Source organism: Gavia stellata, chromosome Z (assembly GCF_030936135.1).
Source record: "Gavia stellata isolate bGavSte3 chromosome Z, bGavSte3.hap2, whole genome shotgun sequence".
Taxonomy (NCBI): Eukaryota; Metazoa; Chordata; class Aves; order Gaviiformes; family Gaviidae; genus Gavia; species Gavia stellata.
The window spans coordinates 75,301,019-75,589,376 of record NC_082637.1 but is presented as its reverse complement, the minus strand read 5'-3'; the positions used below and the strand labels follow the sequence as shown (position 1 = coordinate 75,589,376).

General features: G+C 39.9%; 6 protein-coding genes and 1 pseudogene across 8 annotated transcripts; 2 read left to right on the top strand and 5 right to left on the bottom strand.

Moving 5' to 3' along the window:
- Window positions 1-23,798: 23,798 nt before the first annotated feature.
- CAAP1 (caspase activity and apoptosis inhibitor 1) lies at window positions 23,799-42,797 on the bottom strand. The gene is made up of 6 exons (XM_059833944.1): window positions 42,666-42,797; window positions 41,341-41,541; window positions 39,720-39,804; window positions 38,665-38,740; window positions 30,944-31,017; window positions 23,799-24,904 (listed from the first exon to the last, which is right to left on the bottom strand). The coding sequence occupies exons 1-6, from the start codon at window positions 42,795-42,797 to the stop codon at window positions 24,561-24,563; spliced, it is 912 nt and encodes a 303-aa protein (XP_059689927.1). The 3' UTR covers window positions 23,799-24,560.
- A 7,220-nt stretch (window positions 42,798-50,017) lies between these two features.
- On the bottom strand, window positions 50,018-69,690 carry PLAA (phospholipase A2 activating protein). 2 transcript variants are annotated; one of them, XM_059833336.1, is made up of 14 exons: window positions 69,542-69,690; window positions 66,813-67,006; window positions 64,933-65,033; window positions 64,730-64,850; window positions 64,229-64,396; window positions 63,039-63,174; window positions 62,387-62,556; window positions 60,286-60,443; window positions 59,120-59,339; window positions 57,957-58,025; window positions 56,291-56,362; window positions 55,337-55,438; window positions 52,281-52,445; window positions 50,018-50,739 (listed from the first exon to the last, which is right to left on the bottom strand). In XM_059833336.1, exons 1-14 carry the CDS (start codon window positions 69,688-69,690, stop codon window positions 50,174-50,176), a joined length of 2,391 nt encoding a protein of 796 aa, XP_059689319.1. In that variant the 3' UTR covers window positions 50,018-50,173. The 2 variants fall into 2 exon arrangements, with proteins under 2 accessions (XP_059689319.1, XP_059689320.1); XM_059833337.1 differs by lacking the exons at window positions 57,957-58,025; window positions 69,542-69,690 and having other exon boundaries at window positions 66,813-67,000.
- Window positions 69,691-70,819: 1,129 nt separating this feature from the next.
- IFT74 (intraflagellar transport 74) lies at window positions 70,820-113,222 on the top strand. Of its 2 annotated transcripts, XM_059833650.1 has the most exons (20): window positions 70,820-70,953; window positions 71,409-71,544; window positions 72,053-72,101; window positions 76,370-76,468; window positions 76,629-76,689; window positions 77,160-77,219; window positions 78,278-78,339; window positions 89,913-90,051; window positions 91,076-91,138; window positions 92,077-92,220; window positions 92,875-92,915; window positions 94,105-94,184; window positions 95,317-95,319; window positions 97,350-97,403; window positions 102,065-102,162; window positions 103,142-103,268; window positions 107,112-107,275; window positions 107,949-108,074; window positions 110,501-110,561; window positions 112,337-113,222. In XM_059833650.1, the coding sequence occupies exons 1-20, from the start codon at window positions 70,837-70,839 to the stop codon at window positions 112,450-112,452; spliced, it is 1,800 nt and encodes a 599-aa protein (XP_059689633.1). In that variant the 5' UTR covers window positions 70,820-70,836; the 3' UTR covers window positions 112,453-113,222. The 2 variants fall into 2 exon arrangements, with proteins under 2 accessions (XP_059689633.1, XP_059689632.1); XM_059833649.1 differs by lacking the exon at window positions 95,317-95,319.
- LRRC19 (leucine rich repeat containing 19) lies at window positions 79,684-86,399 on the bottom strand. The gene is made up of 5 exons (XM_009811868.2): window positions 86,323-86,399; window positions 83,677-83,769; window positions 81,680-82,190; window positions 81,272-81,481; window positions 79,684-80,009 (listed from the first exon to the last, which is right to left on the bottom strand). The coding sequence occupies exons 1-5, from the start codon at window positions 86,347-86,349 to the stop codon at window positions 79,684-79,686; spliced, it is 1,167 nt and encodes a 388-aa protein (XP_009810170.2). The 5' UTR covers window positions 86,350-86,399.
- Window positions 113,223-123,210: 9,988 nt separating the features above from the next.
- TEK (TEK receptor tyrosine kinase) lies at window positions 123,211-162,501 on the top strand. Its single transcript, XM_059834442.1, has 23 exons — window positions 123,211-123,238; window positions 134,603-134,914; window positions 140,031-140,141; window positions 143,787-143,939; window positions 146,065-146,196; window positions 147,379-147,519; window positions 148,235-148,363; window positions 149,409-149,563; window positions 149,842-149,983; window positions 150,365-150,526; window positions 151,362-151,496; window positions 152,262-152,555; window positions 153,875-154,174; window positions 154,646-154,797; window positions 156,035-156,245; window positions 157,206-157,316; window positions 157,670-157,860; window positions 158,238-158,351; window positions 159,210-159,280; window positions 159,885-159,925; window positions 160,851-160,947; window positions 161,435-161,534; window positions 161,646-162,501. The coding sequence occupies exons 1-23, from the start codon at window positions 123,229-123,231 to the stop codon at window positions 161,718-161,720; spliced, it is 3,339 nt and encodes a 1,112-aa protein (XP_059690425.1). The 5' UTR covers window positions 123,211-123,228; the 3' UTR covers window positions 161,721-162,501.
- Window positions 162,502-167,250: 4,749 nt separating this feature from the next.
- LOC132320739 (RNA exonuclease 1 homolog) lies at window positions 167,251-187,021 on the bottom strand (annotated as a pseudogene).
- A 5,490-nt stretch (window positions 187,022-192,511) lies between these two features.
- Window positions 192,512-265,345, bottom strand: MOB3B (MOB kinase activator 3B). The gene is made up of 6 exons (XM_059834042.1): window positions 264,928-265,345; window positions 234,183-234,385; window positions 198,093-198,149; window positions 195,063-195,183; window positions 193,035-193,094; window positions 192,512-192,609 (listed from the first exon to the last, which is right to left on the bottom strand). The coding sequence occupies exons 1-6, from the start codon at window positions 265,343-265,345 to the stop codon at window positions 192,512-192,514; spliced, it is 957 nt and encodes a 318-aa protein (XP_059690025.1).
- Between the last annotated feature and the right edge of the window lie 23,013 nt (window positions 265,346-288,358).

Here is a 288,358-nt window from a genome sequence, read left to right as displayed (position 1 = left end):
TCGCTCACTGTCCCCTGCCCCAGTGGGATGGGGAGAGAGAATAGGAAAAGTAAAAGTGAGAAAGCTCGTGGGTTGAGATAAAAACAGCTTAATAAGTGAAATGAAATAAAATAAAATAATAATAATAATGATCATAAAAATTGTAATTAAAAGGAAAATAACAACAACAACAAACAAGAAAGGCAAGTGATGCAAATGAAAACAACTGCTCACCAACCTCCAACCTATGCCCAGCCCAAGCAGCGGTCCCCCAGCCAGCTTTCCCCCCAGTTTATATACTGAGCATGACATCATATGGTCTGGAATATTCCTTTGGTCAGTTGTGGTCAGCTGTCCCGGCTGTGTCCCCTCCCAACTCCTTGTGCACCCCCAGCCCACTCACTGGTGGGGTGGTGTGAGGAGCACAAAAGGCCTTGACTCTGTGCAAGCCCTGCTCAGCAGTAACTAAAACATCCCTGGGTATCAACACTGTGTTCAGCACAAATCCAAAACATGGCCTCATACTAGCTACTATGAAGAAAATTAGCTCTATCCCAGCCAAAACCAGCACATTATGCCTTAGCTTGAGGAAGAAAATATGTTAGAGGTTCTTACAAAACTGATCTGAAATTGAGTTTAAATATCTTGTTGGCTCCTGCTGAGAAAGGCTGAACCATTCATACTGTGTGGACGTCAAAGAGGATTTCTGCCTGACTCTGTAGTGACAGCGAGCATCCAAAACTGCGTGAAGGATAAGGCTTGTATCAGATGCTGCAAGAAGGTCTCTCATGTCCCATGCCTTTGGAAAGCCTATGCCCAGATTCCTGCCCCACTGGGGGACTTCCCTTCATGACTGGTCCTGCTGGACCTCTGAATCAACCCTAACTCAAGACCTAAAGCTAGCCCTGAGCTGTGTGTAAAAGTAAACACATACTTCATTTTCTCAACCTATACAGGGGAGGCAAAAGAGGAACTCTTGTGAAAGGGGATAAATTCCCCATGTATGCCCTACAAATAGAAAAAATATTGCTGGAGCTTGACTGAGCTTGACACCCCTTCCAAATTTAGACAAAAAAATAGAGTGAAAATCAGAACTTCTCACTTGTTAGAAATCAAAATTTTTCTCTCCTCATCCCCCCAGTGCAGGCATGAAATAACACTAAAAGCAAGATTCCTGGCGTACTCATTGGACCACCTTTCTAAAGCCACATTACACTGACAGACACACATTTTGCATAAAGTCTTATCTCCAGTGAAAAAGTGAAAGATTTACCTCTTTTTTCACTGCAGCCAGGGCTTCACATTCTTAGTTTCGGTAGCTCCTGGCAAGCACATTAAGTGTTCTGCTTGGTATGTGCTTTAGTCAATTTTTAAGTGGCAATAACATATACTTGTGCCAAAGAACACACTGTGGCCAATAACAGCAGTGACTTTATATTGGGTCCCCCAAAACTGATTCAGCTGCTTCCAGGCCAGCTGTAAGGCTGTCAACAGCACTGACCTGTGAAAGACAAAGTCATTATAACAGAAAACTGGAAACCAAAGGAGCCTAATAAAGATGTGAGCACAATGAAATGGAAAGCAGAAGCATTAAGGGATGGAAGACAAAAGAAAACACAGATCATATCTCATCTCTGTGCCACACATTAATACAAAGAAAGAACTCATGACAAATCATCCCTCATTTATTTTTCTTGTACACAATGGATTCCTAATATATTTGGTGACTGATCCCCTGCAGTAATGAAGCAGTACAAGAATATACACTCCTAAGAGTGAATATAATAGCAGGAACACTGAGTCTCCTTCTCCAAATTGAAGAAATCTGTGTTATTTGCAAAAGAAAGAAAAGAAGTCTGTATTTGTGTTTCATAAAGTTTAAATATATGACAGGAAGCAACTCTTACATTTTAACATATTTTCCTTGCTCTGCTCCTGATTTGCTGTGACATTTTGATCATGCTTTCCATGCATTTTTTTACCTATAGATGAAGTGAATTTGCATAAGATACATCAGGCTTTGTGAGCACCAGTTTCTTGAACTGTCTGGATCATGTGTTTAGCCCTGTTACGCCTTCCTCTCTAGCTGATAGTATACGAGTACACCAGCAGTCAAAGGAGAGGGTACAGCCTCATCCCCACTCATCGTTGGTTCATTCTCCAGGAGACAGAGCAAAGAAGTGAAGGAACCATGGGGCAGGATTTTACAGGAAGAGCTATGTTGGGTCTAAGTTGTATGTGCCATTCTAAAATCTGCTTTTTCCACCTATAACACCCAGAAAGCAGGAGAGGAAACAAAAGCAGGAAAGCACCATTTTCTAGTTCCACAGTTACTGATGAGGATCATGTGTTCTTATTTTACATGATCCAGTTTGTGGGAGCCAAAATGATGCCAAGACAGTTCCTCATAAAAAGAAGGCTCTATGTAATAGTAACACTTATTATTTATTCAGAACTGGTGAGTTAAAATGAGCACTTAACCTGTGCTGATCTTAAAAGTGCCTTGTCTTTACTAAGGTAATATCTTCCATAGGTCCCTCTCCAAGGTGCACACCTTGGAGTCTTTGGAAAAGGTTTCTTCCAGGGCTGATGTAGCTTAATATTAGCCATGTATGTGGGGCCCAATGGCACCATTTAGCTTTCAGATTTTACATTTATAAAGCATGCTTATATCCTCTGACCGTAGAATCTCACTCATAAGTACATGCAGCATATCAGAGACGTTATTTAATCTCAGGTGCCATCAAATGGGGAAAAAAAATGGCTGTAGGATGTTCCCTTTCTTCCTTAGATGCTCTATTGTTGTGTGTTTCTAGCTATATTAAAAAGTTTTCTGGTACTACAGTAAGCACAGAGTCCTGTGATGTAAAAGAAAAAAAAAAGAAAAACTACTTGCATAACATTTAGTTCAAGTGCGCGCACATGGCTCCCAATATACTCTGGAGATGCAGCGTTTCAATTTGCAGCATGCAAAGTCCAATCACAAGCTCAGTAATCAGGAGCAAATGAACTCCCCATACCCAAGATGTGAGGCAAGGGATATGCTTTCCGGGAGTACCATCACCTGGGACACCAAATCAGAAAGAAGAAATTAGAGCAGCTCCTCACCACCAATGCTTGCATTAAACCAAGCTGTACAAGAGAGAGCTTGCAGCTGTATTTTATTGCAAGGAATCAGCAGTCCTGACAAAACCAGAAGTGTTTCTCCAAATGAGAGGAGAATATACCATAAGAAGGTCAGGGACGAGGCAAGGGAGAGGGGAGGAGAGAGGAACACACTCCTAACATCATTTTTGGGTGCTATTCCAGTACCTGCATTAGCCACTGAGACTTGCTATTGACAGAGACATAGAAATAACTAGAGGATGGCGATGTCCCAGCTCCACAGACCACCACCTCTAGTGTGATGTTGCTTGACTCATATTGTTTGTATGACAGTAACTGGAGGATGCCCCAAAGGTGACCGGGGTCCCACTGAGTGCAGTAGCATGCACAAATAAAGTCTTTCATAGGCCACTTATTCAGGAGTTGTCAGATACAAAAAAAGCCCTTCAGTTTTCACTAGTTCTCCAGTAGCCAGAACAAATGCCAAAGCCCTGGCAGCAGCTACAGAGACAGGACGCAGATTGATGTGCAACTGTTTGCACACTGCAGAAGGGCTGCTTGGCTCAGTTTACTGCAACTGTTGAAGGGAGCTGGGCTCCATCCTCCACGGCATAATTTGTTGTTGCTTTCTCACCCTGGGAGAAAAAGGTAAAAAGCTACTGTTTTTCCACTTAAAAAGACAGCACAGGAAGAGTTAAAATAAGAAAGCCTGAATGTTTAATCTGCCAGAAACATATGAGAAGAGCAATCAAATCTGGGATAAGTAGCTCCGAATGAGGTATGCCTGATTGCTTTAGGCCATGCTGTTTGTCAGTCTTTTAAAATTCAAGTCATTACCAGATGCTGATCTGCTATAATATTGTGATATTTTATCTGATTACACTTATCTGATTGTGCCATATCTGCTATTTGCCTTCCCATTTTTCCATGTATATTAAATGCAGGTGGTTTTATTATTCAGAGAGCTAGAAAATGTTGACTGCTCTGAATATAAATGGGGATATTATATCATTACTTTGGTCTGAAAGCAGAGCCATTCAGTGTGTAAATCATATGCAAGGTACCTAGTGGAGACACAATAAACCATAATGTCTTGAGAGAGAAAGCAATGAGGAAGGGATAAGGAGATAAAAATTTAAGGCATTGTTAAAGAAGGATAATCTTCATAATCCTATTTAGTTCTTTCAAACCACCGTTTGTTGATAATATAACCTTTACATTGAAAACTTTTTTTGAGTTCATTAAGTATCTCTTGGTGAAGCTATTGCCACATGGAACATTATCAATAATGGGACTGAATAAAAACCAAGATCACCAGCCACCAAGAATTTTAGCTGCTCTCAAAAGGACACAGAAGGTACGCACACATTTCTGCAAAAGCTCTGTGGACCCTACCTCTCCTCACCACAATGCTTACTGTGGGTACAGGGCTTCAGGATTCCCTGGAGAAAAGTGCAGGAATCACTTACCGCATATCCAAACAGCAGATCAGAGTAGCAGGGCAAAGGTACTTCATCTGAGATCAATATGCAGATATAATAAAGTTAATCTGGGAAATTCCTTGGTGATTGCACTGTGATAAATTGAGACCATGATAAATCCCACTGTGAGGATGCTTAGAAATGTTACTAAATCACAGAGAGGCTGAGACTGGAGGCATGTCTGGAGATCACTCCCAACTCCCTTGGTGAGCTAGAGCAACTTGCTCAGGACATTGTGCAGCTGGGTTTTGGGTACGTCCAGACATGGAGACTCCACAGCCTCTCTGGGAAACCTGTTCCTGTGCTCAAAATCTCACACAGTAAAAAAGTGTTTTCTTATGTTTAAATGGACTTTCCTGTCTTTCCGTTTGTGCTCATTGCCTCTTGTCCTGTCTCTGGGCACCTCTGAGGACAGCCTGGCTCCATCTTCTTTACTTCCTCCATGACGTATTTATACACATTGATAAGGTCACCCCCGAGCCTTCTCTTCTCCAGGCTGAACCGTCCCAGCTCCCTCAGCCTGCCCTCATAGGAGAGGTGTTCCAGTCCTTTCATCATCTTTGTGGCTCTGCTCTGTATGTCCATGCCTCTCTTTTACTAGGGAGCCCAGGACTGGTCACAGCACTTCAGATGTAGTCATCTATAGATGTTTTTCTTCTCCTTTGGCTGTTTTAGTGTAACGTCTTGTGATCCTGCTGAACCTCCAACAGCCCTGACTTGACAGATCGAGGTAAACACTCAACAGACAAGCAAAAGCATAGAATCGGTAATGCCTCCCCATCCCTGCCCCCATCAGTTCTGCTTGCAACAGTCAGAAGGACACCAGGGATCACAGAATCACAGAATGAGACGGGTTGGAAGGAACCTCTGGGGATTATCTATGATGTCAAGTCCCCCAAACAGAGCACAGCACAAAGCAACCCTGCCACACCTCTGTTTACAGTAATGATTTCAGACAGCATGCCTAGGAGTCCAGAGGGAGGTGGTGTTGGTGAAGTGGACAATAACTCTAAGTAAAGCAAGATAACCTTATGTAGACACTGGTAGGAGGTGGAGGGGAGCAGGGTGTGCAGAAGTCAGCTGGGGGAAACCGCTATAATTAAAACACAGCAGACACCAACTTATCTGAAAAAGAAGAATGCAAAGGGAAGAGAAAAAAAAGGAGGATAAGGGGCAGTCAACACAAGACCAACAGGTGAACTGCTCAGAGATCCAGAAATTCAAGAAGAAAAACAAGCAAATAAAAAAAGACGAACATGGGAGAAAGAGCCACAACTATTGGAGGTTAGTTTAAGCTTGCAGGGGAAAGCGTAAAGGCAACAAAACAAAAGCAAGAATTAGTGTAAGGTGACAGAATTAAAAGTAAAGGTGGCTTGAAATCTGAACTGAGGAAAGGGTACATTATTGTCCTGGGACCACAATGTACAGTGTCAAGCTCTTAAGTGTGTCTTTCCTACAAGTGCACAGGCAGTCCAACTAATCTGGAGGTAAAAGTAGCAGAAATGCTCTCCTCTCTGTAAAATGCACCTTCAGCAAACAGAAACAAAGAAAACTGTGAGAAGGAAAAAAAAAAAGGTAGACATAGCCCTCAAAGTAGTGGTAAGAGCCAGATGGACAAACCACTGCCTTAAATGCCTCTCTCCTGAACCTTCATTGATTTTACTTGCCCAGATGATTTTCAGCACAGGGTAACAGCCTAATGGTATTGATATGCAAGTCTGGGCACTAAGGGAATTAACTGCCAAGCTTGCTGGAATATGTGTGATTTTATCATGAATATCACAAAATACGTTGTTCATAAAACTCTGCTCCCGGATCTGTGTGACACAGGGAAATTCTTGTTTTGTGTTTGTATTTCAAAAGTAAGCTTTTTTCCTTCCCATCTGTGGAGAAAAGATTGAAGACATCAGCCCAAGGTTAAAAGAGCTGAAAGCAAATGAACTTAATGTTTAAAAAACACATTTTTAAACATTTTAAAGAATGTTACTTTCAAGATTCCCAAAATATTGGTTTGTCATGCTTGAGCTCAGTTTCACTCATTTTTCACATCTCCTGGACAGAAAAGCTAACAAATGCCATACTGCTTTCCCAGGATAAAAAGCTGTCTTGCCAGTCACCATCTCATACATCTAAATTTGATCAATGGGCAAAAATGGAGAAAGAAAATTATGCAGAAAGTTCCAAAACTTCAAGACTGATGGTTGAAAAAACAAGGTCTTGGTTCACAGGATAGAGGTCTCTGTGTGCAAAACACTTGTTAGTAGTGCTGAACTAGGGGATTTCCAGAACTTTTTATTTCCTTCTGTTAGCAGTTCTTCAGAGAAGGCAGACTGGTTTTGCTCTGCTTTCAGAAACCAACTGGTTGCACTAGCACAGATGTTCATATCCATGTCTCCTTGGTTCTAGCACCAGACAGAGGATTTAAAGATCAAATACGATCTTTAACTGAACTGTTTTTTCCTGTTATTTGACTTCTAAGATTAGGGGATAAAGGGAACATGGGAGTATTTGAACTGTATTTAGGTGCCAGTACAGCTTTCAGCATTTTAATGACAACTTATCTTAAAACTCAGTCAGATTTGTTTGTATGAAAGGTAAACTTTTACAGAGACTGAATGGCAGAGTCAAAAGTGAAAGATAGTGGTGTAAATTTTCAAAGGCACACAGATATTCAGGGAAAAGGAATTGTGTCAGGCTTGGTTTTATTTAAAGTCTCCCTTGTATAGTTTTTTAGAGGGAATAAATACTACATTTTTGAAAGCTGCAAATTATGCTAAATGTAGAGGAGCTGCAAACACCAGCAGAAAAAAGTCAAGTCTCTTCAAGAGATTAGAAGAATGGATTGATAAAAATAACAGAATGCAGCCATTTTCCCAAGAGACCCTTTTGGTACAAAGCTCCTTTTACGCCCTATTTCTGCAGGGCAGCGCACCCAGGGTCACAGGCTTTCCTGGGCTGCAAATGTGACACCACAAAGACCTGAGAAGCCACCTCAGTTAGTGCAGTCATGGGCGGCGTGATATCAGACTTATCGGTGTGAAGGAGGCATTTGACTTCTGTGGGTTTCAGATCCTGCTCTCAACAATTATTTCTCTTGGTGTATAAGGAGATGGGAGGAGGAAGCTGGACATTTCTCAAATGACAGGCACAGAACAGTTTGTTGTTTCTTATTCGTGTTAATACGTGATTGTTTGCTTTCCCCTGGAGCCAATGTGCTGCTTAGGTGTGGGTATGAATAAATGCCACATGATCATACTGTCCAGCCAGAAGTCACTGAAGAAGGAAAATAAAGCAAAAGGAAAATAAAGCAAAAGGAAAATAAATCAGAAGTAAAAATATCGTCTCTGCCAGGGTGCTGTGAGGGCCAAGGGCTGCTGGGGACAAGAGCATTGGGGTCTCCCCTGGGGGTGGCAGGGCAGGACCTGGCAGCCAGGACCATGTCACCACCCCACCCGGGAGCAGAGCAGCTGGGGGGCAGCCCCAGCCCCAGTCATCAGGCACATCCCTGTGGACAGTGACGGGAAGGGCTGGGCCAGGACATCGGCCTGTGGGTAGCAGTCAGGATCAGGGCTGGTGAGGGGACTCAGCATCAGACACAGCCCCAGGGTTGGAGTTTGAAGGCAATTAATTTGAGAAAATTATATCAGAGGCAAAACAGCTTGCACGGTTTTTGTTTTGCATGTGTTTATATGCTAATTCCTGTAATACTTCTGCTAAAAATACAACTTTGTTTTGATTGTTAATGCTTAAGGAGCATCACTACAAATAGAGCCTGCAAAGTCGTTCAGTGCATCCTGCAACATACAATAAAGACCCTCAGGCATTGTGTTGCAAAGCCAGGACAGGCTCCCAGCCACTTCCAGTGTGTACGTGTGTCCTGTACACACAGGTTTTCCAGCTACACACTGTGAATTGCTTAAATGCTGTGTTCCACTGCCCTCGCCAGGAGTGACTCAGAGCTGCCTAAGGCACAGCCTGCACTCGCAGCAGGCTTGGGCCATCCGGCCGCTGCTGCCAGGGAGGAAAGCTCCCCATCCCTGCAGCAGGGCTGGCCAGCGTGGTTATGACACCCCTGTATGCAGTTCAACATCTGTGGGTCCCAGCCACCTGCCTGCTCTTCTCCACATTTTTCTCTTCCTGTTGTTACTTCCATTTCCACTGCTGATATTTTTTGCGTAATGAGAAAGCTCAGTCAGTTCCTTCAAGAGACATCTTCAGAGTGCTCTGCAAATTTTACCAAGACTTGACCTGGTTCATGCCTGGCCAGGAGTATCATTCTCCAAAGACCTCAATGACCTCAGAGTTTTCACGAAAGTGACTTTGTGGCTTTTATCACTCAGGTTACCTACCCTAGCAAGGAATTACTTCAGGAACTTTACCCATCATTTAGCAACTTGATATGTTACAGAAATTATACGTGCAAGAAATGGACTAACAATTCCTACCTTAAAAGCTGTCATTGGGTAAGACAGATGCATGTACATGTTCCATGAAGTACACGTGGATTAACAGAACTTTGCAGATGTTAGAACACAGTGTCATGGGCTTCTGTCCCAGAGGAAATGTCAGTTTAAGGAGTTCCTGCCCCAGATGTTGGGTCTTGGCCCTGTGCTGCCCCTCAGTTACACTGACACAACTGTTCAGTAAGGCTGAAGAGTGAGCAGCGCCTGGGTCAAAAGCAACCTTATCAAAAGGGAAAACCTTGTGTACCTCTAAACCCCCTTAGCTCACTGACCAGTTTAAGATGCCTGCTGTAATGTGCCGAGCCTTGCTTGGGGGAATGCTTCAGAGCAGCAGAAGGGCCTCAGACACCACAGTGCCCAGGGAGAGGCTGCCTGGATCTCTGCTGCAGGATTATGCTAACCTAGGTCTCTACTCCAGTGGAGAAATTCGTCTTCTCAGAAGGGCTTCCACACTGTTTGAATTTTTCATTAGCTCTTAAAAAGTAGGCATGAATTTGTGTGGCATAAAAGTACTTTATTACTAAAGAAATAGATCGTGCTTTCCCCATGCCCTCCCATCAAAAATGCATAAGCAAACTTCATTCCTGCCCTTGATTAAAATTTTTCCACATACAAATGGAGAAAGAGTTGTGGTCAGTGACTCGATATCCAAGTGGAGACCAGTGATGAGTGGCATTCCTCAGGGGTCGGTATTGGGACAAGCGCTGTTTAACAACTTTGTTAGTGACATGGACAGTGGGATTGAATGCACCCTCAGCAAGTTTGCAGACAACACCAAGCTGTGTAGTGCAGTCAACATGCTGGAGGGAAGGGATGCCATCCAGAGGGACAGGCTTAAGAGTTGGGCCCGTGCAAACCTCATGAAGTTCAACAAGGCCAAGTGCAAGGTCCTGCACATGGGTTGGGGCAATCTCAAGCACAAATACAGGCTGAGCGGAGAATGGATTGAGAGCAGCCCTGAGGAGAATGACTTGGGGTTGTTGGTTGATGAGAATCTCAACATGAGCTGGTAGTGCACACTTGCAGCCCAGAAAGCCAACCGTATCCTGGGCTGCATCAAAAGAAGCATGGCGAGCAGGTCAAGGGAGGTGATTCTCCCTCTCCACTCTTCTCTCGCGAGACACCACCTGGAGTACCGCATTCAGCTCTGAGGGCCCCAACATAAGAAAAACATGGACTTGTTGGAGCGAGTCTGGAGGAGGGCCACGAAGATGATCAGAGGGCTCGAGCACTTCTCTTGTGAAGACAGGCTGAGAGAGTTGGGGTTGCTCAGCCTGGAGAAGCGAAGATGCCAGGGAGACCTTATAGCAGCCTTCCAGTACCTGAAGGGAGCCTACAAGAAAGCTGGAGAGGGACTTTTTACAAGGGCATGTAGTGATAGGACAAGGGGTTATGGCTTTAAACTGAAAGAGGGCAGATTTAGATTAGATATAAGGAAGAAATTCTTCATCATGAGGGTGGCAGGGCAGTGGAAGAGGTTGCCCAGAGAAGTTGTGGATGCCCCAACCCTGGAATTGTTCAAGACCAGGTTGGACGGGGCTCTGAGCAACCTGGTCTAATGGAAGGTGTCCCTGGCCGTGGCAGGGGGGTTGAAACTAGGTGATCTTTAAGGTCCCTTCCAACCCAAACCATTCTATGATTCTATGATTCTATGAAATTAAAATGTCCACCAAGTCCCTTGTAATGCCTTGACTATTCTTCCCTCTCACCCCACTACTACAGCTATAGAGAGACTCATATTAAGCCGCTAGGAAAAACCAGAATTTGGCATGGAATCTACAATGCCCACCGGCTCCCTGACCAAAAGGCAGAGATTCAGAAGAGAACCCTATTTCCTAAAAAGCCTTTAGTTCTGGCACTCTCGCTGAATGAGTCCATTCAGCCTTCATGTACAGTCAGTGTTTTTTGATGGAATGAAAACATTTAGTTGAGGAAAACGTTGACAGCCACTGATTTCATCAATACTTGCCATGATTTATCTCCGATTTTTCTTTGAAGAATTTCTGTGAAGAGACTTCATCCATCCAGCCTCCCATATTGTTTTCCAGCTATTCCTTTCCCAAGGATGGCCTTTGTTTCCTCCATCTGCTGGTAAAAAAAAGAAAGCGAGGCTTCTTATTTATGAACTTATATACATACATGCTGTGCATATATGCACACACAGGAAATAGTAGCAGGGTGCTTTTACTCCTATTTATTCACATGGAAACAGCCTATTATACATGGTAAAACCTTGACAAGCCAACAGTTTTGCTGCATTTCTGAGTCAGAAAAGCTTGCAGCCCTGCAATAACAGTAGGCGTAAAACTTGATAAAATAAATCACCCCTCAATTAAATTTTGCAGTATGAGTAGCATACAAATTTAGGCAGCCTAATAAACTAGAGAGCTGTTCCTCATTTTTTGCAGATGGCCCCTACAAATTGTATCCAGATATGACAACAGTGCATTCATTAGCAGTGTTAGCAAAATAAACATTTTCAATAACAGAAGTATATCAAATTAAAAGGAAATACTGAGTCAGAGCATCGTACAGTATAAATAGGCACAACACTGTTCAGGCAATTATTTTATTTTTATTTAATAATCTATAAATGCATGTTATACTTCCAGGATGGAGAATGACAGGCTAGTCACTTGGAAATATTTGGCCTCATGTGGAATAAGAGGACATGCTACAGTGGGGTGACATAATACAAAGACTCTAATATGGAGAGTACAGTTCTTCAAAAAGAAGGGTGCCAAGCTGCTGTAAACACTCTCCCTCACTTATCCATTCTCTACTAGTAGTAATGTAGACCCTTCAGTAATTAAGAGATTTTTAATGTTATTCATTACTTATGCACTTCATGATCAGCTTTTCTCTTAGCTTGGAACTTTGCACCATCTGGGTCCTGAAACATGTTTTGAACACTGTCAAGTCAGGTATCTACTGCAGAAAAACTTCCAGTACTTGATTTTGAGAAAAGCTCTATTGCCCTAAGAACTAATGAAAGTATATTTTTCCAAAGGTAAATGCATATTGGATTTTGTCAGTTTTGTTTTAAGGACAACTTTATATTGAAACACCAAGAAATTGGATTACCAACTTAATTGGATTTAATAACCTAGGTCACAAAACCAACCAATTCTCTGTAGAAAATAATATATGCTCCCTCTTTCTTTTTGTATTATATATAAAGCACCTGTTGAATACTTTTTTCCCCACAGACCAAGAAGTGTGTTAACAACCTCTAGTTGCTGCCAATAAAACACTCGTTCACTGTGAACAACACAAATCGTTTCTGTTCTCATTAACTGAGGGAAAGACTGGGCTCATTAAAACTAGGCTGTGCTTCACAAGCAGAGAAGGAAGAGAGAGAGGATATGAAAGAGACAGGGTCAGGAAAAGTGTCTGGCAGGTAAGGATGCTATTTGTAGTTGTTTTCCTCCATATAAGCCTCAGGAGTACCCCAAGAACTGACTGTACTTTTAAAGACAAAAGAGAAATTTCTAGTTGTCTGGGACGGCATATAAGGCAGTCCAAGAGAACAAAACACTGCTAGCAGAAGCCTTCACAGGGAGACTGAGCCACAACCTAAAAACAGAGAGACAGAAGCAAGGAGGCATGATAAACAGGTACAGGAAAAGTAAAAAAAGAAAGACTAATTTGAACATGACTGCAGAGACAACTGCCCTGTGACAGTGCACGAGTTCTGTCTTTATGAAAACCTCATTAGTATTTACTGTAACTGCACAACAGCTCTAGCCTTGGAGGTAAGTCTGCAGAACCAAAATTAATGTGCTGAACCAAGAAGTTTTATAGATTACCAGAGTCTGCTGATAAGAGAGTGTCAGTTTTGTCCCACAGATATGAAAGAGGTGCTCGTACCACTACCAAACACTAGACTGAGAGCAGAGCAAGAGATCACACAGGGAACAGTGAAGAGGATGCCTGATGCCCATTTTGTTGGGAAAATAAAGAGTAAGATGGGAACCTTAAGCCTAACTCAGAGCAGCAGCTAAAAAAGGTAGTCACTCTAATAGTCAGCATGACAATGCCCGAGTAGCTTTGTGGACTGAACTTCAAATCTCTACGCCTCAGTTGCCCACTTCAGCAAAGGAGATCATAGGATTGCCCTGCTCCACAGGGCAGTTCATTAAGATCCTCATTCATTCTAAATGAAGAGGCTGAAATTAGGTAGAGTGCGTTTTTTCACAATGGGCACCCAAAAGTAAGATCAAAGACCTGATAAAAAATGCTGGGGATCCCACATCCAGGCCAGCTGTAATTCAGAATGTGGGACACTGCTGCAGGAGGAGGTGCCTGAGTAGTAAAAACAAGAAATTATCAAGGAGTGGAGAAAGGAGATATGCTCTCTAGTTGGCATGAGTGCTAATGATAATAAAATAATCTTTCTATTCCTGATGTCCCTCCCAGAAGGACCTGGATTGGCGGGAGGAAGGGGCCGACAGGACCCCCATGCATTTGTGGCAGGATCACTGTGCGGCCATGTCCCAGGCAGGCAAAGCCCTGGCAGCGATGCTGGTGGGGGCAGGGGCAGCTCTGGGGAGAAGGTCCTGGGTCCTGGTGGGCAGCGAGCTGAGCAGGGCCAGAGAGGCTGAAGATAAGGGAAAGATTTTCCCCATGAGGACAGCTGAGCAGTGAGGCTTGGCCCAGGGAGGTGTTGCCGTCTCCCTCCTTGGAGGGTTTCCAGCCCCCACAGGATAAATCCCTGAGCAACCTGGTCTGACCCCACGGCTGAGCCTGCTCTGGGCAAGGGATTGGACTGGAGATCTCCTGAGGTCCCTGTCAGGCTGAAGTATCTTATGATGATCCAATGTTCTCAGTTCAAGGAGGACATCAGAATGCTGGAGAAGATTCCTGGAAGACCTAATTAAGAATTAATTAAGTAACTGGAAAAGGTGCAACGCAGAGGAAGATTTTAAGGATCTCAATCTGTTTACCTCATTAGAAGCAGGTTAGTGGATGCATTGATCACTGTCCTTAAGAACCACTTAGGAAGCACAAACCTGATAACAGAGGGCTCTTCAGTCTGCCAGGAGAACGTATAAACAGGATCCAGTGACCAAGACAAAGAAAGTCGCAGAAAGAAAAAACATGGACATTTTTTAAAATGAACATAATTAAGTATTTAATTTGTGGAAATCCTCTAGTCTCAACAGAAAGTAAGTAGGCTCAATTAGAGCTAGCATTTGGGCTTTTTTTTCTGGGAACCTTGAGCACTGAATAACATTTCTTCTTCAAAAAGGATCAACACAGCACAGAGTTTTTTCTGACCAAAAAAATCAAAGGTGCATATCAGACATTAACTGAGAAGATGCAAAAATAAAGTGTACGAAGAGAGCCTACGGAGGGCAAGAAACCCAAGTCCAAAGGAAACAAAAGTATGGAGTTGCACAGGTGACAACTAAGTTGGCATTGTGTGGAAGACTGAAAAAAGACAGACTTGCACTAATTCAATTCATTCTGGCTTTCTTGTGATAGCTCTGCAGGGTTAACAAAAACACAGATCATCAGCAAATCAGGCCTTAGGTCTGTAACTTTGCAGTGCCTAACAAGAAGGAAATTTATGTGGGGCAGGAACCATCTTTCTGTGTTGAGAAGGTCTTACGCCACTTATACTGCCGCTGACCAGTACCATTAGAGGAGTACAGTTTACAGTTGTTGTCAAGGCATAACAGCAGCATACCCGACTCTGGATGCACATGCAGAGCAGCCCTTTATTGTGTCCTGGGCTTAAACCAATGCTGTGCAGGGCAGAACTGCACTTTACAGTTCCATGACAACTAGATGGAAAGGTGAACCACAAGGTTAGATAAATGACAGAGACAGGTAACAGCCTGTACATGATTAATATTTATTTCTAAGTAGCACAAACAAAACAGCAGAGAGCAATAATTTGCTGAAAATGCACTAGCAATACTTGTAGGCATAAAGCACAGGCATTTGGGAGAAATGGCATAATTAATGAGGAATTTCAATACTGCATGCGGGTCTGGTGCTGAGCTAGCAGCAGAAGCTACCTTCGTCACCTGTCCTAATACCATAGTGGCATTAAGAATGTATTAAAAACAGTGAGGTTTGGTGTGATCAGGAGTGTACTTCCTGACCAAATCAGATTCACTCTTTTAAAAGATATAGAAAACAACTAGCAAACATTTCTCTTTGTATTATAGCCTATGTTGGACGTTGCTTTAGTTACATTAGGGGGTGTTAGTGTGTTAAGTGAGTGGAGAAAAGAGCTCTGGCAAGGGAAACTCTAGAGCCGATCCAAAATAATTAATTCCTAGTAGGCATGCTTTCTGGTGTGAAAAAGTTCGAGGGTGCCTTCAGGGCATTGAAAATGCCTTTCACAACACTTAAGCAGCCAAATGGCAAGATTCATTATCTCTAAAAAGCCTAGTACATTTTAATTCCCTCCTTTTCATTAACGTTCCCTGTTTCCTAAGTGCTGCAGGAATACCTAGTGGGCCAGACGCTGAGCTGTTGTGGACACCATGCAGTACCACGTCAGTCAGTACACGTCAGTCATGCTGTGCAGATGGTCAGGGTAAGGTTCCTAACAAAGAGTCATGCAACAAGGAGCCTGCTGTATGACCAACTCTTGAACTGCCACCATCTCCTCTATAAGCATATTCTCCCAGCTGCCCCAATTATCTTCAATGGAAAATGCTCTTTTGACCAGCTAGACTCTTTAGACACAAAATCCTAAAAGGAATCCAGTTAAAGAAATGAGCAGAGCATCAGTACAACAAATGCAGTGGCTGCTTCAGTCTGAATTATATATGCAAGTTACAGTAGCCCTATAAATTTCACTCTGGCAGTATCCCTCAAAGTCTACTCTATCATACTGCTGTTGGACTATGTGGTGGGAAGGTCAGAAAAGCTGATTTTTAGTTTTTCTGTTTAGTTTCTTGTTTTCTGGTCTCTGTAGCAATGACCCCATGTAAGGTTAGTAAAACCACACGATACATTATGCTACTAGAAAATATTCCAAATGGTGCACACTTAAAGAACTGACCCGTCTGTTTCGTAAGTGGCTATAGGTCTGCCAGCATAGAATTTTTGCAAGAACATGGTCTGTATTTAACCTACTCTTGAATGATGAGTGCTTAGCAGAAGCATACTAAGATCAGGGACTTTATCTGTGATTGAATACCAACAATACTTTTTCTGCAAAAGTACAAGAACCTTGCCTATCAGCAGCAGTTTCCTTCCTGCAAAGTGCACTGGATCACTGCAGGATGCTTTCTTGATAACTGATTCTGCAGGGATTTTTTTTGTAAGTCAATGAGCAACCCAAGTTTTGTTTAATTGCTGCATTTTTATTTATATTAATTCAATGCATTTAAAAGGCTGCTGTTGCTGGAACGGAAAGGAGGTTGTTACACTATCAAATATTTCTCCTGTAGGCTGACAAAAAGAAGCTGTCTCTTAACCTGATGGCAATGAAAGACTGCGAATGAATCATTGATTGAGGAAACCAATTTATTCAGTCACTCTGTGTCGCTGTTATTTATTACTTATCAGCACATGCTGTTAGTTCAATTAAATATAAAAACCCGAAGTTCTCTTCCAGCGCCTCCCCCACCCCAATTTTTAAAAACACACAACAAACAAGAAAAATGACAGGAATCTGCAGTGCCAAAGCAGAACCCTTTGGCTTTATTGTGCTTCTCTTGTTTTAATTAAGCTTTGTTTATTAAACTTCTGCAGCTAAGGTATGGGGATTATTAATCTTCTTCAGTAGCTAAAGATAAAAGTTAGCAGAGAGAGAGAGGACATTATAAAAGTATGCTTTAGAGTTCCCCCCTGAGATACACATAAAAAAAAGACATGAAGTAGTGAGACAAAATGTTGATTATAACATTTTATCAATAAAAATACAGGGAGCTGTAAAGAGCAAACATTTTCTCCTTTTTGCATGCAAAGGAATAAGGAATGAAACCCCCTGATTTTTATATATGGGCATGTATGTAATTTATAACATTAGTAGTAAATGTATATGCTGTCTCACAATATAATCACAGATGTACAAAAAATCCTCACATACATTTCTGTACTGCCTTTCCTCCTGCATCCATGTCCTTTGTTTCAGATGTGACGAGGGTAGATGACAGATTTTTTGTTCCTCATGAGAGGATTCACTGTTCTTCGCTTAATGGTACAATTAACATGGAAATCCTTCCTTATAAAAATAAATAGAAAACAGAAAATAAAATAAATAAAAAATCTACAGGTCCATAGAAAATTTGGCATTTGGAGATTTGTTTAATACAGATTGGAGATTTGTTTAATGCCTGCAGAGCATCATTATTCTTGCTACAGGACCAAGATTTACCGACTGGAGATTTAGTAAAACCATGATCTACCAATTCCTGTATCAGTTTATTTCACCAAATGAGTAATTTGCTGATGATAAACATCATCATGCCAAGACATGTATAGAGGCATACTCTTAAAACAATGAAAGCACAGGAATTGTTGCAATGGGCTCTCCTGCAAAGCACATATGACTATTGTACTTTTGAAAAGAATATGTAGATTAGTTAGTGAAACAACTGATGAAGCTCTAGTATTATGTGATGTGACACCAATATTTGGCAAGAAGAGACATATTTGAATGGCCTAAATTCTACCTAAATCCTGATACCTAACTCTTTATTAGTGGGTTCTAGCTCTTCAGAAGTCCCCACGCAATATGAAGGAACAGGCTCAGGAATTTAAAGGGAACTTAGATTGTCTAAACAGGGCCCCACTATGGTAGATGCTATGTATTTTAACTTCCTGGGAACAGTATTAATAGTCCTACGGCTTTTTAGTACAAAGATAAATTCCAGAAGAAGCCTATTTCTTTAAAATGCCTTTTTTTTTTTTTTTCCCCACAGTTAAACAGGAAGGCAATCCATTCATAGAGTTGCTTAGATCCACTGAGTATTTAAAAGGGTTAGTAGAAATTAGACAGAAAGGCAGAAAAGACATTACCTGCCTTTACAATGGCAGGAGGTCCCTTCAGTTAATTTTCCAATACTGCATCCACTCGAGTTTCAGTATACCTCTACATCAATGTCCGGATGAGGCCTGGAAGCCAGTTGGAGAAGGCATCAAACAATTAAATTCAATTTTGCTTGGGATATAGAGCAGACGGCTTCCTAAAAAGATAGTTTAAGGAGCACCTGTATTTGTAACAAAGCAATTCTACAACTTGTAGTGATACAGGGACTGGTGCAGCCAAAGAAATAAGACACTAAAGCAGAAGCACTGGGATACGCAGTGTATAGAAATTCCCGTTTATGGAGGAGAAAATGCTCCAGTTGCTAAATCTTGATGGAGAGCAATTACCTGTCCCCAATTCCAGTAAACTGGATTATGCATCATTAGGACTGAAGTAACTCGAGTGCTGGGCTCAGCCTGTCCACTCATCTCAAGACAATGAGAGCATCACTTCATCCTTCAACTTCAACATTTCATCTAAGTATACATATAACAAAATTTCCTTGCTCCTACCTTGTATTTGTCTAAATTGCAAGTCATTCCCCTTTACTATTCAGCTGCCATCCCCTTTTTTACATAGGGAAAAGCAGTGCTTACAACTTGTTTATACAGTTTGGGTTCTGCTTTTAGTATATAGCTCTTTGAAACAGACATCATTAAAGCAACACAGCCCCCTAGTGTGGATGCAATTCAGAAGTTTAATTTCCATACAATTATGAGACACTAATTTTAACCTGACTGCACATGGTAACAATTACAGTGACTTTGCTTAAAAAAACATACCAATAATCAGAAGTATGTAGATTGGCAAATTTAATAGCTGAAATAGTTTACATTTGGAGCAGTTCAGCTACCATTTTTGAGTGAAGATCTGCATCACTTCAACAAGACTGAATTAAACCATGGAACTTAATTCTGATGCCTCGTATCTCAAGAACTGGAAGAGCCTGGGGTATCACTTGTGTAAGATAATCTAGCACCATTTTCAGCAGTTAGATTTTTCCCTACTCAGTCTGTTGTGCCAACATAGCAAATTCAATCAGAATGTTGATCCGGGTTGGAAGGAGCAAATGGACAGGATTCCCTGCTCCAATGAGCTTCCTGGTGTGGTTCTCTACATACCCATGTAAACACTAGCTGCACAACAGCAGTACGGGAGGGACGAGACAAGAAGGCAGCCTGGGAAAAAGTAACAAACAAAATATATTCGTAGTTCCTCACCAGTATTCATATTAAGCTTAAATGTCTTTCCCAGTACTCCATTTCTGCCTGTCTTTACAGGCAAGTTTCAACATGTTTAGACTAAATAAAGCTTTTCTAGTCATGTCTCATGTCCTCTGTTCCTCTGGTGACCTTAGAAGTCTTTGCCTGCATTTGTTCCACTCCCAATAGATTATGTCTTCAATACAGACATGTAGAACTGCACACAGCATTCCAGGGAAGTAAAGCTGAGACTTTTTAAGTAAAGTAAGATTGGCTGGAGTCTGAAAATGGAACATGGGATGCAAGATCATAGATTTGACAATTCACCGTGTAAGATATTCATCTAGATCAACTTTGCAGAACTATTTGATACAAAAGATGAAAATTCAATTTTGAGTCTGACAATCACAACAGATCCCATGGAAAAAAGATGACATATTCCCATGTGCTTAAGAAAACAATGATGCACTGAGTTAACATATTTTGTTTCTTTTTTAACAGATATTACTTGTGCTCTACAATTTAATAACCATGCAATAGTTACATTTATGCTTTTGGGGTCTCTCCCTGTCTGCCTACAGAGTCAGTTTAATTAACTGGTATGTGGCTAAACCTTTTTACAAGCTTCAGATTTTTCTTCACCTTTTATGTATTCTGTTTACATATTTTAATATTAATGCTAAGAAAGGACCATGGAACATGAGACTTGAAAAAAATTACCCAGTATTTTAACATTTAAATTTGGCCATAAATGATGTGAATAAACATTTTTTTCTCTCCATGTATCGCAGATTGACTTAGCAATAAACATGAAATATAAAATATTACTGGGACTAAATTACAGAACTTCAAAATCAGTTTTTAATTTGGTGTCTATGCTCCTAAAGTTATGCTGTTGTTCCTTATGGTTTTTGCACTAACCACCTCATCTCCCTTCCTGACTAAAGGGCCTATTTCACAATTAATCTTGCATTATCTTCTATGAAAAGGGAACGTTTACCAGCAGTGATCTCATAAAGCTAAATCAGTGCCTATAATTTTAAGATGGGCATGTAAGATGCCATATAACAACTTACTACACATTCATGTGCACAAAACCTTTTTTCAGTTGCTGTTTTTTAGAAAACCCTTGACAACCTTTATCCGCAGATGAAAACAAAGTAACTTAAGGCAAGCACTTTTGTAGACTAATATTTAAAAAATAATGATAATAACCAAGCAACCATTTACAATCTTTATAGCTCTGACCATTTAAGGAATCAGACAGTGAAGAGACGTTTTGTCCCGTTACAGGGTTCCCCCACAGTGGCTGCTCTTTGCGAAACCGTGCTGCCCCAAATACAGACAACACTGCAGGAGAGTGCTATCCAGCTGCCTCGCGTGGCAAGGTTCACAATGCAGTGCCATGCTGCTCATGTTTAATGTGGCATTTGAACTCTCTTCGGTTAGAAAAGCAGCATCTTAAATCACCCACACAGATGATTTGATTCCCTACGTGCCACCTTTATATCTATCTAGAAGCAACCTGAAGTCAGTGATCAAAATTTTCAGTCACTGCAATTAATAACTACAATAATTTTAAACAGCAAAGAACATATTTTATAAAATAGCTTAAAAAAAAAAAAGTTGTGCAAGGCACTGAGTCTCTTAGGCAAAATATTTTTGAGAGCAAATACCGTAATGAAAAGAGTGTTACTAACAGAACCAATTCTTTTCTAAGGAAATGCCTGCGATTTCTCTCTCAAAAGTGACATCTTGAAGTCTAATTATTATTCTCTATGAAATCACCATAAAAATAACATCAAAGCCTCTAAACAGAAATAAGATACTTTTGGCTCTCTCGGGATTCACACCTTTTTATTTACCTAATACAAACACAATCAACCCTCCTCCTCAAAAAAGCAGTGCTTCATCTGTAAGGACAGCCAAAATCCATTAGAAAATACTCCTGTTGCAGTCCAGAATGTAATCAAGATCTTTTCCCTCATGCTGACCACCACCGAGTGTATAATATTTTTTCCCAACAAAGTGGTTGATCAAAAACCAGTAAAATTATTTTAAGTTTTCATAAATAATTCATGACTGCATTTTACATACAAATTGCCTGTTCCTCCAAGTGAAATATTACATTTATTTTTCAAGGCAAAAAAATCAAAGATATCTTTAAAAGTGAACAACAAAACAGTTGTTTAATAAATATTTTAAATACATGGATTTTTTTAACTATTCAGAGATATGAATCAATGCAGGAACCCACATAATTTAGCTGATCCATTTTTAACCTGAGCAGCAATAGTACAATACCCTAAAAATTAATTAGCACTTATGTAATCAATCACATGAAGTCTCTCTTGTAATGTATGTATTTTTTTTATTTTTGTAAACAGATTAAATTAATTTTCTTGGAATCCTTCTCCTCCTTTAATTTCAAATTTAATTAGGCTTTTATTACAAATCTTCTCTGTCATACACATAGTAAACCTGTTTCATCTTTGTCACACTACATATTAAAGTTAGCATATGCAACTTCTTGATACAGACCTTGAAATAACCTTTGACAGTTCAACACACTACAAAATGAACTTTTAAAGGTGACCTAGAAAAATAGGAAAATGAAGCTCAGTTCAGCTATGAATGCCATATACCTCCAGCAAGTAAGCAGCAGAAGAGAACTATGTTATAGTTTATCACTTTCAGCAGTATTTCCTTGCTGACGAACAACTGCAAATGTATCATTCTGCGACATCTCTGAATGGACTTCGTACACCTGCCTGTATCAGTTCTTCTGGTGGTGTAGAAAACATATTTTAATTAAACCTGATTTACATTCAGCTTTCCTAAGACACCCTTACCAACGCATGGCTTCTACATGAAGTAACCTGTGGTTACAACCAGCGATTGCCATAAATACATGGGAGCCACACAGGAGTATGCTGTCAGTTAGGAATTACCTCTGCGGGTGATAAAACCACAGGTGTTGGGAGCACCAGTAAAAAAGGAAAGATGCAGGTCTAGAAACATTTGTCCTACCAATCAACTATTACTGTATTGTAGGTTTTTCTTCAACATTAAGGACTGATTTTTGTTTATTCATATTGCTTGGGATTTTGCAAGCCTCACAATGCTATGGCAGATTGTAGAACTGGCAAATGAACCTTAACATGAAAGAAGAGAGGCAAACATCAAGGAAGTTTTCCTGTTGGTCCAGATACACAGAGTTGCACAGCAGGACTAGGAAGCAAATGTCCTTGCAGGTGAGCTTTTTCATTTCCACGAGAAAGTGAAGTATTCAGTGCCTTAAGGATCTTAGTATAGCAGCAGTAAAACTTGTTTTTACAGTCAAACACAGGTCCATTAGCCTATGACTTTACAAAGAAGATGACAGCACATCTAGGTTTTGCCAACTGTCTTTCTCTCATTACCTGCTTTTGTTCCTCCGCACTCAAATAGATCACAAGTTCACCAAACAGCCAAATGAAATTAACTGAAGACAACACATGCACACTCTGAGACAGTTAAGTTACCTCTTGAATTGGATATATATAGTCTAACTTACATCCTCCATTTGCTAAAAAATAATAGAAAAATGTTGTTGCCAGGATAACTGATTACAGACAGGTGAAATTTACTCAGGTCACTGCCATCATCTAGTGAACACACACTGTAATTTTCTCAACTGTACTTAATGAAGGTTTTAGTTTATAATCAAATTTACACTGCACTTTTGCTACCATTTTACTCACAATACTGTTGATTCTAGAGGAAATCAATCATGCTTTAAGAAATATATAAGAAGCTTGCTACTAAAGACAATGCACTTGACTACCAACAAAGAAAGGGAAAAGAGTAGAAAAGGGTGAAAAAAAAGTGAAAAAAGAGAGGGAAAAAGAGAATAAAGGAAAAAAGGGAAGGAAAAAAGGAAGGAGAAAAAGAAAATTCTAAACCTTGCAACAGAATTCAAGACATAATATTTGAATAGAACAAGGTCTACAGTGGTATTACAAAATAGCACGTGGAAATTATCCATGCTACTGTTGCAAAGTATCTAATTTGGTTTCTAACTAACAACCAAGGGAAAATCAGGAGTAACAAATATAATACATCATTTTACTTAACAAGGACCACATTCATAAACTTCATACCTAAAAAAAATCAATTTGTGTGTGTATCTGTGTGTATATAAAACACACAGAAAAATATTTTAATGTGCATTTGATTGGCAGCCAAGTATAAAACCAGCACTAACTCTAAACAAAATCAGAATTATTTTAATTGTTGTAAGAAATCATAGCAGGAAAATTAATTTTATAATACAATTTACTTACAAAGAAATAGCCTTGAAAACTACAAAAGTAGATTTATGATTTTAAAACCTTATACAATAGACATAAATAAATAAAACAACTTTCCTAAAAAACATTTATACTGAAATTAAGTAGATTTTCCTGTTTACAGAAGACATGAAATGACAAGGTCAGTTAAATGTTAAAAAGGCAAGATCTTCTAAATAGTCTGATTTGCTGCATTGCCCTAAATATTATGCCAAATATTCAACAAAAAAGCTCCATAGTCAAGAAAAAACTCCATTTTCTTTATTTCAGTTATGACACAGAAGATAAACAGCAGAGGAGAGTGACAAAATTAAATGACCGACAGTATAAAAACCTCTGGTATTTGTCACTTTCAGGCACTTTCATAACTCTGAAAAAAACATGGTTCAACTGTTTATTTGAAAGGAAAAAATCCCTCCCTTCAGGACTTCAACTTGCTAAAAATTAAGTATGCTTTTAAGTGAATCATCGTTCATTTTAACTAGAATAGCTACATTATGATGGGCCCCAAGGAGAAATAAGCAATCTCAAATCCCATCACAGAATGCTGAAGGCAGTCACACGACAAAAGACCTCTACAAAATGGTATTTTTAATGAAGTACATATAAATCAAGTTTCTCAAGTAGTTTAACAAGTTGCTAATAAATAAAATAGCTGGTAATTTCTAACCATGGGGCTATAAAGAACTTGATTCTCCTAACCTTTCTGGAAGGCACCAGCTTCCTGGCATAGCTCTATACACTGTGTGACTCCTCAAGGAGATAACCCAGCACAAGGAGACCTGATCTCAGCGAAGCATCAAACCACTCTGTTTGTGCATGTCATGGAAGCAGCACACTAAAGGCAAGGAAACCAACTATCAATGGCTTAAGCCACAGGTCAGGATACACAATAGGGTTTGAATGAGGAATGTCATACCCAACAGAAAAACGCTTTAGTGCTGAAGAGAACAGACATCACATCCTTCAAAACAAATACTGAAAAATAAATCTAAACAATCTCAGGGCTGTTTTTTTACATCACCAGCTTTCATCAGAGCCTTAATAGCTCTGGCCCTCATCTCGAGCTCCAGAAGCTCCAGCTGCTGTGCTGATGGCTGAACATCTTCTGATGGAGGAACAGCTAAGGTTGCTGCTTTGGGGTCCGCTGGGCTCGACTCTGCCAAGCCCAATATCTCATTCACGCTTTTCTCAATGTCCTTCTGAAGGTCATCTATCTGGCCGGCTCCACTTCTGACAGTGTTTTCTTGCACATCTGGGCCATCTTCTTCATTGCATGGGCCTTCTATGTCACTATCATACGCATCTGCATTTATGCTGAGGACATCACTGTCTTCTCCCTTGCCTGTAACACAAATGTAACAATCATACAGTCGCCGAACAGAAGCATTTTTCTTTCAACTTACAAGATCGCTTCAGCTTAAAGTGTTTCTCTGCAGATTAAGAGAGTGGCAAAAAGATCTATGAATTTAAGACAACTAATTCCTCTTTTTCTCCCCCAACTTTTAAGGCTGATCTAATTTAGACAAGTGTTAATGCATTTTTATGCCAATTTAGAAGAACATGCAGTATAGCAAAGCAGCAGTACCAGGAAAATTTATTCCATCCTACGGAGCTACATGACCTATTTCCCTAATTAAAATGTCATAAGGTTTTACATCACAAGGAAGCCTCTGCAATGCAAAATTGATTATTGTTTATTATCTTTAAAGTAAACTTAGTTTTCAAAATGCAATTTTAAAAATGACACTTTAAAACTATTTTATGTATTTTAAAAAGGAATGGGACACTGTAGTCAGGCACAGTACTAAAAATTAATAGAAACTCCACTTATAGTGCAACTATTCATAATCTATCATAAGTATTTCAGTTGTATTTAATTCAGTGAAACGTGGGGAAAGTTATGGCATTGGCTTTTAATGCTGGCTAAAAGTTGGAGCTCATTTAAAAAAAATAATTAGAAGAGGCAGTGCAATAAAATAAAAGCAAAACTCTAACAGAACCTGAGTAACTGTTCTCACAATTTGCCTACAGAAAGACTCTTGCTTTTGACACACTGGCCTCAGAAATTACTAGTCTTTCACCAACCTTTTTATCTGTGGAAACTTACAGTAGGATTGGTTCCTGCTTAAAATTAACAATTTATAGTCAGATGATGGTGAAGTTACTGATTCTAAAGGCTTTATAATTGCATTTGGTAGTACCACTATCCAAAGGTATGGCTGTGTTCCCTGTTAATTAATAATGAGGGTTTAGAGCTAAAGATCTGTGGTTTTGCAATACATGTAATTTCTTGCCATGAAGATTCAAAGAAAGTTAACATTCATATGTAAGCTGCTTTAGTCTATAATGACTCTATATATATATAAAAAAATATAATTTTTTTAATATCTATATTTTTTAGTATCTATTCAGACAGTATTGCAAACCTGGGGTTTTTTAAATTTTCTTTAGTTCTCCGTTAAAAATATGGCAGAGCATGAAGACAAGGGAGCCAAACTCTTCTCAGTACTCCACACTGACAGGACTAAGGGCAATGGGCAAAAAACTAACACACATGAAGTTCCATCTGAACACATAAAAACTGTGACAGTGGTCAAACTCTGGAGCAGGTTCCCCAGGGAGGTTGTGGAGTCTCCATCCTGGCACATATTCAAAACTTGACAGCATGTGGTCATGAGCAACCTGCTCCAGCTGACCTGCTTGAGCAGGGTTATTGGGTTCGATGATCTCAAAACAGCCCTTCTAACCTAAAGAATTCTGTGAGTCTCTGATTTTTAAAATTAGAATGTTGACATCTGTCTTTAAAAGGTTCTGTTTCACTGAACTGGGTTGGTTTTTTTTTTTTTAATTGCTAGTTTCATCCATCCATACCTTTGGTTCCTGAGCCTCAAATCTGAAGGGCTACAAGTACTGATTTGCAAGGATTGCTCATCAGCAACAAAACAACCACTATATTGAAAACCCAAGCAAGTACTTCCTCTGTAAATTGCTCTTTTTTTAGTATCAGGCAATCAGAATATTACTGACATTCAAACTACATAAAAAAACATTGATAATGCAGTTTAAAACAGCAGGGACCTATGGTTTTAATACCGTTAACTAAATATCTTCCTATCATCACTGGCTTCTTTGCTCAAGATGCTCCCGTTTAATGTTTTATTGCTGGAAAACTTCTGGATTTTTTTTTTTATTAATTATTCTCAATAAGAATGTTCCTTTGACATGGGTCTCAGATCCAATATAAACAATTCTCTGCCATTTCAAAAAAGAGTAAAGCATCTTTCAAACAATATTTTTAGAAGTCTTTGTTTTATGTATTAATGTTTCAGTGTCTTTTATTATAAAGAAAATATTTAAAAGTGCAACAAAAAGAATGTGAGACTTTTCTTAAAAACAGAAGCGTGAAGTGTAAAAAACTCCCCATCCACATAGTGATTCGTATTTTCTTCTTGAGTTTTTGTGCAAACCCCTTACACTAGGTGGAAGTTCTGTACAAAGATTAGCAGTAGGGTATGGATTAGAAAAATTAAATTGTTCCTTGTTAAAAATCAGTTTAATCAATCAACCTTAAAAGAGAGCACATTTACTTTTGAAGGAAAAACAAATAAGGCTTTAGAAAAACATTATTGTTTTTTAAAACATTTTAAAATGCCTTTTGGTATCTGCATGCACTTGGTTTTAATTCATGAGCAGTGCAGAAAAACCATAGGAAAGAGCTATTTTTCTTGGGTTTTATGACATCCCTGCTATCCTGAGGGTGTGGGGGAAAAAAAAAATCAATACTGACTACTATGAAAGCTATAAATGCACTTTCTCTGCTTAAAAACAAAAAACAAACAAAGAAGAAAGAAAGAGAATAAATTTTTTCCTGGTCAAAAAAATCTCAAATTGGTTTTACAAACAACAGTAACATTTTAAAACATAACTCCAAGGGTTTTACTGATTTAGGATTAAAGACTTTTTTACCATATACACTTAAAAAAATATATTCAGATATTCAGTCCTGATCACAGGCTATGATTTGTCACAGCATTTAAGTCCCGATTTAGGCATACTGCATGTTACCCTGACTGAGAATGCACTTCTGATTTAGGAACGTACATGGTTATCAACCCAGTACATCGTAACACTGGTTTACTGGATTGTAAAAACTGGTCATCATAGTGGTAAACACATGTCCTGGTTTTGGCTGGTGTAGAGTTAATTTTCTCCATAGCAGCTAGTATGGGGCTGTGTTTTGGATCTGTGCTGAGAACAGTGTTGATAAAGCAGGGATGTTTTAGTTACTGCTGTTCATTGTTACTGCAATGAATTCCTTGTTCTGCTTTTCTTGCATGTGCAGCTTTTGCTTTCCCTATTAAACTGTCTGTATCTCAACCCACGAGTTTTCTCACTTTTACCGTTTGGATTCTCTCCCCCATCCCACCGGGGAGTGAGCGAGCGGCTGCGTGGGGCTTAGTTGCTGGCTGGGGTTAAAACACAACAATATAGCGTATATGGGAACATATACAGCTAAATGTATGTGGCACCTCCAACACTCTAATCAAAGCTGACAAGAAAGGAAATTCAACTCTAGAAAATGTACAATAAGCCATATAGGTGAAGTTTACAAATAACTTTTGGTCTTTGTTTTTTGTAAGATAAATCACAATTTTCAAGCAATAAAAACTGAAAGCCTAAACCATAAATGATTCTTCTGTCTTGCTGCGTGGCATCAGTCAGTATTTACCTAACATGCTGCTCAACCAAGCAGCATTCCCATGGATCAAAAAAATACGTGCACCAATGGATCGTAGTGCAAAGCCTGACAGTTAACTTCCGATCATACTCATCCTAATTCACTGCCAAAGAGGAAGTGACTTGGTCCTGGCTCTGGCTGGGATGGTAATAATTTTCTTCACAGCAGCCTGCATGGTGCTGTGTTTTGGATTTGTTTCTGAAACAGTGTTGATAACACACCAGTGTTTCAGCTAGGGCTGAACAATGCTTGCACAGCCTCAGGGCTCTCTCCGTTTCTCACTCTGACCCAACAGCAAGAGCAAGTAGGCTGGGGGTGGGCAAGAGCTTGGGAAGGATATACAGCCAGGACAGCTGAGCCCAACTGACCAAAGGGATATTCTCTACCATACGACATTGTGCTCAGCAATAAAAGCACAAGAAAAGAAGGAGGAAAGAGGATGTTCACAGCTATGGCATTTGTCTTCCCAAGTTAACTGTTATGCATGCTGAGGCTCTGCTTTCCAGGAATTGGCTAAAAATCTGGCCACCAATGGGAAGTAGTGAATAAACCCCTTATTTTGCTTTGTTTCAGTGCACAGCTTTTGCTTCACTTATTAAACTATCTTTATCTTGACGCCTAAGTTTTTCTCGCTTTTGCCCCACCCCACTGGGGGAGAAGTAAGTGAGCAGCTGGTGGGTGCCTACCACTGGCTGGGGTTAATCCACCACAGGATTCCTTTTGGTATTGGTTACATATTAAGCAGAAACAAAGTATTAACAGTCATTCATGTGTGTCTCAGACTCGGTATAGACCAGGAAGCTTGGCAAAGCTGCCTTGGGTTCCATTCAGAATTTGGAGCCTCCAAAACTGTGTAACACAGTGTTCATACAAGCTCACTGGCCTACAGATGTTTAGCTGATGGGCTTTATTTCCCTCTTTTGCAGTCGTAATTTTTCCCAGTAATAAAGATCATTGGTTGGCATTTCCCATTATCTTTTTCATTGTGATAACTTTTACTTTTCCCTTCAGCTACAGTTGTGAAATTCATTTTAGCACACTTAATTTCATTTTTTTAATTTATTTTATCCACTTTTGCTTACCCTCTCATTCTCTCTTTTTTTCCCATAGCATCACAGGCAGCAGCTCAACAGAATGATTAGAGTTATGTTTTAAAATTTATACTGATATTCTCAAAAGCTCTTTAAAGCTAACGTCTTCAGTGGAGCCACTGTTATAGCCCAAAGCCATCATGATACTCTGGTTGATTAAGTCGTAAAAACAACAATGAAGCAATCACCTGCAACAGTCATCAATTCCCTTTGATAATATAAAAATGGAAGAGATCTGCAGGAAATCTGTCAGTTCTAAGGTCACTCCATATAGTACAACAAGTAACATTTAAAGCATTCCTCGCAAAGCCATAGCAACCTGCTTCTAAAAGTTTTGAAGCTTTTATTGTGACTCTCTCCTTCTCCATTTAATTCCCCTCACAAATTACTTCAGAAAAAAACATGTTTCACAAAGTTATTCCAAGAGACATCTCTTAGACAACATTCTGAATTGTGAAATAGGAGCTGCAGGAAGCAAATAATGTTAGGTCGTCATAGAAAAAAACATATAGCTTGTAAGAATTTGCAACATTCTTTGATTGGAAAAGCTACTTCTGATGTTACTGCATACAGCTAGTCTAAATGAAAATAAATAGACTGACTGAGACAGAAACACCTACAATTCAAGTGCTTCATGTACAAAATAATACTGGCAGTTGTTATATGGTGCTCATTTAATGACTGGAATAAAACAAATACTGCTGCAGGTTAAAAAAACTCTTTCCTTAGGCAGCAGGTACTCAAATGTGTACCACTAACTTACCTGCTTTTGCATTTTCTATTGTGCCAGTCACTGTACCTGAATGTCTTACCCACTACATTTTTGCATTTAAAAAGAGGAAATATACAAGACAAAACATTGATCCTCAGAAATTCAAGGATTTGAGTGTGTACTTCCACTGGGACTGACTTCAAGTAAAAAATGCCAGTTACCAGGAGTGGTGGGTGTTAAGCACCATTCTGTTGGACCTCAGCTCTGCACAATCAAAGCAACCAAGGTATCATACATCAGGATTGAATGAAATTATTAAATTACAAGCAGTCCTTTGGCAAGCAATTATTATAATGGATTTCTATTAATGTCAAAACAGAGTACTGTAGACTTTTATGATCATCTCAACAGAAAGCAAAACTAATTCTTGAAGAATTCAGCAAATGATAATAGCAGTATTAGCAAACACATATATACCAAGAAATTGAAATAACCAAGTTCCTCTTCAGCTGAAAAACTAGGTATGAAGAGCCAAATGAGCCTTGCAAGTGCTTCAGTCATGTTCTGGAAGCTAAACTAGCAAACTTTGAAGACCTGCAATTCACTTCTAGCCACAAAAAACTCTCCAATCTCACAGATTTAAGAAGCCAAAGTTTCTACAACATTCCCCTCTCCTTTTCTAGAATTGGGCCCAAGGGAGAGGTTGTAATGCTATACCATCTGATTTCTAAGAGGATGATTCTCTGTGATTGCAGCTACTGTTCAAAAGACAGCTGTTAACTGGAATTAGTCACTGCCCAACATCAAGAAAACACAATTTCAGCTTTTGCCACTACATACCTTGTTTTGATTCCTGACCTTCCAGTTTGTTGTCTTCTCTCAGAGAAGAAGTAGAGTCTATACTGTTGTCCTGTCTGGAAACAAGTAAGATGGCATTTTAATCTATGTCTTTTACAATTTAAGAAAACTTTTCTAAGAAACATTTACTTTTCTAAGAAACATTTACTTTAACTAAAGAAATTATGCGGTGGTAGGCTAATAGGCCAACTACAGTAGGAATAAAGGCAAAAGGAACACACAGAGTGCTAATCTAAGCACTTGAGAATACGCTCTTTTTTGCTTTGCCTAGCAATACACAAAGATAAAGCAAATATTTCCCCTACACCAGAGCCTTTCAGAATAACAATCCTCAGCAGTAGCCTCTCCCTAATATTAGGAGCTTTTCTCTAAAACTCAGAATAAACTGACACACAGTTAAATGATTTGAAAAAACTATAATTTCAGTTGCATTCATTTACTGTTCACTGTTTTCTTTTCAAATTAAGAAGCTATTTTCATGAAGTTACCATCACCCCACCACCAGCCACCTCTCCTACATCACAATCTCGTAGTTTCACAAAGGACCACTTTTTAAAATGAAATGCGACTCAACTGTTAAATTGTATTCAGTATCTGCATTTCTCTCTTTCTTCTATTTCAAGATTTCTAGCCTTGACCTGTAAGGTTTCAACTGCTTTATACAAGGCATAAGGAAAAGATACTTTTGTGAAACGTTCATGTCCTTCAGACATTTCGCACATACTAGTTATACAAACTGAAAATACAGTGAAATATACAGGAAGAAGGAAGGCAGAAGGACCCAGAATAACAGGAAGAGTTCAGTTGCCATGTTTACTGCGCATTTTGACAGAATTGCCAATTTCCAACCCGGAATGTCGGTGTGACATTGGTTTCATGCATATTAATATGGAATCAATGCAACTATCCTGCCTGTAGGAGCTAAACAGCACTACAAAAAGGGTACCAGTATTCTGGTATCACAAATGTAAATATAATGACTTTAACAACTTGTTCTTCAGAAATGGCCTGAAGGCTCTTCCTAAACCTGAATACAGATCTATTTTCCCCATGGTCTCAAAGACTTTCATTTTTCGGGTGTCCTATGGCTATGTCAGGTGGGAGAACACCATAGTACTTGTACCCATCCTGGTCTAAGAGACCAGGAGTTATTTTGATTGCTATTTCCTTTTCTGTAGTAGCAAAGGTTACTCTTCTGCTTCTCCCTCTTTTTGTACCCATTGCAACATAAATGTGTATGGTAGCATGCAGCAATTGATCAAGGAGAACGTGTAGCTGTTTTCATATGCACACAGCACCTAAAAAAACATTTTTAAATATTCTGCACCTTAAGTAAGGAACCCCCAGGAGAAATGTACTGTCCAATGCCATTATAATAAACTAGGGGTAGACTATTTACTGTGATGCATTTTTCTCAGAACTCAGTGGTATGTATCCTTTCAGCTTGCTTTCATACTTGGTCAACTCAAGAAGCATTCTCTCAAACTTTTAGTTTCTGTTGGACTTTCCATTCCCAGACAGGGCTGAAAGAGAAGGAATGGATACAAACTAGATGTTCACATAGCTATGCTGAGCAGGAAGTTCTGTATACAGGGCTAACCCCTTCAGAAAATTATTTAAACTTTACCTCTTCACAAACAAAGAGAGTTTGCTCATTTATTTTCTACTCCAGTTATCAGTCTTGTAATACAAAAGGCCAGCGGTGTTGCAAGACAGATTACAGCCCTCAGCTGTTAGATGCAAAATAAGCCCAGGAATTCAACAAATAAAATCAGGTCTGCTGCATGTGATGTTTTAGACATGTTAACCAGAGTCTCAATCTTCCTGCTCTCATGGGGGAAAAGGAACACTGCACAACATGACATTACCACGTTCAATTTAAGTGGCTCGAGAAAAGGATAGGCTGTGAACAAAGTTTTGCACTCAAACACACACCCATAAGGTCAGAGTTAACCGAGACCCACCCCAATTACTTCAGTGAGCCTGCACAACCTAGTCCAGGGGAAACACCCTCTCAGGACTCCCCGTGCCAAGCTCCAGGCCACAGCTTAGGACCAAAGCCTAATTGGTCCTCTGCTTTGAGACACTGCCAGACTCCCGGGGTAGCAATATTTACCCACCCACCTCCATTACTGGGTGGGGTTAGGCCAGATGCCAGCACAGACCACCAGTTGTCCACGATGTTGTCACAGCACACCTTCCCAGAAATTTCAGGTTTTGCTCTCCTGTCACTTGCCAAGGCTTATCACACTCAGTTCTTAGGCTGCCCCTACCCTATCCTCCCTCACACACACGCTTCATCATTTTGAACTGAGTAGTCACCTCTGCACTGGACAGCTATATGTCACTTGGGAAAGTCTGATCTTGCACAAATAGTATCCAGACAAGAAACTTCACAACCCTGGTATCACCCTGAACTCCGACGCCAGATTTCACTGAGGAATTATAATCACCCCTTTGACAGAAAACTCAGAGTGACTTCTACAGTTCAAACACTGGCTGTGAAATTACCTACACCCATTTTAACAGCTACATAAAAAGAAATTATTAACTGAAAAAAAAAAAAAATCACACATCAAAACTTGTTGTAAAGTTTCCTCCTGTTGCCTTGACACTATCACTGATTACAGCAAAACCATGTTCCTTTAAAGGCTACCTACTGCCAGCAAAAGAATTTTTAGAACCCAAACATACTTTTAGAGCACATTTTGTTCTTTCAGAATTGATTGGATTGCACTGTATTGCTGGTGAACCTGCACTACTTCATTTAATAGGCAGGCATTTTGCACCATCTTGTGGCCAAGCAGAAGCATTTCAGTTCACCATTCAGTTTTGCTCTCAACTTTTCAACCTTGTTTAATTTGTTTATTAGTAAGAAATATTTTTTCCTGATGATAGAATATATATTTTTTTTCCTAATGATATATATATACACACTGCGGTACAGATTTAAGAAAGGGTAGCACAACATCATGTCTCCAAACAATGTGAGCAGAAGATAGGCTAATCTAAAATAAAGGCACAGTATACAAATCTAATACCCTCTTCTTTCATGCCATGCTAGTAAGTAACTACAGTAATTTGGAGCTCCCTCTTTTTATCAGTTTTTAAAGCTACTTCTTCCTGAGGATGACAGTTAAGTTCAAATTCACTCTTCCAAGAGATAAACTTGGCATTTTTTTTTTTTAAATAGAACAACATTTGCACAGCATGTTCTTTTCAGGAGAAAGAAGCTAACTATTACAGTTTGCTGGTGACAAACACTAAATTTAAATTTGCCCTATGCTAGCTTTTCATGTTGGCATGCTCCAGCTACTGCACTGCTTACCTGGGCTTACGCATGTGGATTCTGTACAGAACCTACTACTTTCAGGAATCTGCATAGCTATCAAAGAAACCTGGGTTTGAGGATGATTGGGTACCACAACTCAAACAGATTAAGCAGAGTGAGGTAAGACAGCAGCACAGGTTAGGAAAAGGGGTACCAGTCAGAGGAGTGGACAGCTAAGGACTAAGACAATAGCACTGCAATACTGGTGGCTGCGATTCCAAGCATCAGCAATAACTGGGGTTGGAGACCAGCAGGAAAAGTTTTGTGACAGAAAAAAAATCTTAATGTGCTGGACAAGATGACAGTCTGACAACAAGAGATAGAGTCACGTTGATTATTGCCTTACAATGCTTTTAATGGTCATTAAGAAGCATTCACCTAAATCTCTGGAGCGAGGCTTGAGATCAGTACCTCTGCTACTCTGACATAAAGATTATGTACCTTCCTAAATTAAAATTTGCCTTTGCAGTTCCAAACCTAAAAAATATTGCTAGAAGTCCCAAGCCCTGTAAGCTTCCTGCAAATTTTTGTTCCAAGGGTAGTTTTCCATGACAAATGAGAACTAAAATAATTAACAGCAAGCAATTGAAAAAAAAAAAAAAAGGAAAAAATCCTTATGAATTAGTGCTCCTCAGGAAAGATATCCCAAATGACAGATGCTAATTGAGTAGTTTAATGCACTATGAAATGTCCATCAGTCCGATTACAGGTGAAGTTTGAGGACACCATGAGAACAGAAGACAGTGAACAGATGCTGAGTGCTAATGTATCTGTTCAGGGACTCACGTAGCCTATTCTTTCAGTGATTCCAAATTGTCCTAGAGGGGTAAATATCAGAATGCAATTGCATGCTTGTGAACAGCCTAGTACCCAGGAGCAAAACACATTAAAACAAGGCAAGCCTCTAAACTGCTAACCTTTCTAAAACAAAACAAGCGAAAACTGCACTCATGACTGCAAAGCCTATAAATTCTTGAAAGAGTGAATATTAAACTGCAAATTTTCACACAGTGAAAAAAAAAAGCACATTTCCAAAGCAAAAGATCATTTACTTACATTATACACATGAACATATGATGACTATAATGATATTAGCATGCTTGTTCTTTTAATACATGTTTTATTACTACAGCAAATAATTTACTTTCAGTCCTTCTGTTGCAGGGTATTTAAATAACCAATTCAGGGAACAGGAAAGGAACAGCTCAAGAACATACTAATACCTTTTGAATGAGATGGGAAGAATGCCTGCTTGGTGTTGCAGGACATTAATTGGCTAACTCTTTTCAATTAAATATCTGTCATTTAGTTGGATGCCTGGTATACAGCTATTCTCTTGGTTTAACAGTATTCCATTGCAGAGAGTAACACAGAAACAGTAACAAAAATCTGAGAACTGCATAGTTAAAAATGTACACAGAGCTCACAAGTAATGAAACGCATCTATTGTAACTGCAATTTCCAGTGATTGGCAAACATAGGCCCTGCTTCTTCAGTTCTTCTGTATGCTTATTCCAGGATTTCTAGTGTTTAACTCGGAAGAAGCTGGTGACAAAATAACAGAGCAAGCGTTTTACATGCTAATGGAAGCACCTGAAGCTTTCACACAGCTTAAATTTAGGAAAAGCCTTGGGACTTCCAGTTCTGGTGACAAAATGAGGATATATGCAACAGAAAAAGGAAGGTTCAATTTACAATTACAGATGCGATACTATCCAAAAGCTTCAGGTAATGATCTGAGTTTTGCAATCTTCCCTCTACCTGGAGAAACGTCTCTAAATCCCTACTACTTTTAGAAGGTACATACAGGAAACAAATCTTTAGAGACAGGTAAGCATCTGCATATTTGGTGAAAAAAAAAGACACAGTACAAACTATAGCTTCCTAAGAAAGCCTGTATATTTTGATACGCTTTTCTTCAGATATATTGATTTAAGCTTTCTAGATTTCTATTGATATATGCTTACTACTGATAGTATAAGTTTGTCGGATTTTTTTTTTTTAAAGAACGAGGATGAAAGAAACAAACTGATGTTTCCAATCAGTTAACCAATTTTTGGCTAGAGTAAGATTTGCTATTCACATTTTCCCTTCCCACATTTACATGTCCATGAAAACAACTAAGACAGGTCGGACTTAAAACAAAAAAAACTTTAAAGTTGCATCGTTAATAGAATGCAGAAAAAAGGAGCCATTTACAAGAAAACCAGATGTAATGAAGACAAACTATGAAGAACCAACTATGAGGGCAAATAAATTCACCTATTTAAACTCAGATGATAAATAAAAACTTATTAATGATTACAAACAACCAAAGTTTAGCTCAGCAATGCAGTTTTCCCTATTTCTTCACCGTTGCATCTTTAGCCTCCCTGCCTACTGACTGACTTGTTGCTGTTCTGGCTGAAACAGCTTTCTGAAGTTTTGCAAACTTGCATTTATATTTATTTACACACAGATTGCAAAAAAGTTAACCTAAATGCCCAAAGATTATACCTATTTAGTAAAAAGGGCTTGTGACATTTTACAGCTGTAAAAGCATAATATTGTTCTACTTACTGAGCACTGGGCTTAATGATTAGAATAAAACCTTAATTTTCCTCATTTCACCCATTTCTTCCTATTCCTTTATTTCTTTATCATCCAAACAGCTTTCGCTTTTTGTTTTTTGTTAAATGCTAGCACACAGCTGAACCTATGAGCCCAGGTTCTGAAACAGCACCCTTGTGTGTAACATACCATTTTTTAACCCAGTGCATTGAAAGGAGAAGAAAAGCCACAATTCCTACACAAATGTATCTTGCCTAGCCAGTTTGGAGCTGTCTGAAATACCAATCTATCAGGATGGAGACAGAGATACAAAAACCAGGGGCACCTCAACGATTCTGTTCATCAAAGGAAGCCATCTGCTCTATAACTTTGATCAACATCTCTTAGTTTCTTTTACTTCTTTTTAAACACAATTTCTTCTTGATTTTGCTGTCAGTAACTGCTCACATCTTTCATCAGCAATGTAAAGTGACCTAGCTTTGCCAGTTTTTGGTAACTGCAGCAATGGTTAAAGAGCTTGGTCAGTTTTAATTCTGCTGTACTTCAACACAGCTATGAGAAAAGGCAGACAACACCAACTCACTTTGGTTTACTCACTGCTTATGCCTGGAATATTATCTGTACAGTGTAAAAACAGTAGACGTCCAAACTGCAATTTAGATACTAGAGACATTATTTTCCTGAAACTTTCCTACTTGCTATGGGCAAATGGGTTGTTAAGCGTCTTCAGATACGCGCTAGTTAAAACATGGTAAATCCTGCTTGCTTGCCTTATTTTGTTGTTTTATTCATTAATCGACAAGAACAATTTCCCCTTTTTAGGTTTTTACCAGCTCAAATCAGTACTTTATTTGCAGATAAGCAAGACTTTACTCAATCTACTATAGCTGAGGGTCATAAATACATGTCTCAACAGTAGCTTTGAAACACCTTGCAGCCATGGTACTACCTTCCTGAAACCTAGCAGCACTAATCCTCCCATACCTCTTTAAGATGAAGAACATTTCATGTATTTTGCAACAGTAAAGAGCTTGTGAATTAGGCCTTAAAAAAAATTACATAATTTCTCCAGACATCAAAATCCTGGGGTATTTTTCACGGTTTCCTTAGCCAACAAGTTCATCTTACCCTTTTAGAAGTTCACTGGCAAAACATCAATCACTTAACAGAGACTCCTTTATGTAAAGAGACCCGATATTTAGTGTATTTTGTAGGTTTTGAATTTTTAGTTTGCCTTTTTAAATACCCAGAAGAGGGCAATGTCCAAAATAAGAAAATTAGTCCACATAAATGGGTGTACCCACACCATTCACAGATCATATAGGCAACAAATAGCAAAGCAGGGGATACAGTCACAAATCAGCTCCAAATGGAACCCTAGAAGAAAGTGTCACAGGGTATTAAAACTGTATCACATGAGAAAAACTGAAACATCACTTAACTTAGTATCACTCCATTTTCTAGTATATTTGTATGATGTATGATGAGATGAGATCAAAGAAAATTACTTCATTCAATAACTTCGTAAGTTGTTCCGAATCAAAGACAGGATCAGAAACCAGGTCTCTATTAAATCAAAAATACTGACCAGAATATGAAATTCTGATTACTATCACTACCTTTCCCATCCATTTGTTCCTATTTAGAAAGTCTAGATGAACTAACCAAACCAGCAACTAAGAGGTACTTCAGTCTGCACAACACTGGTGTATTGTCTTGTATTGTCTCAGAGGTTTATTAAATTTGATAATTTCTCAAGAAAAATCCCTGTATTGTTCAGTATTCTTAAATCAAGTTTTTAAGCGTTTTGTCTTTTACTCACTGACTGACTGATTCACCTCCAGTCTTGTCTCCTCCATCTGCCTCCTCGTCAGTATCAGAATCAGCTCCAATCTTGCCTAGATATACACAGTTTCAAACATGAAAATTTAGGCAGGTAATATAATTAATATTATATATTTAGGCTTACTCTTAATGATTAACTTTACTGCAATAATCAGCAGAAAAGGGTTTTTTCCCAGTTAAAGCAGATGTTCTAAAATTAGACTTACTCAAAACTAAAAACCTTGTTTCAGTTACACGGTAGTACCAAAAAAACCAGAATAGCTATTGCTAGTACAATACTACAGGCACTAAAAATACAGAACAGGAGACAGAATTAATAGAAAGCACTCCACAACATTCAAGATTCAAAGAGTTCCACTTAATTGAGAAAACAGCAATATGTTTACAAGTAAATTCTACAGCCCTTAAATATCAAATGGTAGTTCAATAAGATGCTGAAAAGCTGGAATGTCATATCCTCAATCACAGTACGTGAACGATGTGTCTCAGCAGAGCAGAAGGATCTACGAACAATCCTTTAACTATACTGAATACTCTAGTGCAATGGCTAATACAATTGAACTGCTATCGCAGTATGTCAGAATTCCCCTGCAGAGAACCAAGAAGCAACTTATAGCCAGTTTACCTAAAATAATGGATTTCAAACAATACTTCTACATTCCTAGCTTTGTTTTTTCCACGAAAAAGCTGAAAAGCTTTTCCTTAGTACCCAGACTAAGAACAAAGAAACTTATACTACTGTTTTCTGAATGTGTCCCTAACAGCTTCTAAATCAATGGATGATTTCATCCAAGCTTAAAAGATCAAAACCATATAATATACATATACACACACACTATGTATACACACACACACTACTAGCATGTGTATCTATGTAATGCTAATATATATATACACACCCCCCAACGTATACTACTTGTGTGTGTGTATATATATTTACACACACACTAGTAGCTAGAAACGGAGTGAAAACCCGGTTTAGAGGCAGACTATTCTCTGGTGTACAGTGGTGCCTAAAAGTTTCATTCATACCTTCAAGTATCTTCAACAGTTTTTTTTCAGATAACAGCTCCAACTGCTCCAAGCAAAGCCTTTTGATTTCGTCCATGGAACAGTTCTAAGAAGACAGATAAGACAGACCACGAGCTACTAAAAATTTCTGAGGACAGAGTAATTATGAACGTTAAGTAGTACTCCAACTGTACTGAATGAAGAGGTAACTCAGATTGCAAGTCCCTTCCCTACTCTGGCCTGCATTGATGCAACTATTGAAGAACACCAGGTAGGTATTTCAGTTCTGACAACCACCAGAAATAGCGTGTGTGGTTTTTTTCTGAAAAATTAAGCAATACACACTATCAGTTACTTGACCTATGGCTTGGAGTTTTCACTGCAGCTGCAACACTGAGCAGTAGAAATACTGGGCCGTATGTGTGAAGCATGGAACAGCAAACAACTGTAGCCCTAATTACTCTCAATTCTCCATCACTTCGGAGCAAGTGGATTACATAATTAAGCCTGCAAAGACCAGAGCCAACTGTTGAATCCAAGTTCACAAACTGAAGCAAACACTGGTACTGACAACATATTAACAATTTTATATCATAATAAAGAAAACATAAGAAACATGTAAATGGTGATCCATTTCTCATGCTTGATACTACCACACACAGATTTTATGGGTATTGCAGTTACCTTCACATCTTTCATACTATTCGGTGTCCTCTTGGTGAAATAAAGCGGTAATTTTACACTTTCAAATGAATTACGATACCACATACAAGTACCAAAATTAGAAAGTGCTGAGCATGTTGTAACATTCACAGCCCTGCTGTAGGTTTGGGTCTACACCACCAGGCAACTTTCTTTCAAACTCAGTAACGCGTTTGCCTCCAGCTGCACCAGACCTCTTCTCCCAGAGAATAGAAATGGATGAGACTGCACGCAATTCACTCCGTGCTTAAAATGAAGAGGTTCTGCCTCACTTTATTAGTAATATGACTCATAAAGATAAAAATTAAAGACAAAAATTTTGAAACTATTAACAATCATCACACAAACGGCATTTCACCTGTAGTCTCTACTTCTGTACAGGCTGCTAGCCTAATTTATTATTACCAAGTCCTGCAGTTCACAAGACTCAAAAAGCGTATGTTCTAAGCCAGTAAAAGTCTACTGATACTACCACTAAAGCCCACAGAAGTTACAGCTTCAGAAGCTGTTTATCAAGAAGGGGTTTTACTGCCTTATCTCAGACATTAATTCAATGCCATACAAAGAAATTCAGCTGACACAAACAGAAATCAAATTTTTATTAACAAATTAGCATATTTGTTAGGGAACAACACTACTGAATTTACTCCATGCAATTATGAAACTCCTTTTGCATTTAACTAAACGGTACAGACAGACAGTATAAAAATAAGCAGCCTACAGTTCAGCAATGGCTAAGCAGTGGAAAAAGGAGTAAACTGGAATATCTATATCAAATCTTGAGAAAGTCTCACTTTCAGAGACTTCATATAATCTTTATTTAAGAAATATACAGGCAGCTTTTAAGCTGTAAGTTCACTAGACTTGAGAGATAGATGTGCTTTGTTACACAAGCATTCAAGCTTGTAAAAAGTATATAAGCGTAAGTGTATTTCAGTACCTTTAAAATGTCAGGCAGCATCTTCTGTAGTTTTTTCTCCCCTATAACACAGAAACACTGTTGAAGCATTTCTTTTTTGTCCGCAATGTAGAAACTGACTGGTTTGAGTGACACACTGAGATCTAATCCTCCTTCTTCGATATCACTGGGTTGTTCAGCTTCTTCCACTTTTTCTCCAGATGGTAGATTGCACTTTTCTTCCTAAAATCAAAGAAAGCAAGTACAATTTTCACATTTTCTAGTGAACTAGAGAAGAAAACTTACAGTTTCATTTGTGCTTGCAACAGCCTTCCCTCCGTAATTGCAAGGTACATCTTAAGGTGGACATCTGAGCTTCCAAATAGTGTTTTCGTTTGCAAGGCAAGTGCATTAGAGAAGCTATGTTTTTTGGTTACTGAAACCATTCTTTTGCTAGGGGAAACTTTAAAAGCTTCAAGAGGCAAAAAGTACTTTTAAATATTAACTAGAAAATACTATCTGCAAATACCTAGCTGCTGCTTAAACATGAAAGCATGCTTTAAGGCAGAAGAAATCCGTCTCTCTGATTTGCTGTGCAATTAAATCACTCATAATGTACAGCTACCCTGCTAAGACAGAAATTGGCATACAATTCCTTGCGTTGCACAGTCTTCTGAGAATAAAAGTGGGCTTCGTATCAGAAAATATATCTTCCCTACATCAGTGGAGGACCACTACAGTTAAAAAAAACCAGCTAGAGATACATTTTGACTGCCCCACGACTCACTCCGGAGCGCGTGTCACAGGAATTTTTGTACTCGCGCACCAACACCTCCTAGAACAGACTCACAAGGCCGCAAGCACGAGCACCGCGACTGGGGTCAGCTCTGCGCTTGTGCCCCACACCTCTTACACCTGGGAAAAGACAGACGGGTCTCCCGGGGACGTGCAGGGAGAGCACCACGGCACGGCCCGACCTCGCCGCCGGTGCCTTTGCTGCACACCTCTCCACGTCCTCCGCCCGAGTTTCCTCCTCGGCGCAGCTGCACGCTGCCAGGTTCTGACTGGAGGTCCCCGGCCCCGCGCCTGTGCCACCGGCCCGGGCAGGAGCCAGCCGCAACCGGCCGGCCGAGAGGACGGCACCACCGCCTGCCCCTCCACCGCTCCCGCGGCCAGCTTAGGGCAGTGACATGGGCCAGGCCTCGCCCGCCGGGGCGCCACGGAAGGCGGTCGCGGCGGTGGCGGGGAGGGGCGGGTCGCGCCCCGGAAGGCACGGGCGGGCCCGGGCCCCGTCGCTCCGAGGCGGAGCGGGGAAAAGCAGCGGCCGGAGCCGCGAGGCGGCCGCCCGCCCCTCCTTCCCGCGCTACCTCCAGGGCCCCGTGGCTGGACTCGGTGCTCCGTCGCTTCCTCTCGCTGCTGCCCGGCCCCGCGGCTCCCTCCGGGCAGCAGGAACGCGAGCGGCGCCGCTTCTTCTCCTTGGAAGACTTCCTGCCCGGCATCGCCCCGCCGGGGCCCGCCGCGCTCACATCCGCGCGGCCAGCGGACCGCCCCCGCGCCGGGCAGGCCCGCGCCCAGGGCGAGGCGTGCTTCCGGCTCAGCCCCGATAGGCCGCCCCGCAGCACGCCGGCGCGCTTTCCGGCGGGGCGCCGTCGACGCCGTCCCTGGGCGGTGTGGCGGGCGGGCCTGGCCCCGCCGAGCGCCCGCCGTCGGGTGGCCTGCGGCCGCTGGGTTCCGCCCCCGGGAGCTTTGCCCGGCGCCCCCGCGGGCGGCTCTCTGCCGAGCCGCCACACGGCCCGCGCTCCGGCTGGGGCCGCTGCGTCGCGCCGGTGCCGCGCCGCGGGTGCTGCTGTCGGCGGCAGCGGCGCGCACCTCGGCTGTCCGCCTGCCGGGGTGCGGAACGGTCTTGGGACGCCTTTTTAATTTTGTTGCGAAGTTTTGTTCCGGTAGCGAGGTGGGAATACAGCTGTGTCCAACCGTAGGCAAGCCGCCATTTATACCAATGCCTTTGATCCTCCGTAGTTACTGTTTAATCCTGACTGCTTTTCCCTGGCTTTCAGCCCGTTTCAACAACGCGAGGACTTTAGATCTCTTCCCATGGCAGCTCTTTGGAACCAAAGATCCTGTCTGAAGCCTTTTGGAAACCCAACTAGATATCATCAAATCTAAGCAAACTGCATTACTCAGCTAGCACACTGTCTTTGTGCTCAGCTGCACCTGAAAAACATCTGGGTAGATTTGTAAGATGTTCTGCCTATGGAAAAAACCAAATCTTCAATGCTCATTTGTCTAGTCTGGTTCTAGTCCGTATAGTCTGCCCAGCAGAGAGACATGGGACTTAATACTCTCTTGTTCCAGAGAGCCACCTCCCAGATTGGCTTAAAAATTACTAGAGCCACTGTTCTGAGCCGCTGGTATGAATCTTCAAGCGACAGGTTGCATACACATCACAGAAAACACTTTAACTTAGTTCTCATGTAACCTTTTGTCCTCAGAAATGCGTTCTTAATGATTTGGTTGATACATTGCCAACGTCTACTCAGACATGCTCCATTAAAAATGGTTCAAGCATGGAAATACCCATAATAATAAATCACATATCCATATCGCAGTGAATGCTAATGTCAAGAATAAATTTAGTTTTTCTGTGATATTTTGTGAGTATTGCAGAAGTCTGACACAAACTATTTGTCATGGGATGCAAAAAAGTAGGAATCACAGCAGAAAAGCCTGTTAAAGGCAGATGACCACTCTCTGCAATTCTGTGAGACACAGCCAGCCTTCAGCCACCAATGCCAAGATTAGCTATAGAGGGAAATGCCAATTAAAGAGGGTAGTTAGCCAACAGTAAAGACCAGGGTAGACGAATGTCCATCATTATACAGAAAGAATTTGTATTAACCTCCTTTTCTGTGCAAAGACATGCAACAATTTTCTTCATTATTTAATGCACCAAAGTGTCCATTCATCTTTCTTCTGGGTCTGTTTTTTTCCCAGATTCAAACACATTGCGTTCCATTTTGGTGTATTTCACATTGTGTTGGATCTTCAAACAGCATTGGTGGTACTGCCCCATTTAGTTAGAGGTCCACCGAACGCAAGACGTGCAAAGCTAGCGCTGATCAAAAGCATTGTGGCCAGATGATAAAAAGTAATAAACCAATACAGGTAACGCAGTGGTTGACATTGTGTTTTGTATTGGGTTTGCATGGCAAGGTTTAGGTAGCGGGGGGGCTACAGGGGTGGCTTCTGTGAGAAGCTGCTAGAAACTTCCCCTATGTCCGATAGAGCCAATGCCAGCCAGCTCCAAGGCGGACCTGCCGCTGGCTAAGGCCGAGCTAATCAGCAACAGTGGTAGCGCCTCTGTGATAACATATTTAAGAAAGGGGAAAAACAACTGCACAACAGCAGCTGGACAAGAGAGAAGTGAGAACATGTGAGAGAAACAACTCTGCAGACCCCAAGGTCGGTGATGAAGGAGGGGGAGGAGGTGCTCCAGGCGCCGGAGCAGATATTCCCCTGCAGCCCCTGGTGAAGACCACGGTGAGACAGGCTGTGCCCTGCAGCCCAGGGAGGTTCATGGTGGAGCAGATATCCACCTGCAGCCCGTGGAGGAGCAGGTGGATGCCCCAAGGAGGCTGTGACCCCATGGGAAGCCTGTGTTAGAGCAGGCTCCTGGCAGGACCTATGGACCCGTGGAGAGAGGACCCCACGCTGGACAGGTTTGCTGGCAGGACTTGTGACCCCGTGAGGGACCCACGGTGGAGCAGTCTGTTCCTGAAGGACTGTACCCTGTGGAAAGGACAGATGCTGGAGCAGTTTGTGAAGAACTGCAGCCCGTGGGAAGAACCCACGTTGGAGAAGTTCGTGGAGAACTGCCTCCCACGGGAGGGACACCACATTGGAGCAGGGGAAGAGTGTGAGGAGTCCTCCCCCTGAGGAGGATTGAGCAGCAAAGACAATGTGTGATGAAGTGACTGTGACCCCCATTCCCCGTCCCCCTGCATCACATGGGAGGAAGAGGTAGAGAAAATCGTGAGTGAAATTGAGCCTGGGAAGAAGGGAGGAGTGGGGGGGAGGTGTTTTTAAGATTTGGTTTTATTTTTCATTATCCTACTCTGATTTGATTGGTAATAAATTTAACTACTTTCCCCAAGTCGAGACTGTTTTGCTTGTGACTGTAATGGTGAGGGATCTCCCTGTCCTTATCTCGACCCACGAGCCTTTTGTTATATTTTCTCTCCCCCATCCAGCTGAAGAAGGGGAGTGATAAAGCGGCTTTGGTGGGCACCTGGCATTTAGCCAGGGTCAACCCACCCGTATTTTCAAAAGGATTAGAAGAATTTATTGAGTATCACGTGTTCTTTTTTCAGTAAGGATTGAGTCCCTGCGGAGCGGATAATGTGCAGTCACAGGGTCAGAGTTGATCCTGATTAGTCTGTGTTGTTAGATTACCTGTATGGGTGGGAACAGATCTTCATATTTGTCATCACAGAATGATAGCCTTAGTGTACTCTGAAGATGGCAGAGGTAATGTAATTAGGAAATGTTGATGAGGGGTGTACAAGTTTGACATGAAAATGAGATCCCTTGAGCAACTATATGGAAAATAAAAGGTTAAGCAGTGTATGTGCAGGCATGGAAACAGGACAAGTGTTAAAGATGAATCAGGAACAATCAAATAGCTAGTAACTGCCTGAGCTGCTATTTTTATACAAATCCTGGACCTTTATTTGTGTGGACTATGTTTTCAATGAATGCAGCATCTATTCACTACAGAAGCTAACTGGGTGTGTTGATAAAACAATTTCTAACAATACTGGCATTTGTGTGGTCACAGGCTTCAAAATTTACTGTCAAAAAGGGGTAGTTCATACTTCACGCTTCTTTTTTCCATGTGTTTGATACATATCAACAGTGACTTGGTCCACGTTTGCAAATTAATCTTTGCAATTGGAAAGTCTAGGAAAAAAATTTCCCACCAAAATGGAAAGCTCAATCTCTATGGTGAATAAACATCAAAAATCCATTGGAAGAATAGGAAATCTGAAAATGCCCAGATATTCCTTTAGGCTTTCAACAGTCGCCTATGGCATCTTGTTGCTGAACGTTTAATTTCAGTCTATTCAGTACACATTTTGAAAAGGTGGGAAGCGGCTACTGTTCCTAGACTTTGGATTTGTTGATAGTTTAAAGAGGGAGGAAAAAAAAAGGAAAGTGATCACAGTATGTAGTAATGGAACAAATTCAGCTAAGACAGTTTAACTAAATATTTTTAAACAAAAAACTTCACGCAGTTGGAACCAGCAGGTTATAACATTTCCTAAAGCATTTACAGTTACCTCATTAGCACTGATCTATGGTACTACTCCTCTATAGTAGATTACTTTAGCATATTACATTATAGAGAAGTGACTGCATCCAACGATTCATGAACGTTTAGTTCAATGTACAGTGCTTTTAATGAAGTAGGTTTGCAGACTGAAGTTAGTCTATTTCTGTCTGCAACCTGAACGTGACTGAGTTTTAAAAGTCTGCTTAAGATGAGGCCCTGATGAGAGCAAGGTGCATCGTAATAACAATCATTACAGGAATCTTTTGAGTCATGTATCCCAGGTTATGTGACTATAGTCCCCATTTGTCTTGGCAAGTACAGCAGTTGGTGCTGACCTAAGACAGTTTTGACTCCTCATTCAGTCCATAGTAAGGCATTGTATATTGTATGCTGAGTTCTGGTCTAAGTAGATCCCAAGAAGTTTATCCACTTCATAAAACCCAAGGCAGGCCTAACAGCAAAGGTTTACTGTGAAGTGCTACTACATGCTGTTTGCTGTTCTTTCTACGAGCTTCCTTTCTAGCTTAGAAAAAGATGCCAAAAGAATTATATTATTACTGAGAAGCTTTAAATTCTTAGCAGAAGACACAATTTCTCTTCAAGGGGCTCTTGAAATCTTTCAAGCATTCTTTTACTATTCCCCTGATTAATCAAATTGGGAGCACTTAGCATGCAGATCAACGTTTTTGAGGTTTATTGCTGTAGATAGCATGCCAGCTCTGAGTTCTGTGCTAGACACATACTTGCTTTCAATGTCCTCTGGTCTCAAAAGATTGTACACCATGGACCTCCTGCCTGGCATGTTTCCAAGGCATAGATTTAACATCCTTTCACTGAAACAGAAACTTCATCCTGGTGACATCCTTAAGGTTTTCTAGTTGACGGTGATCTCAGCAGCAGATTTTGTAGTCCGCTTACATGTATTTGTGTATTTATGTACATGCATGCTTACGTGTACCACAAGGGAGTTCTAGAACCGTATCATTTAAAACAAGAGCAATAGCAATTAATCATTTTCAGGATAATACTGACAAAAAGAGGATACTTAGTTGTCATACGTCAGAAGACAGAAAAAAATGTCCACTGCTTTCTAAAAGATGAGTTTCTCCCCTTTTTGCACTCAACCTATGTTAGCATGTACCCAGTTTTGCTAGCTTGGGAAAATCCTCACTGAAAGCTAGTGCGCAAATGCATGAAGGCATAAGAACGCCAACATGCTTGTGTGTCAGTTAGCCCCCTCGCCTTGTTCCAAGGTCTTACAACATACTGTGAGATCTTGCTGTGTGTTTTAACGTTTTTTTTCCATTAACTCCTTTACACTTTACCTCCATTGCCTATGCTGCCACTGCATGTCTCTGTGGGGACAGACCCTCCAAGGACAATTCCTGTGGGGATGGAATCCAGTGTCCCCCACTCCCTCTGTAGCCTCAGACAATGCTCAATCATGGAATGGTCAGGTATCACAGTACCTTGTAGCAGCAGCTGTCCTTCTATCCAAATACTCCTGGTCTGCTTTATGTATCTTCTCTAACATGTAGTGCTGCAGTCCCCAGATGAAGGATTTTTTTCTGTGCCCCATCATTTCCTTGCAAATTTAACTGAATTTTGTAGTATCTCTTAATATACCATTTCTTGGAGTTGCCAAAGTATGTTTATTAATATAAACATTAATTTTTGGTCTGGGAAATTCATGACAATTTTCACGTAAAGAGGTAATCTGTAACAGAACAATCCCACAATTACAAAACCAAAATATTAGATGAGTATAGATTTCTTAAATTAGCACATGTACAAACACAGTTAAAGAGCACAACATTAAAAAGCTAAAGCTTCAAGAACAATTGTATAGTAGGCAACCAAAATTCAACAAACAGGCACATTATTTCACAGACATGTTTCCTAAAGGCAGCCTCTTAGATGTTCTCCCAGGAAGGGGTTGATCTACTGTTAAGCACTGTAAATCCTGAATAATCTGTTGGACTGCTTTATACGTGAGCCTGCAATGGATCAGATGAGAAAACCTGTGACTAAGGCCATGATTGAAGATTGTTTGCAAGGATATGTATCTGGAAATTCACCAGAAGTGTAACAGTACACAAGCGTGCAACTTAGGATCTGAGAAACAAGGCTTGCTGGAAGTAATGTAGTAATTCAGACAGTTCAGTTAGAGCAAAAAAAGTTAAGAGCTCTTGGTCACAAAATCCTTCACATCTGGCACAGATGAGGCAGACAGGTATCATGGTGACAAAGAGCTCATGTGCCAGAAAAGCTTGCCCATTTTTCTCATGTTTTCCATTCTATTAGTCTAATGAAACATGTAACTTGAACATTGACCATCCTGACTTCATCTTAAACAAAAGTGTAACATTTGCAGTTGTAGGAAATAACATTCCCCTTTTGAGCTGAACATCTTGGGTCTGCTGGAATAGGTGTAAAATATTGTTTTCCCTTTTCACAGTAACCACAGTTATTACGTTAAAGCTACTTTATAAAACTTGACTTTACATTTGTATAGTTCACAATAGAATATTTCAGCTGTAAGGGACCTACAATGTTCATTTAGTCAACTGCCTGACCACTTCAGGGCTGACCAAAAGTTAAAGCAAATTATTAAAGGCATTGTTCAAATACCTCTTAAACACTGACAGGCATGGGCATCAACCACCTCTGTAGGAAGCCTCTTCCAGTTTCTGCTGCTCGATCTGTTCTCTGCACCTAAGTTTTTCTCCTGCTCTTCAAGATGACTTTTTTTTTTTTAAAATCATCTAGTATTTTACAACATACTTTAGAGTGAGACACTTGCTATCAACTGGTGGAACATTCCTGTCATTAAAAGTCATGTAAAAGCTTTTCTAGAAGTTCAAGCCATTTTACAAGCTACAAGGTATTCAGTTATGAGTGAAGCATGACATCTATATGGCAGTTAAAGATTCTACCTCTCAAAGAGTTACCTAGTTCTAGGTTAAAAACAGTAAGGGCCATAAAACAGCTGGATTTCAAAAAGAAAGTGGAAAAGAGCTGATGAAAAATTAGCCAAATGCCGCTTCCTTACCAGGATATTTGATAAGGGTTAGTATTAACAAATGTTAACTAATAAGCTTCTGAAAAGCACCACTGAACTTAACAGTTCTCAGGGCCCCTTCTCTGCTAACAAAAAGCACGGTCAAGAAACAGACTCATTGTGCTGAAACGTAGAAATGTGGTTGGGGTGGGTGTCGTAGTTGCCAGTCACTGAATCACAGCCATTTGCTACATTTCCATCTAGATGACCTTGAAGTACTGTGACAGTTTGACTTCTTGGTGATCTATTTTGATTTGAGCTACATCACAAGGACTTCTTGCAAAGATCCTGTGCACTACAGACTTCAGAAAAGCAGTCAAATGACAAACAGTGTAAAAAGTTTTATTTGCTCTGTACCTTGCAACAAATCAAGTTCAATTCATCCCCAGTATTTTCTCAATTATAGTCTGTCACAAAACATGAACAAAAGCATTTTTTTTCTGCATACACTGTGTCTCCCATGTGCTAAGAAAAACAAACAATTACAGCAGATTAAGAACAAACCTACAGCATTCCTTTACTTTAGCCGGTTCTGATACAGAGGCATACTTTTTTATCTGAGAGTCAACTCCAAGAGACTTAGCTAATTGCACAGCATTTGTATCATCACTTATTAGCGTTCCAAGAGCCACAAGCAATCTAAAAATGGCTTCGAGATCTTGAACAACTTCCATAACTGTGCTGATTACTGATAAACATTGAGCTTTACCCTCAATGTTGTTGACTTTACGTAAACATACAGCATAGTTCAATGTCAGCGTGGCAAGCGCAATGTGGATGTTCTTATTATTGCCTGATTTCGTTTCTATTGCTTGTGTCATTATTTCATCCCTCTGTTCCATCATAAGCTTCTGTCCTGCCTGGCTGACAAAACAATTGCAAAGAGCTCTAAGTGCCAACAGCTGGTTTGCTTGCTTTCCTTCAGGGTTCAGAAATTTAAGGAGAAGGATGATAAATTGTACATGATCCTTTTCACTGCAGAAGTTCTCATTCACAGTGGGATGCCTGACAGACAATCTAAGAATGTCTAGCGCTGGAAAGACAATATCTAAGAAACAAAACAAAAAATATTTTAGTATTAATATTGCACTATGTGCAAATGTGCTCATGAGGTTCTTTCAGACACAGACATTCTTAAACCCGTAACTCAGAAATGGACAGTAACAGTTTCATGCCGAAAGAGATTCAGGTAAACCACAAGTTGTTTGAAATTCATAAAGACAAGTATTGACAAACCCGTTCTAGTAATAGTTCAATTAATCACAAAAAACATGCTCCTTAATTTAGGATAAACACAGTGCTTTGCAAAAAAATCTTAAAATCTTTCCTAAGAGCTCTAATTGATAACACTGAAGGCAAGCACAAAATAATGTTAACTAATCCAAAAAGGTCTCTGAAAGCTTCTCAGTGATTGAACACCCCTGCACAGGCAGCATCTCCCTTTGTCCTCATTCCGTATCTTACAGTTTACCATAGCTACAAAACTGCTTACAGAAAGAGAAATGAATAAAAAAAAAAATGTTTAGACTACCTTTAACTCTCAGACATAATTTGCAAAGAAAAATAAAAAATGTCCTCAACTGATCAGCTGGAAATCATTGTAAGGAAAATGAAGTCAGAGTTTGTTTGGTAGCTCCCCCCCACCTTCCCAAGTTTCAAATATGTCTGACTCCTTGGGTCTACCTTCAGTATCCCATGCTTACAACCAAATCAAAGCTGAACCTGCTTAGCTACTTATTGAGCAGCTTTTCCTGCCGATACGCAGAATTTTGAGAACTAACACTTTGTACAATACGAAGAGTTTGAAAGGTACGAAGACACTGGCGACCACCAGCTCCCCGCTGTGCAAAACAGTTTGATTAAGTGATGTTGTGTAATGAACATGAGTTTTTAATACCAAAGTATTCTTCCTGTTAATAAATCTTTAACTGCAATTTCAAGAAAGCAGTTTATTTTAACTGTATATTTAGATATTTGTATATGCAATGTATCCCATTTTTCGCAGAAGGTGAAGTAACAACCAAACCAGCCTTTTCAATCCGTAAGTGCTGACAACGATACATTATCAAATGAAATTACATCACCTCCACTTGCATTCATTCAGAGTATCATTTCACTAATGCACTTCTGACCACGTAACCTGGCTTCAGTAACTGCTTTTCTACCATATTAAACAGGAGCTACTTTTGAAATTTTTTAAATTATTTATCTCCATAATTTCATGTCTCATTTGATAACAGCTTAGGACTCCAACCTCACACTGCTTTGCTCTATTTCCAAACAAGCCTCAGACCCCTTTCTTGAGAATGCTCCTGCTAATGAAATAACCATGACTGATGTTTATATCAGGTTTCTCCTTCATTTTTACTCCTGTGCCAACAACCAATGCTGACAACCAATTACCAATTTTGCAATTCATGCCACTGCCCCTGCTACTGATCAGTGCTATTAGCATCTGTTTATCATCTTCTGGTTTCTACTTGGGTTATAAACTCTTTGGGACAGACTGCGTAACAGCCAGCATAACAAGGCTTCTGGTTCATGGTGAAGTATTGATGAGATGATGGTACAAAAAATAGTTGTGTCTACCTTCTGGCCAGTTAACTGCTCTCCATAAAGTCTGAAGTTGCTGTGCTGTAGGTATTTCTGCAGAGGTGTTGCATGTTGCAGACAATAACTTTTCTAGGATTATCAAGTCATCTTCTGTAAGCTTATGTTCTTCACTTGCACTGCCATTAAGTTCCTTTAATTTGCCTGTAAGACCAACAGAAGAAGCATGGCTTTCTCACATTAGAACTTCACAAATCCAGATCTTGAATTAAATACTACAAAACCACTTTACAAACAAGTTACAACTACTGTAATTGTTTTGGGGGGTTTTAGAATTTTAAACATTACTTTTCGCAGTTTCATCATCTTTCTAATGGTAAGGTTTTAATCATCGCAGTAATTGCTACTACAAAGCCCCCTCTAGTACTGCAACACAAAGATTCAGAATTCACATCGTAGCCTACACGCAGGCAAAACCACAGAAAAGAATCACAAGACCATTAGTTTTCATAACTGAAATATTATTTCTTTTTTGCTCTTTTCTATTATTAGGTAGTAGAAACAATAAAGAAACTATGTTATTAGTGTGATCACTGTTTTTGTATTTTTACTTATTTAAGTGCCATAAGCAAAATGTGATTGCATGATGTCCTATATTCAAATTTCAATGTCATTTAAAAATCGAAGTATTGGAAAAATTAGTTTTAATATACAGCATTTTGCTTAAAATGGATCTAGCATTAAGCACCTGCCAATCATGGTTCTTCCGGAATTGATGAGGGCTATGTCAATAAACACACAAGCAGGTAGCATTACATTAGTACACCCTGATGAGTTTTATAGTATGCACAAAAATCAACTGTTGACCTCTTACAGAAAAAAAAACTATACAGCTATTAAATCTATCCCAGTCCAGCCATAATATTTACAAGTGTATTTAACCATGCACTGTTACAAAGCTGCAGGAAACGCAGTAAACGTAGTTTTCAGATTCTAAGCTTCAAAAACCAAACAACCCACTAAGCCTGTGGCTATTATGGTTATTCTTCAATAATACTGGACAAAAATAAACTGATGCAGTGTGTTTTTAAGACTAAGTAAAAGTCTCTGATTTGCTGTAACACAGGAGAATGAAAGTCAGCCAGTCTTGCCATTCTCCCTCTTAGTAAGTTCCGGACAAAATTTTACTGTAAAATCTGTGCAAAACTAAAAGGAGGCTAGATCTATTTACTACTGACAACCTCCAGAAAAAAAAATAAATTCTCGTTTGTGAATCCCTTACCTTCTCCCTGAACAAACAAATACCAGAGCACAAGAAAATTCAGGGTAACGTGATGAGACTGACTGAAGATTTTGACTGGTATTTTTAAAGAGAAAGTGAAACATGAACAATACATAGAAGAGCAATACTGCAGACAGAAGGTCCAGAGAGACCTTAACAGTCTTGAGAAGTGGACCCATGCAAACCCCGTGAAGTTCAACAAGGCCAAGTGCAGGGGTCCTGCACCTGGGTTGGGGCAATCCCCAGTATCGGTACAGACTGGGCTATGAATGGATTGGGAGCAGCCCTGAAGAGGAGGACTTGGGTATACTGGTGGAATAAAAATTGGATGTGAACTGGCAATGTGTACTTACAGTCCAGAAAGCCAAACACGTCCTGGACTGCATAAAAAGAAGTGTAGCCAGCAGGTCGAGGGAGGTTATTCTCCACTCTTGTGAGACGCCACCTGGAGTATTGTGTCCAGCTCTGGGGTCCCCAGTACAAGAAAGACAGGGACCTGTTGGAGCAGGTCCAGAGGAGGGCCACAAAGATGATCAGAGGGATGGAACACCTCTCCTGTGAAGAAAGGCTGGGAGAGTTGGGGTTGTTCAGCCTGGAGAACAGAAGGCTTCGGGGAGACCTTATTGTGGCCTTTTTATATATAAAGATGGCTTATAAGAAAGACAGAGGGAGACTTTTTACCAGGGCCTGTAGCAATAGGACAAAGGGCAATGGTTTAAAACAAAACAGACACCGGAACAGGTTGCCCAGGGAAGCTGTGAATGCCACATCATTGGAAGGGTTTGAGGTCAGGTTGGACAGGGCTTTCAGCAAGCTGACCCAGTGAAAGATGTCCCTGCCCATGGCAGGGGGGTTAGACTAGATGATCCTTAAAGGTCCCTTCAACCTAAACCGTTCTACGATTCTATGACTATAAGGCCAGGAGCTTACCCTCTTCAAGAAGTTGGATGAAGGTAAAGGTATACTTTTCCTAAAAAGCAGAATCTCATTTTAAGTTTCCTCATCAGACTGTCTAGACAACTACAACATTTTCAAGCTCTGTATATAAGGGGGAGGGAAGGAAGCAAGAGAATTTTAATTTGGAGATCTTCAAGGCAGGTACATTGTGAATACAAACTAGTTTTACAAACCCCCTAAATGTACTAAAGCACTGTACAGAAACATACTGAAATAAACAGGTGACAAATAGGGCAGAGATTCTGTGGAACACTCATAGAAAATACCGAAGACATAGTAGAATAGGAATGAATCATGGGAAGAGAGAGGTAAAAACAAGCCAGTAATAACATTTATCAAAAATGTGTATAATTACTAAATATTATACACTGTTTTCTTTTTCTGTTACACAGAGTGTTCTGCTTAAATATAGAAGTGACCATTGCAACCTGTGAAATTGCAGAATGCCTGACTTTAAAACTTCATAGATCACACTGTACAGCTCTCTGGTGAACTAAAAAATTTTCATGAGCAAAATCAGAAAGGGATTGCGCATGACCTGCATACACAGCAGCTAAGCAAAAAAAAAGGGTACAGTATTCAAATGTACCAGCTCAATAAAAGACATTGAACAACAACGGACATAAGCTGAGGGGAAAAAAATTGGATATCCTGTATTAGAGTTCTTGTAAAATTTACTAACACTCCTAAGCCTTCAAATACATGCACCATTAAAGTGATGAATGCAATTTTAACAGGTCGAAACCAAGAAACAGTAGGAAAGCCATAGGAAATCATTAGCTTTTTGAAAAGATCAAAAGTGAAGTTACATCAAACCGGTGAAAAATAAAACCATCCTTGAAATTAAAACACTGACCCAGTATCTGCGTAGGATTGGCCTGGTCAAAGGTGACAGCATCCTTCTTTGGAAAATAAATATTTTCAACTTTTGCAGCAGCTGATTGGTAGGCGCCCATTCCTACATAAAGGAAGCAGGAAAAGTTCAACAGCGTACCACAGTGTCTGACATAGAACAGTATCCTACCAGTAAGTCTCTGCTGGACATTAGTCAGAAAAATACCTTTTAAGAAAATTTAATACTTACGCAAATAGCTGTCATTCCTTACATTAATTTTATAGTCAAGGTTTAAAGCTTAAAGCAATACCTTCACAAACTGTTCTCCCCCAATGTAAAAATCTACTATACAAGTGTAAATTATTAACAGTGATTTCGGAATTACATGAACTAAATACACAGTCATTCATAGGAATGGGTACTGCAGTTAAGACACGAAAATGGCAAGGGTCATTTTAGAACAAAGATCCCTGCTGCCCCTGAAATCTTATCTTTTGATTATTTTCCTAATGAATAGACAAAGTTTCTATATATTGGAAGATTTGCAGATATGACCAAGTTATGTCACATGCAATAGTAGCCTCAAATCTCCTTAGAAAAAGAGTAATAAAAAGCTTTAATCTATGACCTATAATGATTTCCTAGAATTACAGGTGAATTAGTGGCTGATACTGTGTAATTTCCATTAAATACATATATCAATTTCTTTGATCAACAACATAAATAGTAGGAAACCAAAAATCCTCTCAAAACCAGATTGCTATCATGTATTTTAAAGCTTCTGTGCATGATTCTTGCATGTAAGGGAAGGCTCTGTTATCCCTGTTTTCTCAGTAATTTCCAGAGTATAACCAGCTTCAATCAGCTTATTATTTTTAATTAAGTATAAATTTGCATCAATATAAAATCCATGTCAAAGGAAAAAACGAAGCAAAAGATCAGGGATGCTTTTCATTGGCAGGCATCATCTCTTACCTGTAAATGGATCAACCCCACCCACTGGAGCTACTGCATTTGATGCTGAACCAGGAACATAGCGACCAGCACCTGAACAGACACATTAGGTTTTTTAAACACCACCACTGGTAAAAGGTAATGTATACCTGTATTTAGTTACTAGTTTTCAAACATTACTATTAAAGGCGTTATTTTGCACTAAAGGAATTAAAAAGAAGTCTTTAACACTTCCTGAAATTTAAGGATTAAATCTATGCCTATGCATGAGAGTGGTGCTGGTGGTGATGATGGCATTCGCAAGGTAAGCAACCCACAGCTAGGAGACATTCCGGCACGGTTTCTGGCACCCACTGGTGCAAAGGCCCTCAGCACAGCAGACACCTTATCCATGACAAGCTCCCCGGGGAGGGCACTGCTGCCCAGGCCTGGCCTCTCTCCGTGCCTGGGGGCAGCAGTGGCCCCTCCTGTGGGAGGTGGACTCTGTTCGTGGCACTGAGGCCTCGGGTGAAGGAACTGCATCTGCAGAGACCACAACCTGAGCCACATAAAGCAAGGGAGGAGGCACAGCTGGAGACCACAGTAGAATAGGAATGGAAAAAGACTGTCAAGATGGGGAAGGCTGAAGGCTGCGGCTTTTGGCAACAGCACAGAGGCTGCTGCTCCACCTGTAGATCTGCAACTGCAGAACAGGCACAGTGCCCTGGCCCTCGTGAGGGCAAACACCCAACAGGGATGCATCAAAGCCAGCTGAGACTGCACCTCACATCTGCAAAAAAGGGAAAGGCAAGCAGTAGTGGTGGGAGGCTTCCTTCTGCAGGGTATGGAGGCACCCATCTACTGACGTGACCCGTTATCTTGTGAGGTTTGTGTCTGCTGGGGGCCAGGCTCCAGGATGCTACTGAGAGGCTGCCAAGGCTTGCCTGGCCTTCAGACTGTTACCCTGCTGCTCTTCCACATGGATATCAATGATACTGCCAAGGAAGTCCTGCAGAGTTTCTAGAGTGATTAGAGAGCTCTGGGGGCAAGGGTGAAGGGCACAGGTGGTTTTTCTTTGATGCTGCCAGCAAAGCAAAAACACCTGAGTAGAAACAGACTCATCAAGTGCGTTGGCAACTCGCTGCATGGCTGGTTTTGCAGGCAGGACTTTGGCATCAATGAGTACAGGACCCACTTTGAGGAGCAAGACTTAGTAATCAGGGATAGGGTAAGTCTGACAAAGCAGGGCTAGAATGTCCTTGCAAACAGGCTTGCTAAACTAGTGAGAAGGACTTTAGCTACGGGAGGGTTAGAATCTAAAATTTAGGGTGGAAGGTACCAATAAAGGTGGTGTAATAAGAAAAAAAGGCATAATAAGGAAAAAAAGAAAACTACTTCTATGAAGATATCCATTCCTGTGTTGGCCATGCATACGAGAGTTTGACAAAACATAAGTTTTAAGACCTTCTCCTCTGCTGTAAAGGACAGAGTGACATGAGGCAGACCAGACAGTAGAGGGCTCTCTTCTACGAAACAGATCTGGACATGTTTGACAGCGGCAGAGTGCACCTTAGCAGTCTGTCCCACACCACTGCCCCAACAGAGAACTGCAAGAAGCAGTGGTCTGGAGCCAAACACTGAGTGCAACTGAACACAATAAAATATGCACCTTAAATGCTAGCAAGACAGATTATTAATTTTACATCACCTGTAAATGGATCTGCTGCAGGTATTGTACTTGATCCAGATGAAGAACCTGGAACATAACGTCCAGCACCTAGTGAAACAGTAAGAAAAGCAATGACTGCTATACACAGCTTAATGTTATTAAAACATCAGTACTTTTCAGACAGAAGCAGCTCAAAAATAAAGCCAAACATCAAATACGTCTTACTGTTTATTGTGGCATTAGAAGAAATCTGATTCTATCCACGCAAAAGTCCCCTGATGCTGAACAAATTCTTCCTAATTGAGGGTCAGAAATCTGTTTTCTGGGGCATATGCTTTGCACATTTGGACACAGCCAAATCAAGAGTATGTGCATAAGTTCAGATGACTGCAGCTCCATGAGTTACATCTGAACCTGATTAGCCTGTATTCTCATTTCTAGTTCATTGCAAGAAAGATTTATCTCAATTATTTTAATGACATTTTACTCCTAACTTCATCTTTGTGAAACTAGTTGAAATGAGACTGATTTATTTTGTAGATGTGATAAGCAGGATGTAATTGATTAACACAGTTCAGCTTATGAGTAATTAATTTGTTCTAGTTCCACTTCCTGCCTGAAAAAGGGTCATTTATATATTTCACTCAATTTCAGTTCATTCTCTAGCTAAATTTTTGTATTTTATTAATTGCCTTAACAGCACCTGGCCAACTCTTAAAGTAATATGAAAAGTGGGAGTTTTCTTCCACTGGAAAAAAAAAAAAAAGACTAGACTGAAAAATATAACTGGCTTGATTAAAATTTTGTTGAAGATTTGTTCTGACAAACACTTTGGAAGGTTGTCAAGTTTTTATATTTTTCTTGTCAGATCTATCTGTGCCTTGCCTTCAATCATTTGAGGGCATGAAAGTCCTGTACAGGAAGCGCAGGAGCTATGACACTGAAGTCTGCCTGAGCAGACAGTGAGGTGGATTGAAAACTGCCTGAACAGCCAGGCCCAGGGAGTGATGATCAGTGGCACAACTTCTAGTTGGAGGCCAGTCACTGGTGGTGTACCCCAGGGGTCATTACTGTGTCCAGTCCTGTTCAACATCTTCATTAATGATCTGGAAGATGGGTCAGAGTGCACCCTTAGTGAGTTTGCTGATGACGCAAAACTGGGAGGAGTGACTGATGTCATCATTTAAGTTTAAAATTTTTACCTGTAAATGGATCTGAAAATTGAGCACTTGTACTCAACAGTGTTTGCCCCTTAGTGTTGTCCATAATAAACTTGGCCACCTGATCCAGAAACATAGGATTTAGATCATTCCTTTGCAGGAAGTTGTATGCAGTCAGCCAAGGATCATCAGTGATGTTATACGGCAGTTTGTAGGAAGGCCCACTTTCATTTACATCAATAGTGAAAACATAGTCATACTCCTATAAGCAGAATAAAAATAAAAACAAATTAGAAGTTTGTCAGCACTTTCTACATACAGATGTATCAAATGCAGACTAATAATGGCCAAGGGCTAAGCCTAAAACCTTTAATACTGCTACTTGCAGATTGTATCAATAGTACTCTCCTACACAGGCTGCAAGAAAAAACACTTAAACCATACCGTGTGTTTTCCAGAATTCTCTGTCTCAAGAAGAGCAGGCTAGAACAACATGTCATGTAATATATCTGCACACACATTAACAAAATAACAGATGCATCAGGTAACTCTCACAGACAGCTCTGGCTGCCTGCAAAGCTATACAGCAGTCGAATGCCTCAAAAAACTTCAGTCTTAAAAGCATACTTCTAATACTAGAAAACAACAAATTCCTAAGGTTTCTTTAAACCACGTGAGAGGTAAAATTAGTATCTCAAAGGCATTCCTTCTGCAGTGGCGCTAGAGATAGACTTTTCTGTGTATATTTCAGTAAAGGAAACATTTTTCAGCTTATCTGTCTTTAGGCTCAAAAGCTACTACAGAAAAAGGATACAGAAAGCCCGGTACCTAATATTTTGGATAAGCCTCGCATTATGAATTGGATAGTTCGCTTCCTTTGGAAAGGAAGTTAAAACGAACTTTTCAAGGTATTAGCAATAAATACTAGAGAACTTGATAATTTCTCTACTAATAGTTTACCTTTCTCCAAAATAATTTTTGCCCTTGGCTTGCTTGTTTTACAAAATGTTTCGAAAGTAATAAAGCAAGTAGTACTTACCTCTACTTCTACTTCTGAGTTTTAATAGATCAAAGAAGACAAAAAAGTAGCAAGAAATACCTATTTCCTAAATTATATTTTATCTAAGCAAAGACTGGAATAAACTTTTATTGGGAAATTAAGCATTTTACTAGGGAAGGAAAAAGAAACAATTAAAGTTTGCATATACCTTTCCTTCAAACAAAACCTTTCCAGATGTTTGTTGTGTGGCTCCAGAAGAACCAACAACATCGCCAATCTTTATCCATCTTCCTTCACTAACACTCCACTGATATGCTTCTACTTTCCCATTATCTTTAATAAGCCGTGTCTGTCCATCTCTTGTCCCTGTAGACAAGAGTGTTTGAGAGTTTGAACAAATTCAAGAATACTATTTATTTTAGGAGAGAAAAAAAGTCTTAAAATAGTGCTCACATTTAAAGATCAAAAGATAGTTCACCAACATTTAAAGTCACAGCACAGGAAGTAACTAGCTACTACATGTCGCAACAAGAATAGCAGAAATCTTGACAACAGCGTTTTAAAATTATGGTAATGCTATCTGCCACCAGAGTAAGTTGCAAAAGCAATCCTTCAGTCAGGTATTTCAAAAGTTCACCATCTTCCCAGGGAGATGACAATGATGAAAGGTGATATTCTCCCATGGTCTAACAAGACGGGAAGCTTCATACAATTTTAAGATTTATGCCACTTGCTGATCAGAGCCAAGGGCTGAGGTCACTGGTTATTTCAACTTGGGAAAAAGTATTTGTCTAAGAGTAGTCTTAACTACCACTACTTCCACTGTATTTTCAGGTACTCAGGAGATTACTGAGAAGTGTAAACTGAGTCAATGAAGACAAACTATTTTTCAAGCCAAAAGCTAAAGCAGAAAGTTTGCATCTACTTTTCTTTTAGGGAAAAAAATATAAAATCTACCTTCACAGAATCACAGGATCATTAAGGTTGGAAAAGACCTGTAAGATCAAGTCCAACCATCAATCCAACACCACCACGTCCACTAAACCATGTCCCACAGTGCCACGTCCACAGGTTCCTTGAACGCCTCCAGTAATGGCGACTCCACCACCTCCCTGGGCAGCCTGTTCCAGTGTTTCATCACTCTCTCAGTAAAGAAACTTTTCCTAATATCCAGCGTGAACCTCCCCTGGCGCAACTTGAGGCCATTTCCTCTTGTCCTGTCACTAGTCACTTGGGAGAAGAGACCAGCACCCACCTCTCTGCAACCCTCTTTCAGGTAGTTGTAGAGAGTGATAAGGTCTCCCCTCAGCCTCCTCTTCCCCAGACTGAACAACCCCAGTTCCCTCAGCCGCTGCTCATCAGACTTGTGCTCCAGACCCCTCACCAGCTTCGTCGCCCTTCTCTGGACACGCTCCAGTACCTCCATGTCCTTCTTGTAGTAAGGGGCCCAAAACTGAACACAGTATTTGAGGTGTGGCCTCACCAGCGCGGAGTATAGAGGCACAATCACTTCCCTACTCCTACTCTGCAGAGCCTTCCTACCCTCAAACAGATCAACACTCCCACCCAACTTGGTGTCATCTGCAAACTTGCTGATGGAGCACTCCATCCCCTCATCCAGATCATCGATACAGATATTAAACAAGACCGGCCCCAAAACTGAGCCCTGGGGGACTCCGCTTGTGACCGGCCGCCAGCTGGATTTCACCCCATTCACCACAACTCTCTGGGCTCAGCCGTCCAGTTTTTTACCCAGCGAAGAGTGCACATGTCTAAGCCACAAGATGCCAGTTTCTCCAGGAGAATACTGTGAGAGATAGTGTCAAAGGCTTTACTAAAGTCCAGGTAGACAACATCCACAGCCTTTCCCTCACCCACTAGGCAGGTCACCTGGTCACAGAAGGAGATCAGGTTGGTCACGCAGGACCTGCCCTTCATGAACCCGTACTGGCTGGGCCTGCCAGTAGTCCTTCTGCAAATTACATAACTGTCTCATATACTATTGCCAGAGCTGGCATAACAGATCCAAAAGATCTTGAACATGCTGCAGCATCCTGAATTCCACCTTCTTCTAAATTATAAGAGAAATATTTTTTACCATCTTAGTCTACAAAAAAAATAGATATATTCATACTACAGCCTTGCCTCCAACAGCATCAATGAAAGCATAGTAGAGCAAAATGAAGCTGTTTTCTTCAGCAACTCTACTGAAAGTGATCAACGCCTTAATTTGGGAAACTGGAAATTTTCAATACCTCAGAACCAAGATTTGGAGGCATCTCTAACATGACAAAAGTACAATAACTTACCAGGATCCTTAAGATGTTCTCTTCCAGGAAGGTCATCAGCATTAATATCGCCTAAATCACCAGTTTTAGGGTCAATCGATGCTTGGGAAAGCTCATTTTCAAAAGCTTGAATCTCCTCAGCACTTGCTGTACGTTCCAAAGACTCTGTAAACACTCTTATAATTCCATCACTGAATAGAGAGAAAACATTCAAACAGAAATACTATTTTAAATGTCAGAATTATTATATACATTCTAATGGTGACTTCTAGGTCATGAGAAACTATCATTATTTCTAACAACCCCTCCGAATTATTTTTATGAAAGGAATTCATTCTCATGCTAAGAACACCCAGAGAAGGACTTAAGCAGGTAAACCTATCTGTAGTAAAATTTTAAAATCAAGGTAGGATATGCCTATTAAAAGGGTTCTTTATAGGGTACTCATAGATCCATTCTCAGTCTATTCATGGTTTACCACATTCCCAAAGAACTCACTCTACCTCTGCAATTCACATAACAAAAGAACGACTTTTTGGATGAAGTATAGCACATGTTTAAATTTAATTCCCCCACACACTTTGATGGCTGTAATTTTAGGTATCAGTTTCATCTATATTTAAAGTGATGCAGATTTAGATCTAAAAATACACTGAGACTAAAACCTGGATACCTTGCACCAACTACGATGTCACCATTGTCTAACACACAGCAGCACCATACAGACTGAGCTGGGAGTCTGATTGTTTGAGCACATTCCCCTTGTTTCCAGATTCTAAGGGATCTATCCTCTCCAGTAGTTACAAAACCTGAAAAGAAAAATATATAAAAACTTTTAAAGTATATTTTTAGTGTACTGTGATACTAGATGCCACTCTGCAACTGGGTATCTAAAAAGTAGCACAATAAAAGAAACTTTCTACAATTTAATACTTCTCTCAATTGCAAGAAGAAAGCTAAAAGAAAGCCACTGCGTAGTTGTCTTCTGGAAAAAAAAAGTGCATAAATTTCAGGCTAAGCAGACAGACAGGGAATGAAATTATGCTCAAGACAAACAAAAGATTCCTTCCTCCTTTCAAGAGTTTAAACAAAGAACTTCAAACAATTTTGTAACCATCACTGTTTTATCTTACACTATACTTGCATAGTTTCACACTTGTTTTAAATTCAGATTTTTTGCAAAGTAGGCCTGCTTTTTCAGGAAACATGCATAAAGCACTCTCAAACATCTATAAACTCCTCAATGAGGAATTTTAAGGCATAAGAGATTTATGACGTACACATCCACCTAGTACACATGCACTTTACCTCTCGAACAAATGCGCAAGTGTCCCATACACCACACAAAGGACACTGACTTGGAATTTCTTCTGCAACTGTCTGCAACAGTTAGTTCTGAACCTCTAGCTTTGAAAACAAATGCAATTAAGCCCCACACATAAAATTCTTAACCTAAACTATTTATAATGTACTTTGAAAACTTTCTGAGGAAGTATCTAACTTCACATTATCTCAAACTGATAAGCCACACATTACCATTTTAGTACTCTGCAATACTGCTGAAATACAGATGGCAACCTAGATGATAGTTTTGCCTGTTGCTTTGCCAAAGTTTCACTAAAGCCTTACAATTAGGCCTAACTCAGGACCTTTCATCTCACCTACTGCCACAGCAATTCTGCCAGAGATGTGGTTTGGAGTCAATCACAGTATTTTTTTTTTAATTATTTATGCTAAAGGAAAGAAGTAAATTAAATGCTACCTGAGTTCCGTAGTTGTGGCAGTCCAACAGAACTATAGAATGCTTACCATGTCATTTCATTTTGGAAGAATGTTGGGTAATAGTCACAAAAATAGTCTTACCTTTACATTGAGGGAAGACAGAGATACTGTATATATAATTTGTATGTCCATAATACACCTGCAGACACTCGCCAGAGATGTGCCATTTTCGAACACTAGCATCATTAGCACAGGAAAGGAATTCCATTTCACTGAGAATAGCTAAACCTCTCACACAATCTTCATGTCCTTTATAAAAGAAAGGAGAACTTTTAATGCAGTTTTTCTTTCCATTAGCAGCAGTATACCATTTCTATTTAGCTCACATCTAAATCCTGGCAACCAACCTTCATTATGGGAGCAGTTTAAAAAAAATAGGGGCAATTCATTGCTTATTATTCTTTGAAGAAAACTCTAATTCTTTTAAAAGTGATGTGATATCTGTGCATACAACTTGAGTGACTTTAGAAATCCTGCCTAAAAATTTTTTAATTTATCTACGGTTTTGTGGGATTTTAATTTTTTTCTATTTTTAAAAAAGCACATGACCCTGATGAAATTACCAACTGCAGCAACATTTACCAGTGAATGTTCTTTCACATCTGCCTGCCTTCCACAGTTTAATAGTTTTGTCAGCTGAACCAGTCAACATTAATCCCTGTTCAGGCAGTATTTTCACTGCCCATATTGCAGCTGTGTGACCCTGCAAGAAAAGCAACATTGTTAGACTTACCAGAATCAAATTCAGAGTACCTTTTTTATATTCATGTAGAGGAACTCCATACCTGTAATGTCATCATACATCTGTCATTCAACCAGACCTTGGCTGTTGTGTCCCATGATCCACTTAATAATGTACCGAATTTCCCAGATGAAAGGCTGCAAACTGGAATGAACGTTCAAATCAGCACTGACAGGTTTCCTGCATTGCCACCAATCTTATGCCAGCAATTTAAAGAGATTTATTTAAGGAGATTTACTCGGTAGTAGTAGCATATTTAGTGTTGAGGAGTTTGAGAAGAATTAAGTGGAACTGTAGTTGCACTGCAACCTAGAAAGGAGCTTATTAAAAATCTCTTCACTTTAGATTACAAAATTTCACAGCTCTTTGCCATTCATATTTTTAAATTCCAATTAGTACCAGATCTCTTCTCCTCAGACTACAATATGTTGACAAGCAGGTTAAATAACTAGTCAAGACACAGAATTAACACACAGGGTTTAGTTTTAAGATTACAGAGAAAGCCAAGATTTCATCAACATTTATTAATTTATGTCCTCAAGAAGCAAGATTTTGTACAAAAATATACTTAGCTCATCTTCTTGGAAGGCAAAATACTACTACCAAGAAACTGTGATGACATTCAAAGATTTAGCAAAAAGATAATCTGCAAATGCTCCAGTAATACACAGGTATAAAACTGAAGACACACAGTGCTAATGAGGTTTACTAGTAAGTTTACAAGACCTATGTCATAAACAGAGAGTACCCTGTCTATCTAATCATTCATAAAAGGAAAGCATGGCCTTATGTTTCTTGCTTCTGTGACTCCAGAGTGAGAATTGAATAGTACTATACCCCTGTCACTTGTCATGTCCTACTTTTTCTCCACTTTAAAACAGATTTTACAATTAATGTGATTTTACATTTTTTAATGTTTTACATTACTGTAAAAATTGCTGCATATACTTTTTTGTAGGGGCATCTATAACTTCTCTAGAACATCTCACCCCTTTTTACACCTCTGGAGGGAGCATGTCACATGTTATTTTAACTACTCATCCATCTCAGGTTTTTGATAAAGTACCTAAGCTATTCCATGCCTCCTTACACAGTGACATTATTTTTTTTCTTTCTCAGAGAAAGCCAAGAGGTTTATAATATAAAAAATAAATTTTAGGTGCTGTTTAGCAGTCCAGGGTATTTCCAAACTGGTCTCGAAAACCATCCTTTAACACAGTTTTAAATAAAGCCCCAAAACCTCCAAGACTTAAGTGTTTATTTTTGACACCTGTAATGACATGATTATACTGTTCAAAGGTCCATTAAGTATTAGATCAGCTCACGAAAAAGAAAACTTAATATGCTAATATGAAAATTGCTCTATCTTTTACTATATAGCTCAAGAAAAAGTATAGAAAGTTGGTTTAATATGTCACATGTTGCACTGACCTGACCAAAGAGAGATGAAATTTCTGCAGTGAGCTTTTAGTCTTTACTATGTATTTAAAGCACCAATTAATAATAGATCCCCATCTAGGGAACAAAATGGGCAGTGAAAGTTTGTTTATTTAGGAAGCTGATGTTTTCTACTTCTATCAACTTTGACATAAATATTTAGCTTAATACATGGAGAACTAAGTTAACTGCTTCTTAAAAATGCAACTCTTGGCAAAAGGGTAATCATTCTGTAAATTGCCATGTGTTCATATATACAGTAAAAGCTGAAGCATTCATCAGTGTAAACTTGGAAGTCCTTGCAATGAACTGCCACTGCGTGAATTGAGATTACAAAATCCTACTTGCAGAGGCCATAATTAAATAGTTTTCTATGTTAAATACCAAAGAAATCAAACCTGAGTTTTATAACTTCAATTTAATTTCCTCTCTAACAAATCACATTAACTTCTATGCAACAAACTCCAAAATAAAATTACTACATACCTGTGTTCTTATGACCCTTAAGGATGTAAAGAGGAGCTGGGTTGTCAACTGTGAAAATGCAAATATTATGATCATTGCCACCAGTTGCAATCAGCCCACGAGGATAGAGGTCACTTGGAGGTATGATGCACACACAAGATACAAAATTTGAGTGGCCAGTCATACAGTGCATTTCAGTAAAACCCCTGTTAAGACTAAACATATATCATAATCAGTTCAGAGTCATGACAGAAACTACTTATTTGAGGCACTGAATTACAATGTGTGTTTTATACTCCAACTGTTGAATTAATAACTATGCTTGCATTGTGTTGAATAAAAACTATGGATGACCTAGAAAGAATGAAAACCTTAAGAGAAAAATTATACCCCAGAATTCCAACCCAGTAAGCAATACTTAAAGCTTTCCACTTATTTTTCAGTAATGGTAGGCCTGGAAGGACTTAGTTTTGTTTTTCCCTGCTCATTGGCAAACACTGTGCCCAGTTTGATCAGAAGTAGTTGCAGTCTGTGTTCATGAAATCTTTTGCTGTCTGGAGACTCAATTATGTACCCCAATACAACCTAAAATAACACAGCACGTAGATGAAGAAAGTTTACTGCCTGCCAAGTCTATTCACCAGCTCTTAATTAAAAGCACTATAGAGGTTTAATAGTTAAATAGATTATAACTGATTCAAGCAGCACCCTTACTTCTTCACCATGATCCAGCCTCAATTGTTAGAGCACTAACTGGAAAAAGCTACTTGTCCCCGCACAATAAACGTGTGGGTTGTGGTGGCATTTGTTTGGTTTGGGATTTTTTTCTTTTTTGTGTTTGTTGCTCCTGCGTACCACACACCCCCCGCCCCAACATATCATATCACACTGTCATCCTTCACACTTTAATGCTTGGAAAGCTTCAAATATGTAGGGAAATAATGATACTCTTCAGAATTCTAAAATATCTTCTCTGCTGAAGGTACAGAGAATAAATGAAGGTAACATACCTTCCTGTAAAGTTTAAATAACAAAAATAACACACAGCAGTTCGCTTACACACTGAACCCTGCCTACTGTAATCCCAGAGTCTTCAAAGCAGAGAGAGAGAATTGTTACCAATACTATAACTCTGCATAAGTTACCCATGTCTTCCTGACACAGCCCTCAAAAATTATGGGTTAGAATTAGACTTCCTTTCCTGCAATAAATTTCTATGCAATTTAACAAGTTCCTCCCCTTGTGATGAGACATTTAACAAGACACAAGATTAGTCTTCCTTGCCCTCAACTGCAGAGCTACAGAGATCATCTTAAACACATTGTTACAGGACATCTTGAAAAACAAGGGTTAAAAGTAAGTAAGAAGAATGTAAAGAAGATACTTCATAACAACTGCACCTGGCAGTTAGACATATTAGAGATAAAGGCTGTCTCCACTGACTCTCTGCTGACTAGCAATAACGATTAGCACAAGGACAAATAGTGGAAAAATAGAATACACTGCCAAAATAATGCCCTAGTGTTAACATGTCTCATTCTAATCTCATTATAATGCTAAGGAACACACCTCCTAGCTAGAGAAGCCCCAACCCAATTAAGCCCCCTACTTTCTGAGCATGAGTGGTGAATAAAAAGAGAACTGTAACTTTAAGATGAAGTGAGAAAAGTATTAACCAATAGTTAATTAAGGGGTAGAACCAGTAGGCATAACTAACTTTGTTAACTGTTTTAAAAACCTGTCATGATTTTAACCCTGTGTGCAAGCTTTGAGGAGAAATCCCCTTGCACCCGGCGCTGCAATAAACACGCCTGCTTTATAACTCTTTGTGAGTTGTGAAATTCGTTTCCGCGCGTCAACATGTGTGAGCATTCAGGCAAATTTGTCAGTTTTCTCCATTTCACTGGAAGGCAGTGGAAAGAATATCCATGCCTAGCAACTTCAGAATGCCATCCACAATTTGAAACTATGGACAGGTGCAGAGATACGTCCTGTGGCTTCCTGCAATACCCTACATCTCCACCATCTCCTATTCACATTACTTAGCAGTATCTCTTCCGGTCATAATGATATGCTGAAAAATTCACTGAGTGAATTCAACAAGAAAAATCCAGTAGGAGACAACCCTGTACAACATGAATATCAGAGAAAATAACGTTGGGTTTTTTTTCCTTTTCCAATATCTTTGTATATTTTAGTTTTCTGTGTAGTTTTTGGATCATATTCCATTTTATGTTCAAATCTGCTCAGCAAAAGCAAGAAAAGAGTTTTTTAAAAAATATTCAAAGCATACCGCCTTACTGTCAAAAAATGTGGCACTGTCACTTCACAGGATTACTTTGGTACTGAATACCAAGCGGTGGAAACAACACTAATACCACCTGGAAAAAAGCCGCCTAGTTTTACAGACATTATTAGCGTCTGCAAAGCACGCTAAAATACCGACACAGAGTTAACTGAGCAAATACAACCCTCCCCAAAAGCAGCCGCTCAAGAGGTAATGCCTTAGCCCTTCGCAAACTCACCAGCACGCCTCCAGCGAACAGACTCCCACCGCCACGCACGAGCCCGCCACCTCCCCGGGCCGCCGCGATTCAGCCGGGAGTCCTAGGACAGGACACGGCCGCGGGCCCCAACCCCAGCGGCTGCACCTCCGCGGCCTTCCTCCCGCAGAGCGCCACCCGGAGCTCCCGCCCAGGCCCGCGCGGCGCCGACGGCTCTGCCGACGAGGGCCGCGGCCCGGCACTCACCCGTCAGGAGCCCAAAGCCGCGCAGTGCGGTCCCGGGAAACGGACACGAAACCGCCCTGAGGGAAGAGGCCGCGCGTCAGGCCCCGCACGTCCTGCCCGTGCCCCAGCAGGGAGCAGCGAAGCCGGTACACGCCGCCCTCGCCCGCCATAGCGGGAGGCCACCACGGTGTCCTGACACAGCAACTCTCCCCGCCACTGCGGCCGCCGCCGCCGCTACCGGAAACCGCCACGCGCCGCGCCGGAAGAGGTGTCACTGGGCACGCCGGCGGGGGGCGGCGAGACTCCATGTCCCGGCAGGCACCTCGCCTCAGAGCGGGGGAAAGCTGTGGCCCTTCTGTCGCCAGGCACTCTGGGAGTTGTAGTCTCCGCGGGCCACAGCAGTCTGCCGTCCCGCGGCGGCCGGAAGGAGATCTCTGAATCTCGCGATAGCCGGGCGCTGCGCTCCTTGGCTGGGTGGTTGCTGCGATACCGTCTCCGTTGTCTGCGGAGGCTTAATGGCTGCTTGGGAGTCTGGTGAGGGGAAGGGGCTGCTGCCGCCCGGGAGGTGGGGTCCGCGCCCGCCCGTGACTCCGCGGGCTTCCCGGTTCCGTAGCAGGGGCTGTTGGCGCTGCCACCTCGGCGCTTCCCCGGTTCCAGACGCCCTCTGCTTCTCTGGGAGCGGGTTTTTATCGCCCCGGGGGAACAGGGGTCTTTCCTGCCTCTTTGGGTCCTGGACTACAGTGCCGCCATCTCACAGGCCTCGCCGAGCAACTGGCAGCTTCAGCGATCGAAAAGCTGTCTGTATGCTACGGCTGGGGAGGGGCTCCTCAAGGGGCTGGTGAAAGCTACCGGGGTTTGTCGGGGTAGTGCGGTCTGGGTTGGCGGTGGCGGCCGGTGATGCCTGAAGCACTGTCTTCAGATAACCCAAACGGCTATTTACAACAACTGTTCACTGCCGGTTTGTTTCATGAGAGACTTGAATTCTGTGGGCAGATGCTGAAACAATCAATGCCAAAATAATCAGCAGGCGTTATCTGTTTTACAATATAAACTGAGGACTGGCTGAGCACTGAGTAGGGATTGCTGTCTCACCTTACTGATGGACCTTCTGTGCTCCTTTCCGAGCACTGGGTCTGTCTTATACCATGCTTTTCCAGTAAGGAGGTGCTTTGCAGATTCACAAAGAAAACTAAACTCCTTTTAATAGGGTGAAGAATTAAGCTTTAAAGAGTTGGTCTCTGATAGTTTTAAAGAACTTGTGCAAATTAAAGGACTATTTCTATCCTTTCTAGGGAGAAGTTCAAAAGGGAGCAACTATGGCCAGCAGTCACAGACCTCCGATAGCTCGTCCTTCTTCAAGAGCAGGAATAGGGCTGACCACAAGGCCTACCTCTTCATCAAGGACTCCATCAACAACCAGAATAGGAACAGGGGTATGTTAAAGTATTTGAACATTAACTTCGATATATTTAGATTTTTATCCTTTTTTTTTTTGTAATTTTTTTCGTAACATGACTGGAGTGATAGTTTCTCAGGAAAAATTTTAAGATTCTAATTTTGTAGAGAGTTTTATTTTCTAATTTTGACTGTAAGGGGTCAAGGAGGTCTTGTATCAAGGGTTCACCTGGGACGCCTTAATAGCATTAAAGTTGCAGATAGAGGGAACAATGAACTACTGCTCAAAGGTAATCTCTTACCCTTCTGCAGCGGAAGAGATGTAAATGCTCAAAGATTTTTATAGGAACAGTATAGAAACTAGTAGGAACAGTATAGAGACTAGCTTAAGTTTTTAATTGCTTTGGCAATTGCATAAGGGTAATAAATTAATGAGTCAGAGTTGGGAGGTTTTTTCATTTGTTTTTTTGTTTGTTTGTTTGTTTTTTAATAGATGCCTCCTAGTACATCAAGACCTGGTTCTCGTGGTGGTTCTTCGACTACTGGAGGGGTCTTATCATCTCAGATTAAAGTTGCAGACCGTCCAGTGACTCAACAGGGATTAAGTGGGATGAAAACTGCAATGAAAGGTATTTTTTTACTGAAAATAGCTATCAAGGTATCTGCAAACATTTTTTAAATGGTTTTAAAGGAAAACTTTTCATTGCTGTATAAATTGCAGACTGAATAGCTATGATTAATAGGAGTAGGAGAAAGGAAAGGAAGATTAAAGCATCCTCCTCTTGTTTTCTTTGCTCTTGTCAGTCAGAGAAGACAAAGGCTTTTCTGTGCCTGAGTTGTATTTAAAAATAATTTGAAAGAATAGAACAGGATAAATTGTGTCGTCTTTCATCACTGCAGAATTATTAAAATACGTTGTTATATAGTAATTATTCATATAGCTGAAAACGTAATGTTTCTTTTCAGAACAGTCTAAAATGAATTTCTGCCTTCATTTCTTTTAATGAGTTAAAATCTATTTAAGAACACTGAGAAGATGGCAGTTCTCTGCCTGCAAATTCGGCAGATTGTTTTCATAATTTACAGTTCATCAAAATTAGTTGTTTTCTAACAAAATATCATCTTCTCCTTTGGCAGGTCCTCAGAGACAGATAATGGATAAAACATACTACCTTGGACTACTGAGGTACGTCTTAATAACATATTCAAACTGCAAAAGGTTTAATGCTCTGTTCCGTTTCTGACATGAAGCTTGTTGCGCTTAAAAATAGCGTGGGATAAGTGGTGTTTACTTATAATGAAATCTGTCCTGTTATAAGTGTTAAGGTCATTTTGCATATAGTTTGTAGGAGGAAAGGAATTTTATGCTTATATCCAAGTACAAGTAGATTTCTTTGATGTTTTGTTATTAGGCTTGTGTCGTGGTTTAGTCCCAGACAGCAACTAAGCACCACACAGCTGCTCGCTCACTCCCCCCAGGTGGGATAGGGGGAGAGAATCGGAAGAGTAGAGGTGAGAAAACTCATGGGTTCACATAAAGACAGTTTAATAGGTAGAGCAAAAGCTGTGCAAGGAAGCAAAGCACGGAATTCATTCACTACTTCCCATAGGCAGGCAGGTGTTCAGCCATCTCCAGGAAAGCAGGGCTCCACCATGTATAACAGTTACTTGGGAAGACAATCGCCATCACTCCAAATGTCCCCCCTTCCTTCTTCCACCCCCAGCTTTATATGCTGAGCATGACGTCATATAGTTTGGAATATCCCTTTGGTCAGTTGGGGTCAGCTGTCCCAACAGTGTCCCCTCCCAACTTCTTGTGCACCCCCAGTCTACTCGCTGGTGGGGTGGTGTGAGGAGCAGAAAAGGCCTTGACTCTGTGCAAGCCCTGCTCAGCAGTAACTAAAACATCCCTGCTTTATCAGCCTTGTTTCCAGCAAAATCCAAAACACAGCTCCATACTAGCTGCTATGAAGAAAGTTAACTCTATCCCAGCCAAAACCAGCACATTCTCCAGCCCTTATTCCATACCATTTACGTTGTACTCAGGTCTCACACTATCCAAAAGGTTCTCATTTCCTACCATCACCCTTCCCGTCCTTTGATATAGTACACAGATATCATTCCCTTAGTCTATGGACCACCCCTGTGAAATGTCTGTAAAATGTCCACAATGTCCATTGAGTTAATTTAGTCCATGACTTTGGGCTCCATCTGTTATGGTGGTCACTCAGGACAGGAGAGATGTTATATTGCATGGAGTTATTAGGCACCACAGCCAGCTCAGGTCAGGTCACTGCTGCGCTTGCACTGCTTCTTGTAAGGCTTGTCCTTCATTGGTTCAGGTGGTTCCTGCTATAGTAATTCCTGTAACATAGAACTCAAATCATGGATTAGTTTCACCCAGAGTTAAATCACCTTGAGGTATGCACTGGACTCCCCCATCCTTCTGCATTACCCACCAAGTGCACCCAGGTCCTTGTGCAAAAACAACCCCGTGAATAGGTTTACCTTTTCCTGAGGAAGGAATAACCCAGACTGTTTTTCCCAGCAAGTCCCCTATATCTACTACGGGGATCTTGTCTCCTTCCACAGTGCGCAGGGGTTTGGATTGGGCAGGGCCAGGTCGACTGGCAGAGCCTTTAGTGTTAACTAGCCAAGTGGCCTCTGCTAAATGTGTATGCCAATGCTTAAATGTCCCACCACCCATTGCTTTCAGTGTCGTTTTTAACAGTGCGTTGTATTGTTCAATTTTTCCGGAGGCTGGTGCATGGTAGGGGATGTGATACACCCAGTCAATGCCATGCTCCTTGGCCCAGGTGTTAATGAGATTGTTTCGGAAATGAGTCCCGTTGTCTGACTCAATTCTTTCAGGGGTGCCGTGTCGCCATAAAACTTGCTTTTCAAGGCCCAAGATAGTGTTCTGGGCAGTGGCATGGGTCACGGGGTATGTTTCCAACCATCCAGTAGTTGCTTCCACCATTGTAAGCACATGCTGCTTCCCGTGCTGGGTTCGTGGTAGTGTGATATAATCAACCTGCCAGGCTTCCCCGTATTGATATTTCAGCCATCGTCCTCTATACCAAAAAGGCTTTAGCTGCTTAGCTCCTTTGATTACGGCACATATTTGACATTCATGGATAACCTGTGCAATGGCATCAATAGTCAAGTCCACCCCTCGATCACGAGCCCATTTGTAGATGGCACCCCTTCCTAAATGTCCTGATGTGTCATGGGCCCATCGAGCTATAAATAGCTCACCCTTATGTTCCCAATCCAGATCCACCTGAGCCACTTCAATTCTAGCAGCCTGGTTCACCTGCTCATTGTTTTGATGTTCTTCAGTGGCACAACTCTTGGGTATGTGAGCATCTACATGACGTACTTTTACAACCAGGTTCTCTACACGAGCAGCAATATCTTGCCATAATTCAGCAGCCCAGACGGGCTTACCTCTGCGCTGCCAGTTGCTCTGCTTCCATTGCTGTAGCCACCCCCACAGGGCATTTGCCACCATCCATGAGTCAGTGTAGAGATAAAGTACTGGCCATTTCCCTCGTTCAGCAATATCTAAAGCAGCTGAAAGGCTTTCACCTCTGCAAACTGACTCGATTCACCTTGTCCTTCAGCAGTTTCTGCAACTTGTTGCGCAGGACTCCACACAGCAGCTGCCTACCTTCGATGTTTTCCCACAATACGACAGGATCCATCTGTAAACAGGGCATATTGCTTCTCAGTCTCTGATCATTTATTATACAGAGGGGCCTCTTCAGCACGAGTCACCTCCTCTGGCGACACTCCGAAGTTTTGGCCCTCTGGCCAGTCCATGATCACTTCCAGGATTCTGGGGTGGTCAGGGTTTCCCATGCGAGCCCGTTGCATTATCAGTGCGATCCACTTCCTCCATGTAGCATCAGTTGCGTGATGCATAGAGGGGGTCTTCCCTTTGAACATCCAGCCCAGCACAGGCGATCGAGGGGCCAAAAAGAGCCATGCTTCAGTACCAACTACTTCCGAAGCAGCTCAAATTCCTTCATATGCTGCTAATATTTCTTCTTCAGTTGGAGTGTAGCGGGCTTCAGATCCCCTATAATCCCGGCTCCAAAACCCCAGAGGTCGACCTTGAGTCTCTCCAGGTGCTTTCTGCCAGAGGCTCCAGGTGGGTCCGTTATCCCCAGCTGAGGTGTAAAGCACGTTTTTCACATCTTGTCCTGTCTGGACTGGCCCAAGCGCTACTGCATGAACCATCTCCTGTTTAATTTGTTCAAAGGCTTGCTGCTGTTCAGGGCCCCATTCAAAGTCATTCTTCTTCTGGGTCACTCGATAGAGAGGGCTTACAGTCAGCCTATAACCTGGAATATGCATCCTCCAGAAACCCACGACACCTAAGAAAGCTTGTGTTTCCTTTTTGTTAGTTGGTGGAGACACAGCTGTTATTTTGTTGATCATATCCATCGGGATATGACGATGCCCATCTTGCCATTTTATTCCTGAAAACTGAATTTCCTGTGCAGGCCCTTTGACCTTACTTTGTTTTATAGCAAAGCCAGCTTTCAGGCGAATCCGAATTATTCTTCTCCCCTTCTCAAACACTTCCTCCGCTGTGTTGCCCCACACAATGATGTCCTCAGTATACTGCAGGTGTTCGGGAGCTTCACCCTGTTCCAGTGCAGTCTGGATCAGTCCGTGGGAAGTGGTAGGACTATGTTTCCACCCCTGAGGCAGTCGATTCCAGGTGTACTGGATACTCCTCCATGTGAAAGCAAACTGTGGCCTGCAATTTGCTGCCAGAGGGATCGAGAAAAATGCATTGGCAATATCTATTGTTGCATACCATGCTTGCTAAGTTAAATGCACTCCCACAGCATTAGTAAAAGGAGGATCAGTGATTTTGAGCCTCGACCTGTAACGCTTGATAGGTCTGATAGCTCCATTTGTAAGAAGTAGCATCACAGACTAAGCACTTTTTAGTGTACATTTCAGGTGGTTTACTTGGATTATACATTGATGTAATACTGACAAAGGCAAGGCCTTGCTGAAACTGTATTGCATATGCTACTTTGTCGGTTGATCATATTGCAATATTGAATAATCAGCCCTAAAAGATGTCATTTTAAATATGGATGATATCCACATTCTGTGAAATGAAACTATGATTTTTTTTTTCCTGCCCAATTATTCACATCTGTTTCACCAGCAGGGACAAAAAGCTAATTAAAACATTTTATTTCATATCCAGGTTTTCTAACAACTACTTATGATTTTATGTGATAGAACCACTCTGCTTTTTTCCTCACTTATCCAGCTCTTCTTTGAAATACTGATTTAAAACATGGTGCAGTGTGAGAAAGAGAAACTGATTGCACATCTATTGTAGTAAAATATAATTTCTGTTCTATCTGTGTTTTAGCTGTACATTCAAATGTTAATGATTCTTTTTTGTTTATTTTTTTGCAGAAGCAAAACAAATGAACTCACAACAGAAATTAACAAGCTGCAGGAAGAAGTAGAAATGTACAAGCAAGAGAAGTCTGTCTATTTGTCGTATGAAAAAAGGTGAGGTGTTTTGCAGCTAATGCAGTACTAATGTTCTCAATCACAAAACTATTCTGAGGTATTGTGCAGGCTTCAAGGAACCATTAAATTATTCTTTTTTTCATTATTTTACATATATGAGTCTTCCCATATTAAGTCTGGCTTTTTGTTTTGTATTTAGGGCAGAGGCTTTAGCTGGTGAAATCAAAGAATTTCAAGGTCAGCTAGCAGACTACAATATGGTATGCTGCTGTCAGCTTTTGCTACTGAATGCTCTCCCTTTTCTCATCTACTTTGTACTGCTTTTGCTTTACTTCAGCATCATTTTTGTTGACATTTCTCTGTAAAAATGTACTGGTTAATACTGTCTTTTATTCAGTTACTGGAAAGGAAAAAGGTGGAAACTAAGGAAAACATAAAAGAAAAAAAAAGTACTATACATTTGGAGAAGCGGTTGCATATGGATTTAAGAAATTACTGCTGCGTAATATTTGTGGGTTTTGTACAGCTACATGTAATGACGATTTCTTCTGAAAAATGCATGTAGTCTATTAAGATCCCCAAATCATGTTTTTTCCATTTGCAATAATAGAAAATTGCTGTGCTTTCATGAGCGCTTTGTGAGTGCTTTGCTACCTATTTTCCTGATTTTTTTGTGTGTAATTAAAAAAACAGGAGAGCAATAACAGGTTGGAATTCTGTCTCATTTCAGGTTGTGGATATACTTAATACCAATACAGATATAGCAGAAGTGATTCGAGATTACAATATGGTAAGAATTAGGATATTTGTTATGTTTGACCAGTGAAATGGTGTGTGTTACATTCTTGGTGCTTCAAACACATGACATATATAAAAAAGCATAGCACTAATTTAAAACTTACCCATTTTTTCCAGTTAAATTAACCATAATGTTGGCAACGTGTTTGTAGTGAGACAGTCGTCTGAAGTGTTGCATTAACAGCCCCATGATAGTTTTCTGTGGTTTAGATTTTAAAAGGCTGTCATCCCAACCCAAATTATGAGTGTTAAAATATATTCTTTTTTGACTTGGAAGCACAGAACACTAGTCTTACAAAAGGCAAATTCACTAGGCTGCACTGCCTTGTAAAGCTGCCTGGTCTTCTGGAAATTTAGTTCTCTTGTCTTCTGCCTTTTAAATGACTCTAGTGTAATAAATATTAAATAGGTCTCTGACATGGCCAACCACAAAATCAATGAGCTTTGTTCTTCCTCTACTTACTTTATTTTCTAACACAGTTAGAGTGTTCCTCTAAGTATTAAGGTGTGAGTGGCATTAAACATGTTCTGTTTCTTATAATCACTTTGTCCATAAGCAAAAGAAACTAGTTTTAGAAAAGGTTATTTTGTTAGCTTGAAAAAACACCTGAGTATTTGTCAAAACAAATTTTTTTCCCCTGCATCTGATTGAAAAATAAAGTCACAATGTCTGTGTCATAAAGAGAACTATTCTTTGCAAGTGTTACATTTTTGTTTTGTTTGTAAGCTTAAACCATATTTTTTTAAGTGTTCCAGGAATAGATCCCACAGTAAGTGAATTGATTTGTTACAAACTTGATTTTATTTCTTTTTCAAACATAGAGATGCCTTCTTACTTCCTTTGGTTTCCAGTGGAGGACTGCAATTTCAGAAGGTCTTTCTTCAGTATCAACTGTGAAGAACCTCAGGAGCAGATGGCCTCTGCTGCTCCTTCCTCTACTGCATTCTGAGCAGCTTCTTGCTCATTTAAAGGAAACTTTGAATTTGTGTATAAAATCTGTATCTTTACTATTATATATTATATCAAAATATCTTTTTTTTTTTTTTAAGTTAAAGGTTCAGAATGACCGAGACGCTCAGAGTGTGGATAAAATTTTCACAGAAAGACAAGCGTGAGTACATGAAGTGTATGCTTATCCAAAGCTGTTAAAATCATAACTGAACTTGGCAAAATTGAGGTGTTATCTAGTTCAGAAGTTCCTTAACAGTGGGATGCATGCCACAAGTGATACCTGAGCAATTTCAAGATGATACATCAGTGCCAGGCTGCAGCTGGAGTTCCCAGCTTTAAACTCCTCTGAGTAACTGCTGTGGAGATACTACGTCATCCAGGAGGAGTTAGGTGGTAGAGGAGACACCTGTCTTTTGGCAACCCGCTGTCAAATTCCTGAGTTTTGGAGGTTGTGTTGTGGAGTAGCAGAGTGGGGAAAACAAGCAGAAGTGGGAACTAGAGCTGAGATTCCTGCCTGGTAAGGTAAGGGTGTGTGGAGGGGAAGATGAGGACAGTGAGATGCTTGCAGTAAGAGTTTGTAAGCCATGAGAATGACTTGTGTAGTGATAGGCTGAGAGGGTGAGTTTCTGAGATGTTTCATTTAGCGACAGGAGATGTGCAGGAGAAAGAGATATGATCCTGCTTGTTGCCAGTAAGAGCAATCTCAACAATGAGATTTTATGTATAAATAAGCACTCTTAAAAAACGATTTACCATTTAATGATAAGTCACTTTTCAATAATACTGTGGTTTTCAACAGCTCGCAAATGTGTCTATTCTACCCCTGAATGCATTTTTAAGTGTTAAGAAAACATGAAGAGAAAAAACTTGGTTCAGTAGCAAATTAAGACATAAAGGCATCATATATGCGGTAATGATAATTTATTGTTGTACTGTATGTAGACACATTTAAGGGAATGAAGCAGTTGGTCTTTCTTGCTCTGCTAATTCACGTAAAAAAAACCAAAACCAAATGCTGTGTTCTCTGTGTTAGTTTTGCCTAATAGGCTACTGAGCTCTGACACCATTGATTTGGATTCAGTCCCCAGTCTGGCTGTGGTTTGCTTCAGCATTTCAGAGAAATTATTTTTCGTCTCTGGACTTCTTCACGTATAAAGCATTAGTGATTATGCCAGCTTGAGAAGCTACTTTGTAAAGACTTGTTCATGTTAAGCCATATACAGTAATCTCTCCCCCCCTGCCATAAATAACCAAATAGGTTTTTATGAAAGATGGATTGAGTATGTTCTGCATGTTTTGAAATATTTGTTGTGACACTAATGCATGCACATCACCACATTTTTTAGCTTCATGAGTCATGCAGCCATACCTTGTTATGGGTTTAACAAGATGAAAGGAGATGGACTGCTTAGCTTCATTTTGTATTGTACATAAGTAGCGTAATATGGAAGTACAAGTGTACTACAGTTTTGAAAAGTCGGTTCATCATCCATTGTTTAAGACATTAACTCTCCTCAGTTACATAAGTATCTATGTATTTATCCTCAATAAATCCATCTTCCCCAGGCTCAAATGTATGAATTTTCTCAAATATTACTATGGGATCTTCATTGTTAGTACCCGATACTGCAGGAGAAGAACTCATGTCAGCTGAGAACTCCTGTTCAAACATCTCTGAGTCATTTTCTTCCAGACGACGGTGACTGTAGCTGATCAAATAGCGATACCATGTCGGGCATTTTACAGCAGTAAAGATCAGGAGTGTAGTGCTTAGGACAAACCCTAGGACACCCGCTAGGAAGGTCCAACTTTTGCCAAGAAGTGGTAACTCTTTAAAACAGACAGGAAAAAAAGAAGAGTCATCTTCATGAGGAATACCAGCAAGAACTCTAGCATGAATTTTTTCGTAGTTGGATTGAGAACACACAAAATCAACAACGATAGGAGAATTACTGAGTGTCTCCAAAGCTTTAGTAGAATGTTATTGCTATGTTATTAGGGAGTCACTAACATCACTCAGACCAAAAATGCATGTACATCTCTTGTTTCCTAGCAATATAAATCCACCATGCGTATTTATTAAAATTAAATAATAGTTTCAAAGTCAGATAAAGTTCTGGGGACATACAAAAATAATCATTTTTTCAAAATTTAGATTTCAAGATTGGGCTTTGGGGGAAAAAAAATCAGTAATTGACTTCAAATTCTGTTTCCTAGGCTTAAATTTCTGTATGGTGATGATGTCTGCACCCTAACATATTATATCTTTTGTTTGGCATATCCTTTCAGTTGTATTTCTTTTATTTTAAAAAATTTCAGTAGACTGTAGTTGCCAGTAGTCTTTATTTAGAAGCTGTTATTTTGTGTGCTGGCCACTGTCCTAAAATAGATTATACCTGCTAAAGCAGAAGTCGTCTGTGGCAGTGGTGGCTTACAATTTGTGTATGTATCTGGAGGTTGATATTTTTTCTGCTTTAGCCAGAAGCAGAAAGTAAAGCATTTCGGTATGGAAAAGTGAACATTAATTTGCACGTAAAGAAAAAACAAAAGTTACTTTACCAAAAAAAAAAGCTAGAGTATTACAGAGTGATGATGGAATTAACATCAAAAGGTGAAGAAAAGTAAGGAGACTACCACTGAAATTTTCAAAGTATATGGGATGGGCACAGTCCTTAACACTGAACACAGTCAAGGGCTGGAGTAAAATTAATAGGCTCACTCTTTTCACATTTTAAGAAGACAGCTACATCTAGAAAGCAGTTAGTTTGGATGAAGTAATTGAATTTTTTTAAAGATGCTTCCCTAGTTCTGTTAGGCAGATATCTGAATTTCAAGCCTTTGAAATTTCATCATCAGTTTGTAGTATCATTTGAGAATTCAGGTGTGGTTTATCTGTTTTGAACACTTACTCAGTAGAGCTTAACATTTACTGAAACGTGTGTATGGTCTACCAAAACCTGGAAATACACTTTTTCTGTAGCCCTGGCTTTTATGGAAGAATTACAGTGTGCTAGGAATACAAAACAATATGAAATCATGGAACAGAAAATCAAACAGCATGTAAGCAGTAAAGCAAAACATCAGTATATTACCTGCATGTGTTCCATTGTTTCCAGTGATGTTGTTTGGAGTCAGAGCTGTTAGTAAGGCACTAGTTTTAGGGTTAATGGCAGAAGTAGAAGTTACAGTGTTTTCAAAAGAAGCTTTTTCAGTTTTGCAGCCAGCTGGTTGGATAGCTGCTGTCTTGATGGAGGATTTTTCCTTGGTGTTTGGGAATGTACATGTAGTGCTGTTTTCATTTTCTGTGAATGTGAGCAGTGGAAAGGCTATGAGATATTGCTAATTAATTGGCACTCTAATCTAAAAAAATTTCATGGATAACTAATGTATTACTGCAAAATACAGATAAGTTGATGGTGGATATTATCCAGATCAGGAAAAAACAAGGTAAGGCTGCTTGATGTAAACAAGTATGAAATGCTGCTCTTACCGAAACTTACCCATTGTCACATTGGAGGCAGTTAGCCACATCTGTAAATCAAGAAGGTCACAGGAACAGGTCCATGGGTTTCCAGCTAAAATGATTTTAATCAATTTGAAAGATGATTTTATATTAAAAGATTTCAGAAAGTTATACTGTAGATTTAAAACTGTCAGACTTTTTAGAGAAGTAAATACACCTGAATCTAATTGAGTAATTGTGTTATAGGATAGATTCAACACTGACAGTTGATTTAATCCTGCAAATGCTGCTTTATGAACTGTGTTAATACTATTGTTACTGATATCCAGAACTACAAGTTTTTTCAGATTGCAGAAGCTGTTATTATACAGTACAGTAATCATGTTTTCATTCAGGTAAAGTTCAATGAGGTTAATAAAACTTCGAAGAATCTGTTTGTCACTATCCTTTAAAGTGATGTTATTATTTTTGAGGCTTAATTTAGTAACGTTTTGGAAAACATTAGTGGGGATATTAGAGAGGTTCTTTCCAGACTCCTCACAAGTGACCTGTTGAAAAAAAGAGAATGGCAACAATTAAATACTGTAGGGAAGTCCAGTGATGAAGGTGTCTCAGTGATGAATATTCAGGGCATGAAAAATCTTTCTTGTATTTTTTAAAACCAGCACTTTAAAAGAAAAGTTCTACTGCTCTTCATGCAATTTTGTTTACGTTTTTTCTTAATATACATGTGGTCTGGTGGTACAGGGGAATGAATCCTCCTAGTGTATAGAGACCTGAAGTTGCAGATCACTTAGTGCTTAAACTCTGTTTGAGATGCAGGGCTCTTTATCTGATGATCATCCAAAATATAACCAGTTTGGCATGCTATTTTGGAATTAGTAGGGCTGTCTGTTTTAGAATTCTGTATGAAGGTTGGCTGGGTAGAAAAAGGATTCTTTTCCCACATAGTCTGGAAAGAAGGTGTCATAGAGAAATTGGATTCAAAGCTGAAAATTAATTCAAATATGTTTTTTCAAATATATTGTTTTGTTTTAGAAACAGCTATGTTTACTCTGTAAAACATCTTTGGAGCAGACCTTCAACAAAACATTTGGTATATATTTTATTAGAAGTGCAGCACTTAAGTTCATTTTGGTTTTTTGGGTTGAAGTTTAGCACAGCTGCAGTCTTTTCAGGTTTGAGAGTGTTTACTCCCAATACCTTGAAACATTTTTATTTTATGAAAAGAGTAGATTGCTTTGTATGTATATGTATGCATCACTGCAGAGTACAGTTTAGTGTCAAGATACTTGAACTGGCTTTAAAGGAGATTCTAAGTACTGGAAACAGATTGGTTGTATTAATCCCTCTTCCTAAATAAGTAGCCTATGTTCAGCTTGTGACCAGATTGAGTCTAGATAGCTTACTTAAAAACAAATGTTGGTGGAGTGCCTTTTCTACACTGTATACACCCATTGTGTGTTTTTTTGTTCTTCATGTTTGTCCCAAAGATGAACAAGCAGTAGATACAGTACTGGACCTGTAGGCAGTGAGTCAGAGCAAATAGTGCAATACCAGTTTTATCACTTGGCTATTAAGCAAGAGTTCTTCCTTCCTTTCCATTCCCCAATAAATACAAAATCCATTAAATTAATCTCTGAAAAAACCCTTTAAAATTTCTTATATACATTTGGACCTGCCTTGGGCAAGTGCTAACTCAGTAAATCTCTCTAACTGGAGCAGTAGCTGGCCTTGTCCCAATAACTGTTGCTTTTTAGGTCTATTCCAAAAAGATAAAGGAGACAATCCTGTTGTCTGCAGAGAGATTTGACTAAGATATAAAACCATCTCAAGTATGTTTCAGTGTTATTCACCCACTTACAATGACCTCCAGCAGCTAGTTCTCCATTTTGCAGAAAACCACGTCATCTTATTTGTCTCTATGTGCTCTTTCTTCAGGAATTTTATGTTTACAAGGTAGTTTTTAAAATGTCTTTAGCTTCTAGTGTATCTTTCAAAAATAAGGGTAATTTACATACATATAGAACTTACAGTTTGAGAAGTAATGTTGCAGTCAGCAGTGACTAGATTCAAAAACAGTGTTCCAGTCCAGATCACAAGCCAAGAGAGTTTCATGTTTAGAGCCTAGCAAAAAACCAACACTTTTGTATACCAAGACCAGAATACCAGTGTCTTCTGTAGTGGTAGTTTAACAAATTAATAGATATAATTATTTCAATGATAATTTAATTTTTGTTCTACATAGATACTACAAAGTGTAAAATTAAGAGGAAAACCACAGGTTATCAGAGTTAATGCATTCAGCTTTTACTTCATTGTCCCAAACCTAAAATCCAGTGAGCAGACTGTATCAGCAAGTAGAAAAGGGATTGGTTAGACAAGTTAATAGACAACAGTTTCATAAGTGGATAAAATGAATAGGCAGGGATATACTTATTAATATTCCTGTTAAAGCAATTATGGGTACTGGAAGACTATGATAGGAGTAAACTGTAGAAAGTATTCAGCCTTGTGTGCCCTCCCTAAATTTATCTTGTTGCCACTGACAGAAGCAGAATACTGTACTACATGGATTATTGGTTTATCCAGTCAGATTTCTCTTACGTAAGTTATTAAACAGTTTTTGTGAATTTTTAATTAGTAGATTGATCTTCTACTCTCTTTATTATCCATAATATAGCATATATCTTATGACATTAACATGGACCTCTATGATGAAGGTGTAGTTGTTCTGATCTTTGGAACTAAGTAAACATGCTTCAATCTGTTGTGCTGGAGTTCTTTTACAGATTTTAATCTTATTTTCTGAGAGTGAGGAAGGCTTTTCTGACAAATGGTATTCACTGTGACATTAACTTCTCTCAGAGAAAGTGTCTCTTATCCATCTCCTTTGAATCAGGCATCATTTGCAAGATCTGCTAATTTTGAACAGGAATGTTAAACCATCTCTGTCAGATGTTAAATCAGTCCCTGTTTATGCTACACTTGAATTAAAATATTATGTAAAAGGTAGATTATCCCTTCATTTTTACACTTTTTCTTAAACATCTGAAGTGAAAAGATAGTGGGCTAAGTGAACCTCAATATCTCCTCTCAGATTTCTGTCTTCCAGATCAAAAAAGACCCAAAAGATAAGGTGTAAGATGCTCATTTAAAGTGCCTGTTGTATCTTGAGCTGTAGAGAGTATTCACTGAATTTAACAGAGAAGAGTGGGGAAAATTACATAAGGAAGCTTAATTGCACAAACAATGCTAAATATAGGCAGACCATCAGATTTAGAAAAACTCCACCAATCCTTAAAAAGACTGACAGGAGGCCTTTGCTGATCAGTATGGAGTAGATGAGGTCACAGAACAGATTGGTGAACTCTCATTGATTGCTTCTGTACATTTTTGTGTCTGAGGACTAACCTCATTCACCTGACTGAATTAGCCTGGAAACTTACTAACTTCTTAGAAAGAAGGTGGTAAATGCCACTTATACTGCTCTGGTCCATTGTGCATGTCTACTGCTGTTGGAAATTTACATTAAATGCAAAAAGAGTTCATAAACCTTTTTGTTAGACATTATCAGTGGCAGGGACAAGGAGTAGTAGCAGCAGCCGCCACTGTGGTATTATGTTCTGTATTAGGTATTGTTCTTGTCAATGATGGTACTTGTGGCCTGCATACTTTTTGGAGCCAGTTTGAATATTGCTAGTGGAAAACATGATGCAGTTTGAGAACTCCCCATATAGACTATGTTAACAGTTGGATCTCATTAAATTCTTGGACCTTAAAGATACTGCTTCCAAGATGTTCAGAAACAGAGAGGACCTTAACCAGGCAATCTAGAAACATAGATTAATAGTAGTATTTGCAGATTTCAAGAAAAATACTATCTTTGATAGAGTGGGAAAAATATATTAAAATACTATTTTAAAAGAGTCTGTAGGTTAATCAAAAACAGTCAAGTTGAAAATGAAAGTTAATTTAAAAGTTTTTCAAAACTTCAAGCAAAAAGTTAATATGTCTGAATGAAGGGAATGCCATTAACTTGAAAAATCTTTTTACTGTCTGAAAGTTCACCTCTGTATGTTTAGGTCAAAAACATAGTTCCTATTTTTCACTTTAGTTTCTACTGAAAAGTTATGGGGTTTCTTACAAATTTGTGATTTCCTGCATTGTGTGTATAGGAACATATTGTAGTAGAAGAACATATTGTAGTAGAAAAACAGGAAAGCATCTGTAACTTTAATTGCAGTTTAGCTTTTTACTAGAACTAGACTTTAAGAATTGCTGTTTAAAGTAATTGCTTTGGAAAGAAACTGAGCCTGGCAATACATTGGTAATACCTTGATGTTTCCTTGTGATTAGAAGCGTTCTCTTAAAAAGTTTTCCTTGGAGAAAATTCCTATTGTTTTTCTCGCATTTGCAAAGAATTTGTAAAGAAAAAAGGCAAATTTGGGGAGGTAATGGAGTTTATATAATCAGGTAGTCTGCTTTTCAGAGAAGAAATGGACTGTTCTCTGGCTTTCTACTGAAGTACAATTTACTTAACAACTTGGCATGTCCAAGGTTCGTAGTAATTCCTGAACTTTCAATGTATCTCAAGAGGTGTTTGTTTCCGGTCTAGCAACAAAGTTATACTAATAAATCTTTGCCTACATTTTGAAAAATATGTGCCGAGTGTCTTACCTTTTTGTTGCTTCTTAAAGGCAGCATATGTACATATGTGTAGATTTTTCAGTGCACTGACAAGAAATAATATGGTGCAACAGCACTTTGTTTTTGTTCAACCTTTGTACCTGATGAATAAGCAGGCAGTACAAAAAAAATAATAAACCTAGAAAATCTTTAGCAAACGATTGACTAGGTTGAGCAACTTCTTATAATCATCTTGGATTTAATTGGATCTGCAGCCAATAGGGAAGTCTAATAGTAGTATGCTCAAGTGTCAAGTTCCAGATCACATAGGAAGCACTGAGTTAAAATGCCACTGGGAATTTACAAGCAAGTTGGGTTATAATCAATTAAAGAAATGCTAGAGACAGAAAAAGACTTGCATTTTTTATGTGATCAGTCATCAAATGAAGAAAATTTCAAGATACTTGCACACTGAAGTAAAGATCTCTAGTCATTAGTTAAATCTGTGTTAAATTCTTGTGTTGTGGAAACATCAGCATCAGATGAGTTGCAGGGTGTGATATATAAAGCTTATTATTTACAAAGAATTACAAACACTTAAAGACATCTGTGTTATGGGCTATATTTCAGGAAGAAATTCCAGAAACAAATTATACTTGCTCTGATTTGAGAGCATGTCTATATGCAGTTTGAAAAAGGGATTGTATTGATACAAAAAACACTAAGTTCAATAAATTTTTTCTTGCACTGGTGCTCGTTCTCTAAGCCTCATGCTGTCCAATGCACAGCATCAAACTACCAAACGGTTCAGTCTCCTCTCATTCTCTATTCTTGTCAAATATGTGGCTGTAGAAACCATTTTACTTCACTATCCCTCTTTGATGTTATTGCCACTTTGATTTTTTTGCTTAGTATCTCAGAACATTCTGCAACTTTTCCAAGCCTTGTCCCTGACTCAGCTTCATCAGTGGTCTTCAAATTACTTGTGGTAATGAATTGTCTTCCTGTGACAGCCATTGCTGATATTTTTATTGCCTCTTAGAAAATCACTGAGTTTTAACCTTCCGTTAAGAGGTTTCTACCAGAGAAGATGCATCACAGCTAAGTCAGACATTTCTAGTCTCAAGGACATACTGGATCACCTTGAAGTATTTAGCTAGGAGTCCATATCACATGAGAAAAAGAGACTTGCCTCAGGTAAAGAGGCTGCTCTGTAATGTGTCCACACATACACTTTACATCAGTGGGGCTGGAAAAGTAGGCTTTCTTTCCTTACTCTGCCATGCACACTTGCAGTCTCAGGCATAGGTGAGAAAAATCCAGTAGAGCTGGAGACACTGCTGCCCTCAACAGTGGCAGCTGCTTCCACATGGTGTTTTGGAACACAGGAGAAATGTAAAAAGTGGTGTTCTTCTCTGCCTCCCTAAATGCCCCAGTGATCTCCAGGAAAAGGCACCCTGTTTGTACTTAAAGACAAGCTCCCTATGACCAGTACTGGCAGTCTCTCCAGGTGAATTATGTCTAGTGTGGAGATTAATTCTGGAAATTGGCATTCTTGACATTTTCTTGAATTCTTCATTGCAGGTTCTTTGTTTTCATTCTGGCATGTCTTCAGTTGGGCTTGATTTGAAAGAAACTGTCACTGCTGAGACCTTGCAACAGCTTTCATAGGCCCAGATTGAGGGATGAGGAGGCTCCAGCAAAGAAGTAACATGAAAGCTCCCTGCCAGCTCCCAGTTCCATGCCTTCCAGAGGGTCTTGAATCAAGCTACTCTCATAGCTTAAGAACATACTTCACTTAAAAAATTACTCCTTTCCACTACCAAGCATAATGTAATTATCCATTCATAAACAGGTATACTTATGGTGAGAGCCTCATTCTTTAGACTGGGTCTGAACAAACCATTTTTACTCTCAAGAGAGTGTTCCATTTAATGTTATGTTACAACCATTCAGTATTTCTTGGGCAGTCCCATTGCACTCCAAATTTGCCACAGAAAGTGGGAGATCATTACTTCGATTTGTTTCTTTATCAGGCTCCAAAGCATCTTTGCAGCAAAGGTTGCTAACCTGACAGAATTTCTACTTAACATCCTCAGATTCCCGGACATTATAGATCTTTCCTGAAGCTAGTTAGAAGACGGGTTACACTTTTGAATCTCTTTTGAGAATTCCTCAGAAGTGGTGAAAACTATGAGGAAAGGCTGGGGGAGCTGTAAATACCTGATGGGTAGAAGTAAAGAAAATGGAGCTGGTCTCTTCTCAGTGATGCCCAAGGGCAGGACAAGAGACAGTGGCCACAAATTGGAGAACAGCATATTCTATTTAAATGTAAGAACAAACTCTTTTTACTGTAAGAGTGGCCAAACATCAAAACATTGCCCAGACAGTTTGTGGGATCTCCATCCTTCAAGATACTCAAAACCTGCCTGAACAAGACACTGACAACCTGGTCTAAGTGACTGTGCTTTGAGTAGTGGGTCTAAACTAGATGACCTTCAGAAGTCCACACCAACATTAAATCTACTCTGCTTCTATGAAATTTTCATTATTCCCCTACCCTGAGATGATCCTTGTGCAATTCTGCTATTTTGCATCATCTTTTAAGCCTGAGAGCATTCTTGGCTGCAGCCATTGATCTGATAGCGTCAGTTACACAATTTAAAATTGTTGGCATCTTGCAACTCAGGAAGTTAATGAAAAATAGAAGAAAAATAATCCTGAAGGAAGGTATCCAGCTGATTTTGTCATTCTTAATAGCAGATGTCACTCTGGAAACAAGCAAACAGTTTAAACAGTCTTTCATGAACTGTGAAGGGAAGGAAGGTATACTTTTTAGGGTCTCAGGGGTTTTTGTTAATTTCCTTTAGCAATGTCCTCAGATTGACTCTCTAGCTTTCAGGATTTTCATAGAAATTACTAGACGTTACATGAGACAGTGAGAACAAGTCTTTATGCCTTCCTTGAATCTGCTAATATATTTGTTTGTAGCTCACTATAGCCGCAGTGGTAGAGAAGTTTTTGTGGTTGCAGCCCATTGATTTCCTAACGAGATTAAAGTCATGAATCAAGAATGTCAGGAATGGCTGATTTCTTAGTCTTTGCATTGTTACAAAGCTCCACACTGCCTAAGACTCTGAACCCACTCTCCATTCTTAAGGAATCCAGCAATTCATTGCTGAAAGAAAGTCGTCTTATCATCTCCAGCACCATCAAGTCCTGGTATCTATGTTCTGTGTTTTCTTTATGTGCATTCACAAATCACTACCAGCTTCTTTATTTCAGACTGACTGTTCTTATTCCAGGAATTCACTGACTGAGAGCAACGGAGAGGGAGTAGTACACTTTTGCCAGTGTTGAGGACTATGCAGGTAGACAGGGTGGGAGTGTTGGAAAGTACTATGTGAGTGCTCTAAGAGCAAAGAATTCTTCATCTTCTGCATTCCATGGTGTGAATGTTTATATAGCTAATCCAATTCCGAGAAGATTAAATACAAATAGGTAACAACTTCTTTTGGAGTCTGTGGAGTTCTTGTGTTAAAGGATCATTTCAGTGAGGCTGAAGGAATACCAGAGTTTGAAGTGGATGCTTAAGATAAACATCAACTAGTAAAAGTTACAAAAATGTTCTATTTTTACAGCACAGAAAAGTTAATTCAAGGTGTAGAAGAAGATATCGAACGCGAAAAGGTTGTAGCAGATGACATAATAAAAGACATGTCGCAGGAAAATCAAGCTAAATATATGGAGATGAAGGCTACAAATGAAAAGCTTTCCCAGGTTGGTTTGTTTCATTGTACTTACCTAAAATGTTTCTCAGTCTGGCATCATTGGTTCCAGATATAATTTAAATATTAAAGAGCTTGAGAACAGACTAATACAATCAAAAAGTTTGCTGGTATCTTAATCAATTGTAGAAGTGCCTGAAAAATAAATAGAGCAATTGACTAAAACCAAATACTTTCATCTTTTTGTATTTCTTATTTTAAGAACAAATGGTGTTCATAATTTTCCTTTTAAATTTGGGCATTGACATGCAGATTTTGAAAGCCACTCTAGTGCTCAGATGTTTCATCATGTGTAAAAAGCAAACAAAAGGGAAAAACAACCCCAGCATTTTTTTTAGTTCACCTGAGTAGAAAGTTTTCTTCCTGTGTACAAAAGTGAATCTGGGTTTTTTTTGCTGTTCTTTTTGTACGTCTGAATGTATCAGAAAAATGAACTGGGCTTTGTAAAATTTTGGTGACTTCACTAAGCCTAATATTAATAAAACCAATAAGATTTCTAGGTTCTCTGGAATCATCTAGCTTCAGGCTTACAGTCTTAGAAAGTTTCTCTGTATGGTCTGTACAAAGAGACAGGCATCTTTTGAGGCCAGTCCTTCCTAGCTGTCTTAGGCTGAGCTGTATCACTAGTCAGGGCCTACCTGTCTCTTTCTGGACTATGAAGAAACTGTGGTGGCTAGTTCAGATTTTAAAATCTGACTTTAAACTTCTGAGGTAGAAATGATAAATTCCACCCTCAGTACTGATTTTAAGAAAAATAGTGGGAAAAGGGCAAACAATTTTTTGGTTATAGCCCAACTGCAAATAACAATGATCAAAATTTATTGGAAAAGCTGGATGCTGAAAGTAAGTGGATATTATCTCTGAATTATTTGGAGAAGGTGGACACAGTCTTGTCTTTTAAATTTCTAAGCAGGAATGACATGTTTTACAGCATTTTATAAGTACTAAGTTGCAGAACAAAAAAGTCTCATCAAGTAGTAATTTTTATCTGAATTTTGCATTTTTTTCCTCTTTAGGAGTTGGTTATTCAACAGCAGGAATTGGACGCACTAAATGTAAAGGAGGAGGCTCTAAGAGCTGTATGTATGATAACAAATGGTCTTGGTATCAATCTTCACTGAACTCTACTGTAAAAAAAAAAAACTATAATCTTAAATTTTCAGATACTGTAGGATCATGCCTTAGAATGGGAAGGCAAAGCTGCCTCTCTGTTTTCCACCGATAATTTCTAATCACTAGTGGGTAAAAATTGTTTTTGCTAGATGCCGAGTACAAAATTTTGATAGCAACAGTGAGGTTTCCTAGCTTTAGTTACTGATGTGGTTTCAAATGTTTTGTGTGACATTTGATTGATTTGGAATTACTCTGAAGATAAACATGAAATTATCATTCACATCCTTCTTAAGGATTTGTGAAACCTAATTTTTCAATATGTTTTCAACTCTCAGGATGTGAGAGAATGATCTTCTTGTCCCACATTCCATTTCAAAAGCAACTGGCATTTGAAGCACAAAATGGTACCTGCTAATGTATTTTTTATCCCACATACATACATAAACACACACTTCTAATACACTGTCATATGGCTAGAATGAGGACAATTTTCTCATATTGGGTCTTTCATGGATAAAAGGATCTGTGAGCTGAAACATTGAGTCATGTATATATTCAGAAAGAATAATTTTCAAATACTACTAGATATTTTTTCCAGTCCTTTTGAATACCGTATATGGTTTCTGATCCCCTAGAAATGGTGAAGTAGTAAATCTAGTCAGAAAATTGGCCTGAGGATGAACTCATAAAGCAAGAAGTAGCTGGCTGGGATATTCCATTCCAGAAAATGCAATATTAAGAATATGGATTATAAAGTTTTTTGTTTATACTGTCTCCATACTGTTCATAACAAATAAGCTTCACTTTTAATGTATAGGTTAAGTGTTGCTTAACTGAAGCATAATTTCTGCAACACTTTCTTGCCATCTGAAAATAGCTAATAGGTGTTTGCTTTTCCTAACAGGAAATAGCACACTCCCAGGTGAAACAGGAGGCTGTGCAACTGTATGAAAAGCTCCATGAGCTCGAGGAACGTCGAGATCAAATGATTGCTGAGGATAAGAACATGGAATCTCCACAGGAGGAAAGAGAGAGATTACTAAAGCAGGCAAGAACATAAAATGTTACTATGTAAAAGACTCTCTGAGTCATTATTTTAAGGGATGATAATCTTTGAAAATAGTTGGGTTTGAATCTTGCCTTTATTTGCTCTTTAAGCAGCATAAATCATCTGGAATTAAGAGCAGTTAATGAATTGGCTGGATGGGATGTTTCAGGTTCAGCCAAAACAAAATTGGCACAGTCAGCTTTTCAGCTGGTTGACTTGTTCCAATTCATCAGTCATGTTGGTATGGGAAAACTGATGCTATCGAACAATTTTATAACATAAATCCAGACAGTATCCTTTTGGGTTACTAAGCAGATGTAGTAATCTGGGAACAATTTAGTTCATTTACAAGGATCTATGCTGTGGTATGTAGCTATCCATATATACTATATGGATTATTGGACTGAATGACGCTGATAAGTGCGTCTGATTTTTAAATGTGTATTGAGAAAGCAGGAGAACATTTGGAAGATGTAACTCTTATATCACTTCTCTTCAATGAAGAGCTGTTGTTAGACAATGTGACAGCAAGTTTGTGATTTCATGTGCTGAGTTTCTATTCCCTTTATACTGAGTTAAGAAGTCTTTCCTGATTTTCCTTTTTTCATTTGTAGATTTTATTTCATATGTTAAAGTTGTTGTGCCTTTTCATAGGTTAAGGACGATAGTCAAGAAATAGCAAGCATGGAAAGACAGTGAGTAATCCCATAATACTGTTGCTACAAATTACATTTAGACCCTAAAGACAGATAATTGAATTCCGTCACAGATTTCTTTGGACCTTTAGAACATCACCACATTTTCGAGCCTGTGCTAGCGTTAACCTTCCACAGAGAACAGAATGTATCCTTTTGTTTCAGCTAAACAACTTTATTTATAGTGATAGGACATTTAGATCTGCATAATAAGGTACTTCCTATCCTTATGAACATGCCTTGAGAATATAAATTGGTAATAGCACTGGCGTAAACTTGAAGAAGGCATTCATCTGCAAGAGCTACTCATGTGGCACATCTATGAAGTTGAGCCTATGTTACACTGCAGTCACATTTTGAAGAGTTTGTTATATGTTCTTAAAACCTAAGAGTTACAAAGTTGCTTACAGAACCTTCAGTTCTGAAGAGTAACAAGGCATTGCTTCTTGATTCTTGGGTACTGGATCTTTTTGAAGATTTGCCAGAAACTCTGGTAAATGTTATAATAAATAGTAATGTATTGAGGGGGGGAGTTAAAACAGTACAATATTTTCGGGATTTTGAGCCTTTTGATTTTACTCTCTTTACAGAAAAATTAAGATAATTCCTGAAATCTCCTAGAAACAATTTTAAATTCTTTTAAGCAGTACTCCCAACTGTAATCGTTGGTTAATTTTTAATGCATTGACACTTTTGACTGGATAATAAGTTGCTTAACAGATTTTTTTGAAAGAAACAATAGCAGAGAACCATATTTGAGAATTTACATAGAAATGTTTTTAAGCGATTGGTTATGTAATACAGTGTTTTTCTTAATGGATTTTAGTGAACACGCAGGTAATTTTTAAGGAATACAGTTCCTTGTAGTTTACCAGTTATGTTGTACCTCTGCAAAGCTGTGTAGCAACCAGCAGAGGGGCCAGTTGAGTAACTTAAGAACTACTGATGACTCAACAAAAAAATGTTTTTACTAAAAAAGAGCAGCAGTACTTATATTTAATACATATAGGGACTAAAGTGACAGGTGCTTTTACATATAGCTGTTCAGCAATCCCCCTGATATGCTTTTGTTTTCAATAAACTTAGGTTTGCTATTTTTATTCTCGATTTTTCTCTCCTTTTTTGTCTGAAAAAAATTAAGTATTTTACAACACATTTTTAACCTTGGATTTCATTATGTATTTGTCAGGCTGTCAGAAGTAAAAGAGAAAACAAACCATTTTAAAAAGGTCATTCAACGAATTGATATGGATCTGGAGAATCATCAAGGTAATATGACTAAAGTTGTAGAAGACTATGCAGAGCTGCATCTGTTCGTATTAAACCACATGGACATTAGTTGCTTGAAACTTTTAGGCTTATGCAAATGTCCATTATTCACCATCAGAAGAAGAATTTGTGTCTAGGGGTGCAGACTTCTCTTTTCAGATGTAAGAAATCAGGATTACCCACCTTAGTGGCACGTTCATCAAGTTCATATTGAGTACTAAAACTACTATATAAAATAATAGTACAGCTGTCTGGTTCTCCATCCCAATTTTATTTTTAGGACTACTTGAGGAATAGACGTTTCTGTTATTAGAGAAGTTTCTCTTATTAGAACCAGCTCAGCTTTAGAAAAGCTTTTATTTATTTTACCTTTTACGTGATCTGATACACTGTCAATGAATGTGGAATTGAGAATGTTTAATAATAATGTGTAAAGCAGACAGAATTCAGTACTATTTTTTTCTGTCTTTGAAACTTCTTTGGTTAATCTTTGCAAGAAGAGTTTGGGAGCTGCTTAGAAATGGCATTAGCTTAGAAACTTACCTCTAACAAACACTTGCTGTAGTACATTAGGCGAGGTTAGGTTGGAATTTCTCCTAGCACTGGAAGTTATGGTTCTGGAGGAAGTAGCTTAGTTTGAGCGTAGGCCCTCAACAGCTGTGGAAGATTCTCCTTAAAATGGCATTTCATCCCGTGGAAAAAATTCTTCTAATTATAAGGAATCTTGTTTAGATAGGAGTTACATAAATATGTACATACATTCTGGAAAACTTTGTAACAAGTTATTTGAGTTCTGTAGGACTGATTAAATAATGTGTTTGTGTCCTTTTTACTTTATATCTTTTCTCGGGTGATCAGTGTAAACTTTAGCTCTAAATTTCTTCAAGGTGAACAAATATTTCTGAAATTGACCCTAAACAAATGTTTGATACATCTGTTTCTCATCTTTTGCATTACAAAATCTTTCACATTTCTCCAGCTATTTCATTATTTTTGTGCAAATAATTTATTAAGACTGTTTTATTAGCGTTCTTGTTTCCTGATAATATCATTGCCAACTTTACTATTCTGCTTTAATTTTTCCTTTTTGTTTCGCTTGCTACTCTTTTTTTGTATCTTTGGAGAAATGCAGAAGGTAAGAAGTGAGTTGCTTTTCACATTTTATAGTTAGGTTTACACACACAATCATTCATTGCTGCACTGTATGTCTCTCACTGTTTTAGAAGACCTCTGTTGAAGAAGAGAGTTTAAAGCATATGTAGCAGAAAGCACATGCTCTCTGTCAACATATCAGGAATGGTCAGGATATTCAGAATAAAGTTACCTTGTAGTATAATATAGAGGCAATTATACCTTTTGGTATAACATGGGGAGAATAAAGAAGATATTCATACGGAGAAGCATTAAGACACAGAATTTTAATCTCCCAGTGCCGCCTTCTGTAGCGAATGGAGAGAGAATCGCAGGGGGCCATTCATACTTCTGCTTTAAATCAGCATCTTGGTGTGTCCTTGAGATTCCTGTCCTCCCTCGCTTACCAGTCAGCTTACTTCTGGCTCAGTATTTTAACTGTTTATTACAAACCATTCACGAAACTTCAGCTCCTAAAAATGTTTAGTTAAATTTAAAGTAAAATACCCAATTAAAAAAAAAAATTACAACTAAGGAGTTTTTGAATGTTTCAAGATAAATATTTCAGTGTTAGGAACATTTTTGAGTGGGAAAAGCAAAATGAACAGACCATAACTAGAAATAACTATTTTTAGTTTTCGCTTAAGAGTATCTAAATACGTAAAAAACCTCACCCACTTATTGTATGATCTATATATTAGCAGTTACCTTTAACTGATTAGTCAAAATCAACATTAACTCACAATGGAATAGACAACACTTCATAAATTGCGTGAGAGGCTAAGATATTGGTGTAATAATAACATATTTTGAAGAAAAAGTCTCTGTAAAGACAACTTCTCTGTAAAGACATTTTAAAGGTTGTGGGTTTTATTTCAAGTATTTTTTTTTCTTTAAACACTTGGCAGATCGTGTAGCTCTCTGTTTCATGGCTCACTCTAACTAGACTTTTTAAGAGTAGAACAGACTGAATAATTAAGTACTGGAGACTTACTTTGCAGAAAGAGAGAGTCCAGCAAGGAACAAAGCCACAGCTGCAAGGAAGCTGAAGCAGAATCACAGTCCCTTAGGGGCCCACGGGTGTTCTTATTGTTTGTATATACTAGATAAAAAGGAAAGCATGGGGGTGTACAAGCAAAAAGACCTGGAGAAATTTGCTTGCTCAGTTATATCTGTACCTACTTCATTCTTTTTCTTTGTATTCTTTAAAGTTGCAAGATTATGCTGAAAATTAATCAATGACCAAGACTCAAACAATTAAAAATTTAGATGTTTGAAACTTAAAATTATTCTTAGGAGCTGAATTGTCTCATCTTCTTGAAACTTGTGACAAATATATGGGGTCTCCCACTTTACTAGTACATTTTAATTAAGAGCTATTTATAGTCAGTAGTTGGATTTAAAGATGGAATGAATTATGTATTGTGTGTTATTCATTATTCCTAATATCACTATAAAGAATGTGTATGGAAATTTTATTTTAAACTTAATTGTAGAAAGCTTTCTGTGCATTTTATTTCCCTATACCATTGCTTGTACAGTTTTCCTCTTTATTTCCCTGAGATTGTCACACTGTCACTTACAAGCTGCGTATCCTTATGAAAGTCTATTCTAATACATGAAGGTGCCATTGAAGTGGCCCATATGTTAAACAGAGCTGTAGAAAGTTTTAACTAACCGTGGTGCCCAAATACACAAAAGCATTTGTTCTTTATTATTGAAATTCACCTGAATTCAGAAAATTCCTATGAACTTCCTTTGTATTTATCCCACTATTATTTATAAAAAATTCTAACATCTAAAACGTTCTAAAAAATTGCATTGAGGCTGATTTATTAAGCTAATTATCTTCTTTTTTAAATATAAAAGTGTGTATGACATAGTCAGTTGAAGTGACTAAATTAAATGACATGGGATGAGTCTTGTAGTTTCTAGGCATGTAGAATTTTTATTTTTAAAACTGACATTTTGCCTACCTAAAGGAATCTAGGACTGTAACAATATAAAGTTAAATCAGTGTTACATCTCTTGCAGGAGAGGAGAATTGGAAATACAAGGAGCTGAAGAAGAGGGAAGAAAGCATGGACAGTAAGTTGTCTAACATACTTCAATCAGGCCTAATTCCTCTCAAATACAGCTGTACTGTTAACACTCAGTTAATTTAGAGCTGAAAAGAAGAGATGGCCTGATCATGGCATAAAGTTTCTGTGATCTACCTCAGGACAAGATATTTGATATCTTAGGACTTACAGGACAGTCACAAATATTTGGAGCATTTTTCAAGGCTTTTCATCAAACATTAAAGGTCTTAGGAACACAGCTTTATTTTATGAAAGCAAGGCTGACATTAATTTTAACACTAACTTAAATAAAAGATATATAAAACCAGTGGTTCAGGTCTGATTAAAAGCAGAACTTCAAAATGGACAAGTGCGGACGTCATGTAAAATTAAGGCTTCTCATATCTGTTTATTCAAGATGAACGCTACTAAAACTTTCTTCCGTATTAAAAGGTTCTAATGTCGTCGAGACCTCAGCAGCAACTAACAGAGGGTGAAAACAACTGTTTTTAAAATATACCTTATTGCTAGTATACTGTAGCGGGCAGCTTACAAAAAAAGTTGGTCTGTTATTCAGCGAAAGGGGAAAATGATCAATAAATATGCCATGAAGGCCAGAGTATGTAATACCTTTTTGTAACAGTGTTCTCTAAAAATGTTCAATATAACTTATGGCTAGCATGATACTGAAAGAAAGGTCTCAGCTGCCAATAAGGAAAGATGTGTAAGAGCGTACTTAGAGAGTTTCTGCATTTTCAAATTACTTGATTTCCTGAGAAGCAGAAGGACAAAAGCTTGCTTGATCTTGATTTTCAGTACAAATACAGACTGTGAAAGCAGGGCCTCATGATCTTGCTGACTTTTTGGGTTTTGGTTCTGCTTCTGCCCTCCATCAGAGAATACTGATGCAGTTCCAGAGTATAGACCAGTCAGCTCGGTATCAGTTTCCAGAAAGATTGTGGAAAAAATAAGCAAGCAAACAATTTGTAAATGTTACAGAAACAGGAATATGAATAACACTACTATTGATTTGTCAAGAACAAACAAATAATTTCCTTCTGTGACAGAAAAATATTGCAGAATAAGAGAGGATCAGCCTATATCGTGTACTTTGACTTCAGTACATCTTCTACTGCTGTGTCGTGGTGTTCTTAGAAGCAAGCTAGGGAAATAATGTCAATTATTAACCTATACTGTGCATTTGATTAAAAAATTACTAATTATGAGGATTCACTTCCAAGATGGAAGAATGTATTGAGTAGAGTTTTGCAGTGTGTTGGATGTTCAGGTTAGTCAATATTTTTATTAATCAGTTAGATGACAGGAGAGAGAGTAAATACACAGTTTCACAGAAAATGTTACATCAGAAAAGCTGAAATCATGTTGGAGGACAGAGTTAGAATTTAAAATACTTATGTCAGATTACAAATGAAGTACAAAAAGTTCAAAAAGGATTAAGTGTAAGTTTATACACTTGGGCAGAGTAATCAACAGCAAAAATACAAAATAGAGAGCAGTTCGTTAGGCACAGCTCTGTGGTATGGTTCAAAGTTACAGTGATAGACAGGGAACATGGCTCAGCAGTACCACACTAACATGGAAGAGAAAATACCACAGCAGTAGGTATACATAGGAGTGTAATTTGTCAGTCACATGAAGTAATCTTGTTCTCTGTGCATTGAGGAAGGCTTCAGTTGGAGTATTGTCTCTAGTTTTGCACATAAAGAAAGACGATGGCAGTCCTGAAGAGAAACTGATAAGGGATGCGGAAAGCATGACCTGCAAGGAAATATTACAGAACAAGTCTTTTATTTTAGAGAATTTATGACAGTCATCAAATGTGTAAAAAGGCTGTTTCAGATAATAAGTGAATAATCTATCTGGGCATATGCATGGAGAATATAAAAGGAGTAATACACAAATAGTTGCAGAAATATTTCGGGTTGAATATTAGAAAAAACTTTCTAGCATTAAAACTCACCAAGCATTGGACTAGATTGTTCAGGAGGATTGTGGAGTATCTATCATGAGCTGCCTGTAAGAAGAGTATAGACAAACATCTGAATTACTGACATGCAGTTGTTTTTGTCCTGGAGCAAGTAAATTAATTAGATGACCTCTTGCAGTCTCTTCCATTCAATTTTTTATGAGTCTGTGAAACACATAGCACTCAAATGGAACAAGGTCAGTCAGACAGGCATGATGAAAAGGAGAGTTGCCTGCAGAAAGACAGTGAGATGAGATGTAAATATGGACCCTATTTAATGTTTCTAAATAAATTCAAAGAAGGTTTGAAAAAAAACACCTAAAAAGGTCCAGAATGCCAAAGGACAAAAACAGTAGTCAAATCATATAGGTACAATTCTTAGGTCCTAATTCCACTGTTTCAGGCTCAGTTTTATAAAATCATATATTTATGGATGTAAAGTGCTTTAGTTTTTTTCTCATTTCATATTTTTGAATGTGTAAGACTGCTTTTCTTTCATGAAGGTGCTTTTGTTTCACTCCTCTGCCTTCCCTACGTATATGCTTTGGAAGATTCAATATCCTCATTGCCTACAGCTTCCTTGGAAGCAAATAAATAGGTTTATCAAGATACTGCAATCAACTTATTTAAGACCTCTTGCTAAGATGCAGCAAAGGCCATGGCATCATCTGTTATGTTGAAAAGAAATGGCTCAGACCCCCACAAGAGACAGATGTTAATGAAGCCTTTGCTCACTACGAGAGCACTAAACAGTTAAATGTGGTTGAAAGTTTTGTGTGTGTTAGGTTATCTGAGTGTTTCTCTTTGTAAAAATTACCCACTTAATTTTTTAAACAAAAAAGGGAAGAACAGCTCAAATGTTTTAAACAGAATTTCAATACTATTACTTTCCTTACTGCCTTTCCCTTACTTCTGTTGTGCTCAGATATTTTCTTAGCGTAGAAAATTCCTGTCTGTATTTCACAAGAACAGATGGTATGAAATATCCAGTAAGTGCCTTTTGAGGAAGGACCTCTTTTTGGAGCTGTCGTTGTTGCTTCTCTTATTAAAGTATAGTTGTGCTATCTTTAAGATAAAACAAGACAAGTTCATTCTGAAGAAAAAGAACATCACCAAGAGAAAGTAAAACTTCCCTTTCTAAGGGTAGCTTCATTTGCAGCCTGGGTACTGGAGAAAAACAGACCTGGCGATGGCCTTATCCAGCACCTGGGACTTGACTAGCTTTTTTCAATTGCAGGCTGTTTCAGCTTTGGCTTTAACTATGTTTCTGGTTACTGTTTCACAGCAGTGTTGGCAAAATGTAGAGCTTCTTACCTCTTGCCAAGTACTGTTCTCTACAGTTACCAGTCAGTGTCAGGTGGATGGAAACTTTATTTCAACTTTTTGAGCCAACTGAAGTTTTATCGGAACTAGTCATTATTTATAGCGATCAGCTGTGCACATTATAAATGTGTTGTCTAATGCCATTCGTTGATCTCTAAGAATTCCAGGTGTCTTTCATTCTGAAATCTGTGCCTCAGAGATAGTCTTTGTGGTATCTTAGTATTGTCCCCTGGCTGCTATAATGCACAAAACTCTAAAAGTTTTAGAAGCTGCAGTCTGTGAAGCTTCTCTGTTAACTCTTTCATGGACAGCATTGCAGATGATGTCAGGTATTACAATAGTTTTCTTATCCATAAATGTTTTATTAGTAAAGAATTTAAAAATTAGGTATTTTTTAAAAATCCTGGATGTTCTGGGATCCACAATTCTCTAGTCAGTCCTCATCCCTTCAGGATTTGTTGGTATTTCCATTAAGTAGTTCCTTTTGTCTTCTTTCTCTCTTCCTAAATAATCCATCTTGAATTTACTATTATCTAATCCTTCTTGCTCAAACAAGCACTTCTCCCCGTTTTCATCCAGCTAGGAAGTTTGCAAACTCTTATGTTTGCTGAGTGCTCCTGTGTATATAAACAATGTTTCAGGAGGAGACCCAGCAGAAGAGGGATGATAGTAACTTACAGCCCTGGATGGCATCTTGATGGACCTCTGACTTCCATGTGATGTCTCCAGCACATTTTTTTCAGTATGTCTGTCACCAGGAATACAATGTAGTATGCCTAGGGCACAAATACAGCGCGCATACCATCATAACAACTGTCTTGTCAGATTCAGTTGGATACTTACTAGAATGAACATACATTAAAGATGTAGCAAAGAGACATCATATAAAATGAAAGAGGTGATACCAGGTGAATATTGGTCCTTAGCAGTGTTTGGCATTTAATCCAGGTCATTAGAGACAGTAAGGTCACCTGTTTCCTTTATTTAGTAGCTCATTTTGATAGCTTTCAGAAAAATTAAGACCAACAGCTGCTGGAACAAGCATTCAGAAAGGCGTCAGAAATCATAATGATGAAAATCCTTTCCCGTTGGGTGGCAAGCCTCACCTAAACAGTGTCCAAGAAGGTGGTGACCTCATGTCATTAATCAGTCAAATATGCGTCTCTGGAAAAATCGTCCTCTTTTTCATTCCAATCCAGAAGTTGACAAGTTTCAATGACTCTACCACCTGCCTCTTAAATAAACTATTTATCTTAAAGTAACCTGTCTGAAGTTGTACAGCTTGTCAATGTAATACAAAGTTTTGACTGGAAATGACAAAGGCTTGTGCAGTACCCATGCAAATAGCAGCCTTCTTTATCATGTTTGTTGATCTGTAGATTTTCTTGAGACTTTTGAAGAGGTGAAGAATCAGGAATTGGAACGAAAGGCCCAAATAGAAGCCAACATCGTTGCACTCCTGGAGCACTCAAGCAGGGTAAGTGGATTTCCCTCCTCCTGTGGCAAGCCAGAACTTTAGAAGCACAGAGCAGGAGAATACATGGATAAAGAAGGATGGTGGGTCTTATACATTACGCAGTCAGTATCTGCATAATAATCACTTAAGAGGATTAAACATTAAACCATGTACAGCAGTAGTTTAAAAAAAAAAAAAAGAAATATTTATTTAATTTCTCTACATTTCTGTGGAAGTAGTTTTGAATATTAGATAATACTTGTGACCAGAATAAAAGAAATGTTTGCATAATTGCTATAACTCATCATCATTGCTGTAAGGAACATTATTCCATTCATGATAAACATATCAGAATACTGCAAATAAAACTACTGCAATATTTTTTTTACCTAAAATCTGCAAATCTCAGTTCATGGGTATTCTGTCACTACTGTTAAGTAACTGACAATATTCCAATCGTCTCTCTGATCTACTAAAATTATGTCTGGAATATCCTGCTGTGTAGTATTTAATGTAAACACTTTAGAAATTGTTCCCATTTGCAGTCTGCCAGTTTTTTTACTTTCAAAACATTTTTTCTTTTAATATTTTTGGTTCCCATGGATTTTTTTATCTTACAGAAATCTTTCGGCTGAGTAATACTTTGATTATATCATCACTTTAGTTGTCTTCTAACTCTTTCAGTGTGGTATACCATAAGGTATATTTTAGGCAATGACACTTACTTTAGGAGAGCTTGATATGGCAACACGGTTTATACTTGCTGCATTTTTGTTTCATCTTCCTGGGCCTGTCAGTATGTCTTTTACCAAAAGTTGGTAGAATGAAAATTGTTCACATTTATATCAATTCAGATTATTTCCAGTATTTTCAGTCTTTGTAGTAGAAAAGCCAAATAATAGACAATGTGCTAGGACAGGAGAGTTTTTTACTTGTCCAGTTACCATTTACTGTTTCAAAGATACAGCATGTTCTCATTATTGTTATTGGTAACACACAGAACGTGAATCGTATGAAACAAATTTCATCTGTTACTAATCAAGAGCTGAAGATTATGCAGGAAGACCTCACTTTCAAATCAAATGAAATGCAGAAGTCACAGAGCACTGCTAAGAATCTGATTACAGGTGAGATCAGCAATCAATTTTCAAATTCATTCCTTAAAAAAATTAAAATTACCTGAGTTGTTACACTAATAACAAGTACAAGATCAGCGATCTCCAAATATTAAAATATAGTGGCAAGTTGACAAATTGAAACTCTTGTGGGTAACAAGTTATTTACATTTCTCAGGAGTATCACTTACTATTAGCAGTAAATGATCAGCTTACTTGCACAGATATATGTTAAACAGATGTATTTTAATACAGGGGTAGAAAGTTCTTTGAGCTAGAAGTTTGACTTTACTAATATACACCTCTAAGTAAATGTTTTTCCACAATCTTAAAATAGTGTTTAATAAATTGAAGTAGAGACTTCCACAGTTATATAACCATGTATTATTTGTAAATGTAGTTCTTAGTATCACTTGTTTGTGGTTCTCTAAAGGGCTATGTACCATGGGACAATAACTGGCAACAACAGAGGATAGCTCTCAAATTCTCAGGCTTTGATTCTGCTAAGTGAATATTCATTTTGATTTCATTTTGGTAATACTCAAATACTTAAGTGTAAGAATATGCAGTATCTTGCCTGTAATTTCAAAAAGCAGACAGTATTTTTCTTTTATTTCTGTAACAAGTATCTATTTAGTTCTTTATTTGCACTGTTTATAGTGGAATTGTTCTCGTAATTCCAAGCCTTTGCCAATATCATTATTGGTTCAGCAAGTCTTTCCTTGTTTGTTTGGCTGAAAGGAAGGGGCAGGAATTAAAAACTATAAATCATTTTGTTAGAAGGCTATTACGTGCTGTGCTTGGTGGTAATTTTCAAAATAGGAGCCTGTGTTGTAACTTCAAAGCAGTTACGTGCAAATAAGAAGTTGTTATGCACAAAATGTTACAGAAATTGATTGTTCTGTTATGCATTTTAACATTTAGTGTTCACTTGTCTGCAAATACTGATTCTGCAGTTCTAGCGTAGTTTAAAAAGCTGGGCCATACACTACAAGTTCAAATATGACTTTTTTGTTCTTTCGTGTAAGCATCAATTCTTATGACTTTATAATATAAGGATGTTCCAGAAGCACATAGCACTATAGAGACATTATTGAAAGACATATTTCTTTCTTTGCAAAGGAAGAGAAGGAAATTACAGTACGTAATTTTCAGCAGATCATTTAAATGATTCATAAGTAAACTTCTGAAAGCAAGGAGTTACAGATACTGTAATAAACAACTTAAAAGTCTTTCAAAAATACGGTGAATGTTCAGTTTGCACAGTTAAAGTTCTTCCTAATGCTTGAATTAAGCACAGTCTTCTTCAGGATTCTTTTGTTGTGATTAAAATCTGGATTTCCATATTTTCTTGCCGTAACAAAGATATAAAAAGTCCAGCAGCAGAACCCTTAAAAAAAAAAAAAAAAAGGGAACTATGAAGAGTAAACAAAAGTGCTGATTGCATAGTTTCTCAAAAACATTTCCCTGGGTCACTGTAGTTCGGTCTGAGAGTTTGCTACTGTGTACACACTGCCTGTTAGATGCTGCAACCTCATGGCGTATCAGAAGGAACTGGGCTGCATCCTCTTCCTGTCTCTTCCCCTAAAGAAGTTTTGAGGTTTTTTAGTTTTGAGTTTTTTTCATTGAGGCTGTTGCTGGATAAGGGTAAAATTCACCCCTTCCAGTTTCTTCCCTTTTCTCCAGAAAGTGTGAATGGATAGGAATAGCCTATTGATGTCTCACCATAGTTTGTATCGGTATATAGATAGAAGAGTCTAAGAATCCTTTCCGACTTTTTAGCATTTATGTTGTTATTATTCTTTACATGTTGTGCTGGTTTTGGCTGGGATGGGGTTAACTTTCTTCATAGCAGCCACGCAAACCCAATACACATGTAAAATAAATCCCAATTAGTCAACTATGTATTATTTTAAAATAAAAAAAAATAAATATTAGAATGATATAAAAATTGAAAATGCTGCGATTAGGCCTATATAAATCCTTAAGAAAATCTAAAGTTGTTTTCTGCTATTTCTCTCCAATTTGAATTATTTTTATTTTATAATTCTATTTTTTAGTGGGTTTAATGTGAAAGCCCTGATTTATTGAGGTCCTTAAGTATTTGTCTGTCTTTAAACCACAGTGCCATAGAAGCAAGAGAAGTAGAGCTGTGGTCTGTTCAGTTGTGTTTTAGGATCTGACATTGACCAATACCAGGAACTTCAAAGTGAAACTATGGGCAGTTATGAAATATTCTAGACACAGGGAAAGTGTTTTTGTAAGCACTTTAGGGTGGAAGGCAGCATAAACATTGAATCACAGACAAGCAATGCAGTTCCAAACCTTTTATTTTTAAACCCTTCTTTTTACCGGTATGGAAATTTTTCATATTTGTTTATATAATAAATACACACACAGGACCCTTTCAATCTTACCTTATGGAATTGTGTTCCTCAGGATAATTACATATTGTACACAAAAATCTTGGCTTGTCTTTTTTTTATTTTGAGGTTCCTAAAGAAATTGCCAAAGCACTATGTAATAAGCCAGAAATGTTGACCAAAGTCAGTATTTCACACTGAAAAAATGAGTATATGGCATAAATACACAAGAGGAGAGATGAATACCAAAATCTTGCTATGACAGGGTTTTGATCAGGTGCGATTTTTCCAAATAATTCCACCGAGGAAACAATACCCACAGTTTTTGGAAAGATGAACTCTCCCTCTTTCACATATGCACATCCACTCCCTTCTGCCATAAAGACCTCTACTGCCTTGGTTAAGTTGGGGGGGGAAATTTCCTACCCTTTTTCCAGGTGATCGGCACAAATCTGAGTGTGTGAGCAAAATATACAGTCTATGCTGAGAGAAGTTTCTTTGTGCTGTCTCATCCCTCCTAATAGCCCACTTTTCCTGATATTTCAGAATGTAGAAAAAAGCCCTGCATTATCTGTATCACTCTTCTGAGTTCGACACAGCTCTGAAACATAAGATTATGTAGCCATGTGCTTAAAGGTTCAGGAACATGAAGAAAATACAATGACAAGGCTGCAGGTCAGAAAACCATTCGAAAGAAGTCTAGCCATATTTAGTCCTACCGCACTCAGGGTGGATAACTTAACCCCCAAACTGGATCAAAGTGTGTTTTTTGTGTGTCTTTATTGTGTCCTCCCTTAAGCATCTCATGTCTGAACAGTTTCAGTCTTTACATCTCTCTTCATATAAGGGTCCATCCATACTTCTAACTCCTTTAATTACCTGTATCTTTGTTGTTTCTTTTTAATGGATTGTCAGAAGTAAATTCTGTATGTTGTAGTACATGCTCATTTTGTAAGGTACGACAGTTCTTATTTTCAGGAGACATGGAAGTGTTTTCCTGTACAGAGTGAATGTTTAAAGCAAATTTGGCTATTTACTCTCATAAAACTAAGTCTTATCATATACAAGCAACATAAATAAAACCAACATGATGGTAAAAAACAAAAAAAAATTTTTTTTTTAATTGTCTGCATTATTGCAGTCAGGTTTTTGTAAGGTATCAACACTACTTTAAGACTTGAAATTGGCTGATGGTATATATAACTTTAACAATAGAAATACCACACTGTGATATAGAAAATCACCATGTTTTCATTACTCTTCACTTATGGAGTATAATACAGTAATTGTAATTTAAGACTCTGACTTATGGGATGACTGTGAAGATCAAATTTTTTTTCTTTCATTCACATTAACTTTCCCATGAATATCAAAATCAGATATGCAGGAGCTGTTTGTATTGCTTACATATAACATAAACCTTTATATACTGGGCAATGTATTTTGAAATAAAAAGTACTGTTAATTAGGCGTTGTGTATCTGGTGATCTAGAGAGTCAAAAACTGCAGATGGACCTACAGAAGATGGAGCTTTTGGAGGGCAAGATGGTTGATGAACTGGCTTCTCTTAAAGACAAAATTGAACAAACAAAAATGGAGTTGGAGGTCTATAATAATTTGCCAGCTCTGAAAGCATCAGGAGAAGACAAGAAAAAGGTAATGAAGGAACGAAACCTTGGATTATACAGAATTTGTGTGGTTTTGAGCACCTAGTGGAAGGGAATCCAGGTCTATGCCTGGGAATCCTCACTGATAGCTGTAAACTGGGCTCACACACCTGTGCAAATGAATCCAAATGCTTCTCTGCTTATATATGTGACTTTTTAACCAGGTACATGTAGCAGACTATGAGCTGGATATCTTTTGATAACTTCCTTCCACAAAATTTCCCGTGTATTTTAGTGATTCATCTGAACTTTTCTGCTGTAACTGATGACTACCCTGAAGTTTGAATTTAGCAATCTAACCACAGAGCCCAAACAAAAAAGAAAAATTTATCCTGCATGTGTTTGTTCTAAGACAAACGCCATCTAGAGCACTTCCCATTTCACATGTGATAAATTCCCTACAAATTCTTAACATCAACGTTCCCATTTGTGCTGATAACAATATAGTCTAAGTCTACAAATTGGTCATAACCGTTGAATGTTATCTTTAGGATAGAGCATGCATTGGTAGAGAAAAGCCTTATGAGTTCTTTATGCATATGATCTTGTTCTGAGAGGAAGAAAAGGTATCATCTTGAAAGCTGAATTAAAATAATTTGTCTGTAGTCCACAGCAAAGGAACTCATCCATTAATCAGTATGCGTTGGTTTTTTTCCAACTAGAGACTCCAGGATGACAAGGAAAAATTAACAAAACGTAGCCATGCTTTCAAGAAAATAATGGAACACTTGAATACAGAGTATGAGACACTAAAGAGAGAGCTGCAGGAGAATGAGACACATTCTCAGGTATAGTTCAAGCCACATATTATTACCTCTTCAGTTGTTTCTATCGCAGTTCCGGTTTTCTCATACACGTGAAGCATTGTATGGATGGAATCAGTTTATTCCTTCTCAGGGAGTTTTTAAAATTATGCATTGTAAATGCATAGCCATATTTTCAGTTTTCAAACAAAAGTTAATATTGTGCCAATAAATGTCTTGTAAGCTTTAGATTTCAAAGTTAGTAGGCAGAGGTCTTTCTGAGCTTAAAAATTGTGTGAATCCTTTGTTTAAGTGTTTGTATTAATCTTGATCAGAAGTCTCCCCCTTTTGCATTCCTTTGCTTGAGGAGTTTGAAGACCAGCTTAGAAACTGCAGGGAAAAAAAGTCACTACTAATTAGATAAGATCCCTTTTGTTTTTAAAGTTTTTTCTTTACTATTAATTCTATTCATTCCATTTGCCTTTTTCCAATCCTTCTGCTCCTTGCAGACCACTGAAGTTTTAGGGTTTGTTCAGACTTCTTTAAACCCGAGGAACTTTGGTATATATGAATATATTTACATTTACATTTACATTTCAAAAGTGAATCAGGAAAGATGATTATAAACTCTTGAGCAGCTTTGATTCTTCCTTTATAAACACCCACAAATTGCTATCATTTTGGCAGCAGAACTTTACTGGCCCATAGGTTTGAATGCACAGAAGGAAAATGGATAACCTCAAAATAAGCTGAAAAATGGAAATTGATTATTTTCTCTGCATTTCACTGATTTTTATTGTTTCAGGTTGTTGAGGTCTTTGTCCTTTAGAACTGTTAGTTTTTTCTAATTCAGTTAAAAGCTGAATGTGATATTTGTACATGTTTAAGTTAACTTTCTTCTGGAGTGAACTTCCTGGAGCGGATGAGAGGGCATAGCTCTAAGGAGACACACCTATACACTCGCAGCATATCATCCTTGTGGGCTAACTCTAGGGTGATGATATAAATCCCCAAAGCTGCATGCCAAAGTCTGCAAGACTTCAGATATTGTATATTTTTTATGCCAAGATCAGATTCTTATTCCTAGAGATTATGTAAATCAGAAATGGATACCCAGCCAGTGTTAAGATACTTGCATAATGATGCTAAAAAGTTTATATAAAATAGTAGTTGTACAGCATTTCTTCAGTTCATTAAGCTGTGGCAGGTCTATTTCAATGTGTGCAAAAGGATTTGTTTCTTTGCTTTTTATGTCATTAGTGTAAATGTCATGAGGGTGAATAAAGGTTTGTCTTAAAAAAGCTGATTAGTTGACATGCATCAAGCATTCTGAAGTACAAATAGTGTTTACCTATCATGAGGGTTTGGGCAATTTTGCAAGCAGTTGACTGTATTGAGTTAGGGCATTCAAGGAGTTACTATAAAAATGCACTGAGTATTTCCTTTGGTATATATCAGACAGTATTTTAAACATAGGCTCCTTTACCAGCTGTGTTGCATGTAGCAACATCTACAAAGGGAGCAATAAAGATTATAATTTGTCAGAAATTTCGTATCTTGGAAATAAATGACTGCCATCTTTGCTGTGAATCAGTACTCTAGATAACTGATTCTTGACTGTAAGATTTATTTTGAGTAATATAGCTACTATTTTCATATCTTCTGGCATAAGAATAAGCTTTTAAGTGAAGTGTTGCAATATTTTCCTAATTTATTACCTTAGTTTCCATTGAAAGTTTAGTCTCAGAATGATTTCCAGTTCTTGCATTTAAAAATAACATCTGCATATCTTGAAATGCTGAACCTTGAACAGTAGCATCAGAAAAACAAATATTATAAAAATGTATTGTAAGGAAGCAGCCATCGATATAATGTCCACATTAGTTTCCTGTTGATGCTGAAAGTATTGAAGAAGTGCCAGCACTTAACCCACACTCCTACAATCTTCTCGCTGCAGCTCTGTTCTTATCACAGCTTCTGGCATCAGACAGGAAACTTAACTATGGAAGTAAGGAAGTTTCTTCTGTGTAGCTCAAAGTCCGAGACAGTGTCAGGAAATATTGTATCTTTGGTGATTTTAGATCTTACTGATTTTAAGAAGAGATCATTTAAATGATATGAAGTATAATGAGAATTAGTATCCCCCTGCAGTGTTCACCTTTTTACTTCTGACTTGCTTACACATTTCCTTATATGACAAGTCTTGAATTCTCATCTGATTTTTTCCATCTACCACTGCAGTTGCATGTAATGCTTTTATATAAATAGATGTATGAAGTGCTAAATTATATACAGGTAAATAATTGGTAGCTTTAAAAATCATTGTGCCATTGTTTCTCATTTCTGTGGGCTTTTTGTGAAATAGCTTTGATCTTATCAGGTGATAAGAGTACAAGGTATTGATACAATGGTTTTGGGTGATACTGTGTAATAACTATCATTTTTATTTTGGGCTCTTTTTGTGTTTTCAGCTTACAAATTTGGAGAGGAAGTGGCAGCACCATGAGCAAAATAACTTTATGATGAAGGAATGTATCCTTTTCTTTAAGAAATACAGTAAAATTCACTCACTGTATTAATTGAGGAAGAAGTCTGTTTCCTCCAGCAGAGTAAGACAGGACGGAATGGGGAGCAGGAGACAGGGGAGGAGGGGAAAGGTGATGCTTTGCAAATGTCTGGTTAGCTGATAGATACTGTATATAGCAAAACTTGCATGTGTTGTCTAAAACAGTTTTATGGGGTCTTAAAGCATAAGATTTGTCCTGCAGTCTGGGGTTTTTCCTATTGGGTCAGTTTTGCCATTAGGTTTCATATGAAGATCATCTTCACATCACTCCAGTCTTATCTGAAATTATCCAGCAAGCGTAGCATTGTTTGAAAATCTGTATAGCATAGTGAATTTGCATGAGATTTTGCAGTTCTAAAACACCATAAATATCAAAGATGAGAAAGTAAACAACAAATTGTACACGTTTAATGTATTTCTTATCGAATAAAGGAGGAATTGCATATTAGAGGGATAAAATGAGATAAATTTGGTAAGGTATGACAAGGAGATGCTTTAACTGCAAAATGGGCTGGGATGGGGGAACTGTACTGTAGCTGTCTCATTATGTGATGCTAATTAAAGAGTTACATTCCACTAATCATATAAGACCTTCCAAAACATCAGCAAAATCTTATTTGCCACAGGTGACTTTCATAAGGTAGGTTTTGAAATTAGCAAAAGCACTGAAGTTTTTTTAATTAGAATTGATGGTTCTTGTACTATTCTCCATAGTTATTGTAGAGATCTGAGTAGGGCATAGTTGCACTTTTATTTTATATTCTAGGGACTTTGAATTCACCACAATAAATTCACTTCTTTAAAACTATTTAGGAAACAAAAAATCTGAAATCTCAAAGATGCATAGAATCAGTGTTACATGATTATAGTACAAATGTAATTGGTAAAAATAACAGCAAAACTGGACCATATCATCCAGTATTGTATGTTTGACAATGGGCATTGCTACGTGTCTCAGAAAATGGCACAAGAATATGTTTCAGGCAATTCTGTAATAGCCTGGCCATCAGGGAAGAAAAAAATAGTATAGGATCCGCATACAGCATTATCTTTTTCATATATCAAATATCCCATTCCTCGTATCTGATAAGTGCTCTAATTCTTAGAAAAAATCTGAAAAAAGCCTTGGACAACGTAATGTAATTGGAGCCACCTCCTCTATCAAGAAGGCTCTACAGCACTATTTTATTAGGTAAGAATCTTAGATCCTATTTTTTCTAACAGAAAGAACTCTAAACCAAACCAAGATAAAAAGTTGATCAGGATGTTAAAAGTCGCCTCCTAACTTTCTACAATGTATTACCTATCCAAGTGCAGACGCTTATACACAGTTTTATGTCTGCTTGGGCTAGTGGAAAGAAAGGTCCTGCTTGCTTGGACTGGGATTTTTGAAGCCGGCATTCTAAAGTGCCTAACTGTGTGGCTGTAAATAGCTGAGTGCCTTGAAATGGTTTTGTTTGCAATGTAACAATGGGCAGAGTCTTCCACAAGGGACCTATTGTCTATATATATGAAAACAAAACTGACTCGGGAATGTAATCTCTTTTTTCTGCCACACTTGGCATGAGATGGCAGCTAGTAAATTGGTGTAAATCTTTTAGACCCAATTTCAGTTTTTTCCATTATTTGCAACCCTTGACAGTTTTCACAGAAGGAAACTTACTGTATTGTGGTTCCCCTATGATCTCTAATTATGCTAATATTTATACTAGCAGTTTGTTTCCTTAATTCTTTTAATCAGTCATAGCGACAAAAAGTCAGGAGAGTGACTACCAGCCAATAATGAAGAACGTGAGAAAGCTGGTCACAGAATACAACAAAGCTCTCATAGAAGTTTTACAGAACACCAAGAACTGAACCCAGGCACTTCCTTCCTGCCCCAATAGACCAACAATGAGAGATGTGCACCGGCAGCATGGAAAGCTGGACTCCTGAGCTCATTCGCTCACCACTACGGCAACAGATATTCTTAAAAGTATTTTTCCAGGTTTTTAGAAGTCATGGGTTTTAATAGTATCCCTCCTTTTGCAACATTTAAAAATTCTAGAAATAAACTTCTGAATTTTAAAAACTTGTAGAAATAAAAAGGAAATACTCACAAAGAGTGTAAAATCATCAGAACATTTTACTGAGGCCCATTGCTGGATTGTATCTCAATTGTGAAACTTCAGTCTGCTTTACACAGTGAATCTCTAATTGTCTTGTAGTCCTATCCCTGCCAATCAGAATAGGAGTTTTCCCTCAAGAAGGACTGCCTGACAGGCGCTCATACACATTACCTTAAATGAAGTGTATAATAAGATAAATGGTCATATCAGCATACCATCCCTATTTAAATAGCAGTTTATAACAAGTAAGGAAAACATCTAAGGATGACAAGCATCCTTTTAAGTCAGAATTGCTGCATAGTGTAAAGTCTTATAATAAAAGCAAATGTACTTTGGATCTCTCAGCAAATTTTCATGTCCCAATTGAGAACTGATTAACTTCCTTATTTTACATTTTTTTAATGTAATTATAAGGAGAGAACTGTGATAGTAAGTAGTGAAACATAGCTAATACCGACCTTGTGCAGAGCATTTCACTTTTGTAGTATTTACCAATAAAGGAAATAACAGGAAAAGTTATTTGTATTTTCTGCAATTTTTTTTTCCTCAAGTTTCAAGCTGCAGTGTCATATGCAACCTCTACTTTAACAAAAATACACGGAAAGATATTCAATATAGAACAAAACCAGGACTGATAACAGTGTGCTTTATGATACAAAAATTTCAGAAAACGTTTACATAAAACAAAATGTCCATGTATATGTTTTCCTCACATTCTACATGTAATTATAAACTACCTATTGGTAATTTCCTCCACCTGGTATGTTGTAAGCTAGTCCTGATCAAAGAGAAAAAAGCACAGTTGACTATAGATTGCAGTCTTAGGCAGACAATAATGTAGTATTTTACAAAAAATAATAAAAAACAGTGGGGTCTGGATTTATAGTTGTTCTGTTCTCTTTCTGAAAAAGAAGTAGACTATATGCTTCACTTTATAGAAGTGGAGTAGACAAAGAATTAGAAAATGCTCTGAGTCTGTTAAAGTAGAAGTTCTGTATTTTTGTCACTAAATTTCTCCAAAGCTATGATTGTCATTTTGAGGATAAAGAGATATGTAAAACAAAAATATTGAAGATTCTTGCAGAGAGCACTGTGTTTCCAAATTCAGCACAGTAAATGCTGTTGCTCTGTGTATTTATGTCTGTATAATATTTAGAGATAATGGAACAGGATTTCTATAAACCAAGGGCTGTTATCTAGGGGAAATTCCCACTAATGTCTCTTCCTTCCTGTCAAAGTTTCAGCTATTCCAGAGAGAGCCCATTATTTGCTGAGATAAAGTTGAAGTCTAATATTCTCACCAATCAAACCATCAGGTGGAGGGATCGCCTCCTGAATTCCACTTGTGCTACAATAACATATTTTAATGAACAACGGAAAAAAGCTGCAGACTGAATAAACAGGCTGTTTTAAATTCGCTTTCACTCAGAGCAGGGGATGGTTTTATTCCTTGGTAGTGATTCTGTAAGACAGCATGGTAAGGTTTATAGGTTTTTGTTGTATTCCCCAGGAGACGCCTGGCATAAAAGCCCTCTCTCCAGCATGCTGTTCTTTTCCTTGTTCTATTGACGGATCTCCAGATTATCTGTTTCTGTCTGAGAATCTCGTCAGTCGTTCCTTCTTTTAACAGTTCATCCTTATGGTCCTGGATCACAGTCATAGTACCCGTGGCTGAAAAGAACTGTATGGATTCTAAATGGTGAGCTATGCAGCAGGCATGTAAACTCCCTCTAGCAGATTAATAACTCGTTCCCAGTAGTGAGCTGAGTAAATGGTATCCATATCTAGCTCCTAAAGTCTCAGTGAAAATAACATTTTCTTTAACTCTTTTTATCTTTTTTTAAATACAAGTTTAAGTACCAGACACATGGCATTTTTCACCAAAGCTCCTGTGTGTATATCAAGACACTAATTCAGTAATACAAGTGTCTCTACCCAGGCAATCTTTTATGTATTTTATGCTATGACTTCAAACTGAGAGAACATTAATTAAGTGGCAGCATCTATGGGGTGGAGAAATTTAAAACTTTTTCTGCTCACCTGTCTCACCAGGGCTGAATAGAGGTAAGGATCACCTCCCTCAGCTTGCTGGCAATGCTCTTCCTAACACACCCCAGCATATTGTTGGCCTTCTTTGCTGTGCATTGTTGGCTCATGGTCAGCTTGGTGTCCACCAGGAAGAACCCCAAGGTCCTTGGCAAAGCTGCTTTCCAGCCACTCGGCCCCCAGTGTGTATGCCTGAGTTTTTCCTCCCCAGGAGAATGACTGTGCATTTACCTTTTTGGAACTTCATGAGATTCCTGTCTGCCCATTTCTTCAGCCAGCTGAGGTCCCTCTGAGCAGCGGCACACCCATCTGGTGCACCAGCCACTCCTCCCAGCTTTGTATCATCCCCAAATTTCTTGAGGGTGCTCTCTGATCCATCATCCAGGTCATTAGTGAAAAGGTTAAACAGTGTTGGCACGAGCATCCACCCCTGGGGTACACCACTACTGACTGGCCTCCAGCTGGACTTTGGGCCACTGATCACACAGTGAGCCCCAAGCCAATTTTCAGTCCACCTCAGTGTCTGCTTACCTAACCTGTACTTTGCCAGCTTATCCATGAGGATTTTATGGGAAACGGTGTCAAACGCCTTGCTAATGTTGAAGCAAACAACATCCACACTTCTCTCCTTGCTCACTGGGTTAGTTACCTCATTGTGGAAGGCTATCAGGTTGGTTAAGCATAATTTCCCCTTCATAAATCCATGGTGTCTACTCACTATCACCTTCCCATCCTTCATGTGTCTGGAAATGGTTTCCAGCGTAAGTTGCTCCACCACTTTCTCAGGGATTGAGGTAAGGCTGACTGGCCTGTAGTTCCCTGGCTTGCTCTTCTTGCTATTCCTGACGACAGGAGTGACATTTGCTTTCTTTCAGTCTTCAGAAGCCTCTCCCTATCAACATGAAAAAAGATAATCAAGAATGGCCTCACAGTGCCATCAGCCAGCTCCCTCTGCACGTGTGGGTGCATCCCAACAAGCCTCATGGACTTGGGTATGTCCAGTTCGTTTAAAAGTTCCCTAACCTGGCCCTCCTCCAGGAAGATGCCATTGAGCCATTAGGATACCAGGTTTAACAGTGTCTGTCACTCCAAATCCCACCTCACTGGCACACTGCATAGAAATAAGCATTGACTGAATGACTGTCATTATTCCCAGCTCATGACGGGATGACACTACACCAACCTTGTTCCTGTAGTCAGGGATATCGTCATATCAAACAACACAGGCAAACTGTATTTTTGCTGCAGGGAAGAGTTAATCCTCTTGTTGGTCTTCCTGCTTCATCTGACCTTCACTGCTTTTCATTGTGATCAAAAAACCTTATTTTTCTTTCAAAAAGAGTTGATTTTTTTCCTTGCTTTAGTTGAGCAGAGAAGACAACATGCATTCCTGTGAGCAATTCCAGACAGGCAGAACACTGAGATTCTTTTTTTAGTTCTTTCTGCCTGATGACATTAGTTAATGTTAATGCTTCTTAGTGCTGGTATGTGCTGTTTCACCATCGGAGGGATATGTTTCCAAAGTGAAGTGGTTGTAAAGTCTTTCAGTACACTACTGTTTTTCTCCTGCAAGTGTGAAACAAAAACACAAGGCATAAGGCAGACCTTATGATAAGACACTAGCTGTGAGAATGTCTTAGTTTGAGGAGAAAGACATTTAAAATGCTTACTTTATAACTATTCTGCAAAGTATCTGTTTTGAGTGAACTCCTTGGAAACATGTCTCATAGTGATAAGGCATCTGGGTGGGGAGGACGTGGCAATTGTCCGGAGCGGAAAAAAAACCCTCAGATTCTGAAAGAGATCGTAAAATTGGAGTTCACTTGAACACATGCACAATGGTGAATACTAGCTGAACGTTGAACACATATATATTGTAGGTGACAACTCCAGCCAGAGCACTGCTGCAAAATGCAGGTTAATCACTGGGAAGGGGACCTGAATTACTCCCAAACAAAACAGTTGTCGTCTTTTTCTTCTTCAGTAAAGAGGCGGGAAGCCTTTAAGCATTTCATAACTGCAGAGATTATCTGAATTCAAATCGCAGCTTTGAGCAATCATTTGTTGGGAATGGCAGAAGTTTGGAGCAGAGGAAGAAATGTTCCTTGCCCTGACTTGCTGTCTACACTTGCAGGTTCTCCTTCCAGGAAGGAGGACTAATGGGAAAATATGCCAAATGTGTGAAATGGAGGAAGCCTCCCACATTTAAAAAAAAAAAAAAAAAGCCAGAAATGTAAAATGATCCACTCTTGTTTCCTCTTGTAAAGCTAATTCCTTGAAAGCTACATTAATTTAAAGTAACTGAGCTTGATTCACTGAGCACTGGTATCTTTGGATCAGGCCCAAGATTTCTGCCGTGCAGCAAACGGTGAGTAAGATGCAAGACCTCTGTCTCCAACATACAACATGAATTTGCCCACAAATACTATTTCAAGTGGGGTGAGGGGGACTCAACACCTCTGAAAATTAGAAAGAAAAAGAAAATGATTGCAGCAGAAATTATCAATAGTACCAGTCACCCCAACAGTTATACATGAGAGATAAAATTCCAACTAAAGCCTTCAGGTTTTCAGTATCCTTCCTGTTCCTTCTTTTTCTTCCAAATTAAATGAAGAGAGGGTGTTTAATAGCTTGGACTTGTGTTCAAGATTGCTGTATTCAATAGTTTTTTAGGATTATTGAGCTGAAAGTTACTGAAGTTCTTCACCTACATGCAAATCTAGATTTTAACTTCTTACCTTAAGATGAGATGTGCATGTCTTTCACACTTCCATATTCCAAGGATTGCTAAAATTATATTATTAAAACTCACAAAAAAAATTGCTATTTAGAAATCTTTCTCTCACGCAGAGGGAAGACTGAATTTAAAGCTGGAGTATTCAAGAGAAGGAACTGTTACACTGCAGCTCACCAACAGTGCGTGTGTGGCTCTCCTATACCAGTACAACATTTTAGCCACTTCCAGCGTGACATAAATTTGGAAGCAGAGCCAGGTAGATAGCAAATTTATCACTAAGATGCACTTGTTGAATGCTGGTTAAAGTTAAATAAAGTTAAATTATGAAGTCACCAAATAAAAAATGCCAGTGGAATCACATTACCAGTGTGAGATTAATTCAGTGGAAGATAGTGGGTCCTGCAAACAGGATTTTAAGAATGAATTTTTGTAACCTTAATGGGTGAAAACACTAACCCTGAGATCTAATTAGCATGACCCGCTTCTTGGTCCTCAGAAGCAATAGTTAGATCTGCAAACTTCACGTGCATTAAGTGGCTTACACAATTAGTCATTATGTCTCCAAATTGCACAGATATGAAATTTACCTCGTCAATGCCTGGCTATTTTAGGCAGTCATATTTTATTGCTATGCATCATTTGGGGTGATTCGATGTTAATATCTTAAAGACATTTGGATATACAGTTGTTACCATTAAACATAAATACACAGACTCATTCGTCCTTCAGAATGGATTGTAGGAAAATCAAGTAGAAAAGCAGTAACAGAACAGAGGATGAAAGTTGTGAAGTCTGTAGCTTCTGCATGAGCTCTGCTTACCTCCCATTGGATGACGCCTCTTTCAGGCTTCTCATTCATCTCCAGACTTCTTTCAACTTTAGGGCAGCAGGATTATTAACATCACTTACATTTGTGCTCCCAGAATCTGATCCAATCTTGGCAGAGAAACAAAAGCTTGATTTGGGGTTAATTTAGCACATGTTCAGAATCACCTGTTTTAGCAGATTTTTTAAAAAACAGAGCAGACATGCTCTAAAGTAGGAAAACAACGGGCTCAAAAAGCAATGACAACAAGGATGCAGTTTTGTCCTGTTCATACAAACTAAGTGGGCTATAACTAACTTGCTTACTTCTCACTCATGTGACTTCATGTACATGTTTGACATCATCAGTGACCATCAATCACCATTGCTGGCTCTTAACTTCACTTCTCACACTTTCTTTCTCCAAGCATTTTTTAAAATAGTCTCAGTCCCTTTTGTCAGCAAAGAATTGGGAAACAAAAATTATTTTTTTGTCCTTCTGCTGACAACAGGCCATTCTAAAATCTACGTAAAGCCTATTTCAGCAAAATACAGAAGTGACTCACAACGTAAAAGTTTCCAGAGTATAGACCTTAGTCAAACAGCCTGATGTCCTTCACAGTGACTTTACTGATATAGAGGACCTAAAGTACTCCTGTGTTGTTTCATCAGCTGAACTTTCCCCTTGAAAGAAACCTGAGTTTCCCATGAGATCCTGTGTTTAATTCCATTGTAGTAAATTCCCTTTCATTTCACTAGCAAGGAAGACAGGAAAGCAACAGCTCCCTTTGGCTGAGGCTGTCCTGTAGACTGCTCAATGCTCAGCCATTTTCCCGACTATGGTCTCCTGAAAATCCAAGAGAAGCTCTTTTTTGAGAAGAAAACAAAACCACTGAACAAAAAAACTGATCACAGCTGTGTTTGCAATCCTGTGTTACCTTCTGGGTATGCAAATGCAGGAGAGGCAGTAGAAAAAGCGAGAAGTAACTGCACCTCCTCAGCACAGGCTGCCAAGTCAAGAGAGTGAGCAACAAAAAACAGACTCTCCTACCTTTTCTACCCCACCTTAAAGTTTCTCACAACCACCTATTACAATATCACCACTCCTCCACATTGTCCCTTCCACGTTAGTGTGACTTGTCTTCAACTATGTATCGCAGAAACATCTATCACCTTCCAGTTTCTGCGCTGCCACTGCATTACGTAGGGAGAGTCCTCATCCTGACTGCTTAGACCAGCAACAGCACCCGTCCTCTGCCTGGCTGCCTGGCTGCTACCTCTCACTTCCAGGTGATCCAAAATAGACAGCTTAGGGGCTGTGGTTGGTCTCTGTGGCATAGGCTGTTCTCTAGGGGATAACAGGATCTGTTTAAGAAAAGAAGTTTGGACTCCATCATTTACAAGCCTCTGCTTCACATTAGCTGACTGCAGTGAGTAATAACTCCTGAAGTTCCTTTACTGCCTCCTGCTAACACATATTAACATCACGTCAAGGCCAAAACAATGGCTTGTTTCCAAAAAGCATGGTACAGCCAGACACTGCAAAAGGATATGTGCTTTCTGCTAACACATCTACCTGATTAAAGAAGTGGAGAGTGGCATTGTTTCTTTTTCCTCCTCACATATTTCCATGTGTTGGATGGATGTATGCATGCATGTATGAATGGATTGTCCTTGAGACAAGCGTGCTGCTTATCTAAAGAGGAAAGCCTGGTGTCAGGAGTTCAGTCCACTTGACATATCACAAAATTAGCCTTCAGCAAACAGTTATGAAAAGCCATGTTTAATGCTAGGGCTATATTTACATGTTGAAAGACAATTTGTTTCCCTGCTGTAACTAATTTAAAAACTCATGCATGCCATTGTGATGGGTGTTAAGTTAGATGTGGATGCTGATATGTATTTATCAGCAGTTAACCACCAACAAAACCGATGTTCCTGAGGGGAAAACTTTAGAAATGACATGGGGTTGGACAGCCTTTCCGAGTCTTTCCAAGTACCTTTAGAAAAGGCAAAGGGTGTAGTCTACAGGGCCCAAATACAGCTACACACTCACCTGAGGATATGCCATGGGCATGCTCATTGGCCAGCCCAGTAGTCAACAGTGTCTATTAGTCCTACATGCAACAACAGCTAGAGTAACTCGGTATCATATTTTACTCTTCCTTCCAACCTCTCTTTTAGCCCAGGTTCTTTTACTGGTAATCTGGTTTTGCCAGAAGGCCATTTCCAATTCCTCTGCTCTGTAATAGTGAACGCAAGCTGAGATTTAGGATTCTCTTGTTTGTAGATCAGTCAACATAAGCTGAGGACTGAATAGCAAGAGATGGGCTCGTGTGTGGGATCCTCCTGTGATGCCATTGCTGCTTGGTGGAGTGGACAGAGAATTCCACTGCACTTCTGTGTTGTTCAGTAATCAGAGGGATGATCAGATCATACAGTTTTTAGTTCACAGGACTGAAAATTGATATGACCTACTTTGAGGAAGACTCATATTCTAATAACATGAAATACAAGGATCAAAATACAGAAGGTGGGGCTGGCAGACACTTAAATATGAGTAAGAATAAGCCAGAATAGTGAAATCCTTTCAATTCCACAGTCTAGCAAAAGCTTATCAGTCAGAGCAATAATCACACTGTGGCACTTAAATGCCTTCCAAAAAGAAACAGATCTAAGCTTAAACACCTATTAGACATGAACAAGTACTTAAATGTTTGCTGAATTATAGATGCTATTTCTTCAAAAATGAAATTATATCATGAAACACAAAAGAAATACATGAGCCTGCTGAGGCTGGTATCCCAACCAAACTCTGACTTGGGTAGTAATCACATACTTTCTCTTTTCTGGCTTCAGCAAATCTTTACAACCTTCATGTATTTGTGGAGTATGGCATATTTAGGCTTTCTGTTCTCATCCTGGAGATAGCTACCTTGTCATGGCAGATGAAATGACCATTAGACACCAGTTGATTCTTCAAAAAATAGTGGATAGCTGACCTGGCCAATTATGCATACTGCAAAATCAGTATCAGCAGTAGTCTATATGCATTGCTTTGCATTTAGGTGCATTAAAAATGGAGACATGATGCATTTTTCCTCAGTGACCTGTTATGCCCTGGTGAGTGAGATTTAAGTGAAAAGTTTAAAACCCCCTCTAAGCTCACAATAACAGTCTGGAGAACCACAGTCTTGACTGAAATTGTTTAAACCCCACCCCTCAGCAAATCAAAAGACACTGAAAAAGAATTAAGGACAGGCCATGTTAGAAGTAGGTTAAATGAACAACAGAACAGAGTTATCCACTAGATGATAGGAATTATGATAATACTTAATATCTGGTACTACACTAAGTATTCTGATATTGGAGGGGCCTATACCAGCAGGTTTACAAAGGCTATTGTGCAATTGGAGTGTGGATGATCACTGCCTCTTCACGTCTAAAAGTAGAAGAAAATGTTCTCAAAAATCAAAGATGGACAAAATACATATGTTTATTTTTGTCTGGAACTAGACCAGGTAAATATCTTATATTCTGCCTCCTTTAAGCCTCAAAATGGAATTTTAGTAGTGTTTGGACCTCACACTGTGTTTTTGCACTCAGAGGGTATTTTCAGTTTAAGTTCCTACTTGGTTTGGCTTTCAGTTGTATTTTGGGGGGTGGGGGTGGTGGGCAGCATGTAAGGAGCAGTTCAGGGTTAATGCCTTGAAATCTGCTGTAGGTGACACCCTTCTGTCCACATGGCAATAGATCTTGGGTGTAAAGGACTTCCTCTGTGAAATCTACGCCAGTTGAAGGTAAAAGGTCTTCCTAAGGAAATTAAAACAAAGTAGGATCAACCCGTGCCCCATTTCCAAAATGATACTGAACATTCAATTTTCTGTAATTCTGTGAAAGTCATTCTGGGTGTTAGCATCTTGGCAGAACTACAGAACTTTCAAATGCCACATTGTCATGGGTTATATTTAGTCAAGCAGTAAATAAGATTGCCCTTTATTTGCAATTCTGTTTATATATCTGAGTGCTGCTTTTCCATTTAGTCCAATTTTTTTTTTTTTTTTGGTGGGTTTCTTTGTATGTTTTCTCATGTTTCATTTTAGCTTCTGAGTTTTGACACCCCCCTGAGTGATGTGGCATTTTGATCCCACTGAAGTCATAATAAGTCTGGGTGCGATTTATTATTGCAACAGTTTTCAGTCTGTTTCCAATTGTCAAACATAGAGAAAAATTGTTTCCAGTAAAGCACACGAACTAATGGAGCAGAATGCTGGATTGTGGCTGGCTTTGGTCTATACTGGATTCAGCTGGTTGGTTTGTTACTGTTGACTTCATATTTTTATTACTGTGTGCTGAGATGTGTTGCAGCCAGCAGCTTACACGTGGGTTAAATAAATAAGGGAAAAGATGATAGCATCCTGAGAAATCAGCAGACCTGCACTTTGAGAAGGGGATGACACTTTCCACCTACCGTACCTAGGTGGAGGACTCTCTGCTCGCACCCTCCCGCCTGCTGGAGGATGCCACCATTGTTCCTATTTTGCTGACTGTGACCAACAGCAGTCCCCTGCTTCTCCAGCAGCTCCAGATAACTGTTTTGATGTATTGCTGGATGGACGGGATTTGCACTGCCCTGCAGTCCCGCTGATACAAAAATGCCTTTAAGATCCTGCCTTTCCCATCCTAATCTACAAAGGAAACAGGAAAAAGGAACTTAAACTCCCTGTATTCAGACAGCAATGAGACTGTTCCAGTCTGCTCCAGTGTTGCAGTTTCTTGCCTGTGACTTGTAAACAGCGTACCATGCAGGAGAAGAGTAACTGGTAAACGTCTACGCCCAAGAAAAGGATACTCCATGAGCAACTGTAAGAACTGGATGGATATATTCTGGAAAGCATGGACCCTTTAGCACATCTAGTTCTCTATGGATTCAGCCTGATGATTTCTGGTAAGCCTCTGCTTTCATATCTGTAGTCGACCTGTCATGCCTTTCTTGTTTCTCACGCGATGTGCAGCCAAAACACATGACTCCCTACTCCTTGCTCCAGCACTTATCTTTATCGATTTAAGTACTTGTGTTTGTTTCAGTGAGACCGCTTACCTCTGTGCAGCACGCTCACGGCGAGTGAGGGCAAGACTGTGCCCAAGATATTGGGGAGGATTTAGCTACATGTAGAATCCACCACTACCTCCTTTTAACTGTTGAAGTCATTTGTTGACACATATGCATATTGCAGCAGGGTTTTTCTTCTGCCTAATGGTATTAACTTTTTCATAAAGCTCATTACTTTGAAACCATCAATGTCTTTCCCCAAGAATATCTGCTCTAAATACAGATTAAACGTTGACTTTTTCTGTGACTGACTTTATGAACTGGCTGTGTGGTAGGAAATGCTGACATTTCTAGGTATTCCAGTATCCGATTTTAGACAAGTTTGTAGACAAGATTCCACAACTGGAATCTGGATGAAAGTCAGTGGACAAAAAAGGCAGAAAAATGCACATTATATAAGATCAATTAAAAACACTTCAAATACAGGTAAAGGATGATTCAGTATTATCAGCAAATAACATTAGTTCAGCAAATCAGAAGTTAGTCATAAGACCCATCTGCAGAAAGGTATACAGTAAGATTATACTAATACAAATATAGTTTATAGTATTTGGAGCATTAATGCTGGAGGGGTTTTGCTGAAGCTATCACAAGCAGAGCCCTGAGGAAGCCTGCACTCTTCCCATTGGATTCGTAGTCACTTCAGCATTTGAGTATTGCATTCACTATCTGTATTTTGATTTTGTAGACAGTTTCTTCTGGGTAACAATCTGTAAAAGAGATATACAACTCACACAGTAGCCTTAGACTCTTAAGTCAGTTCTAACCATTTCATTGAGATAGGCATATGTAGTTCCAGTCCATCTCACAGTAAAAAGGTAGTGTGCTGTAAAACTGCTGATTGTGCTGCAATGAAAAGCAGAAAGTATCAAGAAAAGGCAGAAGCCCTCATTGATGTGTAACTTGCTTTACAATTTCCAGAACTTCTTGATTAGCAGCATGATAACAGCTAAGTGAAATTATGAAGAAATGAGTTTAAGAGGTTGCTTTTGGCATCTATAAAAGGCTAGAGATTAAGACAGGCAAAAAAAAAGTGTTTAAAATCTGTTGAATGCATGTTTGGAAGTATTCTTATCTAGCCATTGCTGTAATAGGCTGCATATTGTTTACCAATTCCTCTTTTGGGGCTTAAGTTTCTTGATTGTTTAGCTGCACATTGATTCAACCTATTTAGTCCTCAGATCACTTCCAGCTTTTCACTTTACGGAGATATCTGGTGCTGTAAGCACTATGGATGGAGAAGAAAAGAAAGTCCAGTCACCCCAACGCTTTTTCCTTGTCTCTCCTGTTTCTCTATGTGGTAACATATACCTAATTGACACAGAAAGCAAGCAATATTCATTAAGTCACAAGTACGGGAGAAAAAAAAGTCAGCTGTGGAGATTAGCTATAAACACGGACAGTGCAGACAGCTCAGTAGTGAAGAGCTGCCAGTCACTGCCTTTTCCACAGGGGCGAGATGTCTGCTGTAGTCACACCCATCTCAATAGATCTGTCAGCTTTCCCGCTTTTGTTTGAGAATGATATCATGTTTCCTGGGGCGAGCAGTGGAAGACAATGCGAGCCCGCTTTCCTCTAGATACTGCAGGCGGAGTTCAGGAAAGCAGGACTGACATTCTGCGAGCAGGGGAGGCTTTACACTCAGCCCAGAGCGTGAACTGGCTTAACCTTGTCCCCAGTGATCGTGGGCTACTCTGGGTGTGTTGCTGGGTAGGCACAAAACCCACTCCACCCTTTTCCAAGGTGAAGACCGTTGGGAAACAACCTTTGATTTAATTTCTTTTTTTTTTTTTTTTTAATAACAGTAGTCCATTTGCAGCTAGAGGTAAAGATCTGAACTGGAAGGTAATATTCAAAATATACACAAATGCTCACATTTGCACTGTATATACAGTTTCTTCTTGCCATAGCAAATGGTCAATTAAACTGACAAGGGGTTGAATTTAATCCTGTTGGGATTCTTGAAACTAGGCTGAGCATCACCATGTGTTTTTCTTTTGGTTGACTCTACTCCAGTCAACATTTTGTAGAATCAAAATGAACCTCGCATCCACCCTGAAGTATGGATTCAAAGCCCAAGGTTGTGGCTAGCTATGGTCTGTTAAGTCCCGATCAAAGAAGAGCCGCAGACTCACTTAATCCCTCGGAAGGCTAAGGACAAAGTAAGGAATGAGTGTCAGAACTTGCCTTTTGCCTCTTAACAACATCCTCAGATGGTCTGGAAATTTGCTTGCAGCTTCTCACAGTGGGTAACTCTCAGAAGTGTTCATGTGTGGGCCCTACTTTAGCAAGATGGCCACTGTCAGTAAGAGATTTGTTGAAACCGGCGGCAATTAAAATCAGTTTCAAGCACATTTCTTTGACTGTTTCTGGCAGGACACAGATACCTTGTCAAATGTCTCCATTCTCCAAGACAGACAGAATCTTCTGTGCTATAGCTTTGCTCTACAAATGATCTTAGATCCAGTGGGTTTCTAAAAATACTTGATTTTTTTTTTTTTGTGTGTGTGTGATTTAGCTGTTGGACCCATATATGGTAAAAGACTCAAAAGGTTATATTAGCCTTTTAAGAAAGGGTAACAGTAGAGATAACAGTGCAGTGGCATTCAGTGGTAGCTCTTTATCACCTCTGATGACGGCTGTGTTTTCTTTGGGATCAGTAGGTGTTATGAAAAAAAACATAAATCATATATATAATCATTATTATGTGACTCATTTACATATTTAGAAAGTTAAGCAGCTTTTAACAAACATTACCAGACACACAAGCACCATTACAATGCTGTAGGCTCTTCAAAATTACTAGAAATCATAATTTTTGGTTAGACTGGAAAGTTGTAATAATTCTGTTTCAAGGCTTGCTTTTCCCTTGTGAAGCTTAACTTAACCTAAAGGAAACCTGTATTAAGCTCTGGTTAATACATGCCCGTGACAGTGAACATGAATGTCATTCTTCCCATAATTAAAGGCACTAGGCCTCTATGAGTATCTTCAAATATGCTGTTGTCAGACCAAAATGTCACCTGAATTTCAAACAGTCTGTCCTACGGCTGCAGTGCTGGAGTTTTGAGCCTCCCACAGCCAAAGCAGTGGACACAAACCACGTTTGAGCTTTAATCTCAGGTATTTCAAAACTATGCTGACTAGACATTAGGCTGACACACGACCTTTCGGACGCCTAAATCATCAAACTACTAATGTGAATTGCAAGAGACATTTAAAAAGGGATTTCATTCCTCGCTCCTGAAGTGCATTTGATTTGTGAGACCTACCAATTGCATCCGCCTGCCACACTGAGGTTATTTACCCAGAGGGAACAGTATCCTTGGTGCCTTTTTCATGAGTCTGAAATTTACATGGAATTTAGACTCTTCTTGAGATGTAGCCTTCATGTAATCCAGAAATTATGGGCCTGCCACAGGAGTCACTGGCGGAATCCCTGACCTGCTCAATGTTGGTATTTCTGCACAGTTCTGTTAGGACGATCATGTTGTAACATTTTGCAGAGATGGTCTGATACCCACAAGAATTTCATCTGGAAAGCTTTAGGTGGACAAGAGGGAGCACAGAAGTCAGAGAGACTGACTGCAGCTGAGCAGCTGGCTTTAGAGCAGGGACATGTGGAGCTGGTGCTTCACGTGCCCACAATGAGAATTACCTGGGTTGGAAACCTGCTCTGTATTGGTCACGTAGACTTGAGCCTGCTTGGCCCAGACCTGTCTTTTAAACACACAAAAACCCTGTTCAGCTTTCCGTGGAAGACCAAGAAGTCATTGTGCTGCGGGGGGTGTTGGGTAGGCACAGAAGAAATGAACCAAAAATGGATGCATTTACCGCTTGTGTGAGATAGATGTATAGTTAGTTTCATGGTCGGCTCCCACTGTGATGCAAGATCTGTCTGGGACTGGAGAGATGAAAATCTTAGAGAAATTGCAATTAGGAACTGTCCTCCAAAGATGGTATCCACCCTGTGATAGTGGCAAGGTCACACTTAGGATGCTGTTCCACTGCAGTGGAGACATATAGCAAAGAACCAGCCCGGGTCTGAACTGGAGACTACCGTGTAAGGAGTTTAAAATGCTGATTGTTTTTTAGGGTACAGATTTGATAACTGTCCTCCAACTAACACCCAAACTAAGAACGTGCACTAATAATGTTAAGGGTCATATCGCAAAGAAGTAAAAAAGCCCCATCAAAATTCATTTTCTAATTCACTACTAGTAAATGTGAGCACTTTTAGGGTATGAAGACATTAGGCATTTACTAAGTTCTGAAAGGATTTTTGAAAGACAGGTTCACAAATGACATTTCTATGTTCAAGGGTAGTATACGTAAACTTTTTGCTTCAAGGTCAGTGTTTTGCTTGCCTGGTATTTGTTTACTTTTTACATTGTGTCAGCCTGTCTAATGAAGCGGCTTGGTTAATTTCCCCTTCGGAGTGCAACAAGTCTCTCTTGACAATACAGTTCCGTCTGCACTTCTGATTGTGCTGATGATTTTCTCTTGTGTTATTTTCTGGCTGTTCATCCCAGACTTGCCACTGCTCAGGGACCTCAGCCTTGTTAGTCACAAACTGTGCTTAGCACCAGAAACGTCTCCACTACTCTACTGAGAAAAATCAGTAAGTGGCAAAGTGAGGGTAGACTACTGTACAGGCAAGAACGTATTAGAGTATGTCTGTCCGGCAGCCAACGCTCATGGACACTTCCAGACAGTTAACCTTATGCATGTTGTATGCACTGATATATCCTATGGAGACTAATTGATTACCTATGTTATTTTGCATACTTCAGCTTGGCACATATGCACAAACAACATACAGTATGCATATGCAGTATACATAGTATGCATAGTAGTTTCATAATGCAACTTACAAGGACCACCCTTGTTATGGACATATTTGTTCTTGCTTGCAAGCACTTTCTTGATGGTAGTACCCATATTTGTCTAGCTGCAAATCCAGCCAGACGTAGCTGAACTACAAGCCTGCTCTACTCTAGCTTTCCCACATTCCTCATCCTTTTTCAGCATTACCTAGCACATTGTCATCTGGTTGTTCAACAAGTAATTTCTGCTAATATGTTGTTTTCAGCTTTACTTGCTTATGGTCAACCAGGCCTAAGGGGAAGTCATGAGAAAGTGTCTTTCTACATTTTGGTTACTTGCACACACACATTTAGGCACCCTCATTGGGAAACCCCCAACCAAGCCGCACCAGTATTTCTTTTCTCGCTTTTTCATCTTAAAAGATTGCTTTGATGGGTTGTGAAACAACTGAAATGTAGAGCAAACAATTTCATTCTATTTTAGAAGGGGGCAGTTGCATTACCTTCAACTGTTCCAGATGTACCCAAGGGCCCATAAAAAACCATTATCCCTGACAACTTTGACAGACTATTTTGTTTTACACGCTTGTGCTCTGGTCTTCCCATTATTACTACGTAGCAAAGTGACGTTCTGTCACTAATTTTTTGTCTCTTACTAGTTTCATAATACCTTTCCCCCAAAATAATGCCCTATTTCTAAAGGCAAGAGGTCTCGGTATTCTTTGAGCTGTGAGCCATCCCGCAGCTGCCCAGTAGCATCACATAAGATACAAGCAGTAAGATTCTGTCCATGGAGAACAAGAAATGTTTTATTGGAAAACCTGACTTTTTGCTCATTTATGAGCTGTTTTTCAGCAGCATTTCTGTCTCTCTTTTCGCTCTGCTGCTGCTGCTGTGTGGCAGATAATCTTAATCTGTTTGGGTAATAATAACTTCACCTTTGTTTTCCTGCGGAGGACTGAGCTGTCAGAGCTGTCAGAGGAGAACTTGACTCACAGGCTGAAATTACCTGAGCTGCTGCTATCTTTGCATCCCAGATGAAGTTTCCAGGACACTAAGAGACTACTGAGCCCCCCCAAATTATTTACTTTTTTAGAGAATGAACAAAAAATAACCAAGATTGATAAGAGAAATGTTGAGTGCACAGAAGAAGAGGAAATAAAGATTGCCAAATTCTGGTGCAGTATATGTTCCACTCTCCATATGAAAAATATCCCCAAACAGCTAATGTTTTGGGTTAGTTTCTGACTAGCTTTAATATTAAGTAAGGAGTACTCTATCTTCTTCTTTTTTTTTTTTTAAAGGAAGAAGAAACATGGGGATAGGGTCTCTATTTTGTTAACTTCTTCATATTTCACCTGCATTATTTCCATCCTGATTATCTTCCAAATTGGCTAATTAGGTAATTAAAAAAAAAATTCAGTGTAATTTATTCAGTACTTCGCTAAGAATTAATCAAATGCTATAGTTTTTCAGCCAAATTGTTTACATGATTGCCTTTTGTATTCCTGAATAGATTAGGTAAATTCTTTTAATCTATCTATCATCTGGTGTGTGATTTCATACAGAAAAATACAATCGAGGAGGGTCCAGCTGAACTTGCAACTACAAAACAAGACACAATGAGAAGTACTGAGGTGCAGGCTATTTAGTAAGCTAGGTTTGTTCTAAATCACAGCCTTATTCTTTCAAGCAGAGGGAGTGCTTTGTGTTGTTTTTTAAGAGACTTAAAGGAGGAGGGTTTGATGACTTGACACTCTGGGACATACGTTTCCATCAGTCTCAAAATGATTTTTAAATCCTACAGTGTCATAATGCAACTGACTGTTTTACTTTCAGCATAACACCAAACCTAAACTAAGCACAGATTCTATTTTTTCCCTGCTGGTATAGTATCTATATGTTCTACTTTCATATTCCCAAATAGTTAATAGCAGAAATAATTCATGTTCCAAGCAATAACAGTAAAAAAAAATAAGAACTGCCCAAGCATTTCAAATTACATCACCTTTTATTCCCCTTGCTTCACCTGATGGAAAAAAGGGTGGAGTTTACTGGAATTTTCTGCCCTCCCCTCTTCTTTTAGATAATTAGTACTTTAAAAGTATTAATCTTCCCACTTACCTCTTACCACAGCTCTTCTTTTTCCTCTGTTATGCTCCAAATGCCAAGGGAAGGAGTTCCAGCTTATAGTCCCTTCAAGCAATTAATAATAAAGCTCTACAACCATAAGGAAAATAAAGACATCATTAGATTTGTAATGTCTAAACAATTTCTTTCCTTCCACTACTAGTCAGTATTAATTAATAGCTAAAAGATTTACTCAGGACTTTGCATTCTCAATACACCTTGCACATATGGACTAGTGATTAATTATGCGTTTGGGGGGCAGTGGGGTATGGTTACCTACTACCTTGATGGACCTGACCACTCTGGCTGCTTGCTATGGTACAGGAGTGTTAACCACTCCACGGTATTGAAAACTTTCCTAATTAACAGGCAACTTTGCAAAGGCCTCACATTAGACAGATAGAAATTGTCTTGATTATCTCCATGTTTTCCTGGGGCCCAGCAAGGGTTAAGAGAGTAAATCTGGAAGTATTTGGCCAGGGACTTTCTGAGACTAAAGGACAAATCGTAACACTTATCTATTCTTGTAAGACTTTCTGTGTGTACTCATCTATGGCATTAAACTATCTCGGCTCCAGATTGCTGCATTGTTCTATTCCCGAACTAGTGTCTAGCACGAATTCCGATCTAGGGAAGTGATGTTTTAAACTTGATCAGAGACTTTCTTGCTCTTTGAGCAGACCTGTGTCTGGGGTGTGTTCCAGGGAATTTCTGAGAGCTATTTCTTCCAGCTTGTCCTGGCTAAGTTTTGCTGATGCAACACAGCACAGAAAACATGATGACTCTGTGCCTGTATGAATGGCAATTTGGTAGGGAATAAGAACACACAGGGGCTGCAGAGACAGCGTGATACTCTCTGTTCAGCACAATTTCCCCAGGTCAATATGTACTAGAGAAGCTGTGAAAGACACAGCCAGGTATCACCTAGCAAGAGAGAGCACAATCCTGTAGTTAAGAGTGGGCCAAGAGGAACTGCGAAGGTCTCACTGTGTTCATTTTGCCGTCTGGATTATAGTGGGTTTGCTATTATTTAAATTTACTGCTTTAGTGGATGCCATTTGCTCTGTGCTGGAAGGGCTCAAAGCACTGCACCACAATGAGTGTGCGTCATAAATACCGGGCAATTAATCCTCTCTGCATGGTATCTCCCATTTCCAGCACTAGCCTTCTGCAAGTGCTCTCGCTTCTCAAAATCCATTTGCACACACAGCAAATTGCCTTCCTGATAAGGTCAGTTCTTCAAGGACCAGGGCAGGAGTCAAAGGACTTTTTCAAGGAAGCACAGAGGATTGTCACTGATACAGAGACAGGCTGTTTCCTGTCTGAATTTGTTGTGCTTTTCTCAGAGAGCTAAATCCTGTTGTCCTTATTTGGTCCTTATATACTCAAAGTCTTCATTAATGTCAAGGGTAGGATTTGCCAAAGTTTTGCCAGACTAGGTAAATTCCTCTTTAGCAAAGACAGTTGGGTTAGTTTAAGTTGCATTACCAGAAAGAGATGCTGGTAGGAATCCCTAAGCATAAAGTGTTTGCGCGTTTTACACTTTAAGGTTTTGGGGGTTTTTTTCCACAATCTGAGGGCAGCAACTCCCAGTGGAGGCAAACAAAGCCTTCCTATCACCTCAGAGGCCGTAGGCTGACTTTAAAATGCCAGTCCTGCTAGATTCTGAGTTGAATGAGTGAGTCGCCTTCAAGTCAATATGCTGTTAAGTTGCTTTTTTTTTCAAAATGCACCTAAAGCGTAGCTTCTCTTAGTGCAAAACTTTCACTGGGATATATTTTAATTTCTGCTTGCAATATATTCCATCTGTGAAACTTGGCGTATGATTCCACACTTATGCATAGATATTGCTCCCTTTTAGGCACAGAAAGGCCTTCTAGTGTTTCTCTAGGAAGACATGAAACTCCATCTGTGCTCTGTCTGCTTCATGCAGGTGTCTGGGTTACTCTGCACTGTCTAATATGTCAAAAAAACACCTATATTTAGACAATAAATCAGAATACTATCCATCCATCAGTGGCTAGATTTTGATTCATTTGGAATAATCGCAACTGTAAATAAGCAATACACCTGAGCTATGGTTGTTCTATACCTTGATTACATGGTTTGTGCTACTACAATGAAACAGAAGAGTATGCAGCAAATGTCCTGAATCTGATACATGTTACTTTGCTATGTCTTGCATAGGGATCAAAGGCGACGTGAAAGCTAGTCCTCAAAACTCGGACTTCTCCTACTACTTTTTCTCAGCGTATTAAAAGGTTGGGATGCAGGGCAGGGAAAGAGGTGTTATTTTCACCTTTCAATCTGTGTTGGAAGTGAGAGGAATGCATTAATGCCAAAGAAATGGAACTGGAGCCCTGGATGAGCAGACATCCTCTGAAGGACCCCAGCAACTTGGGCCCATACCTCTTTATTGGAAAGAGAGTTGCAGATTTGTGCCCTGTGGATGCTAGGCAGAAACATCAAAATATTTCAGTTCTGATCTGCATCACCCTGCCTGACCTCAACACAGATAATCACATCAAGTTATGGAGTTTGGATCCAGATTTAGTTCTGAGTTTCACAAAAGTTTGCAGAAATCAGGATCTTGCAATTTATGATTGTAAGAATATCTCTATCTGGCATGTGATCCTTTCTGATATAAACTGAAGCCCTCTGCTTTCAATGTTGGTGACTGTTGAATTACATCTGCCTTCAGCTGATGCATCAGACCCACAGTAAGAGCACAAATGTTCCTCATCTAAAAGTAAAAATGCTGAGCTAAATACCCTATAAAATGAATGCACAAGTCTGGCCTCATTTCTATCACATGCTTCTTTAACCTTGTTGAAAGGATTTATTTTTGTAACGTGCAGCAGGATGAATTGACTTCTCTGACCCGCACCTTTCTGCGCTACCTACTTTAACGGCCATTGCATCCTTTCCAGAAGGTTTCATTTCTACATTCTGTAACTGCAAGTTATCTGGGCTGGCACAGTAAAGGGTGGTAACGGTGGCAGACTGGCTGGGTGTGGTGAGTGTCAGTCTGCTGTCAAGATACTTCGGTCCCCAGAGTGGTTGCTGGCACTGAAAGCAGAGGAGGACCTCCTCCCTTGGCCCCGAGCGCTACAGAGACGCACGCAAAGACTGCAGTCAGCACTAAGACCTTTTGACCTCCCTTATCTAAGACTATACCCCTTCCTTCCAATCAGAGAAACATTTGGAAGCAGAGTGGCACTAAATATTGGGTCTCTCTGTGTAAATACAAAATATACTTGTATCCAAAGCAGGAAAATAGATGTGATGAATAAAAGAAATCAATTATTCTTCCTGTTTCAGCTGGAAAAAATGTTACTGTTTCCCTTCTCCTTACCCTGAATTTCAAAAGTAAAAGGAAACGCCTGTTATTTGCAAATTGTTGATTATAGGATAGCTGTATTTCACTCCTGCTATGCATGTTTGAACAACTAAATCTGTAGCACTCTGCCAGAGACTGTTTTAATTAGGCTTCAATCTATCATTTTCAACGAACTTCCATCTCCATGTATTTCTGGCAGTTCTAGTGATCAAAGGGAGCCATTTCAATTGATTTAACCCTAACCTCATAAAAAATGGCTTTACTAGTGCTGCTGACTTGCTCTTTGCTTTTGAGAAAGCTTCTTTGTGCCATGGTTCTTGCGGCTGTCTGTTAGGGCTTCGAATGGTTAGCATGTGAATGATTATGAAATCATTAACCCAAATTCATAAAACAGCTGAAAAAAAATACTCCAAGTTTTCAAAGTATTACTATTTCCTGTAACTGAAAGACATACCCACTTTACATCAATTCGTACATGTTAAATCCGTGTGAAGGACATAAAAGAAACACCTTATAATCTGCTGACCTTGTAATCAGCAAAGCACCATACTTGAGACATTTATACACATGTCGAACTATCCAAGGACCTATCTGCTTCTGCAACCCATGGTTTTCCCTGGGCTTCTGCAACAGCTCTTAAAAGAAATTCCACAAGTTTGCGACAGTTATTTCCTCTTCCGAGAAGAGCAAATTCCATCTGGTTGTGACATAAATGACATGAAAAGTAAATCCTAAAGTCAGTGTAGCAGTTAATCTACAGTCTTCCTATTTTGCACAAAGGCTGTGCAAGACACCAGCCAGAGAAACCATGAGTACTGGGTGCAACAGCTTATCTGGTGATTAGATTGGCCACATACTCAAACTCTGCAGTAAAATTTTTTTACTTGCTGTTTTTTATCTCAGGTAAAGTGGAAGCAGCACTGGACCTCATACTGATCAATTCTTTCCCTCTGGTGGGCAACTCCGAGACATCACTTATCTGTATCACTTCCAAATGGCGTTCCCGTGAGTCTATCACAATAGACCGAGACCAGGAGGATGTGACAAACCAGCACCGGGAACCACTGGAAGTTAACGAAGATTCAAAGAGAGCAACAGCCAAAACAGTGGTGTGGAAGAGGGAACAGGCCAGTGAAACTATTGGAGCATATTACTGTGAAGGGAAACTCAAGGATGAGGTGACAAGGATACATACCATGAAGATGCCGCTGGGAGGTACTGTATGGTGGTCAGATCTGAATTTTGCATGCCACTGCTTGCAGACTGGCAGTTATCCCTGGTTGGTACAAGTGGGCACAAACGTGGCTTCAGAGCAGGCGAGGCAGTCTGGAGTCAACAAAAACAGACTTGGCTCAAGCCCACGGTTTTTTTTCTAAAGTGCAGAGACAACTGGCCGATACTAGCTCTTAGTCGTTTCCTCGTGGAAGTTAGTCAAACATCTGTAGGTATTCTGCCTGTATCTGGCTACTGCCAGGAACACAAAGTCAGGCGGCAAATAAGGTAAGTACTGGCCTCACTGACCCCATGAAATAACAGATATGGTAACTCCTGCACTGGGTCTTTCTCATCCCAGACCCTTGATTTCTAAACAAGCTTCCATTTTAAAGTTCTGACAGGTCTGAGATGTAGGTAGCTAAACACCGCTATCCTTCTCTGTTAATAAATGGGCAATGATCTAACTGGTCAAGCTGATCCTAGAAAATAAATGCCTTGCCTAAGGTTCAGTAAAACTACAGATCAGCAACATTGCATCTGCAGTCTGTGACAGTATGAAAAAAAACAGTCCAGCTCAACACTGGAAAGAAACTCCAGAGAAGTTTCCCAAAATCTAAGAAGGTTATTCACAAAAATCCACTATGGATTTCACTATTGACTTGGTTTTGATTTTAAGTCTATGCACACTAGAAAAAGCAAACATGGCAGAGAGATGGTGGGATGAGAAGGTAGGATTTCCAAGGCCCAGCACTCTGGCCATTAAACCGCATTTTCTTATCTGCAAAATTTCACTTGTCTCTGGACCTGATTAGACTTCTGGGACAAGATCCAAAGCAAAGAGATCACCATGAACTACAGAAAAGTGTAAGAAATTTTGCCTAATTTTCTGCAGCAAACCAAATTTTGAAAATTTCAGCCAATTTTTAGTAGACTTCGCTGTATTGCTAATGTTTTGGGCTATGGCAGCTGGTCTGTGAGGACACTTGACACTTTAAATCTTTCTTTATAAGATTTTAGTAAAAGGAATTATCATTGTTGGTATCTGCTGAAATTATAGAACAAATTTAGAAAAAGAGGTTTTTCATTTGTCTGAACTACAGCTAGTGTCCATTTATTTCTTTTAGTATGGGAACAGTAGAAGGAAGGTGGGCAGGACAAGTGCGTTTTTCTTTGGCTTATGTCTTCTCTGACCAAATGTGGTCTTTGATTGGACTGATCACCAAGAAAGCTCTGCAGATGCAGGCTGACAACTCCATTGTTTCAAAGGAGGCTGCAATGAAGAGGAGGAGGAGATAAGGTAACAGTCCATGGAAAGTCAATGTGACCCTGGCTGTACCAGAATGCCAGTGAGCTGAGCGCATCTCTGGCTGTTGTGTAGAACAACCTCCATGGGTGGAAGAGTGTCTTCTGAATCAATCAGGTTTTTGCACTTGGTATTTGTGCTCTAGGAGCAGAGAATTTAAAGTAATCAAACTTTGAGCGCTTCCTATGTGACGGAAGTTGTTCTAACCAGAAATAGCACAACATTCATGCCAGTGGTAGGTAGATTTCTTTGAATAATTTCTGTGTTTGAATCCATTTCTCAGATTTTCTCTGCAAAAGCTTTCACTGACAAAATTTGAGCTAGCAAGTCGTTGGTGAATGTGTACAATCTAATCAGGCTAGATGGGTGAGAAAGAGGCGCCACAGAAATTCTCAAAGCTATTAAAGTGCACAGAAAGAGGAAAATCCAGCCACTGTTTTGCAGCCTCAGGGCAAGAAGCTGCTGAAATACTCTCTAAGCATTAATCATTTGGGTAGCCCCACTGACTTTAGTGGGAGCTGCCATCTGCCTGATTATGTACCTATTATCAGATATGCAGACACAGTGAAGATTTTTGCTGTATAATACAGAAAGATAGCAGGTTCATTGCCCTGTTTTACTCTACACATGTGCCTTTCTGAAAGTAATGAGTCTGTTCTCCTGAATTCTTTATATTTTAGCATTATGGTTACACATGTAATATTCATACATGCAATGAGAGGGAACAGATTATGCTTTTTATACATATATATATATACACACAGCACGCATTTCTAAAATAGAACTCTATATAGCCTGTTCTGCATTTAGTAAAATATAATTTATGCAATTTCTCTACACAATAAATGTGTATTTTCAAATATATGATTGAGTTTCCCCCACAGAAACTCTCTGGAACAGGCAAAGGGACAATAATGGAAATTGTAGCAACAGAGCTTTATGGCACTTGCCCTGCAACTCAGTTCATTATGTCTCTATATGGAATTGGCACACTTGAGATGTGAAATCATGAAATACAAGTCACAATCTAAAAATACGTTGGAACTGAGCCCACCAGGGAGTGTGGGTTCCTTTCCATTGCAACAATACTCTGAAGAAAAAGTCTTGTGGTTAAGCTAAACAACACACAAAGAAAAGAAAATGGGAATACAAAAGTTTACTATCTTGTTAAGACAATTAGTAATGCCTCACTAAATTTGGTCCAAAAACCACTGCAGCTAAAGCACTTAGTACCGTTTGTAATTAACAATTCTTTTTTGGGAAAGCTATTGAATTTTCTTTTCCTAAATAGATCATGATTTTCACCATGCATTTGTTATTCATAAATAACTTCTAACTCGGGAGCTGACAGTAAGTTGGGACTGCTTTCAGTTTTTGTTTGCCTGTTTCTAACAAGATCTTATTTCATTATTCTGTATTAGAATTCTCTGCTTCTCTAAGATGTAAGTTCAGATACCAGTGCCTAGGTAATATGGCAAATGCTGAATATATTCCCATGCGTACGCTTAGTATCATGCAGGAAGAGTCCTGCTGAAATCAATTGGATAGCACTTACAAAGGAATGAAAATACATGGCAGAAGCTCAGAGCGTAGAGCACTAGAACTGCACAGGGGTTGGAAATTCTATTCTGCAGAGAACTGTGAGTTTTCAATAGTTGTCTTATTTCCAATCTGAAATAAAACAATAAAATGTCAAAATTCTCAAGGAAATAAAATTCTGGGAAGGAGGTTGGCATGAATTATACAAATGTCTTCATTTTTACTCAAATTTTCTTTCTTTAATTTTACATCACATAACATAACACAAACATTTTGATTTTTAATTAAAATGCCATTCAGGAATGGAAGTATTAAAATGTTCTTTCCTCAAATATTGCAAGAATACTACCCTTTTTTTCCCCTCAGATTTTACAAAATAATATTGTGGAGGTACTAACACAGACTCAGCCTCATACAAACTTTGATGTAGCATCTACCAGCTCATTTTTTTACAGCTCTATTACATATCTAATACAATAGAAAGTTATTTCAAAATTTTTTCTCCGCTTTCTGATCCTACTTCTGTGTATTTCTCTGCCACCAAATTTCAGACACAGACTCCAAACTTGTTTTCTGCAAACATTGGTATGACCTAAAGTATACTTTATGGGCAGTTTTCTAAAAATGAACCAAAACCAAGAGGCATGACTATGGATAAATGGCAATTGTTTATGACTAAGTTGTCTAACAGTTTGTACTAACTTGTGTATGTGTTCCTTAAACAAAATATCCCTTCTGAAATAAATGTAACTTTAATAGAAATGGAACCTGTGTAAATGTGGAGCCGACTAAGAGCATGAATAGCTCTTCAAGGATTCCTTCCAGCTGAGGCTCAGGTGTGTCTTTCTGTCAGGAATGTCCCACTCACCTGGCTGGGGAGGCAGGTGGCAGCAGAACGGGCTCCCACGAACTGAACAAAAACAAGGTGCAGGACGGACTTACCCAAGAGGAACTTGCACAGGTGGAACTCTAAGGCTAAACAGCCTCAAAAACAGAAAGAGAAAAGGGGCTGGAGAAAATCAATGCCTCACTCCCCTGCCTGCTCTAAAAGGGAAAGTACAAAGGTGTAACACTCTCACTCAGATAAAGAGCTGAATAGTTTGGAAATTAACTTTGCCTAATTGTAGAAGAATTTCAGTAATTTTTTTGCCATATGACATATTGATGACAGTATGGCATAAAACCTCAGAACTGAAAATGGTCAGAAAGCCTGAATTTGTCCTCAAAAAACCTCACAGCTTTCCCTTGTAATTTCCCAACTAAATGAAAGGAAGCGCCCTTAACTTCTAACTTATTTCAAAGTAATGTTGCAATTAAAATTATCGTTTCAATGGTTTCAAAAAGTACTATTTGATGAGATTTTTCTGTCCCTTCCCCTATTACCTTCTGATCTTTTCTTCCACTAGTAATGATAAGAAAAAGGCAAAAACTTTGTGAAAATCCCTCTATCTAGTACTTTCTTCTTTTTCTTAAATCAAGAACCATAAACAAATGTATAAAAGTACTTTTCAGTTTAAGCAGAAAAATGAATTTAAATTTCCCAACTGGAAAAATGAAAAATATCACCAATCTAGACAGTTCCTTACACAGAACTTTAATTTTAATTAAGCCACATTTTCAGATGAGAAAATTTTGGTAAAAATACCACCGTTTGTGAATATTATTTTTGTTGTTGTTGTTCTTAGTGCAAGCCAACACACTCAGTATTTATAAAGAGCATGGTGAATCAACACAAGCACAGACCTACTCTCTCTTACTGCATCTCTCCCAGACCCTGCATGACTGTGGTCTCCTGAACTATCTTGAATCCTGAACTATATTGTGCATCATAAAGCTCCAACAGAAAAGAACTGAGTCACTCAGGGTATTTGTCTGCCCATGACAGCTTTTTCCTTATGATACATTTTCCAGTACTTTATCCAGTCTGCTTTAAAAGTGTCTCAAGGGATGAAGAAAATGGGGAAAGTGTTTTACAGCCAGTTGGAGCTCCTAGGCAGGAAGTGTTTCCAGTTACTCAGCCAAAATAATTTATTTTTTTTAATTTCATGCCCCAGGTTCTAGTGGCAGTCTGTTGTTTCAGGGTAAGGGTGAGTCCTCTGTCTTTGCCAAAACACAGAGTTGAGGTTGCCGGTGATAAAGAGTTAATGTGTGCTCTACAGAAATGTAAATGTCAAAATCTGAGTCAGTGTCCATTCTCAGCTTTTGGCCCAGAGACCAGGCAGAGACAACAACTGCTGCTATTTATCCCATATTTCTGTCCTGTTCTGTTTTCAGCCTCATTCCACCCGGTGGCATTAACTGTTACAGCAAATAAGGGAGAGCATGTGAATATTTCCTTCATCAGAATGGCAGCAAAAGAGGAAGACGCAGTGATCTACAAAAATGGTGATTAACCTTTCTCTCTTGTCTTTTCTCTTCCTGCTATCATTGTCTTAGCCAAGTGCCACATAACTGTTTTAAGATCATTCATTGCTGATGAAGCCCATTCTGTGCAACTGGAGCAGATGTAATTCCTCATGCATTTAATGTTCCCTAAAGGAGCCATTTGCCATATTCAGTATATTGAGCTGACCCCTTTCTCTTCCACCAGAATGCCAAATCCTCTCTTTATTCCTTTGCTTTGTTTCTCATTTTCTGTTTGATTTCCTTCTATATCCCCTCATATATTTGCCTGGATTATTTTAGCACCTTTTTTTTTTTTTTTTTTTTTGCTGTGCCACTGTGAAGACCTAGTTACTGCATCTCTCCTTGCGTTTCTACTGCTTTTCAAGTGCGTACCTTTCCTTCTTCAAATGGCTTTTAGCGGCCATTTAACTTCTACGATGCTCTTCAGGCTAAGAAATTAAGCACTAGTAATCTGCCATTAGAAGGGCAAAACTGTCAACAAAATCTAATTCTTACTTCATTCAACCACAAAAATTAGTCAGGTTATGAAATTTATGACACCAACTTTTCTATCTAACATGTCACCCAAAACGCATGTAACTCACTGTTCAGCTGTGTGTTGCTGCTGCTTGACACTTGGAAATACGTGCAGTTTGCTATCCACCTCCTGTAGAAATGTAGTAAAATACTGGTGACTAAACTCATAGCGCCTTCACACTTAATCAGAATGTTAGACCCCAACAAACGATGGTTGTGGAAAGCACACGTAATGCACTGGTCCATCTTTGTCTACACGTAGCCTAGCTTACAGTAAACTACCAGCAAACAGGGAGTAAACAGAGCAGGATGAGATAAGGAAGTGTCAGCACACTGCAAAGGAATGCATACAGTGGGTCAGCTTCAGCCCCAGTTACTGAATACTTGGAACACTTCCCTACAGGCTAGAAGAGAAAAATAACCAAAAGGTGTCTTTTAAAAAGGCAATATGCAAAGCAGAGTTTCTTAAAGACCTGTTTCTTTGCTCTTCAGAGATTCAGCTATGGCAGTGCATAGTTGAGAAAGTTTGCCATCACTTGTCCTTTCAGGGTCCCCAGGGAAATTTTGTGATCTCTTGTCAGCTTTTTCTCATACAAGAACCAGTTGATAGATTGGAGCAGGAGTGCTTACATTATGGTGCTGCCTTAGCTGGGATTCCAACTGGAAATTCATCATGACTCTGGACAGTAGGTCAAGTTCTCCACCTGAGATTGCAGCTGAAATAGCATCCCTGAAGAGCTTGCAAAGAACAGAAAATACTTGTCCTGTTATTGAACCATTGCAGTCTTTCACTTCAGTCATTAAAAGTACCACTTCCCCCTTGCAGACCCTCACAAAGGCTGTCTAGAGAATGAAACTGTCCTGCTAAACAAGGTTGCTTTAAAACATTGGCATAACTTGTGCCATCTTGGAAAACAAGCTGCAGAAACTGGACCTTGCTAACAGACTGTGAGCATAAGGCTTTCTTAATACTTTGCTGCCAAATTTGTTTGCAGCTTGTAACGCAAAAGATATGCAAAAAAATCTCCGCAGTTTCAGAACTAATCCCTTTCATTCTTTGATGTTTTTCTTTGGCCCTGTTTTCTTGAAGAACTGTTATGTGTTGTCATGAACTAAAGTGACCCAAGATCTTTTTGCTGTTTTGAGTATGATCCTCAGCAAAGTTTTATGTTTCTAGTCTGCCTGAAATTTTACTATAGTCAAATTGATAGTATGACAGTATGTATGATCACAAATGGTAAAGGTCTTGCCTGACCCTGTTTACCTTCTAAATTATTTCAGCAAAGCCAAGAAAGTTGTTTCATTATCAGTGTAACTGTAAGGGGATGTAGCAGGTAAGGGCATTTGACTTGTGGGAGTATCATCTGGTTAATTGTCACTCAGCATAAGTGACTAAGACAAGAAACAAGAGAAGTGATAAATAAACAGACACACAAGCCCTAAGGAGTAGCAGGTGACAGTGAAAACATCAAGCAGATGTTTTCTGATGGGCAGAGCTCTCCAGCTTCTGAGGGCCACTAAGGGAACAACACAAAACTCTGAGCAGCCTCAGTCAGAGCTTTGTAGGTATAAGAAGCAGGGGCAGGATTATCATGGGTCTCAGGGGAAAAGAGCAAACTTATTATGGCATGATTGAGGGGGACCGTGAGCACGTGTGAGATAATGGGACATTCAGAGAAAGAGCCAAATAGGAGAAAGGGAGGGCTCAAACTGAACGGGAAAGGAATAAGCATGGGATAATGGGGCGGGAAGCAGGTAAAAGCTGCCACTTGCATGTGTGCAAGCTGCATGCTAGTACACTGGTCTGGCCAAGCTCTCCACTGAAGTTGGTCTGATCTTATTAAACTCTATTCCTAATTATCCTTCAACATAAGTGTGCTATCTACCTGATATGCATATATATCATCTGCTAGTGACCTTCAGGCCAGGCTAGGTTTGACTTCTCGTAACTGTAAACACATGCCAGGGGTCAAAGGGGCTTGTATGTCTGGGGACAGCAACCAGACAGACTTAAGTGTCTAAGGCCAGTTACAGCAGGGACCCATTTGCATGTTCGTGTCTGTGTGTGTGTGCATGTGTGACACTAGTGAACTTCAAACCAGGCTAACCAGTGAGTAGGATAAGAGGTCTGAGAGACAGCTGTTAGAGAGAACGTAGGTCCAGGCCAGCTAAGACGCATTTTGGGGTGTGTGAGTGTATGAGAACTGCCAGCAAGCCTGGCAAGTGAGAATAGGATTGGGCTGTCTGGGTTGTTCATGTGTATGTGAGTCCTGTGTGCATATGCACTACCTGTAAAGTCACAGTTCTGCTGTGTGGGTCTGTTGGTGGCTGGCTTTGTTGGTACAGTGTGTGTGTGCATGTGCATGTATGTTTTGGTGACAGCTGGCTGGACCTGGCGTTAGCTGACTGCATCAACCTTGCTCTAACAGACTGGAGTGGAAGGACTCCCAGGGGTCCTGAAGTCCACTGGCTGCAGCTTCTCTTTGACAGCAATGTCCAAATGTTGTTACTTGGTGATCCAGAAGCATGGGAGAAGACCAAATGCTGTTGCCTTACTTAGAAAACATGTATGACAAACTACAGCAAACCTAGAATAACATCAATAAGCTCCTTTGGTGAAAAAAATAGGAGACAGAAACATGTTAAGTCTGGGAAGAAAAAATAAATCTGTGCTGTGTTCTTTCTACTTTGGTCTGCTAAGTAAATCCTTATGCTACTCAGGTTAAATAGGACCTGGCTGGCATTTGCTATTTGACTCCTTCAGCCACACAAGACTCCCTGCAGATGGCCACCCCTCACTTCAGGAAAGGCCAAGAAACAAAATGAACACTTTTAACCACCAGACTCTGAGCAACATTCCTGTAAATCAATGCTGAACTTCAAGTAGTTTGTCCCATTCATCTACTAAATCTCATCAAGATCTAGCTTCCTTTTTACTTGCACCTCTCCAGTTATCTAGTATGGCTAAGAGCTGTCAGCAAAACTGATAAATCGATTCTGCTGCTTAGCTCATCCCAGCTGTCCTTCTGCAGTAACCAATGCAAACTCACTTCTGTCTGTAGAGGGTGAATCGCTTCTGTCTGTTGTATCTGTGTGCTCCTTCCTCAGGTTCGTTCATCCACTCTGTGCCCAGGCATGAAGTGCCAGGGGAGCTGGAAGTCTCCTATCCTGAAGTTCAACCACAGGACGCAGGGGTTTACTCTGCCAGATATATAGGAGGAAACCTCTTTACTTCTGCTTACACAAGGCTTATTGTAAGACGTAAGTTCCATTAATGTGTGCTGATGATTAATTGTTTAAAGTCATAATGAATCTGAAATGAAACTTGCACTGTGCCCAAATAAGGGCCAAAATCTTTCTTGGCATAAGCTGCCATCAGATTATGTCAGAAAAAATTTGTTCCCAAGGATCTTTGGTACAAGCCAATACTGATTTAAGCAGCTGAGAGAGGAAAAAAAAACCAGATTTAGGCTCAACTCATCTTAACTATTGCCAAGACAGCTAGCTCTTTTGTCGGCATATCAGCTTTTCAAACACCAAGTAAGCATGCACAAAGGTGGTGCTGGGTCTCCCATGAATATGAGATGTGGATCTGAGCACAAAATACGAATTTTCAAATGTCTTTTTTCTCCTTGGTGGGCTGTATCCAAACCACATTTATCCCAAGATTTCTCACCTTATTCTAATTTCACAAACTACCTCAGCCTTAGTTAGCTCTTAAAGTTCTCCTCCCGGTGGATGACAGGACCAGTTTACAACACAGGAGGATACTTTCCATTAAGTATTCTACATGTCTTGTAGCTCATGCTGCTATGTCCACTTTCATCAGATATGAAGAAAATTATATTCTATTAACTTGGATAGAAATATAAAACTGATACGTAAAAATAAATAGCTGCTCAAATATCTTACATTATGGAGAAAATATTTTTGATGGCAAATTGTATTTTATTTGCTACCATCCACAGGATACTTCCAGGAATTGCAAATTAATCAATATAATGCCCCAAATATGGATTCTGAAGCTATTGCCACCTGACTAAATGAAATAATGGTCCAAGATCTGCTCTCTGCCCTAGTGCCAAGCTGCACAGCAGAAGGCTTATCCATAAATTCTGCCCCTTGTCTTGAAAGAGGCTTTTGTCTTGCCCATCCTGCCTATTGGGAAAACTCTTGGGGCATAGTCTGGGAGAGTGGTAGGGAGCACACTAACAGCAAAGAGAATGAATGATTACATGCCACTGCTGAAACACATGTCCTGTCTTTCTTTCAATTAGCAGTACGGACACAGACTGATGATTTTTAGCAAAGTTTTTTTTTACGTATCCACATGTAAGAATTTAATTACAGGAGAAGGAGGAGATAGAGCTCCAAATACCATGTTGATTCATTAAATGCACACTCAAATCTGGAAGAGCAGATCCAAGTCTGGATTACCCACCCTTAGTGAGCCTGCCTCAGGACTTTCCAGTTTACTATCTTCTCAGTCCTAGCTTTACACTAGAGGAAGTCATGAAGGTCAGTTTCTGTGACGTAAGAAACATTGTTACAAAGCAAATACTGAAAATTATTGAGTCCTCTCATCCCCCACTGATTTCAAAAGCAGCTCAGAGAATTTTGCATCTTGTAGGGATAGATTAATCATTTGCATGATGAAGTCATATATACTTGCTTAGAGCTTGAGCCTTGCTTCTATGAAATCAGTATCAAAACTCTCACTGGCAGAATTAATGGTAGTAGTTTCTTTTTAAATTATGAAGTGGGAAAGAAAATCATGACAGGCATTAAGTGAACTGATGGCTCTTAGTCAATTTATTCCAGAAACAGGTCACCAGTTGATTGATCCTTCTTATAAAGACCCAGTGAAGACAGTAAAGATACAACAGATGTGAAACCAGTCTAATGAACTTTCAAGAATGATATTGCTACAGAAAAAAATCATGACTCGCCAAATGCTGGTACAATGCCAGTGATGCCAAGCTTGGTCCTGTTGGCTTTCTACCAGTACAGCCAGCTCCAGGGGAACCCTGGAGCTTTTGTAGGTCTCAGATCCCTGGTACAAGAATAGAAATCTGAAATACAGCATCTTTGTCAACTTCCAAACTTACTCTTCCAAACTAAAAAAATCTACCTCTAGTTTCAAAAATTGAAGACTTTTTCAGTTAGTTCCTTGAAGTTGTTACCTAGTATTACTGCATACTATGCAGCACTTCCACAACGGAAGAAGTCTTTACTTACATTAGGTCAGCCGGCTGGGGCTTTAGGGGCTCCATATGGATTGTATTTTTATGTACTTTACTGTTTGTCTTAATTAAAATACTTTTACTACTTGATTGGTTATTGAATAAGAAGACAACAAATATGTTACTATATTTTTGCATAAAAGGATGTGAAGCTCAGAAATGGGGACCTTCCTGTAGCTCTCACTGCCCTTCCTGCACAAACAATGGCATTTGTCATGAAGATACCGGAGAATGCATCTGTCCTCCAGGTTTTATGGGAAAAACATGTGAGAAAGGTAAGCAGATATTATTTTCACAGATTGCATATTAATTTGTTCTCAGCAGCAGAAGTTGGCAGATTATTGAGGGAAGCATCAAATGGAGTAGCCTTATTTTACTCTTTATAGCTATTGCATTTATAGCTGGTGCTGGAGACAGGACAGTGTTGGGTGAGATGAACCCTGAATTATTAAGGCTGTTCTTGTAGTCGTGATTTAATTTCTTCCTCTCTTCTCCTAGTAGAGATTATATTGCCAGGGAAGATGAATGTTTCCAACTCTTCTTAACCAATATGCACTGGGACAGTGTGCTAGATAATCTCTTCTAGGCTCCCTTTTCCATGAGAGGCTGGACGAGATGATCTTTCAAGATCCCTTCCAACCCGGGCTGTTCTATGACTCCCCTGAAATCAGTATGCTTGAAGCTACTGACTGACTGTTAAATGCATGATAGAATAGCATATCTTAAGGATACAATGGCACTGGGAAATGAAGCCCTGTGTTAGAGGTTTCCTGGCTACTTCTGAACAAGCTGCTAACGTGCTCACAGGGTGATTTACCTCGGTAGGAGCATATCAACAGTATATGTCTGTTTGCGCATATCTCTGTCTGTGACAATTAGTTTGGATTCTGGAATAATTACAGCAGGCACCACATTGCTCTGATCTCTCCAAGCAACTTTTGGGTCCAATGTTAAATATGTATCTTAACATTTGACTGAATTGCAGTGCTGAAAATATTAGAGCTAAGCTATTGGAGTAGTTGACATTTGAACTACTCTAATGTAACACTGATCATATCAGAAAAGCAAAACCTTGAGCTTGGCAGTTTCATATGCACTGAATTCTAAGATGAATATTCATTTTCATGGCACTGTTTGTCCATTTTATGTTAAAAAGGCTTATAAAGTGGTTTTATTGCTGAAGCTCTGCCCCCAAATATCCAAATCAATGGGTCCTTTGTGGATGTATCCTCACATGTGAGAAAATTATGCTTGTCTCTGCTGCCTGAACTTAACCATTAGTGCAGCCATGGGTTAAGTAGTTATTGATGTTAATATATTGGGTATCTGAATGCTAAAAAAACTATTTTTTATTTTAATTCATGTTTTCTATTGTCTAAAGCTGTATCATTAGAAGCATTAGCTCTTTTGTGGACTTGATGCTGTTGGGCTATTCTTTCCCTCTCTCCCTTCAATAGCTTGTGGAGCCAATACATTTGGCAAAACATGTGAAGAGAGCTGTAAAGAGAACTATGGCTGCAGGAACTATATGTTCTGTCTACCAGATCCATATGGTTGTTCTTGCGCCACAGGATGGATGGGACTGGAATGTGATAAAGGTATAGTAAAAAATATGAGGAATGGTGAAGAGTCCTTAGTGTGTTGCACAAGGAAATATAGAAGGCAACTAACAGAAGAGAGTAAAAGACAGGATTTTTTACATTCTGTGAAAGGGGGATAATAATATTTACCCATTTCAGAGGACCATGTCAGATTCTCAGAAGAAGGACATAGTAAAGTTATAAACTATTCAAATTAGTCTGCAAAATTAATTTATGTTCTACTGAGACATTAAAAATCCTCTAACAGCTACAGTCCTTCTGTATTTCTACTAATCAAACTGAGCAATTCAGTGCCAGACATATATCCATTGCTGAGCAATACTGAGCATAATCAGCTTTGTTCACTTCAATTAGACTGCAATCTCTTTGGGACATGAAGCACATCCTCCTTTATGAATATGTGCCACCTTGTTCAATGGTGACACAGTGGTGATGGAGCCTTTGGACACTACCACAGTGCAAGTGAAGCAACAGTGGAGATTCAGGAAGCCTCCACATTGGCATCTAGTCTACAAATGACAGGCATGGATACAAATGTGCTCTACTTTTTTGATGTTAGTGTGTTCTCAGGATGCTCTGTGGGTGATTTAGTGCTAATACATGTAGTTTCAAACTCAACCCAACTGAGGGAACTGATGCATGAGATGATTGAAAACTAATGGAAGACATTTTCTAGTACCTTTACACTAACTGGAGACATATGTACTTGCAGAATGCAAACCTGGTTTTTATGGGTCAGATTGCAAACTCAAATGTAATTGTCACAATCGAGGGACATGCGACAGATTTAAGGGCTGCATCTGCTCCCTCGGATGGCATGGTCTGCAATGTGAAAAAGAAGGTAAAGCAAGGTAACACGGTAGTAAATGACTTTTCCCAGTGTAACTGAAACCGATCTTCACGCTGGTACAGCATTTCTGCTCCAGGCTGGTATCCTTGCCCTGCCAATTACACTCCAAGGGCCTAGACAATTCTGTACATCTTTATTGCAATGCAGTGTTTTTAAGCCTCTGCCCCATATGCTGCATTTAGCAGGCTGGTATGCTACCATTTCATTTGATTTTGCTTTCATTAGAGGTAGATTTGCAAACCTTACTCCATAGAATTTGACACTGACCTTAATATCAATTACTGACAGAAGCTACAATTCCTACGTGCATGATCAGCTTTTGGATAGGCTCATGGTACTTTACCATTACCTACCTCTTTTTCATCTGTGTACACTCCTGTACCGTGTGCCTCATGATCTGAAATTGATGACTGAGACACCAGGACAACCCCAGAATTTAAAACAGCTCTGTCTCTCTGAGAGAGAGCTAAGTTTGCAAAGCTGAACATACCTCATTCAGAATCTCTTTGGATTCAGGCAAGGCTGGCAGACAGTATTTTGTAAGATGCACTCAACATCTATTATTTCTGCTTGACAAAGTGACAAATCCACCGTTAACCTGTAAATGCTTTCAAATGCAAAAACAAGCAGAGAAATAAGACTGTGATCCGACCAGCCAAACTATACCATTGTGATCTGACTGTTCTTATAAACAGACAAAATGGAAAGCAAATAGACACTGTACATTCAGTACAAAATGTGTGCACGATCGTGCCATAGCTTGACTGCCTGTGCTTAGAATGTCAGAGAGAAAGAGCAGGGAGGGGAGGGGAAAAGAAAGAAGAGTGGACACGGGGCTTGTTCCTTCTCACATGGTATTTACGCTGATGTAACAGTGCTAACTTTGGTAAGCATGATCCTTGTGTATGCCCACATGAGTGAAGGGAGGAACAGACACCTATACTGCCTATGCTCATTGTACACCTAAAGCTGTTTGTGCTGCCCTTTTAAAGTTCTGTTTGAAGGCTAACATTAAAATACTATATATCTTCTGCAGGTTCAGCAGATCTTTCACCTCAGATAGAAAACTTACTAGATCCTGTAGAACTCAATTCTGGTGTCGAGTTCAAGCCTTTTTGTATAGCAACTGGGATGCCACTTCCTAAATCTGAAGAATTTAAACTTTTGAAGCAAGATGGAACTGTCCTAAGGGTAGGTTCCTGATTAATTGCTTCTTATTATTTCTGATGCTTATATTAACTTTATCTGTAGTTAATGCACACTGTGGTTTTCAAGCATATTGTGAAATTTTGACATTCTGAGATACCTTATGAACTGGAGCACACATGAAACTATAGAATTGGCTATTGTAGACCCCTTCTATTGATATCACTAAGCTCTAGATGAGTTCCTAAACTGTGAGAAAGTGTCACAGGAATATTCCTAAACACCTGCATTTTTCAGGCCCTGTACATCTTTTGTCATTTCAGCCTGCCCTAATTGTTACCAGTAATCGCTCGGAAGCCATGTTTACAATTAATCGAATCCAGCCCCGTGATACAGGAACCTGGGTCTGCAGTGTGCAGACAGTAGCGGGAATGGCAGAGAAACCATTTCAAGTTACAGTCAAAGGTAAAAGCATGCATCTCTTCAAATGTCTTTGCCTCTCTGCTTTTAAGGGCAGCTTTATACTCTAACGTGGCAGAGCATTCTATTCTCTGCACCGCAGGAAAATGTCTGAGTAAATATCTACAATCAGAATATGAACAGAGGCCCCTTATAAGCAACATACTAATTATGTGTATTGAAAAAATAAATGTGATGGTAAGGATTAGAAGAAAACCCAAGTGTTTTTTGAAAGATCTAAACTGTCAGATTTAGCATGCAAACTCCTGTCTATTTTGTAAGAGTTTTGAAGAACATCTCCCATTTTCCTGTAGATCTAGGAAGATACCAGAGTTTTACTGACACAGGGAATTAAAAGGCTGGTTTAATATTTGTGCTCTTGCTCAGTTCCTCCTGTGCCACAGTATGCTCCAAGGCTGACAGACAGTGGACATAATTTTCTCATAATTAATATCAATGCTGAGTTACATCTTGGAGATGGACCTGTTGTGTCAACAAAACTCCTGTACAAGCCAGCAAAACGTTATCAGTCCTGGATGTCTGTGGAAGGTAAGAGGACATTATTCAATTCCCTTAAATGCAAACTTCAGCTGCGTGCTGAAACATAATGTGGTGTCTGCTCTTGACTAAACTCAGAAGACTCTACAACACATAAAAGTTAAATCTTTTATGACTGGACATGTGACTCTTTGTATATCAATATGTATCATGTTAATGTGGATGTAGGACACCAGCAGTCAAAAGCATATATTCAGCTTTCAATAATGAAAGGGTTCCCCCTCCTTCCTTGAGATAAACAGTACTCAACGTAGGGCCCAGCTGTTGAAAACTCCCATGTAAATAGCAGGTTTTCAAAAGAAGTGAGCAGTACGGAGATGTCCTGGAGCATCTACAATCTTCCTTCATGTCTGTTGTGCCCTCTGGTGAGACAAATATCTTACCTAAAGATTTATCAGGAACGGTATGGGCAAAATGAAGCCTGCTTGTGGGTTAGATAACCTCTTGCAGCCCTGTTTTAACATTTTATGCAAGGCCTAAACTATTATAGGAAACATTACAGGAACTTTAACAAGTAACAAACAACTGTTCTTACTAACTCAAGATAACCCAAAATCTGCATGCGTAATGCACACTGCCTAAGCAACCAGCCTTGTTCTGTCCTGAAGGAAGGGCAGATGGAAACATCCTTTGGGCTGGGTTGGAGCTCAACTTAAAAACAAGTATTTTATACTTCTAAATAGTTTATCTCAGTGAATCAGGAACAAAAGAAGAGCCTGAGTATCTTACCTTCCATGGTTAGTCGTTCAGGAATATTTTCCAAACCTTTTCTTCCTTAATGTTTTTCAGCATGGGCTATGGCTTTACTTTCTTCTTTCATTGTCAGTAAAAGGCACAACCAAAAGACTGGACAACCTGGAACCAAAAACAGAATATCAGTTCTGTGTTCAGCTGAGTCGGCAAGGGGAAGGTGGGGAAGGCCATCCTGGACCACAGGCTAGCTTCACAACAGCTGCGCTTGGTAAGTCATCATCTCGGCTTTTCACAAAAGGGCTGTTTCAGCTGTTTTTCTCGGTGGTCTGTTCCCTGATCTCTGCCAGAGCACTTTCAGTTGAGCAAAGAAGTCTGGATATGAAAATTTTGTAGAGTCCTTCAAAATAATCTCTGGCAAAGAAAAAAAAAAAGAAGAAGAAAAAAAACAAAGGTGAAGAAAACCAGAAAAAGGCAGAGCTATTATTGTCCCTGATTTAGAGACGGGGGGTCTGGGAAACGAAAATTTACATATTTTGGCTGGCTGCGCAGCAGCATTGGAGATAGAAATCACTTCTTTTGCATGCCAGTCCTTCCTCCTAATACCAGATCAGTCCTTCCTCTTAGTATTAGATCAGTTTACTTTAAAAATGAAAATCTCTGAACAAGCAGAAAAGCTTTTAGTCCACTGAGGATACAGCCCAAACTGAATACGGACATACAAAATAAATGAGGATTGTACCAGGAACTATCTAACAAGAGAGCAAAAGAGATGGCTTCTCACCTCTGAAAAGTGCATCTGCAACACCAGCTCAGTGAAGAGACCTTTTTGTTGAGACAGTAGCTGTTGATAAGATACTTTGGGACTATCAATACCTCTTAGATGTAATTTCTGCCAAATTGGGTGGGGTGGTGGGGAGAATTACCCTTTGTGACTCCAAGCTAGGGCAAGTGGTTGGGAATAACTGGCACCCCTATTTTAGCTTGCATACTAGACATAAAATGTTGTTCCCTGTCTCACTGTGGCTTTTCCAAGGTCTTCCTCCACCAGAAGGTCTCACTCTCTTTCCAAAAAGTATGACATCACTGAATTTGTCATGGCATCCTTTAACACTGAGGACAGAGGATGACATTCGTGTTGAAGTGGAAAGGAAGAGCGTGAATGACAATGGTGATGAGAGCAGTGTTATTACTCAAGTGCCAGGAAATATGTCCACCCTGATCATTAAAGATCTTGAGCCTAGACAGCAATACATGTGCAGGGTACGGGTGAACACCAGGTCCCAAGGAGAATGGAGCAACTACCTGTATGCATGGACTTTCAGTGACAGTAAGTAGTTGATTCACATCCTTCTGTTTAATTCTTCCTCTTTCCCCCAGTGATCAGACTGATTGTCACTTAATGACTACATTAAATGTAATCCTTTGTTCTGGTAACACTCAGTTCCTGATGATCAGTTGTGGTCGTTATTACTATTATTATGAAGACAGCTCAGTGTCCAAAGAAATTCTTATGCTGGAAATTATCAGGAACTAACAACAACTTTAAAAAAAAAAATGGGAAAAAGAAGTTAAAAGCTTGGGAATCCACATCTTCATTTCAGTGCAATTCATGCTTCTGACACACGTAGTATTTTCTTCCTCCTCATAATGATGAACCCACAAAGTTCCCTACTCCAAGCTCTTTTGTTATTCCAAAAACCACTCAGACCCTGCAATTCAGCTATGTTAATACAGAAATAGCAGCAGTTAAAGAAGGAAGAGTAGATACAATGCAAGGTAAAACCCACATGAGCAAAGAGTAGTTAAGTGTGCTACACTGAAGATCAATGACCACCCTTGCACTCCCTGAGTGTGAGTAGTGTCCTTTCATAATGCCACAACAAATGCCCTGTCTGAATGAAGTACCGTCTGAACAGATGTCCATCTGAATGGCTGATGGGTGCCACTGCCCATACCACACAGTGGAAAGGTGGGCTTCTCCCTCCTTAGAGGTCATGTGAGGAGGCCCTCGCTGAGGTCCTACATATATTAACAGAAGTATCAATGGCTGTCATGGGACACTCCAGTTTCCTGAGCTCTGATGCTAAACCGCGCTAAGAAAAAACATAAGGGTACTGTTTTCCAGGAGCTACTTAGCTTAGTAGTCATGGGTGTGTCCACACGCCCAGCACTCACCCCTGCCAGTGTTTTTCTGATGCAATTTGTGGAAATGTTGTTATCAATTTCCCTTCTTTCTAACAGCCTGTATCCTGACAGGGAATTGCTCTCTGAAGCAGTGAAAGTATGGGAACTGGGAATCACATTGGGATGATGATTCAGTACAGAAGGAAATTAACCTTTTCTGCATTAATTTGAAAGCAATCGTGTTGTCCTTGCATACAGCTCAGAGCATTTGTGTCTTCATCCAAGGACGGCAGTATACTGAATGCCACTCCAACCTCTGCTGGAAGTATGGAGTACTGCAATATGGGCGATAGCATACCAAGTTCATAAAACCACTGCATTCAGTTACCACAGCTTGTCAACAAAGTTCTGCTTCTGTTTAGCACTGCAAAAGCACCAAGGAAAGTGTTTGGCTCACTGCAGGAAGGAGAAAGAGGTGGATGTCCACTCCAACGCTTTGTATCTGTTTGTGTTTGTTCTCAGGAATCCCTCCTGCACCATACAACATCAGGTTTTCTAACACCACAGACACATCCTCAGTCATCTCTTGGACAACTGCTGAGGGTCATTCCATCTCCTCCATCATCATCAGCTACAAAATTTATGGCAAGGCTGAGTACAACCACATCGATATTATCATAAAGAACACCAGCATTACTCAATACCATCTCAAGGGCCTTGAGCCAAACACTGTGTACCAGGTTCAGATTAATGCTCAGAACAACATTGGCTTAAGCAACCCAAACACATCATTTGAACTGAAGACTCTTCCAGAAACTAAAGGTTGGTTATGCCAGCGTGTTGGACTTGCACAAACCAGGGCCGGTGGTATAAACTAGTTAGCTTAGGCAAAGTCATAATATTATTTTTTTAATATTAGTTTTCTTTTGCTTTTAATTTTGACATGATTCTTAGTTCACTGCATGGCATTGGTGAAGTGACAACGTACAACATTTGTGTGTATCCACTAGAAAGTGCCCAACAGCTCATAAATTAAAGGAGCTGCATATAATAGGACTATTAGATCACTGGACTTGACCTCAGCTCTGCTCTGCTTGAACTCAGTGGGACCTGCAAGTGCTCACACATCTGAAAGTCAGAGCATCCAATGTCTGTGACATTTTTGGAAAACAAAGGGATGTATCTCTGTCTTTGTACAGTTTACAAGACAGGAGTATTTAGCTATACATTGTTCATGGCTTTTTCAGAATCAGCTGGAAATAATGATGAACTCTTTATGTGCTTCCTCAACAGCTCCATATGAATCAAAAGGAGGCAAAATGCTGCTTATTGCTATCCTTGGCTCTGCAGGGATGACCTGTGTAACAATTCTCCTGGCCTTTCTCATCATGCTGCAGTTAAAGCGAGCCAACTTCCAGCGCCGAATGGCTCAGGCTTTCCAGAACGTTGTGGTGGGTTTCCAGCTTTCCTGCATCAGTGTGGTTATTAATTTTGGCCCCATCTTTTCCCATTTTTTCCAATTCCTTTTCTTTGGCCTTCCCAAATACTGTCTTCTCTTCATGTGTGCAATTAGTACTCTTGTTATAAAGCTTCTTTGCTAGTGAACCCAGAGCTAAATCAATCACAGTTATAAGCTGTGAGGTAGAAAACCTGTCTTGAAAAAAGTTGCACACCATTTATCTTTCTCCCTTTTCTGCCTTGTTGCACCTGTGTATGACAAGTACTGAGCCAGACAGAATGGAGGAGCCTGTTCTCCCTCTATGAAGTTATTCCTGACTTTGAAAACTACAGTATTTTTTAACGGTGCTTTTGAGCATCAGCAGCTGCTCTGTCATGGCTTTTCAACTCGGGGACAGCACACCAGGGATCAGTCAATAGCAACATCATAGCTCTGGCTGTGAGGAAATTGCTGAAGGTTGTAACATCACGTAGAAATCTCTCTCTATATATACACACGTATATATAGGCAGTAGGATCTTTATCACTCTGCTGTATCACAGTGCTGTTCTCTCACTTCAAAGGGGAACCCGTGGAGCATAATGAAGCTGGGCCAAAAAGCTCCTCCATATGGATCTGCATAGGTAGTTTCATAAACAGGGGGCCCGAGGGCTCATCCAAAAAGATGATCAGCCACACAGAATAGCTCCTGCTCCTTGTTCTGAAACTTTTTACACAGAAGTATTTCATGGGAATGTGTAACTGAAGTGGAGATGTCTCCTCAAGTATGGAGGAAGATAATTTCCTCTCTCTTTTGTTTCCTTGCTTCTTCTTTCCTCGGTCTTCCTACTGAGCCTAATCAGCACAGGATTTAGTCAAACCTAATATGAGATAAATCTCAAACCTAAGACTTAAAACTGGTTTTGAGATCAGTTTTATCAAATTATTTTTGCCCATCTCCTTCTTCTTCAAGGTGATTATAAAACTGTTCAGGAGGCCTAGGTCTACAAAGGTACTTATGCATAAATTAGGAGCCTGATTTATTTTGTGGATCTGGGCAGAAATGCTTCATGCAATTAATGTCTAAAGTAGGTATAATTGTCTACAGTACTCACTCTTGTGTAAGCAAGAGATGGATCAGGCTCTGTGTGTGTGTACGTGAGTGAGCACAGCAGTATTCGGGGAGCATCGCTCAGTAAAGTAGAAATCACTGTTAATGATGTCATTTGCTTAACTCTGTTACAGAGGGAAGAGCCAGCTGTACAGTTTAACTCAGGTACTCTCACCCTGAGCAGGAAAGCCAAAAACAGCCCAGATCCCACTATTTACCCAGTTCTTGAGTGGAATGACATAAAATTTCAAGATGTGATTGGGGAAGGTAACTTCGGGCAAGTTCTGAAAGCACGCATTAAGAAAGATGGCTTACGCATGGACGCAGCGATTAAAAGGATGAAAGGTAGTAAAGATCAGAGACTGTGAGACTAAAGACTTTTCTTCATTGTTTGTTCCAAGTGTTTCTCTGTCATAAGAAATGCTTAGTAGCCCTATCCTAATGCTAAAATAAATATTCTAAGTTTCTAGTTAAATTGCATCAGCTGTCACTTGGCCAAGATTTGTGCCCCGGCAAAGACTGTGTTTCTGCATGGTCAAGTTGGTTTATATTTCTAATTGTTACTATCATTAACTATTATGTATTATTCAATTCATAGGTCCGTATGAACTTCATGTGTGAGCTCACGTGCAAAGTGGGAGGCATTAAAAGATGTATTTAATAGAGAAAGGAGCACAGAGCTAGCCTTGGGGCACAGCATTTGCTCATCTTGCTTTACCTTAGTCATTCAGAGACAACTGTATCTATGCACATAAATATATACATACTGTAAGGATCACTCATTTTCTTTGTACTCATTGGGCATGACTGCCACGTTCCAGAGAGAACTACAATACATAGAATACTGCAAGAAGGTACATATTTTCTTGCCATTCACTAGATCTTCATCTAGGCACACTGGGAGACACTCTTAACAGCTATGATGATCGTTTAAAAAAGAGCCAAGGTCTGCATGCAGGCAGAAATAATCAACAGCACACACATGGAAAGATTTTTAGGCAGTTAGTTTTCATATGATCTGCTACAACATTTTACATTCTCAAAAATATGGGAAGTGACTTGGTGTATTAAGTTGTTTTCCTTCTCTGCAGATGGCTGCTACAGACATTAGGTTCTCTCTTTTTTCCCTTCAATTGAAAAGTCCTACTTTTTTCAGTAAATACTAATGTATCTCAGCATTTTCCTCTTTCTGTTGGGGCTGAAGCAGTAGTGCCCCAGGCAGCCCAGAGTCCTCATAATTAACAACAATATGGTCATAAAATCCGTTCAAAGGAAAACATAAATGCATGCTTATTTGATTTTCAGAGTATGCCTCAAAAGATGATCACAGAGACTTTGCTGGAGAACTTGAAGTTCTTTGTAAACTTGGTCATCATCCCAACATCATAAATCTTTTGGGAGCATGTGAACATCGGGGTAAGATAACTCCTGAATGCATATACTTCAAAAATTAGTTTTTAAAAAAAACCCCACAGTACAGCCCATACAGTCCATAGAAACACTAGCTTATAAGCAGGTATTTCTGCAACATTTGTTAAAAGGCCAAATAAACTTGGCTTTAGATCTACAAGCCCACATTAATCCCTCAGAAATTATGTTCTTCAATAGCTCTAAATTCTCCTCTGTACATAGGAATTATGTTGTTTGATATATCCCGTCCAGTCTGTTTTATGTTAATTTCTTTTTCACTCAAAGCAGTGTAAGTGTCCGAACACTATTACTGACTGTCCTTTACTTTGTGATACGCTCACTATCTGATGTTTCATTAGGATATCTTTATCTTGCTATTGAATATGCCCCCCATGGAAATTTACTGGACTTCCTCCGGAAAAGCAGAGTGCTAGAGACAGACCCAGCATTTGCTATTGCCAACAGTACTGCATCTACACTTTCCTCTCAGCAACTTCTGCATTTTGCAGCAGACGTTGCTAGAGGGATGGACTACTTAAGCCAGAAACAGGTCAGTCTTTCACTTTCCACCCACTGAAAGCAAAGCAATTCATTTTTCAGGGACTGTGCCTTTTAATAATATAAAAATAAGGTTTTAATTTTAGCTTCTATAGCACCTACTGGATGAGGTTTATTTCATTGTGTACACTTAGCCCTATCAAATGGGTCACAGGGAATCAAGGAAGAGGCATTAAAACTTACAAATGACACGGTAACTAACTGCTTTCATCTTCAGATAAAGTTTAAAATGTTCTTGGTAGTGACATAACAAGCTGTTTGTTTTGGGTTTTGCTCTTATTCTGAATGTTTGCAATTTTCAATATAGCACTAAAATAATACATGTAAAACTCATAGATACAATGCCATTTCCTTTCTTTCAAATTTTAGTTTATTCATCGAGATTTGGCAGCAAGAAACATCTTGGTTGGAGAAAATTATGTTGCAAAAATAGCTGATTTTGGCTTGTCAAGAGGTCAAGAAGTTTACGTTAAGAAGACCATGGTAAGGATCAAAGCACACTGATATATTCTGTTTTCCTCATTTTTTTTCTTTTCTTGTTTCTTACTTTTTTATATGAACAAAAATGCAAATTAATGGGTACTACAGAACTGATTATTTAAATGTTATATATTAACATGTATGAATAGTTATATTGTGTTTATTAATATACAAACATTACTTGTAAATCAGTTCTCTACCATGTTTATAAAATAATATACAATGTAATTGAAAATTATTTATATTAATATGGATGGCAGTAAAATAATGAATTTTGCAGCCAGTTATGAGATTTAGTAAAAATGTATTATAAAAAACCATATAATGTACATTTGACGTATGAAGAGGATATGTGCATGTGGGTGGTTGAGTATAGCTATGAAAATAATATTTTCATACCAAAATTTGTCCAGCTGAGGCAAGCTGGTCTAATTCTATTGAACGAGGCCAAAGCTAGCAAGACAGTAACCAGAGGCATGTCAGGATCTGTGAGCTGAAAAAGCAGCTGTCCAAAGCTAATGCTTTGGAAAATCTGAAAGAGGAAGATATATAATAAGCATCATGTAGTCATAGACCAGGAATAACACCGGATGGTCAAGGGAACAGTATTGGTTAAAGGCATCGTAAGATATCACTCAGGAATTATTTCCATTTCTTCTTGATGTTGGTCAGATAAATTTTCTATTAGCTTTCATGTGAACTGTTGCTTTGAGAAGTAAATGCACAAATTATTTCTTTAAGATTATTTACTTGATTAAGCTTACTTGCTTAGTCAGTTTTCATTAAGCAATGGGTGGGGTATAAACTGCAATATTGCTATTCCAACCACCAACAAATAAACTTTCATGAAATAATTTCCAGGGACGGCTTCCAGTGCGATGGATGGCAATTGAATCTTTGAATTACAGTGTTTACACCACAAACAGTGATGTGTAAGTATGTTCTCAAGGGGCCTTTTTTTAATAAAGAAGTATTTTTCAATATTAAGGAAATTTTGACAGCCAGGATGAGACACCCACTCTTAACTCAAAAAACTCAGTAGCTCTGTCAGCATGAGTGAGCAATGGAAGCAAAAATAAAACCCACAACAAAAAGTTTACTTTTTTTCATCATCAGTGTCCAAACAAGTTCTGTGTTCACAAGCTGATTGGATTTGGGCCACTACTTCAACTACATTTCTCATTTGAGATCAGAAACCTGATGAATCCTTGAGAGACCCAGAGGAACTCAGTATGTCAGTCAGGAAACTGAAAGTGATATTTAGCAAAGCAATTCTGTAATAGTGCTATTTGCTGAAAGCTCACAGTCTAGTAAAGGACTCTGGTTGATGGACTCACAGTGAATTAATTTTGCTTAAGTTCTCACTCCTGCTTTCTGATTCTACAAATGCTATCATGATACAAAAATTTATAAAAAAGTATAAAAGAATGAATCACACTTCTCTCTGTTCTCTGAATACTAGCAAAACTATCTACCATTTTAAAACAGAAATCTTGTTGCATTCTTGTTGCACTCCATAATATCCCTCTGTTGCAGATGGTCATACGGTGTCCTATTATGGGAAATTGTTAGTTTAGGTAAGTATCTGAATTTTGTCCTGCACAAATAAACCAATCTGAGCCAAGCCAGCTCCATTCACTCAGTCTGATAAAAATTTATTCCTTTGAAACATGATTTATAGCCCTAATCCAATATGTTTTGAGTTTGATGGGTGGCTTTTTCTCAGCCTTCCTGAGTTTTAAACCAAGACGAGGGGGGTGGGGGGGGCAAACCTCTCCTATTCCAAGTATTCGCGAAGAAAATTTTTGAACATTAATCTTCAAATAAAATTTAGAGTTCATTTCTGCACACACCTCTATTCATCATGTACGGAATACAGCCTCAAGCCATTCAAAATGACTGTGTTACATAGTCTTTATGATTTGCCTTGGAGTATGCCCCGTGGTCTGTTGGCCAAGAGATGCATATGGACTGAGGTGCACATTGTATACTGGACTGATCAGGAACTCTTGCTTTCTAATATGTTCCCAGCTTTCCTTACTAAATGGGTTTGCACTAGGTATGGATGGGAACTAACACATTGCAGCATGGAAAATCAATAGTCTAAGCAACCAAACATCTGCAAAAAGGGGCAAAACCAGCTTGACAATAATATCTCCATGAGTCCGTACCAGATCATCTTAATACCATGCCTATTGCCGTCAAGGGTATTGCAAAACCAATTCAAATACAATCAGATACAGGACCTCAGAGTTGGAGAGAAATTCAGGACAGCCCCACAGATGAGAAAAGTTTATACTTGCTTTTATTTTTCTCTTTGATACTGTGCATTAAGCAGTATGGAAACATTAACAACAAAAATGTAGTTGCGAAATATTCCCCAACGATGAACTAATTTACCTGTTACTGAGTCAGTCATTCTTTTTCATTTCTGCTATGAAACTAAACTGTCTTTTATTAAGAACCCCTTGTGTTCATGACAATGGCTAAACTCTGCTTTAGGTGGAACACCATATTGTGGAATGACATGTGCAGAACTCTACGAAAAACTGCCTCAAGGGTACAGACTGGAAAAGCCTCTCAACTGTGATGATGAAGTGTAAGTAACTGCCTCAGCAAAAAAACCTGAAACAGAGTAACACAACATCTGCTATAGGAAATATATGATGTCTACAAGAAACTAATAAAACAAACATTTTTTCAGGAAAACATAAAACCTACATTTTTAAAAAAACATTTTAAAAAGGGTGCACAAGTGGAAATAATTACTTAAGTTCTTTTGTACCCACCATGCACTGTTATGTGCCATGAACCCTTTCCCAGGCTCTCTGCTCCTACCAGATTTCCTGTTCTTTACACAACATGGCTGGGCTTTAGCTCAAAGAGAGCTTTTTGATTATTCCAGAGAAAAAGAAAAATCTTTTCAGACAGCAACCAGCTGTGGAAAATGTAACCCCAGCTTTTAACCCAAAGGAAAATCCATTTTCCTTTGAAAAATGGAACGTGCACAATCTTCCAATAAACACGAATTTGTAGCTTTAACCTATGCATCTAAACTATCAAATGTTGGTGTTTGATTTTTAAAGATATGACCTAATGAGACAGTGCTGGAGAGAGAAACCATATGAAAGACCATCATTTGCTCAGATACTGGTGTCACTGAACAGGATGTTAGAAGAAAGGAAGGTAAGAATGAATCCCTAGAAAAGAATTAGGCCTTGAATAATTTCAGTATACTTTAGGATTCTTGAGATAACGTACCTTGCACTACAGTCTTTCTCTTTATTTCCTTCACAGACCTATGTGAACACTACCCTATATGAGAAGTTTACTTATGCAGGCATTGATTGCTCCGCTGAAGAAGCTGCTTAAGACAGGAGAAAACTTCATTCATCAATGATGTATTGAAGAAAACCAAAACTCAGTCTGCTGGAGCCCAAAATGTGATGTGCTGTGTAGAACTGTGTATAGCTCTAACTGTATATAATACAGTAATACTGGTTTACTACAGATATGTATGTGTATATCACACAGTAACCTCTGCCTCCACAGGCTGTAGAAGTGTATATACTGTTTGGAGTAGGAATAGACTGAAGTCACAAAATCTGCTGTTTCATATGCAGGGTTTTCTTTTTTCCTAGTCATGTAGATACAATGTATACATACATCTATTGTAATGCATTAGGTATTGCCATCTTAGATATTTTTGATACTTTCCAAGAGCTACTGATAGCAAAGTCGATTTCTTATAGCAGTATTTCATGGACATTTCATTGTGAGTCAAACAAAAATGCTAAGCTCTATGCAACAATGGGAGTTGCAAGCAGATGTCAATCCAGTATGTTCACCAAAGATAATTAATTATTAAGTAAGACTCCTATTTGAACGTAAAAGCGAGCTAGTAGAAATAATCTGTTCAAAAATTCTATTGACACTTGTTAAGATATAAGGCATGCTGTTGCTCTTTCATTGCCCAGTTTAACAGACAGTGTTTGCCTATATGTAAAATATGAATATATTTTGAAGTGTTCAATGGTATCAGAGGCAGCCATACAGCAATTATCATGAAGCACAGGATTGAGGAACATACTACATATTGTAAAACACATTTTTACAATTAGTCTGGATACACATGAGGCTTATTCAATTTGTATTTCATTTAATAATTTCACTGCATAATTATAAATTACTACCTGTTACATACAAGCAGGGCTTACTTACTTTTGCCTATTTTATCCCTTACGCAGTTTGTAGTGTGGTACGGCCTCTTAAAAATACTGTACTGAAATGCTTCATAACAATGACATTTGGCCTGCCAGAAAGATCTTCTAGTCCTTAGGTCAGACAAATAGAGGCAGGATTGGCCTGAGCTTCTGGTATCAAGTCAACCATGTGGGAACCTGCGGACTTACTCTATTCAAACTTCACAAATCAGCTAACCTCATGCTTTGCGCATATGTTCCCCTCATGCCCCTGTGACTCACCAGCTCAAAACTGACCATCGGACCATGGTGAATTTCTAGCTGGTGGATCAGGTCACCCCATAAGACTTGGAAGAAGATGCTAGAGAGAGAAAGAGAAAAGGTTTCCCCTTCTGATACTTAGTTTGTGAGTGCGTATTTGGTTGGTTACAAGGCAGCGATATCACACCAGAGTACGGAGTAATGTTACTGGCATACACTAGGCTGACTCAAATAGGAGAAGCACCAAAAGCCTTATTAAAAGGGAATAAATCAACAAACAAGGGTGCTGAGATCACTTGTGTGGCCTTGTGATAGGCAGAACTTGCACTGTAAGTTCAGGTGCTACAATCTGAGTTTACAAAGAGCACACAGGTTCACTGGACCAAGGAACAACTCCAAAATGGAAAAGAGAAACAAATTCCACCATATTTTTCATAAAAGACTACTTGGCTGGGCACTTTTGAAGCATGGGCATTGCATTTTGCAGTCCAGCCGGGTTCCTACAGGTCAGTGAGGTGAACAGGAATGGACCTTCATGGGTGTTTTCTAGGCTGCCAGGCAAAGCTAGCTAAGAACTTTTGCTGGAACTGCTCCGCTTTCTGTACAGAATTTTTCACAGGTCCAAAACAGGTCATTGTTTCACACATCTCTAACAAGCTGACATAACTGACTATTCTGCTGCTTGATGTGAACCTCTTCTGTGGCAGACTTTTACTTGGACGAATATGCCACATGAGGAAAGAATCAGAGTGTCATTCATCAGCCCAACGGGTCTTAATACTCTCTGCAGTTTAAGTGCTCAAGTCTCACTGTAAATTTAGCTGAAGGTCATTTAAGTGTCCTTATAAATGTTTTTCATATCATCATTTAACATCGTGGCACGCACTAACTTTCTAATCTGCTGCAATGAATTTTTTTTTTTTAATTGCCATTTTAAAAAATACACAGAAGAAAACAGTAACTCCAGCACACAGCTTGAGATGTCTCTATTCAGTCTATACATCACAGAACTACAGCTACTCAAAACATCCACTAGTTCTGTCAGAGTCTCAGGTAAACGAATTGCTTCTATACTTGCAATGTGCACTGGGTATCCTAGGTTCAATAGCTGATTTTACTGTCTGTTGTCCAGTGCTGGAAAGCCCGATTTATGGCAGTGGGTGGAGTATAATGGTTTTCAGCTTAACCATTAGCAGGTTCTATGTTCTGCCTTCCACATCGCACTACATCAGACCCCATCTCCCCTCCTTCCCCCATGTCTTCTATTTGTTTCTTTGCTGCCAAGAGTGTAACGCTACCAGTGCCAACAGTTTTCCATTATTCCAAATACCCTACATTTGAACAGTCTTTATACACTGCCACCTATTTACACCTGCAACATCTATGCACAAGCTTAGAGTATCATCAGCTATACCCCATGTTGGTTTTTTGATATCACAGCATTAATTTTCCCATATGCTCTCACATACAGCTATCAAGCTCATACTCAGTACAAGTTTTTGGTTGGGAAAGAAAAGTAGTATCTCAGACAAGGGGAGTTGGCCATGCTTTGAGCAGTATGTGATGTAGAATGGCAGGTAACTGCATACAGTCAAGCGTTATCCATAATTAAAAAGAAATTATCAGATAGCCGATCAGAGAAAGTGAAGCCTTTAAGAACAAAAAGACAGAAGCAAAAGCTCCACACAACTTCTCCCGCAAGCCGTCTCCCTCACCATCCTCAACCTCCATTTAGTGCAACAGCTCTGATTGTTCAACAGTCCGAGCGCAGACAAAAAAATAAAAGTCCTTAGTATGTCCAAGCAAAACTCAAAAAACAGGAGAATGCAGTGTGCTTGGCAGGAAAGCTAAAAAATTATCTGAGAACAGAAGGAAGTAAGCCTCTTCTCAGCAATATCCAGTGACAGGATGAGAAGCATTGGGCATAAACAGAAATCTAGGAAATTCCGTTGAGTGTAGTCAAGCTATGGAAAAGGTTGCCCAGAGACGTTGCAAAGTCTCCAGCCTTAGAGATATTCAAAACCTGACTGGACACCACAGACGACTAGACTGAATGATCTCCCCAGATGCCTTCCAAACCCAGCTATACTGTGATTCTGTGAACTCTGCAAGATGGGGGAAGGGTAATGCATAAAATAAGCAGAGGCACAGCTCAAGAGCATGAGCAATTAAATTACAAGGGTATAGTTCAGCTGTGGTCAAACACAAGTTTTCCGGCTTGCTGCTAATTCCCTCCCCATGCTGCTACATGACATTCCCTGCTCCCAACACACCATTTTACCTTTCCCCAAGTCACATACTGATCAGCCATTCCCACATGCAAGGTAACTGGTTGGACACAGGGGGACACTGATTAAACAGCTAGAACAAAGCAAAACCAAACTGTTCCAGGCTGTAAGTTAAAATCCTCAAATCAAGCAAACTTAGCGTAATGTTTCCTTTTAATACTTCAGAGCTCTTTCTGTATTCACTTAATAGCGCAATATATGACACAGGTGGTGTGCTTGTTTCAGCAAGTCCCTCTGTAAACTATGAAGGTCCAATCAGACCACATCTCCAAAACATGAACGAAGCTACCAGCTGCTGAAGATGCTGGGTCAGGTTTTGCAGTAGTTAAGTCTGTATCATAAATATGTGTGGGAAAGAGAAAAGTATGCTTACACCACACAGCAGCAGACAGATGACAGAGATGTGACTCAGAGTTAAGTCGCTGTTCCAATTATTAACTGCACCTATATTCACACCACCTTTCAGTTTTGGTGAAATCTCATTACTTCCAGCAACAGAAGACTGTTTTATTTTGCTATTTTTACAAAAAAAGTTAGTATCTAAAATTTTACTTACTGTGCATAGTATTTTATCCATTTGGTTTTAATAATTTAATAGTCAACTACAAGAAGTTATGAAGAAAAGTCAGATGATGGAGATTCCTTAGATGGCCTATAGAGCCTCAGTTATCAGCTTGGTCACTGCTAACAGCTTGTTGAATGACTAACACAGGTTTCTCTGCTAAGTAGAACAGGTTCTACAGAGTAGACATTCATCTCTTTCCTTAGATTTACTCAAAGCCAAATAATAAAGGCAATCTTCACTATAAAGACTTACTTTCAAAGCTGGGAGGATCCATGAGCAAGTCTGTCTCCTTTGTAAAGAACATGCCAAAGCCCCTTCTCTAAGCTGTAGTAGGGCCTGTATACAGGGCTATTCTGTTAATATAGCAAGAAGTATTACCAATTCTTGGGTGAAGGAAAATCAGCAGGTTTGGGGTTTTTTTGACATTCTGAGCAGCAGATACAGGACAATGAATACACAATGCTATTTCTGCCCATAGCTATCGCCTGTCAGTATCTCACAGAACACGACACATCCCCCAAGTACTTTACTGGGTAAGAAGTAGCTATAGTGATTTTTAGCCTTCAACACAGATTTAGTCATGCAGCATACTTGTTCTTCGGGGCACGCCTATGAGATCCTCTTTACACTACTGATTTTCTCTTACAGGGTCCTCAGTCAAGACCATTTTCCCTCACCACTGAGCTTTCTTTGACAAATCAGTGCAAAGCATAACTTCAGCTCAGAGCTAGTGTTGTACAAAAAATGTGGTCCGTTCTTACACTTTCGTTTCCTTCACACAAAAATAAGTGGCAACAGAGTTTAAAATCCTCCTCTCTGAAGGTTGCAGATGCTGAATCCTATCTTAAGCGGGAGACAGGGAATTATAGGTTGGAGTATAGTCCAATTTTAGCTGAAGCAGTGAACATACTCACTTCTTGAAATAATCTACTTCTAAGTCAGGAAAGCTTATTGCTTCTACAGTTGAAGAGTTTCCTACAGGCTCAACTTATTTAACAGACCAGCTTATTTTGCTCCAGAAGAGGTCACTTTTCTACCATTATGCCTTTTTGTGTCAATTAGTATATTAAACATGATTAAGTTTGTTTTCTCTCTCTCTGAAAGCAGATGGAGAGGTAGAGAGAAGCAGGAAGGGAAAGGGAAAAAGAAAACAATGTTAAAGTTTAATCATACAGCAGAAACTTAAGATTTATTTCATAGAGGCTGAACAAGATGGAATCAAAAGTTGCATCCAGAACTTTAAACAATCAGTACTTTCACTTAGTCCAAGTGATAATTTTCAGCTACACAGAATAGTAAGGATGATTACAGAAACAATACTCTTAACAGAACAAAAAAAAATGCAGGGGCTTGCTATTTAACACAAAAATTTACTCTGCACATCTTACTTGTATGTACTTTGTGCATTTGTGTTTTCTCCTTACTGTATATCTTTAGCTTCAGCAGTAGATACAGTCAAGTTTTCCCATTAGATTTTCCCATTGCCCTCTTTTTTTACATCATAAAAATAATTGTTACTGAAGCATTACAGAGCAGTGAGCCAAATTGAGGTTTCCCCTCATCTTGTTCCTCCAAAGACATAATAATCACCGTTTTCTCCTTTTATTGTCCTCCTTGACCTTCCAAAGGATTAGTTCCATACAAGCAATTGCATCTTCCCTGGAATTATGACCACCAACTAGAGGAGAACAAAAAAAATAGATTATGTATATCTTTATAAAGGAATGGTAGCTTTGTTTATCAAGGTGAACAATTGTCAAGAATAGTAAGACAATACTTGGTATTCAGACAGTTTTTGGTGCAACTTCTTGCTACCAGGACTCAAGGTAATAACCACATGCTTCTATCAGTCCAGTATTGTCTGGCAATATTCAGCTTCCCACCACATCCTACAACTTCAATATCCAATGGAGCCTGGATTAGTAACCCAGAGTATCCAATATAACTGTCTTTGGGAAACCAGCCTCTCCAAGTTGTATACTTTCAAATCAGAAGTTGAAAGAGTAACAGATGACAAGCTGATTTCGCAACTAGATGGTAAATTTCTACCTTGGTTACTTAAGGACAATCTACTGATCTGCTGAAATGCTCCACAGAATCTGAACAGAACAGAGTTAAAGGAGTTAAGTTATATATGGTTATACATTTTTATTACATATTTAGTCAAAGCTTAAAGAGTCAACAACTTAGAAGTTTACACACCATTTATACAATTCCCATAACTACCAAAAGTACAGCAGAAAGGTTTTAATGCATTCTGGCTTGAAAATAGTGGTAGTCATCCAAAACAAGAAATGCATGCAATCCTCTCATTAGTTGGCACTTAATGTAGGCATCAGAATACCCTTCCTAACATTGTGTCAACACAAGAAAATGCTGGCTGCCAGGATAATGGTAGTTCATTACTGAAAGTTCTCAGCGCTCCTTACTGAATGCCAAAGCTGCATGTTGGGGCTTCTTCTAGCAACTTTAGGGTAGGTGGAGAATAGACCTACTACATTCAGCCATCATCTTCATAAACAGAAATTTGACACAGTGTCAAATTGTCACATCGACTAATTTAAGTATGTGTCCCTCAGTAAATCCTATATGAGCTGATCAAGGGAAATCTAAATCCTGTACAGTTTAAGTTATGTTAAACAAAAAACCATTTTGAGTATAGAAGTTTTAATAAAGGTACAGAAGATCTCAGATAAGCAGGTTTGGGACAGGGACTGGTTATTCAGAAACCAAAAAAGTTGTGGAAGAAAAATCTGACAGCATATAGTTCAGATTTTCACCTGAAGGTGGTAAAATCCCCTCCTCATTCTATGTTTCTGAGCTAGTGTCTCAAAAAGAAAAACGTACTGGTTCTTTGCACTATAGCACTGTATTACTGCACAGATTCCACATCTACTGATTCCAAAACTGCTTTGGGCAGGGGAGAACACCACAATATAGTAAGTTGATACGAGGGAGAAAAATAATTTTGTTAGATTTATTTGAGATGTTCCATTCCCCAAAGAAGCAGAGAACTTAAGTGCTATCACAACAAAAGATGACTTAATAGTAAAAGTACAAGCTTCTGGCTTTCTCTCATAAAAATTAAATGCCAGTGATTTGAGATCATTTTTCATATGTAGCAGTGTAGACTCAAAGATCTTCAGACATTTAGAGACATATAGTTGCAATTCAGGTATCTACTGGCTTAAAGTATCTCCTTGAGTGTGGAAGTGGTTATACTTCCCTTTCAGTGAACACATCATTTACACAGTCATGGCAGTCATCTCAACAGCATTAGTGTGTTACATCAATGCTATAACCAGCATATTTTATAAGAACTATCCCTGAAATATCTATTTAGACTGGACATATAAAGAGCTGTGGAAGCTAATGGAGGAGAGTCATAGCTTTTTTCTGTGGCAGAGAAGTTTATACCACTTAGTAACCTCTACTATCCCCAGCATCAGAAGACAGCTGGTAATAACCTTGCAGGTTCTAGTTCTCTCCCCCTCCTAAATGTACCTTAAGAAACAAAACAGAACAGTTGCCAATAATCAAATAGAAACTATTTTGTCATTTGGGTACAAAAACAAAAGTGATCCTGTGAGTTTCCCCTCCACCCTTACCATCTTTTTACAGAGAAAGTTCCAATTCTCATTTGTTTTCCAACCTGTGAAGTAATGCTCTGCCTTGCCATTGCACCTTTTGGCTGCTGCTATTTTTAACTGCTCAAGAAAGTACAACCTCTACGAGACATGTTTTTCAAGTATTCTGAAAAGGCCCAAATATTGAAACCATAGTTTTCTAGCTCTGCTATGTATTCTTCAATTTTTCAGTCAAATCACATATATGATATACTGTAAGTCAAGCTAGCTCAGCAGTTGCAGCTCTTCTACCTTGACACCAAAAATCCTGGAGTTGAGACCCTTTAAAATGCACTCCTAGTCAAACTTCATTTTGAGATAGTCAAAAAAAGGCAGTCAGTCAATTAAATTCAGAGCAAGTTACATCACCACAGATTTACTGCTTTCTGATAGCAAAGGGTGTTTCATTCTACTAATCCCTAGGTTTACAAAAAAAAAGCAAATCCAGACTTGACGTGTATTACCTTTCTCTTGCACTAGCACAAAACTAACACAAACTAGCACAAAGCAGCAGCACAAACCAATATAAACATAAGGAGTGGAAGTCATGCATCAGGATTTTTTTTGTTTTTTTCTAGAAATGGCAGCTACCTAGCTCTATAGGTTAAGCTTTTAGCTCAGTGGTGATCAACAAAGAATGATGAAATCTAAGCTTAAGCAAAAGAGTCTGCTAAATGCAGAGTTTTGGCTACTTGGGATAGCCATCTTAAAGTCCGTAGAAATAATTTTTGACATTCCCCTTACCCCCACCAGAGTGCTGTGCATCAGACTGTCAGAGTAAAGGAAGTTAGAGGATATTATAAGCTTTGAGATGCAGCATCCAGCTACTCCACTGGCTATCAAAGGCCACCAAGTTTTGTTCAGTGCGACCATTTATGTATTCCTCGGGCAATGAAGATATGTTAGCAGAATAGAGTACTATTTGTTGTCCAGAAAGTTTCACTGATAAGAGCAAATATGAATCTGCCAGTTTATTAGATACTCAATTTAATTTGTTCTACGATCAGATTAAAACCAATTATTTAGAATGGCACAGTCAATGCAAAATATATCTATCAAATGCAATGTTTCACAAGTATTACATGCACACTGTAGAACAGATTTATTGATTTGTCTTTGACAGCCAGCCAAGAAATTCACTATAATTTTACTACTGAAAATGCCAGCTGAAGAGCTCCTGTATCAGCTTGGATAAGCAAGTGAATCTTGAAATAGATGTTAGCCTCATCACACTACCTTCAGAATTTTAAGAATGCCCCTTCTACAAGGGAAAGGAACTGGAACACTTTTGTAGGTGAACACTTTGACAAGCCAGCTGTACTGGGGGGTATGAGTGACTGACTGTGTGGTGCTTAGTTGCCACCTGAGATTAAATCACAACACCAATCAACTTGCCCTTCTGGTATATCCTCTGCATTTACTATACTATTGAAGTAAAGGTATCCAAGACAAAGCTTTATATGACAGCAAGTGTATTACACCTTTTCAGTTTTCTGGGTTATTCCTGCCTCCCATTTCATGATGCAATATACCGACTGCTTAATAAGAACATGCGCTCTTACCATCATCTTGACGAATTCTCCTGAGGTAGTCAGCCATCAGACTTCTAAGTGCTCTTTTGTGAGGCCAACCTAGCCGATGAGGAAACACTATTGATGTGTCCACTATTGTGTCATGAATTAGCTGGAAAAGAGCAGAAGCCACAGTAATGATTACATATCCAGTTAGTCTTGCACTTCCTTTATTAAATAAATCCTATCTAGCATCTAAACCATTTCCTTTCTCAATAATATGCCCAAACTAATCCTTGAGCCCCAAATACTATGTCATCTGTCCCACGTTCCTCTATTCATTATAGAATGGCAAACAGTGAGGCAAGAACTGTGGAAAAATTGTGCTTCGCAGTGATTTTGGTACACTGCATTAATGTTTATTCACTAGCTGTATATAGCAGTGAACATGATTAATTCTGGTTTTACATAGCCAATACCATACTGCAAAGTCTCATTTGCTTCAGCCTTTAGATATCACTAGCAGGGAAGCCTATCAAGGCTAAATTCTAATTCCTTCATTAGTAATAATCACAGAATGGTTGAGGGTAGAAGTAACCTCTGGCAGTCATCTTGCCCAAACCCCCTGCTCAAGCAGGGCGACCTAGAACCGATTGCCCAGAAACGTGTCCAGATGGCTTTTGAGCATCTCCAAGGTAGAAGACTCCACAACCTCTCTGGACAACCTGTGCCAGTGCTTGGTCACCCTCACAGTGAAAAAGTGTTTCCTGATGTTCAGAGGGAACCTCCGGTGTTTCAGTCAGTCCCCACTGCCTCTTGTCCTGGCACCAGGCACCACTGAAAAGAGCCTGGCTCAGTTTTGTTCATACCCTCCCTTCAGGTATTTATATACATTGATAAGATCCCCGCAAGCCTTCCTGAGCAGATGGTTGTTTCTTATGGAATATTGCTGCCTTTGATATTTAATAGCATAATCCATGCATGTCTGGTACCTAAGGTAATTACCTGACAGGCAGCATAATTGTTTACAGAGATTCTAAGAGCAAAACCTTAGTATTAATTGAATTGTCACTTCCTTTTATGCATTTGCTGGCATGAGTTCAGCAAGATCAGAAAATATACAATTCTAGGTTTCTGTGAACCCAGAAATAAAGACGGCATTATTCAGTGGTGATGTATGGTTGCATAGCTAGAAGCACAAAACAGCAAAGTAGGAAGCCCAAATATCAGAATCTTTACCATACTGTGTTTGTATATACACCTCTTTCTTCTCAGAATGTAGAATTAATCTTTAATACAGCTATCATTTAACAATCAAGTACATTTCATTTTTTTTTTAATACATGTTGATCTGCCAAAATGCAACATTCTTTTCCTTTTTGGAATTAATTAGAACACAGTAAAGACAAGTAGTCACCTCTTAAAATTGGCTTCAAACAGGTTATTTTACCTTGAGAGCAAATAAGTCATTTTCTAAGCTGTGTCCAATTAAAATTGTATCTGCACTGAACAAGTTTAGCAGTATTGCCTGTACATCTCGAAGGGATGTTGGGGTATTCTTCAGATCATCCTCTGTTGCTCCAGAGAGTCTAAAGACAGATTTAGAAGAGCTTCATTAACACAGACACTAAGAAATATCTAGAAGAACTAGGTTTACGGTGGTCATTACCCCAGCATCTCAAGTTAACACTAGCCAGCTTTAAAAATCACACAATGTTGAAGTCAACACAAGGCACTTTTTCATTCTTTTTCATCTAGGTAGTGTAAGATAAACTAAGCTAGGTGATACTGATTTAGCTTTACCACTACCAGCAACTGAGCCTGTATTTTAAGCATGGACCAAAGACAGGGCTCTGAGCAAACAAATATTGGTGTTGAAGTAGGAACACATTATGTTGGTTCTCCTCCAACTTTTTTTTTTTTACAGTGAGGCTCAAAACCTGTATTTCTTCTCAGAGCAGTTGCAGGACTTAAAAGAACTAATAGGAACTGAAAACATGTCTTCCAGGTCTCAAAGACAAAACCCAATAGGAATACCAAATACAAGTGATCTGCACTAAATACAACCAAATCTTGTTATGCTGTACAGTCTGATGGCTTCAATGCATGGCTTATGACTATACTGCTTTTCTGACAGACAACATTTATAGATGAAATTTGCATTTGCTTCTACCCCCTTAGGGAATTTAGCAAGTTCTGGGAGGTTTAACTTAATTTTTTTTTTGAAGGAAGGAAGGGGAGAAAAAGTCTTCAAATGTGGAAAAAAAAATAAATTGAACTAGGCAAAGATAAAAATCCTTCTTAATTGAGCCTCTAAGAACGAAAGCCTCATTCCTGATTGAAGGTCTTTGATTTATGTTACTAGAACTAGACGTTTAAAAGAGGCATGTTTCTTCTTATATAGTTATCTGCCAATTTATTAAGTCTAATCTTGAAGTACTATAGACTAATTAGCATACCTTACATCGTAGTCTACAACTTTACCATCTGGTTTAACAAACGTATCATAGACAACCTGTAGCTTAGCATCGACCACTGTCACTCTAGTTAGTTCCAAGCCGTGGGTTGTGTAACACTGAAGAAAAAAGTAAATTTAACAAGCATTTACACAGCAATGATGTTTCCTTACATTATATAAGTTGTACAGAAAGCAGAACCGGCTATCAACTCAGATCTGAATGATTTTGCTCACTGCATATTCAACACTAAAGGTCTAGTCATGTAGAGTGACTAGTCAGACTGAAGGTCTAGTCATGTAAAGTTACTAGTCAGAGTTCTGCAGACTTCTGAGACACAAGTTCCAAACTACTACAGCTAGGAAATTGCTTCATAAACAGCAATATAGTTTTCTATTAACTGAACAAAACTTTTTAGGTTGCTCATACCGTCTCACAGTCCAGAGCATATACACCATAGTTTCCATCAAAAGGCGGTGACTTAACTAATGTCTTCATGAAGCCTTCCAATTTCTCTCTTCTTCCATCATGAACATGAAGCTGCAAAGTTTCCATTAGTATTTAAGTGCAAGTTAGCTAGATATATCTTACCCACATTGCCAGACAATTTGTTTCTCTAACAGACTCAGGAGCATATATATAATAATTCTTGTCAATATTTGTCACATAATTTGCTAAACACTAGTAAGTAAACCTAAAAGGCTTACACCAAACCTTTCACAGAAAGCTATGACACAGCTTTAAGTCAAAGGGACACAGAAAGCAAAACTGAGATACTGTATTATATAAACCTTCTGAGAACATTATTCCTACCTTTGCAATCTGACATCCAGCAGACCCAACTATTCTCTCACAACAGCTATAGCGTTTTTCCATGCCACCAGGAACTGCCAAAAAGAAAAGTTGAAAATTGAGCAGTTTTTGCAGCAACTAGCAATGGCAAAAACAAATCAGTACCCTCACTCCTCCTCTCAAATTTTTTTCTCCATTTTCTCCTGACACTGCACTATGGAAAGAAGCAAGTCCCACGTACAGGTCCCATCTATGCCAAGACGACAAACTCTTTTAATAAAAAAAAGAAATACCAATTAATAGGAGAGAGAAAGTTGTAGTATGCTCTAGAAGGTTCTCCCTGAGGGAAATATTTAATGTAGCTTCAGAGTATTTAAGGTGTCTCTCAGAAAAGATGGCAAGGTTCACTTAAAAGTCAGTGCAAGGCCAGGCAATGAACATTTCTCTACCTTCTTCCCACATGGTTTTATTAACATCAGCTTTCCTAAAGTTACAACATATTCAGAGAAAGCAGGCTTTACCATCTAGCCACATGCCCAAAAGTACAGCAGAATGTGACTCAGCTGAACCTTGTGCAAAAAAGTTTCATACTTTTATGTTGTTCAGTTTTGACATGAGATGTGGTAACTTTTAACAGCTTCCACAAAGACTGAATGCCAAAGATACCTACCTTTTTGTTCCAGTACTGCACCAGAATGATAGTTGCATTCTTCTTTACGTCTGTGTTCTCCCGAAGAAGTAACAGCATATACTTCGCCACACCTACAGCACACTCTTTTGAAAGCTAAAAAAATTGTAACAGACCGTATTTCCTAGCTGGCTTGCCATAAAGTAAAAAAATGCTGAAGTATAAGAAAAGGTTACATGAAGAGCAATTGAGAGAGCAAAGTATCAATACATAAGCAGCCTCCCAAGGTTAGCCATTACCCCCACAATCCAAGGGGAAACGGTTAGTGACCTGCTACACCACTTAGACACACACAGGTCTATAGGACCAGACAGGATCCACCCAAGGATACCAAGGGAGCTGGTGGAACAGCTCACCAAGGCACTTTCCATCATCTACCAGCAGTCTTGGCTAACCGGGGAGGTCCCAGTGGACTGGAAGTTAGCAAATGTGATGCCCACCTTCAAGAAGGGCCGGAAGGAGGATGTGGGGAACTACAGGCCTGTCAGCCTGACCTCGGTGCCAGGGAAGATTATGGAGCACATGATCTTGAGTGCCATCATGCAGCACATACAGACAACCAGGCGATCAGGCCCAGCTAGCATGGCTTTATGAAAGGCAGGTCCTGCTTGACCAACCTGATGTCCTTCTATGACCAGGTGACCTGCCTAGTGGGTGAGGGAAAGGCTGTGGATGTTGTCTACCTGGACTTTAGTAAAGCCTTTGACACTGTTTCCCACAGCATTCTCCTGGAGAAACTGACTGCTCATGGCTTGGATGGGCACTCTGCTGGGTAAAAAACTGGCTGGACAGCCAGGCCCATTGTGGTGAATGGAGTTAAATCCAGTTGGCAGCCGGTCACAAGTCGTGTTCCCAGGGCTTGGTACTGAGACTGGCCTTGTTTAATATCTTTATCAATGACCTGGACGAGGGGATTGAGTGCTCCCTCGGTAAGTTTGCAGAAGACACCAAATTGGGCAGGAGCGTTGATCTGCTGGAGGGTAGGAAGGCTCTGCAGACGGATCTGGACAGGCTGGATCGATGGCCAATTGTATGAGAACTAACAAGGTCAAGTGCCGAGTCCTGCACTTTGGTCACAACAATCCCATGCAATGTTACAGGCTTGGGGACGAGTGGCTGGAAAGCTGCGCTGCAGAAAAGGACCTGGGGGCTTGGTTGACAGCCGCTTGAATACAAGCAGGCAGTGTGCCCAAGTGGCCAAGAAGGCCAACGGCATCCTGGCCTGTATCAGAAACAGTGTGGCCAGCAGGAGTAGGGAGGCGATCGTGCCCCTGTACTCGGTGCTGGTGAGGCCGCACCTCGAATACTGTGTTCAGTTTTGGGCCCCTCACTCCAAGAAGGACATTGAGGTGCTGGAGTGTGTCCAGAGAAGGGCAACAAAGCTGGTGAGGGGTCTGGAGCACAAGTCTGATGAGGAGCGGCTGAGGGAGCTGGGGTTGTTCAGTCTGGAGAAGAGGAGGCTGAGGGGAGACCTCATCGCTCTCTACAATTGCCTGAAAGGAGGTTGCAGAGAGGTGGGTGTCGGACTCTTCTCCCAAGTGACAAGTGATAGGACAAGAGGAAATGGCCTCAAGTTGCGCCAGGGGAGGTTTAGACTGGATATTAGGAAAAACTTCTTCACTGAAAGGGTTGTCAGACATTGGAACAGGCTGCCCAGGGAGGTGGCTGAGTTACCACCCCAGGACGTATTTAAAAGACATGTGGATGTGGCACTTAGGGACATTGTTTAGTGGTGGAGTTGGCAGTGTTAGGTTTATGTTTGGACTTGATGATCTCAAAGGTCTCTTCAAACCTAAACAATTCTATGAGTCTATGTATAAAAAACCAACCCACTTCCTCTACAGCACAGTAAGAAATTCAAGTTTACCTGCAACTTCTTCAACTACTATGTGGAAACAAAAATTTAAAAAGACCCATGGAGCTTCATGGTTTAGTTATGAAAGCTTGTGAATTCACTTGTAGTCCAGGCACTAAATACGGAACACTGCCTAATGTATAATTTTATACCCATATATTTTACTGTCCTTTTAACCACTGACTGAAATTCAATTTTGTTGCAGTCTAGTAGGCACTTACCATCATATCCAGCATTTTTTACAACCCCAGTAAGTACAGCACTCCCAGTAAGTACAGCGCTACCATTTTTTTCAGGATTTGGTCGAGGGAAGTTATTTTCATTCAACTGTTCCTCAGTCAGAAGATAATCTTTCAAAAGTTCATATAGAGCACCACCTGTAAATGCTAAAAAACCCCAACCAAAACCATAAAAGTAAACAAACCCAAAGTTTAAAAAAATATTAGAACAAGTCTAAGTAGCACTTAAATATCCTTGTACTTCCAGAGTAAAACAAAACTGAAATTACAAGATGTGCACCAGAGTTTACATGCAAAAACTGTATGTTTGTTCCTCAGAGCAATTAGAAGTGATTAGAGGTGAAGCATTATTCAAAACAAAGACACTAAACAACTGGGATGTTAATTCACTAGCCATGCCATAAAGGCTAGGCATGCAATACTAAAGAACATGCTCTTTTCAAACAAAAGTTCAACATTTTTCCCCTAAGAATGAGCTTTCAGATATAAATAGGGAATTGTGTTGGAAACCCTTGCAGTGGCTAATAGATAAAGGTTGACCAAAACCAGAGCAACATTTCCATGCTGAAATAAGCCCATTTATAGGCTGAATGGAGAACTGACATCTCCCTTCCCCTTTCTTTACCTTTCTCTTCCTCTGACTTTATGGATCCAGGGCCACTGGAAGATCTGCTGTTACTAAGTCGCCCTGAAAGCGGGAAAACATATTTTTAGCATTTCTTCTCAATTTTAGATTTCCTGTTAATATCCTAAGCAAATATTTGTAAATCAAAACACCAATTTATTTCAGTGATATATTTCTACAAAAGGATTTAAATATGTGGAAATATCTTTACTAAAGTTGAACTAAATAATCCTTTTAAGGCATTTCTCTGCTGTTCTAATTTCTACACTTACAACCCATTTAAAAAGTCTTCATTGAAAGCAAAACTACCATGATCTCTCAGCTTTTTGAGAGTCTTCACAGCAAAATGCAGGTACATCTTTTTACTGCCACAACGATCATAAACAGATTGCTCTTCTATCAGGGCCTATATTTAAAAAAAATGAAAAGAGATTGAGTGTTAGTGGATACTGCATGTTCTACAAAAAGCACTGCCAGTTAGAATCTGATATTCTGAACCTAGAGGTAGATAGATGTACAAATAGTGTCCTAAATCTGAAGTGCAACAGCAGACACAAGGTCAGGTGGATGAGATACCTAGAAAGACAAATTCAGTACTTATGAAGCAAAGATCTGTGGGGGAAATCAGCGCTCCAACTCAGAATTTAAATCTAATCCTTGTGGGAATTTGAACACTCTTAGGGTAACCATTCCTAGACTACAGACAGCTTTTTCTGCTCCTGCTTCAAAGGAAGCATTATTACTTTTTTAGGTCAAGAAACATTTCCTTAATTTTCTTTCTGTAAAGTTGTAAGAAACAGAAGTGAAATGAAGGTCCAGCACCTTTTAACTATGAAGAAGCACGCTTGAAATAAGGAGTATAGTCATTAACCGTCTGGGTGAAGAAAAATGCTTCTTCCCTGGTTTTATTTCACTGTTTACACTATCTGTGTAGTGAACAAAAGAGAAGCTCATTTCAGGCCTAAACAGTGCCTTCTAACTATCGCTACAGCAAGTACAATTCGCAAGTTACAACCTCTAAGCAGAGGAAAAGAGAAAGTGGAGAACTGATGAAGATGAGATAACACAAGAGGAGTTAAAGGGAAGGTAAAAGAAACATTACTTAGCGAGAATGAGAAGTCAGGCATACCGAGGTATGCTGCATAATGTAGAGAACACACTGTAAATGGCAGAGTAGTAACATCTGATGTTTTACAAGCTTTCATTCAATGTATAATTAAATACACATACAGAGTCTTATCAGGACATCTGCATAAAGTCTTTCCATTTCCAGCATGCAAGAAATTTAGATCACCTAAAGGTTAAGCTCGGGATATTTGTGCCTGTGAGACCATACCTGTTGGCTATAAGCCTGAGTAACAAGTGGTGTTGTGTAAATACAAGATCAAAGGCTCAAAATGATTGAGAGATTTATGGTTGTTCTTCAGACATGTTTTCCTCCTGTCCTGAATAGATCTCAGATCCATTATATTACTTTCCAGGAAGCCTCCAGTATTCAAAAGAAGATTTTAGTTTTGCATTTGCAAAGGAAAAACTTTTTAATACTAAAATAGCATTGAATAAAATAACACTGGCAAGTATAATATCAAGTATATTTTAACTTCTGCTTACTGAAAAGTCTGAAATATTTTCCTTAAAAAACCCAGTCAAATAAAGAAACGCCAGCAACACATTGTGCAAGATAAGACCAACTGACTTAACTCAGAAGAGGAATTTTAAAGATCTGTAAAACATTACAAACCTTCTCAATAGCTTCATTCACTGTGGCACAAATTTTGAAGCATTCTGCAAAAAAAACCCTGACATATCGCTGCCTTGTCTCAAGTGGTACTTTGGATCCTGATTCCGGAATGGAAGGCCTTTTCTGGGTAGAAACCTTAAAAAACAAACAAACAAACCCCAAAATTCCATAGAATGTGGTCAGTATATAACAAATAGCCCAAAGAACTAAAACCAGCTGAGATATTATTTTGACCGTCCTTGGAGAAAATAAATAAAAATCAAACATTGCTGAATAGCTATTCAGAAAACTGGAGTTGCACATGACAGGGAGCCAGAAACAACCATCAGAAGTAGTAGCTGGAGAGGTTTTCGCTGCTTTAACTAAACAAAGTAGTCTTCTGCTCAAAGTTATGTGAGGTATTAAAACTATTTTTTTAACTTCATTTTTCTTAAAAAAGGTTCAGTCCTTCAGCAAGCACTAGCAGTTGAGTTATGATTTAAGTCACGCTCTCCATCAGGCCTTTATTGCAGGCAGTACTTCACTCAGAGCATAAATTAAGGACCCAATGGACTAGACTGAAAAAAATTAGTACAGTACCTTGCATGGCACACGAGTAGTCCTTTTGAATGAACTAACAGGAAGTCCACAGGGCATTGCTGTTGCAAGATTTCCTCGCAATTGTATTTGCAGTTGACCACTGCTGGTTTTAATGGGCTGAACTGCAAGCAAATTTAAAGAGGCTGAAACATACAAAAGATGCAGGCTGAATCTAAACTGTAATGGTAAGCTCTATTATTTAAATTACATTAATCTGGAACACAGCTACTTTGTTAAAGCAGAGTAAAAGTAAACTAATGCAAGGAAGCAAACCTGGAATGTCAGGAAACATAGTAAGACTTCACTTCTGCCAATAGATTTTATGCAAAGTGTTCTCCAATATTTTGGAGATCATATATCAGTTTGAAGACGTCAGAATAAAGCAGCCACACAAGTCAAGTTAAAAGCTATTTTCAAGTTGTAATGACTATGATTTTTAAACACCTATTTGCCTGCCTTCCCTGTCGCTTTACCCTCCCCCACAAAAAAGCATTATAGAAAAAAAAAATCAGGAAAAACACCATTCTAATCTCATCTTCCAATGCAATCAGTAAGTGCCTTAAAGTATTGCTTTGCCTTTTTAAAGTCAGGAAAGCTACAGATCTCAGAAATAAAAATATGTCATGAGATTCTGGAGCCATGGTATCAGCATTTGACTTGCAGTCAACCTGCTTAACTTTACTTATAACAGCACCTATCATACAGCAAGACACACTTGTAAACCATGAGATATACTAATCCCTTTTACTGTTATTCAGAAAGGATGCATACATAGGCAGAATAACTCAGTTTTATGTGAAGATGTTTATAGCATGTGTAATAAAGACACATAAATAGAACTACGAAGCAGCATTTTATTAATTTAATTTCTAAGTAGCTTACTTTGTAAGCATGTATTTAAAATGACAGTAGAAGAACTAGAGGGGAAACACTGTTTAACTAGTACCAAATGTTGAAAATAACTTCTACTCCAGGATTTTTCACATATGAAGGAGAATTTAAAGGAAGAACATATGATTTTCAAATCACAAGATTTAACAAATTGTTTCAGAAGGTCTGAATGCTTCAGACTAGAAACCTAACAGTAGATATCAATACTAAAAGGAAACTCAGATTTTTTATTCTTTCAACTCTTGTATCAAAAGACTTTCAACAAAATAAAGGTTTTTCAGGATTTTGGTCAAAACTGTACACGTTCAAAGAACTTAGCATAGAGTACTTGCCCCCTTTCCCCTACAGGTACCAAGACTTCAAACATAACCTTGTAGTTGGATAGGCCATCTATCTGCACAAGGTAAGTGCTCACCATCATTCAGCTCACAGCTAACATTCACCACAACTAAATGAACACATTCACGCGATGCCTAACTGAAGCAAAATGAAGTTTAGCTTGTCAAACCTATGGATCAAGCTGTCATACCCATTGATCCAATGCTTTGAAATTGAGTAGCTGACAATCCAAATGTAGTTTTCTTCTGTTCAGAAGTTGTAGCAATAAAAGCTTGTGCCCTTTTAACTGCAGCTTCAAACTCCATTGCCTCCCAGCGTCCCTGCTGCCAAAGAGATGCTTTGAAAGGCACCATTTCACTTTTGTTATGGACCTGATACACACATACACAAAAGCAGAGTTAACATTCAAGCAGTTCCAAATCACAGCAACGCAGTGTTAAAGTTAACACACTGCTTCTTAAAACTGAATTTTGCTATCAGATTCAGAGCTCAGCATGCTGTCCCTGGAAGAAAAACACCAAGCTGAAAGAGGTCAGGAGTGGTGGAGGTGGCTTAAAGAATTATGCCTACTATTAACATTGCCACCTAAAGCACTGTAAAGCAGAGAAAGCAACAGCCACTTTGGGTTTCCAAATACTGTATCTGTAATCTCATGGTACAAGCTTCCACTCCAAACTGACTTTTCAATACTCATTAGCATCAGCTGCCCTGGGCAGCAGCTTATTTCACCTGCATCAGGAACCAATTCTAAGTTCTACACTATTTGCTACAACTTTTAACAGAAGAGTTGATGAGACCTTTGTTCTAATTAATTTCAAAATATTTTTACAATTAGATTACAAGACTCAGCCAACCTGAAGTTCAACATGCATCTACAGAGATTAAGTAAAGCTATGTTGACCTTCAGTTTATTCCAAGATTATAACTCACATCAAATTTTGCCATGTGTGCAATTCTTCTCTTTTGTCCAGGGACATTTACTTTGGTTTCTAATAAATTGAGATCTACATTTCCTCCATGGGCCTATTAAAAACAAGAAAAGACTATTTAGATCAAACGTTATAAAGCTCTAGACTTCAGTAACATCCTCATGACCCATGCACTCCAAGGTTTCCGGATATTCAGTCAAAAAACTCACCAAGAAAATTACAATTCCATCAGTATTAGACATTTTATATTCAGAACACTTAAGCCACAGTGCTCTGAAGTGGAGGCAGTGACACTCAAAGCTCCTCCATTTCTTTATAAGAAGAACAGGAAACTGCTGAATACATAACTGCCTCTAAAACTTTGCTCATTACAGTAAAAGTAAAAAATGGCTACCCCAAGGCACGGAGCTATTCAGAGGAATTTTCTACTTCAGGACACATACAGATCACCCATTGTCAAACTAGGCTTGAGAGTCATAAGTGTTCCTTATGACTTTGTCTACTAGCATTGAAGGCTCAAATATTTAACCTTTACTAAGACACATTTTGGAAAGAGTATTTGAACTTGACTATGTATCACATCCCATCCTCATATGCTCAATAAAACCCCCAAGCACTGAAAGGAAAACAAAATACCTGCTTATCACATTCCTTCTTTCGTGCTTCTCTTTCAAACTCATAAAAAATTCTCTGACATTCCTCTAAAGGATCATCTGATTCAGAGAGCTCTGTGTCCTCCCCACTGGGTTCTACTTCCTCAGTAGGTGAACTCAGCAGAGTTATTTCACTTTCTTTCTTGTTTAAGTAGTGAGCTGGATATGGGTATGTATCTTCTCGGCTATCATTGCCCCCATTTTCTCCTATGCTCTGGCTTTCCTCTGTATTTATTATTATTTTCTCATGTCTTTCAATTGTGGTTTCATCTTTTGTTGAGTGACCAGTACACAAGACAGCCTGTGTTGCTCCTCCACTGCTCACACAGTCTTCATTAGTAGTATGCTCCTGAACAAATGCTTTGACCAATATATTGGTTTCTGCATTCCCTTGCTTCAGAATTCCCTTTTGTGTGTCTGCCTCAACAGAAGGAGCTGAAGATATACATTTCTCCTCAGTATAAGCATCTCTTTCCTCCAAAACCTTCAATATGTCAGTGTTTACATCAGGCAAATAAATCTCATTTGCTTTTGGCAAAACATTGCCTAGTTTTCCAGACGTATTTAAACCTTTGTTATTCTTCCGCAAAGTGATAATTTTCTCTGATTTTTCTTCTGCACGCCCAAGAACGTCTGCTATAGCACTATCATGTAATTTTTCTGCACACATTACAGCAGCCAGATCTTTGTCCCTGTTCCCATTTGTACAGTTCCTACTTATTCTTGGTTTTTTATTAACAGCTTGTGGTGGCACATCAATGACAAGATCACATTCATCATCAGATTCTTGAAGTTTTATTTCAAGTTTCACTGGGGAAGAGCTTCTTGACCTCTTTGTGAATACACGTCCACTCCTAAATGGAGACATCTTTGAATTCCCATCATGATTTCCACATGGAAATAGTTCTGTTGGCTTACACCACTGCTTAACATTTTCATCCTCATTTGTTACAGAAGAGATAGAGAGATCTGTAAAATAATTTTGTAGACAATTATATTCAAGAACAGTTGCTGGACAACTATAGTCAACAATGTATTTTTCCAATTAAAAAACAACAGCCATTATTTGTATACCAGGAAACTGAAACCACATGACATGTGTATGCTAAAAAATGCACTACAGTCGTTTCCTTAGGATAAAGTATCTTAGTTTAAGATAATTTTCAAGGGTTAAAGTGTTTATAATCATTTAATTGGGAAGACTGTAATGTGAGACCTTCTTCAGCTCCTCGATTTCATTCTTGACTGAAGGTACTGCTATTTTAATCCTTTTGAGGTTTTGTAAATCATCTGCCTTTCTGAGGAAAGACAACTGTGACCTTAAATTAAGTCATCCTAAACAGCATTCTACAGATTTCAGCTGAGGAAAAAGAAATAATCTATTTTATTAATTATGCACAGGACTACAAGTCTCATTGTCCCAAATACCCAGTAACATTTCAAGCCAGGCATATTTATAATTGTGCACAAACTTTAAGCAGCCTTGAAAGTCGAATTTTCCAGCTGCAGATCTAAGCGACTAACAGTTATCTTTTTAGCTTTTATAGGCTGTAGACTGCTTATCAAAACTCAGCCTGATACTTTCTCAAGACACCATCTGTATCCTCACACAGATATTCTGGCAAATCAGAAAATGTAGTGGTTATTACACTCCCAAAATTTTATTAATTGTATACAGACCCTGTCATCCAAGAGATCTGTTAGCATCAATCGTGTATTTTAACAACAGTGCTATTTACATTGTCATTTAAAAACATGTGTCCCCATTTGATTTCAACAGTGATTGTATCAGTAATTACAAAACATTTCAGGGAATTACTAGAAAGTTACATTTTGTTAATGAATGGGATCATTTCCAGGTTACTCAAAAATAAGTAGTTTTGGCATTAACACAATAACAATACACTAAAACAAGGTGATTCTGCAAAGCCTCACCACCCTGTTGTTGTGCGTTAACCCTGCCGGGCAGCTGAGCCCCACACAGCTGCTCTCTCACTTCCCCAATGGGATGGGGCAGAGAATCAGAAGGGTAAAAGTGAGAAAACTCGTGGGTTGAGATAAAGACAATTTAATAGGTAAAGCAAACCCGTGCACACAAGCAAAGCAAATTAAGGAATTAATGCACTACTTCCCATTGGCAGGCAGGTGTTTAGCCACTTCCAGGAAAGCAGGGCTTCACCATGCTTAACCATTATCTCAAACAACTCCCCTTCCTCCCTCTTTCCCCAGCTTTTATTGCCAAGCACAACATCGTATGTTTTGCAGTATCCCTTTGGTTAGCCTGGGTCAGCTGTCCTAGCTGTGTCCCTTCCCCATTTCTTGCCCACCCCAGCCTACTTGCTGGCAGGGCAGCATGAGAAACAGCGTAGCCCTTGAGGCTGTGCAAACACTGCTCAGCAATAACTAAAACATAGGTGTGTTATCAACATTGTTTTGGTTAGAAATGTGAAACTTAGCACCATACAGAGCTACAAAGAAAACTCTCTCCATCCCAGCCAAAAGCAGTACACCTCTCTACCTCAAAGAAATACTCTGAGCCACTATGAGCTGGTAACTGTTCTTATCAGAAATACAAATAATCTGAGAAAGATAATGTTTCCCCACCTTTTATACAGGTGAGATACTATTTAGACCATGTAGTAATCCATGTTATAGGATTATTCTTTGACTAACTAGAGCCTGAGCAAACCTTCAGGGTTCAAGCTTGCTAGAAATTGCAGAAGCCATTTAATGACCGATGTTGGTCACTTCAAAGGAAACACCTATGGACTCAGCCTTTGACAAGTCACATTATGCTGCACAGCTAGCTACCTGCAAAATCAGCAAGTGGAAGTCAGGAAAGGAGTGACTCCACACTGTTGTTTTTTCTTCCCTGACTGGCACATATCTTAGCAACCATAAAATTATCCCAGTACTTTTTCCAGGCTGCAGTTCTTCATGCTCAAGCACAGAAATCTTTGAGAAAGAAATAAAACATTACCATTTACAGGTTAACTGTGAAAACCCAGGTACTTATTGTGGAAATGAAAGCTCCTGCTACACAGGAAGACACTACATGCAGAGTGAGAACCTGCACTATGACTGAAGTTTTGGCACTCCTGAGCTGTGAAGGCAGAAAATCAGTAGCATCTGCTTCAAACAGACACGACAGAGTAAGAGACACTTTGATGGTTCCCTGGATTACATACATACCAAGCAACTCTTAAAACTATCAATGTAAGCCACACGAAACGATGTGGAAGAGAACAACCCAAGCTCAAAGTAATATGAAGGCAGCAACTTGTTTTCAATTACAAGCTTTCAAAGTCCAGTTTGGAAGCAGGTTGCTTTTTTCATTAACATAGGCTGTTAGTATTGGTAAGTTTTGTGGTTCCCGATTTAAAGTCATTTCAGTAGTCTGCCCCTCGCGTCTCACACCCATTTGGCTTTATTGCCAACGGTTTGAACACACTACTATTTCTGCTAATGAGATCTAGCTTACAGTTGCCTGAAAACCCTTGTTTTTCAGGAACATGATAAACATCAAAAAAGCTAGTTACAAATCTTATTACACTTAAGAAGAAAGTGGAGCACCATTGGAGAGGCATACTACAGTTTCAGTAGAAAACACCAGTTATTCACTGATGTGCAAGCAGGCAATTTGCAGACTGCTAATCCTGGAAGGAAAGCAAGTGCCTTACAAAGATTAAAAGCAATGCATATTACAACTGCTGCTCTTCACTACAAGGGCTAAAGGTCATCCACCATGAAGGAAAGGCGATATCCTCCCACCAAGAAAGCGAGAAGTCACCTACTTTTATTGTACTATCACACAGCAGTTTAAGCAAACCTCCCAAGTCCAGATTCCTGAAGCCTAATCCCAGGCACAAACACCAGTTTATATTGTAATCCCAGTATCATCGCTGCTGTTTGCCAAGGTGGGGGTGTTTAACACTTTTTTTTTCGCCTAAGAGCAGACAGAGCAAGACCATAAAAACCTCCTATCGTGTCATTTCACTCTTCAGCCCTCACGCACGCCACTACAGCTCTTTGTGTAACTGCCATTCTCTAACAGCAGGATCGAAGCCATGCCCGCTCCACAGCACCTTCGAGCACCTGCCACCGCCGCCTCTAACGACAGCGTTGCCGCCTGGAAAGCAACCCCCCGTCCCCCCAGCACGGACGGGGCCCTGCTCTCACAACATGGCAGCCCCGGCTGCCGCTCCACGCCCACAGCCCCTGAAGAGGCGCGGCGGGACGGGACAGGCCGGGCCATCCTTCCCGCCATCCTCACCCTGGGAACGGGCGGCGGCGGCAGGCCGCGGCGCCGCTGAGGGCGGCTCCCCGCGGCGTGATGCCTCATGCCGGTACCGGCTGCGAGGCCGCTGGCTGCCGCCGCCCGCGGCGCCGTCGGGAGGGCAGAAGGACGCCCTGAAGCAGCCGGCGGAGCGCATCACCCGCCCCTCGGCGGCGGCTCGGCGCATCAGGAGAGAGCGCGGGAAAGCGCGAAGGGAGCACCGGGCCCGCCGGCCGCCCGCCCGCTTCTCCGCTACGTCGGCGGCGTGCGGCCCCAGCCGCCCAATGGGAGCGGAGGGGCGGGGCCCGGAGGGGGCGGGGCCCCAGCTCGCAGCACCGCCCCCGCCGGGCGCCGTGAGGGAGTGGGGGTGGGGCTGGCCGCCGGCGGCAGGCGGTCGGGGCGGGAAGGGGAAAGAGAAGGAGAAGAGGAAGGGGAAAGGGAAGGGGAAGGGGAAGCGGGATGCTGCCGCCGCCGCCCCGTCTGGCGGGGAGGGCGTCTGTGGCCATTGGCAGTAGGAGTTGGCGAAGGTGGAGGGGCACGGGGCTCTCCCGCAGCCGTCGCGGCGGGAACCCAGCCCGTGAGGAGACGACTCGGCGAAGGGCATGAAGGCGTCAGTCAGTGTTTGCGGTGGCGGTGTGAGGAGCGAGTGTCCCGCTTCCACCGGGCCCCCGCGGAGGGAAAGGGAAGGAGCTGCCGGGGGAGCCGTGCGGCGGCTCAGCTGCCTGGCACCCGGGAGCCGCTGCGAGCGGAGGGGTCTCGGCCGCAGCGCCGTTCGCGGGGCTGCGGTCGGGTCTGCAGGCCTCCCTGGTGAGAAGAGGTGGCATGTTGCCCTGAGAGGGATACCTACTCTTTATGGGGAAGTACTGCTTTGTCCTGCGGGCGGGGTGCCCCGGCTGTAGGTGTTTGTTTGGGAGCCACCTGTCTGAGCTGCCGTTAGGAGCGCTCGGGTCCGGAGAGCCCTTCTGCCCCGGCTGAAGGAGAACTGCCCACCCGCCTACTGAGAGGCTTCCTGGGCTCCGTGGGCTGTAATGACCGGATCCGCCTCATCTGGACGGAGCAGCGCGGCCCGCAGCTCACCGCTGAGAACGAATGTCAGGGTGAGTTCACTTCATGGGTCCGTCTGTCCCAGTGCTCTCCCTCCAGCAGAAGCCAGGTGGCCAGGGAGCTGTAAAAACAGAGCAGGAGTATGCGAGCCTTCCTTCCCTAGAGGCCTCTGCATAGGGGGTTTGGTGAGCTTGTCTGTTGAGTAGCATGCGGCGGTTTGGCTGGTCTGCTCACTACCCGCTGCAAGGACATACATACTTTGAACCCGGCTCCTATGGGTTTCATGTGAGGCTCCTTGCTTTTCTTACTGGAATGGGTAGTCAATTGCTACCCATTTTATCCGTGGCACTCAATACTTGTAATACACTCTCCCCTCCCACCAACACGTACTCTTTTCCAGCCTGCTTTTATAGTTGCTGTTGTGGAAGCAGTTCCGTTCTTCCAATGGTTCTTGTCAACCTACTCTGAAACTAATCTGGTTTTGTCTCTTGCTTTTCAGTGTAAGGGACCAGAATTGCACTCGGTATTCACAATGTGAATTAACTGGGAATTTGTAGAACAGCACCATCATGTTTTATATGCTGTTCTGTGTTCTTTTCCTATTAATTCTGGTAGGTTGAGTCATCAACAGTGTCAACACATACAGGTTGGTTGAGCTTGAGTACCACCCCTAAGGCAAAACTTTAATTTCAGATAGTCAAGGACAATCTCAAAACATGGAAAACATGAAAATAATAACAAGAAAAAGAATGAAGAAACTAACTGAAAATGGGCTGCTAATGTAACTGTCCCCTGGTGGCCAATAACATGGCTGGAAAAAGGAAATCTGCTCTGTCAGGTGCCAAAGAAGATAATAACTAAATACCAATATATAAGAAAGAATGAAGAAAAAGAAATCTTGCATTCCTGTCTTGTATTTCTGCATTGTGGGACAAACTATTTTCAAAACTGAAGTCATTATAGCTACTTCTGTGCGCAGAATCCTGAAAGTTAATAGAAGAATTCCTGGGGTTTGAGCTGGCTTCAGAAGACTATGGCCAAGCAATTTTTCTAAATTGGTTGCATTGCCTTGAAGGCAATGCATTTGGACTGTAATCTGGAAACCCTGGTTTTCCGTGCCCCACTGCTTAAAATTTCTCTATAGACCAGTCTCTACTTCTGACTCTGTGGTTCTCATTGCACTTTCTTTCACCATGTTGGGGTAGTGTCACCTGAAGAATTGTTGCTACTGTCTGGGAGTGGCAAAGACAGGTATGATATGCTGGGTTTGTGGTAGTGTGCAAAAAACCAGAGGAAATAGAAAAATTGTGTTCTCTTAAAAGATCTACCAAGAGGTCTTTTTTCTGTTAAAAATACCTGCCTTGCTGTTACTTGCGCTTGCGTGTTATTGTATACATACAAACAGCTTACAGGACTGTTATGTACACAAACATTCCAAAATGCACATATGCTCACATAAACTTTGCAAACAAAGGATTTTTTTTTAAAAAGTTAGTTAATTATTGCTTAAAATAATCCTAATGTAAAAAGTAATTATTTCTCAGAGATCCATCACTACATTCCTGTTCCATGTGTGCCACTGATGTTGGATTGCTTGAATTCATTTCAAGAAGTCATTGTGTTTCAGCTGTTCTTTTTTAACTTGAAAATGTTGAGCTGTCTTCTGGCCATGGTTGTATATCCTGGCTCTTGATTCTGAAGCACTTAATGTTTGCCTGCAAACGTTTGTGATCAAATTTTAATTACACATCGCTGTCTTGTCAGAATGTAAAGTTTATTTTGTCCTGTCATGAGATTTCAAGTTACAAATGTAGTGAATCACAAGTACTATTTATATAAACATAGTTGCACATATACCAGCGTCTGAGTTATAGAGCTTGTCAGTCACTGTCAATGAGATTCTATTTAGATGTGGTCTCCATTTAAGTCTTCATACGAAGCAATACTGCTGAGACTTGATGTGTGAGAAATCGATGGTATATCAACTACAGAATTTATTTCTGATTCTGTGCTTTTCCCATTACTCTGTATGTCTGATGTTGTTTCCTCACTCCACAGACTGCCTTCTGCAGCCCTGGAAACTGAAGAATCAGAAACTCCCTTCAGAGGGTCAAAAGATGCAGAAGCTGGTCTCTGTTGTTCACTTGAGCATCTCAATGTACGACAAAAATTCCTAAAACACAGAACAAAAATCATTGCATTATTCTAACCAGAGGAATCCAATAGAAACGTAACAGATACAATTGAAGATGGATAATAAATTACCAAACTTTCCTTTTTTTCAAGATTTGAACTGACGAAGGGGAGCATCTCAACTTATAAGGAAATGTTTAGTACATATTTTTAGTACATATTTAGCACCATTTTCTGTTTTTTAATAATTTCTGCCTTCACTTTTCATTTGCAGAGGAAAAAGTAAGCAAATGAACTATATGTGTGTACAGCCTTTTTGAGCTTTTATCACATTTTTTCATAGTCTTTAATCCTATTTTTGGAGTAGCACCTTACTTTACTATCCAAACAATAAAGTAAAGCAGAGCACATGATTGGAAAACTTACCCTTTTTCCATTCTGTATTCGATGAAAGACGTACAACAGCATATCATAAATACTAGAGAGCAGGCAAGAGTTGTACATGACACAGCAAGCATTACATTTACTTTAAAATCTTCTTGCCTGGTTTCTTGAGCTGTGTTCCTTTGAAGCAAATCAGCGCCGTCTGACACTACAACAGTAAAGCACACCACATCGCTAGTATACACGCAGATAATGTCCTGGACAAATTGACATACGTAGAAACAGATTATATCTATGGGATTTGCAAATAAAAACAAGCACTTCTTTATAAAAGGACTAGTTCTGTGAAAACCCAAATCCATTTAATTGTCGATGAATTGGCCCAAAGCACATCTTCCAGTCTTTCTAGATGTGATTTGTATGCATCATAAAGAATAATTGTGACAGAAGTTTAGCAAGTGCCAGGTACCGTGGAGATGCTACTACTCTGAGTTTATTAGAATCCATTTTTTCACCTGTGAGGAGATGGGGTGATCTTAGGCATCTGTGGAACCGTCGATTCTACACACTCCTAATTTGCTGTGTGCAAAACCCATCCAGACTGCTATATTATATTCTTACTTGGCATTTCTTGGAAAAATACATTGCTTGGATGGTATCTGATGTCATTAAGATCAGAAACTTGATTATGTGTTCTTGTTTGATGATAAAAATATCTTTGATGCAATTAAAACCATCCATCTTTTTTCCGCCTTTCCATCTGTTGTTTAAATACATAGATAATTATTTTGTTTCAAGAGAAACAAGTGGGATTATAAATAATTTGCAAGCAGTTGGCTCTTCTAGAAGGATTTAAAACAATTTGTGTGTGACCGCTATAACACACTTTATTGTGACATTGTTATTGCTCTTGCCTATGGAAAGGAATGAAACTCAGCGCTGTCTCCGGTGAGCTAGTCACTCTGTCTTTTAATTTTCAAAGATTTTTTACTGCTTTTTACAGCTATCTATGTATCCTTGTTTTGCTATAGTTCATATAGATCTAACCGCCCCCCCCCCCAGTTTCTCCTAGATCTTGTTAACTTTCCGAAGTGCAATGTGTTCTAATTAGCAGTACCGATCAGATCTTTTGCTTTTTGCACTATATAGTTTTTAAATGGTGACTAATTCTCAGTCAAAAGGGCTTCCAAACCTGTCATAAAGCTACTTTTATCTATCAAGGTGAAACTCCTTGTTTGTGCTCTTCTATTACTTTCAGAGACATCCTCATAAACATTCATAAATTTGGCTTTTGGATCTGATAAATGTAAGGCATAGTAATACTCCAGTATTATACAAGGAAAACCTTACGTTTAAGCAATAACTTTTTATTTCACTTTTTATGATCCTATATACAAACTCACAACACACAGACAAACCTTTTAGGATAATTTCTTTCCTTACAGTTTGGTTTATAGGAAAGCTTTTGCTTATTAGGCCTTCTTTAGAAAATGAAACGAGGTTGGTATATTTTTCTAGCTATTCAGAAATAGAAACAAGCTAATTCATTTTGCCAGAGATACAGAAAGCATACACCACTGTTTCATTCGTGAATCAATATGGATAAAAACCATACAATCTCAGAGGCCAAATTTTGTGCACAAATGCATGTCTCCCATTCAGGTCAGTAGAAATTTATCTTCATACATATATTTGTGAATGCATTTAACATTTTCCCTCAGTTGCAAAGTAGTAATAAAATGTAACTGGAGGTAGGAAAACAAGAGGTACACAAAATAAAGCATTCTTCAAGGTTTTGCGATAGAAGCATGTTTTCAGATTCAGAGTACTTATTTGCATTACTTTTTCTATAGCTTGCTAATATGGCCCGTGCTAAGTTTCATTGTCTTGGGACTTCAGTTTGTTTACCTGCTAATAAGCACGTGTCTCAAAGACAGGGCTTGCCTAATGATTTTTGTTTCTTCTGTGATTCTTAGATGAAGATGTGACAAAGTCTCTTGATTTCAAGTTTCTTTTCTGTTTCATTTTTGCCCACCAAATTTAGAATTGATGTTATACTATCTAGTTCGAAGAATTGAACTTATATTTAAACTTTTGCTGAGTCTTCTACCGTACCATCCAAAGGTGGTTCTTCACTGTGGCTCTGTGTGAGAGTGGTAAGGTAATGGGGTCCAAATCTGGATTCTGGAAAGAAAAAAGAACAGCTGCAAAGATTATTCCTAAGAAACTGGAGAAATAAAAAATGAGAAAGTTCAAGATGAAAAGGAAGGAAAGAAGGCATGCTTCATTATTGTCAAAAGCCTAAAAGCTAGAAAAATCAGAAATTAATGTAGTTCACTAGCAAACATATTTGGAGAAGTGGTAAGAACTGCTTTCTTTAGGGAAAAAAACCCATAGGTTTTATACTCTAGTACTTTGCAATTCTGCAGTGATTAAAAAATTGAGAACTTGAAATAGCTATGTTAGGAACTTACAAATAGCAAAGGGATACCTGGTCTGTAGCTCTGTGAAACTGGGAAAATCATCTCAGTTCAGCATATCAAACCAGATTTTTCTAGTGGGATAGTATAATGCTAGAAACCCCAATGAAAACACCAATTAGCTGTTACCTAGTGCCTGCTCTTCCTGAGAACTCTCCTCTTCTGCTCCTTTGGTGGAGACGAATTTCACTACAAGCAGTAATAATAAAGAAGCTGAAGTTACACAGGATGAATCTCTTAGGAGTAGAAACTAACTACTTCCAAAAATCCCAATCTACGTATAAATTTTTGCAGAAGCATTTTCCAAATTCATATCTGATTTTTGATGGCCATGTATGGAAGTCAATGTGTTGTTTATCTGTGGTGTTCTGGATAAGTTAACAGTTTTTACATGAAATCACCTTTCACACTTCTTGGCAGAATTGGTGAGTGTAATAGCCAGCACTAGGATGTGATTTCCTATATGCAGTTAGTCACTCAGCAAGAAAATACTATTATAGTCCATTTTCATAATCCTCAATTGTTAAGTCTAAATTGTAACAGAAACACCTTAAAGGACTGATTCAGGCAGAACTGGAAAGAGAATGTGTCAATTTGTACACAGTGCCATGTGTGTTGACAGACACTGTGGATTTACTTATTTTCTGCAATTAATTCAGATGTGGGCTCTCGTTAAACATGAACTGTAAACCATGTTGGTGATCACAAAGGTCACCAGTGAGCAGTAGATAGGGTAAGAGGATTCTTGAAACAGTGAAATGAAGTAGGAACCTGTGGAATCTGATTACTCACAAGTCAAATTAGGTCTATGAATGTATTTTGTTAAAAGGTGGGAGGGCAGCAGGACATTAATTCTTCTCTCTCACCTATCGTTCTGTGATTTGGTTTAGTCATTTGGGACTAATTTAGGATTTCTTGACCTAATCTCTCATTAATTTGTCTTGTTCTTAGAACATTTGTATTGGTAACAAATGGATGCAACACAAGATACAATTTGAGATGCATAGCCACCTGATATGTGTGCCAGGCTCTTCCTTCTGGACCCTACTACTACTTAAGCAGCCATATATAGTTTCACACAACTTAAAGAGTATCTTCTGCTACTTACAATTCTCCTGCAAATTCTGTATACTCTTCTTTAACAGATTCTCTCCATCATCAAGTTGGGACACAGATGTCCTTGCAGAAATTTCTAAATGCATGCATATTAAGTTAAACTCCTATCTTTGACATAAAAGTCTGGCATTTTCCAAAGAGCACAATGGGAGTATTCACAAAAACAGTCACATCCAAGTGAAAGAGATAGTTTTCACACTACCTAGTTGTGCTTTAACTGATTTGTGGCTCTTCAAACGCAGAAATTTTTACAGAGAAACCAACCATTGTCTTCTATGAAAATTTGGATTCTGCTATTCTGTAACTGCCTAAAGTTCAATTGAAATGAGTGTTCTGAAGGCCACATATAACATGTTTCTTCCTCTATTTTTTTATTCATAACCTTTTTTGTTTCCAGCCTACAACATGCTTATAAATGAATAGCACATTTTTTGAATACGCTTAGATCAAGGACTGAATAATACAACACAATTCCTCTCTCTTCCATCTCCACCTTCTTAATACATTAGAGCAAGAACCTGTTAACCAAAATATTTTCCTTACAGGAGTATTTTATAATTGCATTCTTTAACATTATAATGCTCTGGTATTACAAATCTATGTATTTCAAATGTTGCCAGAAAAAGAGCCAAGCTGACTTCATCTTTGAGATGTTCTATAGTCTGCTTTTTCCTCTGTCCCACTGCAGACAGGCTTTCATTTCTGTCCCATCTATAAGCACTAGGTATGCCATCGCAAGATCAAAGAGCAGGGTTCTGTTTCAAGGACGTAGCTGACAGGATCCTAGATGCATTTATCCAATCCTGTTACTGCAAATTCCCCACTGAATTTGTGCGAATGTGTAAGCCATTCACTTGGTTTGTGTGGAGACAGGGACTCCATGAAACAACATTATGAGCATGGGTTGCAAACATTACGTTCACATTATATAAAAGGGAGAATTCCACTTCACATAAAATTTTGAATACCTAATTCTGAAGTGACAGAATATCTATTCTTTGCAACTTAATTTCATTTTATGAGTTTCTATAAACTTCTTACCAGGACTTTTTTCAACATTAGTGTTTTTTTCATCACTATCATCATCTTCTTCCTTCTCCTCTCCCAAGTAATCTCCAGGTAGTGCTACTTTGGAGTAATCCAGAAAATGCTTAGTCAATAACTGCTTAGTCAAAGGTATGATTTTTAAAAAACTGTATTTGCTGATGATTTGACAGGCTGCAAAATACGTTTGTTGCAACAAGTGACTAAAAATAGTCTAATAAAATATAACACAATACTATCCACTTTTATAAAATGCTGTTATTATTTAATTAAGATCTCAATAGTCATATGACACTGTGTTTCTAAATACGGCCTGTTTCCAACAGCTATGTGCATACACTGACATTGAGGAACTGTCTCCTGCATCAGGCTCCCACCTCGCTCTAATCTGCAGCCTTCACAGTACAGCATGCCAATCGGAGTACTTCTCAGTCAGGACAAAAAATTACATATGGTAAGTAAACAATATTCCAGTCTTGGGTCTGGAGTGTGAGATAACGGCTGCAATGATCAGGAAACCAACAGTCCTTTTTTACCTTGTGAAACAATTTTTTTTTTTTTTTTCCTTTCCCTTTGTGAAACAGTGAATCTGAGCCAGATGCAGCCAGAGAAACGATCCAGAGTGTTTCAGTGTTACTGTTTTGCAGTTCCTGATGACTGAACTCTGTTGTGTATCTGCAGGATTGACTGTCCTACACCATTCCAGCTCAGGGGCAAACCTTGTGCAAGTCTCAATTCAACTCGCTGCTTGGTTCACAGAATTGTGAGCAGATGCTCTTCTCTCTGGTGTTGCAAGCTCTAATGGTTATGTTCTGACTGTATGCTGTGTGGTTGCTGTGCGTGCTGGACAAGCTCTATGCACTTTTTCTTCCTACGCACTTTTGCACCTGCACACAGGCAGAACAAGTCAAACTGTAGAATATGTTTGCAAAACAACCACAGTGGAAGAGAATGGTATTATTAAGCTCTCTGAGGAAAAACTTCATTTAACTAAAAAATAATGAAAAGAAGAAATACCTTCTGCCTTTTTTTATATCTAGCAGGACATAAGCTCTGGAATAATTTTTACCAGAATGAAGTTTTGATTAGAACATACCATCAGGTGAAAAAAAATTTCTGGTAGTCTCTGCAGAAGTTAGAAGGCATAAAAAGACAAGCAAAATGACTTTCATGGTGGAAACGGTGCTACTTCTCCAAAGATTATCTTGGTTTCTATGGCTGCTCTTCTTAGTTACGAGAAGTGGGATATGCCTTCAAAGGTGGGGCACTGTGACATCATCATCAAGCCAAGAGCTCTCATAAGGCAGTCAGAGGAGAAGGTAAGCCTGCCCATCTGTAAAGACCCCACAAATTACACTGGAGTAAAGAGATCACTTACGTAAGGTAATACAATTATTATTTAGTCTTAGAAATGGAGCTGCAGAGAGCCCTGTGGATGTAGAAGGACTGAAAGCTCCTCTCCCGTGTAACTCCTCACAGTTAAACCATGCTGTGGGTTGCTCAGGGGAGGGTGCATTTGACACTGTCATTTCTAATAGATCCTATTTAAAAAAAATAAAAAGCCTTCCTCTGCTGCAGAGTCCTATTGCAACACACTTCCTGCGACTCAATTTACGAGCGTATGATTCAACACAACTTTTAGTTCTCACCTATTAATTTTACTTGACTGTAAGCTACAACTGTTTCAAACGCATGCTTCCAGTTGCAATGTTTTTGTCTAAACTCTTTAAAGGCTTCATCTCTTTGAAATACCATGTTCTTTGTTTAGATAATGCGGAATATAGACTTCTAGTAATACCTGGCACGGTTAATTTTAAATGAAAAACCTAGGAAAGGTATCCAATTCCTGATCTGTAACAGTTTGTCAGACTACCTATGTGACTGCCACTGTGCCAGAGCCTTTTAAAGAAAGTTTAAGGCATGAAACTCATTCTAACTTAGGTGAACTGAAAAAAGGACAAAAAAAGAAGATTCAAAGCAGAAACCGCTAAGGTCTTACATAAGTAAGTGACGTAGCTCCCTCTGCTGACTACAGAAAGAAAAGGTTTTTAAAAGGTGAATGAAAAAATAGGCGCTGAGAGGAAAGAGTATTGTAGAATGAAAGTATGAAGAAAACCCAAAGGCTGAGAACAATATCATTATTCTAGGAGAATAGAAGTCCATAGTTTGTAAACACTTGTTTAATCAACACTGACATAAGCTGATTTACTGTTGACCCACGTTACTCACATAAGCAAGATTTTTAAAGTTGATAGAATAATTTAAAGATGAGAAGGAAAAGCATTTCTGGTGTAGCACATACAGATTCAGTCTGTAGCTTTTGGCAGTTCAGTAAAATGGCTTTTGGCTCAGTAAAATGAACTGTGGTCTTACAGCCATCACCCTTCCTAGAGGCATTCAGTTTTGGTTGTCACAACAGCCACTACTTTTTCAAGCTTACATTTGGATATGAGCACTTGAACCCTTTTTCGTGTAAAACATGACATGTCTTTTTTAACATCAGAGACAAGCGCATCTCTCTCTGGAGACAAAGAAAGGTTCAACCTTTGTGAGAGGTAAACTGTCTTCGAGTGATAAATCCCTCACTACACGTGAGAGGAATAACACGGAGGAGACTTGCATGTGATAATTCTCTACACAGTCATTGCAGGTAGTGCACAAACCTGTCCCCAAGGAATTAAAGTTAAACAGAATGGGAGCCCTATGATTAAGCACAGTGTAGTGGCACTAAAAATTAGGGTTCATATTCAAAGCAGCCTAGAATTGATTGATTGACTAGTTAACAAACAGGGACATGAAGCAACATTAAGAGCTACCAGGAAGTTTTTGCTGCAAGACATAAGCAAACGTGATTTTGAGCTGAGAGGTTGAGTTAGCAGAACTGGACACATGGTAAACCGGAGGCTATGCAAAAAACCAAACTTCTAAAACAACATTTCAGAAGATATTGAAGGCAGGGGACTGAGGTGAAGAAGTAACAAGGAACTCAACTGTCTTTTACCCCAGGGTCCAATAACGTTGTATCACCAAACTGGAGGAGTACGCCTTATCTTCCTTGTACTGCTGCTGTGGGGAAGATGAAACCTGAATGGAAGAAAAAGAAGGTGAAGATGAACATAGAGGAAGAGGGGAAAAAAGAGGAGAAAAAAAAAGTCTTGCCAATGTTTAAACCAAAGCCACTAACTTCAAATTATTCTTCCCCTTTGCACTGCAAGTTGCCTCGGAATCAGTATGATGCTCTTTCAACGCTTCAATTCAATGAGTACAGCTAGCAGAGGGAGCCCAGAAGTCCAACAGTTTGCACAGCAGTTTGTACAGACGGAGGCAGGAACTCTGCTGAGAGCCATGCATGTGTGCTCAGCGACGGTGGTGATGCACCACCAGTCATAGTCCCAAGGTCCCAAGCAGCCACTGGAGCCGCTGCTCCTGATCTTGACCTAGGTGGGACTCCCATAGGAGGGTGTAGGTCTCCAGGTGTGGGGCTGAATGCAGTGCGGAGGACTGGGGCCTCACAGAGGCCAGGGTGGGGGTGTTGGTGCTCTTGCTCACAGGGGGTGTGCGCTGATGGAATATCTCTGTTGCCAAGTAAAGGAGCAGCAAGAGAAGGCCAACAGCCTGCACAGTCTCAGATCCATCAAGACCAAGCTTAACTGGGTCATGTCCAAACAAAAGCCTGAACACCCAGTTGTCCCACAGGAGAGGCAGGCAGTGTCTGTGCTTATCAAGCTGGGAAATGGAGACTCCCTTGATGATGAAGGCTGGGAGCTGGTGACTTCTTGCACAAGGAGGACCACTCCTGCTTCACCTGTAGCTCTTCAGCTACAGAGCCGGCTCGGTGTCCTAACAACAGTGGAGGGACTCAGACCTGTGTGCAATGAAGCAGGTGAGTCAGCAGAGCCTTAGCCCTGCAGCAGCACCAGGAGGAGGTATGAGAGACTCTGCCACAGGGACTGGTGCCCCATCTGCTGACCTGGCCTGCTGCAGGGGGGAGTTGCTCCTTGACAAGGGCTTGGACATTGTGGAGAGACCACTGGTGCCTCTTCAGCCCCTGGACAAGTACCCTTCACATTCCTCCTCATGGACACCAAGTGATGCTGCCAGGGAGGCCCAGAGTGTACCATCTCCTGCAATTGCATGGTAAAATATCTGTTTAAGCATCTTAACCACTGTTTAAATTACTGACTTGCTGGAGAACACACATGGGCCATATTGCCGTGCATCTCATCTGCCATAACTGAAGCTAAAGTAACATGATTGTACTACTTCGTGTAACGTGTACTAATTATTGCAGTAATGCTGTTGGGGTATTGAAGACTGGGCAAACAATAAATGTAGTAGTCACAAAGTGACCTTTTATTTTCTTGCAGAAGGTACCAATATCAAAAGTAGCAGACACGCGATTTAGGTCTCTGCTTGAGGTAACACAACCACAGATTTAAATTATTCCTTAATTAGGGATGGCCAAAATTATTTTCAAAGCTGACATTTGTTTATTTACATGGCCTAAACCACCTTCCAACTTTAACAACAGGACACTGAAATTATCCAGATTGGTTATGTAGGTATTTTTCTTCCACACAGAGAAAATTAAGAGATATGTTTAAATCTGTATTATACAAATAATCTGTAACAGGTTTAATTTCAGGGTACTAGTTCTTAGCTGTCTTGCAATTGATCTACAACAACCTAATTGTCTTATTACTTGCTTTTCTCCTTTTACCATAGATCACAGATTCTCTTCCATTTTCATTTTTCAAGAAATAATTATACTGCCTGCCGTTTTAATGAATAAGCATTGCTACAGGATCAAAGTTAATGAGATCCATCTTGTTAATTTCCTGTCATGGCCTTTGAAAAAGCATTACTTTCCACACATAAATATATATTCTGCTTAGGACTATCTCTTCCTCTCTTTACCCTTGTTGAGTACTCCAGAAGGGTGTACACTCAACACCAGCTGAGTGTTCACAAGAGCTGATTGTACTTCCTGCCTGTGGAGGATGTTCTTGGGCCAAATCACAGAATCACTAAGGTTGGAAAAGACCTGTAAGATCATCAAGTCCAACCATCAACCAACACCACCATGCCCACTAAACCATGTCCCACAATGTCACGTCCACAGATGCCTTGAACACCTCCAGTGATGGTGTCTCCACCACCTCCCTGGGCAGCCTGTTCCAGTGCTTCACCGCTCTCCCGGTAAAGAAATTTTTCCTAATACCCAGCCTGAACCTCCCCTGGTGCAACTTGAGGCCATTTCCTCTTGTTCTGTCACTCGTCACTTGGGAGAAGAGACCAACACCCACCTCTCTGGAACCTCCTTTCAGGTAGTTGTAGAGAGCGATAAGGTCTCCCCTCAGCCTCCTCTTCTCCAGACTGAACAACCCCAGTTCCCTCAGCCATTCCTCATAAGACTTGTGCTCCACACCCCTCACCAGCTTTGTCGCACTTCTCTGGACACGCTCCAGCACCTCAATGTCCTTCGTGGAGTGAGGGGCCCAAAACTGAACACAGTATTCGAGGTGCGGCCTCACCAGCGCCGAGTACAGGGGCACGATCACCTCCCTACTCCTGCTGGCCACGCTATTTCTGATACAGGCCAGGATGCCGTTGGCCTTCTTGGCCACCTGGGCACACTGCTGGCTCATCTTCAGCCGGCTGTCAATCAATACCCCCAGGTGATTTAGTTTTCTATTATTTCCTTACTGGATTTTTCCCAAAACAACTACCAGAGGAGGTACTAACAAAAAAATCCACAAACACACACAGAAAACCCCAACTACAACCCAAAAAAACAAAGAAGGAATCAAAAACATGGAACAGAATATAATGTGATGAACATCATACTAACCTATGAACTAATTTCTGCTCAGAAAACTCTTAGGTCTATTTCATTCTGCCCATCAATCACAGAATTAGATTTTTAGTTAAAATCTGCAAACAGAATATGTTGCAATTCACTTTGAAAGAATATACAGCTTTTTCCATCTCAAAACTAAAAGCTATATAGTGTTTACACAGCAACCTTAAGGAGGACCAGTGCCATTTCTAGCATGCTGATTCCTTGTCATAGCTTTACTCTGAGCAGGATTTTAGCAATTTGCTTGTATGAACTTGGGTTTGACAACCAAGAAAAAGGCCTCAGAACTTCAGCCTACAGAAAGAACAAGATAAAAGGATGTGACATTTCCTCTTTTTTTTCCACATCATTCTACGCTCAGAACAGAAGGCCATAGGCAGTGCAGCACAGACACTTAAAAAACAAAAAAATCCCAAGAAAACCCAACCTGAAGTGCTTGACATCTGGACAGTCAAAACAGATACAGAAGAGACATTCTGATTTCATTTTATTTAAATATAAAAGTACATGGACAACAGCTGAAATGTGTACATTCACATAGGATTTAGAAGAATAGACAAAAAATAGTATTTCAGAGTTTCCACTTGGGAAAAAGTATTCAGTAACACTTTCCAGCTGTTTCACTAGGAAAAGTTAAATACCATACTTAGCTCTCTTCATGGACTTTTATTCTTTTACCGGTTCAAACAAAAAGCTTTCTCCTTTAGTCTCCTGTGCTGCCAGCTGCTTTGCTCTCCACCTCTCTCATTCCTTTTGAGCAAAGCAGAAGCTTTTTTCATCCTTCTGAAGGCGGCACAAAACAAATCCTAGCTGGATCTGATAATGAGCCTCTGGCTGGGCCACAGAGCCTCAGGGAACAGCCAACCTGTTAGAACAATTAAGTGTTTTGAATGAATGCATGAGGTCCACTTTGAATCCTGCAAAACCACCTCCAAAATAAGTACAGGAAATGGCAATAAAGTTTAGTCCCATTTGTTATTCCAGTCTGTTAATGAGTGAGCTGCTGCAGCAAAACTTTCATACCACTTGCTTTATAGAGGTCAAAATTTCAGACATTTGTTTGAATTCAGGTGTGAGTTTTGAATTTTGTTATGATCCTGTTCCAGTAGTTTGATCGCTTTTCAGAGACCAGTTTGCATCATGACAACTTGTGGAAATCCAAGAGCCCACAAATCAAAAGTAACAAACCGAAGACATTGTGTTTCCCAGCACCTGAAGTGGCGGTGTTAAAACCAGCATGACAGGCTGACCTTCGACGTCACTCTCCAGACCTGCGGAGTAAACCTATCAGGTTGTTTTGTTGTTGTTTTTTTTCTTTGCTAAGATATGTTTCTTCCCTGCTGTACTTTGTATTTTGGAATTGTTTTTTCCAATGGGCTGGCATAAAGCATGATTCATGTAGGTCCATCCAATGAAATCAGCTTGTGAAATGTTAGCTAATAGCAACAAAATGCTGTGTCAGACTAATGTAGCAGCTTTACCACAGTTCCTGCTTATCTGCAGGAGCATTCAGGTTGTTTGAGATGGGAAACCTGACAGGCATTCAGGCATTAATCTATCAGTAAAATTCAATGTTCCATGCATTATTTGGAACAGATATTTTGGGGGTCAGCCTCATGTCACAAAGCTCAGGATCATGCACTGGTGGCACAGAAGTGCCACTTATAAGCTGAGTCAACTCAGCCCCTTCCTTTACCCTAACCTTCTGTCGTGGTTTAACCCTGGCCAGCAACTAAGCACCCCACAGCTGCTCGCTCACTCCCCCCGCAATGGGGTAGGAAAGAGAATTGGAAGGGTAAAAGTGAGAAAACTTGTGGGTTGAGATACAGAAAGGTTAATAGGGAAAGCAAAACTGTGTGTGCAAGCAAAACAAAACAAGGAATTCGTTCTCTACTTCCCATGGGCAGGCAGGTGTTCAGCCATCTCCAGGAAAGCAGGGCTGCATCACGCCTAATGGGTACTTGGGAAGACAAACGCTGTAACTCCCAATGTCCCCCCTTCCCTCTTCCTCCCCCAGCTTTATATGCTGAGCGTGACATCATACGGTATGGAATATCCCTTTGGTCAGCTGGGGTCAGCTGTCCCGGCTGTGTCCCCTCCCAACTCCTTGTGCACCCCCAGCCTACTTGCTGGTGGGGTGGTGTGAGGAGCAGAAAAGGCCTTGACTCTGTGGAAGCCCTGCTCAGCAGTAACTAAAACATCCCTGTGCTATCAACACTGTTTTTAGCACAAACCCAGAACACAAACCCATACCAGCTACTGTGGAGAAAATTAACTTTATCCCAGTCAAAACCAGCACACCTTCCTCCTGTTTTTATAACTGTATGTCACATGCAAGTAACTCAGAGCTAGAAACATAGGCCAGGCAAGTCTGATTTCACTGCTATGGACGATCAGCTGAGAAGTACATCACCAGCAGGTTGGCTGATTGATGGGCTCCAAACACCACCACTAAAAAAAACCAATACAGTGTTTGCATAATTTTTTTTTCTTCCACTGATTTTTTTTCTGCTAGGAAAATCTAGGACAGGAATGCTTCATGAAGGATGCCCTGTCAGTGAAACCTGCTTACTAAGGAAACCAGCTCTGCTTCTCAGAGCTGCACCATTGAAATTTATTGAATACCACCCAGTTTGAGAAGGATAAATGCAATGTATTAGATGATTAGGATTTTGGGTTTTTTTCTCCCTGAAGAGTTTCTTAAGTAGTATATACCATTCCTCTCCTCACACTTGATCATGTCAAAGGACTTAAAAATTAGGCCAGCAAGTAGGCAGATTAATTGGGCATAATATTAATATGGTTATTATGGTGCCAACTGGGAGAGCGGGTGACTTAATTCTTGGGCTTACATGTGCAGGTCATACTGAAACTACTGGTAAGTGTGAGAGTTGCTAGACTGCACTGCTAGCATGTTTCTCTGATCATTTGCCAAGAGAAACTCTCAGAAAGTCAAAACAGGTGGTAGTTTGGGGTTTTTTTTCTGTTAACATAGTATAAAGTGCACATGCATTTAGTTTACTAAGCACTTGTCTGTTGGGAGCAGAACAGAACAATTTGTGGAAACATCTGATGATCTGTACAGCCCGGGAGAGCGTGAGAGACTCAGGAACTGTGAGTGAAACGCACTCCAGTTCAGCACACCAGCACAAGGCTTGGATAATCACTCACAGCTGACTTCAGACCTATCTGCAGACTGAGGAGGTCTTCCAAACCTGGGCCTGAATTCCGCTACCGTCACTGCAACCACTGACTCTCTTTTCCCTCATGAACATGGATGCCACTGGGTAGAAAACCAATTGTTTGATGATTTGTCTAAAATGACAGCACCACTGAGCCAGAGGCTACCAGCAATAAAGGATGCAGCTCTGTTCAGTGGGTTCCCAGCCACTTTGCTGTTTTGTTGCTCCCTCCACATGCAGGTGGGTGTGTTCAGCAAACTGCTTCCCTCACTTGGTGAGACCGATACCACTTCTTAGAAGTCAGCTTCTTGCTATGAAAAGCAATGACACCTATGAGTACTGCCAGCTGATAGAAGTTGCCCATTTTAAGGCAGAAAGTAACGCTACAGGTGCTTAACACTGAATTAAACAAGTGTCCTGATTTGCAGAGCTGACTAGCCTGAGAAAATTTTGCAGTGCTCTAGGAGGACTCTGTGACACAACTCCTGCTGATATAGATGTCAAATTTTAGAATGCTCTATTTTTGTTTTTTTGTTGTTGTTGTTGTGGAGTTTTTTCTGTTTGACTGCTAGAATGTGATCTCATTTCCCTTAGAGCAGGAGAGGGGCTTTATTTACTGCTTATGCAATGGGATGCCACCTCCCCTCCTAACTACTGCTGCCCCTTGTGACATATTTATTAGTGAATGGTTAGTGACTACCTGCAATATGGCTTTTAGGAGTGTGAGTAATTTGTGGCTTTTACTCTGCTACTAATGATGCCAGAATGGCTCCACTTACCAAAATGCATGCACCAGGTGGGTGCAGATGACCAGTCAATTTACTTGAACTGCTGTAATTGCTGTGACATATTAAATACAATCCTAGTGCTCAGATCATGAGGTCCATCTGTTGTATGTCAGAACTATTTTTCTAATCAGGGAGATCTGTTTGTTTTTCACTGTTTGCCTGCTGGATTTGCCTTGCTTTTATTTTATGCCACCTCTGAGGACTGTGACGAGCAGTATGGAATAGAGAAGGGAGGCTGAATCCTGCTTTGCCATCATACTGTGCAACAATCATCATCCCAGGTCCAGTGGCAATGACACAGCTGAGACAACTTCTTCAGTGTAGCAGGGTGTGTGGGATGTAATAGCCAGTCTCACTTCTCTGCTGCTGCTTTGCTCCTTGGCTGACCCTTCCACTTGCTGTTCAGCTTTCATTGCTTTATGGGGTCAGGCTGGGGAAAAAGAGGGAGGCATGCAGCAAAGCTGGAGAGGGAAGAGTTTACTGCAGCTCTTTCCCCTGACAGCGTAGGTCTCTTCTGGCCTAGACAGGGAAATTGACAACGGCAGACTAAAGAGCCTACATACACTGCTGTAATCAGAGGCTCACCACACCAGTGGGATTGGAGCCGCTGCTGCAGGTTGCTAGTCCAACCCCATAATCAGAGCAGGGTCACTATGAACAGGTTGCTCAGGGTTGTGGCCAGTTGGGTTTTTTAATATCTCCAAGGATGGAGACCCCACAGCCTCTCTGGGCAACCTGCTCCAGGGTTTGACCACCGTCACAGAGAAAAAGGTTTTCCTTACGTTTAATAGGAGTTTCCTGTACTTCAGTTTGTGTCCATTGCTTCTGTTATTGGATCCCACTGAGAAGAGTCTGACTGTCCTATTCGCTCACCTCATCAAGTATCTACACATATGGATAACATCCCCCACGGGCTTTCTTGAGGCTAAACAGTCCTAACTCTTTTTCAGCCTTTCCTTACTGTGAGAAACGCTCCAGTCCATTCATCATCCTCATGGGTCTTTTCTGCACATGCTCCAGTCTGTACTGTCTCTTGCACTGAGCCCAGCACTGGACCCAGCACTCCCCGTGTGTCTCACCAAGGCTGAGCACGGGGGAAGGATCAGCTCTTGACCTGCTGGTAACACTTCCCCTAGTGCAGTCCAGGAGGCTGTTGGCCTTGTTTGCCCTGAGGGCAGATTGATGGGTCGTGGTCAGCTTGGTGTCCTCCAGGTCCTTCCCTGCCCAGCTGCTTTCCAGCTGGGTGGCCCCCTGCATATACTGATGCCTGGGACTGTTCCTTGCCAAGTGCAAGACTTGTATTTCCCTTTGTTAAACTTCATGAGGTTCCTGTTGGCCTTTTTCTCCAACCTACTGAGGGCTGTTTGAATGTTGGCACAGCCCTCTGGTGTATTGATATGCACATGCTACCTTGACAACCTTCCTGCTACCCTTGCCATTGGGCTTCTTTCAGCTCTGCCAAATTCCCCAGCTTCACTCAGCAGCTGTTTTCCGGTGACTCCATTGGTTCCAGCATCTCTAATCTTCAGCTCCTCCTGACCATCAGAGAGAGACAGCCAAAGTCCAGCATCCGCTCTTCTTCTCCTGGGTGCTGTCTCTACATAGCCAGCAGTCATTCTTAACCCTTATGCTCCTGCTCCCGTCAAGTTCTGTAACTTACTCGTATCCAAAATACAGTAGCTTTATATGTAATAGTGCATATATACATATATGGTTATGTATGTTTTAGGAATCAGGCCAAAGGAAAAAAAGAACAGTCTAATGAGCTGTAGGTCCATATGCTGCAGATAGTTTCTGTCATCTTATTAGACCTCCATTTCCTTCTGTGACAGCCAAATTCTAACCCAGGCTCTTTAGTTCTCTGTTTAGGAGATGAAACTTTGCCTTGAACCGGCTTGGTGCTACTTACATGCCCCTCCTCTCTTGGAGTGTCCCATCAGGAACCAGCTGAAGAACACGATGAAACCCATGAGTGACCCAAACTTGAAGAACTGACAGGCAAGAACTAGCAGGCCAGCTTAGCTAAAGAAAGGCTACTTGCATGGCTAGTCCAATCCCACTGATGCTGGTGAGAGGCTGGCCAGTTTTCATTAGCATGATATTTGGTCAATTTTTCTTGGTGTCACCTCAGCGCCAGGAAGGCTGAGGAAGTTGGTGCACTGGCAGTGATGGATCCCACTTACCTCTAAGTCCTGTGAGCCTGCCAGGAAATTCTACCCTGCGGTATGAAAACCACATGCATTTTTCTTGCTGAAGACTTAGAACCCAAACAACTTCACAACACTTTTGCAAGGTTATGTTTCTTTTATTCATATTTGGATTTCATCGCTTCATCCACTAGGACAGATTTGAAAAGTAATCTTTCCTTTCCTTTTAATTACTACAACAGTTAGTATCAGTCTCTCTTTCCATACAGTTGAACCACCATTTAATAACAAACAGAACTAAAAGAGCCTAAGACACATTGGACACCATTAAAAAAAATTAACATACCAAACAGTGCTGATGCATGGAGGAGGAAAAGGAACCAACCACCATTTCTTAGAAAGATGCATCCCCCTTAAAAATCACCAAAATAAAAAAATGGATTCTGTGCGAAAGAGCAGGGAGTTTACATACACACACACTGATACTTCCACATCCATATCCCCACCCAGGCATACATATATATATGTGTGCACATACATACATGCACACACATGTATTAGACTGGACAAGTAATTTATTTTTTTTCCCTGGGAGAATATTATTATAACTCTTTCTTATATTATACCTGTCTTTAAAACACGAAAACTTATTAAAACAGAAAAGAAACAACTACTTTAATAGCTCAATCATTGCCTCTCTTTTAGCATGAAATACATGAAAAGTCAAGTTTAATAATTTTTGATTTAAATGTATATCACTGGTTCTTATTACTGATTTGGCTTGCTTTGCCCTTGGAATAGTCTCCATAATTATTAAAAATGTCTTTAATTTCTTCCAATATATAGGAAAAAATGTCTGAACACCAACCACTTGTCTCTACTGGCTCCCTCAGTGTTATTCCTTTTCTAAAGCACTTAAAGCATGTAATCTAATAGCAAGCATATTCCTGTTTTATACATAGTGTATCCTGTTTTGCAGTGCTTGCAGGTACCTCCTGCTCTCTGCTTCTGCTCTTCTGAAGGGATAATGGAAAACCAACCCTTGGTGGTCTCTCTTCAGAGGGCGTAGGTGAGAGGTATCCTTTCTGGAGGCACAGAGAGAGATGTGAAAGCTACTTCTTTTAACAATGTTGTCCTTGGGGAAGCAAAGAGAAGATTAAAAGGCAGAAGGCCAGCTCTGAGACCTCACTCCTGGAAAATGTGAGAAACCTGAAGAACATGCAGAAAAGGTAAAAAGTGAAAGGAAGGAATGGCTTTTTGTGAGAGGGCTCCAGAACGTGTAATTTATTCAACCCAAAGTACAAAGGTGCTAAAAGACCCTTTTAGTCTATTGTTAATACAGACTTGGTAATGGTGGCTCCCCGACTATGAAGGGTACTGTTCTCTGTGTCCTTTCCACAGAGCCCCAGGAATTTTTGTGCACATGATCACTGGGACAATGTTTACCCCTTAGGTTTCTGTGTGTCTGGAGTAGTTATCTGTAGGTCACCACAGAGTTACACATTAACGTATTTCTCTTCTATCTGTGCCTTGTTCTTAATGAATCCATTGGTTGGGAGAATTAAATACCTTGTCTGGTCTAAGTTTTGCTGCTTAGAGCTTGAGTTCTTGGAGAAAACTCAAGTTTTCCTAAGTACCCAACTTCTCTCAAATCTGATGGAAATAATAAATTTCACTGCTGTGTATCAGTAAAAAAAAACCCCTTTGATAGACCCTGGGACTCGAGCCTTCATAAAACATAAGGGAGGTTACGTTAAGATTTGTTTCACATTACATTTGTCACTACAGTGACACAAGTCTGTGTTCACACGAAGTAGAATTTCGTTACAAAATCCCTCATTACAGAGACAATCAATTAAAGCTATTAGGTCTTTAATCACTGAAGGCAATTTTGGTATCACAGGAGCCTTTCACACTCTGAAGTCAAGCTGAGTGCAGTCTCAGTCATCTGAAGTGATTCCGCTTATAGTGCCTTGAAGCTTAACATTAACACCATCTCTTAAGTACCAGACTAACAAAAAATTGGTTTTTAGGCAAGAAAAACAGGACCTGATTGAAAGACTAGAAAGGTGATTAAAAAAAACCCAAACCAAACATAAACAACAACCCCTTCCGCCCCTGCCAAATTCCAGAACCATATGAAATGCTGGAATGATTAGGAACATATATAATTAAGATCAGGTAGAAAGTTTTTCTCAGAAGGTGAAATGAGTGCCTCTGTGTACAGTCATGTTTAAACTCAGTTCTCATTACATATCCCAAAGAATCACATATATCAGGACATGCAATTAACAACCAAAACACGATTCTGTCCAGATGTGGCCCCGAGCAAATTGCTGATGAAGCTGGAATCCTTGAGCACAAGATCCAACAGGGTGCTGCCCCTCTCTCCTCTATGGGAAGGGGTAATATGATACTTTTGTGTAGTGATGCCACATTCCAGACATTATTCTTATTGAGATATCAAATACCAGGCACAGGAAAATGAGAAATGCCCCATGGCATGAGATGGCCAGGTTGTGGCTGAATACCTCTGCAGTGCAAGCAAGAGTACCTGTTGGGAGATATTCAGCTGAAGGCCAAACCCTGCCACTTGGAGGAAGTTTATTGCATCACCTAGCAAACTCCATGTCCTCCCCAGCAGAATAAACAACCAAAACAAATACATTTTGCACTTCTCTGTGGCTGATTCAGCTCCTGGGTTGTAATGGACTTTTCCCATTACAGGAATTTTGGCCAGGTCAAACACAAATCCTCTAGGGTTCAACTCTGCATTTCCCTCCTTTGCCTCATACAGTGTGCTGTAGTAGAAAACGAAACACAAAGACTTACGAAAAACAGTTTTAGGAAAAGGAAAATACTCAAAACAGATATGTTTTGCATTCACAAAATCAATGCATTCACAAAAAAGTTATTCAAAACTAATTCAAAGTAACTGGGAACAAATTCTGCTTCATCTTCAGACTGAGCTACAGTGAATAGACTCAAAACAGTATATGGTAAATAGTGTAATAAAATGAAGACTAAATTATTTTATGCATAAAATACCATGTTTTTCAATTTATGTAGTGACTTCGATCTTTGTGCACAAAATTCCACACATTTGCATCTTCATGTTAATCTTTAAAACATAGCACTGCAACACTGCCCAGCCATAAGAACACCAGATGGCAACTGACCACAGTGAAATCCAAGAGCACTGTATCGGCTACAGCTCCATCTGCAACAGTGCAACAGCCCAGGCACTTCGGAGGAGTACAAGAACCCCTTTCATATGCAACTGATGTTGTAATTCCAGGCAGTTGTCATCCACGCGTACCACATACTTTCTTTCAAAGATATAACATTTCTCATCTTCTTTCAAATGAGGCAATTAAGCTCAGCAGTAGCTGTGGCAATGAATTCCACAAGCCAGTTATATCCTGCAAAAGTTCCAGCAGGCCAGAAATTATCTGTGTGCACATTCCAATCCCCAGAGAATTAACCTGATTGCAAAGACCACCGAAGGAGGTAGGAACACTTCAGTCTATCCCCTTACCAGCAAAGGATAATGCTGCTTGCGTAATTCTAAAGATGCAGAAAAGCCTCCAGGTAGCTACACTGAATGTTCACAGACAAAAGCCCTTTGTCCCAGCAAGGACAGTGATCACTAACATTTACAAGCCCCATTTTAAGCAAGCAGGCAAGCAAATCAGAATGTACCACAATATGAGCTAGAAAAAGTTTGCTGTTTAGTGACTGCTACCCCTCTATTTTTAATGATCCAATCACTGGATAGTCTACAAGATTTGTTTCTGACACTGTCTCAGAAGATGTAAACGCACCTAACTCACTTGAAGGGAAGGCAGCAAGAGGGTTCAGCACTTACTCAGCAAGAAGTAATCTTTCACAACAACACAAATGTGCAAAATTCATTAGAAGGCACAGAATATATAGGTGTGTTCCACTTGATTCCCATTTATTCAGCTGTCTCTCTCTTGTGATCTGTTTGTTAAGTATTGCTTTATTTTTTTTATGTAGAAGAAAGCCTCTTATCAGGGCATATTTGGCGTAGAAGACTTGATTTACTGCAACGGATCATTCCAGGCTGTCCATATATGTGTTAGTTAAGTTGGAATGAGTACTGGAAAAAAATATAATGTTAGTCCAGTGTGGAAAGCAAGCCACACTGCTGGACATTGTTTAGATGCAACAGAGACCTTCATTGAGTCCCTCCTGCTGTAACCATCTTTACTGTATCTTCCTCCCTGTTACTAGAATTAGATTTCTTTTTCCCTGAAAAGATGAAATTTTAAGGTGACTGAGAAGGATCCTTTTTCTAACAGGACGGGAGGATATCAAATTACATGACAGATTGGTGTACTTCATTGGGTACTTCAGGAAAATGCTATCACTGCTTTTTTATGTAATCACACTAAGGTTGGAAAAGACCTGTAAGATCAAGTCCAATCATCAACCCAACACCACCATGCCCACTAAACCATGTCCCACAATGCCATGTCCACATGTTCCTTGAACACCTCCAGTGATGGCGACTCTACCACCCCCCTGGGCAGTCTGTTCCAGTGCTTCACCGCTCTCCCAGTAAAGAAATTTTTCCTAATATCCAGCCTGAACCTCCCCTGGTGCAACTTGAGGCCATTTCCTCTTGTCCTATCACTTGTCACTTGGGAGAAGAGACCAACACCCACCTCTCTGCAACCCCCTTTCAGGTAATTATAGGGAGCGATGTGGTCTCCCCTCAGCCTCCTCTTCTCCAGACTGAACAACCCCAGTTCCCTCAGCTGCTCCTCATAAGACTTGTACTGAGCAGATTAGCTGTCAGGCACAGTATGAATTCAAAGAAAAGACTTCAACACTGGAGAGCTATATCTGGATTCCTACTTGTGTAACTCAGATCAGAAACTCTCCCATTGTCACCCAATTATGAGTCACAATGAAGAACAATCTGCCTCATTAACTAAAGGACATGGCTGTGTTCCTGGAAACACAAAACTCGCTGGCATTTGGGAACAGTGGCCAAGCCTTGGGTGGCCTGGTGAGGGGTGGGGGGCATTAAAGGCTGAAAGTTTTCTGTGATTCCAGACCGTCTTAATATTCTGCTGCACTTAGGAAACAAAGCACATACCAAGAAACAAAAGAAAAAGTAAACAACATTGCAGCTAACAATACAGTTTCATTTCAAAACAACTAATCTGGAGGTCAGCCCAGAGATCTGAATTTCAGTAAAGCTTTAGCAGCAGGAGGACAGTCTGTCATCATTCATGGCTGAAGAGGTTCTTATCCCTAACGAAGGAGTTAGAACTAACATGAAGTTGATTATTCTTTTTCTCAATAACCCATTTCACTCGACGAGGTTCCTAGCAGCATATTCAGGGTTAAGAACACTGACAGTGGTGGGAAGCATTTGTGAAAGTAACTGTGGTTCCCAACTTTCCTGCTTTCATGGAGTAACTGTGATTCCCAACTTTCCTGCTTTCATGGATTAACAAGCAGGCTCAGTCCATGAGGGCTGTCACGTTCTTAAACTCTGCAGTAAGAAGGAAGTTGGGCTTTGCTCTTCTTCAGTGGGTAACTTTTTAGTGACACATCCTGGTTGTCATCTCTTTCTGTAAAACAAGAAGGAGAGATTAAAAAGCAGATGGCATTTCTTGTAAAACATGCACACACTTCTTCCCAGTTAACATTTCTGCACCTCTGTAAATTCATGTGGTTTTATATCCCACCATGGTTCTGCTCCTCTCTATCACTTTCAAGGACAATGAATGCAACTGGCAATTAGCATGCAGCTTTTTGTCATTTTTGATGGCTTTAATACCCTACTAATTCCCTAGCCATGTCTGGTAAATGGTACTGCATCCCACAAAAATGAAATAAATCACCTGCAAAAGCAGGAAACCTTTTAACTTAATGTAAGAAAAAGGATTTCAATCATTGTCATTGAACCTGCAGCCAACATGAAACACGGAGATACATTCTTTGCCTAGTTACTTCTGCCTACACATGGACACAAAGGGCACATGGACACACATCTTCTTTAAGATTTGACCAGAGCTGTGGCATTTGTCTCTAGCGTGGGGTCTTGGAGCATTCACAGAATCCACTAGGAACTGGCATGTGGGATCCATATAGGATTTTATTTGATCTGATTTACAGTCACTCTGATACAAACTGTGGTAACTGGCTGCCCCATTCTATAAAACTCTTCATATTGGTCAGCAGATTTTCTGGAAAGATATATCAGATGGTCTGTCCAACAGCCACCCACATACATGGCATTAATATGTGCTGTTTGTTGTCAAGGCTGAAAGGCTGCCACATCTAAGTGTCACCATAGTTGTGCAGGTTGTCCCTCTAGCTCCTCTTTCATAGTGTCTCCAGACCATACAGCATTTCCCTTGGAAAATCTATTTAGACTTACCAAGTCGTCAGAAGTTTCTGAAAATCTTCTTAGCGTGCTTGAATAATTTGTTATAATTTGTAAGATGATTAGTATCTAATGTAAAGGGCTTTCTGACAGTCTTGTAACTGTATCTTACTCCGTGCTTAACAGATAATTTATCCACCTAGTATCCTACACAGAATTGTAGGAATTTTTCCCCTTCCAGAGTTTTAATTAGTTTTTATTTCTTGTAGATTCATGAACTATCTTGCCATCACTTGTTATTTTGCTGTCATGGATGTAATGGAATGGAATATTGTCATTTACAGCTGTTGTAAAGACAATAGTAATTAGTACAGTAATTTATACAGTACTGTGTGATCTCCACTGTGATCTCCACAGTAATCTGAACTAGTAGTTCCTTCTTCTCTAATTTGTTAAAGGTAACAAAGGTGAATGCTCATCGAAAGATCTGTCCCTTTTTCTCCTTCAATGTTCCGTGGGATTTTTTGGGGGGTTGTTTTGTTTTGCTTTTAAACAGCTGCAATTAGGTTTATTCCTTCAGAGCAACAAACACCAAATGCAGAACTTAATATAATTCAGCGCACTGTTAAGACAGCTTCCTACAGTGTTATACATAAGCGGATACAAAATGCCTCTCCTTCTTCTTTCTTTGAGAGATCAGAAAAAAGCAACCATGCTAGGAAATACTGAAGAGCAGCATATAATTTACTACTGCACCAACACCATGATAACTAGCTCTGTCCAAAGCAGGCCTCTAGAAGCTGGGAAAATCCAGCATCTCATTTGATCAGAAGCCCTCAGGAAGCTCTTCCCAGGGAGGGCAGGGCAGGGGCCACAAGCCCTGATGTGGTTTGACAGCACATAGAAGTTTTACTGACAGGGCCTGACACCACTTCCAGAGCTGGTTTTCCCAGCAAGGATGCTGGGCACTGCCCCGGCCGCTCTCCAGCGGTCTGCACTCCGAGCTGCCTCCGCAGGGTGGTGCCAGGCTTGGGGTGCCAGGCTTCTGCTATGGGCCAAGGAGGCACACACGTTGCGGACACTGCTCAGCAAAATCTGCCACAAGTATAAGGAGCTAAAAATCACTCAGGAAGGGAGTACTCGTTGCCAAAGTCTGTGTTTTCTTCCTGGATTTTAAATAATTCTTTTATTTTCCTTAAATGTAGATTAATTAGATGCTAATGCTCTCTACAATTACCTGAAAGGGGGTTGCAGAGAGGTGGGTGTTGGTCTCTTCTCCCAAGTGACTAGTAACAGGACAAGAGGAAATGGCCTCAAGGTGCACCAGGGGAGGTTCAGGCTGGATATTAGGGAAAATTTCTTGACTGAGAGAGTGGTGAAGCATTGGAACAGGCTGCCCAGGGAGGTGGTAGAGTCACCCTCACTGGAGGTGTTCAAGGAACATGTGGACGTGACATTGTGGGACATGGTTTAGTGGGCATGGTGGTGTTTGTCGGTTGATGGTTGGACTTGATGATCTTACAGGTCTTTTCCAGCCTTAGTGATTCTGTGATTCTGTGATTAATGCTTCTCGAGGCAATAATATTACCAATAACCACAGCTGATAGGTTTGTGAGGTAAAACACCAACACTTCTTCCTGCAACTGCTGCTGAACAGCTACTTGCAGTCAGACAGTAGCATAGTAGTTTTGTCCCCGCTTCTACTTAACAGTCCTTCTGTTCCAACACCTGCTTGGCTGTGGTTTTGGAAATGCTCACCAAACTTGTAAAGTCAGGAAAATGCTAAAACTGACAAAACATGATCTCCGATGCACAGAAACTTTTTCTGTATTGAACTATGTTGTTATCAGTAAATGAAGGACACAGAAGTATAGACATATGATCATATTGCATTTCTGCACATATGTGCATAAGCTTTTACTAATATCAGCCAATGACAATTAACTAGGTGTGCTTCAAAAAAAAACCACAACAAAACATGACCCTTTTAACAGTGAATTAGTACACGCTTTGTGAGAGTGACCTACTTCTAGTTGTTTTTTTCTTAGAGGAATTCACAATAGGAAAGATAAACAAACAGGAAATGGTTTCTCAAAAAGACTGATAGAATTATGAAGCTGGCAAAGAAAAAGTTAGCTTTACTCAAAATGCTGGTGAGAATGAGAGGAAGGGTCATACCCACAGAGTGCAACCTCAGCCAGTCGGCAGCACGATGCATGCTGTGTGCTGCAGAGCCTACTGCTGAGCCTTTCACAGGGCAAGCCACTCCTACTTGCCAAACGCTCCCTCTGAGATACTTACCTTTAAAAACAAATCACCTGCTCTTCACCGAGCCTGCTGGAAAATCTCTGACCAATTCTGATGGGCACCAGGGAACTTAGCACACAGTCCCACTCCGCTTAACTCAAGTGTAGAAGTCCCCCTCCAACTTCACCAGAGATTTGGATTCCTAGTTATTCTGGCGGTGCAGAGCAATTAGGTGGGCACTGCCTTCAACACAAGCTCAAAGCTCAGTCTTCTCAGTGTTTCTTGAGTCTTCCTGTTTTTGTGCTTCTCTGAAACTTTACTGTTCAATTCAATTTGGGAAATGTGTAGAGGTATGTTCTTGACTAAGAATTATCAATTAAAAGCACATAAGGGTACTTCCCAAACATGGGAAATGACAACTAGCTGTTGACTGACTCTTCTGAGAAGGCAGAAAGACTGGAAACACTGACTCTTTGGCTTAAGGTACTATGACACCCAGTCTCAGCTGGATATTAAGTGAAATATACAGGCTAGACAGACAAGTTAGAGAATCAGACACAGACACACAGACAGGCACACACAAACATTTTTAAAGATATTTAAAACTCTCAAAGTCTTTCTGTGCTGACTAAACACCCAAACCTTCAATAACAGAAACTCTGCACACCAGAGCTTTTGATACCAGATGCGCTTTCTCTTGAAAACGAATTACAAGACATTCCAGAGCATTTTTCTTTATTGCTGCATTCAGACTTGTTCCTGCTCTCAATTTTGGTTTACACAATTTACTCAAAAAATGAAGGCAGAAATAAATGCTGTTTTTCAAAGCCAAAATACAAAACAAAATAAAATCTGGACCCTATCTGTGTGTTGAATATTCCCACACACCAGCCACAGAGAATTTAACACAGAACTAACTTATAAGTAACTTAAAGAAAAACATTTGCTATTCTTTGTCAAGTCCTTAAAGTACTTCCTCACTTGCAAGCCACTTTGTAAGCACCAGAAATGTGTCTGTTTCGTTAGTATTTGTGATTTCTCGGAAGGATGCATTCCTCAGTATTTTTCAGGGAGTACCAACATGATTTCCCAGAAGAAGGGAAAAAAGCAACACACAGTCTTAAAAGGGTGATCATTCTTTATCTCTGATGGTGCTCCCCCCTCCCTACTGCTCTAACATGCATGTCAGATACATTCAGCACATAAATCTATAGCTACCTATTTTAATTTCTGCTCCTCAGTCCACCTTTAAATATAGCAGGAAAAGAATGGAAAAAATCTGACATCTTACAGCATGTATGAGTAGCTGAAGAAATATCTCTTTAACTGGACAAACCTACCTATGGGGAGATGCTGATCAAGTCTGAATGGGTTACAAGAAGAATGTGTTCCCCAATAAAGAATCATGTTCTTGTAAGAAAATGGTGTTTCTATGCTTGTGTGAGTCAAATACGGAGCTGGTAAAACATAAGGCATAAAAAAACCAGACATCACCTTTGTACCAGTATTTAATGGAGGGAAGGGATCTGCAGTGTGTCTTGTACTAAAGCTGATGGGAAAATGGGTGAAGTGACATGAGTAAATAGTATAAATAACAGTATTCTATAAGAACACCAGAAAAGTTCATAAATGCAATAATCACCTTCACTAAAACCAGGGCTGCTTTAAAGATTCGAATCCTCATTCACTGCCTGCATCCCACCCTCAGTTCCAGTTCCCCAACCCACAGTCAAGCAGGGCTTGCCGTTCCCCCTCCTCACATCCTCCTAATGCCAGCTGGCAAGTCTAAGGATGATGTGACAACAGCTTGTCTTAGCCCTTTGACAACTGTTTTCAACATGCTTGGTTTAAGATGTGGATACAAGCATCTCAGCACAGAAGTGATTAGAGGAAATATATTATCTCCTGACACGAAGGGATATGCTGCCCAGAGGTACCCAGCAGCTTCGAACACCGGACAAAGTAGCCAACGGCAAGGAGATGCCAGCAACGGACACCATGCCCAATTCACTTGTCCTAACTTACCGACTTACAGAAAACAACCTTCCACATGTGGCCTGTGATGTAGTCATGTCCTCAAACACTGCAACTCAAAAAAAAAGCATTGCCCAGTCTTAACCATATTTTTATGGTTCACAGAATCACAGAATGAATGTGATTGAATGAATGTTTAAGGAACTTGATATCTCTGTAACAATCCTGTGAATAAATACACGATGTTGGGCAGGAAGGCAATACACAAACAACCCTTCTGATCTGTGGTTCATGATTAGAAGATTCTGCTGGAGCAGCCACAAGCATCACTGGGACATATGTTTCTCCTCCCTACCCTCACAGACAGAAAAGCAAGTCACACCCAAGGAGAATCCCATATATACACAGAGAGGCTCAGTGATGTACCCATGGAGCCAGTCTTTTTGTTGTTCAAATCAGAACCAAAGAATAAGTAGACGAAGAGGCAAGAGGTTCAAAAGAACATTTTACATACTGTTCTTCAAAGCACAAATGGCTATAACTTCTGAGACTTTTTTTGTCGTTTTCTTCACAAAGATTTCAACAATTGACAACTAATCATCATCTGGACAAGGCTCTTTGTATCCTGGTCATAAAAGAGGCTGTTTACTATGGAATAGCACAGATCATGCGGTCTAAGATCCTGTGCTGCACAACTAGTCTATATTCAGACAGTTAACTGACCAGGATAGGAAGGCTGAAGCCAGATTTGTAACAGTTAAGTCATTTGCAAAACTCCTTTTTTCTGGCATTTTTAGTAAGAGCCATGCCTTGAATCTTCATTTAGAAATTGTTTTCTCCAAAGGTACTAAAAAAAAATTTCCTCTACTTCTTTAGTTGCCCTGTCTCTGTATACTGACAGAAAAAAATGTTGACTGCTAATTGCTATCTAATGGGCATATTGATCATCTGGCTATTTCCTTTGTTAGGTTTCAGTATGTATTCCACTTGAATGAGTCTCAATAATCATGATGCACAGGACTAAATTAATCTCTCTTACAATCTGTCTGGCTTCAGGGTAGTTATTTTGAAGCTAAGGATGGCCTGATAATAATCCTAGTTGATTACTCCTGGACTTGTATGGTGATATTTGCGGGACACAGATAATACTCCTGTCTGCAAATGTAATCCCTTCTCACTGACGACAAAGGCATTTTATCAACTGACTGCATGCGGGAACAGGATCAGGAAATTATACTGTGAAATGCACCTGTCAGTAGGGTTAGATCCAGGCAGATACACAGAACATGCATTTGGATGACAGACTTGCTTAAAGGCATCGTATTCCAGGGAGGTACTTTCACCTTCTGCATGTTTTTGTCTTCTGTAACAATAAAATAAGTCCTCCTGTGGGTGGTTTTAGTGTATCTTACCTTGCTAAATGGACTTTAAATGTGCTGCTTTTGGCACTGAAGTCACGCAGAGTGAATAAGCAAACAGTAACACTATCTCTAGTATAAAATTTTGCAGAAAAGTTATCAGGAGACATGTTAGTTCTCTACTATGAACTACAATTTCATTGCATATAGTAGGTATTTTAGATAAATGATTTTATACACTAACATATTTATTTAAATGGGACAGTAAATACATATTTTCCTTTTTTTTTACAAAAATGCCAAGTTCATGTGGCAATAGATTTTTTCTTTTGGCAATTAGAAAAATTGGACTTGGCTGTTTCTCAGTTTTCCGGTTTGTGTGGGTTTAGAAAGAATAATAACAGACCAGTCCAACACTCAATAAAACTAAAAGAATCATGCAACAAGTACTGCTCAAATTATGAAAAGACATCTTTTTAGTTAAGTAGAATAGCTTTCCTGAAACTTGTTCTTAATGATGTCTTCAGAATTGGTTTCTGATGTCAGTTAGACTACCAGATTGTGTCGTTAAGTGTTACAGAAAGGAAATTATAGCTATTTTTTGATCAGTTAGCCAAAATTTCAAGTTGTTTTGAGTTCTAGGAAATCTCAAGTTTTGCTGCTGTTGGGTTTTTTAAAGTAATCTTTTATTTGTGAAGATCGACAACACTCAATCAGTGGATTGCTTCCTTGTTTCAGTCTAGTAAAGGCATTAGATCTACATTATTCAGAGAAGCACAGGGTATATCTAAACTGTGAAGATGATATTTTGTCAGAGGATGAACAGCAGTAGTCCTTTCCATAGTAGTAAGAACCGTTGAGATGCTAACGCATATAGGACAAAAGTATTTCCAAAAGCATTACAGGAATCACAGTGGAGGAATACCCATCATACTTTTCGCAACGCTGGTAGAAAAGCTTTTTCCAGTTTCTGCTTGCTGTTAATGTGCCTTCCACATACAGCACAGACAATCAGTAAGGACTCCTTCTGCTAATTGGTACAAGAACTAGTGTAAATGGACCCATACAAATTATAGCTGGAAAAGCCTATTTGGTTAAACTCTTTACAGTTTTGCCCCTTTCTGATTCTACCCACAGCGTATTCACCAGGGTTTTCCCTTGATGGGGCATGAACTGCAACTCTGATTCACACTGGCTACAAGTTACTAGAAAAGGCAGAGTAAGGTATCACATTGTGGTTACTAAGGAACAATTTCGGCTCTGATTCAGCTCACAATTTAAACACAGGGGCAAGTCCATGTGCAGGAAGCTTACATGTGAGTACAGCACAAGAAACACTCATGTATCCACTGTAAAGCACATAGTTTAAAAATCCTTTTTTATATTACCTGGAATATTCCTGACCTGGAATGCTCCTGTCATTTTTTGTGGTTTTGCAACCACAATTGCCTTTTCCCACTCTGTTTTTAATCCTTGTTGCTGTAACCAAGCCAGCTACTCCCCACACATACTGAGCCACCACAGAGCAACAACCTATGGGCTAGGCAAGATTCACATTAACTCATCAGAAGCTCAAAATGAATTAAATAATTATGGAAAAGATTTTTTGTGTGTCATGCCTTTTGTATTATAGTAATCTCATAGGAGTTCATTGAAAAAAAAAGAAAAAAGAAAGAAGTACAAAAGTATTAGATAGATGCTATTTTGCAGTAAAATAACTGTTCTTTTAGTGTTTTGCAAAATTGAAGGCTTTTGGAGGAATAAGCTTCTTCAAAAGTTTCCTGTTCTCGCTTTATTCTGGACTGTTAACTACAAGTGTTATTACCTTGTATTAATAACCTCTTTGAATTACAAATGTGGTGTTGTTTATTGCAAACTGTGAAATGTGGTTTAATTTGGAGAAGCCTTTCTTAGTCAACACACTATAATTTACATTCCTTAGCAAAACTTTAAAACAGGACTTAGGTGGGGTACTCCTCACCAGCAACAGACACCTGTACTTATGTACCCACAAAAGAGAGATAATTGTGTCAAAGCGTGAGACAGCAGAGCAGTTAGTCCAGCGCACGAAAAAGAATCACTCCAAAACCTCTGATGAGTCGATGGCACACAGCAAATTGTCAGTAGGAAAGTCATTCTTCCTCCTGTTCTCAGCAATGTGTGCTTGGGTTCAGTGCAAGCAAATCAGCTGACATGATAAAAATAGTCATTAAAAACATGCACGCCAGAAATTATTTACTCAGAAACTCTGGCACTGCAGTGCATCTTATGACTCTGCTTTCTTTGAGCATCAAAGTTGAGAATCCTATTTTTCAGCAATGTTAAGTCCTAGAGTTCTCATTTGCCACCTAATTTCTTGGAGGAAATGGATGAGATGGAAAAGACAGCATTTATTCAGCTACTGCTGGTTTCTTGTTCAGTTAGTGATCAGATCCATTCATCAAGAAATTCTCATAATTTGTACAATGTGAAAGAAATCCTGTTGGATATTATCACCATATCTCGTTGAAGCGGAAAAACTGGGCTGGGGGCAGGGAGTGCTCACTTTCTTCTTATTATTTTCTTTTTTTTTTAAAGTTTTTTTTAATAGTTGGCAGCAGTGACAAGCCTTGCCTGAATGGGGACTCTTTTACTAAAGTAACCAACCAGGGTGAAAAAAAAGAAAGAAAATGATACCTACTTTCAGGTTGGCTCAATGAATATCTATCTAATTTTGGGTAATACCCAAACAAGTACTAAGTCACTCTACCACTTTGTGATGAGTAACAGAATTTAAAGCAACTATAAGCAACAACCTTGTAGGAAAACTAAATTATTAGATAAATTCATATTGTGAATTGTATTTGTGAACACACAAGTACCTGAATTTTGAACAGTTTTAGAATAGCTGTATGCCTACCTTATATGCCTAAAGACAGCCACTGAACACACACACGGACGCTTTGGTAAACGACCTCTGACTCAGTTATCTGTATGTACACATGTTTTGGGTATTAATTCTGCATCTACTGGCACATGTAACTGTTAGACACAGTTTTCTACAAGGTAAATATTTAGCAAGTGAGTTTTGCTTTAGGAGATGCTGACAGTCAATTCCTTCTAGTAGAGGGCATGGTGTGCAATTTTGTGGGAGGACAGACAAAAGCAGGTCAGAGGAGGGATGGGAAAGCTAGGTGCCAGCTTCTCCAGAAGGAGCTCTTTTGGTTGGGCTTGCCTGTTCTTATCAGAGTGGCAGGAGGTTGCCAGCTCTCCCTCTGAATGCCCCAATGTCAAGGCATAAGGAAAGCAGAAAGAAAAGCTTTTTATAAGCTTTTTTGTATCAGCTTCACTGATAGATTTTTGGGTCAGAATCTGTTACTGATAGATCAATAGCGAATGATCACTTATCCTCTGGAGCATGAGCTGCACTACGACTCTGAACAAGATTAAACCTCACATATTTGCTGACTAAAGCTTAAACCATCCAGACAGCACACAGAACACACTGGGAAGCCTAGAAGGATAAAAAGCCAGAGGTATCTTTAAAACAATGTGATAATATTATTGTCTTGCTTCTTGTAAGTGCTATAATACAGGACACTCAGAAGGATCTGAAGGGCTGTACTTTCATGGCAATGAGCAGCAATATAAAAATAGAATTGGGTAGCTATAAAGGATAGTGGTAACAAGAACACAGTGACTTTAATGAAATTAGTTCTCCTCTACTTTTGAGCTCAAGCTGTCCTCTGCTGACTGGCAAATAATTTATGTTTCACAGTCTACTGATTTATGGGTACCATGACTGCTTTCACGAAGATTGTAAATGGACATATGGAGAAAATGGACTGGAAAAGCACAAATCCTAATTTTCACCATAAACATAAAAAATTAGCTAAGCAGACAAAACAATAATTTGGAAAAAATCAAGTGAACTAAGAAAGGTATACTTTTATTTTAAAACATATTCTTGAAAAATTTGTCTGCAGAAGAAATCTCATTTAATCATCCTGTTTAACTCAGCTGTGTTTCATCTGAGTGTACCCTCATCAAAGTGCCAATACTTTGCCGTATTTTCTTAAGCCTGCTACTGATTTTTCCACTGTGAGTGTTGGATGGGGCTAGTGCCAGATGGGCTATGTTTACGGTATTTCTACTATGTCTATGGCATTTTTGGCAAAGAATTGCCTGATAAGTAGACATTTTTTATGGTATAGACAAAGATGCAGCAAAGCTGCTTGTTATTTTGTGAAAAGATGTACTGCTTGTAGTAAATTGGATGTGTAACAGCAGCTACTTGGGCCTCACGCACAGCAGTGGCAGAGCTGGGGGACTGATATTTAAGCCTTGCTGTAGCCCTGGCAAAGCAAAAAGCGTAAAAAAGAAACTCGTAAGTGTTGACCTGAGCACCATCTACTTACAGTACTTTTAATTAGGTCATCCTGAAACAGACAGGGTGCTTGGAGAAACTCACATGAAAACGGAGACTTCTTCATTTGGTATCTTGACTTCTGTGTAATCTCCTAAACACCTGCCCAGCACTAGCAACTGCTGCAAGCCCAAATTCCCATGTGAAGGTAGGACACTCACTCTTCCGGCACACAGTGCAGGACTACACTTTTGGCTGTGTTCATGCTGTCAGAAGTGCAGACTGCCACAAAAGCAACAGTCGCACCATCACATTTCCCCCAGCTCCACGTTTCCACCACCTGCCTAGTGCCAATATTAGGCTGTGTGTAACTGCTCAGGAAAGTGTCCTGGCAAAAATTCCAGCTGTTCAATGAGCTAGTCAATAGGACCCCCTGGGAAACTGCCCTCAGGGACAAGGGAGCATAATAGAGCTGGCAGATTTTTAAGGACACTTTCGATAGAGTGCAAGAGCTCTTGATCCCGAGGTATAAGAAATCAGGAAAGGAAGGCAAGAGACCAGCATGACTAAGTCAAGACCTGCTGGTCAAACTAAAGGGCAAGAAGGAAATGCACAGGCAGTGGAAGAAGGGACAGGTATCTTGGGAAGAGTATAGGGATGCTGCCTGGCTGTGTAGGGATGGGGTCAGGAAGGCCAAGGCATGGCTGGAGCTGAACTTGGTGAATACAAAGAATAATGAACAGGGATTCTATATCAGCCAGAAAAGGAAGGTCAAAGAAAGCGTACACCCCCTTATGAACATGACTGGCAAACTGCTGACAACAGACAAGGAGAAGGCTGAAGTACTCAACATTTTTGCCTGAGTCTTCACTGTCAGTCTCTCTTCCCAAACCTTTCAAATGAATGGACCTCAAGGCAGGGACTGGGGGAGCAAAGTCCCTCCCACTGTAAAAGAAGATCAGGTTCATGACCACCTGAGGAACCTGAACATACGTAAGTCTATGCGACATGACGAGGTGCATCCCCGAGTCCTGAGGGAATTGGCTGATGTAGTCGCTAAGCCATTCTCCATGATAGCTGAAGAGTCATGGCAGTCAGGTGCAGTCCCCTGTGACTGGAAAAAGGGAAACATTGCACCCATTTTTAAAAAGGGTAGAAAGGAGGACCCTGGGAACTAGCGACCTGTAGGCTCACCTCTGTGCCTGGGAAGATCATGGAACAGATCTTCCTAGAAGCTATGCTAAGGCACGTGGAGGACAGGGAGGTGATTCAAGACAGCAAGCACGGCTTCACCAAAGGCAAGTCTTGTGTGACCAACATAGTGGCCTTTTATGATGGAGTGACTACATCAGTGGACAAGAGAAGAACTACAGATGTCATCTATCTGCACTTCTGCAAGGCCTTTGACATGGTCCCCCACAACAGCCTTCTCTCTAAATTGGAGACATATGAATTTGATGGATGGAGTATTCGGTGGATAAAGAATTGGCTGGATGGTCAGACCCAGAGGGTAGTGGTCAATGACTCAATGTCTGGATGGAGATCAGTGACGAGTGGTGTCCCTCAGCAGTCTGCAGTGGGATCAATACTGTTTAGTACCTTCATCAATGACATAGACAGTGGGATTGAGTGCACCCTCAGCAAATTTGCAGATGACACCAAGCTGAGTGGTGCAGTTGACACGCCTGAGGGATGGGATACCATTCAGAGGGACCTGGACAAGCTTGAGAAGTGGGCTCATGTGAACCTCATGAGGTTCAACAAGGCCAAGGGCAAGGTCCTGCACCTGGGTTGGGGCAACCTCCAGTATCTACACAGGCTGGGAGATGAAGGGATTGAGAGCAGCCCTGCAGAGAAGGACTTGGAGATACAGGTGGATGAAAAGCTGGACATAAGCCAGCAACGTGCACTCGCAGCCCAGAAAGCCAACCCTATCCTGGGCTGCATCAAAAGAAGTGTGGCCAGCAGGTCAAGGGAGGTGATTCTGCTCCTCTACTCTGCACTGGTGAAACCCCACCTGCAGTGCTGTGTCCAGCTCTGGAGTCCTCAGTACAGGAAAGACATGGACCTGTTGGAGCGGGTTCAGAGGAGGGCGACAAAAATGATCAGAGGGATGGAACACCTCTCCTGTGCAGAAAGGCTGAGAGAGTTGGGGTTGTTCAGCCTGGAGAAGAGAAGGCTCCAGGGAGACCTTATAGTGACTTTTCAATACTTAAAGGGGGCTTATAAGAAAGATGGGGACAGACTTTTTAGTAGGGCCTGTTGCGATAGGACAAGGGGTGATGGTTGTAAACTGAAAAAGGGTAGATTCAGACTAGATATAAGGAAGAAATTATTTACAATGAGGGTAGCGAAACACTGGAACAGGTTGCCCAGAGAGGTTGTAGATGCCCCATCCCTGGAAACATTCAAGGTGAGGTTGGATGGGGCTCTGAGCAACCTGATCTAGTTGAAGATGTCCTTGCTCGTTGCAAGGGCATTGGACTAGATGACTTTTAAAGGTCCTTTCCAACCCAAACCATTCTATGGTTCTGTGAAAACCACCAGTTTTGTCTGAGCTGGTGCTCAGCTGATCCATCCCTGGATTGACTATGGTAACACAAAGGCTAGCTCTGACACAAGGAAGGACAGAGGACTATCCAGTGAGCAGTGATAGGAACAGCAGGATAACCATTTCCAGTTTCAGTCTGCATTCATCTTGGCTTACAATGATTGTGGAAATATACCTTAAGTGATTTATTTTTTTTAAATATATTATAGACAATACTGGCTGAAAGGCCCCGAGACGGAAACACTGTCTTTTCACAAATAATGCCACACATATGACAGCACTTCTGACATCCTAGCTTTAAGTACAAAAATAACTCTTCCTTTTCCCCTTGTAGTTTTTGGTTTTTCTGCTAAATAGGCCTGAAAACTTGTCAATTAATACATCCATGGGGTGCAGAGCACCCTACAGCAGCACATAAAGCAGCATATTGTGTAATACTAGTGTCGGTGGAAAAACAGTACATGAACATACCACCTGTGACTGCGGGGCTAGATTTTTCTCTGAATTTTATGGGAAGGTCTGGATTAATTCCACTCACTGAAAAGAAAGTGCCTCAGATTTATGTCAGTGTCATCAGGGCGTCAATGCAGCTCTGAATCATAAAATATAGGAAGGTAGAGTTATGGTCATTAGACAAACCTCAATGTGTAATTTCCTGAATATGTTTAACTTTGAAATCTTCTGTCCTCAGACCATAACAGGTTTTTGCAAATAATACATAATACTGCTTCCTAGGGAGAAAAAAGAAAGGAAAAAAAAAAAAAAAAAGAAAAAACCACCAAACAACTGAACAGAGTTTAATGATTAGGTTAATGTATTAAACACTAATCTCTTCACTTAGTAGACTGCCTGCAGAAACACTAGAAATTCCATTCAGAAAGACATTTTTCTACAGAGATGGGGAAAAAACACAAAAACATTTAGATGGTTACTTTTAAGCAACTCCAAATATTGGATGAAAATATTATCAGAAGCCAATCATGCTATAAAGCCAATGGAATAACGGAGACAAAAGCAAGAAAACCTTACTGTCTTTGGTTAACCTGAAGATGAACTCCATCCTCATGGAGGCAATTACCAGCTTCACCATTTTTATACACTCAGCTTCACTGACTCCCACCAATTCCAGCTCCACTTCCTACCATGGCTGATTGTCTCTGCATCTAAATGAAATCAGCATTTTAACAGTTATCAGAACAGCAAACGAAAGCAATATCCTTCTCTATTTTTCTTCATTCAAGTGTACTTATTGCTTTCTGTTCTCATAAACAGAAAGTTTATAAAAATGACTTCTTAGAAAAAGGTTGAAGTTTTCACAGGATGGGACTTTTAAAAAAAAGACTTCTGGAGAATGAGCAAAGGAGATGGCCATATTCTGCTGTCTTTTATCCCTGTCCTCAGAGGGAAATTTCACTGCCATCAATAGTTTGGGAACTTATGTAGGAATCTGCTAGGAATCTGACTGGTTTGCAATATATTTTTGGATATTTCTGATAGAGCACAAAAGGTACTCTTTGCTCTGTAAGAGGACACTACATTGGGTAAACAGAAAAACTTATAAAAATGGCATATAATGGTATCTCTGGCAAACAGATTTGTGCGTTTGACAATTCATAATACCTGTGAGAGAAGCAAATGTACTCAAACCACATGAATCATTCCTTCCTGTTTGGCACAGTCCTCCTTGCGTATCACTTCATACTGCGCATTGGCACAATATGAATGCTTGACCTGCCCACAGTTCTGTAACTGGGTGGCCATGGAAAGATGAAATATACTTGGGTTTGCCACCTAGATTTCTTATTAGAACAAAAATTTCAGAGTACCTCCCTCAACAAGTTTGCAGACGACACCAAGTTCGGTGGGAGTGTTGATCTGCTGGAGGGTCGGAAGGCTCTGCAGAGGGATCTGGACAGGCTGGATCGATGGGCCGAGGCCAATTGTAAGAGGTTCAACAAGGCCAAGTGCCGGGTCCTGCACCTGTGTCACAACAACCCCATGCAACACTACAGGCTTGGGGATGAGTGGCTGGAAAGCTGCCTGATGGAAAAGGACCTGGGGGTGTTGGTCAACAGCCGGCTGAATACGAGCCAGCAGTGTGCCCAGGTGGCCAAGAAGGCCAACGGCATCCTGGCCTGTATCAGAAATGGTGTGGCCAGCAGGAGCAGGGAGGTGATCGTGCCCCTGTACTCGGCGCTGGTGAGGCCGCACCTCAAATACTGTGTTCAGTTTTGGGCCCCTCACTCCAAGAAGGACATGGAGGTGCTGGAGCGTGTCCAGAGAAGGGCGACGAAGCTGGTGAAGGGTGTGGAGCACAAGTCTGATGAGGAGTGGCTGAGGGAGCTGGGGTTGTTCAGTCTGGAGAAGAGGAGGGTGAGGGGAGACCTCATCACCCTCTACAACTACCTGACAGGGGGTTGCAGAGAGGTGGGTGTTGGTCTTTTCTCCCAAGTGACTAGCGACAGGACAAGAGGAAATGGCCTCAAGTTTCGCCACGGGAGGTTCAGGCTGGATATTAGGGAAAATTTTTTTACTGGGAGAGTGGTGAAGCACTGGAACAGGCTGCCCAGGGAGGTGGTGGAGTCACCCTCCCTGGAGGTATTCAAGGAACGTGTGGACGAGGCATTGTGGGACATGGTTTAATGGGCATGGTGGTGTTGGTTTATGGTTGGACTTGATGATCTTACAGGTCTTTTCCAACCTTAATGATTCTGTGATTCTGTAATATACAAGCCCTGCACACATTCTCAGGCCCTCTTTCAGCTTGCACAGATTTGCACAGCAAAAAGACCCAACCTTTTTTTTTTTTTTCCCTATGTCTCCTGTTTAGAGATATAATGTAAGCTTTTGTTAATAAGTAATGCTCAATAGTGAGAAAAAGAGCTAGGTCCACACCTCCCACAAATTTAAAAAAAATGAACACATCTGGGGAACCTTGTTCCTTCAAGTGAATTACACCATGCTCAGACCTCTAAATTTAACACTGAAATCTCACCACATTTTTAGGTGTCTTTCTTGTTTTAACTTGACAAACACAAGGCACAGTGAAATATCAGGCAAATTAAAATGCACAGATTTAGAAATCAAAACAAGGTACTGCAATACACACAGATCAATGCTGACAAGTTGGGAGCAGACTTCGCTGCATCACCAACTGCTACCCAACAAAATGCTTTGCACTGAGATTCAGTCACAAATCTCTAGGGCCGCTTACATGACTGAAGGAGAAGTATAGCTGCTGGATTCTTTGCCTCTGTCTCTTCGTCTGACAGGCACCTTCCTGCTCGGGCAGGGGGCAGAACCGAAACACTTTGTGGTTTAATGCCTCTCTGGCATTAACTTTATTGCTTTTCAGAAGGTTTTAGTTTTTTCGTCCCCTCACCCTTTCTAGATGTCATGTTGCGGCAGCTGCATGGATCCTCAGGTTTCATGGCAGGATCTGTGCCTGCTCCAGCTAAGCTTGGAGTGCAACAGTAAACAGGCTCTGCAATCACCAAGCCAAACCAGGCATCTGAAGGTGGTCACCAGCTAATGCTGAAAAAGACACCCCACCCCCTCAAACTGAGGAATGGAAGGAGGAATTCTTTTTCTTTGAAACAGTGTTATTTATGCCAGAGAAACTTCTGTGACATAATGCTGCCACATTGCTAGAAGACACTTTCAAATGATAGATTCCTTTAGGGGGGACCTGCTCTACTTGTAGCAGTACCTTATTCCTACTAGTTAGCCTTTCTTTTCTGAGATGGGAGTAATGGAAAGTGAAGCATATCAGAGAAGGTACTCACCTCGCTTTAGGGGAAAATCAGATTTATGATGATTTATGCTGCGTTGAGCTAAAGAAATAAAAACTATTCAGAAGGGATTATGTTGCCTTGCGTACAGCAGCTTGGATTCCTTAAAAGTAAAAAAAGCTAATGAGTGACCTGTCCCAGCAAAATATATTGATAGCAGGTCTCAAGTTATATCTTAGCTACAAAGTCCTATATCTTTTGCAAGTGGGAAGGGAGTATTTAATTGCACATATCAAGAACATTTTAATAGAGATGAGATGTTCTATGAAGCAGTTCTGAAGATACTCAATCTACCCTGAGAAAGAAGGGGAACAAGGATCTGGCTCTGTAGTTCAGAGCCCAGACTAACAGACTGCTAGTTTCATGTGAATTCTACAGAGCCAGGAAGCATGATAGCGTGGTGCTTACACACTTCCCATTTTCACGAGTGGAACTCTTAAAGCACTAGCAAAGCAAATCAGCGAATGCCAAGTTAAGGAACACAGGAAGTTTCGGTCTTCCCACTCCTTTTGTATGTGTCAACGATCCAGCTTGCTGCTGAAGGTTGGAAGTTGAACTAGGAACAAGCTGTACTCTCATTACAACTCTTATTTCATGGCATCAGAGTACTTTGCAAACACTGTTTAATTCAGGCCCACAATGCTTCTGTCAAATGCTAAATGTTCTTATACTCCACATGGGAAAACTCATGAAGAAAGCTATTACCCAGAGACAGGCAAGAAACTCCCAATAAAACTGGAAACAGAAAGCAAGGCTTTAACCAACATATCGCATGTGACTGACTTTGCAGAGGATGCTTTGTACTGGGCATAAATGGCAGGGTTTTGGTAGCGGGGGCTACAGGGGTGACTTGTTGTGGCAGGAGGCCATGAACTGCCCTGTGCCAGTCACAGCTACTTCCAGCTGCCCCTGAAACCACTGCAAATAATCCACCATCTGCCAAAACTTCAACCAGTCAGAGAAGCACAGGGTGCCTCTGCTCACAGATACTTAAGAAAGCAGCAGCCACTAAGAGGAGAGAACACATGGCTTGTAGCACTGCTGGGGATGTGGTTGGAGACGTACTCTTGGAAGGAAGTGCCCTGTGCCAGAGCAGCCACACCCCTGAAGGGACTGTGGGTCATGGGCAACCCAGGCCAGAGCAGGAACACTGCGAAGGGACTGTGTCCCACAGTAAACCCATGCTGGAGTGGAGGAAAACAAGTAAAAAGCAAGAAGCATATGCACATCCCTGGTTTCCTGCATTGCCCCTAACCTCACCAAAGGGATTAGGAGTAGCTGAGTTTAACATGTAGCAAAACCAAGATGAGTTGAGACCTGCAAGCAGGGAAGAAAAGTTTTTTACTGAATTACAGCCTGGGAAAGAAAGGTGTATCTTCATGAAGTGTTTTGTTTAATTGTCTTTTTTTCCTTAATATCCAGATCTGTAATCAAAAGTTTTATTAACTGGCAATAAATTAAGTAAAATTCCCCAAACCAAGACTGGTTTGCTCATGATGTGCTTATAAAGTACTCCGGCATATTTCTTAAGTCCTACATACTATGAAATCCATTGTCAGAGAAAAGACATCACAGGAAGGAAGTAGAGGGGCATTACTCGCCATGGCTGGGCTGCTGTTTGAACAGTAAGTTACTGTGCTGAGGCAGCTGCGTTGAGATTCTCACTAGAAAGCACATTTAGATGAAGTGCTTAAAGCACCCTATACAAGCAGTGACCTACACAGGGTGAGGGTGGGATGGAGGTAATAGGCACCACTCCGCTAGATAGTTTTGGCCATGAGAACAGGCTCAGAAGTGAATTAAGGTGAACTACTGCCAGTGGAAAATAAAGCTGGTCACACAGGGAGCCAGCACAAAGCAGATGCCACATCTTAAAACTCAAACCTGAGTTCATTTCCTGATAGCCTCCCCACGGAGGCATGCCTGAAAGGTCTTCTGAGAGCTCTCACAGTGCAGACTGCCTTGTCCGCCTGTTAGCTGAAGGAAAGGGCAGATACGCTTTTAGACTTCTTCTTTTCCCCCAAATTAACCAATTGGACATGCATTTTTTTCCTCAGGACCACCTGCAGGGTCAGTGACTATGCCAGGTTCCTTTTTTATAAAACAGCTCTATGAAAGACTCGGGGATCTGTCAAATTAACATAGTGATGGGGATGGGAAAAAGATACGCAGCATTTTAAACTATAGCCCCCACTTTGATCGCAGAAAGGACAAGCTATGCAACTCCTGAATGAGAGGGGGAACCCTGTTTGACTCATCTGCTTCATTTGATTTTATAACTGCTGCACTGGGTTGCAAAAGGCTGAGAAAATCTTTTTTAAGCAAAGAGCATAAGTCCTGCAGGCTAATATTACTATTTCTCGACTGCCTACCTCCCCAATTATTCTCCCTTCTTGAAGTTATGTTGATAAATCAGTTGCCTTCCTGTTTATTAAAGCATGTGGCAGTCTGTTTATTTAATCAGCTCTTGGCCCATTTTCTAATTAAGGCAGATAATGTGGGCTCATTTCCTGCCATGGAGAACCTGGCAGGGCACAGGTTGTCCTCAACTACTGCATTAAAATTCAAGATTATTTGTAATGTCTGCTTTTGTTTGGCAAGTCCTTCCCTTCTCTCTCCCCAGCTGAAGACAAAAATACAGACATGTTTTTTTCTGCAATTCCACACCGCTGATACCCACCCAAGTCAAGGACAGAAAGATGGAAACAGGTGGAGCTTTGTCAGTTTGCTGACATGGTGCCTCCCCAGTGCAGAAGAAACACTTTTCTGGGAGACCCTGCATGCCAGCAAAGTTAATAATACTGCATCATATGATGATCCTAAGGGTAATTCTGTGAAGGGAGGGAGTGCTGGAATGCAAGAGGAAAGCACACACCAGTTGGAGCATGTTCCTAGTTTGCTCTGCTGCTGGACTTGGGCCACCTCCTGCACCACTCCGGCCCCCATCCTTCGTCTGTCTGCTTAGTGCAGGAATATTGCTAACCACCAACTGCAGCATTAAATCATTTTTGTGCTCTGTGAATTCCAAAGCAAGCGAGGATCTTCTAATGGCCTTAAGATCAGCTTTCTTCCTACCTCTTGAGATATCCTGCCTTGTATCTTGCTTGTGACACATCCTTAGCCTCTAACAGCTACAGCTAACCTAGGATCACTCCTCTGGCAGGGAAGTTCTCTTTTGCAGGGCCTCCTTCTATCCCTTAGGACACAATTAGATGGCACATTAAGTTCTCCCATCTAGAAAGAAACCATAGATACATTGCAAGTTATCAATACATGTCATCTACAGTGTCTTTCAGTGGCCCTTGTGAACTGCTGAAAACAAGACCATCCATTTTGTCTCACTTTACAGGCTCTCTTTCAATCAATATAAGCATATACATGTATCACGCCTGCAACAGCTCAAATTCCTGCAGAAATGCAGGCAAACATCACTTTGCCACACTTTCAGAAGCATATATGTATAACATACCATATATATAAGTATAGCATACCAACTATGCTATACACCTCCTTGCAATGTGCCTTTATATGGAACAACTGAAAACTTGATGTGGTCCTGGGCAGCCCTCTCTAGGTGACACTGCTTTGAGCAGGGGTTTGGACTACATGATATCCATAGGTGCCAGCCAACCTCAGCTGTTCTGTGATTCTGTGGAAAAAAAAATCCCAGTGGTTCTAGCACCTCATCAATAAGCTGTACAGCACAGTATTTTCCAAACTCTAACCCATGGAGAAATGTTGCCCTGATCCCTTTTAAAGTTGGCTAAATGCCCACAGTGAGGGTTTGTGCATAAACTGCTTTCTGAATTGCGCCTTACTTTTCATTCTCTGCTTACACTTTTATTTTATTTGCATTTGCAAGCAACAGCAAAAGCATTTCCATTTCTGCAGCCTTACTTTTGGAAACAATAAATTTAATTTTGATCTATTTCAATCCAAAAGGAAGTGTCTGGTTTTGTTATGCTGCTAATTGTCTGAACGTCTAACTTACCTCATCTGTCTCACTTAGATCCAAAGCACAGATCTGGATCTAACACACTCAATACCTTCACAAATACCTACTTAAAGATTAAAAAAACCCAAAACAATTCACCTTTATATAGACCACTGTCCCCTTCACATGCGTTCAAGTGACTGCTGTGAGTACCATGCTGTTACTGAGCAATGAAAAAAGACACAGTAAAATTATATATCAAATATATAGTACAGGAAAAAGCAGAAGACAAATGAACTTCTATTTTCAAATGGCAGTATTTCCCACTTTGTGTTTTTCCATACAAAATACATTGTACTTTTTGTTTCTACTGAGCCTACTGAGCATCTCACAAATACTGCAGCAGATGATGGAATGGGTCTGTGGACAGATGCAAGAGTTCATCCCTTTAAATTGCCTGTGTTCAACCATGGACCTTATTGCCAGAGGAAACCCACTGCAACAAGTAGGGGAAAGGCCCAGTGAAGGGAGGAGGAAAATTTCCTAGAGCTTTCCCTCAGACCCCACACTTACCAAAGGCTCTAGTTCTTTGCGGTCTATGAGGTTGAGCTCTGTCACAAAGTAATAAAAATGCTTGTAACAGGTATTGACGTGGGCCTCAGCCCCCATAAGGATGATACGGTCAAAGTGATGGATGTAGACATGAACAAACACCCGAAAAAGCCGGCAGAGTATCTTCTTGCAGATCTGAAGGAAGTTCTTTGGAAAGGGAACACCTGTGAATAGAGAAAGTAGGGTTGTCATAACCATCCCGTCATTCTCCCACGACAACAGCTTTGGAGCAAAGTGTGAGTTTGTAACTGCGAACTAGGTTATGACTTCCTAGGCCTCCTTTCCAATCCAGAAGATCACTTAATGTGTATATTTATCTGGCTGCTAGAACCAAAGATAACCAAATACTTAAGCAACTTTAATGGATCAAGACTGACAGGTACTGGTCCTTTTTCCCTGAATAATGTAACTGAGCAACATCCAGTATTGTAACGTTCAGAAATGTGATTTTCACTGCAGTGTACACTGTCCCATTAACATCAATAGCTTTACATCCTGAGATGGCTGTTCCCCATACTGATACATACAGAGCTCGTCCTAGAAGTGGTAAGACGCTCTCCTGCTCATCTTATTCAACACTGCCATTTCACAGCTCATCTTATTCAACACTGCCATTTCACAGCGTCAAATTTAATAATGAATTTGAAATAACTGACGGAAGGACAGACCCCTTGGCTTTCACCCTCCTCCCAGTTATGTGTACCAATCTGATTCCTCTTTTAATAGAAAAACTCTTGAAGAAGCACAGGAACAGCTCTTCCAAAATACCTCAGAAGTCACACCCCTTTGCAGCAGGAGATTCCAAAGCAGCAGCAAAAGCAACACTTGCAAGTAAACAGCCAGGCATCCACAATGTGGCACCAATAGTTCCTTCAAAACCACCCTTCACTGAAGACGTATCTTGCACGGCATTGTGTACCACTGAGCTGCCCCACAAACCTGAAAGGTTCATCTCCTTCTGTGATTGTGATTCAGACATGATGATTTTAGTGCCATGCTTGAAACTCTACTGCTACTTTGCTTTGTTGCACATCCTCCTGCTTTTTAGGTATAGTTCATGTTTTAGTCAGATTTGAACTACACAGCTGTAGTTATTGCTTCTTTTAAATAAAAAAAAGGTCACAGCTAACCAGTCCCATACTCCCTAAAAGCCCAGCTCATGCTCTCAACAAGAAAAACATTGATTATTTGCAGAAGGAAGACGGAGATATTAAATTAACACTGTTGCAAGCTTTCTAGTTTTCAAACCTTAGTCTCCTGTTAAATACTGCTCAGCACTCACATGAGTGTTGAATTAATGGACAAATTGCCCAGTTTCACTGAGGGGGACATGAGGACATACAATGAGAATTTCCATACTGAAAACAGGTATTTTATTACAGATTACATAAATTATCAACTGCGGCTGTAAGCAGACTGGATCCCATCAACAGAAACATGTGCCTTGTTTTAGACTGCCTGGCCAAGGACGTACCAGGATATATCCGTTGTGGATGTGAACACCGCTGTGTCTGTTAGCATGTGAGTGGGGAAGCACATCAGCATGCAGAAGTGTCCTGCTCAGTGTATCCCTGAACTGCCTCTACATTTGCCATCGCTGAGGTGCAGATAATGTGGGAAAGTGTCTTGGGGTTTTTTGGCCTCTACTGGGTTCATTGGAGGCAAATCCTTTTGGTATAATTTCAAGCAGCTTTAGAGATGCAGTGCAGCCCTTCTTACTCCTGATGTACAACCCGGGCACCAGAGAGACAGCCGCATCTATCAAAGCATAGCTACTTTATCTCCTTAAGAAATGTTTGCTTTTGGTTTTCACATCCATTCATCTCAATGCTAAAGCTAATACCAAAGGTCACAGAGGAGGAGGTCTAAATGCTCAAGCCATGAACTGAGACATCGCTAAGCTATGGAAATGATAGTATGTACAGATGTCTTGGCAATATTTGAATCAAAACTCCATGCAATTAGCAAAACACCTGGATTACAACAAATGATTGTTGTTCTTTCCAAGGACAAAATGAATACAATCTGTCAAAAAACATAACAGAAACCCCAGTTAGTTGTTTATTAACCAGGGGGATCACATTTCAGCCATCAGAGCATGGCTAAATTCAGGAATGATTACAGCAGCAGTCTGCTTTACATTTTTGTAAAAGCTACCCAAACCAGAATTTTAAAAATATACCCAAGAAAATGTTAAGTCTTAGAAAAGGGGGAAGGGGAATAGCTGGCACTTGTCACTGCAAGCTGGTTCATTGAACTGAGAAATGAATTCTTGAAGGCACTATATTTTCTGATCCAGAACAGGCATGTCCCAAAATGAAGAAAATTAGTTTCATCTTCCACAGGCTGACATATGATTGTTACTGAAGAATGTTACTTAATGAAGAAACCATACTTCTGTATTAACAAGCTGAATAAACCAAGCTGACAAATCCTTTAACTTCTCTGCAGCCCATGTTCCCACTTAACAGTTACAGGCAGTAAGTGCAAAGACCGTACAGCACCGTTTCTGCTGCGAGGGAGGACTTTAATCTGACAGCTTTTTAGATGTGTTACACAGTCAATTTGAGGACACGTAAATAACACACAGGAGAAAAATACCTGGTGCAGAATAGCCTAGGGTGCATGATAAACTTGTAGTGTTCCCACTGCTCCTCACATGCATTAAGTTTTCAGACAGGCTGTGTAGTTTCATTTGCCGTTAGGGATCTTCTGCAATTTTGCAAAGCTATCTCTGTTTCATTTACTCTTAAATAAACAGTGAAACATTGCTGCTATCACAGATTTATTACCTGGGTATGGCATATTCCATAATGGCTTTCTGACTTCCCTCCCCTTCCTGTAAAACTGGTTTACAAACTGACATGGTGTCCTAAATAGTTAAAAAGTGCCTCCTTGCACCACTGAAAGTAATTGGTAGCTGTGCAGTGGGCTACACTCCTCAGCCTTGGAGAACCTGCCAGCCAGTCTGTCCCTGGAGTACACAGGAGGCTCAAGGTCTGGTCAGCCGCAAGGTACAGATGAGCATATGGAGGTTTAAACATACACTCTGCTGCTATTTGTGTTCAAAATTAGACAGAAGGATGGGAGAAATGCAGTCTCAAAGAAAAAAAAAAATCTAATACAGCAGAACAGATTCTGATCTCAGTTACAATAGAATGAATCCAAAGTAATGCTATTAAAAAATATAAAAAATCAGAGTGAAATTATTCTAGATTTATATTCTGAGGTCAGAATTTGGCCTAATGTTTTGTTCCCACTGTATCTGCTATAGTTATAAATAAATCAACCACAGAATATAATCATTATGAGGGGCTCTTGGGAATGGACTAGCTTAGATTTAGATCCTTGACTTGTTAAGGAGTCTGTTCTCTGTACTTCATCTCAGCCACAGTAGCCTTTGCCTTCTCCCCCTCCAAGCCTTCATTTAACATGGAGTCCAGGTTTAATAATTTCTTTCCTGGAACTTTGTAGTTAAAAAAGGAGGTGAAGAAAAAAAAAAAAACCAACCAACCCACCAAAAGTCCAAGTATTTGTTTAAACTTTGGAAACTTTGGATTCTTTTTAAAAGTGAAAAAAATTTCCAAGAAGAAAGATGACTGGTTTACTATCTGCAAGGTGATACTGTAAAGAGACAGAATGTAAAGCCACCAAATTAGATTCATGAGTTACAGTTGTTAAAAGGCAAAGAAATACAAAGATGACACTGAATTTTTTGAGTTAGCTGCTACTTGCTGAAAAAGGTATTTCTGGATGAGTGAACTGGCAGCCTTGATTCATCTGTAGGCTGAGCCCCAGTGCTGCTGTATGAGAATAAAGTAACAGAAGTGTCCTTTTTGTTAACCTGGTGTTCAAAACCCCAGAGCTCCCCATTATGCCCCAAGAATGTGCAAGCAGCTTCCAAACCTCGCAGTCACACAGTAGAAGCTCCTTTAACTCAGGGTTATATATATGCAACTGGGAAACAATTCAGTGGAGGGTAGATAGGTGTGGTATAACCAGTAACAAACACAGCCAGCACAACTGTACCCATACCTCTCCGGAGTATGTGCTGTACTTGCCAGTGCTGTACTAACAGATGGCCTCCTCCTGCACAAAAGCTGCAGCCATATACCCTGGTGACAGATGCACCACAGCAACACAGGGGAAAAATCCCATCTTTTCCCCTGCTCTCCAACCTCCCCGTACTCCCTTGACCTTTTTGCTTCCGTTGACTTGCTAGAAAAGGCTACTCCTAACATGAGCAGGACTCTCTACAACTTCCAAAACTCAACTTGCTCGATCCATTTATGAAGTTCTTTTCCATCAGAAAATGGAGGGATTTTCCCTTTCTTTTTGAAAACAGCCTTATACCTATGGCTCTCTGTAAGCTATCGACTTCATTCCTTACACGTTCTTAATCTGCTATCAGGTGATTTGCTCCTGGGCCGGAGTCAACATCCAGATCTAATCTATCCATCACCAAATGGACATATAGCACAGTGTTAACCAAGCGAGTCATGCCATTGATCTGTTGTCTTACTTCTTTGAGTATTCTGCATACACAACAACTGCAGTGTCATGGTCCCCCTCTCATGACACTCACTCCCCAAAAGCAGTATTATGACTGTTATGTGCTCAAAAGGCTGGTTACAATAATATGGAAAAGTATGCTGACCATCTTGTGTGGTCATTACCAGTAAGTTAATGGTCTGTTGGTTTAAAACACAGATGTTTTAATGCCATGATGAAGTCCTCATTTAAATCCTACTGATACAAACCCCGTTCTTTGTACAATGTAAAAAAAATGGTGGGATAGGACAGACTAAAAGTTAAAGAAACTAAATTAGGTGTGGATAAAGGAGGGTAACTAAAGGTCTGAGACGAATGCAACAGGCAAAAAGTCTGTCTCACTTGATATACAACAGTCTTGAATCTTCTTACTTCAATATGTATCACAACCTCCCTTGAAGTAGGTCAGTTGCACATGTTAGAGAGGAAACAGAAGAGAAGTCATGATACAGTTTGTTTCCTGATTCATTGTATCTAGGCAAGAGTCAGAAAGTATATGGTCCCAGAAAGTCGATACTGAGGAACCAGAAAGAACAACCCACACTTTTTGCCTGTAATGTTACATGCGGTTCTCGACTAGCTCACACGCCTGCCTGTAACATGCAATGAAAATCACTGCCCAGTTAAATCATCTGTGATGCTGGATGCTTAAGCATCTTTGATCTTCTGTATTTGTGTGGTTTGAAGCCTTGCTTTACTCAAGGGAAGCCGGTAAGCCTTTTGGCAACTGTGCACAAAAATTTTGCTGCACATTTAAAAATCCTCTTACAGGCCACAGTTGTAATTCATTCTTTCTTAAACATACACATGTGGGGGAAAGAAAGGAGACTCCCTTCTCCATTGGCAAAAGGATTGACACTATACTATTGCAAACACAGCTTAAAAACATACCAACCTGGTAAAGTAAGATTTTTTTTCCCAGTTTTATAGTAAGGAGCAAGAAAACAGTGTTACAAGAAACTAATAATTTGGAGAAGGCACCTGAACCAAACCCCTCCTCCCCTCCTTCTCCATGTTTTCCCTCTCGTATCCCTGCCCCAAGTACAAAAATTTGCTAAAGACGCCCCCAGCTATTGCTGGAAGCTTTGTTGCAAAAACACCTATCCTGATCCAAGCAGATGTTTAATGTTATCTCAGTGTGTTAGTCAAGGAACTGTCTGTCTCAAGGGCCAATGAAAACAATGTCAGTTTTGCTGGACTTTGTTCCTCACACAAATAAGCAGACAGCTGCAAAATATTAGGGATAAACTAGACTACCATGTACCTACATCCTCCTGATGCTGCCTTCCTTTCTGCTGTCATATCAGAAAGAGCAGAAGAAAGGAAAACACTCTTGAGATTATATGGCTTTCTAAGCAAAATGGTGTCCTTTTCTCTTTTTAAGCAGGACTGGGTCTGACAGTGTTACTCTTGAGTGAATAAACCAGCAGGCAGGCCCACTGTCAGATCTTCAACAAAGGTACTCATGTGGTGTCCTGGAGAGAACTCTAGATGGAACAGGGTACAGGTTAGAAAATTTTTTGAGGCTTTGCACTACTTGAACATCCACAACAGCTCTCCCTGCTGCTGTATATCAAGAAATGGGTGATGGCACTAAATTTTGCCATTTAATTAAGAATTTCACCAGAACAGGTGTCTTATAATGCAAATACTGCGAAACACCTAAGTATGCAAAGCACCTGAATTGACTCTCCCTGAAATCAGAGGACAGAGGGACCTAAATCTTTGCACTGCATAAGCCAGATGCCTTGGATTTTAAGCAAATTTACAATGGCTGTTCCTGACTACAATCTGACCTCCTCCCTGTTACTTATTACTTCTGCTTCTGCTGCTGGAGAGGAACAGCAGAGAAACACTGCAATCCCAGAGCGCTCTTGCTGCCTGTAGCAGGCAAGGCTAGTTTTACCCTAGACAATAATCAGGCTGATAAACCCATTGGAATAGACCTATAGGTCTTCAAGGCAATGAGAACACTGAATACCATAAAAAGCTGCAGAGTCATGGTTGTGTGACAGTGTAACTCATCTGTGCTGCAAGATCCATCTTCACCATAGTAACAAAATGAGATTTGTTGGAGCATTGCTTTTGAACAACTTTATATGGCATTAATACATACATAGTCTAAAACAGGCTTGGAGATCCATCAGAATAATTTAGAGCTCTCCCTGCCTTAACAGAGACAGGTTAACAAAATGCAGCCTCTGCTGGGACAGAAAATATAACAGCCATTTGGCAGTATAACAGCTTAGGATGGGAAAAGAGAGTTTATTAACCCAATGAGTGGATGTAAGCAAAAAGTATGTACGAACACTGGAGCCTGGCAAAGATATCAATGGAAAAACTCTCCTCCCCACTTGGCAGAGGTTTGTTAAGAGCTTTGTTCCTACAGTACTTACCATGGCCTGACAATTTCTGGGTAATGACATGGTTTCAGCTTTCCATGCTAAGTGCACCACTGGCCAGCCGGGCTTTTATTTTTGTCATTAACTTCTGACATCTTCAGGAAACAAATGTTCTGGTTCCCCATTAATTTCACAGGGACACTGGAAGAAACGTGCTGTTCTAAGGGCCCCTCTCGGGCTTATTGATGCAGCAAGATGAAACATTGTCAGAAGCAGCAAGCAGCATGGTCTTGGAGATGCCCTCAGAATCAGAGAAAACAGCCTCCTGTCCCCAACACACAGATGTTCCAGCAGTTAACTGAAAAACAGAGGCCTTACATCTGCCAGAACTCATGGCATAACATTAACAAGTAACTGTAGTTGAAAGGTTAGTATCACAAAAGAAATGTTCTTCAGACGTTTACTGTGCTAAATTCCTTTTCAGTGGGCCATTAGAAGAAACATTCAGGCAGTTCTAACACCTCAGCTCACAGCCCCTGTGTCTCCTAATGCAAGTCATTTTCTGTCCGTTTGATAACTGTGCTGACTTAGGAATCTTGTATGTGTATGAGGATATCCTCAGTGCATATTGATAATTCCTTGGAGAGGTGATTTATAAGGTTTAAATAAGTTATTTTTTCCTCCAGTAAAATGTAGCTCTTTCATGAGACAGGGAAAGACAATTATATAGCAGCGTGCAAGGGAAGTTTAGTGGAATATCGGAAGTTCTGATCCAGAAAACTAAGAACAAAAAAACTCAACAGAATCCTGGTCCCTGACTTTGCTTGAGCTAATCCTGATTTACAACAGCACAGCCTGGAATAAAGTCCAGCATCCTGGGAGCGAATTATGCAGGCTGACAAGCAAGAGCCAGTCAGGGCTTTTAAATCTGCTTTTACATGTTTAACTATTTTCGCTTTTATAACGTTGGATCTGGGGGTAACACAACAGATGCTTTTCACTACTCTGTTTTTGCACCCGTTAAAGGGTTGTAAAATTGAATGAACCCATCAGCTGAAGAAAAAAGAGCCAAGCAACTCCCTCGAGCACATTTAAGCACTCTCAAACACCAGAGAGCTAAGGCAGATGCACTCTTCAGAAGTCTATAACTGCAACCTCAGCTACTCTTGTCTTCAGTTGCTGCCAGTCGATGTCCTTGCTCAACCAAGGACCTCCGCAGGCACCTTAAGTTTTGCTTCCCTTGTTTTCTCAGAACTGCCTTACTGGAAGAGGTCAGACCCCCCCTCACATGTAAACACTAACTGATGTTCCAACATAGCACATGCAGCTTTCCTCCGAGGAATGCTCAGCACATGCCTGGTATGCACTGATTGCATCTGGTTCAGGACCAAAGGCAGCAGTGACTGTCTTCATTTCAAAGCAGAGCCAGAGAAGGTAGTGTTGTCTGTCTTTTATGTATCACTCAGTATTTTTGGCGGTATGTTTATCAATAATTCATCGAACTGATGAATCTGGGCAGCTGCACTCTTTGTGCCATCTTGAAGCCACTGAGCTGAAAGGAAAGACTTGCAATGTCAGAAGGCAGCAGAAGACGTAGCGTGACTATGTAGCCCAGTGGCTAAAGTCCTGCTCCTAGAAGTGCTCCTGCATTTTGCAGTAATATATTCATCTCACAAAAAGAAACCCATTTCAAATCATTCTGGAACAGGAACCAGAGTACACTGGACTGTACGCTCACAGATGACAGCACTTTCCAAGAGATTTCAGGTTATGTCAGCAGGCACACGCACACACACACAAATCCACACAGGCAAACACACCCACACATGCTCACACTGCAAAGCCTGCGTAGAAGGTATCATTGACTGGCAGGTTTTGGATCCGGTATAATTCCAAAACAGGAACTAAAGTCATATAAAGAGGATTTGAATATTTGGACTGCATACGACCCTATAACACTATCTTTACTATTAAAGTATAGGCCAATGATGGTTGGATTTACAAGGCACTCAAAACGTACTATTGCCCACACAAAGGAGCTACCATCATTTAAACAGATTCTTCCAATAAGTCATGAATAGATAAGATCTGTCTCTTCAGATGCCTTGGGCTCCATCTGGTACCTGGAAATCAAAAGAAGCTTTACCACTAATTTCATTGAAAATTAGTCTGGAAAATCAATGAGCAAGAGTATCCTCTTTCTTTTAAAGCATCATGAAGCTAAGCAGCATAATATTATTTTAATGTCACTAGCAAAGGACAATTACAAAAACAATTTCAAAAGCTGCATTAACTTAACCTTAACCAAATACTTTGCAAGATTCATGTGCAAATAAAAATTTTGAATAAGTCAATAAAAATCAAATGCACTACAGGACCAAAAGTCTTCAAAGAGAACAAACAAAATGAATATTTTAAAACATAACTAGCCAAAAATAAGTTGATTTGCTCTATTATCAAATTCAGCTGAGAAAGAGAGGCACCCTGATTTCACTAGAGTAAAATTCTCTCCTTAACAGATCTGTTACAGGGTTAATACACTCTGAATCCTTCCCTAACTCAGCATCCATCACCCAATTCCCACTCACCAAAGCCTGGAATATCAAAGATTTTTGACAGCCTCGAACACTACCTTTAGCAAAAACACCTCAAGCCCCACTAGTCACAGGCAACACCATCTTATCAACAGACCTTTTAACTATTACCTAAAGAACATTTCTACACTGTAACAGCTTCAACTGCATGAACTCTTCTTTGGATCTTGAAAACTGGCTGTAAACATTTTCTGCTATTCCATTTAATGCCTACTGAATGTCACAGAACTGAAAGGAAACTAAGGCAAAGATTAGCTTAATTTCTTTTTCTGGAAGCTAGAAGCTAGTTCTGCAGCAATTACTTTTATTTCATTTACAAGAAGAACAAGAAAACACTCATTAGGCCTTAATTTTCATAAATGAAAAGCTTAAAGAAATGCAAACACAGAATCATAAAATGTTTCTTTAGGGTGCCTGCTTTCTGTACAAATTAATAAAACACATTTTTTTGTATGCCAGAAAAATAGTATATACCCCCACTCGTCAGATGCAGCATGGATACCACCTACACTTCTGCCTTTCCTTTCACCTTATATCTGAAATTGAAATACTGGTCAGATTCCCATTGTTTTTAGTACGCAGGGACAATTTAACTGGAAGTGGGATTTACAAGGATTTTTTGTTGTTTTTGGCACAGCTTTAGAAACCTGCAGTAAGACTAAGTGCACTTACACTCCAGTAACAGAGCTAAACATAGACTTTTAAGTTTCTTGCTGAAGCGACTTATTTATCTGTATGTTTAACATGAATCATCTAAGGAGCAAACATTCATTTATCTTCATGTTTAATGTTTTAACATCTTTATGGTTTTATCTATAGGTTTAATTTAAGTTTACATGATCTCTGCTACTGCTCATATGGTGTGTAACATCAATCACCTTTTAAATTTATGGGCATCTATATGGTCACACTTAGCCTGAAAGCTAAGACATTGAAGGACAGATAAAACTTGTGTGTAAAACCTGACAGAGAGCTGGCAGCTTTATGTATTTGAACACTTAAAATTTCCTGCCTGTAAAGCAGGACGATAGGTGAATGTGGTCTTGGCTTAGCAATTATCCTTAAGCATCCTTAAAGAGGAGCCACACAGTAGCACCGGTGCTAGTTGCCACCTCTTCTGTGCTTACAGGCTTTGAGTCTGTGTGTTTAGGCTCTGAGCACCAATGAACTGTGTAAGATGCAGAGCACCTACATCTCAGACAGCGCTGCCAAAGACAAATTAACTACTAGCACCTTGAGTGAAGTCAGCTGTGCATTACTGAAAAAAGAACTACCAAGAACTGGATGGGGAGCTTCAAACTACTACAGACCCATTTCTCTGATACATGGTTACTAGCAGAGTCCTGACAGGTCAGTGTGCTGGCAGGCAAGGACAGACTTTCAAAAGGGTTTCGCTTTCGCATTTTGAAGAGTATCTGTAGGTGGTGGGCTCAAGCTGGCTCTTCCATGGAACAAAAAACATGAATAAATCACAGAGAAAATTGATTTCTTATTTCTTCCTGATTACTCACAAGAGACCTATTCATATTTTTGATTTCTAAAATCCTGAGGATGGCGTCAATACTCATATCTTAAATCCTCCTCTCACCCTCAGAATATCCAGTTCAGTGTATCTTAAAACATTAGATCTTCATGAGAGTGAACAGGCCAGCTTGCCAACTTATCCCTTTAGTGATTGATGTTCCAGGAAGCTGAACGTTATGGAAATAATGTCTAATGGGGTGCAATTTGTTATGAGTATACTTGAGAACTCCACCTGTGACAGAAGATACAGAGAGGCTCTAGAGTTCACGTGCTCAAGGCATTGTGCCTTTTTCTTTCCTCCTATCTCAGAGATAAATGCAGCAGCAGTTGTGATTCCACTGACAGCAACAGCTTAACATGGCCATGGAAGTGGGACTGTTCAAAGAACAAAGGCAGTAAACTCATACATCTTCACAGCAAGGAGTTCATTGCTAGTAACTGTAATGAGATAAAACTGATGGTCTGCAAAGACCAAGTACTTAATTTTCTGTGCTTGGATCACATAGTTCCATCAGGACAAGAGCAAAATACTGAACAAAACATTTAATTTTTAATGATAGCATAGTATGCACAGCTGGTGCATACAAAAAGTTTGAAACATGAATGGACATGGAGTGTAAGTGCAAATTTGCTACAGTTTTAGAGCTCCTCCAGACCATCACTGAGTCACAGTAAGTCCCAACAGAAGTGTTGCTGCTACTTTGGTGACTATCACTTAACAACCAGGCAAATGAACGAATACATATATACATTAAAGAAGGAAGCTCTCCTTAAGTATAAGTCATGAATCAGTATGTACAGTCTGTAATACCTTCACTTTCCTCCTAGCAATAAACTTTGGGTTAGAATAAAGGCTGCATCAATCCCTGAATCTGAGATGTTTGTGGCACCTTGCCAATTCAAAAGATCTGTTTACAGCACAGATGTTTTCAGGATTATGCTGGTTTTGGCTGGGGCAGAGTTAATTTTCATCATAGTAGCTAGTATCAGGCTGTGTTTTGGATTTGTGCTGGAAACACTGTTGATAAAGCAGGGATGTTTTAGTTCCTGCTGAGCAGGGCTTACACAGAGTCAAGGCCCTTCTGCTCCTCACACCGCCCCACCAGCGAGTAGGCTGGGGGTGCACAAGAGGTTGGGAGGGGACACAGCCGGGACAGCTGACCCCAACTGACCAAAGGGATATTCCATACCATATGATGTCATGCTCAGTATATAAACTAGGGGGAAAGCTGACTGGGAGACCGCTGCTTGGCGACAGGCTGGGCATTGGTCGGAGGGTGGTGAGCAATTGTTTTCATTTGCATCACTTGTCTTTCTAGTTTGTTGTTGTTATTTTCCTTTTCATTACAATTTTTATTATTATTATGATTTTATTTTATTTCATTTCATTTATTGAACTGTTCTTATCTCAACTCATGAGCTTTCTCACTTTTGCTTTTCTGATTCTCTCTCCCACCCCGCTGGGGCAGGGGGGAAGTAAGTGAGCGGCTGTGGTGCTTGGTTGCCAGCTGGCGTTAAATCACAACAATAGTCGGTCAACCACAGCAGTTTAACCATTTTCTGCTATTTCAACTTAGTGTACAGGTGTATGGCATCACTGAGAACTAATCTGGTGCCCTCAGTGTATAAGACTTTTGTAAACAGCTCCTCCCACTTTCCAGCTCACTGAAAACTCTTACAACTTTCCTACTGGTCTTTACTTTATTCTTTCAGGCAGTAAAGTTTCACCACACTGCTGGAAGCTAATGCTAAGTACGGCCTTGGATTCAGAGATTGTCCATTGCCCTGAATCACGTGCTGCCTCTTATACATCCAGAAAACAAGGTTTCTTCAAAGAATTTCACATTTCTGGCATTCACACACTGACATGGTCAAATCATTAATAATTTCTAATATGTTAAAAGCTACTTCAAGCTCTTCTTTTTCCTTTGAGACCATCAAAGCTAAAAGTAAACATTCAGAGACTTTTGTACTTCTGCTTCAAAAAAATTTTTAAGTAAAAAAAACAGTTAAACATGCAGATGATGTTCAAAAACAACTGAAATATAAATTGGAAACTTTGTGGCTCTCTCTTTTGGGAAAACCATGTTAGGAATAAGGCAGTGTGTGGAGTACAAATGTGGTACGCAGACAGAAAGTTTAATAGGTATCTTTAAGTACCATTAGATGATTTTACAGCTTGTCCCTGGCCAACAAGGGGAAGTGGGCCATTAAAGATGTTGTGCTAAGAAAGAACCATCTGCCAAAGCCAGCAGAGGCTGGCTGGTGCAATTAGCGTTTGGAGTCTGCAGCTGAGAGTCCTCACACTCATTTCTTTGTCTGTCTCAGTCATCAGGAATTAGCAATAGAAAGTTTAAAAAAGAAAGCAGTGTCCATTTTGCTCAGCAAAGGGTACTGGCAGTTCACATGAGAAGACAAACTACTTACCTTTTTGGCATTGTATTCTGTCAAATAGGTTATAAGTCAAAACTTCAATCCCAGGGGAACAGGATTGGTGGTGGAAGTTCACAGCTTTGCATTCCTATCTGGGTGATTGAATCTAGACCAGATGAATGTAGACATTATAGAAGAAAATGCTGGGGACACATAGCAACCAACAGAGCCAAAATATAAACAAGAGAAAGATATTGTTCACTGCCATTTTATTCAAGAAGAAAATATTATGAAAATCAAAATAGGTTTTATATGAATTTTCATTATAATTACTGAAGAGAAAAAAAAGTCAAATTAATCCGTAACTAGCACGCCTGATCTTCAATATCCTACACTTTTTGTAATCAGCCACACTACTGTAAAGGCAATTTTCAGTTTTAAATCATTCAAACTCTATCTGTGATTTGATTCATAGTCTATGTTTCCATCCTATCTTTTTCTCTTTGCCTGCAAGACACTGGTCTGTCATCCAAGAAATATTTTCTGAACAAGAAATGGTGTATAACCAGCTACATTCTGGGAGGTGTTATAGAAGCTGATTTTGTTTGCCACACCTTCTGTTATCCCTCCCCAGAGAGTCACCTGCCTGTGTCTCCCAGCACTGCTCCCAGCACTTCTGAATCACTGTCAGCTATGCTATCCCAAGCAGTTTTGAAAGAGGGGGGCTGCCATCCACTGGTTACAGCAAGGACCATTTTGCCATCTATGATTATACCACAACATTCCATATAAAAGGTAGTTATAAGCACATCAGAAATTGTAATACTTGTTCTAAGTGACCACATTATAAACTTTGGTGGATATGACTGGAGGACTGCAATGGAAGGATGTGGGCCTTTAAGGAAGGAGGGGCAGGGAAGGTGAGGAGGGGAGTGACCTGCTGTGTGAGAGCATTGGGAATGCAAAGAGTCAGTCAAGAGCTTCTGCATCAAGATTAGGCGGGCAGACCAACATGGGCACTGTTGTGGTGGGTATCTGCTATAGACTGCCTGCTCAGGAAAAAGTAGGTAAGGCCTTCTGCAAACAAGTGGAAGAAGTTTAGCATTCACAGGCTCTGGTCTTCAATGGGAACTTTAACCCCCCTGATATCTGCTGGAAGGACAGTCCAGCAAGGCTCAAATAGTCTAAGAGACCTTTTGAGTGCATTGCAGCCTTCTGGCACAGGTAGTGAAGCTGCCAACAAGGAAAAGTGCTCTGCCGGACCTGATACTTAATGAAGAAGGAAGAACTGGTGGGGAATGTGAAAGTCAGAGGCAGCCTTGGCTGCAGTGACCATGACATGGTGGACGTCAGGATCCTAAGAGCAGATAGCAGGGCAAAAATCAAGACCACAGCCCTGGATTACACGAACGCACACTTGAACCTCTTCAGAGACCTGCTTGGAAGAATCCCACGAGATACAATCATGGAGAGAAGAGGCGTCCAGTAGGACCAACTGATAATTAAGCATCACCTCCTCTGAGATCAAAAAAGTCCACCCTGACAAGTAGGAAATCAAGCAAATGTTGCAGGAGGCCTGCATGGATAAGCAGGTTGCTCCTAACTGGAGTTGAATTTGGCAAGGTATGTGAACAGCAACAGTAAAGGATTTTACAAGTACATAAACAGCAAAAGGAAAACTAGGGAAAATGTGGGGCTGCTGCTGAATGGGGCATGGGAACTAGTGACAAATGATACAGAAAAGGACAAGGTACTTCATGCCTTCTCGGGCTCAGCCTTTACTAGTAAGATCGGCCTTCAGAAATCCAAGACCCCTGAGACCAGAGGGAAAATACGGAAAAAAGAATTACCCTCAGTGGAGGAGGTCTAGGTTAGGGAAAAGTTAAACAAACTGGACATACGTAAGTCCATGGGGCCTGAAGGGATGCACCCACAAGTGCTGAGGGAACTGTCTGTCACTGCAAGGCCACTTCCAACTGCCTTTGAAAGGTCATGGTGATTAGGGGACATTCCTAGAAACTGGGAGAAAGCAAGTATCACTCCCATCTTCAAGAAGGGAAAGTGGGAAGATGTGGGGAACTCCAGGCGAGTCAGCCTCACCTCAGTCCCTGGGAAGGTGTTGGGAGAAAATCCCCCCCTGGAGGGCATTTCCAAATACATGAAGGACAAGAAGTTGATCAGGAGTAGTCAGCATGGATTTACAACGGGAAATCACACTTGTCCAACCTGATGGCCTTTGCAATGAGGTCACTAGCTAGGCAGGTAATGGGGAGAGCAGTTGGTGTTCTTTACCTTGACTCTAGTGAAGCCACTGTATCCCGTAATGTCATTATAGACATGCTGACAAAGTATGGGTTAGATAAACCGACAATAATGTGGATTGAAAATCGGCTAAACTACTGGGCCCAGAGGGTTGTTATCATTGGCCTGAAGTCCAGTTGGAGGCAAGTCACTAGCTGTGTACCTCAGGGCTTAATACAGGGGCCAATACTGTTCAGCATTTTCATTAATGACCTGGGTGATGGATGAGAGTGCATCCTCAGGAAGTTTGAAGATGATACAAAGCTGAGAGGAGTGGCTGATACACCAGATGGGTGTATCATCAGTCTATTTCTCTGTTTTGGCCTACGCACTCCGAACTACTTCCAAAGACAGAAATCACTAGCTTAATGCTCCCAGCTATGCTGTATAGAATCAGTCTGCCTTAGAAAGGTTTTATAAAAGATTCAGATTTGAGATTCAGAATCTCACTGGAAGTCAACGACATTTGTTAGAGTCTGACTCTGCTCCCTCCATATTTACAAAACCCATCCTGATGATAAAAAATGTCAGGGAAAATTGCACTACCAAGAAAACAAATCCTGATACAACAAACACGACTTGTAAATTAGCCCTATAAAAATTTACATAAAGAAAAGCTTGCTCAAAAAATCAAGGTGTAATTGTCACCAGCTTTTACTCTGAGAATGGGAAGATTTTTAAATTTTATTTTAAAGAGGAACTGTTAAGATGTATTTTAAATTGAATGAAAAGAAGTTTTGTGCGTTTTAACAGCTGAGCCCTCATAATAGGAGACATGCTAGGATAAGCTAGGGCAGATGACAGGAGAGAGAACAACGAAATCCTTCATTTTAGCTGAAGGCTACATTCCATGTGACAATTTTTTCATCTTGAATATTTACATCATCGCTTGCTTTACTGGAAAGCTTCTCAGCCCATGTGCAAGCAGCTGCAGCTTCAAAATGAAGGCCTCAGTGTCCTGCAACCCAATTGTCTGTAGGAGGCATAGACTATGCAAAACTAAAAGTTTATCACAATCTTGGTGGCAAATGTCCACGTGAGTGAATAACTCCTGATTTCTTTGCATCAACAAGCTTCAGTTGTGGGTTTTTTTCTCTTGCTGCTCCTGGTTTCTCAGAATGCAATTAAATTACTCTATCTTTTTTTTTTAGTTTATTGACACCTGTTGCTGTGCCTTGGGACAGTTACAAATGTTTGTGATCTCTGCAGCAAAAATATATACTGTTAATTAACTGGAAATCCAGCAGCTCAAGTTACAACACAACCTGAATAGTGATTTTTATTCAAAAATTTTGGGTCTGGATGTGACAGCTACTGTGACATAAAGAGTTTTTAAAATATGCCTGTCCAAAGACAATTTATAAAGTATTTAAAGGAACTGCAGATGTAAATGAAAGACAAAACAGGCATAAAGTTTTAGATCCCTTATTTTCACTTCAAAGGGGAACAGAAGGCTGCATCTTCAGTCCAAACCTTCCAACTGCTCTTTTCTTCATCAGGAAAATTTAGGGGCAGAAATTCTCAATGCAGTCCAAACCAGTAGAAAACTGAAATGCGCAGAACATGGAGTCACCAGAAAGATAAAACAGTGGGACTGACATTTGTGAGATTCTCATTCTTGCCAGAATCCCCCGGATCAAAGGATGTTCTGACACCTCTGAGACAATCTCTACCATGTGATTGCTGGAAGCTGGGAAATAGCACCTTCCCCTTTTCTTACACTCTTCTCCCACGAACATCCTCTACTGGGCTGGATGGACTCTTGCTTTGAACTTTACAGCCCTTCTTCTGCAAACCACATGCTCAAAAGCCACAGATCTGGAATCATATATTCAAAAGACTGTAATCTTGTAGGTCCTGCGTAAACAAACACCCAGACAAAACCTTTCCCTGTTTAATCTGCAATTTTAATTCCTCCAGAAGCTCTGTCAAGCATTCTCCTGGAGGGCTAGAAATGCATGGGATTGGAGTCTTTCTAAAGCCTTTCAGTTTTCATTTCCTTTACTCCAAATGCACACAAAAAGCTAGAGGTTTAGGAACAGATCAAGAGCATTCTTGGAATCGCTGACACTACCTGTTTCTGGATCCAGAACCACTGTGTAATCCAAGAAAAATCACTCCTACTCAGAACTTCCTATCTGAATAGCTACTCCTACATTATGTAGATTACTTTGATTACCTGAGCTTTGGTCTCTTATTTGACAAATGAAATAGTAACATTTACCTTGCTTTATAGGGCTCTTCAATAATTAGATCTTTTTTAAAGAATACCATAAAAAAGCCCTAAAACTCCAAAAGAAAGGCAGCCATGGTACGCAACTAATTTTAAAGCACATAAATTCTAAACAGATGTATTGTCTTAATGCCCAAATATTCACTGGCACTTTTCTAAAAGGTCTGATGTCATCAGCATGTGGTTTGGAAGTGTTTCTCTGTTGCTGAGTACTATAGATTCAAGCTTCAGGGATTTGTCTATTAGAGGGCTGAGTTCCTTCTATTAAGGCTGATCAGAGTTGATTGTGTACGGACAACAACTACCATTATTTCACCATGCTAATGTTGAGAGTATACATTTATTGGTAAACTATAATGTTTCTCAATTCAGCCGAAGATCCGCTTCTTAAAAGAAAACATAATTCTTTCCATATCCAGATGAGAGCTTTGTCTTTCAAAGACAAGCTGTTCATTGTCCTCCTATTCCCCTTCCATCTATTAAGACTTTGATTATTCCCATCTTGATCATCTCTAATTCCAGATTTCTTGGCAACCTTCCTTTTGTTTCTCATGAGTCAAAGTGCCACTGATTCATGTTATGAGAAAGAAATACAAATTTCCACTGTATATTTTAAAGCATATGAAAGGGCACAGCCCCCCTGGTGTTCCTCAGATATGTGACTCACTGTGAGATGGAAAGAAGAAAAAACTCCTATGTGTCAGCACTGTCGGTAAAACCTGTTTTACTCCATACTGTGTTACTGAGATGCTCTGAGCCTTTTTCAGGTTTTTTTCTAATCTTTGACTTTGCTGTAAGTGGGTTTGTCTGCTCAGCCATACAAAACAGTCACCTACCAGGTACCATGGCCTGCATTTACCCCCTAGTCCAAGGATTCTAAGCATAGCTCAGAGGATTTTCCAAGTAAAGCAGAACTTTTGAAAAGGGAGACTCATGAAACACCACAGAGATCTGTGTTTAGCCATTTGCATGTGGAGGCACCAACTACTGTGGTGCATCTTCTGCTGGAAAATGTGTCAGTCTTCAGGAGAAATGGAACAATTTAGACCTTGGCTTTGTGGTTTTCTCTACTTGAAAACAGTACTTTGAGGTTGAACGTGTAACCACAATACTTTTGATTCTTGTACGAACAGTGCCAAACACTGAAAATTATTTGGTATTTCCACAGTCCATATGCTGCACATGTAAGTTTTGTGGCACATGGCCTACTACAACCAAAGAATTTTTACTGTAGGTGTTATTCACCTCTGTGACACAAAGCTTACAACTCAGCCTGAGAATGACTGTCAGGCTCCAGATCCTTTCTCTGGGGACCCTGTCATTAATGTGAGTTACAGCATAACAACAGTTGTCTGCAGTGCATTGCTTAGGTGCATGGAAGCTACATTAACCATCAATGGAGGAGCAGGGAAGTTTGTTGCTGTAATTAAGACAGCTTATGCAGTTCTGTCCATATGGCTGGTAGAAGGTAAGAGTGAAGATAACTATTTCACATTACTTCTGTGACTCATCAGATCTCTTTGCAGGACAAGCACTTGTCCTGTCATAGTTACATTGGTAAGATTGGCCTTCATCTTTTGGCTTCAAACGCCAAAAGGCATATGCAACATGCACATTTTGTTTCCTGTTTCACTGCAAGCAGTTCTTGGACTGTGTTGGCTGATGGGTTCCAGTCAAAACTGCCCAGCTTATGGGCAAAAAAAGACAAACAATTATGCCAGCAGCTACGTATGTTAAGAGGAGAATGAAAGAAAACATAAATGAAATTCCAGCTCCTGTGGTATGTCTGTGCAATTCCTACAGTCAAATAGTAAGTAGATTTCTCATGGGAGTAACAGGGCTGCGCAGAGTTACCTTAAGGGCAGATAGAAGACTTGATGAAGTTCTACAGTACTTAAAAAACGTGAACATGTAAAGTTTTACATGTCACATGTACAGCCACAGGACAGTTGTTTTAGGAGCAAGCAAGCAAGTCATGTAGAAAGACATGCTTGCATGCACCACTGGACTGAAAAACACAGCTCACACTTACCAAGGAAAAAAACCCCTTCACTCACCACCTACAGACATGCCTTGTGTTGGTATATTTACAGAAGTGTTTGCATTGCAGCTGTGGAAGGCCAGCAGCCAGTACTTAACAACTTCTGTTTGGATTTCTCCAGGATGTTAACAAAGATGTATGAAAGCACTTTATCCCTGCTTGGATAGACCCACAGAAGCACAGAGAGGAACAGCCTACCAAAGCTTTTAATTTTTGTTTTAGTTTTCCTGGAGTCAGGTGGTCCCCCAGCATGTAACGTTTGGCAGTGTTAGAGCACACGTAAACTCCACTGGAGCATGGGGCATAAGCTAAGTATCCATTTTTGTTCTGTTTTTCAATTGTTTTCAGTTACTTTATTTTCTACCACTCAGTATGGGTCTATACACACACAAATACATTTCAAAAACTTCTTCTGTGCTGCTTACTTTTTGAAGTTTCCATTAGCAAGGGTATTGCAGAAAACATGTTTTGGTCATATTACAGCACAACTGGCTAATATGAACAATTCTATGCTCAAAACCCATTTTTGACAGGAAAACAATTATCCTTTTAAAAATGCCTTGCTCATTACAGAAACATAAAATGAAGAAACATGTTTTACAGTAGTATCGCTAACTAATATTTGTGTACACTCCCGAACCATTTAATGGAATATTTCTTGCTTTACCACTGTTGGATGCTAGCTGGCATCAGCAGCACATGCCTAGTTTAACCAGATAAAAAGCAATGAGGTATATTACATGATGATGAGACAAGGTAAAGCAAGGTCCATTCTTATTATACGTGTTCTGATTAAAGTTCCTGATGACCCTCAGTACACAAGTATCAGTAAAAACAAGAAGGATGCTTTATATTACCACTAAGTATAACTACTAAGCAAAATAACTGTATTGGCTTGAACATGGAGGAATTCTGATAACTGGTGTTCATACTGATTCGTATCATACTAGATTCACACCTGCGTAATAAAACAGGGTTTGATCCATTAATTTTAAGATCACTGAATGTGAACTCGTTGAATTATGATGTCTAATAAATAATTAGTGAGTTGCACATAAACCCAAAGTTTTTGCAGGTACTCTCCAGTGCTAAAAAAAAAAGTTACTATCGTAAGATTTAAGAGTCAACTTTAGACCCAATCCCCACCTTATTAATCTCCATTTCTTTCTGCTAGGCCAATGCTAGGCTTGCTTCAGCTGAACAGAGACCACAAACTGTGAATCCTGTGTGGCGATGGTGGCTTGGTAGCTAGTGACAAAAGATACTAGTCAATTCTTCTCCGTTACTGAGCCAATGACAATTTGAACCTGCTTTCAAGGGTAATTCAGCTTTTCCTGAATGTAGAAGATAAGCTTAAATGTGTTCCATTTTAATGACTGGCTGAAAGACTCTAACGCAGTCTTGTGGAACAAAAACTACAAGCCTTGGTTCCCTCTGCTGAGGACAAAGGGACAGTGAATAAGCAGGAGGTTTGAGTGTACTGTACAAAAGTTGTTCTAACAAAATAAATGTTGTCCTTAATGTGCAAAGACTAGCCTCTGTTTTTTTCTTCTCCTCTACCTCCTAGGCAACCTTATATGTTTGTGTTCAAGGTTGCACCAACTTACGTTTTTCAAAATAAAAGGAGATGGTTGTCCTTCCTACTCTATGCCTGTCATCATCCTTAAGAATCAATACAGTAGAAGGAATACAGATAGCTATCTTCTTCAAGATCACATCAGAGTCGAGATTTCAAGTTGTTTTCTTCAAGGTACTGAATAGCTAAGGCACCAACTACTGACAATACCCTGCGTGAGGGACTACAGTGGCCCACAAACCACAGAAATGGTCAACCCAATGACCACAAAGCTAAGGGGGAGCCACTCTGAGACTCTGAAATATATTGCCTTCAGAATCAACCTCATCATCCCCAGCTTTCACTTTTTTGGTATGGCCTTTGCCAATGTAAACACATGCAGACACACACATGAAGAAAAGATAAACTGTAAGATACAACCATGTAGACAAAGGCTAGTCATGTCATGTGCAGCACTACCATCGAGTGTTCAGCTGAAGACAGTGGTCAAACTAATCCGGTGCAGAAAAATCAACTCTAGCAGGAGCCGTGCTAAACAGCTTTTCTCTGGAAATAAGTTTTCTTCCCACAATCTCTTGCTGACTTTTGTTTGTCCAAGCAGGTAAGCTCCTCAAGGCACAGAACTTCTGCATAACTAGGCACAGAAATGTACTACTACAATTGTCTTTAATGGTAAGCAGACAAATGACTTAATCACACTTATGAATAATACTGATAAGAAAGTTTGATGGTTTTCTGTGCAGCGTTATCAGGATGAACACTGTGCTTACAAATGTTTCAGATTATCTGAATATGTCATTCTTGCTTTTGTGTTTAAAGAGTAAAGAATCATAGAATCATTTAGGTTGGAAATGATCCTTAAGATCAATGAGTCCAACCATTAACCTAACACTGCCCACTCCACCGCTAAACCATGTCCCTAAGTGCCACATCCACATGTCTTTTAAATACCTCCAGGGATGGTGACTCAACCATCTCCCTGGGCAGTCTGTTCCAGTGCTTGATTACCCTTTCTGTGAAGAAGTTTTTCCTAATAGCCAATTTAAACCTCCGCTGGGGCAACTTGAGGCCATTTCCTCTCGTCCTATCGCTTGTTACCTGGGAAAAGAGACCAACACCCACCTCCCTACAACCTCCTTTCAGGTAGTTATAGAGAACAATAAGGTCTCCCCTCAGCCTCTTTTTCTCCAGACTAAATAATCCCAGTTCCTTCAGCTACTCCTTGTTCTGTAGACCCTTCACCAGCTTCACTGCTCTTCTTTGGACATGCTCCAGCACCTCAATGTCCTTCTTGTAGTGAGGGGCCCAAAACTGAATACAGTATTCAAGGTGCGGCCTCACCAGTGCTGAGTACAAAGGGACTATCACTTCCCTAGTCCTGCTGGCCACGCTGGTTTGATACAAAGGCTCACACATGTTTTTTATCAACACAAGGGTTTTTAACAATGTATTTTTTAAGTACCTATTTGACTTTCCTCCAAAAAATATCTATAAAAGACATGAGTACCTCATTTAAAAGAAACTAATGAGTTTTCCCCTGTTAAGGTTTCTAGTTTTGCTCTATTTACATACTCTATGTGAATTTGGAAGGCCAAAATTCCATTTGAAAGAAGGTGGCCAAACTTAAAGGCAGTATACCTCTGTCTGAAGCAAAGACCTTGCCCTTGCGTTAGGCTTTCCAGAAGTTCCCTTAGAACCACACTACTGTAGCACTCCAGCCACTCCACAGTGAAGTTAAACTGAGATTGTACTTTAAACAGGACTAAATTATTTTATTTTCATACCTCTATGACCACACTTTATTCTGATGACTGTTACCATAGGTCCAGGCCAGCTGAAAACCCCACTGACATAAGTCTCCTCCCTTGGCTAGATTCTGCATAAAACATGCGCCAAAAGTACCAGCGTTGTTCTCAAAAGATTGACCTTAAGGATGAAAATGCTCTGTGGGAGTAAGGACTACCAGGATTTTTCTGCAATATTTCTGAGCTTAAGTAACAACTTAAATTTGGAAAAATAAACATAGGCAAAAAGTAGTCAGTAAGAAAGCTGATACTTGTGAATCTTATTTTGTTTGAGTTCCAAAAAATGAACCAGCAAAGTCATTATGATCTGTAAATACTACACCTACACATATTCTGCTTTGCAGCATGTCAAAGTCTGTTTTATAAGGTTTCAAATAAGGAGCTATTCTCCTTGTTTATCAGGGAAAGGAATGCTCACAACACTGTGGAATGCAGACTACTCAGTTCACACAAACCCACTTTCCGAGGCAAAGCGTATTCAAGGTATCAAATTTCCCACACTTTGGAGTTGAGCACAAACTCAGCCCCAGTATGCCATAGGCTGAACACACTATAGACATCAGCCATGCTGTGAAGGTAGCTAAAGAGAAGATGTCACAAGTTCAATTAGGGTAGAAGCTGTGGTTGTGGAGTTGCAGGTCCTCCGAGAGACTAATTCAAGTAATGTCCCACAGCATATGCAATCACAACGTGCTGGAGAGCTAAATTCCTTGAGAATAAGGGATCTGGCAGCTACAAGACAGACCACTCCAGTTCCCACTTGGCATACCACTTCTTGCAGGTGTTCCATACTTCTTTCTTCCTCCCAAAGCAGTATCAGAGTGAGCAGAGATCCTGAAACCTTTCAGCCTTTGTAGAGCCAGGTAACACATCCCTCTCCTTATGAGCTTTCCCTGCACCATTCATGATACCACTTTAAAAAAAAAACAAATAAAACACTTACGTTTCTGTAGCATGGAGAATGGAAAAAGAAATCTGCTGAGTCCTGCTTTTCTACATGTTAGTAAAAGAGCTTTTTAGCCCTTAATGATTGCCATAATACAGAAAACCTTGCATACGAGGCATTGGCCTTCTAATATGCATTCTCCAGGTAAGGCAGCATTCCTTCATACCTGCAGTGCCAAATCCTTCTCATTCAAAAGCAGATTATGTTAAAGAATTTGCACTTACTTTATTGCATATATTTTCTATTATTTATTAGAACTAGACTGAAGAATGGCTTAATCTATATATTTGAGCTGGAAGCAGACCTCTATGTTTCTCAAATGGCACATCTAGCATCAGATCAAGAGGGCACACTGGGGAAGACAGCTGAGGAGGATAGCTGTGGGAGCAGTCACCTGTCAGTCAACAATGACTGGGCTTGAAGATTGTCTACACTATTCCTAAGCTTCAGTCCCTATTCTTGTATAAGCAGAATGCCTAGACTAATCAAGGTATTTTAGATACCAGACAAAAATAGGTAATCAAATTGCTCCAAAGATAATCAGTCAGCAAGAAAGTAATGGAATGCTAAGAAGGCCAGATAGATAGCTATCTAGTAAACTGCATCACTCACGATACAGATGGGGCTAACACAGTTTTTATCAATCTTCTGTGATGGTGCTCTTGAAGTGTAATAGGTTTGTGGGTTGATTCATCTGCCAGCTTAGTTTACATTGAAGCATCTGTTAGATTCTGAACCACAGGAAGAGAAAAAATGGGAGAGGAGGAGGAAGCTCTGACGTGTAATCTAGTTGCAAAATATCTACCTGACATTTTCCAGGCGTATATAAGACACCAAACTTTCCAAGAGGATAGCTGTGCTGCTGCTATAAGTTTGCTGTAACAAGCACATATGCACAGAATTCATGAAGTTTAATGACTAGAGGTAAGCTGCAGCCATACAATAGTCTGTCGTGTGGAATTTGCTTTATTTAATTTGCACAAGAGATTAACTCAAAGCTCTTAGCAAGCACATCCACATGCTGAAGGAGGGACCAAGGAAGGGCAGCAAGAGTGAAAAGAAGATAAGCTTTACAAAACAAAATTCTTCCTTAGCCCAAATCCAGCATTGGTGTGACAGGTGTAAAGATCAAGCAAAAAGGATTGTTTGGAATTTACAAGTCTTCAGCTGGTAGCCTGCAGCTATATGCATCCAACACTGGGTGGCTGAATGACCAGTTAACAGCCAGCAATCTGACCCCTCCCTTCAGCTCCCAGCAAAGCTTTGTCTTAAAATGAAAGAAACAAACCAGCTGTAGAGATTGTACATTTTTTTAATGCACAGTGGGTGTGCATGAAGCAATGGTGGTTCCTAGATGGTGCAATTGCAACGGCTGCAAAGAATGAAGAAAAAGTATACGCATCAAATGTCAGCAAATGCCACTTTGCCCACACCATGGGCACCTCCTCATGCTTTGTAAGAGCAATAAGACAGGGACAGTGCTAAGACAAATGCAATGATGTCAAACACTCTCCCCACATTTCTACACGCTGTATTGTGAAAAGGCCTTTGCTCAGTAAAAGTAGTTGAGGAGTCTCTATTCACACCCACCAGTCAGCTGCTTCCCTGCCCCTGCAGAAAAGCGCCACCAGTGGCAATTATTATTACTGGCTAGAGAACCAGAAAAATTATACCACAGTATTAGTATGAAACACTTGAAAAAGTTTAGTTCTTGATTTAGCTGTTGCTTTGAACCACATCCACGGAGGCCCTCCAGAGTCTTGGTCTGCTTTTGTAGGTGCGTTATGGTGACACATTGGGCTCCTCTTTTGGAAGTAGTGTCACGCACATATCTGTGCAAAAATTCTGAAGCTGCCAGCTACCAAAATTTACTAGTTAAGCATGGACCAGGCAATGTATTCCTAGAGATACATTAATTTTTCAGCTGAAGTCCTAGGCTTTAAACACTTTAAAAGTATGTTTTCATTTTGATCAGCCATAACTAGGCTATTTGATTACAGTAACTTAATAATCTTTGAAATCCTCCTCTACAAAAACTCTCATAGCTTAAAAGTGATTTTGTACTTCCATTAAATGCCAAATTGCAGCTTCTTAAACTGCTTAATCAGTTTCTAATCAAAAGTTAGCTCTTGTTCCTGCAGCAGCCTGTCAGCGCTGAAATTAGGATTAAAACTCACAAGATAATTCGGGCTGGCAGGGATTTTGGGAGGTCTGCATCCCAGCTTCCTGCTTTATATAGCCATCAGATCAGGTTGCTCAGGGCTTTAGCCAGCCTGGTCTTGAAAACCCCAAAGGATGGACACAGCACAACCATTCTGCCCCCCCCCCCCCAACTGCTTTATCACTCTCATTGGGAAAACTTTTTCATTACGTCATCAGAAAATAATTCAATTTTCTTGTTTATTTCAGCAGAACTATCTGTCTTCTGACTGTCTTCTCATGTCAAACTATGGACCTGATGAAGAAATCAAGTAGTGACACTCTCTGGCCTGTGTTATGCTGGAGGTCAGATTAGACTAAATGAAATAATCCCCTGCGGCCTTAAATATCTGGGTATCTTTCCCAGTGACTCTTACAACAGAAAAAAACATTCCATTCACTCAAAATCCAAACAAGACAGAATTACTCCCAATTTAAGGCTGCAACGAGGAGAAAAAACCTAAGGTAACAGAATTAGTCTTGTTTGGGGAACAGGGCCTGAAGGGAGCACAGCAGGAGAGAGTTGCTTGCTTCCTTAGTTCCTTTTTGACACTGCCCAAACACATATAGTGAAAACTGACAATTGCAGTTCACCAAAAATGGCAGCTGTCACAAGGATCTACTGCTTCCTGCTCCAAATGATTTCTTCAGCCTGCTTACCAAAAAGCACAGAGATTTAAAAAGTGTGTGTGTGGGAAGGTACTTTTGAGGCTATAGAGTATTTAAGTTGTCTGTATGACCCTGGGAAATACATCCTTTGAAAGGTGTTTAAATAGCGAGACTACTAGGTGCCTAGAAGAGCAACTATATTTACTGAAGAAAAAGACTTCACCCTAAAGCTACGTAGAACTCTGTCACACTACAAAAATTCATGCTGGGGACTAATACAGACAGCTTCACCAGAATGGCCTGAACAGGCATACAGAGCGAACTCTCCTCTGTTCTGTTCTCGCATTCCCACTCAGTGAGGGCTGAGACAGGTCAGGGTATATGTGTGGTTACATACAGAACTTGTTTCTGTAGCTGTCAGCCTCTTAGATGCCTTACATCCACTTCAAATGGAGAAAGGAAACTGAGAATAACGGAAATAAGAACAAGCACATAATCATGTCTAAAATCCTCTACAGGCTGTGAGGACATTTTCCAAAGACAGTCCTTAAAGCTTTGGTATACAAAGAAGTGTTCCTGATATTCAGCACCTGTTTTTGTCACCTGCACACAATTCTTGACAGCTCTTCCGTTCCCATACCAGTTCCCTTTCCTCCTGCCAGCCAGTTTAGTATTAGTAGGAGAGTGTCTGGAGGAGAACTCTCTTTACCAGCAAATGAATAAGCCAGAATGACTGGAGAAAGCAGAGAGGAAATAGCACCAGACCACAGGGAGTACAGAGATTGGTAAGCGGCCAGAGGTCATCATGCCCATGTAAACACCAAGAGGGTTAAATATAACATTCATAATGATTTATAACTCAGCTGCATTTGTGGTTTTTTTAACCACAGAGAAACAACAGCACCACAAAAAAAAAGTCCACCAAGCCTGGCTACTCCTATCCTGAAATGATTTTCCTTGATGAAAGTAGCAGTAGCTTTCAATGAAAGCTGCGCTTCATCACAGTTCTTGCAATCCCTTTTTAGACAGTTTGTGTGAGATATGTCAAATGAAAGAGGACATGTTTAATAGGATTAAGCTGAGAAAAACGTGTTCAAGTTTCTGTGGATAGCTCCCATGAATCCCACTCTGCATCTCTGCACCAAACTCATTTTCTAATGGAAAGGTCAGCCCAAATCCCATCCCCTGGACATACATTTTTTCCAGAACAATTCTCTGCAGACCATATGCTACAAAGATTCAAAGCAATAAACGAATCTCTCTAAGTTACAGCCACTCAATGCTTTAAAACTGTTGTACTATTAGTAAGGACATACCTAGACTTGTTTTGTTTTTACGTCTGAGTATATCATCTGTCAAGATCTATTTCAACTGCTTTGAAGAATGAACAATTGCCATTTTCACCACCATTAATTACTCTGAATGAGTAAATAATACTAAGCCTATGGTGCATCTAACCAAAGGCTGCTGCAGAACAGGTAGGAACAAACAGTACCCAACACAACAACAAAGCTTCTCTCTCTGATCAATTGTGAAAAGCAAAACATGTAACACTATGAATGAAATGCAGTCGCTCAGCATACAACAGCTGTATAAGCAGTACTCAGACGGGCTGGCAGGTAGTTATCATCTCCATTTTACAGATGGGGGATTGAGGTAAAAAGTAATCAGAAAGATGGAATAATGCTCCAAAGGGTATCTATAAAATCTCTTTATGGGACTGTCCAGTCATCTCGGTCTGTAATACAACCATTGCACAGTCCAGCACTCCACAAAGGCTCAAGCAGACTTTTCCCCTTCCTTTGGGTCAATTCAGAGTGAGACAAAGACTTTTCACAGACATCATGCATTCCTGTTCTAACTCGTATCAGAGTCCAGCCCTGTTACAGAGACCACAGGTCTTTCCCCTTCCTCAGTTTCTTGAGATTTAATTTAATCTACAATAGCAGGAGCTGCTGGGAAGAGAAAAATAGTAGATCGTGGGTATTCACTGATTCCATTCTTACACTTAAAATATGTAAGCCTTCAGGATAAAAGTTCCTCCAGATGTATCTTACTACAAACATAAGGGGGGAGCATTTAGAGATGAAAGCTTGTGTGTTACAGATTTTTATTGGTTCAGTAAAGCCCATCAGCATGCCAGTGTGTTACCTGCTACCCATGCTTGCAGCCAGACCACATTTTCTGAACATGTAAACTGTAAGAGCAGAGTAATACTGGAATACTTCAAGTTGGAAACTTGATATAACAGAAGCCTGCAAAAATACCAATGGAAGCAAAATCACATACTTCCCTGCACCTTCAACCCACCTTCAATTCCAAAAATCATTCACCCTGAAGAAACATAAAGCAACAAATGCTTGAGAAATCAAGCCCATTTTTCACTACACAAAATATATAGTACCATTTCCTTTTAAATCCTCCTTCTTGCTGTGCTGGTAAAGTCCGGATTAAAAGATATAGTTACTGCCTTCTTTCTACCTACTAGTGTACAGAAGAAAAGTGATAGCAACTGGAAAACAAACCACAAGTTCGTCCAGACAAATAGGTGTCGAGGCCAAGAATAAGGTATTTCAAAGGTCAGAAAACAGATAGATGCAGCCTATTGATGTATCATCTACCAATTAGCCTCAGGCCCTAGCTGCAACATATTCGGCTGAACTAATATTAACACGTGAGCATTCTTCTTGTTTGTTACCCATCTGGGTCAAGAACTGATATAAAACATCTCACATTTCTTACAGCAAGCTCCCAGCTTTCCCACTTGCAAGAAGTGAATCAGGACTCACTAACTAAAACTGCTAAAAATTACATAAGTACACAGACATCTCTAAGGTATAAACACATCCTGTCCTTTTTTATTACCTGCAGCCACAGCTAAAGATTTAGGCTGTCTACATGACACAATGCACTTTTCTGCAAAGTTGCCCTCATCCAGAGGGAACTATTCCAGCAAAGATACTTTCACCTACTTGCCCCACGCTTCAGGAAAACTAACTATAGTATTATAAAAGGAAACTGTGCTGCCCTTAACAGCCCTCTCATTTGGGCTGTCTGGTTAAGCCATAGCAAAGCTTGTTAGTTATATATAGTCTTAGAAACAGTAACTTGGAGAATAATTCACTTCCCAATTAATCAGTTTTGGATGGGAATTCAAGAGAGGGTGGGAGGGCAGAGTTCACTACATTCCTGACTCTCCACTGCCCTGTGATGCACATAGCTGTACACACTTCCAAGGGGGGATACCACTTTAATTAGGCTTTGCTTTCCATCCATTCTGTATCTGCCGAAGTGGCTGTGCAAAGTGCTAAGCAACTTTGATTAGCTTTCAATAATGCAATGCTGACCACCCTTAGTGATTAACCTGAGAGACTCACCAGGGACAAACGGCTAGAATGAAAACGTTTTAGGCTAACAAACCCCACCATATCTAGCAGCCACGGTTAACATTTCATACGTTTCACATTATTGCTGCAAGACACCCTCCTCCTCCCCACCTGCTGTTTAAAGGCTGGAATTTCACAATCCCTAAAAATGAGGGCGGGAAGAGAATGTGCTTAGTACACAGAATGAAAGGCAGTTTATGCTTTAGGACTTCTTCCTTGCACTTACCTACACTCGTAGGAAATATATCCTCATTGTTGATTTGCACCTCAATCCAGTCCATGAGAAGATTCATATACTGGGGTGCTGGCAATGCTGTGGGCTTCTTGTACTTCATGTCGTCCTGCCACCGGTACTCATACTTGGGGCCTCCAGACATCACTGGGCAGGTCCTCTCTGTGCAGTACTCACAGATAGTTCCATAAATGAGGTTGATCCTATTGAAGAAGTCAACAACATGAACAGCCACCCAGTCATTTTGGTCTTCTCCACTGGGCAACTGCACAGCCGCTTTCAAGTCCACGCCTGAGTTCAGAGAGGCCTGTGCTCGTTTGTGAAGTTCAAACCTCTGGGTTCCAGGTTCAAACTTGCGTTTTGGGCGGAAAGTCTTATCTTTATTAAAGACTTGCTTGAGTGCTATGGACATGTCTGCTAATCTTCTGCTCTGCAGCGGCTGGCAGAAAAGCACGGCTCAGATTTAATGCAGGTATCTGAAAACAGTTGCTCCCTATCACCGGTCCTCCAGGCCCTGCTCTTTTTCTCAGAGAAGCTCCTATCAACTTCAGAGTAGTCTACTAGCTCTTCCTCTTGAAAGTCTTCCCAAAAGTCTTCATGTCCCTAAGGTATGGAAACAATATACATTAGTGGCAAGCGCAAGTCTGGCCCTGACAGTTTGTTACTGTTTTACCATAATTTTCTAGTAATTATGAGCTGAAAAGCAAATATATAACAAGCTAGCCTTAAAAATTGGCCAACCCCTAACGTGATGAACATTTAAAAGAAAAAAAAAAATCCTCATTTTTAAAGTATTAAGGAATTAACTTCTCTGTCCTTTTTAAATATCTACCCAAACGGAGGCTCTTAAGTTGTCATAAAGGTAGGCATTCAATAAATCTTGTATCATCTTCCCATTTTTAGATCATTTTTAAACCAACCTTTTCATATTGCTGGATTTTCACAGTGACTGCATACCATACATAATGTATGTATAAATTTAGTAGACAAAATAATATGTGACAATTTAAAAGTCTTACCTAACTGTTCCTAAAGTAACTGATGGTACATCTTAAGTATTCGCTATAGCTTCAGTGCTGTTCTCTGTAGGAAAAAGATCCCCAAGCAAGATTTTTCCATATTTGTTCTCTATTTTTAGTTAGCAAGTTATTTGTCTTTGCAAACCTCATAGAACCTAGTTAGAGTCAAACCTACAGTAGTGCACAGAAACAATACCTGTTTCCCACAGAACTGATATATAGAGATTGTTATTTTTCTTGACTCACCTTCAGGAATTCAGTAGTGGTCTTAATTTTCTATTGGATCATGTAGAATGATTAGAAAGCAACAGTGAAGCTGCCACTTTTTTTATAGCTCTATTCATCCTCTCTACAGGGGAATATTTGGCATTGTCATTCTTACAGAAGGAAGAGCACAGACTTTGTGTTGTTCCATCTAACCTACTCTGGCAACAAAGAATGGTTTTAACAGCCAGTCTGACCAAAAAAATAGATTACTGCATTAGACCCTGTTTGTTCTTGTATATATGTGCAGAAGAGTATTATCATCAGTAAATGTAGGTAATTAGTAGGTGATAGGGTAGATAGGGACTATCTCAATTTGACTTTTGTTTTAGTACTGAAGGTTTTGTGTCTAAAGACAAAGAGTGAACATTTCATGCTGTGCATTACTTAAATAACACAATATGTTTTAAATTTGCACAGCACTACAAAAATCCTACCCTATCAGTGGCTGATGAATTCTCATCATGGGATTATGTATGCTCCGCTGTTTCCCTTTACAGAAATCATGTCCCTGAAAATTTTACTAGGCTGTGTGTGGAAAGCACTAAATTCTTCTGAAGACAGTTGCCCAAAGCTTTGCTGAGGGGCAGAAAGGAAGAGCAAAAGGTGCTTCTTTTTTCTTAAGCATCACAAGAAAGCAACATATACCTAAGCAAACAGAAATCTGGTGTGCTAAACCCCGACCCCACACAATAGAACATAAGTGCCATAAAAAATCCTCTCCCAAACAGCTGAAAGATCCAGCCAATTTGCCAGCAAGCAGCAGCTAAACAAAACCAGCAGAGAAGTGCTTGTTTTTCCTTTTGCTGATGGCATGACAGAGGGATACTCCAATTTTATAAACAGTCATCCTTTCTGGGCCAGCAAAATATGAGAAGTTCAGGGATGAACTCCAGGGAGACTATTGTATCTGACATGCCCCTTGGAGGAATGTTCAAACACAGAGATCCTGAATGTTCGAATCCAGAGATCCTGAAACCCGACCCCCTGAGATGGGGAAAGAAGACTTTAAACAAAACTAGCCTTGGAAAAATTTTGTTATGTGTCATTGGCAGGAAATAAAGGCACTTTAAAGAGAAAACTTTGTCCTAGAGTTTGTTGTTTGTTACTAAGACCCAAAACCTCCAGCTCTCAAATGCTCTGTGGCAATCAGCTGTTCAAAGAAAAGGTGAGTACTGCTGCACAGGCTGAGCTTGTGACTGACACACTTTGAGACGGCATGGAGCCAATGTCCCAGTTTGCAATAATAAGGATGTTAGCTCCACAGGTTTACAGCTCAGGTAACTACTTTTTTCCCACATTAATACACCTGGCGCTCTTATGTGGCTACTTTGACTCCCTTCCTCACCTGTAAACATCCACCAGAACATGACAGGGGTTTCTGCTTAAAACAACAAGCTAAGCACCAAATAAAACTCATCTTCAGAAGACACATTTTGAAGCACAGTACTCACTGCTGGTAAACCTTTTCCAAGAGAAACAGAAGACACTGTATTTTATAAGCTATTTTCTACTGAACATGCAAACATAATTAACCATATTAAATACGTACTCTTTCCCACTCCTCTCCATACATTCAGTAAGCCTGCATAAAACCAATTAACGCAGAGAAAAAGCAACTAAAATATTCAACAAACAACTCATGAGGTAAAGTCTTCTGTATACCAGGAGCCACATGTTGAAATTGTCTGTGGAAACATACGTATATCATGGTCAAGTTCAACCCAAGGACTAATTCAAAAGATTACTATGCAGCCAGATGAAACTGTTCATTAACCCACCAAGGCAGAATCAGAACAAACAAGAATTTCCTATACGTTTCCTGTATGGAGAGTCTTCTGTTCAGCATCTTGCAATAACATCTAAGGCTCTTCCTCTTTCATCTTTCTATCACTGTACACAATACAAAACTACATACTATCTTTGCAAAGCTGGACTCATTGTTAATTTCTGTTAGAGATTTAGCTCTACTAATAGCTGATTGTCTTCTCTCTCTTAAAACGTGACTGAAGGCTGTGCAAAGCCAGGGGATGGACAGACTTGCTTTCTCATGCATTTTCACATGCAAGAATACAAAACAGAAAAGTATATGACCTGAATCTCACAGAAATACTGCAGTGAATCAGCCCTCTGAAATATTTTTATGCATGCTGCTTCCTGAGGTTATTTGTTATCTAATTAACCCTTGTCTTCACTCAAAAGCTAAGAGACATGAGTGAAGAAATAAACAAGAATTTTGAGACTCACCCCCTCACTTCTGAAACAAACTGCTTTCCTGCAGGTTATACAACTGCCCTTACTCCCCCCACTCAAGCAACAGCTCAGTTGGGCTTTTCTAAGCAAACAGCATCACCATTACTTCCCTGGAATAAAGAAGCTTTCACTTTACTCACAAGAGACAAAAGAGCAGGCTCACGTGATTTTCAGCAGAGATTAAACACAGACAGTTCAGGTTTGGATCCTTCAGAGGCTGGAGCTAATGGGAAAGCTCTAGCCAGAGTCTGTGGGCTCTAAAAGCATCTTTACTGCTTAGGCAATAAAGTGGTGGTAGTTAATGGTAGATAGCCACTCCTCTGCTTTGGACTGAATCACTAAGCCATTGCAGGAACTCATTCACCATTAGACTTCCAACACTGCACTGTGTTTGAATCAACAATCAGTGATGAGAGGTTTGTCATTCCATCCCAGATCACATACTCTCAATTAAAACTTTGTAGTGTTGGACTTACAAAGCAAAGCTATTGCTTCAAAATCACATAGCATTAGCGAAAGGACAACTCATCAGATAACCTCAACAACAAATGGGGAGCAAAACCTCCTGATTTTTAAAGCACTGAGAATGTAACTTGGCTTGCCAGCCACCACTTTCAACTGAATGACAATTTTCATCTGACGAGACTGAGAAATGCTTCCAGTTTCATTATCTCAATTGGTCTTGGGAGAGTTAGTTCAGAGATGAAACATTGTGAACAATGTTGTGGTATTGGTTATATTGGATCATAATTCCTTGAGCTCTGTGCTACAGTAGCACCTACCCTCCTTCCACGTAAAATTAAATTTGACTATTGTTAACAGATATTTTTCACTCTCATATCATAGTAATGCCAGCAGAACTGCTCCTGACTTACACCTGTGTAAAAGGCAATAGAAACAGGCTTCTGATCTTTTACGACAGGTCCTAACTATACAATGGGGCATGAAGAATGGCGTTGTGGCTCATGGTGTTTGGTTTGATGGTATACAGAGCCAGTGTTTTGGATGCTCTTCCAAACTAGACACTTAAAATATGTCTGTCCTGGTATTGGTTGCTCAGATAGATAACTCCTTCCAACACTTCAGCTTCTCTCCCTTCTTTTCAGAGCAATGTATTTCTGAAGATGTGTGACAGTCACCAACAGCTTTTCCTGAAGGACTACATCATGGCATGAATAATGTGGTTGGGTGAATTCCCTTGCTGGCAGAGCCATGACTGAGGATGGCAACCGCAGATTTGGAGATGATCTCAGAACACAGAGCCAGACCCTCACAAGCTTCATCCATGGTGTCAGCACCACAGTAATCAGTGCTGTCCCCAGGCTTATGTAGAATCATGCACACAGAGAGACAGCAATTCAGTCTAAGTATCAGGTATAGCAAGGCAACATATGGAAACAATAAACCAGTCCTACCTATGCGGATACCACTAAAAAAAACACCCACCGCAAACACACATCACGATCACCATCATGTCTGAGTCACTGCTGAGTTGAAAACATACTGTATCATGACGTCATATACTTTCTATTAAATCACAGATAATAAGAATGTTAAATGACACACTGTTTATAAACACGCACTTTTCACCACAGCAATCCAGTGAGCATTACGCAAGCTTTAGAGGGCTGCTGGGAAGGTAGCTGGTGTAATTCCCATTTTATTAATCAAGAAAGTGAGGAGACATGACTCCTCCAGCATCAAACACACAGTAAGCTGTCATTCCAGCAAGACACTGTCTGAAAACCAACTCTGCATCAGCTGATTTTTACATTTTTCTTTCCAAAATATGTCTCCATTTTGAACACTTGCATAGTCTGACCCAAAGCCAGCTGAAGCCTGTAGGAAAGCACTCGTTTGATCAAAATCCTGTTACGGTCCAACATATTGTAGACTTCTCATGTTTGGCTTCATACTTCACTATCCATACAAGGGGCCATTTTACTACAACTACATCAGACAACTGGGGCAGCAAATACATTATATGGAGGCCTGAGCACTTCCGATATACACTTTTTCTACTTCCAGGCTCTTGTTTGAGAGCCAGTATTATACTATACAATGAACAAGTTCTCTGTTTAACACAATGAAATACAAAGAATCATTCAGTAAGGAAAAGGTCTGTCCTGAAATCTGAAAACACCTTTCCTATTAACAAGGTAAAAATCAGCCAAGTGAGTAGGAACAATAATATTCCATGTATCTTACTGGCATACTTAAACTTGTGCAGTTCAGCCAAGTTTTACCTGAAATCACAAGGTAAAAAAAGTTGTGCAATTATTTGTATTAATAGTGAAAAGTTCATGATATGAGAAGACATTCTTCATGTGGAAAAAACCCTTCCCTTACTAACCTATAATGTACATAATGAGATTAAGATTTACCTTATGGTTGTACCAGAGTTGAAAGGGAAAGGAAAAAGGACCAAAGCAAATTTAGGTTACTGAGAAAATGTCTCTTAAAAGCAGCATACACAAACATAGGAACCAGGTTCTGAGGGTCAGAACATTCCATTCTATCGTCAACAATCTTGCAATTTCTATAAAGACTAAGCTCTTAGAACTAAGGGTGTCTGATTATTACTGTAAGACTTAGGAGAAGCATACAGAGGTATGTGTAAGCAACATCTCAGTTTCCCAGGTGCTGGCTGGGATAGCTTCTCCATGGCTTCTACAGTGAAAGTATTTAGGTAGAACCATCACTATTAAGGACAACAATGTCCTGCTGCAGTCTTTGTCCATGGTTTCTGTGTTATTTACATGAAATCTAGACCATGTCAATTAATACACAGAATAACATTAGTAAATGGTGGCATACAATGAAAGGAAGCTTACTTATGCTTCAGGACAAGAATTTGTTCTTGCTTGTTGTGGTAGAATTCCCAGAAACTTTACAGGGGGAAATAAATAAATAAATAAATAATCAGAATTTGTCTTAAGGTCATCCCCAAGAAAGGATTCCTGGGGTTTCTCCAAGTTCTTGTCTTACCTCTGAAGCTACTAGGATTACTTTACACTAATCCTTATGTGACAACCATAATAACAACACTGCAGCCTCAAGACACTCAGGTGGAAAGCACTAACTGGAAAGAAGCCTTCCCATAGTCAGAAACTTTTCCCCGCATATAGCAACATCCTTTCATTTGACATGCAATAACTAGCCTCTGTTTTTTCTGTGCATGGGAAAACAAAGGAGCAAGTGATTCATGAGACTAATAAAAGCCACAATTGTAACAGATCATAGAAAACAGAATAAATAGTATTTTCATAATCAAGGTGTCAAGGCTCAACAGAGTAAATATAAATAACTTCTGATACTTTTCTTGTTTAGACTAATAACCACCTCATTTCTAAGGTAGAAGGATTGGCAAGGGAAAGCAAAATACAATGGATAACTGTCTATAAAACTGGGTGCTCTAAAAATGAACGTAGTTATGTAACATGTGACAAGCAATAACTAAATGGGATCAGCTTCTGCCTGAAAATCTCTAAGCTATGTTAATATTATAGGAACATTTGTCAAAGGGAATAAAATGTTGCTTTATGATTCTGCTCAAATACAGAGATTTTCATAGGGATAAAATTGAAAAATAATAAATGGCTGAAGAACAGGGTCGGTCCCTCTGTTGTGACTGAGTAGCTATGGCGTGGGTGGACATCAGGGGATAAAACATGATGTTTGCAGTCCTTTTTAGACAAATGCTATTCATCATGCTATCATATTTGTCATGAGCATATTTCAGAGGCGATGTGAGGTAGAATTATTGCATTTTAGTATCCCAATGCTTTATTTACAACCATCTCATTCCACTTCTTTCAACAAATTTCCCTTCTATACAGACTACAAGAAGTAGAAGTCCCTCTTTCCTTTTAGGAAAATTGTTTGTACAAAACAATTATAAGTTGACTTAAACAGCAGTCATTTCTACAATGAAGTACATCAGCTGTTTGACAGCAGTAAAATCAGGTATGACTGCTCAAATCTTAGTGCTGTTTATTACCCCAAATGAAGCATGCTCTTCACTGTGGGGACAAATGTTTGTGTTTTAAAAGAGAGAGACTCACCTCTCAACCAGTATCATTCTAGTGCCTTTTACAAGTATTAAATGTAACTACACCTCATGTGAAGTTCTGGACAAGTACACTGATCACCATGAAGATACTGAGTATAACCTGACACTTCTTCACTGCAAGTTTATATTGTAACGGCATCCATGGCAATCCAGTCAGGAACATGGCCTTACTGTAGCATACAGTAAGGTGAACTGAAATAGATATCTCTCAGAACTACAGGAAATAAACTGCAAAAAATGCATGGTTTAGATTACACTGAAGTTCAGCCTCTGTTCCTCTGTCATCCAGGAATTTAAGGTCATGACCCTCCACAGACTGATAGTCATGCAGGGGTATGTATGGCTGTAATTTTCTTTCTGAAAAGTCAGTCCTGCCTCATGTCGTCCCCTTTCATGTTCCTGCCTTCTTGCCATCTCCCCTATGACACGTGGCCCATCTCCCCTATGACACGTGGCCCAGGTGTTTATATATCCTCTTGCAGGAAGCCGTATGAGACTAAGATGTAAACTGCAGTAATTAAACAAACCACCAATTTTTCATCCCAATCAATTTCTTTGATCCCCTACTTGGCCATACAGCACAGGGAAGAGGACAACATAAGGAAAGGTCTGTGTGGAAGGCAGAGACTGAGACAGATAGAATAGGAAACCTGTGGGAGTGCTTTTTCAGCCGCTGCCACTTTAGAGAATCACAGTGTTTGCCATGATCCTTCCAGACCTCCCAAACCTTTAAAGCAGATGAGAAACTCCCTTTAGCTCAGTCAACTACTGAGGCTGAAGTTTGACAGAGTGACAGATCACAGTGAAGCATGCAGTTCTGACAGACCCTTTGAATGCTTTTTTTTTGGTTACACACCCAGGTTCTTCCAGTTCTCTCCTTGGTTCACAGGCTTTTACTGGTCTCAGCTGTGGCTAGCAGATGTGCAAGCACAGTCACTAAACCACATTCTCTGAAAGTACGCAAACAGCCTCTGCTTTCGGTTATCAAGCCCTTGCGACTTGCTACATTCTTCCACCACTAGTAAAACAAAGCCTTTATGAGTCCATGTGCCTGGTTTTGCCAGCTGATGTTACAATCATCGCTCTTGCAAACAGTTACCATATTGGTGGATCGGATGGTTCGGCTTGCTTACTGCAATAGGAGTAGCAACAGAACCAGCTCACTAACCCTGCTTCTGCCAAAATCTTTCAGTCTCTGTGGATGTTCTCACCACAACAGTGTACGGTTGTTACACTTTTGTAGCATGCTTATTGCAGCATTTGTGGCAACAGAAAACTGTTATTCTTCATTCCTTTATAAACAATATATAGAGCACAGGTGAAAGGAGTAAGAAAATTTTAATGGCCTTGAAGAAGATGAGATACAAATTAAATTACATGGTGATTCTCTAAGATAATACACGTTTGTCTCCTCCAGCTTGTTTTATTTCTGACTCCAACCTGTTTCTGAAGATGAAATTTTGACTATGCTGCAGTCAGTAGGAGCTCTGATACTGACTCCAACAGAGCTAAAATTTTACTTTTACACTCTGAACACTCTCCTTTGACAAGACAATAAGAACTCCTTATTAAACTATGGTTTAATCTCTTTGTTCTGTTCAGTTGAATTAACTCCTAAATCTATATTCTGGCTTTTAAAAGCACTGGCACAATTGAGTAGACAGTGAGAGAGTTAAAATATGATTTCTTGTTCACTCCTACACTCTCAGAACATCCACACAATTCCCATACAAGAACCTAAAAATGCCAGTCAGGTCATGTGAGTGATAGGGAACAGCAAAACATGCCTGCACAAAAATGTAGTCTCAGACCTCATATCAGGGCCTTAGTCTTCTCCTTTGTGTACAGATCAACAGAGGGCAGGTCTTTCTGTCCAAAGCAATATAATGGTTTATCTGCTAGAAGCCAGCAATTTATCCCCTAGAATTTCAAATGCCCTACTCTGCATGCAGTGGCCAAACTCACTCATATTTTTGGTCTAAATCTTAGCTTTAGGAAACCATGCATGTGTTCTGCTTTAAGAAAAAAGTCAAAATCATACGTTCCATCTCAGTGATATTTCAATTAAAACCACTCATTTTCTTGTCCAGGGAAAGCATGCAAAGAAACAGAGATACAAAGGCAGAGTCATGTTACGTACACTATGCTGGCAGACACAAATAACTAACACTCCATGAAGAAAAGAGGACTTCCTGCAAGCATAGATACTGAAAACCAGATGTAAGAAGGTCAGCTGACATCATTCAGACCCTTTAGCCTTAGGTTGGCTTCTCCCACCAAAGCTCAAGTTAATGTGGGGAGGGTGGACAGGAGAGAGGCAGGTTGGTGACACAGTGCCTCAGCAACTGTCCTAAGCAGCTCAGGATTTCAGAGATCTTTTCGAAAGCAAAGATCTGCAAGGAGGCTATGGCATCTTCAACTGGTGTGTTGCACCCCTTCTAACAAACACTGATAATTCTCAACATGGGCATGGTGATTTTCAGTTACAAAAAATTACCTTTAACGCCATGTTACTGAGAGACAAAATTTGCCAAAAATCCTGTGGGAGTCAGTAACTGAAGTCAAGCCTGACCTATACAGCCCCTTGAATTGACTTCCAATAACTCAAAACTGAGTGGGACTGCTATGGGCACTAAACACTCCAGCAGGAGGACAGTGAAGGTAGCTTCTGTATTAACAAAGGGGAGATAGGATTTATTTGTCTTTATAAAGCAGGGCTGATCAAGACAAGGCAAAAGGCACAGTTCTTTACCAACAGAGGAATATGGGAAAAAGTGCAGTAATTTAATTGCGAGTATCTTTCAATTATTTGTACCATAAACCTAAAACTATGTCCTGAAATGGAGCTCCAGCAGCTGTAGGACCCAATCCATTGACTTTAAACCACAGCTCTGCATGGTTATCAGAAAAGCTAAGTGTATAAAACAATAGAAGAAATCTTTGTTTCCCACAGTTTGATTAAAGGCGCTCAATATGGCAGACAGGGAGAGTGGCAGCAACTACAGTTTATTATGGATATTTTCAAACTCAAACCAAGGAGGTAAAGTCAAGGTATTTGGACGTGTGTCTTCTGAAGAATACAAAAGATTTCACAGATCTGAGAAAGGTGATGATTTTGTAGGTCAAGGGTCTGGTGTACTGGTAGCCCGCAACTTGGCAACTCATAGTGTGCTTCAGCAGCAGGCAGTCACAAGGCATAGCCTCTGCAGTTGGTGGTGGGGTCATAAGTGTCCAGCTGCGTGAGCTTTCAAAATTCAGAGAAATAAATCATCCACCGTGTTGATTTATACGTTGGTCTTAACTTGCAGGACTAAACAGACTTGATGGCTGAAGGGATTTTTCTCCAGAGAACCATTCTGATCACCACCCTTCAACTTTATCATGTTCAACCTTATCATTTGGTTAAAATGACCTACTATTATGCACAGGGGGAAAAACAGAGAATCTGCTAAATATATGCACACCCCATAAACCAGGCTAGAAACAGAATACCTAGGGTGAGATAATCATCCACACTCCAGAGCTCTATCTAAATCAACAGTCTTGCAGGACTCACTTGGAGAAAAAAAACAGTGTTTTCTTTGCCGTCTGTGATACCTGAAATTATAATGAAAGCAAGTAAATGAAGTCAAAGATATGATATATCAAACACTTAATACTGGAAAGAACACTGAGGATAGTAACTACCTCCCTCTGAGGACAGCCAGCCTTCTCTGCAATTCCTGATAGAACTGTTGCTTCTAACAAGGATTGTTCACCTGGGGAGAGCATAGGACAGAAAAAGTGTGCTGTCCTTCAATGCAGTTTAGCAGATAGTAAGTAGCCAGGACCACATTGACTGGAGAGCTCTGCACAGACCATAATGCACCAGCACTAGAGGAGCAATGCACTAGCAATATGCTGTAGGGAACAACTGCGGAGCTGCCACCTTCCCCCTACACACCGAAGAATAACTTTCTAGTTTATGATTCTGCTTTACCTTTCTAGTGAACTAAACTACTTTCAAAGCCCTTTCTACATACTGCTTTACCCATACTGTGCTTCAGAAGGCATTTAACACAGCAAACAAAACTTCTACTCACAAACTGATCTGGAAGGAGAGCTTGGGTGGTTCTTTAATTAGTCCCTGCAGTAAGCACTTTATAGGCAGAAGATTACTCTTTACAGTTTGTGGTCAGAGCAACTCTCATCCAGCACTAACTCTGAGATCAGGTTTTTGTGTTCCCCTAAACCATTCTGCACTATGCAGTACTCTGCTTCTAACCATGCACAAAAAAATTTACTGTGACAGAGCTATAGGACCAAGCTCTTAACAGGAATAAAAAGAGGAAAACTTCCTTCACTGCAAGCTAAACATCTGGCTTTTCAAACCAAGTTGCCCACAGCTGTGGCCAGTAAATACACAATACTACTGAAAGAGGGGAACAAAAATCATTATTCACACAACATGCAAAAATGACCAGCAGGGAGGGTTAAGATTGGTTCTTTTCTGACCATTATAGCAAGCAGTTTACTCTAAAGCAAAATAATTGAGTACTCCTTTTTGGTCTGTGCAGCCATAGCTGCCGGCAAACAGGGAAAGCACAGCTGACAAACCCTGGAAGGTGCCATTTGAAGGACACTGCTTTGAACTACAGTGGTTCCTTACAGCCTGGCACTGCTCAGTTTAGCTCTAACTAAAAGCCAGCTGCTGATTTTAATCAAAAATTGACCGTAAAGCTGGCACAGTTTGAAGGTGGGAGTTGTCAAAGTGGCTAAGCTTCCTCCTACAGAACTAGTTTACGTAGGATGTTTCCCACACCATAATTTCAGTAACTCCCCAACAATTTCTGACCAAGGAAAAAGAAAAACCTGATAGCTTCCTGTTTATACTTGTACACTTGTGTGTAGCACATGCTGTGACTCAAAAGGAAGGTCTCTGTCTGTCTTAGGCATCAACCAGAGCAACACCATTACCAAGTTTTATTTGCTGGTGTAACTAAAATGTCAGTAGGGAGGCTCTGTGGTGATGTTTCTTAATGAACCCTTGAAACTTTAAGGCCACTTTCCACCGTACCTCATCCCATGGCTTCACCTCTCCTAAAGCACAAAAGAGCTTTAGAGGGAACTGCTAAAAGACTAAAAGATACCTAAGTCTTGGCACTTTTCGCTAAGAGAGTGTAGATGCTGGGGAACATACGTTGCAGGAGAGTGTCTTATCAAAGACACATCCAAACCAACAGGTGGTGACGGTGGTTACAGCAGCGGACTAATTCACAGCACCTTCAGTATTATCACTAAACACATGCATATAACCCATACACCAGTAAGATTCTTATTCCCTCAAAATAAGATTTCATTAAGACTCACACACTCACATAACCCTTAAGACGTCAGAGCAGAGGTTGGTTCAGAGTAATTGTAGCAAAAAAACCCCCAAACACCACCCAACACCAGAAGATCACTGAAGAGAGAAAACAGGCTTTGTGAGATCAGAAGCAGGAAAGCCACCAAAGTGTGTGGAGAAGTCATTCGGGTAAACAGCCCTGCACTACCCGCACTCAGGCTCTGAGTCTTCTATCTTACTCTTTAATCAGCTCACTCCCAATTTAAGAATCTGAATATATGGCACTTCATTATACACTAATATCCTGTGGCTGGAAAACTGACTTAAAGGTATTCCCAGGACACCTGCAAGATACAATTTCTGCAGATAATTTGCAGAACCTTACATAAACCATAATTTGTGCATGCACATTAGCTGTATTTAACTAAAGAACATCCTCCCAAAACATCACTTATTGCTTGGTCTTGGAAGATGGTTAGTACCTGAGGTTTCTACCCTTCCGCAACCCTCCTCCCACTTTTGTACAGCCTTCCAAATGGGAAGCACACGCTTTTCATCCACTAACCAGACCATGGCCTAGACACCACATCCTGGCTCACATCGTTAATAGAAACAACAGTATCTGTTACATTGTTGAATGTCTCCATGCCCAGGTTCTGTATCTCTTTCCCTCTCCTACTTGCTACCAGAAACACACATCCTGCAACACCCAGAAGATAATGGCATTGAGATTTTTTTTCACTATATATTTAGCACTTCTCTACATAACTTTATTATATTTATTTTAACATTTTAATTTATCCATTAAAATTTTACAGAGTCTTTAACAATACTGAGAATGCTGATTATGTCACGCAAATTTTAGCGCTTGTAATTTAGTCCTTAATTGGCATTAAGTCAAAACAGCCTTAGACCTACTGCCCTTCAGGATGATTTCACCATTCTGGTTGCTACATAAATAAATGGCTAGGAAATTGCATTGCTACCTTGCTATTCTTTATCCCATTTCAATCACATCTTTTGCCACCCATGCATTCCATACTTTATGGTTTTGATACAGTCCCAAATTATGTGAACAAACCCAGCTGTATCACACACAATATCTACCATTAGAGAGGCAGATGCCATCATAATTTTTGAGGCAGCAATCGCCACAGATCCCAAGAGTACTCCCAAATAATAACACATCTGCTCTCTGAAAAGCATGCTGCCTAGGTAACTAACAGAGAAGACTGAATCCCTATCCTACCACAGCAGGGACAGAAGTCTGAGTTTTGTTTAGAAATGAGTGAGAACCCAGGATGGCAAGCCATACAACCGAGTTTCTAAGCAAGCAGTTTTTTGAGGGAGTCACTGTCTTGCACACCACTACTCTGGCTCCAGCAAGACTTGAAACTTAGACTATAGATATTTCCTTAGGAACCACTGATAATACCCAAGGAGTACCAAGGTGCAAATCACTGGAGGCGTATCTGCAGATGCCATGATTACAGCAAATTGGATGGTAGTTAATAGAGAGCTTCTCTCATACTGCTTCACACACTGAAAACACACATCTCAGCAATGCTGTAAGATCAGACAAAGATTTGAAAATGCTTTCCGCTATTGTTTTTTCTCTATAAGGAATTTCTATCCCTCCTAGTCCTCTCTTTGTTCCAAAATGTCCTCTTCATTTTCCCCGTGCTTTTTTTCCTTTCTCCCATTCTTCACACTTGTACTTAGTGTTTCTCACAGTCACATCCAAGAACTGCAACAGGCTTTGGTTTAAGTGCCAACTAAAAGCAATTTAGAATCGTGACAGCAGGCACCAAAGCAAAGGCTGCTGGCTACATCCTGTTTTGTCTCTATTGAGTTTCTAACCATAGGTTCAACTATGGAATACAATCAGGCAAATATACAGAGAAAGTGTAAACCACCTATATTTGCTGCTTTTTATATCATCATGTGCAGAGAGGTTCAATTATTAAATCATTGCATGGGTGTGGGCGTACATGCAATTAGAGAAGTATTCTTCTTGCGCACTTCCTGTTTTAAGAGCAGGACAACATACTACAAGTTATATAGCCTGTAAGACCAGAGCCTATCACCCTATTCTTCATCTGCTTGCTCTAAAATAAAACAAGATTAACTCCATCTAGGTCAGAGCCACACTGATGTGGCACACCTGGGAATTCAAGATAAAATCCACTACTATGTGATTCATTCTTTAATACATCTGCTTAAACTGGCATGAAAAGTGTGGTATAAGCAATATATAAATATAGGGAACATGATCACTGTAAAGGACAAATATGGGAGAAAACTTCAAATACTGACTACAACAGTTAATTACAATGGAATAATGTACTACTGCCAAGAAAAAAGGATTTTCCAAATTCTGCTAAGATCATCACTCTTCTGCTTCTTTCAGCTCCAACTTCTTTATATTACAACAAATATGAAGACTGGCAATACATTTTTCAATCCTTACTAAAAGAAAAAAAAATTAGACAAAACAACAGGCAAAACTGTAATGTTCTGAATATGGAAAAATAAACAGCTAACTTGCAATACAAGCATACATTCAGATTCAAGTATGTTTTCATCAGTGGACTGAACAGAAGGAGTTAAATTAAGCTCACAGCAGTAAAATGATCATGTCGATATATTTCGAGACAAGATAACAGATAATTTTCAGAAGTCGATCCAGACCTCTCTAAAGGCTTAACTGAGATTTACTTTATTATAAACTTATTGATAAGTCTTGAGAATATAATAAAAATGTAAGGGTGCTTCTGAAATTGTGTAGACCCCATGCAAACTGTAGTATTCAAAGTCCAATGTAATTTAGTGAAGCAGATTACATCTGCAGAGATTTACATAGATATAATATGTAGCTCTTCTGGCCTACAGAGATATAACATGTTCCCTTCACATTCTACGGATTTCCTTCAAAGCTTTTACATCTGATGTAACCTCCAGTTTTTCAAGAGACACACACACCAGTGGAGGCAGAATATAACCCTTAATTTCTAATATGCAGGTACCTATCCAACACCCCTTAAGCTAAAAGGCATAATACCCTGCAAAACTCCACAGAAGAGTTGTCATCTATGGTAGGCTAGACAGATAAAACTTTTGCTTGTTGACAGTGGTCTTTGGATATACTGACTCATATTTCATCTGTGTGGCAGAGATACTGTATCCAGACTGTGAAACTGCATACTCTGTACCTGAACTGTGCCTTGCACAAAAGACATTTCAACATACACTCACTAAAGGGTAAGGGGTAACCTTATATGCTCACTTCTGATCTATCACATCCCTTTGTCATTAGGATTGTTAGATTAATTGCATGGTTTATTCCAGTATCAGGCAGATGTTACAGAATGGCTTCACTGAAAAAACGCAGGAAAAGTTATATCAAGCATTACGCTTCTCGCCTGCTTAAGACTTCATGATGTTTTGGTTTCTAAGACATTATCAGACGAATACAATTAGTCTAGGGTGCAGATGGTGCACTGCTGCACTACTGTTCACATAAGCATTAAAAGATGAGACTTTGCTGGAACAGGTTCCAAGAGTGCAGGCAGCAACCCAAGTAAGTGAATTGGTTCAGCTGCGCTTCTTTTTTGTGTGAAGGTATAATGAAATGGACTGAGGAAAGGAGACATCTATGGGGAATACAAGGAATCCCTGAAAACTAGAACAACCCTTACTGTTATCCAACTGTCTGCTTTGAGCTGAAACGCTAGTATGCACACAGAAAGATCTTCAGGAATAAACTTTCAGTAGAAAGACAAATTCTCATTTAAGCTGTACTTGCTCTAAGCAGAGACTAAGAACTGAGGCATGCTTTGCTTCCCCAGGTCGAAGGTAAAAAGAAGCACAGAACAGCACAAAACTATTCTGTAAAGGCTTAAATTTACCCTACAGACAAATGAACACCTTAAAGTAGAGCAGCAATCTTTTTGTGGGTAAACGTTCTCACTTAAGTTCAAATTTCAAATCCTGTTTCCATGTCAGTTTTTGCAGACTGAGCGTCAGTCCTTCCCTGCTATCGTACCCATCACATTCACTCATGTTTACAGATCTGAAACTAGTATCTGCTAGTAGTGCAGTACATTAGGAAACTATGGCAATGATCCTGTGGAAGTTAAGTAGTAACAGTCCCTTTTAACTATTTTTGATAAAGACAGAAACCACCTCTGGAAATACTACACCTGTCAACCATGAGATTCAATGGGATGTTAAGGACCTCCTAACTACGAAGCTTTAAGAGCCAATTCTTATGGGGATTTAACATTTCAGAAAATGCACTCGCAATTGCTTCTTTCTATAATATTGTACTAAACCGTTCCACAAACGGTAATTCTGTCTCCTTTCTACCTAACATAAGTGGTAAGAGAGTCGTCTGAAGGGCCAAAGATTTGGCCTTTCAACATGAAAAATCATGGCAAAAATACACTTTTAGTGGATCTGATTTTTTGTGTGCTTCCCATCAAGTGCTTTTGAAAATATATCTTGGAATTTAAGAGGCCTAGACATGTTTGAAAAATAGCTTTCACATCACATGAAATATACTGGAACACTGTATATTCCTTCCTTTAGTTTAATTAATAAAACAAGACTGATCTGTCTAAAGAGAAGCTTAGCTGTGATCATTAAAAACAGTACAGATTGTGCTGAATTTAATATTAATGCCTAATAGTGTTACTGCACCAATATAAACACAGTGATCAGGACATAACTAAACCCCACAATTTACAAGTGACATGGCAATACAAACAACACAATAATGTAATATCTATCAGCTGATTTCACTGCATTCCTGAGCACAAGCCCATATTAAGAGCAACTAATGGCCCAGCCTTAGACATCTAATAATTACACATAATAACTCAGCAACTCCATCTTTCTGGACCAAATGTCAGACTATATGGCATACTAAACAATCACATATTAAATCAAATAAGTGCATGAACAAAGTTCCTAACAAGCAACTCCAGCAACTTTCAGTTACCTATCAGTAGCTTATTGGGTGGGAAAACTGGAGAAGGGAGAGTATGGCAACTATGCTTCTGGACTGACATTGCCTAAAACAGGCTAAATTCTGAAAGGGCTTAGGAGTAAACAAATTTTGACTGCACGATTTACAGGGACAACACAATTCCAGCCAGGGAGACAACTTCATACTGAGCACAGCCTGATCACCTAAGCCACCTGACCTAGCCAGCCCTGATGCTTCATCACTGCACACCCAGGACACAGAAATGTGTTCGCTTTGTGGTTACCAGCCCAGTCCAGTCTTCAAAGTGTCACTACATTATGCTCCACAGAGCACGAAAACCGTGGAGGCCTTCTGGCCCTTTGGAGCACACGGGTCCAGGAGTATGCTTAGGCTAATCAATGCTCCCCTAATGCAGAACACTGGTGGCTCCAGCACAGATAAATACAGTCGTCCAGCAGGAGCAAGCACAGCTGCCACTGCCATGACTGAGAACACAGCAAAAGTTAAAGCTTTCAGGTAAGCCGTGTGGGTTACTGTCGTAGCAAAGTACATAAACCTAGGGAATTTATTTCTTCTTGGATGAGGTGTAGGGTAGTGGTAAGGTGCAGAGGGTTACAGTTAGAATCTTTGGGAAGGAAATAATCTGTTCAAATATAGGTATTTCTGTTGTAGATTTTGACACATTTGGTGCTTGTCTAGACTCCCATTACAGTTAATGTCACACTTCTACAACACAACTCATCTCATCCTAGACATGTAAAATGTATCAGATGTACCAAACTTAAAAATGCTCACTTGTCTCTTCTGACAATAAAGGTAGCCTAAGGTAATGAGCCCAGATGTGCAAGTCTTACAGTGTAAGCTGGAAGCTGCAGATCCCGTCCTTAACATCCCTTCATGCCATCATCACTAGCACATCATTAGATTATGGGCATGCTCCTTTGCCCATTTTTCTTCTACTGTTTTAACAGAAGCACAGTAATGCTTATGTGTGAAACAAGGTTTCATTAATACATCCAAGGAAAACATTGTGTGATTCTCTGATACAAGATATTTTTAGAAATTAATAATAATTATGTAAATATTGTATTGCGTCTTCACAAAAAAGACAGAGTAATATTTCTCTACTGAATTTTAATACAGCAGTGTAGAAGTGCCTCCCACGACTGACGATACTGCTGCAACAGATTATGAGACCTAAGATTCTCGTACACATGACTTAAAATCTACAGGACAATCAAAAAAAAAAACCCAACCAATCCCTGACACTTTCTATCTAATCCCATTGGGGACCTTATGGTTTTAATGCAGCCACTGGTGTCCTCACACATACTTCACTAAAACTTCAAAGTTCCTCTTTCCAGACTTAATCCTCTTAAACACAAAGCAATTCCATTGAATCAATACACACAGATATAAAATACAACAAAGAGTTACAAAATGTAACCAGATTAGCCACTACCATGGCAGAGAGAAAGCTCTCCTGGCCTTCATTAAAGTAACTTTGCTTGCAAAGGTGTGTAACACCTGGAACTCCATTGAGTGTGAACATGCTGGTGAGAACTCAGTAACAATTTTTAAGCAACACTTTTAGAAATCCATTGAACAATTTGGCCTTGCTGAAAAACACAGAATCACAGAATCACTAAGGTTGGAAAAGACCTGTAAGATCATCAGGTCCAACCATCAACCCAACACAACCATGCCCACTAAACCATGTCCTGCAGTGCCATGTCTACATGTTTTTTGAACACCTCCAGGGATGGTGACTCCACCACCTCCCTGGGCAGCCTGTTCCAATGTTTGACCAATCTCTCAGTAAAGAAATTTTTCCTAATATCCAGCTTGAACCTCCTCTGGCACAACTTGAGGCCATTTCCTTTTGTCCTATCACTGAGCAATAAGGTCTCCCCTCAGCCTCCTCTTCTCCAGGCTGAACAACCCCAGTTCCCTCAGCCACTCCTCATCAGACTTGTGCTCCAGACCCCTCACCAGCTTCATCGCCCTTCTCTGGACACGCTCCAGCACCTCAATGTCCTTCTTGTAGTGAGGGGCCCAAAACTGAACACAGGATTCGAGGTGCGGCCTCACCAGTGCCGAGTACAGGGGCACAATCACCTCCCTACTCCTGACACACCAGACACTAACGTATCTTTCTTGCTCCTCCTTGCTGGTTCCCTGGAAGCTATTCTTGATTTTACCTATCCAAGACAAATGACTGCTAAATTCAAATGGTCTTACATGGCCTCCACCCATGCTCTTACAAACACAGTCTCTTTCCAGTCAGCTTTATTTTCATTGTATTGAATGAAAGGCACTAGCCATTACGTTAAAGGCTGTAACCAGTTGAATTCAGACTCTCAAGGCTAAATCTTTTGTCTAATAAATCATACGCACTCCCTATTATAGTGTGAAGCCTTCTACTACAGCATAAATTAACCGCTTACTTTCTCTTAGAAGACCGCAAGCTATGATCATGTTTTAATCCTAACTAGTTCCTAGATGAAAACAGCATTTTGCCAGACTTTGGAAAATAGAAGCTATATTGGTCATTACTGGCACAGCTCTCTCTCCAGGCCTTTATTTATATGGTAAGTTCCGTTTTGTTACCATGTTAGTTTACAGTATAATGCAGAAGACAGTACCTGGAAAAGAGGATATCAGTTAATGAGGTCATCATAGAAGACTCTCATCCATCATCCCATGTGGATTCTGCAGCCTGTCTCGATGGAAAGCAGCCAGCCTTGAGAATTTTGGAGACTGGCTCTGCAGCAAACCTATCTGTTTGAGTGGGAGGACTGGGTTACACAGGCTTCTCCCAGCTCATGCTCCAGTTCTACTGGTAAGAGATGGGTCATCAATAATATTATTTGCAATTCTGCCTAAAAAAGTGACCTGGCACTTGTATTTGGGTGATTATATTTTGTAAAGCAGCGCACAACAGAACTCAAGATTGTGTAAAGCAAAAAGCAGAAGCAAAGTTCTGCTTCCTCCAAATCCCCCATAAAAGACAGAAAAGCTGCCTAGATATTCAGTCAGGAAGGAATGCAAAACTACCAAGGATTTTGCAAGTAAAAATTTATTTTTGCTAATTCCTCTGCTTTCAGGACACTAAGGGAGTTAAATCATGCATCCCCTGTGCTATGCACTACAAAGATCAGCCACATTTTTTAGCAGCTCATTCTGTTCTTTTCCTCCAACACCAGGGACAAGATGCTTCAGCAGAGCATTTTTCAGCCTAACCATTTTTGTTGCTAGACAAGGTCTTTTAAAGGTAATGTCAAATCAAGATTTTGTTCAGAGATTACAGTGGAATGCCATCAGTATTCTACATGCTTTACATTACATTTTAGGACTCTTTCGTCCCCTACATATCCAATGGAAGCACACTGACTCTACAATCAGCCACGTTTGGTGACACTGCAGAAACCAGTAAATTGTTAGCACAAAGCACTAGAAAAAGCTAGGAGGTAAGAAGCCTACACCTGTAAGCATAATACAACCCAAGAGGAATTTTCCTTCTTTATAATTCTTTAAAGCCATTAATGTAATCAAGTTGTGTTTGGTGTCTTTAGCAGTACAATAAACCAAAAAGAAATCAAATTATAAAAGCTACTTTATTATAATAGTAAAAGACCTGGCTTTCAAATGGCCCCTCTCTCTGCTGTAAGATATAACCATAAAATTCTTATCAAAACCAATCCCACTGTCTCTTGTGTAAAATATTTGTTTCCTCAAGTGCTTTGGGAACAGCAGATGAAAGCAAGAAACATGAGAGCAAGTTATTTGTTCAAGGTCACACAGCAGGCCAATAGCAGACCAAGGAAGAAAACCATAGTTGCCTCATTCAGAGTTGCCATCTGCTCATACAGCTAGACTCCAAGCACGTTCTTGAAGCGGACTTTGGCACCTCTGTTTAACTCTGCTTGAACCTGCTTAACGAAACAATGTATGTCCCAGTTTCCACTGGCTAACGGAGTCCTCTGGATCTAATAGATTCACACTGGAAATGAAGTAAGTCTGGACTTCAAGATGTCAGAAAAATGGGTAGCACAAACTTGTCATCTTCTTATCCCTCAGGAAGTTTTTTCTCTGACCTGCTAGGAAATTGCACTGCTCTTAAAGTCTCAATGTCATTAAACTGGAATAGGCATGGTCATAATTATTAAACTAGCATGTTCAACCTGCAAGCAGAGCAGAAAATAGTTGCAGTGGGAGATGCCAGCTCAAGTTACTGGAAGAAGTATGTACATTAAGTCATTAGATTTTTTGGGACAGATGGAAGAGCAGAAGATGAATTTTATTTACTTTATGGGTTTACCTTTGTCTCCTTCATGTACTGTAGTCCTTCATCTAACTGCTTGATAGTCACCTCTTCTTCAGTGTCTTGTTTCTTAGCTCTGGAAACTGTGCCACTTTCCAAAGGAATAGCAATATTTTAGACTGAAGAGATTTATAAGACTTTGCCTAAGGTCACTGTCTGAAAACAGTAAGTTCTGAGGAACTGTCCATCAATCTGTGATTAACAGAGAACAGTTACTTATTCACCTTGGGGCACCTAGAGTAGAGGCCTCTGTATGTTTGAACTTGAACTCAAGTCATTTCCATACACGTCCAATTTGTGTGTAGGTTCAGACTCTACCACAGTGAGTGGTTTTCTGGCACCAAGTACTTTGGATCAGGGGAACATACTGCATCTCCTCCAAGCTAATTATCACTACCCCATTGAAGGAAGCTATCAGGCCTCCATTTGCTAATAACACTTCTGGTGCTGACAACCACAATAAAATTAGGGAAAAAATATTTTAATTCAGGAAATTACTTTGTTCAAGACCCCATTAGAAATATCATGCTTTATATTTATAAAGATATTACTCATAAAGGTATATACTACTGATAAAGACATTCCTTATAAGAAACTAAACTCCTTAGAAACAGCTTACCATTGAGCTCCCCTGCTCAAAATCCAAAGGTCTATGCGAGTACCCCATCTCTTTACAGAGATGCAAAGACTTAAACCTTCAGCCCAAATTCTGTCCAAAAAAAAGAATGCCAGTGCTAAGCACTCAGTGCTGGGAGCTCCCCTTCCTTCTTATCCGATGCTGGGAGAGAATAGGTGCATCATATAATTATTAGTTGCTTGGTAGGCAACAGCAGTTGTCAACACCCTTCCTGTGGAGCATTTTAAATTAAGCTGCTGCATAAACTACAAAAAAAAAGAAAAAAGAAAGAGACCACAAACTACTCACCAAGTTAACAAATGAACTCTCTTTGCAGATGAAATAACATCGCTACAAAGTAAAGGTGGCCCAAAACAAGGAGACAAGATGGGTAGAAAAAGCCATAAAGCCAGAACAGCGCTTTCCCTCCACTTATCAAAATACTTTTTAATTAGAAAAAAATAGGAAATAACGCAAGGAAAACCTTACCCTTTTAGCACCACAGAAATCTGATGCAGGTTACCCACAAGTTACTTCTCTTCATCACCTTGCATAGACACA

Bases quoted from the DNA above. Each gene is read 5' to 3' on its own strand.
- CAAP1 (XM_059833944.1), bottom strand. From the start codon at position 42,797: ATGCCGGGCAGGAAGTCTTCCAAGGAGAAGAAGCGGCGCCGCTCGCGT. The intron at 41,542-42,665 runs GTAGCGCGGGAA...CTTTGATTTTAG, and splicing joins CCAGCCACGGGGCCCTGGAG to GAAGAAAAGTGCAATCTACC. The intron at 38,741-39,719 runs GTATGAATGAAA...GTGTATATCTAG, and splicing joins ACTGTTGAAGATACTTGAAG to GCAAGATTGGAGCTGATTCT.
- PLAA (XM_059833336.1), bottom strand. From the start codon at position 69,690: ATGGCGGGCGAGGGCGGCGTGTACCGGCTTCGCTGCTCCCTGCTGGGG. The intron at 64,397-64,729 runs GTAAATGTTGCT...TCTTTTATAAAG, and splicing joins ATGTGAAAGAACATTCACTG to GACATGAAGATTGTGTGAGA. The intron at 50,740-52,280 runs GTAGACACAACT...TTTGTTTCTTAG, and splicing joins AGCAGTTAACTGGCCAGAAG to ATATTGTCTTTCCAGCGCTA.
- IFT74 (XM_059833650.1), top strand. From the start codon at position 70,837: ATGGCCAGCAGTCACAGACCTCCGATAGCTCGTCCTTCTTCAAGAGCA. The intron at 78,340-89,912 runs GTGAGTACATGA...CTATTTTTACAG, and splicing joins ATTTTCACAGAAAGACAAGC to CACAGAAAAGTTAATTCAAG. The intron at 103,269-107,111 runs GTGAGATCAGCA...CTGGTGATCTAG, and splicing joins TGCTAAGAATCTGATTACAG to AGAGTCAAAAACTGCAGATG.
- LRRC19 (XM_009811868.2), bottom strand. From the start codon at position 86,349: ATGCTGCCTTTAAGAAGCAACAAAAAG. The intron at 83,770-86,322 runs GTAAGACACTCG...GTTTTTTGCTAG, and splicing joins CTTTAAGAAGCAACAAAAAG to GCTCTAAACATGAAACTCTC. The intron at 82,191-83,676 runs GTAAGTTCTATA...TTTTTTCAACAG, and splicing joins GCAACATTACTTCTCAAACT to GTCACTTGTGAGGAGTCTGG.
- TEK (XM_059834442.1), top strand. The intron at 134,915-140,030 runs GTACTGTATGGT...TTCTGTTTTCAG, and splicing joins CATGAAGATGCCGCTGGGAG to CCTCATTCCACCCGGTGGCA. The intron at 157,861-158,237 runs GTCAGTCTTTCA...TTCAAATTTTAG, and splicing joins ACTACTTAAGCCAGAAACAG to TTTATTCATCGAGATTTGGC.
- MOB3B (XM_059834042.1), bottom strand. From the start codon at position 265,345: ATGTCCATAGCACTCAAGCAAGTCTTTAATAAAGATAAGACTTTCCGC. The intron at 195,184-198,092 runs GTGATACAACGT...TTGACTAAGCAG, and splicing joins AGGCGTACTCCTCCAGTTTG to TTATTGACTAAGCATTTTCT. The intron at 193,095-195,062 runs GTAAGAAGTTTA...TACTGCTTGTAG, and splicing joins TAATGTTGAAAAAAGTCCTG to TGAAATTCGTCTCCACCAAA.